General features: G+C 43.1%; 1 protein-coding gene across 2 annotated transcripts; it reads left to right on the forward strand.

The window, feature by feature from the left end:
* Window positions 1–39634: 39634 nt before the first annotated feature.
* On the forward strand, window positions 39635–178210 carry PTCH1 (patched 1). Of its 2 annotated transcripts, none has more exons than XM_073633161.1 (24): window positions 39635–39891; window positions 82375–82567; window positions 116825–117014; window positions 119862–119931; window positions 122444–122535; window positions 124395–124593; window positions 125921–126042; window positions 127873–128020; window positions 130328–130459; window positions 130638–130793; window positions 132834–132932; window positions 135399–135524; window positions 138116–138234; window positions 140891–141293; window positions 143225–143534; window positions 151407–151549; window positions 158758–158938; window positions 160006–160286; window positions 163307–163444; window positions 166395–166537; window positions 170718–170817; window positions 171551–171805; window positions 172024–172552; window positions 177260–178210. In XM_073633161.1, the coding sequence occupies exons 1-23, from the start codon at window positions 39889–39891 to the stop codon at window positions 172549–172551; spliced, it is 4131 nt and encodes a 1376-aa protein (XP_073489262.1). In that variant the 5' UTR covers window positions 39635–39888; the 3' UTR covers window position 172552; window positions 177260–178210. The 2 variants fall into 2 exon arrangements, with proteins under 2 accessions (XP_073489262.1, XP_073489253.1); XM_073633152.1 differs by lacking the exon at window positions 39635–39891 and adding an exon at window positions 75140–75793.
* Window positions 178211–243666: the final 65456 nt, after the last annotated feature.

Raw genomic sequence — 243666 nt, forward strand, 5'->3', positions numbered from 1 at the left:
TCCTGTACACACAGCCGGTTTTGCCGTCAGAATAAACTCTGAAGGTTTTTCCGACAGAGTTCCGACGGAATTCCGCTCAAGCTGTCTTGCATACACACGGTCACACCAAATTCCGACCGTCCAGAATGCGGTGACGTACAACATGTATGACGGGACTAGAAAATGGAAGTTCAATAGCCAGTAGCCAATAGCTTCCATCTTGTACTTGGGTGGGTATTTTCTCCCACTTCTGGCGATACATCGCCGCAAAATCCGCGGCGAACTACACCATGTTCGGTTCCTCCTCCATTCCCCACCGCTGTCTTATGGGAGACACACAGGTCCCAGAAGACAGCAGGGACCAGTCAGAACACGCAGCGCGACTTGTGCATGCACAGTAGGGTACCAGGCTTACTTAAGATGCCAGCGCCTGCACCCGGGAGCCGAGGGACAGATCGGCTTTGGGTGAGGACATCGCAGGCGCCCTAGACAGGTAAGTATTCTTATTTTAAAAGTCAGCAGCTGCAGTATTTGTAGCTGCTGACTTTTATTTTTTTTTTAATGTCTTTTCTTTTCTTTTTTTTCTTTCTTTTTTTAATGTTCATTAAAATGTATTTTTCATTTTTTATTTTTAGTGACATTGTATATAAGGTCTTACAAAAGCTCCAGAAGAAGCCATGATTATGGCGAAACATGTAGAGGCAACAAACTTTTGTACTGCGACCGCATGATTTTCATGTTTTGGTTTTAAACATTGTTTTATTTAACATTGTTTGTTTAACCACTTCAGTCCCAGAAGGATTTATCCCCTTCCTGACCAGAGCACTTTTTACAATTTGGCACTGCATCGCTTTAACTGCTAATTGCGTGGTCATGCAATGCTGTACCCAAACGAAATTTGCGTCCTTTTCTTCCCACAAATAGAGCTTTCTTTTGATGGTATTTGATCACCTCTGCCGTTTTTATTTTTTGCGCTATAAACGGAAAAAGACCGAAAATTTTGAAAAAAAATGATATTTTCTACTTTTTGTTATAAAAAAAATCTAATAAACTCAATTTTAGTCATACATTTAGGCCAAAATGTATTCGGCCATATGTCTTTGGTAAAAAAAATGTGAATAAGTGTATATTTATTGGTTTGCGCAAAAGTTATAGCGCCTACAAACTAGGGTACATTTTCTGGAATTTACACAGCCTTTAATTTATGACTGCCTATGTCATTTCTTGAGGTGCTAAAATGGCAGGGCAGTACAAAACCCCCACAAATGACCCCATTTTGCAAAGTAGACACCCCAAGGAAATTGCTGAGAGGCATGTTGAGCCCATTGAATATTAATTTTTTTTTGTCCCAAGTGATTGAATAATGACAAAAAAAAAAAAAAATTACAAAAAGTTGTTACTAAATGATATATTGCTCACACAGGCCATGGGCCTATGTGGAATTGCACCCCAAAATACATTTAGCTGCTTCTCCTGAGTATGGGGATACCACATGTGTGGGACTTTTTGGGAGCCTAGCCGCGTACGGGGCCCCGAAAACCAAGCACCGCCTTCAGGATTTCTAAGGGCGTAAATTTTTGATTTCACTCCTCACTACCTATCACAGTTTTGAAGGCCATAAAATGCCAAGATGGCACAAAACCCCCCCCAAATTACCCCATTTTGGAAAGTAGACACCCCAAGCTATTTGCTGAGAGGCATGTTGAGTCCATGGAATATTTTATATTTTGACACAAGTGGCGGGAAAGTGACCAATTTTTTTTTTTTTTTGCATAAAGTTATCACTAAATGATATATTGCTCACACAGGCCATGGGCATATGTGGAATTGCACCCCAAAATACATTCTGCTGATTCTCCTGAGTACGGGGATACCACATTTGTGCAAAAAAAAAAAAAAAAATTTGTCTTTTTCCCGCAACTTGTGTCACAATATAAAATACTCCATGGACTCTACATGCCTCTCAGCAAATAGCTTGGGGTGTCTACTTTCCAAAATGGGGTCATTTGGGGGGGTTGAACTGTCCTGGCATTTTATGCACAACATTTAGAAGCTTATGTCACACATCACCCACTCTTCTAACCACTTGAAGACAAAGCCCTTTCTGACACTTTTTGTTTACATGAAAAAATATTTTTTTTTGCAAGAAAATTACTTTGAACCCCCAAACATTATATATTTTTTTAAAGCAAATGCCCTACAGATTAAAATGGTGGGTGTTTAATTTTTTTTTTTCACACAGTATTTGCGCAGCGATTTTTCAAATGCATTTTTTGGGGAAAAAACACACTTTTTAAAATTTTAATGCACTAAAACACACTATATTGCCCAAATGTTTGATGAAATAAAAAAGATGATCTTAGGCCGAGTACATGGATACCAAACATGACATGCTTTAAAATTGTGTACAAACGTGCAGTGGCGACAAACTAAATACATTTTTTAAAGCCTTTAAAAGCCTTTACAGGTTACCACTTTAGATTTACAGAGGAGGTCTACTGCTAAAATTACTGCCCTCGATCTGACATTCGCGGTGACACCTCACATGCATGGTGCAATTGCTGTTTACATTTGACGCCAGACCGACGCTTGCGTTCGCCTTTGCGCAAGAGCAGGGGGGGCAGGGGTGCTTTTTTTTTTTTTCTTTATTATTTTTTTGCTTTTTTATCTTATTTTTAAACTGTTCCTTTCATTTTTATTTTTTTTATTCATTTTTATTGTTATCTCAGGGAATGTAAATATATGATAGCAATAGGTAGTGACAGGTACTCTTTTTTGAAAAAACTGGGGTCTGTTAGACCCTAGATCTCTCCTCTGCCGTCAAAGCATCTGACCACACCAAGATCAGTGTGATAAAATGCTTTCCCAATTTCCCAATGGCGCTGTTTACATCCGGCGAAATCTAAGTCATGAAATGCTCGTAGCTTCCGGTTTCTTAGGCCATAGAGATGTTTGGAGCCACTCTGGTCTCTGATCACCTCTATGGTCAGCTGGCTGAATCACCGGCTGCATTCTCAGGTTCCCTGTTGGGACAGGAGAGCCAGAGAAAAACATGGAAGACGGTGGGGGGGATTCCCTCCCACTGCTTGTAAAAGCAGTCTAGAGGCTAATTAGCCTCTAGGATTGCTTTTACATGAAAGCCGACCGCTGGCTGAAAAGAATGATACCAAGATGATACCTAAACCTGCAGGCATCATTCTGGTTTAACCACTCAAAGTCCAGCAACATACCGGTCCTTGTTGGGCATATATTGTAAACTTAATTTTCATGCGGCCTCTGGGCTGAACGAAAAAAAGATATTGATCGGTGGGTATGCCCACCATTAGAATACCTCCCTTCATCCACCCACTTCTAATGATGGGCATACATGCACCGTATATATATGCCGAAGCATGGGGGCATCCTCCCGCAAAAGTTAGGAGCAAATCGCTCCTCCGCCCTCTGCTGCCCCCACGCTTCAACATATATGCTGAAGTATGTAACTGTGGTGGTGAAATCACCTCCGACAGCGCTGGAGTCACGGCTTTATGTATCGTGGGAGCAAACGCTGTTGCTGTCAAGATAAATAAATCCGTGCTGCAACTGAATGGCGTACCTGCTAAGAAAATGATGGTTAACAATAAAACAAAGTAACATTACAGTATAACAGTAAGACTTACCATACCTGCAAAGCAAATACAAAAAAAAATAGTAAAAAATAAAACATTTAACGCAACCTGTGCCTAAAATATATATATACCGAAGCATGGGGGCATCCTCCCACAAAAGGCAGGAGCAAATCGCTCCTCCACCCACTGCTGCCCCCACGCTTCAGCATATATGCTGAAGTATGTAACTGTGGTGGTGAAATCACCTCCGACAGCGCTGGAGTCACGGCTTTATGTATCGTGGGAGCAAACGCTGTTGCTGTCAAGATAAATAAATCCGTGCTGCAACTGAATGGCGTACCTGCTAAGCAAATGATGGTTAACAATAAAACAAAGTAACATTACAGTATAACAGTAAGACTTACCATACCTGCAAAGCAAATACAAAAAAAACATAGTAAAAAAATAAAACATTTAACGCAACCTGTGCGTAAAATATATATATGCTGAAGCATGGGGGCATCCTCCCACAAAAGGCAGGAGCAAATCGCTCCTCCACCCACTGCTGCCCCCACGCTTCAGCATATATGTTGAAGTATGTAACTGTGGTGGTGAAATCACCTCCGACAGCGCTGGAGTCACGGCTTTATGTATCGTGGGAGCAAACGCTGTTGCTGTCAAGATAAATAAATCCGCTCTGCAGCTGAATGGTGTACCTGAAAACAAAAAAATGGTTACCAACAAAACACAGTAAACAGTAAAGTATAAAAAAATTGCATATCTGAAAAGCAAACATGGGAAAACATAATAACAATAAAACCTTGCAGAATAGAATACAGTAAAAAACGAGGCAGAACAATAGAGAGAGAATAGAGGGAGAGAGAACAATAAAACGACAACTATTTTTGTTTTTTTATTTTAGATTTTTTTTGTGTTTTTATTTTTTTAAATTTTTTTTATTTTTTTTTACACTTTTATTAGTAACTTTAACTTTTTTGTAACTGGTACCAGGTTTGGGTCTCTCAAAATGTGATGGCATCTTGGGAGACCCTGTGAAAGTGTGTCCTAGTTTGTGCAATGCTGTACCCTACGCTAAAACTCAACTAGTGTATGGTAGCGTTCAAAACATTCACCAATGCATAGACCAGGATTGTCAGGACAGGAGGGACAATAATACCGGGTGTCACGCCTAAATCCGCGCTGGCTACAGACACGACATCTTCTTTGGGGGGCTCGTTGAGTAGGGGTACTCGAGCAGACATAAGGAAAATGCCCTTCATGCAGCCGGCTTACTGCATTTGGTTGGGGAAGGTGAGGTGGAGCACCGTCTGGAAACAGAAGGGCTCTGACGATCTCTTCCTGGAATTTAAGGAAGGATCCAGTCTGTCCTGAAGCTCTGTATAGCACATGAGCGTTCAGCAAAGCCAATTGAAATAAATAAACAGACACTTTTTTGTAGCAGCGTCTGGCCTTATGGGCAACTAGGTACGGCGCCAACAACTGGTCGTTGAGGTCCACCCCTCCCATATTTTGGTTATATTCGTGGACACAGAGGGGTTTCTCCACGACACCAGTCGCCGTAGTAATTTGGACCGTCGTGTCTGCATGAAGGGAGGTAAGAACGAAAACATTCTTATTGTCCCTCCACTTCATAGCGAGCAAATTATTACACTGCAAGCAGGCTCTCTCCCTCAGCCTAAGACGGGAATCTACAAGCCGCTTGGGAAAGCCCTGGCGATTAGGTCGCACAGTGCCACATGCTCCAATCTGATGATCAAAAAGGTGACTAAAAAGTGGCACGCTCGTGTAATAATTGTCCACTCATAAATGGTACCTCTTTCCGAATAAGGGTGACACCAAGTCCCACACTATCTTGCCAGCGCTTCCTATGTAGTCAGGGCAGTTTGTCGGCTCTACGTGACTATCTTTGCCCTCGTAAACAATAAATCTACATGTATAGCCTGTGGCCCTGTCACAGAGCTTATACATCTTGACCCCGTATCTGGCACGCTTGCTGGGAAGGTACTGTTTGAATGACAAGCGGCCAGAAAATTTAATCAGGGACTCATCAACGCAGACAACTTGATGGGGAGTAAACAAGTCTGCAAAACGTTGGTTGAAGTGGTTTACGAGGGGCTGAATTTTGTAGAGCCGATCGTATTCAGGGTCTCCACGAGGACGACAGAGTTCATTGTCATTGAAGTGCATGAACCGCAAAATCTGCTCGTATCGTGCCCTGGCCATGGAAGCAGAGAACAAGGGCATATGGTAAATTGGGTCAGTGGACCAATATGACCGCAACTCACTCTTTTTATTTATGCCCATGTTGAGGGAAAGGCCCAGAAAGATCTTAAATTCGGAGACCGTAATTGGTCTCCAATCTCTGGCAAGGGAGGACTGGGGATTAGCGGCGATGTGTTGACCAGCGTATAAATTGCTTTGGTCCACAATAGATCTATAGAGATCTTCGGTGAAAAACAGCAAATAAAAATCCAGTGGTGTAAAATCAACTGTTTCCACCCGAATTCCGGGTTGGCCAGTGAATGGGAGAAGTACGGGTGCTGCAGAAGTGGTGGGCTCCCAATTCGGATTGGAGAATGCAGCAGGAAGGGCACTATGGGCATGACGGGCCTGTGATTGTCTTCTTGGTGGCAGCGGGACACTACTAGTGCTTGCCACCTCGCCAGCTTGAACTGCACTTATGGGACTCGCCACGTCACCACGTGATACTGCAGTGCTGGATATACGACCAGGGTGTACTAGGCCGCTGGTGTTTGCCAGTTCACCAGAAGGAATAGCGGCGCTAGTACTTCTCTGCTCCATACGAGGGACCTGCGGTTCTTGCACTTCAAGGACAGAAGAAGAAGATTGGGGTCTGGTACGCCTGACCTTAGCAGGGACCACAACTCCGTTGTCAGAGCTATCTGTCATGGAGCCGCTGTCCTCTACAGAATCGTATTCTGAGCCTGAATCTGACAGATGAGTGACTTCCTCTTCACTATCTGTCATGCTCAGAAACGTGTAGGCCTCTTCACTAGTGTACCTTCGATTTACCATTTTGGGCTCTAAATTTAGGGGTACACTAGTGAGACTCACAGGCAAAAAAGCTCCTGACTGTTAGCGACTGATTCAAAACGCTACCAAAAAACTGTTAGCGATCGCAGGGATCAGGCCTGACTCTGCGAACGCTGCAGTTATGTGTGCTTAGTGTTTTGTAAGTGTCAGTGATCGATCGATACTGCACTTGGGTGGGCTGGGCAGGGCTGGGCTGAGGGGCAAAACGCAGGTGCTAGCAGGTATCTGGGCTGATCCCGCTAACACTGCATTTATGGGAACCCTAAACTGCTGGGGAGTATAGATCTGATCGGATCAGATATCGATCCGTTCAGATACTATAGCACTAAGGGAGGTGTATGCTGCGTGCGTGGGTGTTAGCGGTACTGGCGCTAATCTGACTAACACTCTGAGTAACACTTATACGGTGATCGCTGGTGAAAGGGTTAACTAGGGGGCAATCAAGGGGTTAAAACCTTTAGTAGGTAGTATATGGGGGTCCCTGTCGCTATAAAACACTGACAGCGAACCTATATACTTACCTCCCTAACTAGCGACACTAATACAGCGATCAGAAAAACGATCGCTTAGTGACACTGGCGACGGGGGGTGATCAAGAGGTTAACCTTTATTAGGGGGGGTTAGGGGGGTACCCTGGACCTAAAGGGGGGTACCCCAGACCTAAAGGGGGCTAACCCTAACTGCCCTAACACTTATAACTGTCACAAACTGACACCAATGCAAAAAAAAAAAACTGCTATTGGTGTCAGTGTGACAGGGGGTACAGGGGGGTGATCGGGGGGTGATGGGGGGTGAAAAGTGTGCCTGGCGTGTTCTACTGGAAGTGTAGTGTTGGTGTAACTTACATTGATGTCTTCTCTCCTTGGCGCCGGAACGAAAAGACCTGCTCGAGGAGGGATGACATCACTTCCTCTCCCTCTGTTTACATTACAGAGGCAGAGGAAGGATTTTCATTCGCCGGGAGCGATCGGGAGGGGGCGGCCACGAATGGATGGCCTCCCCCTGACCTCTCATCGCCCGCGAAGAAATGCCGGCCGCCTCTGGCACCCGGGGGGGATGTCCGATCGGACCCCCCACCCGCGGGAGGCAGATCACGTACAGGTACGTGATTCTGTCTGCCCGTGCCATTCTGCCGACGTACATCGGCGTGAGGCCGTCGGCAAGTGGTTAATAAAACTATGAAATTGGTACTATCAATTTGATTGATTTTTTTGCACCTTAAAAATCCCGTTTCTGTCCTTTCCACGTCTTAATATACTATGGGGAGGTGGTGCTTGTAGTTAGACCTCCTGTCTCTGGTATCAAACCTATTTCCCACCACATTTAATAATTGGTAAGCTGCAATATTTTACATTTTTGGTATTGGCTTTAATACTACTTTAAGCTTTGGGTGGAATTCTGGTTTGGGCTAAATAAAAGTGAAATGTTTATACATATTTTTCTTTTCACAGAGGATCAACTTGTATGTCAGGATGAGAACAATTTTATCCACAACCTGATTGTTAGTTGTAGTCCCATTCATGACTCAGTTTAATGATTTAATATGCAGCGTGTAGTGTTGAAAACTGAATCTGAATTCTCCATTCTTTTACAGATACATTATGCTTTCTTTTTGTTGCAAACCAAACACAGTCTTTGTTCTGTTTTTCACTTCTTAAATTCTGTAATCCTGCTTTCAGAAATCATGTCTGCCTTTGCTCTTTCATTCTTTTACATGATCCATGTTGCTTTTTGTTTAAGGAATCAAAAGTACATGGGTTTCTAACTCAGTCCTGAGTAAAGGGAGTGTACATCAATGAGTAAAACTATGTTAGAAATGCTTAAAGTTTTTTTTTTTTTTTCCTTTAGATACTAAAGGTAGTTTTGACAAGTTGCCATTCAAAATACGCCTGAATTGAGGTCAAATTCAGTATAAAACTACTCCTGTATAAATACTTTCTGAAGGTAAATAATGGTATTAAAACATGTCTGTATGAAAAGCACCAGGTGTTTAGTTAACAATCTATAGTCCCAGGAACTATGTACCCGTGTAGATTTCATTGGACATCATTCATAAAGATTGGAGAAACGGAAGAGTAGAAGTGTAGATCTGCTGATGTTTACTTTAAAGAGGTATTAAACCCCCAAAAAATTGCAATACAGTGCCTTGAAAAAGTATTCATACCCCGTGGAATTTTCCACATTTGTCATGTTACAACCAAAAATGCAAATTTATTTTATTGGGATTTTATGTGATAGACCAACACATAGTGGCACATAATTGTGAAGTGGAAGGAAAATGATAAATGATTTTCACATTTTTTTTACAAATAAATATGCATGGGCAAAAATGTCACTCTCTAGATGTGCAAAGCTGGTAGAGACTTACCCAAAAAGACTTTGCAGCGAAAGGTGGTTCTACAAAGTATTCAGGGGGGCTGAATAGAAATGCATGGTACACTTTTCAGATATTTATTTCTAAAATAAATTTGAAAAACATTTATCATTTTCCTTCCACTTTTCACAATTATGTGCCGCTTTGTGTTGGTCTATCACATAAAATCCCAATAAAATACATTTATGTTTTTGGTTGTAACATGACAAAATATGGAAAATTGCAAGAGGTAAGAATACTTTTTCAAGGCACTGTATAATGCAGCTTACTAATTCTTAGATATAGTGACTGCATTACTTTTCTTTTTATTTTATTTTCAATTTAAATTTATTTTAAAAATTTCAAAAAAACAAGATAAAGCATGGAAACAAAATATTGAGCAGACAGATAACAAATCCAACCTATAACAACACTATTACAAGTAAAAGAAAATCATATCACTTGTATATAAAAATAACCACATGTAGAAGTCAGAGAATAGAGCCAATCAATGCGAGACAGTTAAGGTTAACAGAAGAAATGCTTAAAATGTGTTAGCTGGAGTTTGGCTTCAATTTGTTAATGTGTTTAAATCTGTTAGTACATCTAACACTCCCCTCCCCCCAGACTGGCATTGCTGCTGTCCAAAAGTGTCTCTGTTGCTCCTTCATGCACAGCAGGGGTCAGCAACCTTTTCCGCAAGCGCTGGTGTGTGAGTGATCAATAGCACACTGTAGTCATATAGTTCTCCATTACTGAAAGCAAAGTTGTACTGATAATGGCAAGCAAAACTCATTAGTTATTTTATTAACAACTGATGCACACACAAACATTTTTATATTTAAACCTCAGATCAGGTCCAATTCCCATACCCTCGCACCTCAGATCACCCCAATTCCTGCACCATCACACCTCAGGTCACCCAAATTCCTGCATCATCACACCTCAGATCACCCCAATTCCTGCACCATCACACCTCAGGTCACCCAAATTCCTGCATCATCACACCTCAGATCACCCCAATTCCTGCACTATCACACATCAGGTCACCCCAATTCCTGCATCATCAGACCTTAGATCACCCCAATTCCTGCACCATCACACCTCAGGTCACCCCAATTCCTGCATCATCAGACCTTAGATCACCCCAATTCCTGCACATCTGCTCCACTGCTCTACCTCCCTGTACACCCGCTGAGATGCTGTTCCCCTTCTGTGCACCTGCTGGGCTGCTGTACCCCCCTGCGCACTTGCTGGGCTGCTGTACCCCCTTTACACCTGCTGGGCTGCTGTACCCCCTGCGCACTTGCAGGGCTGCTGTACCCCCTGTACACCTACTGGGCTGCTGTGCCCCCCTCTACATCTCCTGGGCTGCTTTACCCCCCTGCTCACCTGCTGGACAGCAATGTCCCTCTACACACCTGCTCCACTGCTCTAACCCCCTGTACACCTGCTTGGCTGCTGTACCCCCCTGTGAACCTGCTGGGCTGCTGTACCCCCTTGCACACCTGTTGGGCTGCTGTATCTCCTATACATATTCTCCATTGCTTTACCTCCAAGTACACCTACTGGGCTGCTGTACCCCCCTGCAACCTGCTCCACTGCTCTACCCCCTGCACACCTGCTGGGCTACTGTACCTCCCGGTATGCCTGCTAGGCTATTGTATTCCATATACATCTGCTTCATTGCTTTACCTCCGTGTAAACCTGCTGGGCTGCTGTAGCTCCTAAACACCTGCAGGCAGCAGTATTTTCCTGCACACCTGCTCCACTGCTCTAACCCCCTGTACACCTGCTGGGCTGCTGTACCCCCCCTGCACACCTGCTGGGCTACTGTACCCCCAGTATGCCTGCTGGGTTGTTGTATACCCTTTACATCTTCTACATTGCTTTACCTCCCTGTACACCTACTGGGCTGCTGTATTCCCCTGCAACCTGCTCCGTTGCTCTACCCCCTGCACACCTTGGCTACTGTACCCCCCTCACCAGTATGCCTGCTGGGCTGTTGTATCCCCTATACATCTGCTCCATTGCTTTACCTCTGTGTAAACCTGCTGGGCTGCTATACCTTCCTGCAAACTTGCTAGGCTGCCGTACCCCCTGTACATCTACTCCACTGCTTTACCTCCCTGTACACCTGCTGGGCTGCTGTACCCCCTTGTACACCTGCTGGGTTGCTATACCTTTCTGCGCACCTGCTAGGCTGCTGTACCACCTGAACATCTACTCCCCAGCTTTACCTCCCTGTACACCTGCTGGGCTGCTGTACCCCCCCTGCAACCTGCTCCACTGCTCTTACCCCCTGCACACCTACTGGGTTGTTGTATCCCCTGTATACCTGCTGGACCCCCCCTAAACACATGCTGGACTGCTCTACTCCCCTTAACACCTACTGGGCTGCTGTACCACCCTGCACACCTGCTGGGCTGCTCTTCCTTCTGTACACCTACTGGGCAGCTGTACCCCCCAGTACACCTGCTGGATTGCTCTATCCACTTTCTCTGCCACTGTAGCTCCCTCCTCATGCCTGTTCAATCACTCTAGCTCCCCCATACTTGTGTTGCTCTCATGTAGTTCTCTGCACATCAGTTCCATGACTGCACTTTCTGCCTTGCATCCTTGTGGTTGTAAACCTCAGACATGAAATATGAACAAAGCATTTCCCTCTATAGTGTGTACTTTTCTCAATTAAGAGCACTACGTGTAATTTCTGTCTGCTGCTTTGTTTCTCTGCTATCAGCATGAATCACGTCTGACAAATTTTCCTGACACAAAGGTGACAGAGGAAGGACCTCCAGCAGATTGACAGCCTCATCTCTGTTCCTGTGTGCTGTGTGGAGGGGGGTGTGTCTCTTCCTTCCAACCAGCTCTCAGAGCTCCCCTCAGTGAGCTCTGCAGAGTGTAATTTCAGCTCTCTGGCCCCTTTTTTCTGAACTGTCAAACAAGCTTTAAAAATTCAGTACGGCAGGATGTAGAGAGGAGAAGATAGACAGGTACAGGTAGGTTGATTTCTTGCATCTTTGTATCAACTGAGGCCAGTCACTTCACTGGATATATGTAAGGATTTACAACCACTGGAAGATCAGCTGACAGGATTTCATTAGCCTGCATTCTGTTCTTGGGGGAGGGGTAAGTGGCTGCAGCGGCAAGTTAGGATTTACAAGAAGGCAAAAGCCCCACTAGTGAAATCACTGGGAGGATGTGTTCTTAAGGAAAGAGAGCCAGTGCCACCGGAAAAGGCTCCACGTGCCAGCTTTGGCATGCAGGCCAGGGGTGATTACAGCAGCAGAAAAAGGAATTTATGTCACACCGGGATTTTTTTTTTTTTTTCTTTTCAAATAACGTTTTTATTGTTATTTCGTATTTGCAGTACATTATGCAATAATAAATGGTACATGTAAAAGTAGTACATAAATGCAAGTTGTTGTATATAATGCTGGTATTATACAGCTATACTCCAATATTAAAACATTGTAAAATGCCAACAGTCTTCCATTTGTCTGTCTTTTAGTATATCTAGTGGCAAGTTTATAACTTTAGTGCTGTTGCAAAACTATAACTTAATTATCTGTAACTGTAGAGGTCACAGGTTTACATAGTATAGGAGAATAGAGGGGAGTATTAGAAAGAGAAGAAGGTAGCAGGGGATATAGTAGTTATATCAGTGGTGGTGTTACCTGATCATGGTGGATCCTCCCGGAGATGCCACAGCTCCCAGACCCTGTTATGTGCTTCCAATCTATCTTGTAGTCTGGCTGTCATCTTCTCCATCACCTCCACATCCTTTATTCTGGCATAAAGATCCTCAGCAGAGGGAGGTGTAGAGCGTTTCCAGTGCAGTGCTATGAGGCATCTTGCCGCCATTAGAATGTGACGTACTAGCTTCTTATATGGGGTGGGAAGTTTAAGTGGTGATAAGTCCAATAGGAAAAATTTTGGGGACGCCTGGACCTGTGTGTCCAGGAGGTGGGCCAATAATTGTTGGACTGTGGACCAGTAGGGAGTCAGCAGCGGGCAACTCCAGTATATATGAATAAAGGTGCCCCTTGCTCCCTGGCATCGCCAACACCTATCGGAACTATTGGGGAAAATGGCATGGAGAACATCTGGAGTCATGTACCACAGCAAGAGGATTTTATAAGAGTTTTCTTTGTATAATGAGCATAGTGTGCTCTTTGCTGTTTGGGCCCAAATGATCTGCCATTGTGTGATAGGAAGTTCCTCGCCGAGGATCTTTTCCCATTTAGTCATATATGAGTGTTTACCCCATCCATCCCTAGAAAAAGTGTTTAGGATCTTGTATATGCTCGATATGAGCCCTTTCTGGGTGTTACCTGCCAAAATTATGGTTTCAAATGGGGATGGTGGTGAAAATTGCAGGGTGGGTGCTATAGTGAGTGCATAATGCCGGATTTGTAAATACCCATAAAATGCCTGTCTGGGGAGGTCATGTTTGTTTTGTAGATCGGCGAATGGCAATAGTTTCTGTGTCCTAGGGTCCACCAAGTTCCCAAAGTGGAATAAATTCCGGGATGTCCAGGGGTGTGATATTTGATAAGTTAGACTATCTGGCACTTTGGGGTTACAAATGAAGGAAGTTAGGAGCGAATTTTCTGACGAGAGTCCATGAGTAGGAGCTAAAGTGCGCCATATCCATCTCAAATGGGACATGGGGCCCAGCATACGTTCGGGGGCTACGTCCGCATTCGCACTCCACAGCAGATTATTTGGATGTATGGGAGCTAGCCATAATTTTTCGATTTCAGTCCATTTGTTGTAAGATTTGTGGGTAAACCATGAAGCTATTGCTCGCAATTGAGCTGCGTAATAGTATTTAATGATATTAGGGAATGCTAATCCCCCCTCATTGCGGGATGCCACCAACACCGATCTCTGTACTCTGTGTCTTTTGTAATTCCATGTATAATGAAGTAGGTCAGATTGAAGTTTTTTCAGTTGGGCGATCGGAATAGGTATGGGAGGTGTTTGGAAGAGGTATAGGAGCTTTGGGAGGACAGTCATTTTGAGTGAAGCAATTCGACCTAATAGGGAGATGTGGTGTTTTTTCCATTGAAGCAATGAGGATCTAATAGATCGGAACAGTGGGGGGAAGTTTTCTTGGTATAGAGTATTGAATTTGGATGTGATAGAGGTACCCAGATACTTCAGGGAGATCGTTTTCCATGTGAATGGAAAATTGGATTTTAGTAGCAAGACCTCTGTAGCAGGAATATTAATTGGGAGAGCCTCCGACTTTGACGCATTTATTTTATATCCTGAGAGAACACGAAAACGGTCTAGTTCTGCATGTAATATCGGGAGAGTGATATGGGGTTGAGTCAGCGTGAGTATGATATCATCGGCGAAGAGGGAAATTTTAAATTCCCTTCCTCTAACCGATATCCCCCGGATGTCTGGATTGCCCCTGATGGATGCAGCCAGGGGTTCAACGCAGAGTGCAAATAGCAGGGGTGAAAGTGGGCACCCCTGTCTGGTCCCGTTCGCCACTGAGAATACTGGGGAGAGTGCAAAGGGGGTTCTGACTTGGGATGAAGGGTTGGAGTATAAGTGTTTGATAGCTTGTAAAAAGGGACCCCGAAATCCCATGAATTGTAAGTAGCAAAGAGAAAAGGTCAACCCAAGCGATCAAACGCTTTCTCTGCATCTAAACTTAGCAGCAGAGCCGCCAGATTTTCTCTGTTCGCCACCTCCACCAGATCTATAACCTTTCTGGTATTGTCGCCGGCTTGTCACAGCGGGACAAACCCCACCTGGTCTTTATGGACCAAGGAGGGAAGGATCTGATTGAGGCGGTTGGAGAGTAGTTTGGTAAAAATTTTAAGGTCAGAATTCAGTAATGCAATGGGTCTATAATTTGCGCAGAGGGAAGGATCCTTGTCTGCATGTCTGGAGGTATGGGGGCGTCATGAAGAAAGGCATGAAAGACCTTGCGCATATGTGGGAGCAATATAGGGAGAAACGTCTTATAGTATTCATATGGAAATCCGTCCGGTCCCGGGGCTTTATGAGTTGTCAGGGACTTAATGGTCATTTCTATTTCCTCATCTGTGATCTGTGTGTTCAATGACAACAGGTCAGAAGGTGTTAAGTGGGGGATTCTGCTGCGTTCCAGGTATTCTCGCATTCTATGGGACAAGTCCAGAGAAGGGGGGTTGCTAGGTATGTCTGGATTATTATACAGGTTTTTGTAGAAGTCTGCAAAGACATGGGCAATCTCTGTAGGATGGGATACCATGTGTCCCGATTTGTTTTTGATCTGGTGTGGTGTCTGCATGTGGAATTTGTCACGTAGTTTGTTAGCTAAAAGGGTGTGCACTTTGTTTCCCTTGTCTTAGAATTATTGCTTCAATCTTGTCAGTGCTTTTTCTACCTGGCCTAGGGCGAGATCTTTAAGATTTGAGTGAAGGTTAATAACATTCCGGAGGATGGGTATCGTGGGGGCGTTTTGGAGCTTACGCTCAGGCGTGCAGGACCGCCTTATGGGCTTCCCAGAGCATGGTTGACGATATATCTGGGGAGATATTTTCTATAAAGTAGTGTTTTAGGGTGGAATGTAGTTCTACTTGGGAGGGAAGATGTTGGAGAAGGAATGTGTTAAGCCTCCAGTTATAGGATCTACGGTTAGGGGTGTCTAGTTCCAACTTAAGTAGAATAGGGGCTGACCAGGAGATAGGGAGTATTTGGGCTGCTCGTGTAAGTTTGAGTGTGTGATTATTGACAAAAAAGTAGTCTATTCGGGAGTGTGTGCGGTGGGGGGCGGAATAGAATGTGTACTGCCGATCACCCGGGTGAAGGACCCTCCAGGCGTCAAAGAGCGCATATCGTCTGGAGATTTGTCGAAACAGTCTAGAGTCCCGAAGGACACCTGGTGGAGACACCCGAGGGCCCACCACCTGACGATCCGCAGTTGCTGATTGAATGAGGTTAAAATCCCCCCCACCACCAAAACCCCAGGATCCGACTTAAAGATGCGTGTGTATACTTTGGAGAGAAAATTGTATTGTTTGGTATTTGGTGCATATATGGCGCATAACGTGATAGGTTGTGTGTGCCATTGTCCCTGTAAAATAACAAAGTGGCCTTTGGGATCAGAGTAGTGGTTTACGCAAATGAAGAGGGTTCCCTTTTTGATTAGTATGGCCACTCCCACTTTTTTTTGGGTACTTGATGAGAGATATACCTGTGGAAAATACCTGGCGGCAAATGCGAACGAGCCCTCTTTATTGAAAGAAGCTTATCAGTTCTTGTTCTTGGCAGGCTTGCGAGGTGCTTCTGGGTTTCGGGGGCCGGTCAGAGGAGGGTACTTTCTGCCAGACCATAGGCGGTGTTGGAGGAATGGCCACTAAGTCCCATTCTGGCAGCTGTGGGGATTGGATGTCCAGAGTGTTGCAAAATGTTCGGAGGTCTTCTGGGTATCTCAGCACAGCAGAGGTGCCCTGATGCTTTGCAGTGAGGGTGAAAGGGAAGCCCCATCGGTAAGGGATTGCCTTGGTCTGTAGTATTTGCAGTAAAGGTTGGAGGAGTCTGCGTTTTTGCAGGGTAATCCAAGAAAGATCAGCGTATAGCTGTATCTGAACTCCATCGAAGATGATTTTACGTGCAATACGAGCTTGTCTCATGATAGTCTCTTTGAGGGGATAGGAGGTAAGTCTGCAGATAACATCTCTCGGTTTCGATGCAGCTCCTTTGGGACGCAAGGCTCGATGAGCTCTGTCCATTTCTATATGTTTCGTGGGGGGTTCACCTAGTAGGTTGTTGAAGATAGATTGTAGAGTGGTTTGCAGATCTTCGTTGCCCTCTGGTTATGGGATACCTCTCACTCGGATGTTGTTGCGACGCCCCCTATTGTCCAAGTCTTCTATATGCCTTTGCATATCCCTGAGGAGAGAACGGTGTTCTGCTCCCTGTAGTTGTGTTCTATGGACTGCCAGTTTGGTTTCCTGGATCTCTTCCTCCGCCATTTCTACTCTGTCTGCCAGGTGTTTAAGACCTGTCTGAAGGACTTGAATTTCTGTGCGGCATGTGGATTTTACATCCTCTATCAGTTGTCTAAAGTCCTCTTTAGTAAGCATAGCTTGTAGATATGTGTGCCACTGAGGGGGCATGTGTTGAGCTTGTATAGGGCCAAAATGGTGAGTTGGCGAGGATGGTGCTGGAGGCGGAGAGCGTGGACTAAGCGATCCTGCTTCAGACGATCGGTGCGATCCGGTTACTGGAGGTTCCCACGGCTCAGACCACATCAAGGCCTGTGGCAGCTGGGGGGGTCTCGCATGGTGGGTGTCTGTTGAGGAGCAGGGAGGGGTGCTGGCTTTTTGTGCATAGGTGGGGTTGGGGACAGGCAGCTGCTTAGAAACACTGGGGTCCCTGGATCTAGACAGTCTTTGTGTCTTAGGCGGGGAGAAGATGTTGCCATGGCCCATAGTGACCCCTTGTCCTCTCCTGGTTCAGATCGCACCTCCACAGGGGGATAAGCAGGGCCTGGTAATGGTGGAAAATCCTGGGAGAGGGCCGAAGGTGTGGGGGACAGAGGTGTCTGCTCCTGCAGGTAGGGATCCGAAGCCGCTCGTAGCAGCCTCAGAAATGCGGCTGAGCACTGAGTGTAGTGCTGTGAAGAGGCAGGCAGCAGGGATGGCTGCGGCGCACGTGTCTGCCAGGCCTGGGGGTCGGGGAGGATGGATGGACTCACCGCTCCCATGTGTGTGGCTGAGTTCCCAGGGCCTGTCGCCGCTGGAGGGGTGTCCAAAGGGCATCGCTGCTGGATGAGTAGGGGCAGCTGGGTCTGTGGAGATGTCTGTCCTCCATGTGCCTGGGTGATCGGCGCCATCTTGTCTCCTCCATTCTGGGACCCTTCCGACTGCAAAAAGAAGGTACGGAGGTCCGTGGAGGCTCCTGGAGGGTGTTGTGATGTGCCCCTGAATTTGGAGGATCGGGTGGTCCGCGATCTGCCCATGTGGATATTGTAGTTTGTCCCCGGTATTGCCTTTATTGCTGCGGGCTGCTGGAGCTAGGAGATCAAGCGTCCATTAAGGTCGGCTTCTGGTCACGCCCCCCCCCCGGGATTGTTTTGATTGGTCAAAGGACAAGTCAGACTATCTCAAAGTCGGATCAAAATCATATCCCGTTCATTAAAATCGGATGGAAGTCGGATCAACGCCGGATCGAAGTTGCAGGGCAAAGTTGGATCAACAGTCGTAGGACTGTCTTGTTGCACCAGTGTGAACTGGACCCAAGACTGGAAGTGTGTTAAAGACCTCATCACTAGGTGAAAATAAAGAAAAAATAAATAAAATTGGAAAAACGAATGCAGCTACCACATTAAGGGATGTGTAAAGGTTCGGGTTTTAAAAAAAAAACAAAAACAAACATGTCATAATTACCTCCTCTGTGCAGTTGATTTTGCACAGAGTGGTCCCCGATCCTCCTCTTCTGGGGTCCCTCAGCGGCGCTCCTGGCTCCTCCTCTTCTCGAGTGCCCCATTGGAGAGCCGCTCTCCCTTGGGGCACTCGTGCAGGCGCGTTCCCGTGTCCTGCTGCTTTGTCCATTGACACAGACAGCAGGACTCCTCCCCGTCCCCCGCGTCATTGGATTTGATTGACAGCAGTGGGAGCCAATTGCTGCGCTGCTATCAATCTATCTACACCGGCTGAAGCTGGTGTGCTCGTTGGAAAGACCGGGTTCAGGTAAGTAGAAGGGGGGCTCTGGGGGGGTGCTGCATCACAGGAAGTTTTTCTTAAGGTGAAAAACCTCGAGGGTTTACAACCCCTTTAAAGGTTTGGTTAGCAGTATATTAATATTTTTTTGGTTTAATACAAGTTTCATTTTTTGTTCTGCGTTAGAAAAAAGTGACTGCTGGTTGCTGACAGGCTTCGATACTTGCAGTTAATATTCTAAAGCAGTGAAAGTAATGAGAGAGATCTTTCTTTTAATAAATATGAAAACATTGACTAATATTGGTATATACAGTATATATATATATATATATATATATATATATATAATAGATATATATTTTTAAAAAATCTAATAATATATATTATCCATGCTTTCTTCAGAGTTTATTATGCTTTTATCCAGGATTCAGAACAGGTCATACAGAAAGGGCTCCATAGAGCAAACCTTTTAACAAACATACTTTCCTTACAGCTGTCAAACACAAAATGACCAAGATGTAGTTAGTTAGATGGTACAGAAGGTGAAACCAACTTGACACCAAAGACAAGATATATAGTTGTAGAGATCTGCTGCTCCCTACTGTTGGCTGCTAATATAATAGTGTTATGTATAATTATGTGTAGCACCCTCTAGTGTGCTAGATGTAAATAGGTTAGTTGTTCGAGTAGGCAAATTGGCTTGGCTGAGATCCAGGCCGGCATTGTAAATCTGGGTCAGGGTTCAGTGACTCAGGGGGCTGAATGACTCATCTGGCAGCTCTGTGGCATTTCCCCTTGGTCTGGAAGTTGGTAGAAACTTTAAGAACTGGAGGGTGGGAGTAAGGAGGGGCTGCCATGTATATTTATGAGTCCTCAGCCAATCCCCAGCTTTGGGAGACAGGGGGCAGAGACTACCTCATAAATAGTGCTGAGGAGGCTGTTGGAGGCTTTAGGGTGCCCCCTATTCTTGGTGGGGTGACCTTGAGCCTGGGGCTTGTGTGCTGGAATAATTCCCAACAACGCAGAAGCAAGGAGAGAGAACAGCGGGAGCAGGTCAGATCTCAGGAGATCTCCTGAAAGTCAGCCGGGTGGGCTGGCGAGTGTCAGCCTGGAGGACTGTGGGGAGAAGTTAGTCAGCAGGGGTAGTGAAAAGGGCAGCTGCAGCCAGGTGGGTTGGCAGTGCCTGAGGAGATTGTGCTGGGATCAGTGACCACAGAGAGGAAGTGCTGGGAAAGTGTGAGCTGTGTCAACCTATCTGCTCTGTAAGCATAGGGGCTGCAAGTCCCTGCCTGCAATGGCTCTGTCTCTGGATCTGTTATCTCAGCAGGGGGGCCCAGAGGTAGAGCGGGCGGGGACTCCCAAATCAAAACAAACGTCTCCAGGATCCCTGGGTTTAGTGGGAGCCGGGGGACAGTAAGTGGACTTCATTTTCAGGTAAAGGTGGTTTAATCTGCCTAAACCTGAAAATGAAGAAATAGTCTGCTTATGGTCCCCCGGCTCCCACTGAACACAGGGGGCCCGGAGACGTTTGTTTTCTAAATAGCTGCACCGCAAAGGATTAGCTTATTGGTGGACAGGATTTGGGAGTACCCGCCCGCTCTACCTCACCCCACTTCAGTTTCCTCCAGCCATAGTTGCCTACCTCGATGGTGCCCATAAAGGAAGAGAGAGGACCAGATGTACCAGCGGTGCTCAGCTGGTCCCGGGCTCCCAGCTCCAGGAGGAACCACCTGCAGGAGAAGCACTGCACCCAGGCCCCAGGTAGAAGAAGCTGCCCAGACCAGGTACTGGGGAGGGGGGACTAACAATGCTAAATTTGAACAGGTGAGGCTGCATTGCTGGGCACAGGTGAGGCTGCATTGCTGGGCACAGGTGAGGCTGCATTCTTGGGCACAGGTGACGCTGCATTCCTGGGTACTGGTGAGGCTTCATTGCTGGGCACAGGTGAGGCTGCATTCCTGGGCACAGATGAGGCTGCGCTGCTGGGCACTGGTGAGGCTGCATTGCTGGGCACAGGTGAGGCTGCATTGCTGGGCACAGGTGAGGCTGAATTCCTGGTCACTGGTGAGGCTGCATTGCTGGGCACTGGTGAGGCTGCATAGATTGGCACTGGTGAGGCTGCATTGCTGGGCACTGGTAAGGCTACATTACTGGGCACTGGTGAGGCTGCATAGATGGACACTGGTGAGGCTGCATAGATGGACACTGGTGAGGCTGCATTGCTGGGCACTAGTGAGGCTGCATTCCAGGGCACTGGTGAGGCTACATTACTGGGCACTGGTGAGGCTGCATAGATGGACACTGGTGAGGCTGCATTGCTGTGCACTGGTAAGGCTGCATTCCTGGGCACTGGTGAGGCTGCATTGCTGGGCACATGTGAGGCTGCCTTCCTGGGCACAGATGAGGCTGCATTGCTGGGCACTGGTGAGGCTGCATAGATGGACACTGGTGAGGTTGCATTGCTGGGCACTGGTGAGGCTGCATTGCTGGGCACTGGTGAGGCTGCCTTCCTGGGCACTGGTGAGGCTGCATTGCTGGGCACCGGTGAGGCTGCCCTCCTGGACACAGGTGATGCTGCATTGCTGGGCACCGGTGAGGCTGCACTGCTGGGCACCGGTGAGGCTGCCCTCCTGGACACAGGTGATGCTGCATTGCTGGGCACCGGTGAGGCTGCATTGCTGGGCACTGGTGAGGCTGCATTGCATGGCACTTTTGAGGCTGTTTTGCTGGGCACTGGTGAGGCTGCATTGCTGGGCACTGGTGAGGCTGCATTGCTGGGCACTGGTGAGGCTGCATTCCTGGGCACTGGCAAGGCTGCATTGCTGGGCACCGATGAGGCTGCATTACTGGGCACTGGTGAGGCTGCATTGCTGGGCACTTTTGAGGCTGCATTACTGGGCACTTTTGAGGCTGCCTTGCTGGGCACTGGTGAGGCTGCATTGCTGGCACTGGTCAGGCTGCATAGATTGGCACAGCTGAGCCCTGCATTCTTTATGTAGTGCACTCCTGAACTCTGCACTCTGTTTTTTCTCTATTCTATCTTCATAACATTTGGTAGTCAAATCTAAAAAAATTCTAAGAAGTATTTTTTTTAAATCTTTATACATGGAGGAAATGTGAGAAATAATGTATATATCATACAATCATTCCATAAACACCTACCACATACACACAAAAAAAATGTCCCCAGATTTAATTTTAAAAAACTTACCTTTGATACAAAATGACTACAGGGTGACATAGCTGGGTTCTGCAAGCAAGTGTGTGCTGGAGGAAGAAGAGGAGCTGTATATAGGACTGTACATAGGAAGAGATGTCCCTAAAGTTTGTTTGAAGTCAAGTAGGCATCCCAAAAACTCCCATCCCCATCCAGGTTAAATCTCTAAATAAAATAAAAAGTCACGAACTGTTCTCTGACTCCAGAGTGACTGTGGAGATTCGATGTGCCTGGCTGTGCAGGCTGGGGCATCACAGTTACTTGCAGCTACTGTGCAGTTACTGTGTTCCAGTGCCAAATCACAGTTTCTGTGTATGAGAAGCTGCATTCTGGACTGGTTGGACAACAGTTGGAGGGTCTTACCATCACCGTTGATCTTGTCTTCAAGTCTTCATCACAGACAGATGCCACATCATGATCATTCTTAGGGGCTCCTGCAACTGGACTTTGCTGCAACATTCATCTGGAGGTACACTATATTGTCAAAAGTATTGTGACGCCTGACTTTATACGTACAAGAACTTTAATGGCATCCCAGTCTATTGTCAATTGTATATTGTCAAATATTAAAATATCTACTTTGCAGGAGGCACATGTTAGCGACACAGTTGCTTTAAAAACTTAACCTAAGCCTTACACTTCACTTTTTTTATTCTAGATTGGTGGATCTAGATAAATGCATACAACAATAAAAACCTGCAGAAACTCTAACACCCCCACCAATCTAGAATTTAAAAAAAGTGAAGTGTAAGGCTTAGGTTGAGTTTTTAAAGCAACTATGTCGTTAACATGTGCCTCCTGCAAAGTAGATATTTTAATATTTGACAATATAGTGTATAACTATATATACCTGGGTATATGTGCACAAATCCACCAGGACTCCTATCGGGCCCTTTGCTGATAATACCTGTGCTGCCCCAACAGGGCAGAGAATTTATATAGATTGCTTTCCTCACCATTTTCTATGGACTTTTATATTTAGTTCACATGCTGCCATCTAGTGACCTTTTGTAGTAATGCACTTGTTTCTTTGTTCTTTTTCCCTTATGTTATGACACACTTCCTTTGTATGTAATGCTCCACCCTTCTTCCTGTGATTGTACTTCCTGTCATGGATGCAGCTACAAGCCACATGTAGCAGGGCACATGTATTCTGCATTGTAAGCTACAGACAGTATCATCTTTTGACCGCATAAATACTACAACCTATTCTTCTGTTTGTATCCTATCATCTGCTGTAACCTGATGTTCAGAATAAAAGCATCTTGTGGATGGAATCAGTATTTGGTGAGTTCAAACTATCTGATGAGGATTGTCCTCAGTGGTTATATCTTATACAGGCCAGTCATAGAGGTCTCACAAGGGATAGTCGCTTCACAACAATCGGAGTCAGAATAATACCTGTTTGTACATTGGATGTATGTACAATTATTACACTTTCCTTAAACAAAGCTTGTAATATTTCCATACTGGTGTGCATCTACTGTATATAATTAGGGTTAGAAAAATAAGTATTGTAGAAAATGGGCTTTTAAATGGTAATCCCTGTGGTTCAGGTAAAACATATATATACATCAATCATTATTAGAAAGATGAAAAATTGTATGTATTAATACATATATTATTCATAAAACAGAGGCAAAGAGGGCAACAAAAGCCCAAAAATGTGTAGAAAGCACATTACACAAAATATCAAATATGAAAACACATGTATTGTATGGGATCTGCCAACATGTTTCGTGGTCATTTGCGCTTCTTCAAGGCTTAATCATCCATGTGTACATCATAAAACATCTAGTATATATACAAACAAGACATAGTTAGTAATTTCATATTAGCATACAGTCAAACATATATTTAATTTTTTTAATTTAATATATTTAATAATGACTGATGTAAATGTAGCCATGCCCCCATAGGGGTTGCTGAAAGTTGTGGTTCTCCCATCACCCTGCCCAGCTCAAAGTCCATCTTACAGTCACTCAGTAACATAGACCAGTCCATAGCTTGTTTTGTTTTGTTTTATTGAGAGTAGGGCTGTTGCTGATTAAAATTTTCGCGTTCGGTTAATCAATTTTTTTTAATCGATTAATTGACTAATTTCAATTAATTATAACACACATACAGATCCAACTACTTTTAGCTGATTTAGCACCGTTGTTATGGCAACAGCCAAAGCCGGACATAGCGGGGCATGGCTAGGACATCACACGTCATAAACTCAGCCTCACCGTGCCCATAATCTTAGCGTTACCGTGCCCATTATCGCAGCCTCACCGTGCCCATAATCGCAGCCTTACCGTGCCCATAATGCAGTCTCACCGTGCCCATAATCTCAGACTTACGTGACGATAATCGCAGCCTCACTGTTCCCATAATGCAGTCTCACCGTGCCCATAATCACAGCCTCACCGTGCCCATAATTGCAGCCTAACCGTGCCCATAATGCTGTCTCACCGTGCCCATAATTGCAGCCTAACCGTGCCCATAATGCTGTCTCGCCGTGCCTATAATCGCAGCCTCACCATGCCCATAATGCTGTCTCACTGTGCCCATAATCGCAGCCTCGCCATGCCTATAATGGCAGCTTCACCGTGCCCATAATGCAGTCTCACCGTGCCCATAATCGCAGCCACACTGTAGGCAGTGCCTGTGCTTGGATTACACAGTCTGCGGGCATCTCCCGCTGTGTGTCTCGGGACACAGCGGGAGATGCCCGCAGACTGTGTATGACATATAGTGGAGGAGGAGGAGGGAGTGGAGCACTGCGCTGCAGCCACAGCTTGGCCCAAAGCAGCCCCAGGGCAGGCAGCCTACCGATCAAAAAAACGATTAATCGAGGAATTAATTGTTAATTTCCACAGCCCTAATTGAGGGGATTAAACTTGGATGGGTATTAGGGAATTATGGGATGCCCAGGATTTCAGAACAAATAATTGTGAATTGTAGATCATCAATTATAGGTTGTAGAACAAGCAATTGTGAATTGTAGATCATCAATCGGGACTACTATATACACTCCCTGTACATACACCTCAATCTTCTTTACAGCACTTCACTTGCTGCACACTGTTCCTCCTCCAGCACTTCACTTGCTGCACACTGTTCCTCCTCCAGCACTTCACTTGATGCACACTGTTCCTCCTCCAGCACTTCACTTGCTGCACACTGTTCGTCCTCCAGCACTTCACTTGCAGCACACTGTTCCTCCTCCAGCACTTCACTTGCTGCAGACTGTTCCTTCACCAGTACTTCCCTTGCTACAGACTATAACTCTCCTGGACTAGCTAGCACCATGTGGGTAGACCTGGCACTACTCCAGCCAGGCCTCAATAAACTTCTTTTTGCGGGCAGGGGTTGTGGGCCCCTGTGATGTGAAATAGTTTAGGTGCTAGCTGTCCTCTGCTCAGCTACCACTTCCAGATAGCTCTTACATAGTTACATAGTAGGTGAGGTTGAAAAAAGACACAAGTCCATCAAGTCCAACCTATGTGTGTGATTATATGTCAGTATTACATTGTATATCCCTGTATGTTGCGGTCATTCAGGTGCTTATCTAATAGTTTCTTGAAACTATCAATGCCCCCCACTGAGACCACCGCCTGTGGAATTCCACATCCTTGCTGCTCTTACAGTAAAGAACCCTCTATGTAGTTTAAGGTTAAACCTCTTTTCTTCTAATTTTAATGAGTGGCCACGAGTCTTGTTAAACTCCCTTCTGCAAAAAAGTTTTATCCCTATTGTGGGGTTACCAGTATGGTATTTGTATATTGAAATCATATCCCCTCTCAAGCGTCTCTTCTCCAGAGAGAATAAGTTCAGTGCTCGCAACCTTTCCTCATAACTAATCCTCCAGACCCTTTATTAGCTTTGTTGCCCTTCTTTGTACTCTCTCCATTTCTAGTACATCCTTCCTGAGGACTGGTGCCCAGAACTGGACAGCATACTCTAGGTGCGGCCAGACCAGAGTCTTGTAGAGCGGGAGAATTATCGTTTTATCTCTGGAGTTGATCCCCTTTTTAATGCATGCCAATATTCTGTTTGCTTTGTTAGCAGCAGCTTGACATTGCATGCCATTGCTGAGCCTATCATCTACTAGGACCCCCAAGTCCTTTTCCATCCTAAATTCTCCCAGAGGTTCTCCCCCCAGTGTATAGATTGCATTCATAGTTTTGCCACCCAAATGCATTATTTTACATTTTTCTACATTGAACCTCATTTGCCATGTAGTCGCCCACCCCATTAATTTGTTCAGATCTTTTTGCAAGGTTTCCACTTCCTGCAGAGAAGTTATTGCCCTGCTTAGCTTAGTATCGTTCGCAAATCCAGGGATTGAACTGTTTACCCCATCCTCCAGGTCGTCTATGAACAAATTAAATAAGATCGGTCCCAGCGCAGACCCCTGGGGGACCCCACTACTCCCCCCCACCTGACCATTCCGAGTACTCCCCATTTATCACCACCCTCTGAACTCGCCCTTGTAGCCAGTTTTCAATCCATGTACTCACCCTATGGTCCATGCCAACGGACCTTATTTTGTACAGTAAACGTTTATGGGGAACTGTGTCAAATGCTTTTGCAAAATCCAGATACACCACGTCTACGGGCCTTCCTTTATCTAGATGGCAACTCACCTCCTCATAGAAGGTTAATAGATTGGTTTGGCAAGAACGATTCTTCATGAATCCATGCTGATTTCTGCTAATGATACCGTTCTCATTACTAAAATCTTGTATATAGTCCCTTATCATCCCCTCCATAAGTTTACAAATTATTGATGTTAGGCTAACTGGTCTGTAATTCCCAGGGATGTATTCTGGGCCCTTTTTAAATATTAGTGCTACATTGGCTTTTCTCCAATCAGCTGGTACCAATCCAGTCAGTAGACTGTCAGTAAAAATTAGGAACAATGTGGCAATTACTTGACTGAGTTCCCTAAGTACCCTCGGGTGCAAGCCATCTGGTCCGAGTGATTTATTAATGTTAAGTTTCCCAAGTCTAATTTTAATTCTGTCCTCTGTTAACCATGGAGGTGCTTCCTGTGATGTGTCATGAGGATAAACACTACAGTTTTGGTTACTGAAGCCCCCCTATTCACTCGTGAAGACTGAGGAGAAGAATAAATTCAATACCTTCGCCATCTCCCCATTCTTTATAACCAGATGTCCTTCTCCTTATTCTTTATGGGGCCAATATGGTCTGTCCTCGCTTTTTTACTGTTTACATACTTAAAGAATTTCTTGGCATTTTTTTTGCTCTCCTCCTCTATGTGTCTTTCATGTTCTATCTTAGCCATCCTTATTGCACCCTTACATTTCTCGTTGCATTCTTTATAAAGTCTGAATATATATATGTATATAATATATATATTATATGCATTTTTACATTGGAGTTAAGCCATCCAGGACTTTTGTTCGCTCTTTTAAATTTATTACCCAATGGGATGCATTGGCTAATGCCCTTATTTAATATGCTCTTAAAGCAAACCAATCTCTCCTCTGTGTTCTTTGTTCCTAAGATTGTATCCCAATTTATGCCTTCAAGCAATGGTCGCAGTTTAGGGAAGTTGGCTCTTTTGAAATTCAGTGTCTTTGTATTCCCCTTATGTTTCCTATTTGTGTGATTTATACTGAAGCCAATTGACCTGTGATCGCTGTTTCCACATCCGTGATGAGCTTCCTTCAGGTCCTGCCAGCCAGCCTGGCTGCAAAGACCCCTTTCCACTGCCCTTCTCCACAGTCCTCTCTCCACTGGTTCTGCACCCATCTCTCAAACTGCAATCTCCCAGTTCTCTTAGGCTTGCCTCCCCAGTCCTCCTGACTGTGCTCACTCACCAGTCCTGTTGGCTGTGACCTGTAGTCCTCCTGGAGACTCTTAGAGTGTTCTCTCCCGCTGTCCTCTCTTTTGCTCTCTCACGTGCCTCTGATTCCGGGATCTCTTCACTCCTCCCAGATGCACCCCAGCCCAGACTGGGGAGCTCCCCGTGGGCCTGACAGCCTCCACATCCTCTCACTCCAGCTTCTTCCACCCAACAACTCCTCCCCAGCTGGGCTGACCACAGGCATTTAAGGAGGCCTACCCCTGCCAATCCTAGTTGGGGATTGGTCAAGGCTTCCCAGATACCTCAGGCAGCTCCACCACTCCTCCCTTCCTCTCCTTCCAGGACCTTCTAGATGGTGATGCCAGCTGTCAGTCACCCAACTCTCCCTGAGCCACTTCCAGCCCAGAATAAAAACAAACAGGCCTAGCCACCAGCTAGGCCTGCCTAACTTTTCCTATCCTGGCAAAAATCCTTACTTCTAGCACTCACTTAACTAGAGGGTGCTATATATATATATATATATATATATATATATATATATATATATATACTCCAGTATAAGCCAAGTTTTTCAGCACATTTTTTTGTGCTGAACGTGCCCCCCTCGGCTTATACTCGAGTCAAGCACTTTCCTGAAGCAAGAAATTTCATTTTCTGAACCAACTTTGGGGCCCCGTATCTCGGGGCCACTTGGTGCTAGGAACCTCAAATTTGATGTGCAAACCCAGTGGAACTGGTACCACAATATTTCTAAAGCTGGAGTTCCTAGCACCAAGTGACCTCGAGATATGGGGTCCCAAATTTGGTTCCGAAAATGTGATTCTCTGCTGCAAAAAAGTGCTTGATATTTTCTGAACTGATTTTTGGGGCCCTGTATCTTGGGGTCACTTGGTGCTAGGAACCCCAGCTTTGGATATATTATGGTGCTAGTTCCACTGGCTTTGTACACCAAATTTGGGGTTCCTAGCACTAAGTGGCCCTGGGATACGGGACCCTAAAGTTGGTCAACTGTGTCCATCTGCAGCAATGTCATTTCGGGACCCTTTGGGTTCAGAGACCCCAAATTTTGGCTGCAGCTAGGGGGCATCTAGGAACCCTTAACTACCGAGTTTGAAATTCGGGGGACCTATGGCTGCAAATGGGCACAGTGAGGCATGCAAATGGGCACAGTGAGGCTGCAAATGGGCATTGTTGACCCTGTTTTCCACTTACAGTAGCTGCGCATTTCTCACTCTAGGCTTATACTCGAGTCAATAAGTTTTCTCAGTTTTTTGTGGTAAAATTAGGTGCCTCGGCTTATAATCGGGTCGACTCATACTCGAGTATGTACGATATATATATATATATATATATATATATATATATATATATATATATGAACCACGGGGATTACCATTTAAAAGCCCATCTTCTATAATACTTCTTTTTCTAATGTATATCGGGCTGGTGTCCCCTAGGTGTGGAGTGTGTGGAACATGGTTTTCCCTCTCTATTAGGCTCTCACTTTAATACATTTTTACCATATAATTAGGGTTAATGCTATTTGTGGGTTGCATTAGTCCCTCTGCTCCCAATGACTTTGATTAGATTAATGGTTAATTTCCCAGGAAGGGAATCCCCTCTGTTCACTTCACAGAGCACCTGTCCTGGGTGAAGGCACTGCCAACTTTATTATCAAACCTACACTTTCACTTGGCAAAGATTTTGGTTCTCTTTTTGACCTACAGGTTTAGTGCTCTATTCTGTTTGGGGGAAGTCATTACTCATACCACCACCAAAAAAAATAACCGTCACTGTAGAATCGGCAGGCTCAAATGTGTCTGGGTCCTGCTGTAGTGCAGTAGCTGCAGAGGAGACCTGGCTATGATGTCTGGAAGGGTTGGATGGATCACAATACCTCCTTTATTAGATAAAACACAAACTATACTGTATATGTATCAGATCTGTGTGTTTAGCAGTTGCCAGGAATTCTACTTTATGTTTGCAATTAATATAACTTCATTATTTTTATATCTGTCTGGAATTCAAAGGATAGAGTGTTCCTTTCCCACCAGACTCTGTTACAACATATTGTTTATTGCAAAACTAAAGCTACACTTTGGTGCTATGCATGGATAGACCTTTTGTTAGATGTGATGAAAGATCTTACCTTTACCCATTCTCCATGCAAAAACCATGTATGCAGCAACATAGAGGCTTATTTATTTAGGGAGTCTTCACTCAAAACATTGTGAGAATATTCACTTTAATTATCCAATCAAATGAAATGCAAACTCCTGTTCATTTTGAATGCCCAATAATGTAAAGATGTTTTCACACTTTTTTGTGTGAAGAATCTTAACTCAGCTGTCAATCAGCTCAACATTTCTGTTAGTCATATTATCATCCACAGTCCTCCATATTATACATATCCTCTGTTTTGCTTCTGGTTAGCACCAAACATTCTATACTTAAGCAGAATATTGAACAATGGCTATTCATAACACCAACAACAAACACAGCGCCCTTTTGAAAGCATTTTTTTTCTCTCTGTAATTTTCTTACAAATAATTTCTTTTATTTTTTTATTCTACAGCATATTAATAGTAATGCAGCTCCCTTCATATACTATAATACCCACAGTTATGTTGCCTACAGTTATAGCCTATCAGTGCACCACACGTCCACCAAATGCACAGTTCTATTATTACAATTGTTCTGTCGTTCAATGAAATCTGGAAAAGAGATGTTATGTTCTCCGCACAAAAAGGAGGTTCTTCTTCCTGGAAGTATGAATGCCTCCAGGTTGTGGGGCATGATTCACAATGAGTCATCTCCTATCTCTCCCTATTTAATCAATTCACCCCCGCTGTCTCAACTGTTACCTCCAGACTAAAATGAGTCAGCCCATCTATATACGAATCCTGTTCTACTCATTGTGTATTCTGAAGGGCATGAAGACTAGCTGTAGACATTGGCATCATGTATCAAATTGGGGCACAGCAGCTGCACAGAGACAGCCTCTTCTCAAAATAAGACATCCGTATTGGTGCGGATGCATGTGCCCAAACTCACACTGTCTATGTTCAGGGCACCCACATGGATGTCATACTGGGAGCAGCAACACCAATGAGACTGCTTGCACAGGGATGCATGGAACACCTGTGAATCCCCCTGTGGGTGAACATGGTCCTCATACAAGGTATGTATTGATACACCCCGTGTGAACAAGGCCTAACACTCTGCTCCGTCTATCCACAAGTCCAGCCAGTGATACTTATTTTTTTTTCTTTTACATAGAATATTCTGAAGAGAACAGAAGAGGGTTCAGAGGCCAAACAGGATGCCAGCAAATCCCAGGACACCATCTCCAAGGTACAGACACATCTATAAGGTTGTGTTGTAAAATAGTTTGTACTGGGGACAGGGGAGGAAAAGTCCCAAACTTCCAGACCTGATATATATATATATATATATATATATATATATATATATATATATATATATGTATATATATAAAAGTCCAGAGGATCGCTGCACTTCAAATTTTAAGTGCAGTGATCCTCTGAACTTTTTCTTAGATTTTGGTCAGTGGGATGACCAGATCGCACTGCACTAATTGAAGACTGGGTGCAGCTTTCCTCTACTTTGAAACAAATAAAATATATCTATACAGTATCTCAGAAAAGTGAGTACACCCCTCACATTTTTGTAAATATTTTATTATATCTTTTCATGTGACAACACTGAAAAAATGACACTTTGCTACAATGTAAAGTAGTGAGTGTACAGCTTGTATAACAGTGTAAATCTGCTGTTCCCTCAAAATAACTCGACACACAGCCATTATTGTCTAATCCGCTGGCAACAAAAGTGAGTACACCCCTAAGTGAAAATGTCCAAATTGGGCCCAATTAGCCATTTTCCCTCCCCAGTGTCAAGTGATTACAAGGTCTCAGGTGTGAATGGGGAGCAGGTGTGTTAAATTTGGTGTTATCGCTCTCATTCTCTTATACTGGTCACTGGAAGTTCAACATGGCACCTCATGGCAAAGAACTCTCTGAGGATCTGAAAAAAAGAATTGTTGCTCTACATAAAGATGGCCTAGGCTATAAGAAGATTGCCAAGACCCTGAAACTGAGCTACAGCATGGAGGCCAAAACCATGCAGTGGTTTAACAGGACAGGTTCCACTCAGAGCAGGCCTCGCCACCAAAGGTCCACCAAAGAAGTTGAGTGCACGTGCTGAGCGTCATATCCAGAGGTTATCTTTGGGAAATAGACAAATGAGTGCTGCCAGCATTACTGCAGAGGTTGAAGGGGTTGGGGTCAGCCTGACAGTGCTCAGACCATACGCTGCACACTGCATGGCTGTCGTCCTAGAAGGAAGCCTCTTCTAAAGATGATGCACAAGAAAGCCCGCAAACAGTTTGCTGAAGACAAGCAGACTAAGGACATGGATTACTGGAACCATGTCCTGTGGTCTGATGAGACCAAGATAAACTTATTTGGTTCAGATGGTGTCAAGCGTGTGAGGAATACAAAGACAAGTCTTGCCTACAGTCAAGCATGGTGGTGGGAGTGTCATGGTTTGGGGCTGCATGAGTGCTGCTGGCACTGGGGAGCTACAATTCATTGAGGGAACCATGAATGCCAACATGTACTGTGACATACTGAAGCAGAGCATGATCCCCTCAATTTGGAGACTGGACCACAGGGCAGTTTTCCAACATAATACTGATCCCAAACACACCTCCAAGACGACCACTGCCTTGCCAAAGAAGCTGAGGGTAAAGGTAGTGGACTGGCCAAGCATGTCTCCAGACCTAAACCGTATTGAGCATCTGTGGAGCATCCTCAAATGGAAGGTGGAGGAGTGCAAGGTCTCTAACACCCATCAGCTCCGTGATATCGTCATGGAGGAGTAGAAGAGGACTCCAGTGGCAACCTGTGAAGCTCTGGTGACCTTCCTGCCCAAGAGGGTTAAGGCAGTGCTAGAAAATAATGGTGGCCACACAAAATATTGACACTTTGGGCCCAATTTGGACATTTTCACTTAGGGGTGTACTCACTTTTGTTGCCAGCGGTTTAGACATTAATGGCTGTGTGTTGAGTTATTTTGAGGGGACAGAAAATTTACACTGTTATACAAGCTGTACACTCACTACTTTACATTGTAGCAAAGTGTCATTTCTTCAGCGTTGTCACATGAAAAGATATAATAAAATATTTACAAAGATGTGAGGGGTGTGCTCACTTTCGTGAGATACTGTATGTATATATATATATATATATATATATATATCTATATATCTATAGATATAGATAGATAGATAGATAGATAGATAGATAGATAGATAGATAGATAGATAGATAGATAGATAGATAGATAGATAGATAGATAGATATTATATTTAAAGCTATTTTGCAGTGTTCTGCAGAGAATATTGAGCCAATCACATTAGTCTTTGCGTCAGAAGAGCTTACACTCTAGCCCTCTATATATTCATACAGTATTATTATTATACATTTATATAGCTCTAGCATATACCGCAGTGCTGTACAGAAAACACTGAGCCAGTCAAATAAGTGTCTGCATCAAAGGAGTTAAACTCTAATGATCTCATCGCTATACACAATACAGTTATATATTTCTGACATATTCTGCAATGCTGTACAGAGCTCTACATTGATTAATTTACATCAGCCTGTGCACTAGAGGAATCTATACTCTAATGTCCCCACCATAGTCAAACACTGTTATTCTTATACATTTATGTTGTCAAGTGTAGAATCGTTTCTTATCAGTGTCAAGTAAGGGTGCTCCGCTGTCAATCTACTGTAGCCTTCCGACTGGGACGGCTGGCTGTATAGCCAGTGGTGTATTTAGGTTTTGTGCTGCCCTAGGCCTGACTAAACGCATGCACCCCCCTAATTTAAATACGACCCACCCCATCTTGCCGAGGCCACACCCCTTCCTGTTTAAGACCCACCCTATCATCTGTAAACAACACCCCTTCCTCTTTAGGCTTATTTGGCACCTTTCAGGGGGGAACAGGTACCTGTTTCTGACAGGTACCCTTCCCTACTTCCGGGAGACTGCGCTGTCCCCTCTGAAGTTTGCCCCCCCCTCCTCCTTCCTCCACTGGGCCATTCAGAAAGTGCAACACGATTCGCACATGTGCAGTAGGGAACCGGTCGGTTTCCCTTACCATGAATGATAGTGGCAAAACCCGAAAGCCAATCCGAAAATCGGCTTAGGTGTCGACATCGCTGGATCCCTGGACAGGTAAGTGTCCTAATATTAAAAGTCAGCAGCTACAGTATTTTTAGCTGCTGAGTTTTAATGCTATCACGGGGGGGGGGGGTCTCACTGTGCCCATCAATTGCAGCCTCACTGTGCCCCATCAAACGCAGTCACTGTGCCCATCAAATGCAGCCACTGTACCCATCAAATGCTGCCACTGTGTCCCTCAAACGCAGCCACTGTACCCATCAAATGCTGCCACTGTGCCCTCAAATGCAGCCACTGTGCCCTCAAACGCAGCCACTGTGCCCATCAAATGCTGCCACTGTGCTAATCAAATGCAGCCACAGTGCCCTCAAACGCAGTCACTGTGCCCATCAAACGCAGCCACTGTGCCCTCAAACGCAGCCACTGTGCCCTCAAACGCAGCCACTGTGCCCCATCAAACGCAGCCACTGTGCCCCATCAAACGCAGCCACTGTGCCCCATCAAACGCAGCCACTGTGCCCCATCAAACGTAGCCATTGTGCCATCAAACGTAGCCTTTGTGCCCTCAAACGCAGCCACTGTGCCCTCAAACGCAGCCACTGTGCCCATCAATTGCAGCCACTGTGCCCATCTAATGCAGACACTCTGCCCATCTAATGCAGCCACTGTGCCATCAAATGCTCCCACTGTGCCCATCAAATGCTGCCACTGTGCCCATCAAATTCTGCCAGTGCCCATCAAATGCTGCCACTGTGCCCATCAAATTCTGCCAGTGCCCATCAAATGCTGCCAGTGCCCATAACACTGATATACTTTATTTAATCATTGTACCTGCTGTCCTGGGGGTTTCCCTCATGCTCCTCTCTCTCCTCCTGACGTCACAGCTAGATCCTGCCCCAGGGCCGAGGAGAAGATTCACTGCAGGAAAGCAGTGCAGGGGAGGGTAGGCGGAGCTTAAGGCTCCACCTGTCACCTGCTGCTTATGGGGGCGCGAGTGACACACGCCGCCCCCCCGCATGAGCTAAAGCCCCCCACCCGTCTTGCCGATTCCCGGCTCCCTCTGCCGCCTCCCGCACACTTGCAGCCCACGGCGGCCGGCTTTCTGTAGCGGCGCCGTGGTGTATGGGCGTGCTTGTCAGAGAGTAGGGGGGCGTGAGATACACGCCTCCACCCTCTGCCAAGCATGCCCATACACAGAAAGCCGGCCGCCGTGGGCAGCAAGTGTGCGGGAGGCGGCAGAGGGAGCCGGGAATCGGCAAGACGGGTGGGGGGGCTTTATCTCATGCGGGGGGGGCGGCCCTTTTTGCCGCCCCCCCCACAAAGTGCCGCCCTAGGCCTAGGCCTTGTCGGCCTAGGCCAAAACACAGCCCTGTGTATAGCATCCCTGCTGGTATGGTAAGGGTCCTGAGCGATCTTCCTCGTATAAAAGAAACCGAATGAAGCATCCACTGGGTAAGGTGGGGGTCAGGGGTATTTCCCCAGTTTGGAGGGTTCCAAGGGGCACAGTGCCTCCAGATTCAAGTTGTGCTACCTTAACCGGCTGAGGGCAGGACAGGCAGAGGGCCTGCCATTGTCATACACCTTCTGGGAGTAGCACTATGGGTTTGGGACCCCACTGTATTTGACACCTAACCTGTTTTTCTGCACCATGCCACAAGGGCTAGGTCTTTTGGCTGAGGCCTGGGCAATTCGTTACCAGGCTCCAAGGCCTAGCCAATGCACCTCCACTTGTACCTTTTTTTTCTTTTATTCATTTTCTTCATGTGTGTTTCACTCCTATATGTGTGTTTTTTTCACTTGGATTGTAGTGTGGATCTTTGGGCCTACCCTGAAGTCTGGGGGGAGGATGTGTGGTCCTTAGAAGCCATTGTCCCCTGCCTCGGGGTCTCTCCTCGGGAGAGCCCTTTACAGTGGCTGCCCGTCCATTAGGGGTGCCGGAGCACCGCCCCCTCTATCAACGGCCGCCACCCCCATGCTCTATCCACGGCCGCTATTCTGACAGGACACCGCCACCCCCTATTCATGCATCTGACCCCTTTCAGGATGCCGGGCGTGTGAATTACAGCGACGGGGTGTTTTTTTTTTTTTTAAGCACCTGATTAGAGCCATAAGCTCTAATAAGCTTCAAAATAGGATGGGCTCGTGGCGCAGAGCATTGCGCCAGGAGCCCACCCAGGTGTTACAACAGCGAGTGAATATTCGCTCTTGAAACACTGATCCTCAATCCGGCCAATCAGAAGCAGGTCTGAGACCCGTTTTAAGATTGGCCGAAAAGAGAAGACTCCTGAGGAGGAGGGTGGAAACGGAAGCCGCCGCAATGCCCGTGGAGAGCAGGGGAAGGGAAAGCCACCGCCGCCGAGCAGCTGGTGAAGCTCAGGAGAAGCACTGCCCACCATAAATGGGGTAAGTGCACCAGACCCACGCGACCGGGGGGGTTGTTACTTTTTGCCGCCCACCCCCCCAAAAAAAAAATTACCACTGGCTCCTCACATAGTACTTGTTGGTTGGCTTTGGCTACCATGAAGAGGAGTGTCAGCTGAGCTTTTTGTCTAGGTTGACCTGGTGTGCCTTGCCCTTGTCGGGAGTCTTGTGCCCCGAGGGGTCAGGGAAGGGACCTTCCTCTTCAGGAGGGCACCATATGACACACCCTAAGTGCATCATTTTTTTTGTGTGTGTTCACATACAGTTGCAGACAAAAAAAAAAAAAAAAAAAGAGAAGGTAGTAATAAGCTATGGGACCCCAGAGGGGACATTGCTGCCTGGGCTGTGATAATCTCCACTTCCTGGTCAGTTGGGTTTGGTGTGGTAGCGGTTTACACTAGCAGGAGGCATGAGTTCACCACCCACCCCAGTCTGCATTGTTTTCTTCATTTTGTAAAACTTTTTTCTTTCCACCCCACACTGCACCTCTCACCCCTGTATTCCTCCCCACCCTACCCTGATCCCCCTCATCCATTATACTCCTCTTCTCCCTACCCTGTTATCCCCTTACCTCTTATACTCCTATCTACCCTACCCTTATCACCCTCAATCCTTTACTCCTCTCCACCCTACCGTAGCCCCCCTCATTCCTTATAATTCTCTCCACCCTTCCCTTATGCCCCTTCACCCCTTATACTCCTCTCCTCCCTACCCTGATCCTTCTTCTTCTTATATACCTCTCCACTCTACCCTTATTCCCCCTCATCCCTTATACTCCTCTCCACCCTACCCTGATCTCCGCTCACCCCTTATAATCCTATCCACCCTACCTTGATCCCCCCTCACTCCTTATTTCCCTCTCCACCCTACCCTGATCCCCATCCCCACCCCCAACACCTAATAGTCATCTCCACCATAGCCTGACCCCTGCAAACATCCTCTTTTTAGTGTGGTCTTAGGTCTCGTTCACACGGAGCATTTCAGTATCATCAATGGGGGTGTACCCCATGTGAGGGCTGTCTTTACCCCCCATAAGGGATGCACGTGTGTTCCATGCATCCCCATGCAGGCGGCCAATTTGATGTCAATTGGTACACATTTGCTGCATGGATATGGCCACTGCTCCCAATATGATATCTGTGTAGGTGCAGGTGTATGTCCCTAAACTCGCACTGTCTGCATTCAATGCCGCATTAATATGCCTCAAGTGAATGAGGCATTGACTTTAGTGCAAACTGATAAGTCAAGTAACAATGCTGGTGCCCTTCTCTCGTTTGCAAACGTTTCAAACTCTGCATTGCATGAAAATATGAAGTAATCATTGGGAGCCTGGGCTTGCTTGTCTCTTAATGATATAATATCTGTTTGGGTTGCAAGTTGGTTCAGTGGTATGTACTGATATCTTGATCACTGAAGTGGTGGATGCCAGTACCACTAGGACCCTTTCTTCATGGAAATTCTACCATCTCCCTATGTTTCATTGGATTTCAAGTGCTTTTGTTTCCACTCTTGCTTCAATGATATATAAGTAGATTAAATAAAGCTGGACACTTCCATGTCCCTTCCAAAGGCCAAGAGGCTGACATTGAGTGTTCAATGTGTACAATACTCTGCGAGTCTGGTATGGCGTTTGAAGGACCTCACACCTTTGTTTTCTTGTTACTGTGTGAGGTTCCCCCTTTAAATCCATACAAAACTCTAATGCCCCGTACACACGGTCGGATTTTCCGACGGAAAATGTGTGATATTACCTTGTTGTCGGAAATTCCGACTGTGTGTAGGCTCCATCACACATTTTCCATCGGATTTTCTGACACACAAAGTTTGAGAGCAGGCTATAAAATTTTCCGACAACAAAATCTGTTGTCGGAATTTCCGATCGTGTGTACACAAATCCGACGCACAAAGTGCCACGCATGCTCAGAATAAATAAAGAGATGAAAGCTATTGGCTACTGCCCTGTTTATAGTCCCGACGTACGTGTTTTACGTCACCGCGTTCAGAATGATCGGATTTTCCGACAACTTTGTGTGACCGTGTGTATGCAAGACAAGTTTGAGCCAACATCCGTCGGAAATAATCCTAGGATTTTGTTGTCGGAATGTCCGATCAATGTCCGACCATGTGTACGGGGCATAAGGGTTTGATTTTGACTTTGGGGGGTTCCTATGTCATTTTTGCCATGGGGTTCCCCATAAAATCTATACCAGACTTAAAAGGCATGTTATGAATTTGGGGGGGGGTCCTTGTTTTATTTATGCTATCCCTGTTGTTTGTTTACATTCCCCTTTTGGGAATTTCAGGCTGACAGCTGAATGTGTCTGGTGGGGATAAGTCACTGGTTGCTTGGATGCCAGCGGGTGCTGACTCCCTAACAACCAGAAGGAAACTGTCACATTTAACAGTAGTAATAATACCACTGCTAAATGTTTTACTTCACAAAGCAGTTGGAGATTTCTTCGGCTCAACAACCTTTCATTTGGCTGTTTGCACAGAAATCTCCATTGACTGCACACAGTACAAAAGTCTCTCTCATATTGTTTCCCCTGCTGGTCAAATATTCTTAGCCTATTAACTCTTATGGTCGAATGTTAGCTATTTTTCTCTTATGCCACGTACACACAGCTGGACTTGCGAACGGTCTAAACTCCTTCGAGATTTCCGACGGAGAGATTTAGAACAAGTTCTATATCTGAGTCCATCGGAAATGCCGACAGAAAAAGTTTGATGGGGCATAGACACGGTCGGAATGTCCGACTGAAAGCTCCCATCGGACTTTTTCTGTCGGGAAGTCCGGCCGTGTGTACGAGGCATTAGGACCAAATATCGGGGGGCTGTTCCATTCACCTGGAGGAAACTATTACACACATGTTAAAAGCATTACAGGAATTATTTGTTACACATGCACGTATGTTGAGACATTCGCAAACTGATTTTTTTGAGGACTAGACCCCTACTATGCCTGTATATACTTAAAAGTTTTTTTTTTTTTTTTTTTTTATATTCGTAACTCGTTTCCCTGTTGTAATCCCTATTTTAATAGCCTGCTGTCATGAGCTGAAAGTTTCTGTTTGCTTACGATTCCCATCTACAGAAAACAAAATGACAAGAATAAAAGGAAGCTACGAACACACCGTTTATAAGCTATTGAATATGTTTACCCTGAGCTAAGGCAGATAACATGTTAAAATAGTTTACTTGGCTGTCCCTTGTAGAGTTTATTGTAGTGTTTCTTTTGCCTTTTTTCTCTTTACCAGTCACGTGACCCTGACAGGTCCTGCCTATTTAGAGCCAGACCACCCACATGGAAGACGATGGAGCTGCTTAATAGAAACAGTCATGTAATTGTGAGACCTTCCAGCACTCTGCAGAATGCCTGCAAACCAGAAGGATTATTACACTCTCAGTTCCTGATGGCAAGGAACTGATGTGATTTCAAAGAGCGGAGTAGCACCAGGGTCCCCCCCCCCTTTCCTAAGGATACAGGGAAAAAATAATATCATCTTGCCTTCAAATTTTACCGGGGCTTAGCACATGAGAGAAGGGGCCCGATGGTAAGTAAAATGATGCTGCATTGCATGCTCAGATACAGTCCAGATTAGACTGGGACTGGGAAAAAAAAGGTGGCTCTGTGATGTGAGATCTTGGCAAATGGCACAGCTTGTGTTATGATATTGCTACTGCTGCTGGGCTTAGATGTTGGAGCAAAGAGAGGGCAGGGGAGAGTTGGCAGAGAATGGACAAAGTTGTGTGGATACAGGATCAATGGGGAATAGTGGCGTAATGCTTGGCCAAAAATGTGATCGTGCCTATATACAGTATAGATTGATAGATAGATAGATAGATAGATAGATAGATAGATAGATAGATAGATAGATAGATAGATAGATAGATAGATAGATAGATAGATAGATGTATCCCTATTATATCATGTAATATCCCTTTCTATATATATATCTATATATATAGATAGATATATCTATCTATATAGATAGATATATCTATATATATCTATATATATATATATAGATATATATATATATATCATGATCTCTAGCTCTCGTTTAAAAGAGAATTTACTAATACTGAAGCAGCCATAATCTGGATCAGCTGTGCATGGCAACCAATCAGCTTCTGTCTTTCATTTTCGAAGCTTAACTGAACAAGCCAAAGCTAGAAGCTGATTGGTTACTGTTCACATCTGCTCCAGTTTTACTAAATTTCCCTTAAAAAAGCCTTGCGTCTGTCTATTCTGCAATAGGATAACTTCCTTTTATGTAGCCAGAGCACATAGATCTATTTTTTTTTTTATGTATATTAACAATAACATAAACGTTGCAGTTTTGTATTGTTACACGTGCTCTTTTATAGAAGTGTTTTTCATAAATATTCACCATAAGCCTTTCAGTTTTTGATTGTTACATGTGCTCTGTTAATGATTGCAATGTCTATATATGATAAATTGGTTATGTTGGAGGTGTATTCAGTGTTGGTTTGGGGCTCTTACAGTAACACCGCAGATGTCTAGAATGTAATAATGTATTTGGACAGGACAAGGTATTGAGGGACACAACCTTGAAATCAGATCCTCTTTCAAAGTCCCCAATGACAGCAAAGTGACAGGCAGATGATTGGCAGTTGAACATGTCCCATTCTCAGTGATTTCATCTTTATTTCACCCACACACAGACACACACATTATACCTTTTATACTCTCTTGCCTCTGCCCAAGTGTATAAAGTCCTATTGAACTATGTAGGCGTGATGTGTAAACCGGATTAGCCGTATGAAAGAAAGACATACAATGAAGTGGAATTGTTTTACTTCCTATTCACTTCTCACGCTTATATGTGTAATAAATGTGAGATCCAAGGGGATCGTGTCTCCTAGAACTGCATCAGGGAAGCCAGACCAAACCTGGTGCCAGAAAACAGGCTGGTGGAAGGTCTTCTGCCAGGAGCTTCAGCTGATGAACTTCAGCTTGCTTGTCACTGTATGCTGATCCTTCACCCCTGCAGCGTTGGCTGGCGAATTACATCTGTGTATTTACTTTGTCATTGTAGGAAAGCTCAGGAAGGGACTGCAGGTGTCTGGGATCACCCTTCAGAACAAAAACTGCTGAATAGGATCTTTAAGCTATGAAAATAAGCAGTTCCGAAAAAGTTTCCAGTAAAGAGTATATACATAAAGCTTCAGTGTTTGCCTAAAGGTAACATTAGCCGGTACAAAGTGTAGGCATTTTCAAGCCTTGGCTTACATGTTTGGCTAGCAGAGCATGTTAAGACCTGTGGGCAGACAACTTACTTACCTGGTAGGCTAGTTGTGAAGTTAGTATACTGTACAGCAGAGATCTGCTTCTTAAAAACATTGTCTATACCTTTTCACGATATGCAGCATAAACATAGTCCAAGTTCAGTTTATTAGATGGCAGACTGGGACTCTGATGTTTATAGAAAAATAGTAAGTTCTACAATATAATCATTTACGTAATAATAACATTATAAATAATGTAAATTCTTATGGGTTGAAACCATTTTTGTATACATTTGTAGGTGATGTTTGCATTTTAGGTGTTATCTTAGGAACTAACTGCACTTCCCCATACTTATCCATCAGAATCTAGTGTCTATTGTATTTTTAGAATAAAAGGTTGAGTATGCTGGAAAGGTTCAACCAGCTTTTTACTGATACAAAAGGACACAGCATTCAGTTAGATGAGTTATGTGATGGCCTAGTAAGGAACTGTAATAATATTATATATAGATAGGAATGACCACTAATCAAATGGCAATCTATAGGTAACCAACCTTTGGCTGTATTCCGAGCCTATACTCCCATTGCACCATCTTTATAACTACACCCTCCTATATATGGATTGCTTGAGATGTAATTATTGTGATATGTACAGACTCTATACAGCAAATACATGTTCGTATATTCTTGACATACAATGCAACTTGTTATAATGATTTATAATTCCTATAAAGATAACTTTCATGTAAGAAATATGTAGCTTTGTTCAGATCCTGAAAATGCTATTTGCCTGGCTCTCTGTGGCTTTAATAATTTGCATATTGAAGCCAAAGGCAGCCTAGTCAACTAGAACTTTCAACAGCCTGTGTACTTCTATCAGTATGTTTCCTAGGCAGATGATGATCATTAGCTAACTTTGCCTACTAAGTGCTTAATCATCCACACTTTGACAATACAAGAATAACATGTTCACTCACCTATTGGCATACTGATTAGCTTTTATCAAGTGAGATGTCCAAGGCTTTCATGTCCATGACCAGCTTGTAGCGGAAATGGGGCCCTATACCCACAATTGTATTTAAAACTAACCTAAGATGTGAAAAAGGATAGCAGCAGGGGCAGGTGAATAGGTACACAAAGAAGAAAAAATGGTTCATTAATATTAGTCTGAAACAAGTGGTAACAGTGGGGATTATTTACTAAAACTGCATGGTGTAAAATCTGGTGCAGATGTGCATAGAAACCAAGCACCTTTCAGGTTTTTTTGCCAACTGAACAAGCTGAAGTTAGTAGCTGATTGGCTGCCATGCAAAGCTGCACCAGATTCTGAGTGCTCCGGTTTTAGTAAATCTCCCCCTACAGCAACCAGCTGGGATTTGTTTTTTTTATATAAATTTGACCTTTTCTTTGTCTTGTCTGGCATGGAAAAAGAGACATACTAAGATAAAAATTGTTCCAAAGTGGTCAAAATGTGAGACATAAGAAACCCCATTATAGGCTATGGGGCATATTTATAAAACTCCAAATGTGGAATTCACTAAAACATTCGCTGCAGGTGAATCTTCTTGGTCTACGGGCTTTAAATTACAATAATTAATTCCCAATGTTTGATGAATGTAACATTCACCAACTTCAAAATATGCCCCTATGTGAAAAAGGAGCAAAACTCCAAGTCACACTTCTGTAAGCGACACATTTCAAAGGTGGCACAGGTGAACTCATTACCATTCAGCCTAAATGATTTTAGATCTAATTTACTGGACATGTTTAAAAAGTGTACACTTTATTGCTTATTGGCTGCCCAAGTGGATATCATTTGGGTAGGACTGAAAAATCAGTAACAGCATCTACCCTAGTCTTATTGTTATTATGTTATTGTGTTAACTGTTCATGGTTTGGCAGGTATGCGCGACAACAAGATCGCTCGTATTTGGCCATACCCAGGTATGAATAAAAGTGATCAAAAGGCCTTAGGGTTGATTTACTAAAACTGGAGAGTGCAAAATCTGGTACAGCTCTGCATAGAAACCAATCAGCTTCCATTTTTTTTTTTTGTCAAAGCTCATTTGAACAAGCTGAAGATAGAAGCTGATTGGCTACCATGCACAGCTGCACCAGATTTTGCACTCTCCAGTTTTAGTAAATCAACCCCGCACATATGTCCAACTTTAGTAAATGATGCCACAAACCTGTTTTATTATGTTGCTTATCTAGAAGCTTATTTTTTGCTGTTCTTCTGTGCAGTATTGTGTACTGTCCATGATACTTTTTTTATTTGCACTAACATACAAATTTTTCAGGACAAGCTTTCGGGGTATGTCCCCTTCTTCAAGGTCCAAGCAGTACTGCTTGGACCTTGAAGAAGGGGACATACCCCAAAAGCTTGTCCTGAAAAATTTGTATGTTAGTGCAAATAAAAAAAGTATCACGGACAGTACACAATTTTCTCTGTCACAATTGCACTAATACGGCTACAATCACATCAAGTGTAGTATTGTAAAACTATAAGAAAGGATCTCAGTTTTGATTAAAAAAAAAGTTTGATTATGAATTTATCTGGAAAAAAAAATGATACATGTAACCTGTGGGATTTGCTTTAGTACAGAGAACCAGGTGTTCAGCCCATGTCTAAACATGCATAATAAGGTTAACAATACACATGTAAATAGGGACAGATCGATTAGGAAGAGCATTATGGCAGGAGATGCTACACTCATTGAGGCAAATTGGGGGCAGGCATGCTTCTGACCACCCAAGTAGAAGAACAAGATTACAAAGACACCTCTTCCTCCTTTTTTTCTGAATATTACAGAAACACAGCCAATTATATCCCAACAGTAATTCATCTGTCCTGTATAAAAAAAAAAAAAAAAAGGACCACAGGGAGAGAAACTATAAAGATAGTACTTGTTTTGTCCTAGCTTCCAGTTGCAGCTCTGAAAGCAGCAGAAAGAATTCACTGGCACTAGTGTTTTTAGCTTGTTGGAGAATAAAAAGGAACCTTAACCACATAGAAGAGACCGTGCCCTCCACTAATCACGACTTGCATGACCCAAGTATCGTCAGTGGAACATGTTTCTTGCCAGACTCATTTGGATGTGCGCTCTCTCCATTCGTGTGATGACGAGTGACAGCGTTTTTTATTCATTCCCTGCCCAGACTATACTTCTACCGTGCTGTCCGACATCCAACATTCATTGGCCAAGCCCATTCCTGCAGAGAATTTACACTATTACACTCATCGCCTGGCTGTGAATTAACCTTACTGCATCATTCAGCTTTGCTAGATATTTCTCATTGCTTCATTCATAGAAACTGGTCTTGCTTGGGTACCATAGAAAGAGCTTTGGTGATACAAATCTGTAATACTTAAAGTATGATTTTAAACCTGCATTAAGAATAAAGTGGTGCAAAGAGCAATGTTAAAAAACAACTAATCTTAGATTGTAAGCTCTATTGCGCAGGGCCCTCTGATTCCTATTGTATTAAATTGTATTGTAACAGTACCATCTGCCCTTATGTTTTAACCACTTAAGGACCGAGCCTCTTTCTGAGATTTGTTGTTTACAGGTTTTTTTTGCTAGAAAATTACATAGAACCCCCAAACATTATACTTTTTTTTCTAACACCCGAGAAAATAAAATGGCGGTCGTTGCAATACTTTCTGTCACACCGTATTTGCGCAGCTGTCTTACAAGCGCACTTTTTTTGGAAAAAATTCACTTTTCTGAATTAAAAAATAAGATAACAGTAAAGTCAGCCCAATTTTTTAATATATTGTGAAAGATAATGTTACGCTGAGTAAATTGATACCCAACATGTCATGCTTCAAAATTGCGCCCGCTCATGGAATGGCAACAAACATTTACCCTTAAAAATCTCCATAGGCGACGTTTAAAAAATTCTATAGGTTGCATGTTTTGAGTTACAGAGGAGGTCTAGGGCTAGAATTATTGCTCTCGCTCTACCGATCGCGACAATACCTCACGTGTGTGGTTTATACACCATTTTCATATGTGGGCGCTACTGACGTATGCGTTCGCTTCTGCACGCGAGTGTGGCGGGATGGGGTGCGTTTAAAACCATTTTTTTTTCTTATTTATTTTACCTTTTATTTTTTATTTTTACACTGTTCTTTTTTTTTAAAAAATGTGTCACTTTTATTCCTATTACAAGGAATGTAAACATCCCTTGTAATAGAAAAAAAGCATGACAGGGCCTCTTAAATATGAGATCTGGGGTCAAAAACACCTTAAGATCTCATATTTACACTAAAATGCAATTTAAAAAAAAAAAGGCCCTTTAAGAGCTATGGGCGGAAGTGACGTTTTGACGTCGCTTCCGCCCTGCAGTGGTATGGAGATGGGTGGGGGCCATCTCCCCCTCACTCGTCTCCATAACCTGGAAGGAGAAGCATCTGATAACCTCCGCCGCTACCGACGGTTCCCGGTAAGTGGCGGAGGGCACCGGAGAGCAGCGCGGGGCCCTCTCTTGCCACCGATAAAAGTGATCTCGCTGTGAATCCGCCGCAGGGACCACTATTATTAGAAACCGGACCGCCCGCTGAAGAAGAGGATACCGGGGTTATGGCAGCTAGCTATTCCTCTTCAAAGTTTGGACGTATATCGGCGTGCGACGGTCCGGAAGTGGTTAAAGCGCTGCGCAAACTGTTGGCACTATATATATCCCGTATAAGAATAATAATAATTATCAGATTTATTTTTTATATGGCCAGATTGGTGTATGAGAGAGTAAAAGAACTAATTCTGATTCTCACCATCAGCACACTTGTTCATTGCTCCCAAACCTTAGTCCCCATTCACATCTGAGCGATCTGAAGCATGCTTCCAGAAGTGCTACAATGCTTGACACAAGATTTCCATGTTATTCTATTGTGTCTGTCCCCCCCCCCCCCGCCTTAGCAATGTGCTGTAGTTCAATGCTCAGAAAAAATTACAGTTGCTCTTTGGAGCACGACTGCACATTTTTGTCTATAATTGACATTAATGGGAGCTCCTGAAAAGTACACAGAAGGCGTGTTTTCCATGTGTTTTAACGCCTAAGGCCTCATGCACATGGACACTTTTGAGCACAAAATGTATATTTTGGGTTTATTTCCGAGCCTGGGATTCACATCTGCAGCTTACAGCTGCCCATAATACTGATGGGTTGTATGTGGGTTTATGCTGCTACAACCATGGACATAGACACCCTGCATCCAGGTAGCAGGTAGCAGTGTAAACCTGCGTATAGCCATTCACTACTATGGGAGGCTGTACGCAGCAGCTGTGTATCCCAGGTTCGGAAATAAGCTCACATTTTAAGTTGCATGCCCAAAAGTGCTCATATGCATGATGCCTAACAACTGTGTTCTCCTAGTAACTAGCTTTCCATAAGTTAACCATTTGAGCCCTGGAAGGTTTACGCCCTTCATGACCAGGCCATTTTTTGCAATATGGCACTGCGTTACCTTATCTGACAATTGTGCGGTTGTACGACGTTGTACCCAAAAAAAATTGCCGTCCTTTTTTTCTCACAAATAGAGCTTTCTTTTGGTGGTATTTGATCACCTCTGCAGTTTTTATTTTTTGCACTAGAAACAAACAATTTTGAAAAAAAAAACTATATTTTTTACTTTATGCTATAAAACATACCCAATAAAAAATTTAAAAATCAAATTTCTTCATCAATTTAGGCCAATATGTTATGTATTCTGCTACATATTTTTGGTAAAATAATCCCAATAAGCGTATATTGATTGGTTTGCGCAAAAGTTATAGCGTCTACAAACTGTGGGGGATATTTATTGAATTTTTATTTATTTATTTTTTAACTAGTAATGGTGGCGATCAGTGATTTTTAGCAGGACTGCGACATAGCAGCGGACAAATCTGACACTAAGTGACACTTTTTGGGGACCAGTGACACTAATACAGTGATCAGCGCAAAGAAAAAATGCACTGTCACTGTAGTAATGACACTGGCAGGGAAGGGGTTAACATCAGGGGCAATCAAAGGGTTAAATGTGCTCCTAGGGAGTGATTTCTAACTGTGTGGGGGATGGCTTAACTGAAGGAAGACAGAGATCTGTGTTCCTGCATAGGAAGAACACAAGATCTCCATTTTCCCCTCTCACAGAATGGCGGTCTGCCTTGTTTACTCCTGAGAACGATCGGCGTGTCCACCAGACCCGCTGATTGGCTCCCGCTGTGTCCAATCACAGTGGGTTGCCAGCAGCGTGCTGGTGCCCCAGATCGAGTGTACAAAATCACATACATGTACGTGATTTTGCGCAGGAGGGCCACCCTACCACAGTACATCGGCGTGGGGCTGTCCATAGCAGATTAATCAAGAAATGCTTAATACTGAAAAGACTAGAAAAATGCGTGAAAAACAATCAAAGACATGCAAAAAAGATCTCCAAAATCACTTGAAAATACTCACGCTCAAGTTTGAATATTGATGTAGAAGGCAAGGCAGTACAATAGTCCAAGACAACCAATCAGGATTCATATTTAGTAGTATAACTGAGCTACTTCCCTAATTTAAATGTTTTGATTGTGCAAATCCAATAAATCTTTCTTTTGCACAAAAGCCGGTCACAAAAAGAAGCCACTGCGTTTCAGTGGCTCAACACTCTACTTTATCAGGGCTAAAGAACAAGATAGAACAACATAGACAACATAGAATAAAATGACATAAAAATCTGTTTGAGTATTTTGGCTATTAGTGCAAGACATAAACGCAATATCATATAAGGGAAGATTGATATATATACTCATCAAGGTACACATGCTATATAATGGAATGAGATAAAAAACATAATATAAACACATCATTGTGTAGGTATTCTCTTCACAAAGTGTGATAAAAAAAAAAGATGTAAACTTATAGCATAGTATAAAGAAAAAAAGGAGAGCGCAAACGCCTAGTGCATTACCTTCAACACCAAATAATATTTATTGAAAAAGCCAAAGACATACTCACAGACATGAGATGATTAAAAGCATATCATTCACAACTCCAGTATTGGGGATGACAGATCTCTGCAATTGGAAAGATGAAGCGTTACAGGAGGCAAGCTCCCTTCATTAAAGCGTTTGTTTCCCCAACACTTCATATTCCTGATATGTGCCTGCTGCACCATGTACTTGTATAAGAAAGTATCCTGTTCTCTTTGCATTGCTTCCTTTATGTGAAATCCCTGGTGTTCTTGCCAGTCCCTCTGCTTTCCTATTCAAAACTGACCACACTAAGCAGGAGAGCACAGTGTAGTCAGTTCTCTAGCTATGCTGGGAACTCAGTGTGCTCTCCTCTAACGATCAGATTTGTCCTGACATGCCCCCACTGCACAGCGATTCACCGGGAAGCTCAGTGTGCTGCTGTTTCTCCTCCCCCCAGCTCTTATGTAGCTGAGAACAAAGCATCTGTGATCACTTTAAAAAAAAAAAAAAGAAGGTATTTATAATGTTCTTTTTTATATCTATACAAAAATGTTTTGCCTTTCATTTCTATTTAAACTGAATGGGTTGTTTTACAAGGTGATCATCTACAGTCACTTTAATAGCATAGTGTAATATGATGTAAGCTCTGATGAGCAAGGCTTGTCTAACCCGCTTGTCTTGAATTGTATTGTAACTATATTGTCTCCTTTTATATTGTTGATGTTATATAAATACTGCATGATAATAATAATAGGGCAATGATAATGAAATAGTTATTATTACTTATTAAAGCTGGAATCAGTAAAAAAATAAGAAGAAGAATGTTCCCTTACAGTGGTGCTGTCCCCGCACTGCAAAGGTTAAAAGCTCATTTATGTCTAGGGTGCTGCAAAAAGCAGCTTAATCATCTGATCTTTAGCACCCAATTATAAGACTGGTCCCGGCAGCCTGTTCTCTACTATGCTCAAGTAGTCGCAGGTCCTCTGATGTCATCAAGTTTAATGCAGAGCCCATACCCATGCACTGGAAGGGAGGACAACAGGGACAATCCAGAAAAGAGGTGGAGTGGAGGATCAGGTAAGTAAAACTGCTGTTCCTAGTCCCCTAGACCTAAACAGCATTTAACTCGTGCAGCCCAACTGCTAGGGAGGATTTTTATGTTTTCTAGCCACTTCCCTACTGGCCCATGTAGCTTTACTGCTACAGGGTGGCCACTCTGCGCAGAATCATATATATATATATACATGATTCTGCATTCCTGGGTAGGGGGCACGCACCCGCCCGCCTGCTAGGCTGTGCTGTGATTCGTCACAGCACATGCTGATCACCGGGTCCCGGCCAGTGATTGACCACCTGGCACCCAGCGAGTCCCACAGAACACAGCTCTGCAAGTCTATATAGTACAGAGCTGTGTTCAGTGACTGGGGATCTAGTTGGTTTTTCATTCCCTGCTAAGCAGGGAATAAAAAAACAACTACATACCCGGTAAAAGCAGCACACAGTACACGCATAAATAGTTGTTAGACACACATTTAACCCCTTGATTGCCCTAGATGTTAACCCCTTTTTGCCCAGTGTCATTAGTACAATGAATAATAATAAGTGCATATTATTAGCACTGATCACTGTAGTTATAGCACTGGTGATGTCATTGGCAGTTAGTTAGTTCCCACAAAGTGTCAGTTAGTGTTTGATTGTCCACCGCACTATCAAAGTCCTGCTATAAGTCACTGATCACTGGCATTACTAGTATAAAAAAATAAAAATGTTTTAGACACTATAACTTTCACACAAACCAATTAAAATAAAATTATTGGGATTTTTTTTTTTTTACCAAAGACATGTAACAGAATACATTTTAGCCAAAATTTATTAAAGGATAAGTCCAGCCTAATGTCCCGTACACACGGTCGGACTTTGTTCGGACATTCCGACAACAAAATCCTAGGAGTTTTTCCGACGGATGTTGGCTCAAACTTGTCTTGCATACACACGGTCACACAAAGTTGTCGGAAAATCCGATCATTCTAAACGCGGTGATGTAAAACACGTACGTCGGGACTATAAACGGGGCAGTGGCCAATAGCTTTCATCTCTTTATTTATTCTGAGCATGCGTGGCACTTTGTCCGTCGGATTTGTGTACACACGATCGGAATTTCCGACAACAGATTTTGTTGTCGGAAAATTTTATCTCCTGCTCTCCAACTTTGTGTGTCGGAAAATCCGATGGAAAATGTCCGATGGAGCCCACACATGGTCGGAATTTCCGACAACACGTTCCGATCGGACATTTTCCATCGGAAAATCCGACCGTGTGTACGGGGCATAACACTAAAATCACTACATCTATAGACACCCACGATCTATCACCAACCTATCTAGCCCTGTATAGAAGAAATCAGTATACATACCTTTTCTGAAGCTGATCCGACTCGATCCCACGATGAGCTGTCAGCAGCGGCTTCAATGTGTAGATGGGTGCAGAGGAGGCAGCTGACAACGGAAGCCCCAGAGTAACTCTATGGGTGATGTCACTTCCCATTCATTTCACAGCCGTTGTCAGACGTGTCCTCTGCGGAGCTTCCGCCGCTGGAGACCGGACCGGATCGACTTCAAAAAAAGTATGTATATTGATTTCTTCTTTACAGGGCTAGATAGGTTAGTGTTAGATCATGGATGTCTATAGATGTAGCAATTTTAGTGTTATGCCACGTACACACGATCGGAAATTCCGCCAGCAAAGCTCTGATGAGAGCTTTTTGTCGGAAAATGCGACCGTGTGTATGCTCCATCGGTTTTTTGGAGGCGGAATTCCGGCCAGCAAAAGATTGAGAGCATGTTCTCTATTTTTCGGTCAGAAAAAGTTCCTATCAGGAAAATGCGAACGTCTGTACAAATTCCGACGCGCAAAATTCCTATGCGTGCTCGGAAACAATTCGACGATTGCTCGGAAGCATTGAACTTCATTTTCTCGGCTCGTCGTAGTGTTGTAGGTCACCGCATTCTTGACGGTTGAAAGTTCAGAGAACTTTTGTGTGACCGTATGTATGCAAGGCAAGCTTGAGCGGAATTCCGTCGGAAAAACCATCCAAGTTTTTTCCGACGGAAAATCCGCTCGTGTTTACGGGGCATCAAAGTGGACCTTTATTTTAAGAGATTACATTTTTTTTTTGTTTAATTAATGGGATATGTTTCAAAGCAGAAAGTAAAAATATATATATTTTTCAAAATTGTCAGTCTTTTTTCTTTTTAATAATAAAAAATAAAAAACCCAGAGATGGTCAAATACCATCAAAGAAAGCTCCATTTGTGTGAAAAAAAAAGATAGAAACTTTGTTTGGGTACAGCGTTGCATGACCGTGCAATTGTCAGTTAAATGTAGCGCAGCGCCGCATAGCAAAAAATGGCCTGGTCATGAAGGGAGGTAAATCTTCCAAGGGGCAAGTGACTAGAGATGAGCTTTAATGTATTGAAAGAACACTGCTGATGTACTAAGTACAGTACCCCATAGCAACCTTCTTGAGAAATTCCATTGGAAGATGATTTCTAAACGAGTGGTTTGGTTTTTGTGCTTCTCATAAGGCTTGCATATCTTAGTGAAGATAATTCTATTAGAGCATCAAATCCCAGTATACACTATGTAGGTCATTTAATATTAATTCTTGTATCACTGCCTCTGGGGTTCAGTCTGAGAGCTCAGCAATATGTATTTACTCCATTACATTAATACATCTTGGGAGAAAAGGTAGCATAGATGTGACCTGTTCCTCTATAAGGTGTAAATAGATCCAGCTGTGGTATGTAGAAGAATAATGTGCACACCAGGGGGGTGCAGCAAATAGTAGCCATGTTCAGGAGGAGTAGGATGATTTTGGCTGCAATGTGTTCAATATTTGTGAATGGATCTGTTGGCTCCGGTAGACAGGGTGGGAGGATGTACATGATGAGTAATATAAGTGTCTTATTAGAGTGCTCCTTTCATCACATTATTGGTCGGTAGCTGTCACCTTGTTAAGGTGACCATACAGTACACTATACATATACAATGTACTGAATTATTTAAGTTTGTCCTCATATTACATAGTTATAGTAAAGCTAAAAGGGATTGTACAGATACCGATATATCAGATATTTTAGTGTAGGGCAAGCTTAAGGGTATTTGGTAACGATCGTAAACAAGAGATAGGAGTCCTCGCTAAGGAATGTACTATGGCTTTCTTGGTATGCTCCACGCAGCAGCGCAAGCATGTATCTAATGGGAGGTCAGATACATAAGAGTGAGGATGTGATGATCAGATCATCATTCATCACTGCTAGCTTTAGATTTGACCTGTGCTTCTGTTGTGGAACTACAAGTTCCCACATGCCTTATTTAGCATCATGCTAAATATATTATACACTGGATCTTTTTCACAGGAGATGGCAGAAAAATCCAGCATGAAAAATGCTCAGTTTTGCATGTAATTGTGTTTGTTTATGCATGTTAAGAAGCATGTGTGCATAAACTCATTCTATTGGCTAGAACAGGGCTCAGAATTTCAAGTCCTGAGCTACTAGCCAAGCCTTAAGGGTTACTCGCCACCAGTTGCCCCACCCAATCGCAACCATGCCCCGCCCCTAAACACACCCTCATAAATTATGTCAATATTTTATGCAGAATGAAGTTACAAAAATAAATATTAACAACAACTTTATCAGTGCCCATCAACACAGCCTCACCAGTGCCCGTCAATACAGCGTGACCGGTGCCCGTCAATACAGCCTCACCTGTACCCATCAATACAGCCTCACCTGTGCTCGTCAGTACAGTTTCACCTGTGCCTGTCAGTACAGTTTCACCTATGCCCATCAGTACAGCCTCACCTGTGCCTGTCAGTACAGTCTCACCTGTGCCTGTCAGTACAGACTCACCTGTGCCCATCAATACAGCCTCACCTGTGCCTGTCAGTACAGCCTCACCTGTGCTTGTCAGTACAGTCTCATCTGTGCCCATCAGTACAGTCTCACCTGTGCAGAGGAAGAGTCGAGCTGGGCAATCATCAGAGAGCAGGGATTGCCCGCTGTAACAGCTTTCATTTGAATTGCAGGGTTCCTAGCGCTGCTTATGTCACACAGTCCCGCCTCCTCGTCCTGCGCCGCTCACGTCACACAGTCCCGCCTCCTCACTTTGCACCGCTCACGTCACATAGCGCGATGGGCGAAGAGGCAGGACTGTGTGAAGTGAGCAGCGCAGGGCAAGGAGGCGGGAGTGTGTGACGAGAGTGGCGCAGCTGTTACAGAGTGCAATCCCCGCTCTCTGATGATCAGCAAGCTCGACTCTTCCTCTCCTCTCTTCCCCTGGCTGGGAGAGCAGCTCCCATTCAACCCTGCATGCCGGTGGTGCTTGCTCCCCCTCCTCGGAGGCGGCCCACGATCACCAGCCCTCATTTTCCACTCGCAAAATGGGAGTAAGCGAGTGGAAAATTTGAGGGCTGGGCTAGAATATTCATAAATTCTAGCTACTAGAATGAATTTACGCACTTACGCATTCATTTGTGCTCTTAGTGTGTAAATTCTGTCGGTAAGCTCTTCTAAAAATGCAGGTTTTGGGCATTTTTTTTATACCACTGCATTCAGAGGCATACAAAATTATAAATATATCTAAAATTGGCATTCTTTTCTGCCTGTGTGTACATTCCTATGTTTTAATGCACATGTTACAACAAGCGACCAACTTCCCTATACTAAACATACAGGTCTGTTCCATCCCAGTGCTGCAGTGCAGTGCGTTTTTAAATATAGATGTAGCACCCTGATGTTTAGGCAGGGTTGCTAGCAAATTTACCTGCCAAGTGATAGTTGCCTTGGCCGATTAATAGGAGGTCAATTGATTCCACCCTAATTCTGGAATTGCTGCACTTCTCTCTTCTGTCACTAGGTGGCCGGGTATCTGGTGCCATTAGATAAGACAAGGGCATTGCAAGGACAGATTAGGAATAGATGGGGTATCTCAGCCAATGGGCAGAGATTTTCTTGGGTCCCTTGGCCTGCTGGGAGAGCCTATTTATTTGGGTGTGGTCAGGTGATCGGGGTTCTGTGCCACCTGGACGGCTGTCTGGGTGGACACGTGTTGTGCTGCCCCGGGTTGCTAGGCCAGAGACTGAGGCCTATTCCGGGGACATCTGGCTGCTAGGCTGTCTGAGCCTATCCAGAAGCAAGAGAGCAGCGCAGGGTTTGGACTGCGCCTTGCAGTCCAACCAGAAGTGACGGTTCTGCCGGCCGGAGAACCTGTCAGGATTGGAGGTATGGGGAAGCTGTCGTCGCCACTAAGGGACCATCCACCTTTTTACCAGGGACCACCGTGAGTAGCTGAAGCAAGTACCAAAGCAGTATTCTCACCAACCGGGGACGGTGAAGAATTGGGAAACATCAGCAGGTATCAATCCAGGGACCCAGCCAGCGGAGGTGACGCTTGCACAGCAGTCTTGTGTGCCAAGCCAGGGACCGAGCAGGCCAGTGGGGTGACGCTTGAGGAGTATCTGTGAGTGCCAAGCTAGAGACCCAGCAGAGATGCGGGGTGACGCTTGAGGAAGATACTCAGTGAGAAGATTGTAAGAGCTCAGGAGATCCAGTGGCAGTGGATCAGCAGGTCTAGGTGATAGACTGAGAACTCAGTTGAGTGAAGATCTAAACAAGGAGATTGTGGAGGAAGTGAAAGATTTCATTACAACCTTTGTGAGAAACTGTTCAATATTGTTACCATAGGAGACAGCGTGTCTACACATGCAGATGTGGTGCCTTGCTGGATGCCTTTCCCTGCATGGCTGTCTACCTATAGAAGTCTCGGAGTCTGCTAATTAACATTGAAACTACTAAAGGGTGTCCTGACCCTAACCCTCTTTCCCACAGTTCTGTTTAAGAGAAAATAAATCTCTTTGCATTCAAGAAGTGTCTGGCGCCCATTAATCTACCTTGCATTGCACCCACCATGCCTCGTAACCCACTCTACATAGAAGGATGTCGGCTGTCCCTAACTCTGGAGGTCACCATTAGGCCTGGAGAGGCTTAGGACTTGGCTACATACAATGTCCTTTTTTTTTGCGCTTTAGTGCGTTGGGAGGCCCATAGAAGTTCATACTCACTTAGTCACTATGGGATCTTTTTTCTCTTTTCTGCAAAACCTGGTTGATCCTGCTGCTCTCTATCTCCAACTTCTGTTCATGTCCCCAATTCAGCTAGGGATTTTGCAGCTGTGATGGCAACTCTGCACATGTTCAGTTTTCAGTGAGTTTCTATGCTGTGCATTTCCTCCCTATCACATCTGAGCAGCCCAAGTGACTATAGAGTCACACATGTGGGCGTATACACAGTGGTAAATGACAGCCCACTCCCTCCCTTCTCATCCATGCCCACTAACCAGCTAAAGACAATAGGGGCAGGATATTACATCATGATTGATGGAGGCTTCATCTCCCTGTTATTCTAAGGCAAAGGCTAGAGGGGTGTGACACAGCCTGTGAAATCTGCCCATGCCATGTTATTGCCAAATAATATTAACAATGTTATTTCAAATATATTATATGACAATTTAAAACAGTTTACTGCTAAAAAAATATTTATTTTTACTCTGTATCCCAAAGGCTGTTTTTTTATTTTGAAAATGTGACCAGAAGCAGGGGACTAGGAGCTCGTCCTGCTCATGTTTTCCTGCAGACAGGCTGGGAAAGAGCTCAATAATGTGACAGCGGTATATCGATTAGGGAAAAGGTACTTCGATTTTTAGTAAAATAATTACAGTGCCATCATCCACATACAGAAATAGAAGGGACAATGTAAATTAAACAGTGTGTTTAGTATCACTTTAAGATATGATTGTAATTTACGATCATAAAGTATCAACTGCATTCCTGTTTCTACATGTAATCTCATAATCCGATCAAACGAAATTTGGTTGTATTCATAAAAAAAATCCCAGTGCTTCTGATTAATGCAAAATCTATAATTTTCCACCCTGGCTGATCAATTAAATTTGATCAAATACAATCTAAATTGACCAGAAGGGAAGTTATGACTATTTAATTGAAATAAAGTATTGTTGTCTTTGTGCTACTCAGTGCAAATTGACACAAAAACCTGATTGTAGCCAATCCTTGAAAAAGTGCAGAGCAATCACAATATAATCAAAAGAACTGCACTACTGACATGCGTTAATGTGCAAACCCAACTTAAAGGAGTTGTAAAGGCAGAAGGTTTTTTTTATCTTAATGCATTCTATGCATTAAGATAAAAAGCCTTCTGTGTGCAGCAGCCCCCACTCAAGCCCCCCTAACACTTACCTGAGGTCCCTCTCTGTCCAGCGATCTCCACGAGTGTCTCAGCTGTCCATATTCTCCTTCCTGATTGGCTGAGACACAGTGCCATTGGCTCCTGCTGCTGTCAATCAAAGTCAGCTAGCCAAACAGGGGAAAAAGGGGGTGGGGCCGGATCGGTGGCTCCTTGTCTGAATGAACACAGGGAGCTGTGACTCAGCTTGGGTGCCCCCATAGCAAGCTGTTTGCTGTGGGGGCACTGAACAGGAGGGAGGGGCCAGGAGCACAGAAGAGGGACTCAAGAAGAGGAGGATCTGGGCTGCTCTGTGCAAATCCACTGCAACAAAGCAGAAAGGTATAACATGTTTATTATTTTTATAGGAAAAAAACAAGCCTTTACAATCATTTTGGATGCAATATGACCTAACAGATTATATTCATGTGCAAACAAATCATACTAACTAAATCTTGTCCAGTCACAGAACACCATTTAGACCCCTTTCACACTGAGGCAGTTTTCAGGCGTTTTAACGCCAAAAATAGCGCCTGAAAAGCGCCTCTCATGCCTCCCAGTATGAAAGCGCGAATACTTTCACACTGGGGCGGTGCGCTTGCAGGACGGGTTAAAAAAGTCCTGCAAGCAGCATCTTTGGGGGGTGGGTTGGGAGCGGTGTATACAGAGCTCCTCCATCGCCCCTGTCCATTGGGATGAAAGGGCAGCGCTGCCAAAGCGCTTGCAAAGCCACAACACGGGCGCTTTTAACCCTGTCCATTGGGATAAAAGCGCCCCGCTAGGGGTCGAAAAGCGTCGCTAAAACAACACACCCCCGCCCCAGTGTGAAAGTAGCCTTAATGAAAAGAATATAAGGCTCACAGCAATGCTGAGCTCAGCCACTGCTGCTTCAGGGGGAGAGCAAAGCGTGGAAGAGTGCTCGCACCTTTAATGCTGGGAGTGAGCAATCAATGTATGGCGCATTTTAGCAACATCGCAAGATAGAAGAATGCTAACAATGAGAGTTTTTCCTCCAGGTTTCAAGAGTGGCGTAAATGGCCTACAAGTATGCCTATTACATTAAGCAGTATTTTCAAAGCTGCATGTTTTTTTTTTAAACTCCTGGGGTTCCTTGACTGTATAATGAATTGAATTCAAAAGGTGAACTTAGCCTTTAATTTCGGCTCCTGATGCTGAAAGGAGTGGTGGGGGAACAGAGGAAACATGAGTAAATGCTGCTAGGGTTGGGTAGATTACAAGGACTCTGTCACCGCAGGGTCATTTTTACAAGAGGTCACCTTTCTGGCAGCCCGTGTATTGAAAAGCTCTACAAAATTATTGCTTTTCCCTGAATGGGTAAAACAACGGGCTTATACTGTATGATTATTACCAGAAAACTGTTACCTACAAAAAAATGTCATGTATTAGCAGTGCTCATATTGCCGTAAGTGCTTGTTTTCACTTGTGAAAAGCGATCTGCGGTGGGAGGAAATATGTCACCTTCTGGACATCTGTTTTAACCCTTGAAAGCCCTCAGCACTGTCACACAACCAAGTGCACTATACATGTTTGCAGGGTAGAGTTGGGCGAACAATTCGAGCTGAGCAAAAGTTCGGACGAACATCGCTTGTTCGATGGACACCTGAGTTTGCGGGGCACAATGCATTGTAAGCCCTGATTGGGCAAAGCTTTGCCCTCCGAGTCCACCCTATATATATCTACAGTGGGGACGGAAAGTATTCAGACCCCCTTAAATTTTTCACTCTTTGTTATATTGCAGCCATTTGCTAAAATCATTGTGGAGTTCCACCCACTTTTACAACTCTTCAGCATCCCTCACTAAACTGTGCACTGTAAACGAATTGGATATTTTTAATTTTTTTTCTCAACACTTACTGTATATCTGCTGTATATCTGCTGTATTCATTTTCACTTCCTCCTCCCTGGCTGCCCATCATTTCCTGTTTGCAATGCCTTCTGGGAAGGGGCGGCAACTTCCTCTGACACTGCCGTTGCTATGGAAACCTGACCTGAAACCTATTACACTGCTTGTGCAAGGATGAGATCCAGGAAGAAATACAGTCTGGCTTCAGATGCCCACACTTAAGATGGCCACAGCCTGCTGTAAGTTTATAAAATAACAAACTACTGCTATAAACTAACAAAACAGACCTTAGTTTACAGACTAACTTTACTAGAATACATTAAGCTTGTGTATTATAGGGGTATTTTTATTTAAAAATTATAATTTTGGCCGGAACACCACTTTGAGTTCATTTTTTTCCTCATTAATGTACACACAGCACCCCATATTGACAGAATTGTTGACATTTTTGCAGATTTATTAAAAAAGAAAAACTGAAATATCACATGGTCCTAAGTATTCAGACACAAACACTCAGCTACATACAGTTTATAATGCACATCCAGTGGCCTCACATGTTAGTGAGGGACATGGTTCGCTTGAACCAGCTTGACCCAAACAAAGTATGTAAAGTGGATGAAAAGCTGGAGTTCAGCTTTAAGGATTACGTTTCAGGATTGTCTCGGCTGCCCGGGACTCCCCTCCTCATTGACTGAGACAGCAGCGCAATGCCATTGGCTCCCGCTGCAGTCAATCAAAGTCAGTAGGCCAATAAGAAGAGAAAGGGGGCAGGGCCACGGCTCCATGTCTGAATGGACACAGGGAACTGTGACTTGGCTCTGGTGCCTCCATAGCAAGCTGTTTGCTGTGGGGGCACTCAGCAGGAGGCAGGGGCCTGAGAAAAGCAGGGCTGCTCTGTGAAAAACCACTGCACAGAGCAGGTAAGTATACCATGTTTGTTATTTTTAACTAAAAAAAACAAGACTTTACAATCACTTTAACCACTTAAGGACCGCCCACAGCATATATACTGCAGCGGCCCTGCTGCATGAAATGACGTACCTGTATGTCATTTCATGCACGAGACACTATGGCCGCGCGTGGGGGAGCTGATGTGCAGGTCCGGCGACCGCGATCTCCGCCGGCCACCCGCGATCGCTCCTCAGAGAGGCAGAATGGGGATCTGCCAGTGTAAACAAAGCAGATCCCCATTCTTACAGGAGAGTACAGTGAGATTGTCTGTTCCCAGGAACAGCGATCTCTCTGTACTCCCAGTTAGTCCACTCCCCCCACAGTAAGAAACACCTCCCTAGGACACACTTAACCCTTTGATCGCCCCCTAGTGTTAACCCCTTCCCTGCCAGTGTCATTTATACAGTGATCAGTGGATATTTTAAGCTCTGATCACTCTAAAAATGTCACTGGTCCCAAAAAATTGTCAAAATCTGTATGCCGCAATGTCGCATTCCTGCTAAAAAATCGCTGGTCACCGCCATTACTAGTAAAAAAAAATTAATAATAATAAAAATGCCATAAATCTATCCCCTATTTTGTAAACGCTATAACTTTTGTGCAAACCAATCAATATCCAGTTATTGCAATTTTTTACCAAAAATATGTAGAAGAATACATATTGGCCTAAACTGATGAAGATTATTGGGTATGTATTATAGCAAAGAGTTAAAAATATTGTTTGTTTTTTTTTTCAAAATTGTTGCTCTTTTTTTGCTTATAGTGCATTTTTTTGGTGTACAGCATCGCACGACCGCGCCATTGTCAATTAAAGTATCACAGTGCTGTATCACTAAAAATGGCCTGGTTAATAAAGTGTTACTAAACCCACAACAGTAAAATCAGTCTGTATATGCAGCATAGCATGCTTGTTATACTCACTGTGGAACTTAAGGGGTTAATCCTCTGCATTGTGTAAAAAGGCTGTTTTATCCTGTATGCACAGATCCTCCCCCTCCTGCACTGTCTATCTGGGGAAGGCCAGCTAACACAGGCAGAGTAGCCGACCTGCACCTGCACATGCTCAGCTGTGTCTTTTATGCTGGAGAGAACATTTACTTGTTCTCAGAGCTAGCCAGGTCACATGATATTGACATCACACATGTGGGCGTGTATACAGGCTGTAGTGGAAATCTCCTCCTTCCTGAACTCTCAGCATTGGAGAAACTGTGCAGTTTATGATGTAACTGTGGTGTACAGATCAGCCAAAAAGGTATATAGTGGCAGTATTTTAATGTAAAAAGAAGATTTATAAGCTGTGGGCACTGTGGGGGGGGGATGAACTATTTTCATATTAATGGGTTTAGTAACACTTTAAGGGGGTAAATCCTTCCGGGGCTGAAGTGGTTAAGCTCAGTGAACAGTCATTTTGTTAACAGTCTCTAGTCTAGTAAATCAGCCCCATACAGTATTTGTTATTCACCATAGGGACTTGGTATAGATTATTAGAATGGGGGAATCTCTAAAGCTTCATCCACATGGCCGTAAAAAACTCATATATAAGCATAGCTCCCAACTGTCCCTGATTTGGAGGGACCGTCCCTGATTTGGAGCAATGTCCCTCTGTCCCTCATTCCTCCATCATTTTGGTCTGATCTATATAGTTGTATTTAAAATGCACTTTTTATCTTTCAAAAAGTGTTTCCCAGTGCTAAACCTTTCATACAAATTCAAAATTGTTGCATTTGTAAATTTGAAAATAGTAGTAGTAAAAAAAAAAAAGCCTGCGTGGCTTTACAGTAATTAACCTTTTTTTTGGTTAATTCTCCTTCAAGGGGGTGTGACAGGAGGCGTGTCCTATGCCTACACAAGTTTGCTAATAGGTATCCCTCATTTCCATCTTAAAATGTTGGGACGTATGTACAAGTGCTTTTTTTTTTTTTTTTTATTATGGATCTAGATGCAGCTGCATTGTTTTCAGTGGAGCCATTCACAGAGATGTGAAAACATGAGCTGCTTTCAGATCTGTAACACAGAATCCAAAAATCTGTGTGTAAACACATGCACTTTACGCGTTTACACTTATCCTGTAAATGCATATATACGCGTTTGTAAGTGCGTAAATTAAATCTAAACAAAGGGAAACAAAACTGTAATGAAACGAATTATATATGCATACACATCTTTACGCACTTAAAGGCATCTATACTCAAGCACAGCTCCCAACTGTCCCTGATTTGGAGCAATGTCCCTCTGTCCCTCATTCCTCCTCATTTGTCCCTCATTTTGGACTGATCTATATAGTTGTATATAAAATGCACTTTTATCTTTCAAAAAGTGTTTCCCAGTGCTAAACCTTTCATCCAAATTCTAAATTGCTGCATTTGTACATTTTAAAAGCCAATATAAAGTAATAGTAGTGGTAAAAAAAAAGTCCATGAGGATTTAATTAACCTTTTTTTTTTTGTTTTATTTAAGTCTCCTTTAAGGGGGCAGGGGGCGTGTCCTATGCCTGCATACATTTTCTAGTAGGTGTCCCTCATTCCCATCTCAAAATGTTGGGAGGTATGCACAAGTACTTTACTGATCATTACGCAGGAAACGTTTCTCCTAGAAAACACACATGTCATAACATCAGTAACATTTTTATAGCCGTGTGAATGAGGCCTAATAGAACCACCCACTGTACTTTTAATCTTCTACAGTAAACAGCAAGAGGCAGTCTAGGAAAGAATGCCTTCTTTAGAGTCCATTAGGATTTGAAGTCGAGCCCCGTCGGGCCCGCCCAGTCCTTCAGACCCCGCCCCCTCTGCCATGCCTCTACTCGCTCTCCTTCGCTTCATTTTTTTTTCTCAATGGACACACACGGTGCTCCTGTTAACCCCTTCGCTGATCAGGCGTCTCACAACTCAATGCTAGGCAGCTATCCACAAAGCCAAGGCTTGTTGAAAGTACAGCGAGAGCAGCGTCTCACTGTGGAAAGTTGGCTCTGCCTATTCCCAGGAACCTGGAAGTTTTTTAAGGTCAGCCTCGTGGCTTATGAAGCATCCTTTTCACATTTCTTTGACTCTTTTGAATGAGAGTGGTAGACAAATGGAAACTAATTTATCAATGTCTTCTACTGTGTGAAAGAAAGTATTCCCGATGAGGCCAATCATTTTCTCAATGCATTTTTGTGGAGTAAATGCACATAATCCACCAGCAATTTTATTTGTAGAGAGCAAGTCCCTGGCACACAAAACGTCATTGCTACTAGTAGAAATGCCAAAATGTCTAATCTTCTCTGTAGTAACATAACTGATCGGTCCCGTGCTGTTCCTACAAAGCCTGGCTGTTGTGTTGGCCACCAGCAGATTCTGTTAAAGCGGTTGTATGCCCCAAAAACAAAAAAACAAAAACCTGTAAGGCAAAGGCATAATGAGCTAGTATGAGCTGCATACTAGCTCATTATTACCTTAGAAAGAAGCGCATGCGCGAAGGAGCCCTCCGTTTGGCATTGCACTGTTAAATGGGGTGTGCCATGATAGGTGTGATTTAGTACCAAATTTAATAAACATCAATGCCCGATGTGCAGCCTGGGCCTAGGATTCATGATGTTCCCTAGGCACACAGGTATTTCTTCAAAGATAAATGCAAGCACCTCATGGCATTTGCACTAGAAGTGGTTAAAGAGGAAATAAACCCTGATGGGTGTTACTTCCTCTTTGTTTCCCTGCAAAGGTAAAGCATAATGGGCTACTATGCATTGCATAGTAGCCCATTATGTGACACTTATCTGCAGAAGCCTGCGATGTCCCAGTCTTCCTCCCTAGTAGCGAGTGTCCATTCTTCAGCCCTCTTCCTTCCGGGGGCAGCGAACTCCGGCTCTGTGGGAGTGGGAGCCGCCTTTAACGGCATGACCCGAGCTAGAAACGGCACAGCTCCGGTGCATGCGCAGAAGAAATCGCCCAACAGCGATCTGCAAATATCTCCTAGACCGTGCAGGTCTGGGAGATTTTTCAATCATCTACAGGTAAGCCTTAATCTAGGATTACCTGTAGGTTAAAGTGGTTGTAAAGGGTTTACAACCACTTTAAAAACCCTTACATATACCCAGTGAAGTGACTGGCCCTAAGCGAAACACAGGGGGATGAAATAACTTATCCTACATAAGTTGTACCTGTTTATCTGTAGCCATCTCTTCTCTACATCTGTTCAAAGTGCAGAATTTAGAAAGCTTGTCTGAGAGTTTAAAAAAAAAAGGGGGCGGAGAGCTCAAATTACACTCTGCAGAACTCAGTGAAGAGAGCTCTGAGAGCTGATTGGAAGGAAGAGACACACCACCTTCACACAGCACACAGGAACAGAGCTAATAGCCGGAATACACGGTTAGAAAATCGGCCGATCCGTCGACAGCCGACCAACGAAACGGCGTTCATTGGTCAAAATCATTGCCAACATTAACCCATCGAAAATAATTGTTAAAAGGGCAATCGATTTAATACGTAGTGTTGATGTGTCACGCACAAGTGGAAGTGATGTAGTGTGCGTGTGAGCTTGTAGCCACACCTTTCCGCCCAGCACAAAAGTTCCTACACAATCCGTTGAAACTGAAAGAATTTCACATTGAAAGAATACACTCTCTCTATCTGTATATATACGGTAATATATATAAATATATATATATATATATATATACACACACACACACACACACACACTACATGCAATTATAATAATTTAAAAAATAATACACGATACGAGAATTGTTAAAGGTTTTTTTTTCATCATTCTTGTACACTGCTTCCGGGTCGTCGACTATTTCCGTTCTGCGTGCTAATGTTTGAGGGATTTTTTACAGACGACCGTAACACCAACTAATAGAATATCATTCCTTGTCAAACGATACGACACAATTTTTCCATTTTTTCAATCAAACTTTATCGTTCACAGTATCGATATCGGGAATTACTTGTGCATCAACGAATAGAAAATCGGCCGACCGTTCGCAGAACGGAATTTTTCAGCCGAAATTCTTATTATGTATTCCTGCTATTAGGCTGTCAATCTGCTGGAGGTCCTCCCCCCGTCACCATTTTTCTCTTGGTGCCAGGAAAACTTAGAAGAGATTCATGCTGATAGCAGAGGAACAAAGCAGCAGGCGGAAATGACACGTAGTGCTCCTAATTGAGACAAGTACACACTATAGAGGGATATGCTTTGTACATACGGTATTTCATGTCTGAGGTTTACAACCACTTTAACTAATACTGCTGACACACTTTGCACAGATTCACTTTAGGGCCCACCTCACACTTGTGTGATGTGTTTGAGGTGTGTTTTAAATGCATGATCATTGAATTCTATATAAAGTGTGTGCATCATAGTTGCAGCAAGCATTTTTTTTGTAACACCTAAAACACACTGGTGTGAATGGGGCCTAAGATATCATACCTAAGGAAGCGTTCTGTTCACCTATGTGTTTAGAAGTGGTCTTGGCTCATAAAGGGGTTTATGTATAAAAGGAATTTTTTTTATGCTCATAGGGTACTATATTTGATGCTTTTGCATAATCGCACTTTTGATAGATCAACCCCCTTCTTCTGGTAAAAGCAGCACTGCTTAGAAAAGGTTCTTTTTCCAAAGGTTTATACAGAAAAAAGTGACTGTTGCTGTGAACAAACAGTAGTAGTCAGTTGTGTCTGTACCAATGAACTAATAAGATTACAGGCACTTTGTGCTTGAAGTTTGTTGAAACTAATTTTTTTTCCAACTGTCATTTCTACAGTCCAGGGTTTGAAAATGAAACAAAGATTTCAAGGAACAAGGATCAGGAATTGTTCTAGTTAGCCCCCCAACCTAGTGTGTGAGTGCAGAGTAATGACATCAGTGTGCCCATAGAGGGCGCTAGACTCTGTAAAGCACATCTCCATACACTGCTCCTGTACAGCTGTACACTTTCTGGAATGCTCAGCCACCTCCAGTTTTCTTTGCTACATTAGTTTCAGAAATCAGTTCTAATGGGTAATTTAGTGACGTGATTTCTGTTTTCAGCAGCAAATGCCATGTAGAGAAGGAAACTTTGTAATGGTCTTTTATCACTATCAGGTTTGTCCAGTAATGCAAAAAGTATAGTGCCTTAGCCAACTGTAACCTATTAGGGATCTGATGGCAGCAACCAATATGTTCATTTTGAGCGGAGCTGCATGTATTGGGCCCCTAGACTGCCTATACTCTTTTCTTTCCTACACTGGAAGGTGATTGGGGGGGTCCTTTAGTACTCAAGGTACTCAAGGAAAAAAGGACAAAGTGCAACCCTCTCCCTCTACATTAGCTTTGAATGACTTCATCAGCATAGGTTGCAGGTCCTTCCCTTTTTGTGCCCCCTCCTGCTGAAGCACCCAAGGCAGCTGGCTCTTCTGCCTACCCCTTGGCCTGGCCCTGCTTGGGACACAACTGGATCTAGCACTGACAACCCTTTTCATTACCTTGGATGTGCTTGGACTGGGCAGGACCAGAAGATGTGAATGTAGCCCCTGGGGTCATGGTCACAGCGCCAGCACTCTGGGGAGAGAGAAGACCTCATCCTGTGCACCCAAGTGGGAGTGAGGTATGCCCTATGGACAATCTTGTATTGAATGAGGCGGTCTATCAAGGAAACAAGTACCTTAAATGGGACGTCCCACACATCCTCCCAATCCTCGGAGTCCAGCTCCAGAACATCCCGGCCCCATTGCTGATGAAGCCTGGTTTAATCAGGAGACGAGACTCAGAAATGTGCATATAGCACGGAGGTGGGTTTCTCTGTACAGTCAAAGCGCAAACTCCGTTCCAGGTCAGATTGCACCAGCTGCCTCTCCCCTGATGTTGTCCCAAGCATGGGACAACTGCAGATATCTGAATAAGTGTGAGGGTGAGACATTATGTTGAGACATTAAGTGATCAAAAGAGAAGATTGAGAGGTCTGAGGTAATGTCTGAGAGTATTTTAATACGGCACTTGGCCCATATCACAGGGTTCGGAATTTCGAAAATGTGCTGTAAGTAGGGATTGTTCCAAAGGGGGGTGTTTGGGGATACCATAGCCAGAGGGTACTTTTCACAAGCCAGGCCATCCCTCCATGCCCTAAGGGTGGTACTCATGGAGGGGGTCAGGTCCAGTGGCGCACGGGCACAGCCCCCTCTCTCCTGCCACCCCCTCTATCACCAATAGATAGATTCATGTATTGCATGAATCTATCTATGGCTGCCGCTGCCACCCCCTATTCAGGCGACCGGCCCCTTTTTGGGTGCAGGGCGCCTGAACTACAGCGGCGGGGGGTGTTTTTGAATTACCTGGATTAGAGCCATAGGCTCTAATAGGCGTCAAAAAAGGTGACCTGCGAGTGCTATGCTGGGCGCTCGCAGGTCACTCAGCTGTGTGTTAGCAAAGCAAATATTTATTTGCTTTGCTAACACTAAACCGCCTCTCCGCCAATCAGGTGCTCGGGTCTGTTACCTGTCACCTAATTGGCTGAAATGACAGGAGCCGCTAATGGATGCCTATCAGGAGGAGAGGACGGGAGATGAGGATGGCAGGAGAAGCACGAAGGACCCCGCTCGTTGCCGTCACCCGCTGCCCCACCAAGACAGGCTAAGTGCCGGGCAGACAACGAGCAGGCGGGGGTCACACTGGGGGCATTCAAGGGCACACTGGCAGCATTTAATGGGCACACTGGTAGCATTTAAGGGCACAGTGGCAGCGTTTGAGGGCACAGTGGCAGTGTTTGATTGGCACAGTGGCAGCGTTTTATGGGCACAGTGGCTGCAATTGATGGCACAGTGGCAGTGTTTGATGGCACAGTGGCAGCATTTGAGGGCACAGTGGCTGCAATTGATGGCACAGTGGCAGTGTTTGATGGCACAGTGGCAGCAATGAAATATTTGTGGCAGTCCGGGAATGCCAAGCTCCCCTGCGAACAAGGTCGCATTAGAGTGGTTAACTTGAAACAGGAAGGTCGTGGGCCCCAACGAAAGGAGGAGAAAATTTTACAAATATGTAAACTTGGGAAGGATTTTCATTTTGATGAGGTTATTATGACCCAGCAGGGACAGAGGAAGATTCTCCCATGCTTTCAGCTTAGCTCTGACTGAGGTGACTACTGGGGACAAGTTCAGTGGAATAAAGTCAGCCACATCTCTCGAGATACGTACCCCTAAATAGTAAATTCGTCCATCCATTGTAGCTAAAGAGCAGCCGAAGCCTCTCTTTTAGCATCAGCATCAATTGCAAGCAATTGCGACTTTGACCAATTAGCCCTAAGCCCCATCACTTCCGAGAAGTCATCTAGGACCAACAACGCCCCTCGCAGAGAGGAGCCAGCATCGTTTAGGAAAAGGAGGAGGTCATCTGTGTACAAGGCCCCCCGTAATCCTTTAATGTGTGGCGAGACACGTAATGCCTCAGCCACTGGTTCCATGGCAATGGCAAAAAGGGCCGGAGAGAGAGGACAGTCCTGCTGTGTACCCCTGGAGAGCTCAAATGGGAAAAGCATTTTAGTTATCCGATCATCCGCTCCCGCAGGCTCTTCAATGCTGATAGACCAGTTCCTGCATCCTCTTCTCCTCCATACTCTGGCTTCCGCTGATGTCATCATCAAAAAAAAAAAAACTACATGAAAAATCCTAAAAAAAAAATACAAAAAAAATTTGGATATTTTTTTTTTTTACTTACCGCTAAATGCCTGTTGCTAGGGGGAAGAGGGGTCTGCCTCTTCCAGTGCCTGGGCTGGTGACATTACTTCCCCCTCGGCACAGGAAGGGCTCAGCTCTGCTCCCTTCCTCCTGTCAATCATCTGGGACCCATTACAGGTCCCAGGTGACTGAGTGGCCAATCACGGCGCTCAGGCGCCGCTCGCACATGCGCAGTGGGTGCCAGGCTGTGAAGCCACAGCCCGGCGCCCACAGTTGCAATGCCGGCACCGCTGAACGGAGGGGGAGACGAGCGGGGCTTCGATCCCCCGCATCGCTGGACCCTGGGACAGGTAAGTGTCCAATTAAAAGTCAGCAGCTGCAGTATTTGTACCTGCTGACTTTTAATTATTTTTTTTTTTTTTTTGACTGGGCCTCGGGTGGAACTCCTCTTTAAAGCAGATAAGATAAATTAAAAAAGCCCATTAACAGATAAAATAACAAAATCAGCTTTTGTCGGAGAATTCAGCATCCATCCAAATATTTCTTCTGCAGTCCAATTTTCTGCCTGTCTGGTGGTCAGCATTATTCAACCTACTTCTTCTGAGCCCATGTCATCCTTAACCCGCCCCAACCTATAACTGGACAGTGAAATGAGAAGCAGCGTGGTGATGAGCTAATCTTTCTGTCACTCTGGTCTCTCCATCCTTTCAGAATGCCTCATGTCAGTACAAATTCAACATCTGTCCAAATATTTCCTCTGCAGTACTTTTTTCTTCTTCAGTCTGGTGGTCAGCCTCATTCAGCCCACGTCCTCTGAGCCTGTGTCATCCTTGACCCGCCCCAGCCTATGACTGGACATTGAATGGAGAAGCAGCACAGTGATAAGCTCATCTTTCTGTCACTCTGCTGTGCCCTCCTATCAGCATATCTCGTCAGTACTGAACTGTTTAGCTAATTGTACCGCTGCTTCTTCTTCTCACACTCCTGTACAGGGACTGCAAGAGGCTGATACTAAGTCACAATCTTGTACTTACACTGCTATCACTTATAAAAAACATTTAATGATGTATTATTAATAACAGAACTGTATTACTTTTTGTCTTTTATACCTGCCTGGAGTTCAGCTTTGTGCTCCATTCATATCTTTGCATGCGCGTTCGTGTGCGCATGTCACAGGTAGAGCGGTCCATTCATTTCAATGGACTGCCCTATCCAGGAGGTACGTGGCAAAAGAAGCTCCTGATCATTTTTTGAAATTGTGCCACACTGAATTATTACATAGCGCTGCAGCACCATGTGGTTTAGCACGCGCAAATCTGCACCGTGGTTCATGATACATGGGCGTGCCATTAAGATTTAATAGTAACCCCCGTGTCTGCTAAAGTGCAGTGTGTTTCCTTGTGGTGTGGGTGACTTTGTGTGTGTTCCCCACCTGCAGAGAATCTTGCCCCAAAGTGACATTAAACTCTGCTGTAACCACTTCAATACAGGGCACTTATACACCTTCCTGCCCAGACCAATTTTCAGCTTTCAGCGCTGTCACACTTTGAATGACAATTGCGCGGTCATGCGACACTGTACCCAAACAAAATTTTTATAATTTTTTTTCCCACAAATTGAGCTTTCTTTTGGTGGCATTTGATCACCTCTGGGGTTTTTATTTTTTGTGCTACAAATAAAAAAATAATGAAAATTTTGAAAAAAAAAAAAAAGTTTTTCTTTGTTTCTGTTCCAAAACTTTGTAAATAAGTAAGTTTTCTCCTTCACTGATGGGGCTGCACTGATGAGGCATCACTGATAGGCGGCACTGATGAGGTGGCACTTATATGCAGCATTGATGGGTGACACTGATGGACACTCATAGACAGCACTGATGCGCACTCATTGGCAGCACTGATGGGCACTGATAAGTGGCACTGATGGGCACTCATAGGTATCATGAATGGGCACATATAGGCAGCACTGATGGGAGGCACTGATAGATGGCACTGCTAGGCAACACTGATCAGAGGCGCTGGCAGGCATCACTGATGGGCATAGAGTGCCATCGCTAATGGGCAATGATTGCCCTACCTGGTGGGCTCTAGTGAGCTTACCTGGTGGTCATGGGTGGGCATCCTTGGGGGGCTGCACTGATAATCAATCACACGATACACGGCTTTTCCAGTTTACACTGTGATCAGCTGGGCAGAGGCTCTTTACCTAGATCAGAGATGCGGCTGACACACCACACCACCGATCTCCACGCTGTGCTCCCCTGCGGGCACGCGATCGCGGCTTATCCTGCTGAACGTCATATGACACCCAGCCAGCATTGCCAAACCACTTCCCGGCCGTCATTCTGCTATAGCCCGGGCGGGAAGCGGTTAAGGACCGCTTCACACCTGAATCACGCAGGAACATGATCTGCGTTCCTGTGTGACAGTGTGGTGCAATTTTCATTCAATTCACTTGTTTTGCACTGGATCGCACCAAAACTTTCAAAAGATGCATTGCACCAAAGCGCAATGTACTGCGGTACCATGTGATCTGGTGCATTGCATTTGTGATCTGCATTTGGTGTGTCATTAGGATTATATTGTTACCCACAGTAGTTCCATCACCCAGTGCTTTTTGAATGGGACATATGCTCAGAACTTGGGTTTCCAGCACCACGTTCTGCTGTGAACAAGCCCCCCCAAAAAAATTCTATTTATGTATTCTTAACGCAGAAAAGTCCTTTCTAATGTTCTCAGCTTCCTCCAAATTCCTTTTTTTCTAGGCGGCTACATTTGTTTTCCATAGTCCCAATGTATGTAGGAAGGTAGCCACCCTCTCTTGTTTACTCCTGAGATGGTCTGAGGACCATGGGGTCAATTCACCAAGGTTTACCGCATTGGGTAAGGGTATGTTACTCATTTACATAAGTGAATGACTTTATACACTGAGGGTGTATGAGGCAAACACAGTGTATGCCAGATGTTTGGTGGGTTCAACCACACATTTGTCTTGGATGTCCATTCCTGCCTTTTCCTCCCCAGAGTCTTTTTAACGATCCATCTTTTGGAACGGTGTCATCCTGGATATAAAGTGTTTGAGATATGTAATCCCATCTTCTTGGCCTGTAAGTGTGGGGCTTCTGAGCACCTTTACAGGTTCCTACCCTGGGATGGAGGGTTATGCATAAGATTTTGTCTTTTTAATTGTTTAAGACACTTCACTTGGCTGCTACCTTTAGAGCGTGAATCCTGAAGAAGCACACGTAGCGAAACGCGTTGGTGGTGACACGCTTGCTATACCTCTGTACATGTGTCTGATTGTTTTGTACTGTTGATTTTAATCTAGATGGCATCTTTTAACAAGATACAATAAAATGGATGTTTTTATATCGAGGGTTTTTTGTATACACTATTTGATTTCTCACTTGCTTGGCACATTTAAAGTCCCTTCCCTGGTGGAGGAATAGCCTTGTATCTGGTTGGATCCCGGCCTTCCTTCATTAGGGGAATTGTATGGAGATATACTTACCTAATCCTCCGATTTCTGTGAGCGCAAGACCTCCCCCCCCCCGCACGATGGTGGTCTTGTGCAGTGGACTGTTCCTGAGGTAATCACGCCCATAGATCAGCTCTGGATGTGAGGACGATAGGAACAGTTCACCGCTGGATGTGGGGGAGCGCTGTTTTCTGGAGGATCGGGTAAGTATAGCCTTTCTGTGCACCCCTGGACAAAATGAGCAGTTAACATCACTGCATGGGAGTAAAAAAATACATTCTCCTGGAGTTCTTTCTTAATAAGAACTAGATTCCAGGGCCAGTAGGTAGTGGATGTGTATGGATGATCATTGGAGAAGAATGTGAGTTTCGATGTGGTTGGTGTGTGTATGACAAGGAAGAGGAGGAATGTAGTGTATAACCTCCATCATGTGTTCAGTGGAATCCTGGCAGAGGGAGAAGTGTGTGGTTCTCCCTGTGTAGTCTGGAGGTGAGAAGGGGCCCGCACTAGGACAGGGAGAAGGGGCCCGCACTAGGACAGGGAGAAGGGGCCCGCACTAGGACAGGGAGAAGGGGCCCGCACTAGGACAGGGAGAAGGGGCCCGCACTAGGACAGGGAGAAGGGGCCCGCACTAGTACAGGGAGAAGGGGCCCGCACTAGTACAGGGAGAAGGGGCCCGCACTAGTACAGGGAGAAGGGGCCCGCACTAGTACAGGGAGAAGGGGCCCGCACTAGTACTAGGAGAAGGGGCCCGCACTAGTACTAGGAGAAGGGGCCCGCACTAGTACAGGGAGAAGGGGCCCGCACTAGTACAGGGAGAAGGGGCCCGCACTAGTACAGGGAGAAGGGGCCCGCACTAGTACTAGGAGCCCGCACTAGTACTAGGAGAAGGGGCCCGCACTAGTACAGGGAGAAGGGGCCCGCACTAGTACAGGGAGAAGGGGCCCGCACTAGTACAGGGAGAAGGGGCCCGCACTAGTACAGGGAGAAGGGGCCCGCACTAGTACAGGGAGAAGGGGCCCGCACTAGTACTAGGAGAAGGGGCCCGCACTAGTACAGGGAGAAGGGGCCCGCGCTAGTACAGGAAGAAGGGGCCCGCGCTAGTACAGGGAGAAGGGGCCCGCACTAGTACAGGGAGAAGGGGCCCGCACTAGGACAGGGAGAAGGGCCCGCACTAGTACAGGGAGAAGGGGCCCGCGCTAGTACAGGAAGAAGGGGCCCGCGCTAGTACAGGAAGAAGGGGCCCGCACTAGTACAGGGAGAAGGGGCCCGCACTAGGACAGGGAGAAGGGCCCGCACTAGGACAGGGAGAAGGGGCCTGCACTAGTACTAGGAGCCCACACTAGTACTAGGAGAAGGCGCCCGCACTAGTACTGGGAGAAGGGGCCCGCACTAGTACTAGGAGAAGGGGCCCGCACTAGTACAGGGAGAAGGGGCCCGCACTAGTACAGGGAGAAGGGGCCCGCACTAGTACAGGGAGAAGGGGCCCGCACTAGTACAGGGAGAAGGGGCCCGCACTAGTACAGGGAGAAGGGGCCCGCACTAGTACAGGGAGAAGGGGCCCGCACTAGTACAGGGAGAAGGGGCCCGCACTAGTACAGGGAGAAGGGGCCCGCACTAGTACAGGGAGAAGGGGCCCGCACTAGTACTAGGAGAAGGGGCCCGCACTAGTACAGGGAGAAGGGGCCCGCACTAGTACAGGGAGAAGGGGCCCGCACTAGTACAGGGAGAAGGGGCCCGCACTAGTACAGGGAGAAGGGGCCCGCACTAGTACAGGGAGAAGGGGCCCGCGCTAGTACAGGAAGAAGGGGCCCGCGCTAGTACAGGAAGAAGGGGCCCGCACTAGTACAGGGAGAAGGGGCCCGCACTAGTACAGGGAGAAGGGGCCCGCACTAGGACAGGGAGAAGGGCCCGCACTAGGACAGGGAGAAGGGGCCTGCACTAGTACTAGGAGCCCACACTAGTACTAGGAGAAGGCGCCCGCACTAGTACTGGGAGAAGGGGCCCGCACTAGTACTAGGAGAAGGGGCCCGCACTAGTACAGGGAGAAGGGGCCCGCACTAGTACAGGGAGAAGGGGCCCGCACTAGTACAGGGAGAAGGGGCCCGCACTAGTACAGGGAGAAGGGGCCCGCACTAGTACAGGGAGAAGGGGCCCGCACTAGTACAGGGAGAAGGGGCCCGCACTAGTACAGGGAGAAGGGGCCCGCACTAGTACAGGGAGAAGGGGCCCGCACTAGTACAGGGAGAAGGGGCCCGCACTAGTACAGGGAGAAGGGGCCCGCACTAGTACAGGGAGAAGGGGCCCGCACTAGTACAGGGAGAAGGGGCCCGCGCTAGTACAGGAAGAAGGGGCCCGCGCTAGTACAGGAAGAAGGGGCCCGCACTAGTACAGGGAGAAGGGGCCCGCACTAGTACAGGGAGAAGGGGCCCGCACTAGGACAGGGAGAAGGGCCCGCACTAGGACAGGGAGAAGGGGCCTGCACTAGTACTAGGAGCCCACACTAGTACTAGGAGAAGGCGCCCGCACTAGTACTGGGAGAAGGGGCCCGCACTAGTACTAGGAGAAGGGGCCCGCACTAGTACAGGGAGAAGGGGCCCGCACTAGTACAGGGAGAAGGGGCCCGCACTAGTACAGGGAGAAGGGGCCCGCACTAGTACAGGGAGAAGGGGCCCGCACTAGTACAGGGAGAAGGGGCCCGCACTAGTACAGGGAGAAGGGGCCCGCACTAGTACAGGGAGAAGGGGCCCGCACTAGTACAGGGAGAAGGGGCCCGCACTAGTACAGGGAGAAGGGGCCCGCACTAGTACAGGGAGAAGGGGCCCGCACTAGTACTAGGAGAAGGGGCCCGCACTAGTACTGGGAGAAGGGGCCCGCACTAGTACAGGGAGAAGGGGCCCGCACTAGTACAGGGAGAAGGGGCCCGCACTAGTACAGGGAGAAGGCACTGGGAATGGATGCCTGGATGATCAGGCTGGATGGAACTCTTGCATTGTGTGGTGATGATGATAGAGAGGAGTGGTTGCCTCCCACAGGCCCGCTGTCATTGAGTGTGGAGTCTGGGAATTGAGGCTGGACCTCCCAGGCTCGGATTCAGCGTTGGGGCCGAGGCGCCTCTTTAAAGGGATGAGTTCCTCCAGCACACAGCTCGGCGGCCTGTTCAGGGCTGGGGCCCTTTAAGGCTCCCCTGAAGCCAGGCCATACACACACACCAGCCTGGCCTGCCTGGGTGGTCTCTCTACTTTGGTGAGCTGTTGCTAAGCAGCTAATAATAGTCATGTTTGTTGAGTATTTTTTTTTTGCTCGCCGTCAGCCAATAGGAGGGCAGGGATCGCAGCCATCTGACAGCCCCGGGGGCGGCTCCTCACGGCCCCGCCCCTCCTTTCCTCTTTCTCCGAATGGAGAGGGCTAGTTTTCCTCTCCCTCCCCCTCCTCTCCATCTCATCTATTGAAGCACGGCGGACAGGAGAGCGGAGGAGATCGGAGAGCCGTGTACTGGAGGAGCTTTGTATTGGAGAGCCGTGTATTGGGGGAGCCGCGCATTGGAGGAGCCGTGTCCCGGTGGTGATGATTGGAGAGAGCCCCGGGCAGAGAAGGGATCAGAGCGGCCGGTGGTCGTTGTAGGCAGCGCTCACCCCCCGTCCTCGTCTCCTGGCTCCGGCTCACACATAAACAAACACACGGTGAATGCGGGAAGCGGCTCAGACGTCCGGACCGCGAGATGTGGGGATGGAAGGCGCTAAGCTCCACTCGCCGCCCTCCCCCGGAGAGGCATGAAGAGAGCCGAGGACGGAGAAGAAGCCTGTCTTCCTGTACTACGCGCCCGCTAAGCCTGGAGCCTTCTCCCCGCACACTGCGGACACAGCATGGCCTCGGCTGCCTGGCCTGATGACGAGTCCCGGAGTACGGCGACACGGAGAAGGAGGGGACACGAGCCCGCCACCGGGGGAGACGGAGGAGGAGGGCCGCCCGACCGAGACTATCTCCAGCGCCCGAGCTACTGTGATGCCACCTTCGCCCTGCAAAACATCTCCGAGGTGATCCCCGGGCATTGTCTACTGTCATATATGCCAATGGATGGGGAGGGGGCATCGGATCACATACACGCTGGGGGGTCCCATGGAGGGGTATGGGGGGATCTCATAGAGGGGCATGGGGGGGGGGTGTCATAGAGGTGTACATGAGATCACTGGGGGGGTGATCAGACATAGGGGGCTGTCATACTCAAGGGGAGGACTATAACAGGGGGTACACTAAAGGGCTGGTCATAAATTTGGTGGTTGATCACAATCAAGGGGTGCATAGAGATTACAGGGGGCTGATCATAACCAGGAATTACATACAGATCACGGTGGGAGGTCTTGATTATACACAGGAGGCTGGTCATACACTGAGGTACTTGCGGGTTACAAGGAGCTGATAATATACAAGGAGGTGCATGGGGGATCATGGGGAGTTGATTGTGTACCCCCTTGTATAAAATGTACCCCCTGTGTACAATCAGCCCCCTGTGATCTGTATGTACCTCCTTGTTTACGTTGTACCCCCTGTGTAGATCAGCCCCCTGTGATCTGTATGTACCCCCTGTGTAGATCAGCCCCCTGTGATCTGTATGTACCCCCTGTGTAGATCAGCCCCCTGTGATCTGTATGTACCCCCTGTGTAGATCAGCCCCCTGTGATCTGTATGTACCCCCTGTGTAGATCAGCCCCCTGTGATCTGTATGTACCCCCTGTGTAGATCAGCCCCCTGTGATCTGTATGTACCCCCTGTGTAGATCAGCCCCCTGTGATCTGTATGTACCCCCTGTGTAGATCAGCCCCCTGTGATCTGTATGTACCCCCTGTGTAGATCAGCCCCCTGTGATCTGTATGTACCCCCTTGTATACGGTGTAGATCAGCCCCCTGTGATCTGTATGTACCCCCTTGTATACGGTGTACCCCCTGTGTAGATCAGCCCCCTGTGATCTGTATGTACCCCCTGTGTAGATCAGCCCCCTGTGATCTGTATGTACCCCCTGTGTAGATCAGCCCCCTGTGATCTGTATGTACCCCCTGTGTAGATCAGCCCCCTGTGATCTGTATGTACCCCCTGTGTAGATCAGCCCCCTGTGATCTGTATGTACCCCCTTGTATACGGTGTAGATCAGCCCCCTGTGATCTGTATGTACCCCCTTGTATACGGTGTACCCCCTGTGTAGATCAGCCCCCTGTGATCTGTATGTACCCCCTGTGTACGATCAGCCCCCTGTGATCTGTATGTACCCCCTGTGTACGATCAGCCCCCTGTGATCTGTATGTACCCCCTGTGTACGATCAGCCCCCTGTGATCTGTATGTACCCCCTGTGTACGATCAGCCCCCTGTGATCTGTATGTACCCCCTGTGTACGATCAGCCCCCTGTGATCTGTATGTACCCCCTGTGTACGATCAGCCCCCTGTGATCTGTATGTACCCCCTGTGTACGATCAGCCCCCTGTGATCTGTATGTACCCCCTGTGTACGATCAGCCCCCTGTGATCTGTATGTACCCCCTGTGTACGATCAGCCCCCTGTGATCTGTATGTACCCCCTGTGTACGATCAGCCCCCTGTGATCTGTATGTACCCCCTGTGTACGATCAGCCCCCTGTGATCTGTATGTACCCCCTGTGTACGATCAGCCCCCTGTGATCTGTATGTACCCCCTGTGTACGATCAGCCCCCTGTGATCTGTATGTACCCCCTGTGTACGATCAGCCCCCTGTGATCTGTATGTACCCCCTGTGTACGATCAGCCCCCTGTGATCTGTATGTACCCCCTGTGTAGATCAGCCCCCTGTGATCTGTATGTACCCCCTGTGTAGATCAGCCCCCTGTGATCTGTATGTACCCCCTGTGTAGATCAGCCCCCTGTGATCTGTATGTACCCCCTGTGTAGATCAGCCCCTTGTGATCTGTATGTACCCCCTGTGTAGATCAGCCCCCTGTGATCTGTATGTACCCCCTTGTATACGGTGTACCCCCTGTGTACGATCAGCCCCTTTGTATACGGTGTACCCCCTTGTATACGGTGTACCCCCTGTGATCTGTATGTACCCCCTTGTATACGGTGTACCCTCTGTGTACGATCAGCCCCCTGTGATCTGTATGTACCCCCTTGTATACGGTGTACCCTCTGTGTACGATCAGCCCCCTGTGATCTGTATGTACCCCCTTGTATACGGTGTACCCCCTGTGTAGACCAGCCCCCTGTGATCTGTATGTACCCCCTTGTATACGGTGTACCCCCTGTGTAGATCAGCCCCCTGTGATCTGTATGTACCCCCTTGTATACGGTGTAGATCAGCCCCCTGTGATCTGTATGTACCCCCTTGTATACAGTGTACCCCCTGTGTAGATCAGCCCCCTGTGATCTGTATGTACCCCCTTGTATACGGTGTACCCCCTGTGTAGATCAGCCCCCTGTGATCTGTATGTACCCCCTGTGATCTCAGGCTGCTGATCTTGCACAGAGCATACATAGGGATCACAGGGAGCAGATCACATACAAGAGGTATGTAGGGATCGTTGGGAACTGATTTGTATACAAGAGGGGATCACAGGGAGCTGAACATACACAAAGGGGTACATAGGGATCACAGAAAGCTGATCTCGTGCACAGGGGGTCCCACACTACATCCCCTTACATTTAGTGGCCCTTGGGGCAAGTGTTGAAAAGTGTAAACAGATGAGGCACAGTGGGATGTGTAGGGCAATGTGTACACAGTGGTTAGGAATCCCTAGCTCAGGGATCATTCTCTTCCACACTGGTTAGAGAGCACAAGAGCAGCCATGTGGCTGCCCTCTTCCGTTCAGATATTGTCCAGGGCTGCTCAGCATTTTCAACATGTGCACCGTCCTAGTAAACACAATCCTTCCAGCCTTTTTCCCTCGCTTACATTGCTGGCAAGGATCATTGTGAATTTATTCTACAGAGTCTGAGCTGCTCCGATCTCTGTAGACCTGGTGATCAGGGTGTCTAACACTTGTCCCAGAAGATCATTCTGCTCAGAGAAGCTGAGAATTATACTAATTAGGAGTTCTCTGGTACAGGCATGGGTGTCATTTATCGTATAGAAGTAGAGGAAAGGGTGAAACCGGGCACCACATTGAGGAGAAAGCCTAATTGCTTGTGTGATGCTCGGTTTCACCCTTCCCTCTCCTTATATACTGTATAATTATGTATTCAGTGGATGCCACGGATGCCATAAGTTCTTTATTTCAGCTATTTTATATAGCGATGACAGGGAGCTCATAGAGCTTGCAGTCTAAGATCCCTACCTCTCATCTATACCTACACTAGAACTAATTACGATCTACAGCACCCTTTATTAATCTTTTTACCCTAGAGGCACCCTAGAAAAAATTCTTTGAGGACCCTGTCTAAAATGAACTCATTGGTGGTCAGTGGGAAGAATGTCTCTTATGTTGGTGGTCAGTAGGAACAATGTCTCTTACGTTGGTGGTCAGTGGGAAGAATGTCTCTTACGTTGGTGGTCAGTGGGAAGAATGCCCCTTACGTTGGTGGTCAGTGGGAAGAATGCCCCTTACGTTGGTGGTCAGTGGGAAGAATGCCCCTTACGTTGGTGGTCAGTGGGAAGAATGCCCCTTACGTTGGTGGTCAGTGGGAAGAATGCCCCTTACGTTGGTGGTCAGTGGGAAGAATGCCCCTTACGTTGGTGGTCAGTGGGAAGAATGCCCCTTACGTTGGTGGTCAGTGGGAAGAATGCCCCTTACGTTGGTGGTCAGTGGGAAGAATGCCCCTTACGTTGGTGGTCAGTGGGAAGAATGCCCCTTACGTTGGTGGTCAGTGGGAAGAATGCCCCTTACGTTGGTGGTCAGTGGGAAGAATGCCCCTTACGTTGGTGGTCAGTGGGAAGAATGCCCCTTACGTTGGTGGTCAGTGGGAAGAATGCCCCTTACGTTGGTGGTCAGTGGGAAGAATGCCCCTTACGTTGGTGGTCAGTGGGAAGAATGCCCCTTACGTTGGTGGTCAGTGGGAAGAATGCCCCTTACGTTGGTGGTCAGTGGGAAGAATGCCCCTTACGTTGGTGGTCAGTGGGAAGAATGCCCCTTACGTTGGTGGTCAGTGGGAAGAATGCCCCTTACGTTGGTGGTCAGTGGGAAGAATGCCCCTTACGTTGGTGGTCAGTGGGAAGAATGCCCCTTACGTTGGTGGTCAGTGGGAAGAATGCCCCTTACGTTGGTGGTCAGTGGGAAGAATGCCCCTTACGTTGGTGGTCAGTGGGAAGAATGCCCCTTACGTTGGTGGTCAGTGGGAAGAATGCCCCTTACGTTGGTGGTCAGTGGGAAGAATGCCCCTTACGTTGGTGGTCAGTGGGAAGAATGCCCCTTACGTTGGTGGTCAGTGGGAAGAATGCCCCTTACGTTGGTGGTCAGTGGGAAGAATGCCCCTTACGTTGGTGGTCAGTGGGAAGAATGCCCCTTACGTTGGTGGTCAGTGGGAAGAATGCCCCTTACGTTGGTGGTCAGTGGGAAGAATGCCCCTTACGTTGGTGGTCAGTGGGAAGAATGCCCCTTACGTTGGTGGTCAGTGGGAAGAATGCCCCTTACGTTGGTGGTCAGTGGGAAGAATGCCCCTTACGTTGGTGGTCAGTGGGAAGAATGCCCCTTACGTTGGTGGTCAGTGGGAAGAATGCCCCTTACGTTGGTGGTCAGTGGGAAGAATGCCCCTTACGTTGGTGGTCAGTGGGAAGAATGCCCCTTACGTTGGTGGTCAGTGGGAAGAATGCCCCTTACGTTGGTGGTCAGTGGGAAGAATGCCCCTTACGTTGGTGGTCAGTGGGAAGAATGCCCCTTACGTTGGTGGTCAGTGGGAAGAATGCCCCTTACGTTGGTGGTCAGTGGGAAGAATGCCCCTTACGTTGGTGGTCAGTGGGAAGAATGCCCCTTACGTTGGTGGTCAGTGGGAAGAATGCCCCTTACGTTGGTGGTCAGTGGGAAGAATGCCCCTTACGTTGGTGGTCAGTGGGAAGAATGCCCCTTACGTTGGTGGTCAGTGGGAAGAATGCCCCTTACGTTGGTGGTCAGTGGGAAGAATGCCCCTTACGTTGGTGGTCAGTGGGAAGAATGCCCCTTACGTTGGTGGTCAGTGGGAAGAATGCCCCTTACGTTGGTGGTCAGTGGGAAGAATGCCCCTTACGTTGGTGGTCAGTGGGAAGAATGCCCTTTACGTTGGTGGTCAGTGGGAAGAATGCCCTTTACGTTGGTGGTCAGTGGGAAGAATGTCTCCATTGGTGGTTAGGGGGAAGAATGCCCCCTTACGTTGGTTGGGAAGTATGTCTGTTACGTTGGTGACCAGTGGGAAGAATGTCTGTTACGTTGGTGGCCAGTGGGAAGAATGCCCCCTTACCTTGATTGGGAAGAATGTCTGTTATGTTGGTGGCCAGTGGGAAGAATGTCTTTTACGTTGGGTCATTCTGGAAGAAGTGTTTGTTAGTTGGTGGTCAGTAAGAAGAATGCCCCTTGATGGTGTTTAGGAACCATCAGATGCAAGGTCAACCAGCCATAGCTCAAACTACTCCTAGAAACCTCCTGGAGGAATCCCAGGTTCCTACGGATTTCTGGTTGAGAATAGCTGAGCCCAGGTTCACACTGAGCTGTGGTAATGAAACTCGCACGATTTCACTCCCACATCTGTCCCGATCTTGGCCGCAATTTCATAGATATCTGTGCAGTTTTCTGCATGTGGCGTTGCACAGCTTAGGACGGTGCCATTGACTGCAGTTGCCGCCGATTTGACCTGTCCAAACGCTCCAGTGTGAACCAGGGCTGAAGGTCTATCTCACAGATGTATATGTACAATCCAAGGTCCCCATTTCCCATACTAGAGCCAGTTTAGATAGTAACCATTTAAGCTACGAGCACAGAGTGTTGCAGGAAACCCCTCAAGCACAGGGAGGACATGCAAACTCCATGCCAATAGCATTCTGGTTGGCATTTTAAACCAAGGACCCTCAGTGCTGCAAGGTAGAGAGGTGTAAGCCATTAAGCCACTGTGTGTTTGTTTAAAAGAAAAAAAAAAAGCAATTGACTAGCATTTATGTACCAAGCTGTGAATGGAAGCATCTCATGGGCTACTATGGGATTAGATGGAATAGACCTGGTACCTGGCCAAGTGAGCGTGCATTTAGCTTTGTAACTAAGACAAACCTGTCTTCACATCTCTGTACAATAGATTTGCCAGGGGAAGGGGATTGTACAATCAGATTGTTTAGTGTATGGTTACAATTACTGAGTGATACAAAAGAGTTGAGGTTGATGATCTAGTGCTTCCTCTAAAGAAATGAAGCCTTGAAGGACCTGTGTGTGAATCTAATGTAAACCCAACAGCCCCAGTCTGACTGCACTTCTGTGATCTGTATATACAAGTAATCTGGATACTATTCTATAGTGGTCTATTTTGCTTGTCGACACAGTAACTAAGTTTGTAGCCAATGCTCCCCCATGCATTAGTTTATAACACTGTGTTGAAGACATGTAATATGGGGGTATTTTGACAAAATGCAGGAAATGACTTTATTGGCGAGGTTTTGCCTCTTGTGTCATTTTAAATCCCTCTATTTTTCTTCTTCTAGGGGAAGGCTACGGGCAGGAAAGCTCCATTGTGGCTCCGAGGAGTGTTTCAAAGACTATTATTTAAACTTGGTTGCTACATACAAAAAAACTGCGGCAAGTTTTTGGTAGTGGGCCTCTTGATATTTGGTGCTTTTGCCGTGGGATTACGAGCAGCAAACCTAGAGACGAATATGGAGGAGCTTTGGGTCGAAGGTAAGAAGTGCTCGTGTTTTTTCACATCCGCCTTATGTTTGATTATATGCTTTGTGTGAAAATGAAAAACGCCTTTCAAATCTTGTAGAAAATGTGACTTGTCCCGCTGTGGGGTGTCCATTTGCGCACATGTTGTCCATATTGCCGGGCCTGTGTGTTCTTAATGTACGTGACAGTGGCGAAAGCTTTTGCTGCTGTTTATGTCTTTTTAGAGTTTGCCGGAGTTGCTTCCAGTTCGTATTTGCTTCAGCATGTGGTGCATTGTACAGCATATCTAATGTGCTGTATATTAGTCACTGAGCGAGTGGTTTTTGCGAGCGAGCGCACGCAGGCCCCTTACAGGAAGACTTGCACATTACAACCTGTAGAGTTCTGTGTGTGTGGTCCTGTTTTGGACAGCTTTCAAGTCTTGCTTCTAGGGGGAGGGGAGTGTGCAACATATGTCTCAAGGTTAAAAAAAAGACTGTGGGTATATAAGAAAAAAAGGGAAGAATGGTGCGCACCAGAATGGATGATTAGAGATTTAAGGTCTACAGCCGGGAAAGTTCAGCTGCAGTATTCACAGATGGAAATGTTAATGTAAAAAAAAAATAAATGTAAAGTTACAAAATGCTTCTCTCTGGTTAAGTCAAATGTATTTTTTTTTTATTCCTTCCCTTTTTTTTTTTTTTTTTTTTTTTATTATTATTAAAGGAAGAAATAAAAAAAATACATTTGACTTAACCAGAGAAAAGCACTTTATAACTTTTTTTTCTTTTTTTTTTTCTTTATTTTTTAATTATAAATTTTATGTTCCAGCAAAAAAAGGATGCTGGTGTTTTTTGCGTGTTTATAAATATAGATGTGCTGGTTAGCTTATGTGGTGTTTGCATGTTCCCTTTTTTTTTTTTTTACTGGGCATAGCCTTTTCTGGCAAACTTGTATTTTTGGCACAAATGTCATGTAAGAGATGTGTCCATGCCTGAGCTATGAACAGTTCTAGGTTATACCTTTTTGGATTTGCTACTGTAACAGATGCACAAAAACAAGTAGAGCTGTATTGCCATTGATGAGAAATTTGTGGCTTGATGCAGAAATATGTTTTGCTTTGCCTTAGGCCGGCCATAGACTGTTCAATTCTCGGCTGGTTCAGCAGGACCCGACTGAGATTCAAACCATGTATGAGGAGGCTGAAGGTATCCAAGTTGATCAGCTGGTCAACTTGGGTACAACTAGCCTGCCTGATTTTACATGCAATTATTGCTAGTAGCTGTTATAGGGGAAAGCTATCCCCGCCAGGAGAATAGAATGGCTCCACAGGAGGGATTTCCCTGTCAACACTGTCTGTGTTGATGGGGGGGGGGGGGGGGGATCAAGTAATGTTGCTTTCCTGCAACCCGTGGTTGCGAAAAATTGCTCGGTCTATGGCCAGCCTTACTTTAAGGGCCTATTTACACTGCTGGAGCACAAAAACACATCTCATGGGTCCCATCATCATTATATCTGTTTTGTTTTCTGCGTTTTAGTGCGTTGGGAGGTCCATAGAAGTCAGTGGCAGTGGCTCAAAGTGCCTATGATATGTATTGATGTTTTGCCAACATGTATTAACAAACCTTAGTTAACAGCTATTAACTCTGTGTGCTCTAAATTCAAAAAAGCATTGAAATTGCTCATCAAAATGCATGGCAGAGGACCTGCCTGATGTTCTAGAAAAATGCACATGCAAAGATCTCAATGGGCCTTAGGAATCTGTCACAATAAGAAGTATGGGAGCTGCCTCTGCAGACTAGTTTAGAACATATCTGATAAGCATATGCTTGTTCCAAGGCAATGATTCTTAAGTAGTGACGTAAGTCTAACGATCACAGTTGGCAGCCTGGAACGTGCAGTTTCCAAAAACAAGTCTGCAATAGCAGCTGCCATATTCTGATTTGACATATTACCTTTTACAATGCATATTGTTTTGTTCGTTTCCAGTGCCAGGTAAAATTGGTTCCAGGATTTGCATTCTCTTTTCCACACTTTTAATCCAACGAAGACCCCCCCCCCCCCCCCCCCCTTTTCCCTTTTTTTTTTTTTTTTTTTTTTTTTTTTTTTTAGGTAGTGTTAGAGCCTCTGTCACTTTTTAAAGTTGTCACCAAAACAAGTGACCTCATTGCTTTGAAAGAACTCTTTTCACATCTGATCTGAGGACAAGTTTAACCTTTTAGATTTCTTCCCACATTTCTGCAGGATAACTGGTCACCGTTTTAAAGTGGACTTAAACCCATCGTTTTAACGGTTTAAAAAAAAAGTTCCATTCCTGGAATGCTAACTGTTACATTTGCTTGTGCTCTCAACCAAACTGTCAAACCATCAAATGGCTGGAGTCATACCTGAACACGTGCAGCACCATGGCAGTTACTGATCAAACAGAGGCTGTTTCCTTGACTGAAAATCATAGAAGTGTTTAGTTACGCTTTCACAACTGTAATGCCCTGTACACACGGTCAGATTTTCCGATGGAAAATGTGTGATAGGACCTTGTTGTCGGAAAATCTGACCGTGTGTAGGCTCCATCACACATTTTCCATAGGAATTTCCGACACACAAAGTTTGGGAGCAGGCTATAAAATTTTCCGACAACAAAATCCGTTGTCGGAATTTCCGATCGTGTGTACACAAATCCGACGGACAAAGTGCCATGCATGCTCAGAATAAATAAAGAGATGAAAGCTATTGGCTACTGCCCCGTTTATAGTCCCGACGTACGTGTTTTACGTCACCGCATTCAGAACGATCGGATTTTCCGACAACTTTGTGCGACCGTGTGTATGCAAGACAAGTTTGAGCCAACATCCGTCGGAAAAAATCCATCAATGTCCGACCGTGTGTACGGGGCATAAGACTTTCCAAAGAGGACATTTACAGTAAAACTTGACAGACCCTTTCTAACTGTATCCAAAAAGAAAACCGTTTTGGCAAGAATTCTACTTTAACTACTAATTGTTTTAAAACACATGAGGGTATTTAAATTTACAGTGATAATAATGTATAGCGTGCATTCTGATAATCATAGTATCTTTACCACTTTATTACTTTCTAGCAGTTACTGCAGTTTAGCTATTCATTTGGTTTTATTATGATGAAGGTGTGAGAAAGCTGAAGCTATCCACACAATCTGGGGAATACAAAAAAAACTTGAAATTATACTATCCATGTTTTATTTAGATTTAGGGAATGACTGGACATCTCCATTGGACCACAACATACTGTATATCTATTGAACTGAACCTATTTTGCAATGCTGCTACACAATTGTATTGTATGGAGATCAGTAAACAAAGTTCCATCCAACAGATATGGCTCTAAAGATCTTTTTTATTTTGGATATATTGCCCACAAATCCTGTGGACATGGTGACGTTTCTTTCTTTGTGTTGAGTATCGCCCTTTGCTTGGCATGGCCATAGTTGGTCATGTGTGTTGTTGGGAGTCAGCAAGGAGTAGGTGTCTACTTGTGGTTGAGTTGTATGAACAGATTGAGGACCTAATCTTTTGATAATACAGGCACCCATGTGGTATTTCCAACCTTTTTGTATTTAAAGCAATAGATCGCATTAGCAGTTCATTTACAGTTTTTACCTGTTATCTGGGATATGACGCCAAAGCCCACTTGGGTCACTCTAACCGGAGTTTAATTAAATTCTGCATGATCCGCACTTGTATTGTTTGGATGGACTACAGCTTCTGGTCACATGACTTTGATGTGCAGCTCCACTTTCCCTGTGTATATGTGTATTTATATATTATATTATATTCACCTGCCTTTACACGCACATGAACTTTCATGGCCTCCCAGTCTTAGTCCGTAGGGTTCAATATTGAGTTGGTCCACCCTTTGCAGCTATAACAGCTTCAACTCTTCTGGGAAGGCTGTCCACAAGGTTTAGGAGTGCGTGTCTATGTTTGATCATTCTTTCAGAAGCTCATTTGTGGGGTCAGGCACTGATGTTGGACAAGAAGGCCTGGCTCGCAGTAAGTTTGTATGCACATAAATATGGGGCTGGGGGGGATTTTATGTGCTTGGGTGCAACTTAAATTTTTTACAATTTTTTAAGTCCCCTTTTGTGTTTTATCTCTCTATCTCTTGTGACAGGTTCTCTTTAATGAAACATCCAGGGTCTAAAAGACCCTGCAGGTCTCCCCTGTGCTCCACTGAATGTAATGCAATGTACATTGCACTGAATTACATTCTTTGATGGAAGGAGAAACTGTCAACAGGGACCAACTAGGAGGGGAGCGGATGTGTGTCCCTTTTCTTCTGTTTATGTATGATACCAGAGAACATGATCTGTCACATGGCCATGATGCATGAATACAGAAAATCTGTGTATACACGTTTTAAAAGATATATTGGCGGGACGCCTTTTTGGTTGCGCCTTAAGCGCTGGGGAACTGTAAACGAACACGTTTTCCTGATAGCAGGCACTACTAGAATACTTGCTGTCCCCATGCTTCCCTGCCACCACTAGAGCCTGTACAAACTCTACCTGCTGTGACCTTCCCTATTGGGCTGAGCAAGTTTTGACTTGCACTAGAATTTTCAGGGGCTGTAGCCATAGTTCAGGGTGACAGAACGGCAAGGGGAAGGTAATTATACAGGTCGAAACGCGTAGGGATATCATGTGAGATTATGCATATGTTTTATGGTTTTCCAAACATGTATTGAGTTCATATGTGTTTCTCTTATACTGACGAAATGTTTTTATATGTAAGGATTTGAATTGCTTTTTACAACTCCCATATAATTATGCCCTTCATCCCCCCTCTTTTAATACCATGATACAAATAAAGAACTATTCATTTTTTACCCTGATCATTGTCACCTTGATTTGAATACCTACTTTGCTGCTAAAAAACCCTTTGCGGGATCTTCAAATGAATCAAGGGGAAGGTAAAACTGGCCATACACTGTATGAATTTTGGCTGGTTGCTCAGGAAATTTGCTCAGCGAGTGTCCCTGTCAGCCATCTGACATCCCTCGAAGAAGCCAGGCAGGAAATTGTAGGCTGGAAAGCAGCTGCATTCAATCAGATGCAGCTGCTGCTTGGATGTTTTTACAGGTGACAAGTTCTCTGATAGCAAGATAATATTAATAATATTATATAAAAAAAATATCTATCTAACCACACACTACGCACACACACACACACTAGTTTTAATTTTTAAATGAAATATTTGGATGGAAAATCCAAAATGTAACGTTTGTCACCAGTACAGGAGGAGAAGGAAAGTGTCTCACTTGTTCTGGTGACAAGGGGTGTCTGAGAAGGGAATCCATTCTTTTGCAAAGCTCATTCTTTTAGCTGATTGAAGAGCTCTTTTACCAAAACCTTATTTTGTGGTCAAGCTTAAACACTTTCAATTTGTATGCAATCAGACATACCCTTGCACTAAATGCCATAGTTGAAGGTAAATGTAAAGGGCATTGAATAATAATATTGTATAATGTATGGCCAGCTTAACGCCTTCCCACCCGGCCGGGGGTTTCATTGTTATAATTGGGCATCCTTAACAACATGGCGATCGGTAGTGTGGTGTGTCGCTTGGGCACATTGGATCTCCGATCGCGGTAAAGAGCCTATGACGTAGGCTCCTTACCATGTGATCAGCTGTGTCCAATCACAGCTGATCAGTGTAAATGGTAGGTTATCTGCATTACTCTATTCACGCTGACAGGGCGTGAGTAATGGAGAGCCAATAAGCAGCTCTGTGCTGATAATAAGTATATTGATTGTCAGTGCAGTCCCATTAGCAATGCCCATCAGTGCCTCCTATCTGTACAGCCTTATCAGTGCAGTCTCATCAGTGAAGGAGATAAATTTACAAAATGTTGTAATCGAAACATCCCTTGTACAGTATTGCATGACTGCGCAATTGTCATTCAAGATGTGTGACAGAGCTGAAAGATAGCCTGGGCAGGAAGGGGGGGGAAGTGCCCAGTATTGAAGTGGTTAAAAGTCAATGTCGCTGTTCATAACCTATTATAGTCTGTTATAGTCCATCCAATATATACCTATTCAACCTGTATGGGTCTTGATTATGGCTATTCCTTGGATGTCCCCCTCAGATCTACAGCGACTGCACTTCCAAGTGGATTTGCCTTTTGTAAATAACCCCCAGTGTCATCCATTTGCAGGCACTGAAATATCAGTATTTCCTATTCAATAAAATGCTTTTTATATTCATTGTAGTACTCAAACTCATCCATCCAAGTCTCCATGCTTTATTTTGCTGAGAAATCGCTTTGAACCTTTCTGGCTGTGGACATTCTTGAGCAAGGGCAGATGATGCGTGTAGCATTTTGCTTCCTGGAATCCATCTGCTTTTAGCTCAGGCATGCTGACAGGAGAGTGTGCTTAGCTGAGAAATGTTTAAAGCAAGTAAATATGATTTACTTTTCTATCCATTTATTAAAGTGGAACTTCAGTCATTTTTTTTCATCTTTCCATCTATTAAATCTTCTGCCCTTGTTATTTTAACTTTGGATAGTAAAACATTTTTTTTTTCTGCCAGTAAATACCTTATACAGCCCACTTCCTGTTTCTTGTCTAGTAAAAAGCCTAGGCTCTTGACATCATGCACAGCACTCTCACTCGCTCACATTCTCATAAGAATTTGCCAGGAAGGGAGGGGGGGGGGTTGAGTCAAAGGAGGGCCAATGAGAGCTGCAGAGCTAGAGATGTATGTGTCTGTGTAAATCCAGGAAGTGAACAGGCAGCAGTTTCAGCTGCCCACAGTTAAAATGGCTGCCAGACTCAGCGGAGGGAGATTTCTGCAGCATATTTGGCAAGTACAGAATCTCAGTATATATAAAATAATATGCAAACTTTTTTTTTTTTTTTTTTTTTTTCAGTGGATCAAAAACGTCAAACGCTGGTGAGCCACGTTTTTGAGCGTTTATCAGCGTTTTTTTTACGTTGGAGCATTTTTACAGCTGAAAACTCCATAGAACCCACTAGATTTGGGGCTTTTTTTTTTTTAAGTCAAAAACTGCTGTTTAACAGCCTATGTGTGCATGGACACATAGGATAACATGATGGGGAGTTTATTGACTGTAGAAAAAAACGTCTGAAGGCAAAAACAGCAGCTGTAAAAACGTCCAGTGTGCATGAGGCCTTAATGTTAGCAGCATAAGGATTACAAATGGCCAATGTTGATTGAGAGTGTGACGTCCTGTTTTAAGTATCTGGAAGTCTGTAAATCTAGTTCTTATCTGCTGTTGGGGAATTTTCATAATGGAACATCCATTTTCAACGCTCCTGGTTCTATGGTGTTCCTCCAGAGTTCAACATTCGATGCCCTATACAATACTCCTAAGTGTCCGGCTATGTAGCTTTTCCCTCCTAGAAAAGTAACACCTCATCAGTGAACCAGCATTTTTCAAATGATTGTCCTGTTTCCTTATTGAATCATTATTCTGCATACCAAATGTTATGATGACCTACAATTTGTGTGCAGATAAATCTTTTGACCTTCTAGAGACAAGCACTTAAGAGGATCATTAAACTTAAACTAGAGGATGGTTTCTGTCCCAGATCTACAAATGGATGTGTGAACTTTTCATGAGCTTATCGGAATGGAAAATATTTGAGAACATTTTGTGGTCTAGAAAGATCTATTTTACTACATGCCAAACACTTCCTGTCGGCAGGCTGCGGACAACCTCTTTCCCCCATACGCCACAGAAAATTGGTGACTGTAAACAGTACATTGTCTTGGCTTAATAGCGCATGCGTGCCTGTAGGTATGTAGAAATGCCTTTGTGGGCACTCAGAGGGCTTCCACAAATGAAGAAGAATGGCGGCATAATCACTTTATTTCATCGACCTTTTGGCGAGTTCTGTCCAATTCAAGGCTTGAGAGTTCTAGGCAGTTACTCGCCTAAAGCTATGATACCATCCTTATTTTGTGGAAGCCCTTTAAGTGCCTATATTAACTGTAGAGATGTTCCAACTTTTGGGAAATAGGCACGACCCCTCCACTGTCCCACAATGCAGTCCAAATAAAATGAAGACTGTTTTTATAGAGCTGATGTGCTTTTAATACCATTTGATAGCTTGTATTCTATAACCGCTCATATAAACTGGAGTATAATACTGGAGATTTGTCAGAACTGTCTAATATCTTTGAAGGGGAGGAGAGTGGCAGAAATGTAACCTGCCATGCATTGCTATAAGGATGCCTTAAAGCGGAGGGCCACACAAATTTAATCTTAACCCCATCAGCGCTATGAACAGATGTTCAAATGAACTAAAAAAAAAATTTTGGTGCTGTATTTACCTTTTGTATTGGTCTTTATAGTGGCACTTCCTGTTTGTCACTCCCACGGAAGTAGGCGTGTATCATCTTTTTTTTCCTGGGAGCTAAGTGTCAGGCTTCCCAGGAGTCAGTGCGGAACGCTGCCGCAAAGTCTTGGGAGATCGTAGAACCATCACGTGACGCCGGTCACGTGATGAGGGCGTATCGAAAAGCGCCATTTTAAATGAGGGTGTATTGGTTTTGTTGCCGGGGCGGGAACTTCCAACGACGCCACCCGTTGTGATGCCAACCTGGAAGTTTATGGCGCTCCGCGCTGTTAACACTTATGCCCCGTGCACACGGTTGGATTTTCAGACGGAAAATGTGTGATAGGACCTTGTTGTCGGAAATTCCGACCGTGTGTAGGCTCCATCACACATTTTCCATCAGATTTTCCGACGCACAAAGTTTGAGAGCAGGCTATAAAATTTTCCGACAACAAAATCCGTTGTCAGAATTTCCGATCGTGTGTACACAAATCCGACGGACAAAGTGCCACGCATGCTCAGAATAAATTAAGAGATGAAAGCTATTGGCTACTGCCCCGTTTATAGTCCCGACGTACGTGTTTTACGTCACCGCGTTCAGAATGATCGGATTTTCCGACAACTTTGTGTGACCGTGTGTATGCAAGACAAGTTTGAGCCAACATCCGTCGGAAAAAATCCTAGGATTTTGTTGGCGGAATGATCGATCAATGTCCGACCATGTGTACGGGGCATAAGCATGCGCGGGAACGAGCGGTGAATGCTGGGAGCTCAGCATTCACCGCATCCAGGAAATTAATGCTTGTGGGCTTCACATGCCCACAAGCAAGATGGAACTGGCCCTCATCAATTTTTATAAATTAATTTTCAATTCAAGCCAGACATCGGGGGAGATATTCCACCTAAAAGGTGAATGTTATATTGTCATTATGCAAGTGTTTTAATGGCTGAAAAAAAAATAATGAATGGTGGGCTAACTGCTTTAAGGGGTCTGACACCATAATCCTGCGCCCTTTACCATCTAATGATTTGCCATAGTAATTATTGGAGGATGCAGTTCAGAGGCGCTATGAAGTGCAGCTCAAAGCAAATACTTTACTGAGATCTCCCTAAATGGGCCAAGAATGGGAGTGGATTAAACTGAACCTTTTTTTTAAATTTTTTTTTTTATAAACAAAAAAAAAATGAATGGAGTTCTGCTTAGACTGCTCTGCTCATATTGGGCTTGCTCATACCACCAACACTATGGTGTTTCTCAACATAGTTACATTGTAAAGTCAGGCAAAATATCATGGTTTTTAATAGCGACAGTACCCTGCTTTGCTATGGACTTTGTATTAAAAAAAAAAAAAAAAAAATATAAAGATAAAAATTTGTAGCCAAGATATGACAAAACACATTGCAGCACTGCTCATTTTACATGCACATGTTATCTCATGGCCTATGGTGTGAGCCACCCCTAAAGTAGAAATTGTGGCCAGTCTATAGACATTTTTAAATATTTTCTTACTAAGAAAAAAAAAAAACTTTTAGAAAATAAACCCTTACTTACCTCTGTAGCTGCAAACACTGTGGAACAATTCATCCTCAAATTTCACAAAGGGAATTGGATCTCAGAACTGTCTCCCCTTCTTGCTTTTGCTCCTGGTTGCATTAGGAATTAGAAGGTTAGCAGTCTACCATGTCACTGCTGGGAGAGGAACACAAAAGATACATTGTTGAAATAAGAGTGTACTTTCTGCTGTAAAATTTCCATTTTGAAAGTGTATGTAAACCCCAAACTTTTTTTATTTTCTATTTTTTTTTTTTTCCCCACCAGAGACATTCACCATCTGTTTGTCTTGGTAACCATGATCACAAAGGGCTGGTGCACACCAACAATTGCACTGGAACGCCCGCTATTCACATATGTTCTGGGTGCAGTGCGATTTCAAAGCATTCATTTGAGTGGTCTGAAATTGCACCAAAAGTAGTGAATGCACTACTTTACAAAGTGCACAACAGCTGGATCACATGCAGTTTAGTGTAGTCAAACGCACTGCATTTGCAACCCCTATTGAAGTGCTAAAGCAGTAGTATAGTCATTTTTTTTTTTAACTTTTACCTACAGGTAAGCCTATAAAAAGGCTTACCTGTAGGTAAAAAGAATATCTCCTAAACCTGTACAGTTTGGGAGATATTCCCTTTGCAATGAGCCTCTGACTTCAGCAGCGCATGCGCTCTGGGGATTCTCAGCTGAAAGTCTGGCAGACGCCGGACCTTGCCGGAAAGAAGTCTCCCGCGCACACACGGGAGTGACGACATCGTGGCTCCGGCCACTCACAGCGCTGGAGCTGCAATAACCAGAAGACACGCCGAGGGAAAATGTCAGCTCCTTTGGCGTGGATCGGGTGAGATACTGCGGCCTCATTCTAAGGTAAGTATTTCATAATGAGCTAGTATGTGGTGCATACTAGCTAGCGTTCTCCCGATACTGATGCTAGTATCGGTATCTGCACCGATACCGAGCATTTGCCCAAGTACTTGTACTCGAGCAAATGCTCCCGATGCTTCACCCGATACCTGGGCAGTCAGCGGTGATCGGTACGTGGGGGAGTTACAAGCTTCTCCCCTAGCGGTTTTCAGCTGCTTTAGTGAAATTTATACAGGGGTGATCGGTGCTTGTAACTCCCCCACACGCGATCACGGCTGACTGTCACCGCATCCTCCTCCATGCCGTTCTGCTGTCCCCCTCTGTTCTTTCTCCATGCCCCCTCCGTTCTGCTTCTGTCCCCCTCTGTTCTTTCTCCATGCCCCCTCCGTTCTGCTTCTGTCCCCCTCTGTTCTTTCTCCATGCCCCCTCCGTTCTGCTTCTGTCCCCCTCTGTTATTTCTCCATGCCCCCTCCGTTCTGCTTCTGTCCCCCTCTGTTCTTTCTCCATGCCCCCTCCGTTCTGCTTCTGTCCCCCTCTGTTCTGCTGTCCCTCTCCATGTACTCTTCCTTTTCTGTATGGACAGAGTCAGCTGACTCTGTCCATTCACATAACTGAAACATTGTAATCTCCTGTGATTACGATGTCTCAGTTTATGAATGGAGAGGAGCCGCTGTCTTCTCTCCATTCATTCTCAGTGCAGCTGAGGCTGGAGAGAAAGGAACTGGGGAATCTCTATCCTCCGGTCTCTTTCTCTCTTTCTGTCTCAAGGGGGAGATATCGGGGGTCTTTTAAGACCCCCGATATCTCACCAAAGCCCCCCAACAGGGCTGATTGAAAAAAAGTATTGCAATAAATAAAAAATAATAATAATGTAAATTAAAAAAAACAGACACCGTCCACCCCCCCCCCCCCCCAAAAAAAAAAAAAAGAGCATTGTTAAAAAGAAAAAAAAAAAACACTGTCACGTAACATTAAAAAAAAAAAAGTATCGGTAATCGGTATCGGCGAGTACTTGAAAAAAAGTATCGGTACTTGTACTCGGTCCTAAAAAAGTGGTATCGGGACAACCCTAATACTAGCTCATTATGCCACTTCCCTTACAGGTGTAGAAAAAAAAAAAAAGAAGAAAAAAAGTCAGCGGGTTTACTACTGCTTTAAGGTAACATTGACACCCGAGGCAGAACACAACTGCAGTGCATGTTTGAGTGCGGTGCGGGAAACTTGCACGGAAGATGGTTTTCCTGCACCGCGTTCTGGTGTGAACAGGCCCTCCACATCAAAAGTAATAAAAAAAAAAAAAAATCAGTTGTTGCTGAACAAGAGATGAGAGGAAATCTTCCACTAGAGATTGAACTTCTTTAGACCTTGTTAATAATTTGTACATAGTTGACTGTACATGGCCCATGCTACTTTTTAACCTCTTGCTGAACACTTGATGTATATGTGTGCCAGTAGGGCTGGTGGGCCTTCATGCCCACACACCACACATATACATCCATGGGGGACAAGGTTCTGATCTACGCATTTCTCAGTACTCTGTTTTATTGCAACTTAAACGACATTTCTCCAGTTTTTGTGCCATACATTACGCTTAGTTTTGAAGAATGAATAAAAACCCGCTAAACTTTGAGCACATAAACCACTGCAGACATTGGTCAGCTACCACTGACTGGACTGGAGGTCGTGCAGTCACGGAAAGCGTAACTGGTGTAAAAGTCCGTATATGATAAAGTTTAAGTAAGCTTTTGAGTCACAAAAAATGACGGTTTCCAGATGTATGACTTTACCAATCCATTTGTTTAGATTATGCTGTACAGTTTATGCCTATATTAGTGCTGGCTGGACAAAGTGGAGGTAGATTTGTACCGTTTCCACAATGTAATGTTTACATTTAATTTGGGCTTCGCCTTCAAAGCTGACCTTTCATTGACCTTCTTGATTTACACGCACAAAGGATGCTAAGTTTGGCTAATTTCCTTGGATAACCCCCCCTTTTTATAGAATAATCTTTTCCTTACAAGACAATTATTGTGGCAATTAGGAAGAATTCCCACTTTATTATTATTTTTTTTTTTTTTTTATGTTCAGTTTTTAGTGAGACTAATGGCCCGTACACATAATCCGAATATCGTACTAAAAATACAGCTTTCGACACGATCGTACGATAATCGGATTGTTAGTACAGAGCTTTCGAGAGACAATCGCGACAATTCATCCGATATTATTCGATGGGACAAGCACGAAAATTCTCCTCGTACAATACCAGATTGTATGATTTTCGTTTAGTCAGTATAGTTGTCGTCCGAAAATTCAATATAAATACATTACAACACATGACATCACTTCCGATATGTTTATTTAGTTTTAGTTTTTTTTTTTTTTTTTTTTTCTTTTCTCTCGTACGAGAATTTTCGTGACTTTAGTATCCTGTTCAATTTCTACTTGCGACTATTAAGCGAAAAAAGTCGTACAATATTCGGATCGTGTGTACGGGCCATAAGGCCTAGCATACACAATTATAATATCAGGCGAATCATCGTTTGGGAAAATAAGAATAGCATGCAAATATATTTTGAGGTCAAACCATAAACACATTTTTAATTTGTATACCATCAAGCAGGCTCTTGTACTACATAGTGTAAGGTAAATCTAAAGGAAATAAGGAGTAAGAAAATTGTACAGTGTATGGCCAGCTTAAGAGGTTTATAAGCCTCATATTCTGTTGATGCTTGGGTTTTTCCTGTTTGATTATACTTATTTCAGTTGGTGCACTCTTGGAAGAGGTTCAGCTGGTTCCTCAATTTTATCTCCTTCCCTTTTGAAATTGGATCTGACCAATGAGTTCCCAGGTGCCATAATAATGCTTGTGTGCCATTGGCACTCAAAAGCTTCTACTGGAGGAAAAAAGGTGGGACAAACTTCCAGTTAATGCACAAAGAGAAGAACCAAGTACTGATCCCTTTTTATCTGATTTTTTTTTTTTTTTTTTTTTTGTACTTGGGCTTCATAGGCTTCAAATGCTTTAGTTCTATTGATATTTTTAAAGCGGATCTTCAGTCATTTTTTTTCAACTTTCCCTCTAATAAATCTTCTGCCCTTGTGTTATATGATATATATATATATATATATTCAACAGAGAGAGAGAGTTAGCCAGGGAGGGGCTGAGTCATAAGAGCGTCAATGAGAGCTGCAGAGCTGGAGGCGTGTCTGTGTAAATCCATAAAGTGAACAGGCTTCAGCTGCCCACAGTTTAAATGGATGCAGCCAGACTCAGTGGTTGGAGATTTTTGCAGCATATTTGGCAAGAACAGAATCACAGTATATATAAAATAATATGCAAAGTGGTTGGAGGAAAGCTTCAGAATGGCAAAAATGTTTTTATTATGTGAGCAGACTGCAGCTCCTCTTTAAGGAGAAGGGCCAGAATCTAAAAAACAGTAAACGTACTTACTTGCCTACCTGCTGCAGCATTAGTCCGATGCTGTAAGCTATCCCCTGCCGGCTCTAAGCCTTAGAACCGAGCGATCATGTGACTGCTGAGTGCTCGGTTCTTGGGTCCACTATTAGCAGAGAGCGGTAACTCCAGTGTTGAATGGAGTGGAGAGCAGAAGAGGGGATGGGAGTGGCTAGCTCAGGCTCTCAGCGGTGTGCTGAGAGGCTGAGTCAGCTGCCCTGTAAGGCATCTGGGTGGATCCCAACATTATTGTTGGGAACCCTCCAGAATCTGAGTCTGTGTTAGCTGACAGTGGTCTTTAGCCTGCTGTTGGCTCATTCTGGGACACAGGAGAACAGAACACAAATAAGTTTACTCCTGTGACCCACATAAGAAGCATGACCAATTGATGACCATATTTCTCTTTTATGGCTGTTATAAAAAAAAAATCTGTAAACCTTGTACTGTTAGCGCAGGGGCCAGCAGAATGGATATATGCTGACAGTTTGAGTAGGCTGGATTAGTTTAAGAAGTGTGCAGGGCTTACTTTTTATGGGGAGGGTGGTAACGTGTGGGGACTAGGATAAAGGTTTGGGGTTGTTGGGGCAACTGTTAAGAGAAAAATAAACTGTTTTGGGTCAAGTTTAATTTATTTTAGATTTTATATGCATGTACTATACAATTTTAGGTTTTACAAACCTGTAGACCATGAATTCCAAGTGCACTATGGATTAACTAAAGAGACAGCAGAGCAGTTTGCTTTGCAGCTCCCTTTTGTTAGATAGAAACTTCAGACTCCGCCATCTTATGAAGGTTGAGTCACGGCTCCAATGGCTCAGTGTATGTATGTGTCTCTCTCTATCTCTTATCTCTTATCTCTTATCTCTATCGTAATTATTAGAAGGATGAGAAAAGGACATTTGAGCTTGACAGCTTCCCCCCCTTGCCTATGGGCCTCATAGTGGTATTATCGGTACCATCTAATATCAGTGGTAAAGTTATTGGTGTATACATTTCATACACAGGAAAATAGGAAAGGATTTGATAAACAATGTCACGTGGATAGGGTTGTAGCATGAATACATTGTAGCACCTTCTGGCTTCTTGAAGTTATTCTTCTGATGCATCATGCTTGTATATGTCACATCGAATTGGACAAATCCTAGGGACCAGTAGCTAGTGTGGCTAAAAGTTACAGCTGCTGCCTGCCTTTCTTGAGTGGTTTCTTTCTTGGCAAAGCAGGTTTCTTTGGTTCCTTAAAATGCCTGGATTGGCTTCTAAATGCTACCCTTGCTTAAAACTCATTTACTTATTTCCAAGCCCATCACAGTGCTATAGGACCATTGAAATCTACGCGAGTAAGATTAAAGTATCCATGATTTGTGGATAACACTTTTGTCAACATTAAAGCTGAAGCTATTTAGGGGTGGGGTACAGCACCAGGGACGCTATTTACTTCTAGGGAAGGGTGTCCTATGTCCTACTGGCACGATGTCCCTTTTTTTTTTTTTTTCAATCACAGATTGCTTTGCATTCTGGGAAAAATAATACAAGAACCTCTGTGATTGGACGAGGGGAGGGAAGGTGGTCTGGTCTGTTGCTGCTTGAGCTGAGGCAGGTGACCCATGTTGCACTGGAAGCTCCCCACTGCGAGGAGTAGCTGGTATGGCTGAAGGGAGGATTTTTACAATAAAGAACCCTACTGGATGCAGGATACTCTTTAGCGGCAAGTTGTGCCCTTGATGCTGTATCTCTCCAACCCCTCCCCGACAATTTTTCTTTAACTAAACCACAACTTGACTCTGCGCTCCAGGCGGAATTTGACTTGTAAAATACCTTAATACCCCGGTTTCCTTCCACTCTCCAAAGACATGCTGGTAGGTTAATTGGCTCCTGTCTAAATTGACTTAGTTTGATTGTAAGCTCCTTGAAGGCAGGGACTGATGTGAATGTACAATATGTAAAGTGCTGTGTAGATTGTCATTTATTTATAAATCGCTAAGTCCATCTTCCTCTACATGAGACAAGAACGGAGAGATGGACCTCATCAGTATCACAGCTTTTAGACTGGCACCAGGAAGGGGTGGGTCCTGGACTAGATTGTCTTGCTTAACTGCAGCCGAGAGAAACGAGGTCTTGGTCCTGGCTTTGTTGTCTGACTGGGGTGCCTGGATCAAAAGACTGGCTAAACAGAATTACAAATCCTTTGTTAGCAAAACGGTTAACCTATGTTTTACAGCCGTGTAGTTAGTGTTTTTTTTCTGTAGTTTGGTTTTAAAGAAGCTCAAACATTTCACATCTTCCTATCAACTATGAACAACTCGAGCCTTGCAAAAAATAGGCTGTCGTTATTACCCTTTAATACAGGGCTTGAAAAAATTGCTTTGATTGTAGGAGCCAGCAGAAAAAGTTGTGAGCCGGTGTTATATTGTTTTTAGTTTAAAAAAAAAAAAATGTACTTGGGGGTTGGGCAGCTGTCTCATTCCTTTGCGTTGCTGCTAGGTGGGGCAGCTTTCTCACTGAGTGGTTCAGGGGACAAGTGTCCATTTGGGGCTCTTGAGGTGTGAGGGTTTTTACACTTGAGGTTGTTGGATTGAGTTTTTGGTGTGTGTTGTGTTGTGGTGTGTGGCCTGGACTCTGCTCGCCTCCTCTGCTTGTCTCCTGGAGCTGCATGTGGGAACTGGTTGGCCATGGATTGGCTGGTGCCGAGGGAACTGGGAGTGTGGGGGGGTGGGGGAGCCTTTCTGCAGAGTGGCAGCGGGTCTGCTGGGGGAGTGCATGGGGTTGCCAGTGTCTGGGAAGGAAAGGGGTAACTTTGGGTCTGCTGCATTGCGGTGTCGGTGGTGGGTGGCCTGGATGCCGGGACACGGTTTCTGGTCGCCATAGTGACTTGATGCATGGGATTTGTTGAGCCCCGTCTTGAATACTTTTCCTGATTCAGCATTTGCTAATATTTTGACGGTGTAAATTTGCATTGTCGTGAGCCCCCTGCAGGATATGGGGGTTCTTTCTCAAGATCACGCTGCAACTTTCCTGTATTAGATTTGCAGCAGGACTGATTTATTTCTAGACGCATTAATGACCATACAAATTAGCTGGATGCAGCAATTTATTGTAGTGAAACTGGAGAACAAATGTAAGCAATGCGATATTTCCTGGAATAATTTCCTTCAATCTAGAATCTAAGCATTTCGACTTTTTTTGTGCTTTTCACCCTTCACCCCCCCCCAAAAACACATATTCATCAAGTATTACTTCTGTTGCAAACTCTGCTGAATGGGTCCCTTCATACAAGCCTTACCATATGCTCTAATTGCTGGATACAAGTCACATCCCTCTGCCATTGTTACAGAGTTTCAGGTTTTAATTGAACAAGTTCATAGAATCACACTATAAATAAGCCACACGTGAGCCTGTGTATTAATACAGATTTTTTTTTTTTTTTTTCTTTTTTTTTTTTTTTTCTTTTTTTTTTTTACTTTCTCCCTGTTCTTTTTTACTTTATGAAATCATTGCTTAAGGGCTTCTGGCCCCCAGCTCAGGAATCCTGACCAAAATGCCAGAAGTATTACACAGTCAAGGATTGCAATGTAAACAGTGCTCTCTGCCATAAGAGCAGGGTGGTCCATTTTTTTTTTTTTTTCCCTTCCAGGAGGGGGGAGAGGAGGAAAAATGCCTCGGCTCACAGCACAGTAGTTGTAGTGTTATTTGTGTTTTGGCTGCACAGATGGGTTTTTCTTATGAGCTGCAGCATGAGTACACATGAATTAATATCTTGGACGGGCAGGAACTAGCATCTGATACTCCGAAATGGTGTGTTGTAAAATTCTGCTGGGATATCGTTGCTTGGTTTGGCATGGATAATCCTTCAACAATTGGAAGGGTGTGTGGAAATGTACACGCATGTATATTGGCGTAATTGTTTTGTAGTAATGCAGATATCAAGTGTATGCGGACGGAGGAAGAAGGATATCTGTACCACACACAGTGCTGAAACAGCTATCCTGTCCAAAACTTGACAATTTTGTTGTGTAGGCTAAGAAAAAATGTGCTGTAATAAATAGAGCGTCCAACATTCCAATATGAAATATCGCTATGTGAGTTTGTGGTCATGCCTTTCTAAACGAAGGGGGGGGGGGGGGGGGGACAAAAAAACAAAAAAAAAAGAAAACTAAAATGTTTCTGCTGCCAACAGCATGAAGATGACAAATAACCTTTTCAATGTGTGCATGTACCACCTCATATTTATTGCAAGCAGATACAAGCACTGAAAGCACATAGAAGAACAGCTGGAAAGGAAGTTCCAGGATGTGGGGCCAAGACAAGAGTTGGGCTTTATAGAACTTTACAAAGTTATGTGTGAAAAGGGAGGTGAAGCGCATTATCTGAACAACCCGTTGGATGAAACAGCCAGAGCTGATTGTGTGCTCCTGTCAATGCTGCTTTTCATCACTGCTTCATTTTCAGCTTGAATTGCTTTAGGGACAAGGTTTCATGTTCACTATGTTGCTTTAATGGTTTCAGAGTCTGTATCCGTGGGGCTCTACTTTTCTTGATATAAGGGGCCTCAAGTGTCATCGTCAAAGGGCCACACATGTTTAGTGAATATAATGCTACATAAAGTAGACCTTTTAATAGGAGATGGTCAAAGCCAATGGGATTGTTGCAAGAGATGATCAGAGACTACAGACATGTTATAGGACTTGGGGACTGTGGACATGCATCAGGAGACATTGGGGGTTATTTACAAAAGGCAAATCCACTTTGCACTGAAAGTGAACTTGGAAGTGCAGTTGTTCTAAACCTAAAGGGTAGATCTGAAATGAGGGGAAGCTCTGCTGATTTTATCATCCAATCATGTGCAAGCTGTTTTTTATTTTCATTGCATGCCCCCCTCAGATCTACAGCGACTGCACTACACTTCCAAGTGCATTTGCAGTGCAAAGTGGATTTTCCTTTAGTAAATAACCCCCATAGTGACATTATATGAGACTGCTAGAGACCACTGCCATTGCATCCCATGCAGCCCCCTTTAAAGATGACATGTAGGGCTCATGCTCACTGTTGTAATACATTTATCGATATGCTGGCAGCAAGATTCTGCGTAAAATAAATTCATTAAAAAAAAAAGTATCTAATGGCCAGTTAGGTGCTTCTGTAAATCTTTCTTTCTTTCTTTCTTTCTTTCTTTCTTTCTTTCTTTCTTTCTTTCTTTCTTTCTTTCTTTCTTTCTTTCTTTCTTTCTTTCTTTCTTTCTTTCTTTCTTTCTTTCTTTCTTTCTTTCTTTCTTTCTTTCTTTCTTTCTTTCTTTCTTTCTTTCTTTCTTTCTTTCTTTCTTTCTTTCTTTCTTTCTTTCTTTCTTTCTTTCTTTCTTTCTTTCTCACAGAACAGCAGCCCCCACCTCTTGTTGGATCCCTGCTGGTGCTCCTGGCTCCTCCTCTCTGCTGAGTGCCCCCATAACAAGCCACTTGCAATGGGGGCACTTGTGTGGGCTTGCTTCTGCTCCCTACTCACTGGCTGTGATTGACAGTGTCAGAAGCCAATGGCTACCGCTGATGCTTCTGAGCCAGTGAGGAGAGCAAGCAACAATGGTTTGACATCAGGCTGGGTGGAGGAAGCTGCACACAGGGTTTTTTTATTTTTACCTTAGTGCATAGAATACACTAAGGTAAAATAAACTTCTGCCTTTTTAGAACCACTTTAATTTACTGACCACAGACTGGGCTTTCTAATTCGATTTTACGGAGCTTTACACAGTGCAGTTTTACTGATGTAAACGCAGTTGTGTGCATGGGACCATGCAATACAATATTGCAGTGTTCAGATTAATAAAAAAACAAAAAAAACCCATTTTTTTATGTCTGTATGCACGAGCCCTTTAATATTTCTCCTAACAAGATCATTAAAGGTATCGGAGGAAAAAAAATTAAAACGAGGAAAAGGTTGGACAACAGAAAAGTAGCGGGATGTGAAAGAAATAAACAAAGACAGTTCAAAGTGATATAATTTTTTTTTTTTTTTTCCTTCAATGATCGTGAGTAAGGAACTATGTCCACATGGCATGGCTACCATGGACATATGATAGTATGCTATGCCTCGTCCCTGGAACGTGTGGTTGGACATCAGGGATCTATATACATGCTTCACATTATCACACAGCCTTTCTCTATAGTTGTGTTCTTTTTATGGGAAGTTTGGCTGATATTGCATTCTCCAAGTAATGAATGTTTGCATTTATTTGGGGTGGTTTGCCAGAGTAATAGAATGTTCGCTTAGCCCAGTGCAGCTGTGTGTACTCTAGTTATCCAATCATGTGCAAGGGAAATTCTTTTTTTCCTTTTTTTTTTTTTTTGTGTTCCCCTGCACATGATTGTGTGTTTTTATACTGAGTGGTCTCTACTCCTTTTAGTATATCAACCCCAATATATCCACATTAAAGGGACGCTTACACTGGCAATACACCTAATGATTTCTTTCATTCACCCAAGCTGGCCATACATATACAGAATTTTTCATTCAGCCTAGTTGGCAGAATATCCTTGTATTTTATATATATATTTTTTTTTTAAGCTGGCTCTCGCAACTCTGAGTACCTGAACAGTGACTGCATTCTATTTACTGCAGTCACTGTTCAGGCGACATTTTTCTGCCCAACTTTTTTTTTTTTTTTTTTTTCATTCAAAGTTTGTTGAGCTGGGTAGTGTCTGCAGGACCACAAACAGCAATTTTGGCCAATTCACAGGAATTTGGGCCATGTATGGGCAGCTTTTCTTTAAAGCCCAACTGCAGCCAAAACTTTGTTTAGTTTTGGACAGAGTGAGGAAGAGTTAAAAGCTTATGTAAGGTTTTCATTGCTGTTGCGCATTGTCAGGATTTCCTCTCCTACTCTATTTAAATACAAATCCCAGCATTTAAGAAAAAGAAATGCAAGTGGGCCCCCAGGTGTGGTACAAAATGAATAAGTAGCCTAGATGCTGCAATACTCCACATCAATCCAAGTACATATGTCCCGCAGTACACCTTTTTTACCACAAGATGTCCTCAATCCTTCAGGTTTAAATGACACGGGATCGTTTATCTTGTCCCTAAAACATCCCCATCATATAAGATGGGATCAAAATCTATGCTCCCCCTCCTCCTCCTCAATGCAGTGGCATCAGAGAAGGGCAGACCCAGTGACACATCAGCAGTTACCAGCTGCTTCAATCCAGAAAAAAAAAACTGGCTCACAATGACATCAGAAAGGTAGATGCTAATGCTTGACCCAGTGTGCAGCATGGCATAACAGAATGTAGCAGACAAGATGCTTGTCAGGGCATGGTGGTCCGGTCACATGGTCGGCTCCAGGGTAGAGGAGGGACAGCCGACAACTGATACTCCATAGTAAGTCTATAGGTGATGTTCCTCTGTTGCCTTCCCGCTCTCCTCTCCCCTGAAGCCGGCCACTGGGAAGATTATGTGACCAGACTGGACGCCCTGAGAATAGGTAAGCATGGTGCCTTGTCTGTCCTATCATAATGCAATAAGCCTTGTTCCCTATTAGGCCAGTTCACGCCACCGTGCTGCAGTGATGTGTACTAAAAATCATTGCGGTATGCAGTACTCTCTGGTCCTCCCCTCTTGCCCATTAATCAAACTTAATGCCATTTGTCACATTTTAATAAAGTTCTAACAACAAGTCCATGCATTGGCACTATTCCTCCCAGCATACACCAGCTAACGTAATTTAGCCCTTAAGCCCCATACACACAATCAGAAAATCTATGAAAAATACTGATTTCGGAGCGATCGTACAATAATCTGATCGTTAGTACAGAGCAGGGTGGATTTGAGTTAAATCAAGTTGATTTTAAATCATAATTTTTAAAGAGCAACTGTCATCTGTCCCGCAGCGGATCCTCCTCTGACCTGCTGTTGACTCGCCAACATTCCTATTCACTTTAATGGGACGGATGGTGATGTGGAAGTGACACAACAAGGTGAGGGATGTGGCAGCAGCAGGTGAGTGGATACCCGCTAACAGGCGCTGCCATGATGGATCTGAACTTATTCAATCATACAGTTTGTAGTGTACATAGATTTGCAAAACAATGGGATAAAGGAATATTCCTGAACTTTGTTTTATCTCATGGTTACTGTGAAATTGTGTGAATGCATCATGCAGTACATGTTCTCAGCGCGCAGAGCTTGGATTCATTGAATGAGTTTGCCAAAAATGTAAACATTGCAGAATATACAGCCTCATACTACAAAACTAAGCTCCATTTCATGCTGAATAAACAAAATTATTAATGTATCTTAAATAGAAAGCTTTCTTTAGATTTTTACTCCAAAAGCATTTTATTAAAATAAATTGGATAAAAATCAAAATCGATTTAAATCAAAAAATCTGATATTTATTTTTAATCACTGGTTTATATCCACCCTGGTACAGAGCTTTTGAGAGCCAATCAGGACAGTTTATCCGATTTATTATTTGATCAGACATGCACAACATTTTTTTTATCATACGATACCAGATCGTCTGATTTTTCGTTTTTAATCATTACAGTTGTTGTTCAAAAATGCAATACAAATACACTACAACACATGACATCACTTCTGATATTTTTTTGTTTTTTTATTCTGTCATACGAGAGTTTTCGTGCCTTTAGTAAACTCTTCAGGTTTGATCTGAGAATAGCATGCAAAAAAAAAAAAGGACAATCATTCGTCCAATAATCACCTCATGTGTATCAGACAATAGTATATAGTGCTTTGCTATTATCTGGAAAATGTTGACAAAAACTACTACTATGATTTTAGCATTTTAAGAATTTTCGCAGCAGAACAGAGTGAGGTACCATGGTGGGTAAGGTGCTGAGGATATAAACACCACAAATAGGCCAACGCAGAGATATAGTACAGGTTGTATAAATGGTATACAGCACAATCACACATAAAATATGTGCAACAGTTTCACAGGCCTTGTGAAGAAATGCCTCTGGTGCTTTGTTTCCCACACCAATTGATTTATCATTTTGCTTGCAAGCAGACTTTGAGCGTTAGGGCAAGAACACACTCACTTTTCTATCGTAACTTTTGTTGCGGACCCAAACCAGTTGACTTGAATACATTTTTCTGCGGCCTGAATGAAGCCAGCAACGTGGAAAAATCTTGCCATTGAAGGCTGTCTGAATGTACATTTCAGCCACACAGTAAGCTGCATTGGTAGGCAGTGGACTGCTAAATACAACCATTTTTCGCAGCAGAGAGTTAGACAGGTGATTAGCATAATTAGCACAGAGTAGGCTATACATATGGTAATGTTAAATGTGTAAATGCCAGCTGCGGTGTAAAATTTATGTCAGGGGTCGACAGGGCTGTGCGAAAGTATTGTGTTACCGCTGCAGGTCAAAGCCTCCTTTGCCTACACCCTTTTTTTTTTTTTTTTTTCACTGGTGAATGCAATGGTAGAATAGAAAAGCAGAAACATAGCAGATAAGGCACTGACTGAACAGCGGAGCTGCTTGAAAAAAGGAGACTTTTTTTTTTTTTAATTATTTTTATTTTTACCCCCTTTCTTCTCATACTAAATTCTCATTTTTTCTTTTTATTTTATTTATTTTTGTTACTATATTTGAGTGACCGGAGCCAGTAATTAACACTTGTGTATATTGAGAGATTCCTCTGGAATAGCATTGGGCATTAGCTGTAGCAATCACCTGAATTTCATCCTTCATCACATTATGTATTTAGGTCAGTCACACATGTCTGATTGCTGCTTGCTTTAGGCCTCATGTACATGGGCCTCCTCCATTTAACGCACAAGAAATTGACCTGGATATTTAAACAAATCTTTTTTTATTTTTCCCAGATCCATTTCTCCTGCGATTAATGTCCTTCTGTTTTACTTAAGTTTAGCTGCATAAACCCAGACTAATTCTAGCCATACACGATACGAAAAAGTATTTGAAATCGTTTTCGAATAAAGAACACTTGGGCCTTTTTCACACATGCAGACTGTTCATTTTGAAGTGTTATGAAATGCGGTTTTTCCATCTGCTGCTCATCGGTTTTTACATGGGATTGTAGGTCGCACCCTTAAATCTTCCAATATCCTAATAATAAACACACCAAACAACAGATTTGGTATTAAAAGGCCACGGCACCTTTATTGGTATTAAAATTGAAATCTAAAAACTTTTATTCAAATATCAATCAAATAATAAACTTATATTAAAATTGTTAAAAAACAAACTCTAAACTTGCTTAGTCATAGAACTCGAGCAATAAATGAATCATTTCATTAAAACAAAGTCCCCCCCTTGATTCAAGGGTGACATAACCACATAATGGTGCCAGCGACAAGGGTGGGAGGGAAGGGTGAGCTCCAGCCAAGCCGATCTAGGACAACTGTGAGCGGGTCTTGTCACCAAGGGGTTTATATAGACCCCAATAACTGTGGAAAAACGTGTTTCCCGCCTAAAAGCCTCGTGACAAGCCCGCTCTTTTTCCCTGTTTTTTTTTTTTTTTATTAAAAAAATTAAATCTTTAATAGAAAATGCGGCGATCACAAACCCATGTTGTGGGCCCTTTATTTGTGCCATATTTTTTTTTTTTTTTTTTACGTCCACTGCCATCGCAAAAATGGACTATTTGTCAATTTTTTACATCAGTTTTTGTCCATTGGGGCTAGTTTACACTTGCTTCAAAACATGGCTTTGGACACGCTTTGTTAAAGCTCTCTGCACGTCAATCAAAGCTCCTGTCACTAAATTAAAATGGTTAGCTTACAGTCCTGTTTACACCTTGCTTTTGTTTGGCGCTTTGGGGAGGTTTCAGTGAGGCTTGAAGTGAGCTTTGTCATAGACTTCTATGGAGGCTTTGAAGACGCATTGAAGCACCGCTGAAGCTACATGGGGTATAATTTTTGAAGCAAAGCCAAAGCAAAATCAAAGTGTAAACAGGAATGTAAGCTAACCATTTTATTTAGTGACAGAAGCTTTGACTGGCGTTCAGAGAGCTTTAACAAAGCCGGTCCAAAGCCTTGTTTTGAAGCAAGTGTAAACTAGCCGTTAATGTGTGGTGAAGCCGAAGTAAGTGTAAATGAGCCCTTAGTTTTTTAACCAAACAAAAGTAGGACTTTGATCTGTTTTAGAAAAAAATTGTTCTCGGCGGATGTAGATGTTAAAAATGTAAATGGATGATCATCAGTTTACATCAGTCTTTCCGTAAAGGTGCATTGATGTCCGTTTTTAGATCCGTCTACAGATGGATGGACAAACGGTCCACAAGTGTGAAAGGGGCCTAAGGCCAGCCATCATACATGGGTCGAATTTTATGTAAGAGAATTTTTCTTTTGAAAATCTTTTCTAAGAATTTTTGTTTGAATTGTGTACCATTAGTGGGCCGCAGCAAAGGCTAATTTTTCATGTTTTGAGTGATCAAGCCTGTTAGGAATTTTTTGAAAAACGAACGATTTTCTAATCAATTATGGGAGAATTGTAAGAGAAATCTAATCAAAAAAGAAATACGCATGAGCACAAGAAAAGGAAATTAACGGCCGGGAAAATTCTTTTCTGTAGCAACATAAGGTGAAATTGAAGGCTTACTTAGTCACATTTCCAAATCAATGGTGGCACCATCGGATCACAACGCACAAAGTTTCAGATTTTTTTTTTTTTTTTAAGGGCTCATTTACACTTGCTTCGGCTTCAACACACATTATTGGCTAGTTTTCACTTGCTTCAAAACAAGGCTTCAGACCGGCTTTGTTAAAGCTCTCTGAATGCCAGCTCCTGTCACTAAATAAAATGGTTAGATTACAGTCCTGATTACACCTTGCTTTGCTTTGGTTCAAAAATGATACCACATGTAGCTTTAGTGTTGCTTCAAAGCATCTTCAAAGCCTCCATAGAAGTCTATGGCAAAGCTCGCTTGAAGCCTCACCGAAGCCTTGTTGCATGCACTAAGCAAAAGCAAAGTGACAGGAGCTCTGACTGGCATTCAGAGAGCTTTAAAAAGCCTGTCTGAAGCCTTGTTTTGAAGTAAGTGTAAACTAGCCAATTATGTGTGACGCCGAACCAAGTGTAAATGAGCTCTTAAAGCTCTCAAAAAATTTGATTTTTTTAACAAAGCATGTCCAAAGCCATGTTTTGAAGCAAGTATAAACTAGCCCTAAAAGAAAATTTGCCCAGAATTGGACCCATGTATGGCCTGCATTAGTCATGAGAGTAAATAGAGATAAATTGTTCAATGGACATCATATTTTTTTTGTCCGTTTTGTCACATATGGGCAGTGTGAACAGTTCAATTTTTAACGGGTGAGAAACACATTACCTTTTCAGTTTATCTTCAGTTCGGCAGAAATTTTCCAAACTTTTCCTTCAAATTTTGTTTTGGCTCTGAAAAGTCAAAAGTGATTTTCTATTTGTACCTATTAAGTGGACGAAAAAGGAGCAGTTCAAATGATTTTTGCATGCGATTCTAGTTTATGGGGCCCATTAGGGCTTGTTCTCACCTGTAAAGAGACCTGTGGTTGGGGCTCACATGAGGGGGCAGCAAAAGCAAGTGGTTAAGCCATTTACCACTCCCTTCCAATCCCCCGGACCTCTCACCTAAACACAGTAAACATTGGAGCCGCAGCAAAAAAGCAGATACCGCCACCAAATGTGACCCATTCAAAGAAACAGGAGGAGTTTCGCAACTGCACGCAGTGTGCTCAAATGCAGTACAATGGTTTGGCATTTTGAGGGCTAAAGTAGGTGGTGAGGAGGCGACATATCACCACCTCGCTGTCAGATGCGACAGTGGCTCACTTTTCAGAGGGACGGCCGTAAAGCTGCACATGTGTACTTTTTAAAAGATCAAGGCACTACTGTCCTTTTTGTAAAAAAAAAAAACCCACAATGTGATCCAACCCTAAACAGCTCTTGAACGCACTCTGTGTACTCATCTAGACTGAATGCACCTAGATGCTCCTGAACGTCCAATGTGCTTTTATCAATAGAAGAGTATTAAGTGTTATCAGAATTGTTTGGAAACCAGCTCTAAACGCATCTGGATGCACATATTTTTGATATCTGTGTGCATTAGGCCTTATTATAAAGGCCCATGTTTGTCAGTGAGCATGTTTCTTTATGTGGACTGGTTCCCGGAGTAGGATGCAGCCAGTCAGATGTGATGGAATTAATGCGATGGCTTGTCAGGGATGTGATTTTGTGGCTGTCTGACTGAATTTGGAAGCTGAGCCAAAAAAGTCACTTTGTGGTTTTCATGTGTAACTTGCTGGAGCGGCTCCCCAGGCTCCTGCAGACTCCTAAACCACAGCATTTGTGTACATGCATGTTTTCACATAAAGGCAGACCTTTCCGTAATGGAGGGCACATTGAAAGGTAGACAAGTCACTTTTTCTTTGTTAGTAGAAACTGTATATTCATGTCCAATCCGTCCCTTCTTTTTTTTTTTTTTTTTTTTTTTTTTTCTTCCCAGTAGTGGTGGTGTTGACAGAATATAGTTCACACCACACTGACCTTGTGATGAAACTTCCTCGCGGCCGCAGGGGGTCCTTATGAATCAAGCCCTAATCCAGCTAATCCTGATCGCAACAAAAATCATGAAAGTGGCCCCCAGTGCTGTGTGTTTCTCTGCGCAGATGCATAGAAGGAACGGGGCTGGGTATAAATCAGTGCAGTATGATGCTGGGGAGCCTGTGTGAAGCTGGGGGCTTCTTTTGTGTTTTTTTTTTTCTTTTTTTTTGCCCCATGCGGCCTCAAGTGGGAAGCCAATGAAAGGAGATCAAGCTGCATAATGAGAAGCGCTCAGAGCCATGAAGTGATGTCAGCTCTACAAAAGTGAAGACAACGGCAATGGGGTTAACGTTATGAAATATCCACAGTGAAAGGAGTTCGAAATTATTTCTTTCTTTTTTTTTTAATACTTTATTGGCAGTGTAATTGCATGCCTAGTCATGGCTATTTTCAGGCACCTGTTGCCAGCTATGGGCTTTCATTAACGTGTCCGTTGTAGATAAACTGCAGTCTTGATCTCCAGATGAATTTATTTTCTATAGTTAATCGAAGGTAAAAGCTTGGTAGGGAAAAATACGCCACGATGGCATAATTAATCCTCATATGTTGGGTTGCAGCGTAGTTGACATCAAGCTCCTTGTTTGTAAACTGCGTTGAGATTTGTGAATGAGCCTTTTAAGTATCTGGTGAAAAATAGGTGGCATGACAGGTCCAACGTTGTGTTTTGGAACTGGTGGGCATGTAAGAAATATGGAGATGGGGAGGGCTATGACAGGCAGCAGTTTCATGCTGGGGGAGTGCTGACCTGACCTGATTGTCTCTGACAGTGAGAGCAGTTCTGCTTCACTGCAAGGATTTTCAATAGGAATCCTTTTAGGTAACAACAGATGGCATAACAAGCATCTGGAGAGGAATCCTGAAGAAGAATGGGGAGACTTGTGTGTTTTTACTGTATATTTTCATCCCTCGTATTTTCATTTCCTCTGGTCTGGGTGGTCTGCATTCATGTTCTTTCAGCACTCTGGCCACCTACTCCAAATCAGAGTTTCATATAAGATTGCTTTTAAAGTGAAATAACTTCAAACTAGTCTTGCCCCCTCCTTGCCGGCTTTGTCTTTTGATGCACTTGCTTCAGACTAAAAGAAAATGAGGCCCGCCACACAGGAGCCTAGAAATGTAGAAGGGCGCTGCCCAGTAATACAGCACATTTTAGTTAATTCAAATTGGGGAGTGTAAAAAAATGAATTAAAAATGGTAGTCCTCAATGGGGATAAGAAGTAATTTGAAATTCCACTTTTTAAATTGTTATAACTTCACAGACCTACCTCCTTTTTAAAGTAGATTTCCAGCCTAAACATAACTAGTCTTTAACATGTTACCTCCCTTTCCTAACAGCTAGACTATCTGACTAACCTATGTAAAAAAAAAAAAAAAGGATGAGCTCCGGCATGTTCAGACTCCGCGTGCAGAGCCCACCAGGAAATCGGCGCTGCGCTAATCACAGACAGTGAGACATTTCACGGTCTCTGCAGCCGCGCATAGGGAGAATGTCTCACTGCCTGTGATTAGCGTAGTGCAGCGCCGACTTCTTGGTGGGCTCTGCACATGGGGTGTGCGAACATGACGGAGCTCATCCTTACCACTGAGGATCACGTGACCAGGCCTGACCATGCTGAAAATAGGTAAACCTATGCAGCTTTTTTTTTTTTTTTTTTTTCTTCGGGTCATTTTTTTAAAGCCAGCCATACATGGATTGAAATTTTGGCTGTATTTCAATCCATGTATAGGCAGGCTGGTTGTACAGTGGTTGATCTACCGGTCCACTTCAGTACAGTCAGCCTGTCATATTTTTCCTGCTCGGTCAGCGCTGCCGGCCATAGCATAGTGTATTCTGATAGCAGGGAAGTCTTCCCGCTGTCAGAATACAAGCTTAGCGGGGAGGATTACCCCATCCACATCAAATATGTGGGATTGGAGAATCAGTCATTTTTTTATTTGGAAGCCTGAACAGAGGTCCAGTTAATGGAAATCTGCAGGCACCAGGTTGGCCTCCACAGGGACATTACAGTCTAGAATTGAGTTGACTGATATGGACATACACACTTTTATGTCCTTATAGCTGGCTATACACACTATACAATTTTCTTGTACCACTTTCCTTTTAGATTTACCCAACCATATAAATGAGGTCAAACCTGAACACTTTCAAATTTTGTATGCAGTCAGGCAGGCCCTTGCACTACATAGTTAAATCTGAAACTGAACAGCAAAAATTGTATGTGTATCCAGCTTATGAGTGGAGAACTGTAATGTGCAGAATGACTGAAGGCTGAGGTCATTCAGTGCCACCACTGCTGCTTGCACGTTGCTTGTGTTTACATCTCCCTGACCCTGTATTCATTAGAAGTGGCATTGGCACATATGGCCATGTTTTACCCATGTAAAACTTTGTAAAAACTGCGTAAAATGTCTATATTGGACTGTGGACACAGATTTTTCTTGTTTTGCTTCTGGCCAAAATGACTGTGTGTGAATGGGCCCATAGCATGCAATACTGCCGTGTTCAGATCTATAAAAATGGTATGCAGTATGTATTTGAACACAACAAATTCATGCCATGTGCTTGCTCAATAAATCAAGCACATCTGGAGCTGTTGGCATTGAGGAGAGAATAATTTTCACAACAAACAGGGAAATCTCAGCCAAAAAAATTCTCTTTACTTGCCACTTAGCTGTCTGGCAAACTTTACTTTTTGGCTCTCCGACCGCTGTGTAGCCACTGACTAAAATCGTCAGAAATCTGCCTGGTAGACCTTGCCACTTCTGATTTTGGTGATTAGCTTGTATGTGCTCTTTTCCAGCAGTTTTATTGTTGTGTTTCTATTTTTTTTATTGCTGTGTGGAGTTTTTTTTGGTGGTGTGTGTGTGGTTTTGTTTTGTCTTTTTTGTTTTTTTCTTTATAAAGGACGGAATGGGAAAAAAAAAAAAAAATGAGAGAAGTGTGGAGGCTGACATTGCTGTCCTCACTTTTTTAAAATGCTAGTTTATTGGCTTTTTCAGTGGCTTTAATACTTTCTGAAGCATAGACCTGGAACATGTAAGCTGATCAGTAGTTCTGACATGACACCAAATTGTAATTTTGCATAGTCACTGACTCAAAGTATTGAAGGCAGGCAACCAGTATTCCTAGAATAGGGTCAGCAACAGGCAGCTTCTCAGTACATGTTTCCTTTTGAGGGTGGTCTGTGCAGTGAATACCAATGGCGTATGTGGTTAGCCCTGCACCTTGGACTTTATTAGTACATGTGTGCACTAGTGTTTGTTAGTGCATGTGACTTACTTACCGTAATATTTGCAGCAAAATTTAGGGGCATACACAGGGATTGGTAAAGCTACTAGAATTATCTTCCCTGCACTTTACCCTGTTTGGCAGTAAGTTTGCTTTATTATACCATAGAGCATTACAGTTTGTAAGTGTAGTAGCTTAAAAATGAGCTCCAGGCTCCTTCAAAGTGTTAATAAACCCACAACTGTAAAATCAGTCTGTATATGCAGTAAAGTATACTTGTTATACTCACTGTGGAACCTAAGGGGTTGAAGGAGTTGTTAAGGGCAGAAGGTTTTTTTTTTTTAATCTTAATGCATTCTCTGCATCAAGATAAAAAACCTGTGTGTAACAGCCAACCCAGGGCACCCCTAATAATTTACCTGAGCCCCATCTCTCTCCAGTGATGTCCATGAATGTCTAAGCCATCCGGGACACTCCTGATTGGCTGAGACACAGCAGTGGCACCATTGGCTTCCGTGGCTGTCAAAGTCAGTCCGCCAACAGGGGAGAGAGTGGGCGGGGCCAGTTGGGGCTCTGTGTCTGAATGGACACAGGAAGCTGTGACTCTGCTCCAGTGCCCACATGGGAAACTGCTGACTGTGGGGGTACTCAATAGGAGGGAGGGGCCAGAAGCAGCAAAGGGGGGGACCCAAGAAGAGGAGCATCTGGGCTGCTCTGTGCAAAACCACTGCACAGAGCAGGTAAGTAGAACATGTTTGTTTTTTTAAGAAAAAAAAAGGACTTTACAATCGCTTTAATCCTCAGCATTGTGTAAAAAGGCTGTTTGATCCTGTATGCACAGATTCTCCCCTAGTTGCACTGTCTCCAAAACATGTCTGGATAACAGAGTTACTGGAGTCAGGCTGCACATGCTCAGTTTGGTGTGTATTGCTAGACAGGTGTGTGGTTTCTTGGGAGAGTGCATGTAATTGGCAGAGGGCCAATCAGCGTTGTCCAGACATAGGGCCAGGGGTCCTGCATCTTGATAGGACACCCAGAGCAGTATGAAAATTCCTCCTACAAGCTTTAACCAAACACTATTAGAAGTCACAAGACTGCTATATACGGCTGATAAGAAAAGGTATTTAGCAGTTTATATTTACTAAAATAATTCTTGATATCACTTTGCTTATTGTGCTTTGTTCTTCAAAAAGTTCCAAGAAATGGCCCCCGAGGAAGAGCAAGTCTTGAAATGCGTCCGGCTTTGGACTCAATTGATTTTGGGTTGTTAAATGGCTTCAAAATTACACCCTGGGTTTGGGGCAAATACAACCAATGATGAGTGCTATTTACACCATTGTTATAATTGTTTTTAGAGATACAGTATGGATCTAATTAGATGGCCTATCCAATCAGTATCTTGGGGCTTTGTGCGCTCACTGCAGTGGAGGTCCAGGACTTAAAACTGACACTAAATCATATTCTGCAAACACTTATGAGCGCCAGCAATGCTGATCAGTGTTTTCTGACGGTGGGGAAGGCTCAGTGGGAGGATTCCCCATCCACATTGAAGGTGTGGATGGGGAATGTGTGTGTGTGTGTGTGTGTGTGTGTGTTTTTTGTTGTTTTGTTTTTTTATAATTGGCTGCCTTAGTGAACTGGTTTAATTTTTGAACAAAGGGAACCAAAATATCTAAAAGATATCAGCATTTCAGGTACACAAAAAAAGTTTTCTATGAAAGAGAGAGGCTCAGTTACTTCAGCTTTCTGTTGCCAAGCCCAGCTTTTGTAATGTTAGTGTAAGGGAAAATTGCTCTCTTTCTGCCAATTTTTTTTGAGTGCGGATGTATATACATAAAAGCCATTGATTGTGAAATGTGCTATAGGAGCTGACTGTTTATACAAGTGCAAGAAATTGTACAAAAATGTTCAGTCTGCTCTACAAGGAAAGCCTGCTTAAGGTGATTTAGTTTCTCCATATGGAAGTCTTAGACTGGGGAGAGGGTAGAATTAAGCTTCAAGCGTTATTAAAGCCATTTCTTTTACAGTTATTATGGTTGTATAGTATGGTGATTCTTACAAATATCTCCAGTACATTTCATTAGGAAACTTGCATCACTAAACCTTACATTTTACCTTTTTTAGAACATATTTGTTTAGCATTAATTTTCTCCGTTATATTTAATTAGCTTTCTATTTGCACTGTTTTTTTGTTTTTTTATGATCTGGCAAATGTTTACAATCTTACTGGTTGCCATGAGTGATCTCTACACATATGAAGTCCCCTTTTGGGCCTTGCGTATCGGTTCGTGATCTTACTACAGTACACTATTTCTCATTCAGCAGTAAGCATAATGCCCTGTACACACGGTCGGACATTGATCGGGCATTCCGACAACAAAATCCATGGATTTTTTCCGACGGATGTTGGCTCAAACTTGTCTTGCATAGACACGGTCACACAAAGTTGTCGGAATATCCGATCATTCTGAACGCGGTGACGTAAAACACGTACGTCGGGACTATAAACGGGGCAGTGGCCAATAGCTTTCGTCTCTTAATTTTTTTCTGAGCATGCGTGGCACTTTGTGCGTCGGATTTGTGTACATACGATCGGAATTTCCGACAACGGGTTTTGTTGTCGGAAAATTTCATAGCCTGCTCTCAAACTTTTGTGTGTCGGAAATTCCGATGGAAAATGTGTGATGGAGCCTACACACAGTCGGAATTTCCCACAATAAGGTCCTATCACACATTTTCCGTTGGAAAATCCGATTGTGTGTACAGGGCATAACACCTACCCCAAAAGTCTATGGAGGAGATTTACCAAAACTGGTGCACTTAGAATCTGGTGCAGCTGTGTGTGGTAGCCAATCAGCTTGTAACTTAAGCTTGTTCAATTAAGCTTTGGCAAAAAACCTGGAAGCTGATTGGTTTCTAGGCAGACGTGCACCAGATTTTGCATGTTCCAGTCTTAGTAAATAACCCCCTATATCTGATTGGTGGCCATGTGGGAATAATTCTAGTAAGAGTACTAGGGTAACTCTAACCTAATATAAACTACTAGTTCTTCATAGACCAAAAGGTCAGCAACTAGGCATGTTATCTATAGTTCATAAACCAGCATCTATTCCAATCTTTTACTGGGTTGCAAATTTAAAGCTGTCCGCTTTTAATAATTTGTTCCCTGCAGTGCATACTGGGAATTATGGTCTAATAGCAGCTGGAGGTATACTTACTAGTCCTGTCTTATAGATACTTATAACTTGTTCTGATTTCATTCATGGATACCAAAGATAACCTGAAAATCTATTTGTTTGCCAGTTGGTGGACGAGTGAGCCGTGAGCTAAATTATACGCGGCAGAAGATCGGAGAAGAAGCCATGTTCAATCCACAACTCATGATCCAGACTCCACTAGAGAATGGTGCTAACGTCTTAACAATGGAAGCTCTAAAACAACACCTTCACTCAGCACTTGAAGCCACCAAGGTGCAAGTCTTCATGTATAACAAGTAAATGTCAACTTTCAGATATTCTTTACACAGTATAATGTCCTATTATTCAAGTGTGCTTGTGTTAACAAAATGTTCAAAAATGAATCCATTGTTTTTGGTTACATATCATTTTCAGGCTTTAAATAAAAGCTGGACCTTTTTGGATTTGCTATTCTCATTAAAGATTAGTAAATCTAACACAGGTATTTAAAGTGATTGTAAAGTCAAATTTTTTTTTTTCTTCATATAAAAAAAGCAAACATGTTATACTTACCTCCTTTGTTGCAGTGGATTTGCACAGAGCAGCCCGGATCCTCCTCGGGTGCCTCTTCTGTGCTCCTGGCCCCTCCCTCCTACTCGGTGCCCCCACAGCAAGCAGTTTGCTATGGGGGCACCCGAGCCGAGTCACAGCTCCCTGTGTACATTCAGATACAGAGCCCAGCCCCCTCTCTCCCCTGATTGGCTAGCTGACTTTGATTGACAGTGGCAGTCAATGACGTGGCTGCTGTGTCTCAGCCAATCAGGAGGGAGAATCTGGGACGACGAAGTCACTGGTGGACAGAGAGGAACCTTAGGTTAGTGTTAGGGGGGCTACTGCACACACAAGTCTTTTCATCTTAATGCATAGATTACTGGAGTGTTCTGGCGGAGGTGGGGTTCCCTGTCAGAACACAATAGCACAGCAGGAGAGATTTCTGTACTAACACAGTGGATTGGTAGTACAGCAGCTCCAATCTTAGCTGTGAGGTGGGTATTTTTATTTATTTATATTTTTTTTGTTCAACCCAGTGATCTGGAAAAAATGAGCAGATTCCACCTCCACACAATGAAGGTGGATAGGGAATCCTCCCTGCTGTGTCATTTTATTGTGATAGTGGGGCTCCTTCACCACCAGAATACAATGATCAGTGCTGCAGCCGATTGAAGCAAAATTTTCCAACAAGCCCATTCAGGAGCAGCTGGTCATTAGATCACCTGCCCTCTCTCTCTCATAATTTAGCTGGTCCCTGCTGAACCATCTATTGCCAGCTTTATGTTCTCATTACTCCTCCTGCTGCAGTTGGAGCTCGGAACATTGTATTTCCGAATGCAATGTCTAAAGATAAATAGCTGATCGAAAGCATAAGTTCTTATCATGGCTGGAGCAGATTTAGAATGATCAACAGTGGTTGAACTGTGCAGTTGGCATTTACAATCAACTAAAATATGTGGGTGACCCCATTTCATTTCTAAGTAAATGCACAGATTTTTGCAAGCAAAATCAAAAAAATATTTTTTTTTTTTTTTTTTTTTTTATATACTGGAGCCTGCAGAGCATTGCACCGTGATCAGCAGATCACGGGTGCAATGTGAGGCTCCTACAGTTTTCCCCTAGCTTTTTGCCCATATCCCTGAACAGGCTTTCAGTTAATGCTAGAGGAAAACTGAATGATCGCAGCCCTTTCAAACTACAAGTACCTCTGGAGCAGTGGCAGATCTGTGAAATGAATGATGAGGCTGTGTGAACAGAGCCATTTTAAAAAGTGACAGCGGGTTCCCGGGAGAGGATCCCCTGCTCACTGCCACAAAGAAGGAAGCACTGGTGGTGGGAGGTGGGTGCATAGGAGCATGGTGCACCCTAAATATGGGTAGAACATGCTCTTAAAGGTGAACGTATCTTTTAACTTATTAGAAGACTGAGCAGTTAATTTTGAGCATGTGATGAAAATGTGATTTTCCTGCCCCTCCCACGGCATGGCCTTATTTGTTAGTGAGGCCTCTTATCACATGAGCAAAGCAGTAAGGAAGTTTGTGAGGTGAGAGGAGCAGGTTAGTGTCTTTTTACAGAAAAAGTTTGTAATCGCATCTAAAGATAGCTGTCTAGCTCCGAATCCACAGGTTATTCTGGCATGTGATTTTCACAAGGTAACCTGCTTATATATGTTTCATATATGCTTGCTCCGTCTAGAAACGCTGTGTTGTGTTAGGTTTGCTTTAAAGTGGTTGTAAAGGCAGAAGGTTTTTTTTTTAATCTTCACGTATTCTAAGCATGAAGATAAAAAGCCTTCTGTATGCAGTAGCCCCCCCAATACTTACCATCTCTGTCCAGCGATGTCCACATGTGCCTCGGCCATCGGGCACTCTCCCTCCTAATTGGCTAAGACACAGCAGCGGTGCCATTGGCTCCTGCTGCTTTCAATCAAAGTCAGTCAATGAGGAGAGAACGGGTTGTACGAAAGAAACTGTCAGCTCCGGTCGGAGCCACTGTACTAACCATGCAGGTTAGTTCAGTGATCTCCCTCGCTAAGCTGTTGTGTTCTGACAGGAGGACACCACCCCCGCCAGAACACTACAATCAGTGCTTTCTGCCATTAGCTGAGAGTGCTGATTGGGAGTTGGTCGGCTGCTGGTTTTTCAGCATGCACGTCCAACAGAAGCTGGCCGAACTGACCGACATACAAACAGGCTGAATGTCGGCCTTTTTTTTTTATCGGTCATTGTCTCTGGACATTCGGCCAATGTATGGGGCCGAGCTGAAGGAAAAGATGACATTATTTATGTAACTAGGGATGCAATTCTGTAAGGGAGACCACTGACTTATCCGATGGGAATATGTGAGTGCAAACTAAGGTATCTTACAGGGAATGATTACAGTTTTCATTTTGAAGTGCTCTGATTTGATTGCACAGACAGTGGAATTGGTGGCTGATTGTGTTCAATGTGATCCAGCCATCCTTGATCTTGCCCGATTTGGGCTCCTAGATTTAACTACCTTTTTATTTGTAAAAGCTTTGTTTTACATCTCTTAAGCATGTAAACATATATTTAAAAGTTTTTTTTAAAAATAAGAATTTAATTGTCTTCTCTGTTTCTTTTGCTTTACAGGCCTTGGAAACTAGAACATTTGTGCTTTAAATCAGGAGAACTTATCACAGAAACTGGCTATATGAGCCAGGTAAATATATATATATATATATAGCTATACTGAACCTATACTTGCATGCAGAATTTCGTATAGAACGGTTTTGTTTCATTAAAGTGGAAGAATAGCCTAACACTATCCATGAAAATGTCTGGACATTTGCGAAAGCACCATCAATAGTGAAAGATACAGGTTTTAGAATAGCATATGCTCCCATCTAGATGACATCTTTTTCAGGGAAGGCCTTGCCTATTTCAGCAGAACAATCCTAAACCGCATACTGCATCTTGCATGGCTTTGTAGTAGAAGAGTCTGGGTTCTGAACTGGCCTGCCTGCAGTCCAAACCTTTCACCAACTAAAATATTTGGCACATCTTGAAACGAAAGTTATGACAAAGAAGACCCGGGACTGTTGGAGCAGTTACAATCCTATGTCAGGCAATAATGGGACAACTTTCCTTTTCGAAAACTGCAGTTGGTCTCTTCAGTTCCCAGACTTTAACAGAGTGTTGTTCAAAGAAGAGGGGTTGCTGCATCCTGGTTAACATGGCCCTGTCCCAACTTTTTTGAGACCTGTTGCTGCCATCAATTTCAAAATGACCTTATTTTTTTCTTAAAATGGTACATTTGCTCAGTTGAAACATTTGATAAATCTTCTATCATGAATAAAATTTGGGCTTATGGGATTCGCAAATCATTGCATTCTGTTTTTGTGGAGATTTTATGTAGCGTCCCAACGTTTTTGAAATTGGGGTTATAAATATACACAGCCTAGCCGATGGATGACACAGTGCTGCACTGCAGAGTGATCTTTCAGTATACTGAATGAGCAATCCGCATTGCCGTACTATGTCATACGCTGCACTGGTCCCAACTTTGTGGATGTTTGTGATCTTTCACTATTATGAATAAACAGTCGACAGCGCTCGTTCATCCGTAATAATGATCAAAATAGTGGCAGCTCGGGGTAATGAATCTGTGGCTGCTTTTACTTCATAAAAGCAGATCATTTACACCATCGTAGCATTGAGTGATCTTTACGACGGGGGTGCTCAACCCGTGGCTCTATACAGAAACAGATTATTTCCATTTTCCTCCTGCAGTCGCTAAAATAGACATAGGCTCCTTGTAAAAAGTAAACAAAATCAGTGCTCACAGTAGTGTCATCCACTTTTTCTTTTTGTAATTGTGATTAACCCGCTTCGGTACTTTTGAAGAGGAATATCGTTGTTATGGCAGCAGCTAGCTGCCATAACCCCGGTATCCTCTTCTTTAGCGGGCGGTCCACTTTCAGATAAAAGTGGTCTCTGCGACAGATTCGCTGCAAGATCACTTTTATTGGCGGCGGGAGAGGAACCCTCCCGCCCGCCGTGCTCCGGTGCCCTCCGCTGCTTATTGGGACTGCCGGCGAAGGTGATCAGATCCTTTCTCCTCTGTGGTATGGAGCTGAGTGAGGGGAAGATGGTCCCCACCCGGCTCTATACCATTGCAGGGCGGAAGCCACGTCAAAACGTCATTTCCACCCATAGCTCTTAAAGCAACTTTTTTTTTTTTTTTTTTTTTTTTTTTTATTCCATTTTAGTGTATTTATGAGATCTGAGGTCTTTTTGACCCCAGATCTCATATTGAAGAGGTTCTGTCATGCTTTTTTTTCTATTACAAGGGATTTTTACTTTAATTGTAATAGGAATAAAAGTGACAGAAGTTTTATTGCATTTTTTTTTTAAAGAACAGTGTAAAATTTTAAAAAATAAGTAATAAAAAAATTATTATTTTTTTTTTAAACGCGCCCCGTCCTGCTAAGCTCGCGCGCAGAAGCGAACGCATGTGAGTAGCGCCCGCATATGAAAACGGTGTTCAAACCACACTTGTGAGGTATGACCGCGATCCTTGGAGCATAATTCTAGCCATAGACCTCCTCTGTAACTCAAAACATGCAACCTGTAGATTTTTTTTTAAACGTTGTCTATGAAGATTTTTATGGGTAAAGAGTTTGTTGCAATTTTGAAGCGTGACATGTTGGGTACCAATTTACTTGGTGTAACATTCATCTTTCACAATATAAAAAAAATTGGGTTAACTTTACTGTACATACATAGTTTATTGTGAGCAACCTACATGCTTTTTATGCAAACAGGATCCTGGCAAAATTTGAAACGAGAACACTTAATAGTGGTTAACTTGTATTGGGCCTTGGGCAAGCCCCATACACACTATTAGATTATCTGAAGAGTTTTTTCTTCAGATTTACCAAAACCATATAATATGAGGTCAAACCTTAAGAGTTTCAATTTGTACGCAATCAGGCAGCCCTTGCACTACATTTTTTTAAGGAGTACGACTTTACTACAGCTACAGTCTTGTCTGAAATTTCAAAACTCTGTTGCCAAGAACAAAAGTACCCTTTCAGACTGCTGTGTATTGATAAACCTTCATTTTTTATTTATTTTTTTTAAACCTAATGAGCGTGTCTTTGTGGGTATGAATATGTTTTGATCATTTAGGATATTCACTAGAACACATTGTTGATTGTTTCATTTTACAGATTATAGAATCACTATACCCCTGTTTAATCATCACACCTTTGGACTGCTTTTGGGAAGGAGCAAAACTTCAGTCTGGAATAGCATATCTACCGTAAGCATGCAATCCTTTCTTAAAAAAAAAAAAAACACTTAAAGTGGTTGTAAACCTCCAACATGAAATATGAAGAAAGCTCATCTCACTATAGTGTGTACTTGTCTCAATTAGGAGCTTTAAATGTCATTGCTGTCTGCCGCTTAATTCCTCGATCAGCATGAATCACTTCTGACAAGTTTTCCTGACACCAAGAAAAAGAAATGGTGATGGGCAGGGATCTCCGGCTGATTGACAGCCTCAGCTCTGTTCCTGTGTGAAGGGGATGTCTCCCTTCCCACCAATGAGTTGTCAGAGCTCTCCTCACTTAAGTGATTGTAAAGGTAAAAAAAAGTCTATAATAGTATAGTATAATAATAGTATATAATTACCTGCTCTGTGCAATGGAATTGCACAGAGAGGCTGCGAACCTACTCTGTTCGGGTCCCCCGCCGGCGCTCCTGTCCCCTCCCCTCTGCCCAGTCCCCAGAAGCTGCTTCCCATGGGGGCACACAAGCCCCACTGCTACGTCCATTGACACAGACAGTGGGACTTGGCGCTCCACCCCCCGCTCTCTCGTCACTGGCTTTGATTGACAGCACTGGGAGCCAATGGCTACTGGTGCCCCAGCAAAGCCAGCGAGACCTGGAAGTGAGGGAAGAAGAAACCTGCAGACATGCACGGTGCTGGATCAAATGAGGGCTCGGGTAAGTAAATGGGGGGGGGGGGGTGAGCAGGGATGCTGACACATAAACATTTTTACCTCAATGCAAGGAATGCATTAAGGTTAAAAAGAAAAAAAAGTTTATGCTTTTACAACCACTTTTTAGCTCTGCAGAGTGTAATTTAAGCTCTCCACCACCTTTTTTGTTTGAATACCCAGAAAAGCTTCAGAAATTCTGGACTTTTAATAGATGTAGAGAAGACTGCAGATAAACAGGTACAGCTTATGTAGGGGGATTTGTTTCATATCTATGTATAACCTGAGATCAGCCACTTCACTGGGTATATGTAAGGATTTACAACCACTTTAAGTTTTATTTTGGTAGAAAAATTATTAGATTGTACAGATTAGGCAAATTTGTGTAAGGTGTGGGAGTAGAGCTCTTTATGCTTTTTTTTTTTCTTCTGTGTCGCACTTCATAGTGTGGTATAGTCTGTGCTTGGGAACACAGAGCATTTGGGGCATGAACAATAGAGTTTCTTTTTATTTCGTTTGTTTAATGAAACCAACAAATGCTGTTTTTCATTCCTATCTTGGATTTTACAGTTGAGCAACTTTTTATATTTTGTAGTCTTGATGCAACAAAGAGTTAATTGTTTTGTGCATTTGGCATGAGCAGGCATTTCTTGGTAATTATGCAAGAGTTCGTGTCTGAGTAATTGTTCATGTCCCGGTTTGCTTGTCTCTGAAAATAAGCAATTTGCAATGGCCATCTCCTGGCCTACAATGTACAGTCCCGGAGGAGAACGTGGAGCGCTTTCACTTTTGTAGCTGGAAGATTTGAAATAATGACTTAAGCCTGGTTGGGCAAATACAGTTTGGCATAGATGACAAAACGAGGCAGCCAAAAAGCCTTTGTCACATGCCTGACTGAAGCTTAAAATGTGCCAGTTCTGTTGGAGCAGCAATAGCCACTGCTGTAGGGGGATTGCCAAGTCATCAGGCTCCGTAGATTGTTAAAAAAAAAAAAAAGTATTTTCTTGGCCTGACTGTACTGTTTTTATATTACTTTTCTCACAGATATAAACTTGTCATCATTAGTTGTGTTCTTTACCTCCCACTCTGCCTCCTTTTTTCTTTTCATTCTTTTTGAACAGCCAGACCAGAGAACAGATTTTATGTTGTCATTTTTGGCTCACTCTGACTTCTCTTTTAGAGGTAAACCCGCTTTGCAATGGACAAACTTTGACCCCACGGCCTTGCTGGAGGAGGTGAAGAGAGCTCATTTCCAAGTAGACATCTGGGAGGAAATGCTAAATAAGGCTGAAGTTGGTCACGGCTATATGGACCGCCCCTGTCTCAACCCATTCGATTCGGATTGTCCACCTACAGCACCCAACAAAAATTCATCCAAAGTGAGTTCAAACATCAGCTACTAGTATATGTTGGACACATTTTTAACTTAAACTATATTCTGGAGGAGTGGCGTTCCTAGGCAGACTGTATCTGCAAACTTCCCTATGAAACATCCACTTGTGTTGCTGAGCCATGAGTGAAAGATCTGAAATCCTGATGAATGAAAGAGATGAACCATGGAGAAGTAAGGCTTGGGGACCAGGAAATCGGACATGTTAATGAATGTTCAGTGAAATCAGACTAAGCAATTTCAGTACAGGAGAGGAGCTTGTGCAAGGCTTTAAATTTTTTTTGTCTCCTAATGGGTTAAAAAATATTTTAAGGGACCTTAAAGTGATACTAAAGTCTTGTTTTGTTTTTCTAAAATAACAAACATGTTATATTTACCTGCTGTGTGCAGGGGTTTTGCACAGAGCAGCCAGATCCTCCTCTTCTCGGATCCCACGACGGCGCTCCTGGCCCCTCCCTCCTGCCGGGGGCGCCCCAGCAGGCACCCTCCCGAGCTGAGGCCCTGTGTGTCCATTCATACACAGAGCCACGGCTCAGCCCCTGCCCCCTCTATCTCCTGATTGGCTTACTGTTTGTGATTGACAGCGAGAGCCAATGGCTCTCGCTGCTGCCAAAAACCAATCAGGAGTGCGTGTTCACAGAGAGCCAAGGTTCTCGTGGACATCGCTGGATTAAGAGAGGGCTCAGGTAAGTATTTGGGGGGGCTGCTGCACACAGAAGGTTTTTTGCCTTCGTGCATAGAATGTGTGAAGGTAACAAACCTTGTGCCTTTACAACCAGAGCTTGCTTTCAGCTGCAGTGGATTTACTAATAATAGTTAAAGTGGCGTTCCACTTCATTATTATAATTTTTTTTTTTTTTTTTTTTAAGTCAGCAGCTACAAATACTGCAGCTGCTGACTTTTAATAATTGGACACTTACCTGTCCCAGGGTCCAGCGATGCGGGGGAACGAAGCCCCGCTCGTCTCCCCCACCTCTCTGCAACGCCGGCATTGTCACTGTGCGGCGCGCTGTGACTGGCCGGGCAATCATCTGGGACCTGTGACGTGTCCCAGATGATTGCCGAGAGGGTGGGGGGGGAGAGGTTAACTTGCTTCCAGCGCCGCGGTGCACCGGGAGGGAGTGGGAGTTTCCACCCCCCCCAAAAAATAACATGCCAAATGTGGCATGTCAGGGGGGTCACCTTGCCTTAAAATGGAAAGTTCAGTTTATGGGTGGAACCCCGCTTTAATTTTGGGGCTTGAACACTTTTTTTTGGTTTTAAGTTTGCTTGATCTTTTTCAATAATTAACACTTCTCTGAAATATTTCTTTTCAGCCTCTTGATGTTGCCCTTGTCTTAAGCGGAGGATGTTATGGTCTTTCTAGAAAATACATGCACTGGCAAGAGGAACTGATAATTGGTGGCACTGTTAAGAATACCAGTAGAAAGCTTATCAGGTAAGAACCTATGTGTTCTGCGCTTTCACCACTGAGGATGCAAAGCAGGCTAATTTAATAAGGTAGTGCAAGAGGCAACAGTGATACAAAGAATAAGAAGATGCCCACAGACATAAGATGATAATTGCCTAATCAGTATTTACAAAGAGAAAAACTCTAATAGTGCAGATTACCCAAGGCTTTCTCTCTTTAGCTGCATATCCACTTCACCTCTGGAAGATTTACCCCCCTTCCTGAGCAGGCCATTTTTTTGCGATACAGCACTGTGTTACCTTAATTGACAATTGCCCGGTCATGCAACACTGTACCCAAATAAAATGTATGTCCTTTTTTTTTTCCTTCAAACAGAGCTTTCTTTTGGTGGTATTTGATCACCTCTGCGGTATTTTATTTTTTGCGCTATAAACAAAAATGACCGACCAATAAAAAAATAAAATAAAAAAAACACAATATTTTTACTTTCTGCTCTAAAACACATTCATTAATAAATTGTAAAAAAGTCTAATTTTTCCATCAGTTTGCAAATATATGTGCAAACCACAGTGCTCACGCCAAGGGACCTCTGTATGTACTGCGGTCCTGACTCTAAATTCCCAGAGCCTCCATAGTAGGGGCACATATACGAATGGATAGATTAAGGGCAGATATGCCTGGAGGGAGCATATATTTGCAAATGTGTGCAAACAAAACTTTGTTTTTAACACAAACTGTTTGGAACAATTTGGTTGTTTTGCAGGCTGGCTGGTAAGTGAGCTGGGAAATCTTTTGTTTGTGATGTGCATTGTTCTTCCATGTGCACCTTGATGCAAAGGCAAGTTTTAGGTTGGGGTGGTTTTTCCACTTTTTTGTGCACCAACCTTCTGGTCAAACCTTTGGTTCAAACGTGGTGGCCGTGGATCATTTTGATAGTCAGGAAAGTCTTGCTCATGCTGTGGAAAGTTTGTTGAAGTAAAGTGGCAAAGTTGCACTTGGATTTCTTGTGAAAAATCGCAGTGGATTCTCTTATGATATGTAAGAGTCTTATTGCCATTGTTATATAATTTAAAGACACTAGGAGTCTTGCTACCTTTTTGTTGTGACTTTTCTTTCTCTTTTTTTTTTTTTTTTTTTTCGCTTATTAATTTAATTTTTTTTTTTTTTTTTGTATACCAACTAATATGCCATGTGCACCAGGCTGGTATCTCTGGGTAGAGGTGTATTAAGCATTTGTTTTTAATTTTGCATAAAAAAAGTAGGCATCACACGAACAGGGTTGGTTGTATTTTTCTTGTTTATGGTATGATCTAACGGGCTAGAAACTTGCAACATTTGCTGTTCTAATCAGTTACAAACTTGTATCTAAATTGGCTTTCATGAATACACAATTACATGAATGTGGTATGATTGCATAGTTAACGAGAGGGAAGAGAGACTTGTACACTTCTGTTTAAACTATAATCACCATTTGTGTACTTCCCGGATTCCTGCAGAGTGTCAAGAGTTTAGTCTGGTACTGCTCTCCAGTGAAGCCAAATATTTAGTGATTGCAGGCAGGTTTCTAGGCATGGCAGAGCAAAATGAAGACTTGTTTTCTAAGATGTGTGATACTGACCTTTTTACTTTTCCTTTACAGGGGGTGGGGGGATTAAATGACTTACAGCCCCGCAGTGTATAATTTTTATATTTCTGTAAAATGTACTTAATTTAGAAAGAGGAATGTTTGAGCATCTACAAGATTTATTGGATTTGCTAATAAAACATGGCTGTGTTTAAAGGAAACCTGGACTCATTTTGTGAACTTTTTTTTTTTGTGTGCGTTTTTTTTTTTTTTTTTTTTTATATACTATATAGTGCCCAGGCATTGCAGACTATGTTTCAGTTAATGACTCCCAAGCAAATGTATGAGCATTTCAAGGGTCATGAGGACATTCACAACATTAATTGGAATGAGGATAAAGCGGCAGCCATTTTGGAAGCTTGGCAACGGACATATGTTCAGGTAAGAGTGAGATTTAATGTTGACAGAGGAACCCAACAACAAGAACCAAATCTTATTTTAGAAACTTCTACATTCTTTCATTTCTCAACTGTCCCTTGACAACAAGCTCTATGACTTCACATGCCAGGTGTACCTTTTTTTTAATGCACATATAAAGCAAAGCATTATTATTATACAGGATTTATATAGCGCCAACCGTTTTATGCAGTGCTTTATACTATAAGGGCAGACAGTACAATTTTAATACAGTAGGAATCCGAGGGCCCTGCTCATTAGAGCTTACAATTGGAGTCCTCACTGGCTGTCCTTGGAGAAAAACAGGGCTTCAAATGCTAGCTCCCTTCTGAAAATGCTAGTTACCTAGCTGTTTGTGCCCCGGTGCTTTGTGGTCTAAACAAGCATGCAACCAGTAAAGTAAGAGGAACGTCAGGACACCAGATCTACATATGTTGGTTCTTTGACACAAAGTATCGAAGCCTTTGGATTAGCAGAACAGCCAGGCAGCTTGTTTTTAACAAGAATAGAATAATCTAGCACTGACAGCATACAGTTTACAGGTTAAAGCCAGATTCCAAGTATGACTTTTTTTTTTTTCATAGTTGTGTGGCCCACATTGGACCAGTGTAAGTATGCATGTGCTATACAGGGCTGATCTCTGTGGAACTTGAAAATCACATTAATAGGCAACGATTCAATGAGGGGGAGAGGCAGGGTGGTGACATCACAATCTCTACCTCATCCAATCAGAGAACGCTTTGCAATCATTGAGAAAGTGCAAAGTATTCTTTGAAAGGCGCCTGTGCCAAGAGAGCCACCTCCCTCTTCTCCAGGGTGACTGCTCGGCATGGATTCTGAAAGCTAGCAGTGCCTACTACAGTGATTTCCAGCTTCTGCAGGGATTAGCCAGATACGACACATGCATACTTACATTGATCCAAGCTGAATGCAGCTATGCGAAAAAAAAAGCCATACCTTTTTAGCATTTCGTTTTAAATCCGGGTCGCTAAGCAGCATGACGGTCTATGAAAAATGTATGTTTCTCATACAAATTCTTGCATAGATGCTGAAAAAAGTTACACTTCCATGAAGAAGTTGTTACATATTTTCATTTACTTTGACAATGATATCTGTTAACTAATTGCCTTGTCATTGGAAAAAAGAGTCAAATGCAGTAGAGGCGCACGCACAGTCACATGCACAAGACAACACATTTAAAAAGTTGATTTGCTCTCAAGTTTAAATGACTTATTCCCTACCTACAATGTGTAATGGCACAAAGAGTATTTTTCTAGCATTTATAGTGTCTTGCCAGGGTGACATTTCCTAATATAGGACGCAGGCAAGGGATACGAGAGATGAAATAAGGAGAAAGTGTGACTTGTAAGGAAAAGTGTCTGGAACACATTAGTGAGCCAAAAAATCTGTTCACAGCTGCAGTCCCATTGGTGAGGTCACGTGACTCTTTTTTGGCCTTTGTTTCCCAGGCACTGATTTCTTCTGAATTGCATGTGACCTTTGTGAATCAACTAACCAATTAAAAACAAAGACACCTCTTCCAGGCAATGTCTAGAGGACCACTGCAGAGCTGTTTGTAGAGGATGAATGATGAATAGACATTGAATGGTTCTGCATCATTCTAGACTTTTCCAGCTCTGCAAATGAGAATGTTCATTGCATTTATTTTAATGCTTGTGTATTTTGTTCAAGAAACCTTTCTTTGGTGATCTAAAAAAAAAAAAAAAAAAAATAACGGAAATCTGTAGGTTTGGTCCTGAAAGTAGTAAGTAAACATTGCAACCAATTGTCTTTTGTAGAACAGTGTCTATATAGGGCACATGATTTGTTCTGGTTGGTTCTGATGCTCCATATCATTTTAGTAGCCCTGCTGTGAAATAAATTATAATATTTTTTTATTTTTATATATATATATATATATATATATATATATATATATATATATATATATATATATATATATATATATATATATATATAATGTGTGTGTGTGTGTGTTTTTTGTTTGTTTGTTTTTTCTGGCAAGATCAAAGAGAAGGAAAGGTACCACTCGCCAACCCAATGCATTCGTATGTAGATGAATGTGGCCTTGGCCACTGCTGCTCCAGCCACGACCCATTGACATGTTTCGCCCCACTCACCGGGGCTTGGTCACAGAGACCTCAAACACAAAGGGCAAGCAAAGGGCCGCATCTGGTCCCCGGGCTACAATTTGAAGACCACTACTATAGAGGGATATGCTTTGTTTATTTCACTTGAGGTTGACAACCACTTTGTCATCCTTCTTTTTAGGCTGTACATCAAAGTGTTCCACAAAACTCCACTCAGAAAGTTCTCCCTTTTACCACAACAACACTGGACGACATTCTCAAATCATTCTCCGATGTCAGCGTCATTAGAGTTGCCAGTGGGTACCTGCTAATGGTGAGTTGAGTCTGTTGTGGATGTTAACTGCAGGGAAATGAAGGCATGGGGATTTGACATGTAATATGTTAACATGCATGGTAAAGAAGTTGTTCTTCCCCAGTAAGCTGCCAGAAGATGAAGGTGACCTGTTGCATTTTAATGCGGTTTGCTTTTGTTTCCAAATGTTTCATTACAGCTTGCCTATGCCTGTTTAACCATGCTGAGGTGGGACTGTGCCAAGTCTCAGGGTGCCGTGGGGCTAGCTGGAGTTTTGCTCATTGCACTTTCAGTGGCTGCTGGATTGGGCCTGTGTTCATTGATTGGGATTTCCTTTAATGCTGCAACAACTCAGGTATTAATCAGATTATTGGCTTGATGCATGATTTGTACAGGTGCAGATTTTATAAATTGTGCAGTGGTTTCATTCTTGTAAGCTGCTCTTTATTTAACCGCCTCAATACCGGGCCTATTCTGGCACTTCTCTCCATGTAAAAATCATCATTTTTTTTGCTAGAAAATTACTCAGAACCTCAAAACATAGATTTTTTTTTTTTTTTTTTTTTTTTTTTTTTAGCAGACACCCTAGGGAATAAAATGGCGCTCATTGCAACTTTTTATCTCGCATGGTATTTGCACAATAATTTTTCAAACGCCTTTTTTTTGGAAAAAAAACAGTTTCATGAATTAAAAAATAACAAAACAGTTAAGTTAGCCCAATTTTTTTGTACAATATGAAAGATGATGTTACGCCGAGTAAATAGATACCTAACATGTCATGCTTTAAAATTGCGCACAATCATGGAATGGCGCCAAACTTCATAACTTAAAAATCTCCATAGGCGACGCTTTAAAATTTTTTACAGGTTACCAGTTTAGCGTTACAGAGGAGGTCTAGTGCTAGAATTGTTGCACGCTGCGATACCTCACATGTGTGGTTTGAGCAGCGTTTACATATGTGGGCGGGACCTGCATGTGCGTTCGCTTCTGAGCGTGAGCTACCGGGGACAGGGGCGTTTTTTTTTTTTTTTTACTTAATTTTCTTTTACACTTTTTTTTTTTTTTTATTACTTTTATTCCTATTACAAGGAATGTAAACATCCCTTGTAATAGGAATCTATGTGACAGGTCCTCTTTAAGGAGAGATGCGGGGTCAATAAGACCCCACATCTCTCCTCCAGGCTGAAAAGCATGAGATCGGAAAAAAAAATGTTCCCGATCTCATGCTGACAGCCGCGATCGCGGCTTCGGTTATTTCCGGGAACCCGGGCGTGACGTCATAACATCGTGCCCGGGCCTCCGACGGTCACCAGTCATCTCTATCGTCCTCATCCGGCTCCGGCCGATTCATTCTCCGGCTTCCGGTGGCACGAGAGAGCCCGGAGAAGCACCGGATGGTGGCGGGACAGGGGGGCGTCCCCTCCTCATCGCCTATAAGAACGATCAAGTGGCGGAACTGCCGCTATGATCCTTATTATCGTGCACAGAATCGCTGGCTAAAAATAATGATATCTGAATGATGTCTGCAGCTACAGGCATCATTCAGATATCTCTCCCCCCCCCCGAAGTCCAGGACGTTTATATACAGTGGCCGGTTTTGAAGTGGTTAAAGTGGTTGTAAACCTCAGTCATGAAATCTGAACTAAGCACATCTCTCTGTAGTGTTTACTTGTCTATCTCCAAAGCTTTAAGTGTTTCTCTCTGGTGCTTCCTTCCTCTGTTATCAGCATGAGTCACTTCTGAGAAGTTTTCCTGCCACATGTTTTAACAGAGGGAGCTCAGCACACAGCTTGTCTATTCACAACACAGTTCTGTATCCTTCCTTCAATCCTGTGCAGTGTGTGGAGAGGGGTGTTTCCCTTTCCTCCAATCATCTCTGGCACACTGTTAACTGAAGCTCTCCACCCCCTCCTCTCTGCTTGTCACAGATGTAGAAGGGTTTTATCACAAATCTGCACTTTTAAAGGGATGCAGAGAGGATAAGACTGCAGATAAACAAGTAAAACGTATGCAGGAGGATTTGTTTAATCTGTTTATCACCGGAGGCTATTCACTTCACTGGGTATATTTACAACCACGTTAAGTCGACTTTTAATAACAAACCAATCAGCAGGTCACTTTGATTTGCTGCTGTTAATATCGGATATTTCTTCTGTCATTTAAAGGTTTATTGCTGTCTTATAGTATATTTACATTTGTGGTCTTTCTCTGCAGCAATCCTTTAGTGTAAAAAAGGCTTTAAACTGGCCGAAAGACCAATGTTAAAATGGTCTTCTAGCTGAAAGGCTGAATATAAATCCGTTTTGTCTAACCATGATAAATTCCATTTTGGGTACATTTGTGACAGCCAAAGATGCGTGCATACGGTATTGACTGCCTGCTTTGTTCCCAACAGGTTTTGCCTTTTCTTGCTCTTGGGGTTGGTGTTGACGATGTATTTCTATTGGCACATGCATTTAGTGAAACTGGCCAAAATAAAAGGATTCCATTTGAGGTAATTACAATCTTTCGGATGAAGAATGCCTTTGTTCACACAGGTATTTTTCCAGGAGGCATGCATTGTTTTTTGTGAATATTTGATTCCTTAACATTTGGATGCTGCTAAAGAAAAAAAACTTTCCAGACATCATTTCCAGACTATAGGGGTGGTAGAGGTCATAGACAGACATGCCTCCACTCTATAAAAACCAAAATAAAAGAGATGAACTTGCTAAACTGTGGGGCAAATTTATAAAGCTGCAGAGGTATGTCATTTAAAATGCATGCGCCTGGAAGATTCACCTTCCATGAATTTCCAAATGAACTGCTTTTATAAATATTGCACTAAAAGTCAGAAGCTTCCAGCTGAATCTGTACTGGTTAAAACCACTAGAACAAATTACTTATTAGTTAGCTGGATACAGACATTCCATTTGGGGGGGGGGGGATATAACTGCAGTATGCATATGTTCATGGTTTGCTAGTTGTTTAGCACTCTTATGATAAACAGAGACGAACAGGTTTTGGGTGGCAAGTACCTGATGCTGGTATTTTAATGCACATAACTTTACCCAAGCACTCAGGCTGACCCACTGTTTAAAAGAAAAAAAAAAAGTGAACCACTAATAATTTTTAATTGAAAGTTATCTTTCTTTGAACAATTAATGCTTAAGCTAACCTTGAAATGCTTAATGTGCATCTACTCCTTAACTGTTTACCTTGTCTTATAAGCTCACCCTTAAACTGAACACTTGACCTTAAACTGATTCTACTGTACTTTAAGTGATCAAAAATGTGTCATACTTGCAATGGTTTGCAGCCCCCTTCTCGGGTCCCCTGCTGGTGTTCCTGGCTCCTCCCCTATTCCGAGTGCCCCCATAGCAAACCGCTTGCTCTGGGGGAACTCTCCTTTTGTGCTTACTCCTGAGCTCTGCTCTGTGTGTCCATTGACACACAGTGCTGCTCAGCCCCGCTCACTCCTCACTGGCTGTAATTGACAGCAGCAGGAGCCAATGGCTCCTGCTTCTGTCTTTAAACCAATGAGGAGGGGGAGAGCTGCTGTTCTCATGCAAATCGCTGAATCGAGCTCGGGTAAGTATAAGGGGAGGGGGAGAGTTGAATGCAGAAGGTTTTTCACCTCAATGCAGAGAATACACGAAGACAAAAAAAAAAAAAAAGTATTCTGCCTATTTAGACCCACTTTAAGTGTATATCAGATCCCAATAAAAGCATAAAAACATTTGCAGTTCATCCCTGAAATACATGCACATTTCCCCGTGTTTTGTCCCTTTTAAAGACCTTGCAGGTACAGAAGACCTGTTGATGTGCAAAAAATGCACTCGGCTTCCTGTTTTGGGCTGACAACACACAGCATTCTGTGACCTGAGTGTTGTCAGCCTTGCCCAACAACATAAAGACCAGTCATTCTGTAGTTCTGACATGAGGACTAGGAGAACACAGAAAGTGGGTGCAGGACTGCCCAGAATTTTTAGACATCCACAGGTATTTGTGTTTTTTTTTTTTTTTTGTTTTTTGCACTTCTCAATAATCAATGGTATATTTAACAGGCCAAAGGGAGCAAAAAAGAAAAGCTAATTGTTGGCGTTTACATAGATTTTAAAATCTTGACCCTAACCTTGGGGCCCAATTGAAGCCACAGACATTGTAATTACAACCTCAGTTTTCATAGTCCTTTTTCTACTTTATCATTCTTTCACCAATTGCTTAGTTGGTTAAAAAATAGTATCAGAATTTGACCACATTTCCCAGTGCATTCTAATCTAATAGACACCTCTAATACAGCGATTGAGGACTAAAAAGGCAAACTTGTAAGACCCCCTAAAAACCCAGATTTCACTTATTTCAGCACAGAAGTGAGACCACAACAAAAGATTTAGCTTTGCTTGCTTAAAGCGGAGTTCCTCCAAAAGTGGAACTTCTGCTCATTTGTTGCCCCCTCGGTGCCACATTTGGCATCTTTCGTCTTTGTCTTTGTCAGATATCCTGTTCCCACTTCCGGGAGCCACCGCCGTGGCTGTTGACATCACGGCTCGGCTCCCTCCTCCTTCCCCTGCTGCCGGGCTAGTAGGAGAGAGGAGCGCATGCGCAGTAGGGTTCCCGACGTGAAGCCGTAAGGCTACACTGCCGGGTTCCCTTATTCGAATGACGGCGGCAGCACTCGACAGCTGATGGAAATGTCAGCTGTGGTGCTGACGTCGCTGGACTCCAGGACAGGTAAGTGTCCTATTATTAAAAGCCAACAGCTACAGTGTGTGTAACTGCTGGCTTTTAATTTTTGCAGCGGTGGGCGTTCCTTACGCTTTAACTAGATTTAATTGCTAAAGTTTGATTCCTGATTCATTGGGATGCAGCAGATTGATAGTCCTTACATAAGAAAACCTAAAACTGGTGCTGGTTCCAAAACATAAGTTATTTGAAAGTCATATTTTTTATTTATTTCTTTTTTTTTATTCTATACCAGGACAGAACTGGGGAGTGCCTAAAAAGGACAGGAGCTAGTGTAGCTCTGACTTCAATCAGCAATGTGACCGCCTTCTTCATGGCAGCTCTGATACCTATTCCTGCACTCAGGGCATTCTCACTCCAGGTAACAAGTTTTTCATTGTTAAAAATATTTAAAAAATGGTCATGTTTTACAGACAGTTATATGTATTTTTAGTTACCATTTACTTCAGAAGGTAAAATATTATTTGTATTTTTTTTTTTTTTTATTGTTTGCTGTTTAATTTTTATTTCATGATCAAAAACAGATTTGTAAGTGCTGCCTTTAGTGGCTGTCCATATGACAGATAAGGCAAATGGCAGCTGCAAGAAAATCAATTACAGAGTAAAACTAGAGTGGAGCCTTTGATGCAGCCCTACCCATAGACATGCACTTAGGCTAGAGGTGCAGTTAAGTGTAATCACAGTACTGCATAATTAAACGGGATGTTCTTAGTATGCATATATAGTATATTAAGCAAAGATGACTGTCGTCATATGCATACACTATTACAAACCATAAACTGAAACAAGGTATTTAAAACTTGCTCACATCACCTGGCGATCTGGCCAGTAACACACCTCCTATAATAGGATACCTCCAATCTGGATGAAGGAGCAGAAGACACCTTTGTACAGCAGCATTGTCAGTCTTGGGGGAGGGGAGTGTTAGTTGTACTAGCAGATTAAGGTACACTAACAATTGGAAGCCATACTCCTGCTAACACTTTTTAAGCAGCTACAGCAACCGTTTTTTCCCTTTTGGGATAACTGTTTTACATAAAAGCTGGTCATTTGAAGCACCCCTGTCAATGGTAAATGGTTTGTCTCATCCTTCTAACTGCCACATCTGCAGGGCAGCTTGTTCTTTTGAAAAAACAGATTTGCCCGGATCACCAGGTAAAAATAAAGTAAAAGAAAACAAATACAGCCATCACATATAAGAATTAGCTGCAGTATAATAAATGTTTGAATTTAGGTTTATTACCACTTTAAATGGCATTTGGAGCCTTTATACAGTCAAGGGTGTGTCCTCAAGGTCATGACATGATGTGAGTGTGTGATGTATGTGTGGAGCTCTGCGTAAATTGACAGCGTTATATGGTACCTTAAAATAAATAATAATATAATAGATGAGCATCTTAATGAGACACAATGTACAGGGATAGGGACAATTGTACACATGCACCCACACTCAGGTTGAACTGGATGGACTGATGTCTTTATTCAACCTTACTAACTATGTAACTATGTAATTGATGTTGCATCAATTACTGGATGGACTGATGTCTTTATTCAACCTTACTAACTATGTAACTATGTAATTGATGTTGCAATTGATTCATTCTCTGCAGATCAAAAAATATTGTGTTTATTCTTCTATAGAATATATCATTAAAAGCATTTTAGCAAAAGCAAATCACAGCAGCTTTGGCCTCTGTCTTTGCATTGTCTGTCACCTTTTCTAACCTCTGTCTGTAGGTAATAATAGGCAATGCTGGAGTCATATATTGCGCAAAAAGCAGCTTTTCACAATAGCTGCATAAAAAAGGGAGTTACTAAGGGGCAGCTGTAATGTGGAGCTTGAGCTGACAGGCATCCACCCACTCTCCCTGTGTGGTCTGCCAGGAATGGCAAAGAAAACACACATACCTTGGGCAGGGCCCCATCTGAGAAGGCATGCTAGCTTTTCCCTGAGTAGTTCCAACACAGACCTCCCATTCTTCTCTGACATCAGTTACAGGCAGAGTGCTCCACATTTCCAAACACTGCAGCACAGAAACTCTACAACTGCTTTCAATGTTACCAAATAGGAAAGATTTGTATAGTCTGGCTGATCTGAGCTGATCAGTTGCTGTGACAGATACATGGCCTCGTTTAGCAAAGTCTGAAGGAACAAATATGTTTGTATTGCTTCAAAGTAACCACTGTATTTCAGGTTAGAATCAAATTGCTTGCTGTGGTGGATACAGACAGTTCTTTATTCACCCATGCTTTGATAAATAAGCCCTGATGTGTACTGTGTGTCCTATAGCTATTGCTAATGGTGCAGGTTTTTCATTGAACATCACTTAAATTTTACCTATCTTTTTCTCTAATATCCAAATGATAAATGTATATAAACCCATGCAATATTGTTGACATGCTAACACTATGGGGTGGATTTACTGAAGACAAATTGGCTTTACAAGGGAACTTTCCCTCAACTTGGTGAATGATGTAAAGAAGCTCTGCTGACTTCCATCATCCAATCATGTGCACGAAAAAAACTTTTTTCCCCTCTCTAATGTGATTGGGTGCTCTTTACTGGGTTAATTTTCACCACATTTTCAAAGTTAAGTGAAATTTTCTTTCAAAGCCAATCACCTGTGTGCTTTTAGTAAATCAACCCCAATATATCTAATTGGTGATGTGGTAAAATGAAAAGGAGAAGCCTTATGCTACCTATATATAATTCTTTTTTTCAGTTTCTATACTTTGAAAATCATACTTAAAGCAGAAAACATGCTCAGGTCTATTCCCATCTTTATCGGCTGTCTTGGTCTAGCTAGAATATCATTTTACTGGATTACTTTCAGTAAGAGATGTCTATGATGATCCTCATTTTTCTTTTTTTCAGTGTCATTGTAAAGCGGTGTGTAATGTTCTTATGAAGTTCAAGGAGTGTTTGTGAATGCTTTCTTTGATTTATTGCAGGCTGCCGTTGTAGTTGTCTTCAACTTTGCCATGGTTCTGCTGATATTTCCTGCTATTCTGAGCATGGACCTGTATCGAAGGCGAGATCGAAGGCTGGACATCTTCTGCTGCTTCAGCAGGTGAATCTTTGTAGAAAGAGCGCAAAATTATGTTGTTCCCATTACAGCCAATTGATGATTTTTCAGTCCTGACTTCACCCTTAAATTGTGATAGCCTAAAACAATGATATGCAATTAGCGGACCTCCAGCTGTTGTAGATCTACAAGTCCATGAGGCATAGCAATACTCTGACAGCCACAAGCATGACACCCAGAGGCAGAGGCATGATGGGACTTGTAGTTTTGCAATAGCTGGAGGTCTGCTATTTGCATATCCCTGCTCTAAAGTTTCATTAGTGAGAGTAATCCTTTTTTCCCAGTTATGTTTCTTGCCCGTAGACCAGTATCTCTGCACTAAACCCTTTATTCCAATAGATTGGTTGCTTACCCTCTTGCATAATGGGGGTTACAACTTACAGGGGTGTGTCCTTGAGGTCATGCATGACAAGCAGCAGTAAGCTTTAGCATAAACCCAATTATGTGTTGGCCTTTTGAGTGACAGTTCTCCTATTGTGATTTGGAGGATTAGCAAGCAGTTCTCAAGTGTAAGAACTGCATTTAAAGAATAAGTTGACCTGTTGTTGTTGTTGGTTTTTTTTTGTTCGTGTTTTGGAGTCTGGAAAGCCTTGCACCAGCGATCAGTAGATCGCTAGTTGGTGCCATGTAGGTCTCCTGCAGACTCCGTGTAAGCTGTCTGCCCATACATGGGGCAGGCAGGTTCATGCTGACAGGAAGACTTAATGAATTACCACATCGCTCAACAGGGCTGTGGTAGTTCATTGAAAATGCAAAGGACATCGATACTTGTAGTTCATTCATTCACAGAACTCTGTGAATGAATGACGCAGGTGTGTGCTACAGGAACTTCTCCCAGTACTGCTGTCACACAGAGGCAGTGGATTCACTTGTGGCTGCAGGAGCAGGAACATGTTCCACGGTCCACCCTAAAAACGGATGGAACATGTGACGTTCCGAAGGTTAACTTATCCTTTAAAGGTAAAAAGGGGGAGGGGGGCTGCGTTTTAAAGATAATGGGGGGGGGGGGTTGTTCTACATGAGAACACAGGGACAGCTCTGTGCAACTTTCTGTATACAAAAAAAAAGAAGTGTGTGAGCTTGTTAAAGGCCACATCTACACTCCAGGGGTAGGCAACCTTAAAGAGGTGGAGATCTACCTGAACAACACGGGAGAAGTCACAGATGAACGGACACAATATCGCTTCATCACACCTGATTTAAGCCTCTAATTGCCGTACTACCGTGTCGCAATTGCGTGCATTGCACGGCATTCTTGGGTTTAAATCAGGTGATGAAGAAGCAACAGATCGCCTCTTTACCACCTGTCAACACACAAACTCTGGTCACTTTTCAGAGGAGAAGCAGTGCCTGCTGCACCTGTGAATGAGCCCTTAGTTGCATTCGGTAGCGGCACCCTTAGGGCTCGTTCACACTAAAGTTAGGGGTTGGTAAAACAGCAGGGATAATAGAAGTCTGTGGCTAAGTGCAGCAAACCTGCAGGTACACTGCACTGCACCCGCTTTGTGGTTAAACCGCAATGCATCAGTGTGAGAGCAGCCCTATGCTATTATGCCCAGTGTATTGCTTCACTCTGACATGAAGATCTCTTCTTTGCTGCTGCTGGCACCATTCTGGAGACAGCCAGCCCGGATAAGAGGTGGGGTGCAGTTGGTATCACTCCGCACGAGACACTTGCCAGAACTACAGAGGAGCCATCAGCTTATGTGGCTCTTGCTCCCTACTACAGATCTAACTTTACAGTAATCCCTCTGCATGTCATTTTTTGATGTTCTGGAATGGTGGGTCAGCAAGCCCAGACCAAGATCTAGCAGTTACCTGTCCATGATTTACTGGTAGATCGCGATCTACAGGTTGTTGACCCCCGCTCCTAGATGTCATCCCACCCATCCATAAAAAAGAGGCCCACACATATGCTTTGTAGTTTGTAAGAGGTCACTGTGTCAGTATAGTGACTGCCCATTAAACCTGCATATATGCCTGAGCAGGGCATAGTGCTTGTGATTTTGAGGTGTTTTTTGGGAGTTTTAACAAGTTTTGTGTAAGTGTTTTTGCACGTGTATCAAGGTTCGGATATTTATTTCTTGGGCTGGCAAAGGGATAAGAGCAGTTCTATAGGAGAAGATGTTGATTTTTCTGGCTTAAACTCAAAGAGAAACGCATGTTTGCATATTGAGCGTAGGTTGGCATAGTGAAACTGAAGAATGGTCAAATGTGAAAGAAGATGGATTTATACTTCTCCAGTGGCATATTTTAACTCGTTTGATTCTGAAAGACCCAATAAAAGCAAATTTTCTTAAAAAAAATAAAATTAATACTTCGGGTTTAATTTTTAAAATTGCACACATTTCAGTCTTTCACTTGGTTTTGGTGTCTGTTATATTTGTGTATGCCCAGAATTTAGCTTTTAGTCCCTGTCTGCAGCACTTGTTCCCTTGTTTACACCCTTGTAAAACCTTCAAAAATTAAAAACTTGGAAAAACACGTTTATGTTGCATAGAGAACAAATGGTTTACAGAGGTAGACAATTATGTAGCTTTTCATTGTAATGGCCCTTTTATTGTGGTTTAATGATTTGATGCTACTTTTTGATTAAGCTCTGCTTGAATTGTACTAAGTCATGTTATCCTTTTTCTTCTAGTCCCTGTGTCAGTAGAGTGATTCAGATTGAACCCCAAGCATATCTGGACAGTAATGATAATACACGCTACAGCCCTCAACCACCCTACAGCAATCACAGCTTTGCTCACGAGACTCAAATCACCATGCAGTCAACTGTCCAGCTGCGGACAGAGTATGACCCAAGGACTCAGTCTTATTATACTACAGCGGAGCCTCTTTCAGAAATATCTGTCCAGCCGACTCTCTCAACACCCCATGATTCCAGTAGTCAGACACCAGAAGGCACAAGTTCTACCCGGGACCTGCTTACTCAGTTCTCAGAGTCTGGTCTTTTATGCCCTGAGCCTTCCTGTTCAAAATGGACTCTTTCCGCATTTGCTGAGAAGTACTATGCCCCATTCTTGTTAAAACCAAAAGTAAAGGTAAGTTCCTACGCAAAGACACTGTGCAGTTATACACATGCAAGAAGTTCTAAATAAAATGACTTGGTTGTCTTAAAGTGGTTGTAAACCGCTGGTTGGTTTTTTTGTTTTTTTATGACCTGCAAGGTAAAGGCATAATGTCCTAGTATGCATCGCATACTAGGACATTATACAAAACTTACCTGAAATTGAAGCCCTCCAGCGTCCATCTTCTCCTGGTCTTCCTTCTGGATCCGCAGCTTCCGGCCGGAGCCGCGATGACGCCACTCCCACGTGTGCGCAGGGGAGTCGTCATTCACGGCACACGCATCTGAAGGAAAGGCACGGGTGGCTGTTCCTTTAGAGCGTATATGCCGATTACGTAATCTGCTGCATTTATTGTAACTATTTCCTAAACTGCGTACCTTATTATACTCTTGCCTATAGGTACAAATTATGCACAGGAGTTTACTTCCTCTTTTTAAATTTTTTTTTTTTTAAAGCAGAATGCAAAAAATGTTGGTGATATTTACTTCTCCAAATTTTCTGCATCTGATATGTTTCTGGGAGTGTTGATAGCTTGTTTTCCCACTTTGGTTCCATTCACTACCTCTACATTTTCTTGGAGTACAGTAGTTACATAGGGGCTGGGGGAAATGAATACAATGTGAAGCAAGAAAACGGGCATGAAACACAGCTGGAAATATGACAGCTGCTGAAGATTCTTCAACAGCGTAGATTTTTAAAAGCGCAAAATTAGGACTCCCCTCCCCTCGGAGAGGCGAGTAGTAGTTTTTTTTTTATTGCAGGCTGCTTTTTTGATAAGATAAGGCAAGAGAATCCCTTCAAGTACATTTCTATTTGCAGCCAAGGTGTGTGACCTTTTGACAGAATGAATTTAGATAAATGCATACTCAGAAATGCCAAATAGTTACACAGTTGCTTCTGGTTGTTATTGTGTACTGCTGAAGGCAGAACAAGTATTAAACAGTTGAATACACTTTACATTATTTTATTATGTGATGTCCATTAATTAATTTAAATCCAATGCATTGATTATTTTGATAGTGAGACTGGGATGAAGATAAAATAAAATGCCATTGGCAGGTAATCAAACTCTAGAATCCAGTGATAATATAGAGATTTTATTCAGAATTGCATACAATGATATTGAGATGCAAATGTTGACATAATGATGCAAAATAGTCTAGCAAGACTGTTTTCTGTATTTATACTGGTATTAAAAAAAAAAGTGTCAATATTACCATAGAGTATGCAGTAAAAATTCCAACACATACATATTTAAAGAAATAAAATAAGGGATGGGACTTTACACTCAGTTTAAGTCAACAGAGTGCCATATTGGACCTGGAACTTCAAAATGGATATACATTGCACATGATATGGCAGTGGAGGTGATATGTATGAACTATGTGTATGTAAAGCAATATGTTTTTCCTTCTTTTGATACTCGGTATGCATATTATGCAATGGGACAATCCTTTGTCTAAGAATGGACTTATGAAAAGGAGCTATATCCTTTTTGCCTATAAGCGTTCACAGACGATGTGGGATAGATTTGAACACACACTTTAATGTTTATATAATATAGTGACTCTAAATATATTTAGATCCAACTGAGCAATTATGGGGATTTATTTTGGATTTTAGATTGTCTGTGTGTTTTGTACAATTAAAGTGGATTGGTATGATGCATTGGCCTAGACGTGTGTGTGTGTGTGTGTGTGTGTGTGTGTGTATGTATGTATATAGATAGATATACCCAGTTCAGATTTGGTTCAGTCCATAACTAGTTTTTCTATTTAAATAAATAAAATAAGGGGCAAGTTGAGGGTTTGGTAATATTTTTTTCATACTTTTTAGTCTGTAACAAACCTACATTTCTGTTGTTCAGCTGTTCCACCATCTGACTGTTGTGTTTCCATCTCTAGGTTGCAGTCATATTTTTTTTCTTGGCCTTGCTTAGCATCAGCCTATATGGCACCACCCGGGTACGAGATGGTCTGGATCTCACAGATATTGTTCCTCGAGAAACTCGGGAGTATGATTTCATAGCAGCACAGTTTAAGTATTTTTCATTCTACAACATGTATGTGGTGACGCAGAAAGCCGACTATCCTCGTTCCCAGCGCTTGCTTTATGATCTGCACAAGAGCTTTGCCAATGTCAAGTATGTTCTCTTGGAAGGCAACAATCAGCTTCCCAAAATGTGGCTGCATTATTTCAGAGATTGGCTACAAGGTAAGAATACACCAGATTCAAAAATAAATTGTGGTCTTCTGAGTTTGACTTTTAAAGTTTGTGTCTGTCTCATGCTGTTTAGAGGCAATCATGTTGTGACCAGAATCCACAGGGAGATAATGCAGGCTGTGACTTCATTGCAGCTTGATGAAATCTCTTTGTAATTCTAGTAGTTTAACTAATTACGTACTAATAACGTATTTATCGGCGCATATCATATCATGCCCATCAGTGCAGCGTCGCCAATGCCCATCAGTGCAGCGTCGCCAATGCCCATCAGTGCAGCGTCACCAATGCCCATCAGTGCAGCGTCACCAATGCCCATCAGTGCAGCATCACCAATGCCCATCGGTGCATCCTTATCAGTGCATGGAAATTAGAGGCGCCAGATTACACAAATCGAGCATCTTCGGTTTAATCGGCGGCCACTGTAATACGAAGTCCCGCCTCCTGGACCGCCTGACAGACAGAACACTGGTCCAATGCAGGCATGTGTGACAGCCACCAAGTAAACAGGAGATCCTTGCTCTGTGTAATTTGGCGGCGCTTGCCCCTCCCCTCCCCTCTCCCCCCCTCCCCTCCCCTCCGAGGCAGCCCAGGTAAAATATCAGAGTAGAGCACGCCCACATGATTCGCCCTCTATTTTCAGGGGGGAACAGTGCGTGTTATACGCCGATAAATACGGTATGTCGCCAGTTTCCAGTAAATCCATCAATTCCCTGGCATAGTGTTTAAAGTAGTGCTATCATGAAAAACTATCCATAGTGTTCGCAAAAGTATATAAATGTTCCCAGAACACTGGATTTTTTTCATTGTATGGATGTTTTCAGTGTGAATTGGGGCAGCTTGTATGCTATCAACCATTTTAGGCTGGGAAAACACTGACTGCAGTCCTTTAGTGTGATTAATATACTGGAAGTTAGCCATGTGTGTGTTGAAATAGGACTGCTGTTTTTATAGACGTCAGATTGTATTAATCCTAAAAATGATTGCTTCTTCTATGCATAGACAACAGCTGCACTTATTAATGTCTCTGTTGTAAACTACTTATTGTATTCCAGTGGTTTACCATGACTGCTTCCTAGGAACCTGAGTAGATCCTTTTTTTGGCAATATGTTCTATGGAAGACAGCTTCACTTGGTGGTTGGCAGAATGTTGCACTAGTAAGGCTTTAAAAGTGTCCATAGACGTTGCACACAAGATAGATGTTATCCATGGATTTTGCCTCAAATACAAGTCTTCTGGTGAATTAGATGACCTTTGAAGATCAGTACAAGAAAAGGATAGTTATTCCCAGCTAAGAGCCCATTCTGATCTATGCATTCTGGTACTACTCTGGTATGCTGCAGTGCCATTCAGTTTGAATGCATCCCAACCCATTATAACGATTGTGGCCAATGCTCCTGTACTGCAGCTTACAACAATGACATATTGAAAGTCAGAATATAAATTGCTAGTAAGTGTATAAGAGGGGTCTTCAAAAAGTATCTGCATAATATAGAGTAAAAAAAGTGCGGAAACTTTTTGAGGAACCCTCATAATATTGGTTTGTGGCATTTCCTTTTTTTTTTTTTTTTTTAATTTATTGTGAGCTGTATTGTTACCTGGGCACTGGAGGTTTCAGTTTGCCAGTCACTTCACAGCTGAGACCTTTGAGGCTCAAGGGTCCACAGTTTCAACAAACAAGTTATTTCATGCCCATTAGACAATGGAGCAGGATATTACCAGCCACAAGCTTAATTTTAGCCCATAAAATGTATTGATCACAAAAACAGTATGCATTCTTGGATTTTGCCTGTTTTAAAGATGCAAGGATCAACAAAGGATGAAGATGAAAGCTTGGCTTTTTAGTACTTGTTTAGTAATAAATTTCCTGTAATTTCTATAGTGCTGACATTTTACTCCTGTACTGGAAAGAACACCAAGGCATGTGTAATCTACATGTTCTTTCTAAAGCAGGGATCTCAAACTGGTGGCCCTCCAGCTGTTGTGGAACTACAAGTCCCATCATGCCTCTGCCTTTGGGAGTCATGCTTGAAACGGTCAGCCTTGCAATGCCTCATGGGACTTGTAGTTTTGCAACAGCTGGAGGGCCGCCAGTTTGAGACCCCTGTTCTAAAGGTTGTGGTACATGCACTGTACCATGTTGTCTGCACTGCTAGAACCTGTGATGGTTGACTTCTGGTACTTAAAATCTTTTGGTTTATTGTATGCTTTCTTACCCTTTGTTTTTTGTCCATTTCTTTTTTTGTTGGTTTTTTTTTTTTTAAAGTGTTTCTAGTTTTTTAGTCTGAAGTCTTTGAGGTTGTTTGTTTTTCAACGTTACATATCCTGACTTTACACTAATATGTTTACCCTTATTGCTCTAGATCAGGGGTTCCCAAACTTCCTAAGCAAAGGGCCAGTTTACTGCCTATTAGACTTTAGGAGGGCCGAATTATGGCCAGTGTGAATGGGAGTGGAAAAGTTCCCAGTATCAATGGGAGTACAAAGTCTCAGGCTTGGTGGTCAGTGGAATGAGGAATAGTGCCCCATCATCGGTACTAAAGGCAGGAACAGTGCCCTATCGTTGGTGTCAGTGGAAGGAATAATGCCCAACTGTCGGGTGTCTGTGAAAGGAATGGTGCCTCCAGGGCCAGACAAAGGCAAGCAAAGGGCCACAGTTTGGAGACCACTTGCCATAGATCAGCCTTTCTCAGTCTTTAACACATAGGAACCCTTGAAGTAAGTTTCTAGTCTCAGGGGACCCCTGCTAATAGTTACTTTACCTACAGTTCATGGCACATTGGTGTGATGATCAGTGAAAAGAATACTTCTTACATTTGTGGCCATTAGGAGACCCCCCCCCGCCCAATTCAGATAGCTAAAATCATTGAGGTCAGTAATTTTCTTACCTGAGAGGTAGAAATTGCTTAAGTGACCCCTAGCAACGTCCAAAGGAACCCTGGTTTACAAAGACCGTTGCAGAGCCAAGTTCATCAATCACGAAGGAATCCACTGGTAGAGTTTAAGGGGGAAACTACATGCAGGAAGTTCCTGGAGGGATACAAACCAGAAACCTAAAGCTCCAAAGCAGTAGCACGATCTACCTAGCCTAAATGTTCCCACACCAAACTAATACATTATGAATTAAACATTCAGTGTAGTCTACTGAGCAAAGACCGAGCACTTGATAAAGAACTGAATAGATGGTGTGTAAGCGAGAAGTTTTGATGTGTAATAGCTATGGTTTGATTCATATTTGATGAGTTTTCAAGCCTTTGTTGGGTATTTCTGGGGAGGACTGTGCCTGTCAGTTGTGGTTTTGTGGCTAGCTAGACCTGGGTGGTATTGCATTTCTGGTTACATTCTCCAGTGGGTAGGGTTAGCAGTGTGTAATCGCACCGAGACATGCCTCATTGTTTGTAGAGTTGCACAAGTTTTTACTGGTCTTATTGTTTTAGGCCTTTCACCACTGGGAAACTTTGCTATGCAAAGAGAAATCAGTGAAAGGTTAAATAAAACAAAAAGAAAGAAAGCAAATCAGGCTAAACTCAGTTAATGCAACTGTAGCTGTGTAATTGCATTCTTTAAAAATGATAACATCTCTCTTCCAACTGATTCTCTTTTTTTTGTACTCTGATTGTAATTTTATATTTGTTTTCAATGCTATATCATTTCATCTGCTGGGCTCCCCTGCTTTCCATCTGGGAAACAGTATTCTGATTCCTTCTGCAGCTGTTAGGTAATTACTGTAAGTGCTTAGAGAGCAGCCAGCCGTACTTTAGTAGAAATAAGGTATATTGTGATTTTGTTTTTTTCAATAAATTGGGGTTTTTATATATTGATCATAACAAAATGTACCAAGCTGTAAAATGTTTTATAAAACATTTAGGACAATGCTCATTAAACAAGTTTTGTAATTTCTGTTACTAAAACCGTGCTTGATGAAACCTCTTTAATAGTTAATATGGAAGTTGAATGAAAGCTGATTCTCACCTTCTGTCGGACCTACATTTACTTCCAACAGCACATTGGGTTTAAGGGAAATAGCTTCAAACTGTAGTTTTAATCTGATTGGTTGTTCAAAGCTAGCACGGGTTTGTTGGTCTTGCACATCTTTATTATAGTGTGTGTGAATGCAAACCAGATAGGGTGTGTAACAGCTGAATCTGACTGTTGACATGGCGTCCTGTAGCTCACAAGTAAAGAGAGAAAAAATGCAAACCCGTCACTCTAGAATTGGTTCTTGTTCCATGTGTAGTGTGGTAAGTTTCAAACGGCAACCAAACTAAAAAAAACTTTACAGACTACATTTAATAGGAGCTATATACATAACACAACACACCTGTGTGTTTTTTTTTTTTTTTTTTTTCTGGGTAACATACGCTTTAAACTATCCTCTGAATGTGTGTATGCATGCGTGGGTACACGCTAACTCAAATACGACCCACTTTAAATTGCAGAAGTAATTGAGTTTATTTTCCTTTTAAGACAGAAGTGTAATGATAGGTTTACAGGTTTGTGTATGACAGGCAAGGCATGGTATCCATAAGTGTAATGGAATCATTCCATACAGTAATTCCATTAATACTTCCCAGTTGTAGCATGATGATTGGAGGTCCTGCATATGATGCAGAGGGGAGGACAGGGCTCACAGACAGGGATGTTTGACCACCTTAGGGCCTCATGCACACAGGGCGTTTAAAAAAAAAAAAAAAACAAACAAAAAAAAAACGAGCTGCAAAGCCAGTACCGATGCCAGGAAAAAGCGTCTGTATAAAGTTTTTAGAAGCGTTTTGCATTGGCATCAATGCAAACGGCTTTCTTTAGGGGCACTTGCCGGAAAGGAGGAGCCAGGAGTGCCAGCGAGAGACCTGAGAAGTGGAAGGCCACTCTGTGCAATTCTATTGCACTGAGCAGGTAAGTATAAACCTGTTTTGTTGTGTGTAATGTATATATTACATACACATTGTAAATATTTACAATCGCTTTAAATCCACTCAAACAACTGACTTTTGTGCCCTCATTGCATTCTGCTTTGTTTCTTTTGAATATGACCTAACGGTTTCTGAAAAAAACCCTGTGTATGGAGTTCCACCTTTCTGCCTGAAATGTACGCCAGATTACGTGCCTGCCATGGACTGTGTGCTGCAAAGTATTCCCTTTCTTCCACACCCTCTAAGCCTTCCTTCACTCTCCTACTAACAGGATGGCAGAGAGGAAAGGAGCAGTTGAGAGTGAATAGATGTTGGCTGTGATCTTTACACATGCTGGCAGCAGATCCCACATCTTGTATTAGCTACACAAGTTGAACAGATGGAACAAATTGACAAAATCGTGTTCACTCACACTGTGCTCAAGAAGCAGCTGAGATACTATTTGAAGCACAAAAAAATTGAAGTATTTTATTAGTTCTTGCCTCCCTGTGTCACAGACTTCTATTTTAACCTGGCAAACAGTAGCTCAGTATGGTTAATGAATATTGCATGCATCGCTCTCTCCTGGTCCTTGCCCAACCACATTTGTTGTGGGCTGTATTCTCTTTCTAAACCTTAAAAATCACCTCAATGCAACATTAAAGAATAACTGCATCTTGGGGGCTATTGACCTATGCAGTCATGTACACATGTACTTAATGCAGTGTTTATAGCCTGCAGCATTACTGATTAGATACCTAGTGCTAGATGTATCCACAAGCTCAGGACAAGTAGTCCGGTTCTGCTTCAGGCTGCTCCTCATTCTCTATAGGCACAACTCTGCACTAATTATGGAATCATTGGTGCTGGAGAATGTTAAGACTGCATATAGGCCTCATCGTTCACCCAGAACCATTTTTTTTTTTTTTTCAGTGACCCTAATCAATATCTTTATTCTTCTTATATAATTCATATGCATCCACTGCCTAATGGTCTGTAATCCATTTTTTCAGGAAATGGTTTCTCACTTAGTTTCTCTACCACCTTGTAACGTCCTCTGTGAGCTCCAAACCTCTCCTTTTACCTCCCTCTGTTTTGTTTGTTATGAATAAGCAGTGCATTTTAGCTGTGGTCATGTGCACTACAAGTCCCATTATCCAGGAATCCCCAAACTACAGCCTGCATGCCACATCTGATCCCCAGATAGGGTTAGTGGCATATCCCCTCACTTCAGAGACTGAGGATTCAGGTCTGCAGAGGCTGCCTATGGTCTATATAGGGCCACTGATGTAAGGGGATTCTGCTATTAAAGAATATTTTACCCCAACATTTCATATTCCGATTATTTACCTGCTGTGTCATGTACTTGTATTTAAAAGTAACCTTTTCTCTTTGTAATACTACTTCTGTGAAATCCCCGGTGTTCCTGCCAGCACCTAGGCTTGCCTATCAAAAACTGACCACACTAGGCAAGAGAGCACAATGTGATCTAATGGTCAAACCTATCCTGACAAACCCCCCCCTCCATAGCCATTTACTGGGAAGATCATTTCTTCTCCCCCAGCTCTCTGAGCTATTTATGCAGCTGAGAACAAGAGTGCATGTGATCACTTAAAATAAAGGGGGGGGGGGGTACATACAATGTGTGTGTGCTTTAAGGGCACTGTGATGGTGACCCCCGTATTGTATGGAAACTCTAAAATAAGGGGGGCCTCAGATGGGTATTTTTGGGTGCCCTAATATTTGTAAAATATGCAATGTGGCCCTCATACTGAAAAGTTTGGAGACCCCCTGCCATAGTCCATCTCAGGGGTGAACAATGGTTACATTCCTGCATACTGTGAAATCGTGGAAAAAGAAAATGGCCACAATCTAACAGGAAGTCAGATCACAGCACCAAAGGGGGGGGGGGGGGGGATTGGCTTTTTTGAGTGAAGAATACATACTTAAAAAGTGTGTTGTTGTTTTTTTGTTTGTTTTTTCAAACCAGAGTTTAGTGTCACTTTTTTAAATAGAACACTTTGGGGCAGTAGTGCTACTTTCACACACAAGGCAGCCCATGAGCTCAATGCCTTTTAAGTGTTTTCGCATAGCCAGACACCAATGGCTTTCCTAATAAAGGCATTTCACTGCACGGAATGTAGAAGTAAAACATAGCATTTATTGCATTCCTGGTGTGCAGCTGTCATCCTCTCATCAGTCTTTAAGGCATCCCTACCAGAAGATTTAAGGATGCCCCCTCCACGAACAAAGGTGTCAGGATAATGTGGATAAATAGAGCCTTTTTATTTGTATATGTGCTTTAACTTCTAGGTTAGAGTTTTGTTGCCAGGTTTAGTTAATTGTGTGATAGAATTACCAAAATATATTTGGTTTTTTTTTGTATATTCTTTTGATATTTTGCTTGTTTTCCCCCTACGCTCCTGTATGCCCCCTGTATAGAGAAATGTGCATTTAATGTTCCATAGCATTCAATGATCTTTAAGAAAACAGAGAAAATCTACAAGCTCTCCAGAACTGAGGTTCATTGTAAACTCATTGTAGTAAGGCTATGTGGTTTTGGTAATAAAATACAGAAATGAAGACTGAATAAGGATTGCCAGCTAATGCACTGGTTTTTTTTTTTTTTTTTTCTTGTGTTTTTTTGTTTTTTGTTTTTTGTTTTTTTACTTTAATTGGTCTTTACGTCTTTGAAACGTTTGCAGCTTCATTCAGTCTTCAGTCCTTTTTTTCTATTTGCTTTTTCACTGGCCAATGAATTCAGCTAGAAAAGACATTTTTAAAACCAACAAAATAAAAAAGAAGCCCCCTGTTCTTTTCCATCTGCCTTACATTGACTCCAGCGTAAGGCAACATAATGTAAAACAGGACAGAAAATGCAGTGCTAATATTCATGTTGACAATTTGGCTATAAATGATGACTTGTACTGCTGTTTCACAAATATCTTTTTTTTTTTTTTTTCTTATATACAGGGTTGCAAGATACGTTTGACCGTGAATGGGAGGCTGGGAAAATAACCTATAACAATTATAAGAATGGTTCTGATGATGCGGTTCTTGCCTACAAGCTTTTAATACAAACCGGAAACTCGGATAAACCAATTGATCTAAGTCGGGTAAGATTAAGAAAAACCCCTGTAATTTGGATGCACTGTTTTGGTGATTCTGTTTTTTCAAACTGGTCACCAATGATATAAACTGTTTAGCAATATATGTTGGCTCCTAAACGATTAGTTCTACATGCATGTCGATCAGGGTTGCTCAACCAGTGGCATGCGCAGCTCTCTGATGTGGCCTTGGACCTCGGTTGCCAACCCACAATCTCAGAGCATCAGAGTGGATGGAGGCGGCTGTGGAGGAAGCAAGCGGCTGTGAAGGGTGCAGGAGCCACATAAGCCAATGCTTCCTCTATAGTGCGTTTGGTATCACTCTGCCTGGGATACTAAGGGTTATTGGGCTGCTTTCACACTGATCCACAGGTTCAGCACAGTGCACTTAAGGCTTTCCTGCTGGTTAGCTGCACTGAGCCATAGACTTCTATGCTATTCTACAGGTTTGTTGCACTTTTTAAAAGCGCACTAAAACTCCTGAATGCAGGCGTTTTGGTATGCTTTCAGAAAGTGCATCACACCGCAAGATATAATAGAAATCTTTGGCAAAGTGCAGGAAAGCCGCAGATGCACTGCGGTGCACGTAAACCGCAGCACATCAGTGTGAAAGCAGCCTTCTTTCTTTCTTTCTTTCTTGGTGATTAAACCCTGAGTAAACATCCAATGGGGATTGGTCCCACGGAAAATGGTGACCCTAATTTGTTTTAAATCTGCTTTTATGGTATTCAAAATTTAAAAAAAAAATGAAATTCTGAATGTCGTTTTCGTTGTGGCCCTCACTCTACGAAAGGTTGAGCGCCCCTGATGTTGGTAGTGGGAGCTGTGTAAGCAAAATGTCTTTTCTTTCAGGGGTGAAAATATCCTACTTAACTGGTACCTTAGATTCTTCCTGTAATCATACTCCACTTCACATATACACTTTGAATTCCCAGTTCAGCTCTGCAGACTTAATGAGAGAAATCAATTGATTCAGTCGTCCACGCTATACAGCATGGATGTAGGAATATTCCCTGCTGGATATTTTGGTCTCACAGCCACCAAAACAGAGTGGCTGTCAGAATTACTAACTAGTGACCCCATCTGATTGGACGTAGTTACTTTTTAGCCAGCAATTTTTCCACCCAGCTCCTTCAATTTTTATCAATCAAAATTTGTCGGTCTGGATAGTGCTGACAGGGCCACCCACAGCTTAAAATAAGCATAAGTGTGACCCAAATCCAGATTTGTACATTTATTAAAAATGCAGTGACTTCATATGCAGGCCTCAATTGGGTATGCAACGTAAAAAACTATTTACAAAAGTGCTTCTTAAAACCAAACTCCAGGCAGATAAAAAAAAAAACATTTATGGTATTTTGCACAAAAAACAAAACTAGCATATGTACCCTTCTAAGATCATTTAGACTAGGATAGGGAGGGGCAGCACTTTAAACCAGTCAAGGTGCTGTTGCTTTGCTTAATGCAGTCAGTGAATATGCTTACAAGGGGAGACAGAGTGATCCCCTTATCAGCGTGCTGTTGCTTTTTTGTTGTCTGTGCTGAGGTGTGTCTTTACAAATGCAGAGATATCCAGGCCATGACTGTGCTGTCTGGCAGGGGGACTGGATAATAAGTTTGTCTGACTCTGAATAGCATCACTTAGGCCCCTTTCACACTGGGGCGTCGGCGGTAAAGCCGTCGTTTTATGCGGGGGTTTTTGCCCACTAGCGGGGCGCTTTTAACCCCACTAGCGTCCGAAAAAGGGTTAAAACGACTGGCAAAGCACCGCTGCAGGGGTGCTTTGCCGGCGGTTCCGCAATGGTGCCCATTCAGTTTAATGGGCAGGAGCAGTGTATACACCGCTCCAAAACATGCTTTTTGCCGGAGTTTTTTTAACGTCCTGCTAGCGCATCGCTTCAACACTGAGACTGCAGGGGAGCCATTTTACTGGCACTATTTTTAGCCCTAAAGCGCCTGAAAAACGTCCCAGTGTGAAAGGGGTCTAATCTTATGGCAGATAGTTCACATGTCTGTAATTCAACTGTGTTTTTCCAGTTTTGGTAGGGTTCAGCTCTCATCCAACAAATGAAGGAGCTGTAAGGTTATTGAGTGTATCTGGTTGCTTTGTGGGGGTTTTTTTGTGTTACTTAAAGCTTTTCAATGAACAGAACTTTGGGTGTGCAATTATAACCTTACAGGTCCCCCTGTTTTTTTTGTTATTTGTGTTTTTTTTTTTTTTTTTTTTTTTTTTTAACTTTTGCAGACTGAAATTTTGCCACTGATTTAAACACTTTTTAAATTAAATTGAAATATCTATCCGATTCTTTTTATGGTTACTAGATCTGTTCAGAGGCTGATTTTTAAGAGAGATGAGAATTACAAAAAAATTGGCAGCTCTGCATTTTCTTAGTAAACATAGGTCTTCACTGTGTTAGGCCCCTTTCAGACCAAGCGGAATCCGTCAAGTGGACCTGTCTGCTCATCAGGGGATCTCTCCGCTGATCCCTGCTGAGCAGTCTGATGACAGATCCGTGTCCGCTTTGCAGAGAGGACACGCACAGCCTGCTGCCCTTTATTGGGCGATCAGAGGGAAACAGACTATCTAACTGTCATCTGATCTGCCAGATAGACAGAGAATGGATCCACATGTGTTTAGCAGATTGGATGCCGGTGGTGTCAACAAACACATGTCCGCTGACATCCACCGCTTTTATAGAGAACGATAGGTGGTCCGATCGGTCTGCTGGTGTGAAAGGGGCCTTAGACTTTCATATAGAATTCCACAAGTACCAAATATATAACTTATCCAATACCATTGATAAATACTTCCTACAGAAAAGTACATCAGAACTATGTAATGATATGTAGATAATGTATATAACTGTTGGAAACTTTTATTTGTTACATGTACTTGTATATCGCTGACAATTTACACACCGCTCTTCATGTGTATTGTGCATTTACATCAGTCCCTGGCCCACGAGAAGCCTACAATCATCTAAATTCCTTGACTTGCATTCACACACATACTAGGACTAATTTAGCCATGAGCCAATTAACCTACCAGTATATCTTTGGTGTATTGGAGGAAACCGGAGTATGTGGAGAAAACCCACACAGGCACAGGGAGAACATAGAAAGTATTATTGCTGTTCTAAACAAGAATGTGTACTAAACCCATACAATTGTGGTTTGGCTTAAACCTAACCTACAGCAGGCTTCCTCCTAGTGGCACGATTTGTAGCACTGTGGTCTTCTTGAACTTTGTGCCTTTTTGTGAGTGCCGTCCATTTTCCTCCATAGCTCATAAAGATGATTGTAGATAAAAAGGCTTTTATCTAAATCGGTCCAAGTGGGTGTTCACCTTTTTAATATGCACCTTAACTTTCTAAACTCCACCAGGGCAGGGCTGTTTGGGAACGATTTAGGTCTTTAAAGCAGTTGCAGCACGGAGCATAGAAGCAACAAACCCATAATTATTTCTCCTAGTAAAACATACCGCTACAGTGTGGGATTATATTTTGGAGGCTTGAATCGAATCTCTCCTCTTAGTGGTCGTTCAGTAGAGGTGTATGTTGCCAGACACATCTTGAAGACATGCTGTTATTCCATCTCCAGACGATTAATTAACTCCAGATACTTCAAATCATTGGGGGCAAGAATAAGAGAGTTGTGCTGCTGTCACTGTTTCTCATTTCATTCAAAAGACCTCAGCGTGGACTTTTGCCAGGAATCCTTTTTTTTTTTTTTTTTTTTTTTTTTTTATTATGCTTTAGCCTTTAGACATAATGGTTGGGTGAATGTGCCTGTCGTTCTGTGATTGCACTTGACTTAATAAGTTGCCCTGCTCAGGCCCACTGGTGCTGCTGTTTGCTGGCCAGAAACCTTTCCTTCCAGGGAAAGGGTTAAAGGAAACCAGATGGCAGATCCTATTAAAAAGCAGTGGTCACTTTTGTCAACAAACAGGTCATGGAGGGAAAGTACACGCAACATTTATACAGATGTTTTATTTTTTATTGCTCTCCTTCATTTACTGGGTGGCATTTCCTTTAGTGTTAACAGCGTAGGTTAACTGCACCCAGACGTGCAGGGGGATGTTTGCCAGGTCTTTTTTTTTTTTTTTTCCCCTCCTGCTTTGCTTTTGTTTCTGCAAAATGTTCCTCCAGCTTGGTCATTCCTCCCAGAACCCCCCTCACCCCGCCGTAAACATTTGTCGAGCGCGCTGGTCCATCAGGAGAGGCCTCGGATTCAAGCATGGGACGGAGTTACTAGTGTAATTAGAAGGGGGAAAAAAGGAAAGAAAAGAGAAATGTTTTTGTTAGATGGGGAGTCATATTTCTTTGGAATGCAGCAACTGTTTATCCATCGCCATTCCGTTCACTTCAAGTATAATTAAAAAAGCAGAGATGTTTATCATTTTTTGTTTAAAGAAAACAAATCAACATCATATGGTGCTCGCACTCTTTATTTCTAAATGTGATCACTTAAAGTGGAAATTGGAATTGGTGTATCTACAAATGTGTTTATATAAATACAGATGGGAGCCTATACAATTATGTAACCTAAAGGAAACGGCTCTGTCTGAACAAGGGGCCCCCTCTCAGAAATGTTGGTGCTTGTATAGTGTTGAGGAACATTAAACCTAAGTAATGCTCATAAGTTCCACAATGGGAGTCAGTCGTGTCTATTACAGTGCTTGCTGGTGATAGACATTAAAGTGGAGTTCCACCCAAAAAAAAAAAAAATTTCATTTTTTTTGTCAAAAAAATTGAAATTATTTTTTTTTTTTTTTTTTACTTTTTTATGCCTGTTGCTATGTGGTCCCTCGAAATCTGCCTCCTTAATCTCCTAGGCTCCATCCATACAATACAAAGATCCATACAATATGGTAAAATGTCCACAGGTACTCCAAAGGTACCTCGGATTACTAAAGCAGCACTACTGCCATTGCTTCTTATGACCAGCTTTCATATGGTAATGGAACATGAGAAAATTAAAGGAAGACACAGATGGTGGTCCTAACGTGGTATCTGTGTCTTCCTGGACTTTTATCACCATCTGTCATTCTTCAATTTTTTCATGTGCTATTACCGTATGAAAGCTGGTCATAATAAGCAATGATAGTAGCGCCGCTTTAGTAATCAGAGGTACCTTTTGGAGTACCTGTGGACATTTTACTATATTGTATGGATTATTATTTTGCATTTTGCACTTTAAGCGGCAGTTGACACTTTAAAATGCTGTGAAAGATCAAATCACTGTGATTACTGAATTGTCTATATTTATAAGATCTAATATTTCCATAGCGCCAAGATAGTGGAAGAAAGCCTAGGTTTAGAAGAGATGTACACATGTTTTAGGGCCAGTCTACACCAGAATGCTATGCAGGAAACCCACATACCGTGCACATTTCCCACACCGCGTTCAAAACGCAATGCAGTTGGCGATCTGCAGCGATGTGAACGTTAAAGAAGTACAACTAAAGCTCATTTGGCTGTATTTCTCCTGGCGGTATGTTCTGCACTCCTGTAACCAGAATTCAGCCGACAGCGAGCTGAAGCCCGCTGATGTCAAAGAGCCGGTCCAGGCCGTGGGAAAAATCTCAATCATATGGTGGGTAACCACCCAAGAGCCTGAATCGGGACCTGGCTCAGCCTCTCAGCAAGCCGATGAGAGCCTGAGCCAGCCACTCCTACACCGCCACAGCCCAGCGCTACAGTAAGCATTTGGGGGGGGGGGGGGGGCGCGCAGAGCACATCTGATCTTTCAGTTCTCTGCCTTAGAGCCGGCGTTCATACTTTTAAGTTGAACCCCAATTTCCGGTTGCAAATACAGTGAATTTTACTGCAACCGCTTTGCACTTCTGTACCATGCAGACAGTTTCCAAAAGTAGAGTAAAATGAATGGGCTGAAATCGCACCTCACAGGAATGCGCATCGTCTTCCTCTGCAATTCCTGATGTGAATGAGCCCTTAAACGGTATCAGAAACTAGACATTTTCATATATTTCACCTTACCAGTCCTTGGATGTTGTCGCTGCATTCGTTTTTCTTTTTCCAGGCTTTTTTCTTTTACCTGCAGCTCTTGCAGATAATACACTTCCTGCCCAGGGGTGATAACACAGGTGCCAACATCAGCAGACATTTTCTCTAAGACCCCTTTCACGCTGAGGCGTTTTTCAGGCACTTTTGGGATAAAAATAGCGCATGTAAAGCGCCTGAAAAACGGCTCCCCTGCAGTCTCAATGTGAAAGCCCGAGTGCTTTCACACTGAGGCGATGCACTGGCAGGACGTTAAAAAAAGCTCCTGCAAGCAGCATCTTTGGAGCTGTGTATACACTGCTTCTCCACCGCTCCTGCCCATTGAAATGAATGGGCAGCAGCGGCGCTTTGCAGGTTGTTTTAACCCTTTTCCGGTTGCTAGCGGGGGTTAAAAGCGCCCCGCTAGCGGCTGAAGACCACAGCAAAAACAACGTTAAAGCGCCGCTAAAAATAGCGGCACTTTACCGCTGACGCCCCAGTGTGAAAGCAGCCTAATTGCTGAAAATGCACTCAGCCTGACATAAGAAAATAAATGCAGCCACCACATCCAAGTACTGGTTAGCTGCAATATATTATATATTTTTGCACTCAAAATATGAGTATAATATAAAACGTGGTCCAAAAGGTAGAGTTAGGCAGGCCATAGATGATACGATTTTCTTTCCTGCAACCACGAGTTGATCGCTAGCTTCCTCCATCAACACAGTATTGATGAGGGAAATCCCACCCACTGAGCTATTGTGTCTACCAGCAAGAGAGGGTGGTATGGGGAGCTGTCCCTGCTGGGAGAACTCAATGGTCACATGTAAAAATCCAGCATGCTGGTTGTAACCAAGTTGATTGATCGACTTTGGTACAATCAGCCTCCCCATAGATGGTTTAAGTCTCAGCCGAGTCCCTGCTGAACTGGCTGAGATTTGAACCATCTATGGCCGGCTTTAGCCCCTTTAATTTTTAACTGCAAGTTGGAAAACGCAGCAAACACCTGGTTACCGTAGGCGATAGCTCCACATTTTCTTTTTAGTCCGTTTGATGTGATTTCTGCTGATGTAATCATGCGAAGAAAAGAAAATCTGCCGTTTTGTGCTTTCACACAACAAAAAAGTCCTTCCTAGAAAACCACAGCTTTCTATGTGACATGTGAGTTAATTCCAGTTCACTTATGTGGCGACTTTCCACTTCTCTCTTCTGCAGTTGACTAAACAGCGCCTGGTGGATGCAGATGGGATCATTCATCCAAATGCTTTCTACATCTATTTAACAGCCTGGGTGAGTAATGACCCTGTAGCCTATGCTGCTTCCCAGGCCAACATCCGCCCTCATCCACCAGAATGGATCCATGACAAAGCAGACTACATGCCTGAAACCAGGACAAGTAAGTAGGACTTTGCCTCTGGCCTTAAATTGTTTATGAACGGTTTCCTCCATCCTGCTCTGCTTTTACATGACATTGTGCAGATCGAGCACACTTTTCAAGACTGCTCTGTTTTTAATTTGACAGCCATTTTAGACACTTTTTTTTTTTTTTTTTTTTTTTTCTTAAGAGGGGAAAATTGTGTTTTCAGAATTTGAATAATATTCGTAGTAATTGTTAAACAAATAGTCTAACTATAATAGTATGCATATAGTTTATGAAGTAAGGGTAAGGAAACGGTTTAGGAATACCGACACCCAAATATATATTTTTTTACCATTAGCACCGTAGTGTGTACATTTGCATCACACTTAATTGTCTAGAAAGACAGATCTGTTTATTTAGGAATCTAAACCCTTTTAATTTTTTCAGCCCCCCCCCCCCCCCCCCCCTTTAAGATAGGTCAGCATTCATTATGAAATGTATAGAAGTGTAGGATTTATGTCTACCTATATTTTTTTTTCTTTTGTGTAAGATTAAGTGACTTTAGAAACATTCAAAAGTTGCAGTTTGCAGAAGTGCAACAGTATAAAAGTTCCACAAAAAAAAAAAAGAGTGCTTTACAGTATCCGAACCCTAGAGCTGTGTGGCAGCCAGCCAAGTCTTGTCTTAATGAAAATTTATAGTTGAGATTATAATAGGGCAAATCATGTTTAGCAAGTCAACTGAATGACCCTGCAGGGTCTGGAACACACAGCAACAGTAACCGAAAGCTAGCATTATGACTTTCTGGAATTTGTGTATATCATTTTTTTTGGTCCCTTTTTGTGGTAGATCTGAGGTTACTGTTACATGATAAAAGAAGCATGGAAAATCAAGGGTTCCCAGACTATTAAATGATCATATGTTCTAAATTTCCTAAAACAAAGACCTTTTTCATCATCTTAGATCTTTCTCTGGCTCGGTCATTGTCAACCGCTTTACCTAGTCCTTCTGTGTTTGCGCTTTTCCTAGCCCATGCAGGGGTTGATTTGAGCAATCCACTTAATGTTTAGCATTATTGATCACCGTGTTTATTTGTTTTGTAGTCCGCGCAGCTGAGCCAATCGAGTATGCCCAGTTTCCTTTCTACCTCAATGGCCTTCGAGAGACGTCAGACTTTGTGGAAGCGATCGAGAAAGTGAGAGCCATTTGCAACAATTATACCAGCCTGGGAGTGTCAAATTATCCGAATGGCTACCCATTCCTCTTCTGGGAACAATATATTGGTCTCCGCCATTGGCTCCTCTTGTCCATCAGCGTGGTCTTGGCCTGTACATTCCTGGTGTGTGCCCTTTTCCTGCTGAACCCCTGGACTGCTGGAATCATTGTAAGTTAATAAGGTTCTTTGTTGCAGTCAAATTCCTTTCGGCATAGCTCTTGCTACAGCCAGCAAGGTTTGTTTATGTCTGGATCTCTGGTGGAATAAAGTATGTTACATCATTCATGATATGTTTATTCGACTTTGAAGGAGAAGAGAAGGGAGGGTTTGCAGCCACAGAGTAAAAGCTAATCCTTTACACCATGGTTTTCCCGTGTATACATATGGCAACTGCCATCATTTATTAAAATGTAGTTTTTACATTGACATTTGTTTTAGTATATCTCTTGCTTAATGTGGGTATAGCACAGTTCTAGTTTGGATGCTTGAAGATTACAACTGCTCATACACAGTCAGATTTATCTGTTACGACAAAAGATAGGTGAACTGCCAACTCAAGCTATTTTTTTTCCCGCTAGAATTCATTGTAAGTTCACACTACATACAGTACAGGAATAGTAAAAGTTCTGGGCTTGATACTAATTTGTTTTTGTTCTTTATCACATGCGGCACTGAAATCTGTTTTTTTACTGGTGAACCTCACGCAATGTCCAGGAAACATCAAGGCTTCATAAATATGGGCATCTAAAATAACATTTATGGTGCTTGCATCTTACACTTACCAAGTTCTCAAACACTGTAGAGCAAAAGGCTAAACTGGATCAATGGCCCAGTGCACATGTCTCTGCCCAAAGAGTTTGTAATATCACTAGAACAGAAGAAAGTTGGATATGGTTTGCGAAAATCCTTGCCATGTGGCGTACCTAGTCCTTTTTTTTTTTTTTTTTTTTTTTCCCCCAATTTAGCTAAGCGTGAATTTCACTTTTAAATGTGCACTTTTTTGCAGATACAGTGCCTGCTTCAGGAGCTAGGAATGACTTGAAGCGCACACTTAAAGCGGAATTTCCCCAAAAGGGAAGTTGCACTCCTCCTCCTACAGTAAGCGCCCCCCCCCCGTTTTTGACAGGTACCCACTCCCCCACTTCTGGTCAGATTGCCGCAGCAATCGGAGTGGAAGTTTGCTACACCCCTCCTCCCCTCACAGCCTTCTGGGACATATCACAGGTCCCAGAAAGCTGCGGTACCAATCTCGGATAGCTTGGCCCGAGCATGAGCAGTGAACAGCCAGCTGTGAAGCCGGCGAGCCGAAGCCCGGTAAAGAAACCGGCTCGGTGAGGACACTGCTGGATTCTGAGACAGGCAAGTGTCTAATTATTAAAAGTCAGTAGCTACAGTTTTTCTGTAGGTGCTGACCTTTTTACATTTTTTTTTTTTTAAATAGATGACTGAAGAACTATAAATCCCAAAACCAAAATTGTATTATATTGCAGCTTACTAATTTTAAGATGTGGTGGCTGCGTCAGTTTTCTTTCCTTTTTGGCTTTTCCCCCTCTGTTTTCATCTGGTGATCTGGCCAGTAACACAACTCCTGTATTAAAGTGCCTACATTGTGGATGAAGAAACACAGGGGCACCTTTTGGACAGCAGCATTTTCAGCCTGATGGGAGAGGAATGTTAGATGGACTAGCAGATTTAGATGCACTAAGAAATAAAAGCCAATCTCAAGCTCACATTTAGGTTTTACATAAATAAAATCTGATCATTGTGAGCACCCCTGACAGTGTTAAATGGTTTGCCACATCCCTGTAAACTGGTACACATGGAAGAGAACTTGTTCTTTTGAAAAACAGACTAACTGGCTGGATCACCAGATTATAATAGAAGAAAACTTGAAAAAAAGAAAACCAATGCAGCCATCACATCTAAGAACTGGTAAGCTGCAATATAACAAAAGTTTTCTTTTGGGTTTAATACCGCTTTAAGTGTTACCACTCATTTTGTAAGTAGTATTTAAGGCCCTACTTTTAAAACTTGATATTTTGACATTCGTTTCATGGGAAATATTGTTTGGTAAAGCTTTGCCTACTTAGAATTCTGCTCTGATCATTTATAACGGGAGTTATAATTTGGAGAGATTTTAATAAATGGTCAGGATAAAACAGACACTTGTTCCATGTCCTGACGGCGGTTCGTTATTTAGTGATGCCTTTACGTACGCCATCTCCATACCAAACGTATTACATGACTTTCTATAGAGGGAAGCTCTCATAAAGTGGCCTTTGCTTTTTTTTTTTTTGTGTCAGTCAATTTTATTATTTTTTTTTTATTAAGATCATTCTGATATTAAACCTTTAACTCTGACTTTTTATAAACGGGATGAAAAAAAAATACAATAATAAATATGTTCAAGGTGAAATAAAATGAAAAGCAATTATATTGTCAATCCTTACTGATGGCCTCTTTTTGTTAGGGGAACATGGGAAGGGGAGCTTACAGACCACCTACTCTGTAATGATTCACAAAACAGAGGAACTGAAAAGAGCAGCAACCTTGGTTCTCTCTATACCAAAGACAATCCCTTTTTATAGGGGCTGCTGGTAACACAAGTTAGATGGAAAATGTATGTGTGAAACTGAAAGACAACTTTTCCCCTTTCTGTCTTCGCTCGCCCCACAGTTTCACCAGTGGAACTTTCTTCACTGCTTGCTTTGTCTATACCAGGCCCTCCAACTATTTTAAAACTCTTGAGACTGTAACTTAACACCTAAAAGTATTCTTCCCCTTTTTAGTATTTTACCCTTAAGGTAGGGATTTTACATAAAATGCCCTGAAAAACGATGAGTTTCTTACTGGCAGTTCTTCTTTTTTCTTTTTTTTTTTTTCTTTGCTGTACTCCTAAGTCTTGTCTATTAGAGGATGTGAGGGCGAACAAGGTCAAATGTTATATTTACAGACCCTCTTGTGGATGAATGCAGTACTGTCATCAGTGTCTTGAAGAAAGAGCTGCTAACCCCTGATGTGCTGAGGAAAATCAACAAGGCATGGTCTTTTATGTCAGCCATATAACCCCTGCACCTCTCAGACGTTGGGCTTATTAAAAACTGTCGGTCTTGTTCACAGTACTCTGTGTTGTTTTGCACTGTTGCATGTATGCTGCTATGAAAGCTGACGCGTTCTTTTCTTCGCAGGTTCTGGTACTTGCCCTTATGACGGTGGAGCTGTTTGGGATGATGGGTCTTATTGGCATTAAGTTAAGTGCTGTGCCCGTGGTGATCCTCGTAGCCTCAGTGGGCATTGGTGTAGAATTTACTGTACATGTGGCCTTGGTAAGTGCTGCTTCTGCTTTCTTAATATTGTGTTTTTTGTTTTTTTTATTTGTTTTTGTATCAATTTCCTCCTTTTGTTTAGTTTTCTGAAACTTCCTATGGGAATATTTTTATTATAGTTCTGTGCTCTGTATACATTGTTTATACTAGTTGCTATGATTTTATATGGCATTATCTTTGTTTGTAGAATGAACTTTTATCTTCGCTGTGTTTTGTCTGCTTAGTCAGAGATTAACTAGATTCCTAGGATGACATTGTGATTTTAGCATATCATATGGCGTACATCCTTTTTAATAAGAGTTTAGTTTTGGTGTATAAGGCCTCGTTCACTTGGGTGTAAACCAAAGGCATTTGATTCACATATATAAATACTTTATTTTTTTTACATCCATTCACACTTACGACTCCAAAGTTGAGCCGACTTTGGAGTGCAACTTTGATGCAACTTTAAATGGGTGCAACTTGGATGTGTTTTCCCTCTGCAAAGTAGAACCCATTGTTGCACCATTGTTGCATGTAAAACATTCAGGTACGACGTTCATGCAACTTTTAAAGTTTAATGCTCCATTCGCACTTGTACGACTCCAAAGTTGCACCGACTTTGGAGTGCAACTTTGGATGGGTGCAACTTGGATACAACTTTGGCTTTGACCAGTGATAATGGACAACTGTTGCATTGTATAACATTCAGGCACGACTTTCATGCAACTTTTGAGGGTTAACAATGAAGTCTATGGCCCTCGAACGATTTGTCGTGCAGCTATGATGTGCAAAGTTGCATGACAAGTCGCACAAGTGTGAATGGAGCCTAATATTGAAGTCTATGGCCCTCAAATTGCATGGAAGTTGGACCAAAAGTAGTGCATGAACTATTTTTGAAGTTGCTACAACTTGTAGTAGTAGATATATGAAGGGTTATCATTGGAAAAAATGGGGTACGACTTGTCGTATGACAAGTTGCACATGTGTGAATGGGGTGTAATGACATGTAATTTTACTCTCAACTACAGCATTTGTCAAGCGGTACAACTTACAAAGCTTGCCAAACGCCTCCATTAAAATCAATGGAAGCATGCCACAAATGCCTGCTAAGCACTCCTAAGGCATTTGGCGCATGTTTGCAGAGTGCTATGGCCAGGGGCGGACTGACCATTCGGGTACTCGGGCACTGCCCGAGGGCCCCATGCCACTAAGGGGCCCCATCAGGGTTGTCAGCCTCAATAAAACCAGGGACAGTATGTAAAAATTGTGTTTTTTTTTTTAAATCCCAAGATTATAGCTGCACCGCCTCTCCAGTACCTTTTCAGTGTGTGTATGTGTATTCTGTGTGTGTATACTGTGTGTGTATATTGTGTATACTCCGGGGCCCCATAATCTCCTATTGCCCGGGGGCCCCATAATCTCCTATTGCCCGGGGGCCCCATAATCTCCTATTGCCCGGGGGCCCCATGAGTTGTCGGTCCGCCCCTGGCTATGGCAAGTCTGTTTTCCTTGTTTCCTCCTGTCCCCAAAAAACAGGCTTCAGAAATAGGCGTTCTTTTCTGAAAATTAATAGACATTTTTTATTTACCTGCTCTGTGTAATGGTTTTGCACAGAGCAGCACCAAACCGCTTTTAAAGTCCCCTGGCAGCAAACTTGGCTCCCCCTTTTTTCTGGGTGCCCTATAGCAAGTCGCTTGCTATGGGGGCACTCATGCAGGCTCGATCCTGAGCCATGCTGTGTGCATCCAAAGAGACACGGCATGACTCGTCCCCGCCCCCACTCCCTTCTTGCAGGATTTGACTGGCAGCAGCAGGACCAATAGCTGCAGAGTATCCTGTGAAATGAGAGAGGGGAGAAGAGCTGTTGCAGACAGGTACAGCACTGGTTCAAGATCAGGCTCAGGTAATTGTGTAAGTGGGAGGGGAGGGCACCTTTTGAAAAGTTTTTTTACCTTTTAATATAGAGAATGTATCGGGGGGGAAAAACTTTTTGCCTTTTATAACACATTTAACACATTATCCACACAGTGTATTGCTGGCTATGATGTCACTATAGGGGTTCAGCTGCTCCAAGATGTCCCCTTTTATTTACCAGCTGTTCATTCATGTCAGCCAAGTTCAGAGCCACGTCTAATTTTATAGCTTGAAGTATTGTAAAATGGTAGTGAAGCTACCTACCTCTGTTGCCATCAAGATCCAGCCCCCCTCTTTGAAATTGTGTCCCCCTTTTTCAGGGTGATGTGGCGGGGGTGAGTTTCAACATAACACATCTGGAGGAGATCTAGAAACTGACATTCTTGCTAAAAAGGTAGATGCCGGTTTTTATATGCACCTCCAGTCTCATGTAAAGGGCAATAACTGCTTCCCCAGCCAGTTTAATCAATTCTTATCTCACCCATATTCAGTGGGAGCAATAGGGAGTATAAATGAATGTTGATGGCTTGTCCGAGTTCAGAGTAATCAAACAGCAGGATCTTTAGCTGTGACATTTTTAACGAAATCTTTAATGAGAGAAATCAAGAGGCTGCCAATTACCGACTTCCATTTGCCAGTTCTTTGGATGTTAAGATGTTTCCCTGACTTCATTGTCTTCCAAGTCACCGATATTGCGCTGATCAAGAGAAAGAGAAAAGTTAATTCTTATTTATTGACTTGTTCTGCATCATGACAGCCAGGCAACTAGTATTTGGAAAAGGGACAGCCCCCATTCTCTTGTGTAAGATTTCTTGACTCCTCCAGGGAACAGGCAAGGTGGTCCTCTCTTAAAGACTAACTCCACCTTTCACGCCATGGTAATGTTAGTCATATGTAGGGTATAACATGATATAAAACGGACCCCGCACCCCTTTTTGTTAAAGGTGAACTTAGCCTTTAATGTGCATGGGCATCTTTAGTATAAATTTCACAAATTTTTCTGTACAGGATTTGCTTTCTGTATCATCCAGGCTAATACCTTTTCTATCTGCAGGCTTTTCTCACAGCCATTGGTGATAAGAACCGGAGGGCAGTTTTGGCTTTGGAACACATGTTTGCACCAGTGCTGGATGGAGCCGTCTCAACTCTTCTGGGGGTCCTTATGCTAGCTGGCTCCGAGTTTGACTTTATTGTCAGGTAATGTGCATGATTATTCCTCATACAAAACACAAAGTAACTACAAGGATTGATAAAATATTGCTATTTGGTAAATATCATATATATTTAAATGTCGTTCTCCATATTTGTGCACATAAAACAATGCTCTGTGGGCTGAGCTGCGGAGCCATCAGTCACATTTAGTAGATGACATTAAGTGCTCAGGGGTTTCTGCAGGGAATTAAGGGGGAGGCTGTTTTCTTGTGGATTTCATTAAGAATGTAAGTTTGTCAGCTCTGAGGAGGTTTTCTTTGAAAGGAATTTGATAAGTGCAGTGAAATTGATCCCTCTCTATTACAAACAACCTGTGGAGCTCTGTAAAATGACTAATCTTAGATGTATCACTGCTTCATTGTGATTAGCTGCCGTGGCAAAAAGAGGCCCGAGAGTAAATCCGAGGGGAGGATGGGTTTGTGAGATTCTTACGGGTTACAGACATGTTTCCAAACCTGCATTAAATGTGTTACCCAAAAATAGCCACATAGCCACATGTCCTAATAACCTAAGAAAGTTATATAGTGAGATTTCTCTGTGCATTGACCTAAATGTCCACACAGAGTAAGAGTCCACCACTTAAGAAGGGGAACACATAAATCAGGCATTTTTTAAATACAAAACAGGAATTAAAGGACAGGTGTACGTGTAATTTAACTTTTACTATACTGCCCCACAGGCTAAAAGTGGAAGTCCATGCAAAATCTAAAATCCATGCATCTATAGACACCCACAATCTAAAACTAACTTCTCCATCCCTGTAAAGAAAAAAATGAGTCTACATACCTTTTTGGAAGCCAATCTGACCTGCTCCGACCGAATATTATGCTGAGCTGTCAGCCATGGCCTCTCTGTGTAAGCGGGTTCAGAGGAAACGGAGGACAACAGAAGCCCCATAGTAGCTCTATGGGTGACGTCACTTCCCATTCATTTCACAGCCGTTGTCCTCCGTGTCCTCTGCAGAGCTTCCGCCACTGGAGAATGGTTCAGATCGGATTTCAAAAAGGTATGTTATATATACTCGTTTTTTTCCTTTACAGGGATTGAGAGGTTAATGTTGGATCCCTGGTGTCTATATAGATGCAGGGATTTTAGATTTTGCATGGACTTCCACTTTAAAGTGGTTGTAAACCCTTACAATACCCGGTGAAGGGACTATCTTCAGATGATAAACAGAAATGAAACAAATCCTCCTACATAAGTTATGAGAAGTTGTACAGTTGTTGAAACGTTTTTCTCTAGGTGTCCTGGAAAACGTGTCAGAAGTAACTCATGCTGATAGAGGAACAAGGCAGCAGACACTTGGGCCTGGTTCACACCTATGCATTTTTAGTGCATTTTCAGGTTTGCAGAAACACACTAAAGTCCATTTAACATGGTCACGTTCATATCTGTGCATTTTATGGAAAGAGCCAGTGACTTTTTTCAGTTTTTTGGTTCCATAGACTTCAATGGATCAAAAACGCGTGTTGAAAAACACAAAATGCACCCGGAATATGCAAACTGCAATTTGCATAGATGTGAACCAGGCCTTAGTGCTTTTAATTGAGACAAATATACACTAAAGAGGGATATGCTTTGTTCAAATTTCTGAGGTTTTCAACCATGTTAAGGCTTAATAATTACCTCCCACTCGCCACACTTTAGCTGCTTGCGTACCTTCATGGTGCTTCCATGGCATTATCCAGTGTTTACAGCTAGTCTGACAAAAATAAGTTCTCGTTTATTTGCAAAGAGCTGCATATGGAGGATCTCCCAGTTTCGATCTATAATCCCATTTTAAGTTAGTGGTGCTTAGACACGGCCAGGGTTTAAGAGAGCATTGAGGGAGGCTGCAGCAGTACAACAGAGTTAAATTGGAACTAAACCCATCAATTTAATGGTTTTAAAAAAAGCTAACTGTCACATTTGCTTGTGCTCACAACCAAACGTCAAACCATTAAATGGCTGTTGTCATAACTGATCACATGTGCAGCACCATGGCAGTTGCAGATCATAGAGAGGCTAAGATAGCAGCTTCCTTGGTTGAAAAGGATTTAGGAGGATTTAGTTCCGCTTTAAGACCCCTTTCACACTGGGGCGTTTTGCAGGTGCTATAGCGTTAAAAATAGCGCCTGCAAAACGCCCTAAAACAGCTGCTCCATGCACTCCAGTGTGAAAGCCCGAGGGGATGGGGAACTCACTGCTCCTCCACCGCTGCTCCCCATTGAAATCAATGGGGTAGCGCTGCGATACCGGCGGTGTTATGCGGGCGAATTTAACCCTTTTTTTGGCCGCTAGTGGGGGTTAACACGGCGCCGTTAAAAATAGCGCCCCTTTACCACTGATGCCCGGGGCGGCTCGGTGTGAAAGGGATCTAAATAAGCTGCTGTGTGAGGGAAAGGTTAGCGAGTGTTTAGGTAAAAGTATACCTGTATTTTAACATTTACAGGTATATTTTTAAATGCTTATTGCTCTTTGGATATAGAGGAGGTAAAGTGTCATCCTAATAAGCCCTGTTTAATTCATTAACTCAGCACAGTCCTTGAATGTTAACATGTCCAACTAATTTTTGGGGACTGATGTGGAGAGATCACGGGAGATATATATATATATATATATATATATATATATATATATATATCTATATCTATAGATATAGATATATATATATAGATAATATGTTTTTGTTGTTTCGGGGGAATACCAGAGTTCCAAATCTTTTGGGAAGGCAGAAAGATTAGCTAAACAGTGTTCTTCAGTAAAATGAAGGAAACATGCAAACGCTGTATACATAGACTTCACGGAAATATAATTACATTGTTTATACTAGTGCTAGATGGATGACATTTAAATGTTTCTGGGGTCTATTGTTGATCCAAATCCCAGTTTTAAGTTTTACTTGGTTTGCGTTTGAATAGGACATTGGCTTACTGATTGTTACATAGTTACATTGTGCTAATGGAGTTAAGATTTCCCAAGCTGTTTACAGAACCAGGTTATTTGTATGTTAGGATTTCAGCCAAAAGAGATAGTGGAAAACAAGACTTGGTTAACCTCTTTTGTTAAATCTTGAAGGGACATCTGACCTATTGAAAAAAGGGACTCTATTGCAGGCCTCTCTATTCTTTTCATTCCCACAAACCAGACACAGTTTTTTACCTAGTTTCTCACTCCATGTTTTATTGCAAAAGAAAACGGGCAGTAAACATGCTCAAGTGCTACACTGAAAATGCCCAAATGACATTTAATTTTTAGAATATTTCTGATTAATCCCTGAATATTTCTGAATAATCCCTGACCATAAGCCTCAGCGGTGGGAAACAACATGCACTTGTGCACTTCCCTCCTCTTCCCCATTACTTTGGCCTTTATGTTTGAATTGGCTGACTCAAAACAAGAGTATTCAGAGATGCTAAATTGATCAACAAAAGATTAGCCTGCAATGCAGCTCGGCCATTGTGGAGCCTTTTACTACGTACAATGCTGAGGCATACCATAGAATGGAAAGCATTTTCTTGGACAAAAAGCTGGTTCCCTGTTCAAAACGGTTTGCCATTTAAGCTATGTGGTAAAACTGAAACTCGCTGAATTCTAAGAGTACAGTCATTAAATAACCGAGGGGGGAAAAAGGAGAAAAACTTTTACCTGACAAACTGGAGGTTTAATTGGAGATTGTTATAGTAAGTTTCACAAAAAGTTCACATTGAATTAGCAGCAGTAAAAGTGTCTCTCTCCTTTTTTAGTAAAGACTATTTTGTGGAAATGATCCTTTTTCCTTCATTTGTTATCATTTTCTGAGTTCTGGCTAATAGGCAGAGTATGTGTGCGCACGCCCGTTTTTCTATCCATATCCATAATTTTTAGTCACATGTTGCATTTTCTTATATACAAGTAATCTTTCAAGCCTTCTGTCTTCCTAACAATATAACTATTTTCTTTTCTCCAAACTAACACTGAATTATGGGATACAGTATCTGAGGTAAATTCAAATGTGTTACTAAATCCCACTGTTTTTTGTCTTGCTGTGTGTCATTGTTTGGACCTTGTAAATGCATGTTTTATACAGTTCTAATTTGGAGGTCATTTTAATTATATGGAATATACAAAGTAAAATCTACTAATTGTACTTAGTATATATAAACTAATTGAGAAGATACTGAATTTGCTCTTCTCCACCTTGCAGATACTTTTTTGCTGTCCTAGCAATATTAACCCTCCTTGGAGTTCTGAATGGATTGGTTCTGCTCCCAGTTCTCCTCTCATTTTTCGGACCTTACCCTGAGGTAAGAATTTCCCTATTCACATTCTAATCAAAGTGCAATTTTTGTGCTCAGTTTAGTTGACGCATCCTTGCCACACCTCAAGTGGAACAAGGTTTCGTAGTGCTGGCCTCTTTCTGAAAGTGACAGTAGCCTAATTTTATCTGGCTTCGGTACTGCCAAATCACTAAGGCCTCATTCACACCATGTGCAGAGCTGTCAGTTTTTCTGCATGCGTACTGCAAATGCTCAGAACAATTCTCTATGTGCCATGTTCACACCACAACACTGGTATCAGTTGTAGGTTTTTTTTTTTCTGCGCAGGAATCTGCAAAGTGTATGCAGTTTGCGGTTTTCTGCGCAAAAAAAAAAAAACGGTGTGACATCATTGTGGCGTGAATAGGGCACATAAGACGCACATGAAAACTGATGTCACTGTGCATAAAAGCTCCCTGAAACATGCATGAAAACTGATGTAAACCTGTGTCTCTGCAAGTGAAACCCGCACAGCTTTTCCATCCTTTTTTTTTTTTTGCACATATTGTGTGAATGAGGCCTTAGCCAAAACACGCATGAAACCAATGAAAGCCAGACAAAAGTGTTAATTCCTTGCCTCTATACTAGCTTTGGTTCAGCGACTTAAAAGTTCTGAATGTTGAAGTATTGTAGCCCACATAATCAAATGTATTAAAAAAAGTAATATATTTTAGATGAGGTATTTAAATAACCGTAATATACTTGTTAAAAAAAAAAACAGGTCTCCCCCATTGATGGAAGAGACCGGCTACCTACACCATGCTTAGTTCCTCCACCAAATATTGTGAAGTTTCCAGTGTTCACACGACAAGCACATACAGGATCCGATTCTTCAGACTCCGAGTCAGGTTCTCAGACAACGGTATCTGGCATCAGTGAGGAGCTTCGTCAGTATGAGGCTCAACAGTTATCTGGAGTACCACCTCATCAAGTTATGGTGGAGGCCACAAGAAACCCAGTCTTCCCTAGGTGTTCTGTGAGTATTAGTTTGGAATTTGCACAATATGTCTGGTCACCTTCATGCTTTTATCTTCAGTACTGCTGTTATTTATTTTAACACCAGGGCATTCATTTTAGCAGCATTATGCTAAGACCGTAAATCCTGCAGTGATGGAAAAGAGAGAATAAAGGAGTGTTATAGATGTGGTTGAAGCTGTTGTCTTTTAGTAAAATGTGTTTTCTTTATTTTCATAGGTTGTTCAACCTGATACCCGACAGAGCCAGTCAAGTCAGAGGACACAAGCTAATCGGGACCCCAGAATTCAGCAACAGTGGCGACCTAGTAGGAATCAGAGGTGGGAACCAAGGGATGGTTTGTGTCCACCTCCATACCGACCTCGCAAAGACGCTTTTGAATCTTCTGCTGAGAAGCATAGTGGGACCAGTACCAGAGAACGCTCAGGGCAAAGACCCCATTTACAGAACAACAGGAAACCTGCCTTTGCTCCAGCAGGTGCTTCAGTGCCTTCATACTGCCAGCCTATTACTACTGTGACTGCCTCTGCTTCAGTTACTGTAGCAGTTCATCCTTCATTGTGTAGCCACAGTGCTCGTGGTAGCTACCCGTTCTACAGTGGGTATCATGAAGATGAACATGGACCTTTCCAGGACCCTCATGTGCCTTCTAATGTGCGGTATGAAAAAAGGGACTCAAAAGTAGAAGTGATAGAACTGCAAGATTTTGAATGTGAAGAAAGAACACAAGGACATTTCTCAAAATAAGGTAAATTCACATCTTTTTTTAATGTCACTATGTCTGTGAGTTGTCTTTAAAACACTTGATTGACCATGATAAGTGTTTCAGTTGAAGTTGTCACTAGGACAAATAGTGGTTGAATTGGCTCAGTTGGAATACAGACAGCAATTAAAACTTGGCAAGGAACTCTTTGTTGCAGTGACAGCTGTCTGGGGGGAGTTCCTTCAATTTGGAGAGATTTCATCTCCCTTCCTGTTTCATCCCTGGGATAGAAAGTGAAGGGAAATATTCAAAAATAGAAATGGACAGCACAGCAAACAAATGAACTGGCATGTTTTAACTCTTCTTTAGTTTACGAAAAACTAAATTAGGAACAAAAAAGTTTTGGCTTGACATATAATTTAGATCCTGGACAAAATGTCATAGAATAAAGGACACAAGGAGAAAAACTTGGCACAGAAATATTTTAGCGAGATACTGTTAAGTCGAACTCAAGGTGCAAAGCCCTTTGCCTAGAGCAGTGGTTCTCAACCTGGGGGTCGAATGACAATTTGTCAGGGGTCACCGAATCCTGGGCTGTTCCTGAAGCCCGCATCGTTCTCGCAACCTTTTTTGCGCCCGCCCAGCTGGGCTGTTCATGAAGCCCGCGGCCAGTGCCGGGACAAGGCCATCTAGAGCCCAGGGCAAGCATGCCCTAATCTGCATGCTAACCCCCTAAACAGAAATTCACCCTCCTCCCAGGACAAATTCCACCCCTCTCTGCTGAACTCCCACTCCTCCCAACACAAATCTTTTCTCCCCCATAACAGCTCAAATACTCTTTCCCCAAATCCCCCCAGCACCCATCCCCTCTCCAAAAAAAACCCCAAAAAACTAATCTTAGCACAAATCTGCTACTCCTCAAATCCCCCCTCCACAGCACCCTCACGTGATACCACAGTGCCCAGGGCAGCCACCCCTTATCCCAGCCCTGCCCACAGCTGCCCACTCAGCCTCTTTGCAGCCACCCATTCAGTTCATGGCATGGCTGGGGGGCAGAGACTATAGGTCAGCTATAGTGGGAGGGGCTGGAGGAGACCCTATCTCCTGATTTTGGCATAGGTGTCACTGCTGCGAGACACCACAATGTCGGAGAGACAGTGAGTTACACTACCTGTGATTATAGTTGCCAATAAAAGTCCATTAAAAGTCCCCACTACAGTTCTCAGATCAGCAGATGACCTTGATCAAGAGCCCCCCCAGCACTGCCACTCATCCCAACTGCCCACCAGCACTGTCACTCATTCCACCCCCCACCAGTGCTGCCACTTATCCCATTCCCCCACCAAGGATTAAGGGAAGGAATAAAAATAGAGAATACATGGAAGGGAGAGGAAAAGAGGGGGAGGAACAAAGAAAAAAGGAAGAGAAAGAATAAAAGAACACGAAAGACGGCTAGAGAGAGGGATGGGGGGAAGAATTTAGGATAGAGAGAGATAAAAGGGAAAGAAAGGAGAACAAAGAGAGTGGAACATCCTAAAATGTACCATAAGGCGTTTGTATGAGTGGAAGGGACTCGGGGAACGCTAAATGTCCGTGGGTTAGGGGTGCAAATTATTTGTCTTGGCTTGGGTGCTACGAAAATTATTTTACTGTTAGGGGTTCCGACAACCTGGGGAATTTTTATCAAGGGGTCACGGTACTAAAGGGGTTGAGAACCACTGACCTAAAGCCCTTATTATCTTGATTGACTGTAGACTTGCCACCTTTTTCATAACAGCAATATTAAATAAAAACAATATTCCTATATGTGTCCTGAATAGCATTTGGCTAAATTTAACTAGGGCATTTCCACGATCTCAGTCTCTGAATGGTTATAGGCACTGTATGCGTTTTACCTGTTTACCAGTTCTATTTCTGCCAGTGACCTCATTTTATATTGTAGCAAGTAGAGAGTAAAGGACAAACACATTGGGGTTGAATTACTAAAACCGGAAAGTGCAAAATCCAGTGCAGCTCTGCATAGCAAGCTTCCAGGCTTTTTGTCAAAGCTTAATTGAACAAGCTGAAGTTAGAAGCTGATTGGCTACCATGCACAGCTGCACCAGATTTTGCACTCTCCGGCTTTAGTAAATCAAACCTGTAGCCTTCATTTCAACCACTATGGCAAGGCATAGATGCAATGTAGGAGCTTCACAATGGAGTCTGATCCAAAAAAAGGTAAATCCCCCGCACTTATACACTGCAACTGTGTTTATCGTAAAGCACACATCAAATGTCAGTCTGGCAGAACTTTATTGCATTTTGTGCATTAGCACTTCATCATAATGTATATGCCTTACAATTAAGTGCTAATGCACAAAACAGGACTGCGTGTTTGTCTTATGATTAAATACCAATGCACAAAGAGTGGGCGCTCTCTGCTGGTCTTTATGTGCGCTCCTCAGTAAACACAGTGACAGCAAAATATTGTGGGGCTTTATCTTTTGTTTTTAATCTGTCATTTCTAGTTTTGTGTAATGACCTTTTTGAGGACGCTCAAAGTCGTATGGCCGTCGGATTGCTGACAGGAAAACGTTGCTTTAAAAATGCATTTTTATCAGCGTTTTGCATTGGCATCAATGCGCGTTTAGCTGCGTTTCTCTGCCTCAATGGTTCCCTATGGGAGCCCATTGATTTGAATAGAAGTCGGATCATGATAATCCGACTTGCGGTGCGACTTGTGTGCTAAAGATGAAGGGGAACCCCCGCCAAAATGACCACAAATTTGGTGTGGGTTCCCCCCCTCGGACGATACCAGTCCCTTTGGTCTGGTATGGATTTTAAAGGGAACCCCCACGCCATAAAAATGGTGTTGGTCCCCCCCAAAATCCATACCAAACCCTTATGTGGATGGGGGGGGGGGGGACGAGCGAGCGCCCCCCTGGACCATACCAGGCCACATGCCCTTAACATGAAGGTGGGTGCTTTGGGGCAGGGGGGGCCCTGTCCCCCCCCCACCACAAAGCACCTTGTCCCCATGTTGATGTGAACAAGGGCCTCTTCTGGACAACCCTGACCGGTGGTTGTGAATCTGGAAGCCCCCTTTAACAAAGGGGGGGGCCCATATCCTGGCCCCCCACTCTATGTGAATGAGTATGGGGTACCCATACCCATTCACCGAAAAAAAAAAAAAAAAGTGTCCTTCTTCCCTCTGCACTGTCTTCTCCCTCTGTTCTTCTTCCGATGTTGACGCAACGCAATCTCCGGGTGTAATGCTGGGTCTGCCGTGTGCATTGACTTATATTGGCATGGGGCGAGGCCACCTGCTGATGTCATCTGGAGGCCCCGCCTCTATATGATGTCACCCCCCGGGGCATGATGGGGCGATGATGTCATAAGGGTGTGTGGCCTCCGAATGACTGCCACAAAGCACCCACCCCCCCCATGTTGAGGGCATGTGGCCTGGTCCCCTTTCCCCTTACCCTTACCTGCTACGTGCTTGGATAATGGTTTGGTATGGATTTTGGGGGGAACCCCACTCCAGTTTTTTTTTTTTTTTCATTTTGGCAGGGGTTCCCCTTTCCTCCTCGGCACACAAGTTGCACCGCAAGTCGGATCATCATGAGCCGACTTCTGGTGCGACTTCTATTCAAATCAGTAGGCACCCATAGGGAACCATTGATTTTGAATAGAGGCAGAGAAACGCCCATAAACGCCCCTGCTGATGAACGTCCATGTATGCATGGACACATAGGATAACATAGAGGGAGTTTATGGGCTGTTAAAAAAAATAAATAAAACGCTCAAAAAACAGCCGTTTATGAGCTTCAGTGTACATGGAGCCTAAAAATGCTGAAGGTTTGCCCATTGTTTAATAGCAGAATTAGAAGAATTGACATGTCTGCCCACAGCACACTGTTTAGTCATAAAATGTAGCATTACACTTTATTTTACGGCTCTGTTATTATTTGCTCAGCTTTTAATGAATGCAATATCTGCTTAGACCCCATGCACACATATAGATTTTCTTCAGATTTACCAAAACCATATAGTATGAGGTCAAACCTTAAGAGTTTCAATTTGTATGCAATCAGACAGGCCCTTGCACTACATGGTTTTGTTGAATCTGAAGACAAAAATCTGCAGAAAATCTAATAGTGTGTGTATGGGTACTTTGCGCCTTGTGTATATTGGAGCATATGCCCGTGTTTACAGGTGTCCAAGATGGGGAGCAGCATCTGTGCCTGTGTAGCTGCTGCATCATCAAAATTAACATCAGTGGGATTGCCTGCATGGGGATGCGCGGAACACCTGTTCATACTTGTATGGATAAACTTGGGCTTCTACGAGTGTATGCTTTATTGCACCCTGTGTGAACAAGGCCTTAGTGAAAAAGCATGCATTTTCCCTTCAGTCTTTATTCCTGTTTTTATATCTAACTGAAAAGGTTTGGTGTGCATAGCCTCAAGCTGACCATTTATATTGCAATCTTATTGTACGATCTACCAATAACTCTGTAGTATCAGGGTCTACTTGACAAGATATAAACGATATGGCTTGCTAAGGTAGATCTGCGTGCTACATGGTGGTTGCTCAATCAATAGTAGATTTTACTATTTTATTGTAACATGTATGGCCAACAAATAGAACATTTTCATTATCCACCTGTCATCTGCAAGTTCAGGTATGATTCTGTTTGCTTTGCTGAAATACAAAATTTTTTTTTTTTTTATACAGTTTATGAAGAGACTGTAAATTCTTTTTCTTTCCCAGAGTCCACACATACTGAATCATCGATGGCCAAAGACGGGACAAAATTTCCAGACTGGTTAATGAAAGCTGCTGGAGGTTTTATATAATGGACATGCTGCATCAGGACAACAGTTCATTGTTACTGTAATCTATTGTACAAATGTGTTAAATATTGTTTAAAAATATTTAAAAGGTGTATAAATATGTAATATACAGAAAATTGTGTAAAGTTAGTATAACGGTGGAGTTTCCTGACTCCTTTTTAACAGATGGGGCAAAGCAGATTTGCCCTCTCTACTTAATGTACAGGATCTTTGTCACATTTTAATTAATCTAGATATAAGATTCAGCATTATTTGTTTTCTGCTGCTTAAATATTGTATAATGGACTTGTATAATTTCTATGCAAATATTGCTTATATATTAGGTGTTTATATGTGTAAAAGGTTTGTGTTTTGATGTTTAATGTTCATATCACAACCCTGTGGTAGTATGTTACTGATCATTTCAAACACGCTATGCGTGAGTATTTCTATTCTTACAGACAGATATGAAGAATTTGTCTTCGCTGATGTTGTTCCTTGCCTGTCCTCGTGTGCACCTGTCTCATGTGATAACTTACTGTACAGTCTGTCCCACTGTGCATAGTCTTGGTGTGCTTATGTACAACCTGCAAAGTCTCCTCTCCATCATGAGCACTTACATCCTCATTGGCAAAAAAAGTGAGCTCACACCTCTACTTATGTCCATTTATGAGGTGGGGATTGGCATGATTTGGCATTCTCACTGCTGTTAAATGGCAAGCTCCTGTTGTGCTAAGCCAGTTGCATTGATCAGCCATCACCTCCATTTACACTCTTTGGTAAGTGGTATGCCAAACATTGCCTCTCCCGTCTTGTGCAGGTGATACTCGAAAAATTAGAATATCGTGCAAAATTTCATTAATGCAACTTAAAAGGTGAAGCTAATATATGAGATAGACTCATTACATGCAAAGCAAGATAGTTCAAGCCGTGATTTGTCATAATTGTGGTGATTATGGCTTACAGCTCATGAAAACCCCAAATCCACAATCTCAGAAAATTAGAATATTAAATGCAATCAATAAAACAAGGATTGTACATAGAATAATATCGGACCTCTGAAAAGTATAAGCATGCATATGTACTCAGTACTTGGTTTGGGCCCCCTTTTGTAGCAATTACTGCCTCAATGCGGCGTGGCATGGAAACTATAAGCCTGTGGCACTGCTGAGGTGTTATGGAAGACCAAAATGCTTCAATAGTGGTCTTCAGCTCTTCTGCATTGTTCGGTCTCATGTCTCTCATCTTTCTCTTGGCAATGCCCCATAGATTCTAATTTTCTGAGATTGTGGATTTGGGGTTTTCATGAGCTGTAAGCCATAATCATCACAATTATGACAAATCACGGCTTGAACTATCTTTCTTTGCATGTAATGAGTATATCTCATATATTAGTTTCACCTTTTAAGTTGCATTAGTGAAATAAATGAACTTTTGCACGTTATTCTAATTTTTCGAGTATCACCTGTAAGTGAAAGCACTTCAAGCAATGAATAGAGGAGAACTTTGTTTTACTTGTTTTATATGGCTTATGATACCCACTCTTTATGTTGGTGCTAATATTTTGTTTTGTCGTGTTTCTTGTCTCTAAACAAAATGTAAAAGGTTTCCCTATCTACCTCCCTTCCTCTTTTACATACATAGATATGTTGTTTGCTCAGAGTTTACCTTTATACTATTAATTTAATTCAAATATTAAGATTTTTTTTTTCTTTAAATACTTGGATATACTGTATGATTTCTTCCTGTCCCATTGTGGGGTTGCAGTGCATTACATTGCATGCTGCTTTGTCATAGAAGAAGTTTTATTTGAAATACTTAAATCAATAAGGCACTTTAAAAAAAAAAAAAATGAAATTTAAATAACCTAACCTGAAATACATAGCTGCCTTTTCTTATCATTATAAGCTATTGTTACATAAGCACACTGAGACCTCTATAAATATCTGTGTGTTCAGATCACTGCCATTGACAGTACAAACATTGCCCTGTGTGCTTGCAGTGTAATAACCACATAGCACTAATATGTATGTGTTTCAAGCTAAACCATATGACACAACCTGAAAAACTACCTTCACCCCACTAATCGGCATACATAGCACAGTGATGCTAAAACTTCCTGTGGTTTCTTTCATTCATCTAAGATCAAAGCTGGCATTCTTTAAGGTGATCAAATGCTCCATTCTCTCTTCATAAGATTATGATCAAGTTCCAGTCTAGGGGAGAACATTCCAATACTGAAAACTGGGATACTTTTAAACCCCCTACCACTCCCTATTTGAAAAAACCCAACATCAATTCTTTTAAGCTTCACCGTTGTTTTTTTGGGGGGTTTTTTATTTTTTTATTTTTTTATTTTTTTTTGCCATTACCAACATTCAGGTTTAATGCAAAAATAGATCCAGTCTGTTGGGTTGATTTACTAAAGGAATAGAGCATGTTCACTCTGTATAGGAATTTAATTTAGCTTAGTGGATGACACTTTACATAGACTACCCAATCTGCAAGGAAATTGTTTTTTTTTTTTTTTTTTTTTTTAAGTGGAGTTTTTTTTTTTTTTGGCCTGTAAATGATTTAAGTCAGCAGAGCTTCATCTTATTCACTTGGCTAAGCAAAATTCCAATGCAAAGTGGAAATTCATATTGCTAAGGGAACAGCCTATAGTTCTTTAGTAAACAAACCGCCTATGCTTTAAGTTTCCTTGCTGCAGGCACATCCCTTTTTAAAAGATGTGTTAATGTAAAAGCTTTAAGAATATTGGCATTAATGGGGCTCATAAATTAGGCTAGTGTTCTACCCTTTTGACTATCCTGTGAAGGAGGACATATATCCCATGTCTTCTGGTTTTCTAGGTGGGAAAGAAATGCTGCAAGAAGTAAGACGCCACCAAATTGCTCTGTACTTTCAGTTCAAAAGCTATTCATGAAGCTGGCATTTTCAATTTCAGTTTCCATTACGCTATATACTCATATTACAAAGTCTGGGGCTGATTTACTAAGGGAATTGAGAACCTTTGCACAATAAATTGTGTGAATATTCAATTATCCAATCATGTTCAGATGAAATTCAGGATGAATTTGGTGTTCACCTGATTTGGGTATTTGAAGTGAATGTTCTAGGAAGATTCTCATCTCCTTTAGTAAATCAATGTCTTTGTCTTCAAAAAGTCATTTTACACCTAGAGCTAGAGTTCACATCGAGGTAAAGAACTTAAAGTGGTTGTAAACCTCGGACATGAACAAAGTAGCATTTCTGTCTGCTGCTTCGTTCCTCTGCGATCAGCATGAGCCACTTCTGACCAGTTTTCTTGACACCAAGAGAAAAATGGTGACGGGGGAGGGATCTCCAGCTGATTGACAGCCTCAGCTCTGCTCCTGTGTGAAGGGGGGGGGGGTCCCTTCCCTTTCTTTCCCTTCCCTTCCCTCCACTCAGCTCTCAGCGCTCTGCAGAGTGTTACTTCCGCTCTCCGCACCTTTTTTCTGAATTCTCAGACAAGCTTATAAATTCTGGACTTTAAATAAGTGTAGAGAGGAGTGCAAATAAGCAGGTACAACTTATGTAGGAGGATTTGTTTAATTTCAATGTATCACCTGAGGATAGTCCCTTCACTTGGTATGTGTAGGGGTTTACAACCACTCTAAACTCCATAGAGCTAAAATGCTAAATAAACAGTTGAAATACACGTGTGGACTGTTTTACCATTCCCTAAATCTTGTGATTTCCATAGTCGTTGCTACACTGTATAGCCTGGATGATGACCCCGCTATTCACTACTGCATCTTTGCAGATTCCTGTGTCACCTGCCTGCTTATTGGACTATGAAGAGGATTATCATCCTGCTGAGGTCCACCCTGTGCTCTCCTCCTGCAGCTTAAACCACCTGAAAACCCATCGGATTAAAACAGCATTTTGATCAACTGGCTCACCATGTTTAACTTCCCATTTCCTGATTTCTGCTGCACAAGTGGCAGGGCAAAACATATAAAGCTAGGTACCAGGCAGCTACATAGGAGCAGTGTTTTAAAATGCATTCATTTTAAAACTGGTGTTCCACCTCAAAGGGAAGCAGGAGACAGAGTCTGCTTCTGAGAATGCTACTTCCCTGGCTGTAATACAGTGCATGCAGTAGGTCAATGAGTTGATAGGGAGCAAATCCACAAGATCAGCATATCAGCCAGGAAAGTAGCATTTTCAGAAAGTGAGGTCAGCAAGGACAAACTTGCCTTTTTCTCTCAGTAAGGCTCTTATTTACCTGTTAGGACACTAATTTGTTGATCATTTAAGCATTCCAAAATGTAAAGCTGAAAGCATCACTGTGCTATCATGCCATACCTGCAGTGGTACAATATACTAGTGCCTTTCATTGCTCATCCCTCCAAGTACCACACTACATTCTTACACTGCCAAATATCTTCCCTCTCCCTTGTTAGCGTGTCTGCTGCCTTCTGCACAGTATATTTATATATCTCCTATAGTCACATTGGCAAAGGGAGAACCGTAGCTGGCAAATATTTTTGTTCCTTTTTTTTATTTTTAATATTTATATTTTTGTATATTAAGAATGTGTTCTTACAGTATTTGTCATGCCAGTTTATAACAAAATGATGCAGGGATTTTTTTTTTTTTATTTCTATTGGAAAGACTATTACAGCTATGGGCTACTTTTTAATTGAATTTCTATTTGTATAGAGTGCTTACTAATGTTAAATAGGAGAGAGTATATAACATTTACAATAAAGACTCATAGCTTTCTAGATTAAGGAGTAAAAAGGAAAATTATTCAAACTGGGTCTCATTTCCTGCCTTTTTATGGCAGGCATGAGTTTTTGTGTCATTTCATTTACAAAGATAAACATATGCCATATAATTTATTTATATGAAAATTTATTTTTGTAGTGTACATAGTAGTCATCAAGTCTTTTTTGACAAAAGTATATTTTTAAAAGAGTTTATATGTATTGATACCATTTGTGAGACATGGAACTTGGGTACAGTGCACACTTTTTAAACTACGCCAGACAAAATACTGCTTAGCCCCTTCATGGCTATGGCTATGGGTTGGCCACCTACATGCATAGGGGGTTGCTACACCATTCCATTCAGAACGGGTTAACCACAGAGAGAGACCATTATAACTCTCTCGCTATACAGAATGTGTTTCATTGTTTGTGAACTAGTGTGGTTTACATTTCAAACATTGAAAATAAAAATTTGTACAAAATCTCTAAATATTAATGTTCGAACACTGATAGAATTTCTAACCTGAATAAAAATTATCATAACTTACATGTGATTTTCGATTCTGTGGTTTCTTTTTTTTTCGGTTTGTAGGGGGAAGTGGTTTTATTGTAGTACAGTATAATATGTATAGATTGTCATTGTAAATCCATAAAGTGAAACTAACAAGCGAAGATTGAAAAGAGCACTGGCTCCTCCAAACACTAAAGACACGTGGCTTGATCTTTTCAAGATTGGGTGATTTCACTAAACTTCAACAGATAGTAGTAGTTTCTACTATCTATGTATCTATACATCAGCTGCGTTTATCAACCAGTTACATTTTTTTTTTTTTTTATAAGACATTTAATATATAACTTTTTTACATTAAAGGCCCATGCACACTAGCACAATTTGTTGCATTGCCCTAACGCTTGTGCATTATGACATGCGCTAATGGGCAACCTGTCTTCCAAACGGTACACTGTAGTGCATTTTGCTCTACAGTTCATTGGGGTGTAATTTACTGACAATGCACTTTAGCACGTGTTATCACAACGCATAAGTGTGACTGGGCACTTAAGGGGGTTTAAATGTTGAAAATCCTTACTCCTTTTTTTGTGTGTGCTGAAGCCAAATGGTACATTGATCAGCCATAACAGGAACATCTACCACAACCCATCGAAGCATGGACTCCACTAGACCTCTGAAGGTATGCTGTGGTATCTGGCACCAAGCCATCAGTAGCAGATCCTGTAAGTTGTGAGGTGGGGCCTCCGTGGCTCAAACTTGTGTTTGCAGCACATCCCAGAGATGCTTGAGATCTCGTAGTTGTGTTCCTTAAACCAATCTTGAATTAATCAGACCAGGCCACCTTTTTCCATTGGTGCAGTTCTGATGCTCATGTGCCCATTGTAGGCTCTTTTGGCTGTGGACATGGGTCGGCATGGGCACCCTGACCGTCCTGTGGCTACGCAGACCCATACACAACAAATTGTGATGCACTGTGTGTGCTAAGTCTGACACCCTTCTATAGGAATCGGCATGAACTTTTTCAGCAATTTGAGATACAGTAGCTCTTCTATTGGATTGGACTGCACAGGGCAGACTTCGTTCCTCATGTGCATCAATTAGCCTTGGCCGCCCATGACCCGGTCTCCAGCCACGAGCACCTCCCACAAGAGCTGCAGTTTTGGAGATGCTCTTACGCAGTCATCAAGCCATTACTATTTGGCCCTTATCAGTTGCTCAAATCCTTACTCTTACTGATTTTTTTTTTTTTCTGGTTTCAACACATCAACTTCAGGGACAGCATTGGCTGCTGTGTGTCACATATCTTCCCTCTGCCAGCTTGCATACGTCAGAGGGGAATCTCAGTCCTTCCCACTGTACTCCTTAGATCGAGAAGGAGAGCAGAGATTATATTGTAAAGCGCTGCGTAAACTGTTGGCGCTATATAAATCCTGAATAATAATGAGATGTAAAGCTTAATTATTTAAAAAAAAAAAAAAACACGATTTAATATGTTCGTAAAACAGAGGATAAAATAATATAATAGATTTGACTTTACAATCACTTTAAGCATAAGTGACCTATCCCTCTTTCACAAAAAAAAAATCACAAGCTGCTCTGAAATCTATTTAAAGCGGGATTCCGGCCAGCTAAAAAAAAAAATTTAAAGTCAGCAGCTACAAACACTGTTTTTGATTTGAGGGGTGGGCCACATCATGATAGCCTCACCTTTCCCTGTCTCACGACTCAGGGCGCTTCCTCCTACCTGGTGTCCCAAGTACTCAAATTCTGTCAAGTTGGAAACTTACTTGGTTTAACTGTCAGATAAGCAGCTGACAGTATGTCTAGGACCACTGACAAGTGTTTAGGACGTTATAGTTAAATAAAAAGACACAGGTCCATTTAGTTCAACCAATAAAAAAAATCCTACAATCCTATACCCACAGTTTATTCAGAGGAAGGCGAAAAACCCCAGCAGAGCATGATCCAATTTGCTATAGCAGGGGAAAAAAATTCTTCCTGATCCTCCGAGAGGCAATCGAATTTTCCCTGGATCAACTTTACCTATAAATGTTAGTACCCAGTTGTATTATGTACATTTAGATAAGAATCCAGGCCTTTTTCTTTTTAAAGCAATCTACTGAGCTGGCCAGAACCACCTCTGTAGAGAGTCTATTCCACATTTTGACAGCTCTTACTGTGAAGAAACCTTCTGTGTTTGGAGATGATGTATCTTTTCTTCTAGACGTGAAGAGTGCCCCCTTGTACTCTGTGATGACTTTAACCACTTCAGCCCCGGAAGGTTTTACCTCCTTCCTGACCAGAGCACTTTTTACAATTTGGCACTGCGTCGCTTTAACTGCTAATTGCGCGGTCATGCAATGCTGTACCTAAACTAAATTTGCGTCCTTTTCCTCCCACAAATAGAGCTTTCTTTTGATGGTATTTGATCACCTCTGCGTTTTTTATTTTTTGCGCTATAAACGGAAAAAAAACGAAAATTTTGAAACTTTTTGTTATAAAAAAAAATCCAATAAACCCAATTTTATTCATACATTTAGGCCAAAATGTATTCGGCCACATGTCCTTGGTAAAAAAAATGTCAATACGCGTATATTTATTGGTTTGCGCAAAAGTTATAGCGTCTAAAAACGTACATTTTCTAGAATTTACACAGCTTTTAGTTTGACTGCCTATCTCATTTCTTGAGGTGCTAAAATGGCAGGGCAGTACAACCCCCCCCCCCCCCCCCCCAATTACCCCATTTTGGAAAGTAGACACCCCAAGGAAATTGCTGAGAGGCATGTTAAGCCCATTTGAATATTACATTTTTTTGTCCCAAGTGATTGAATAATGATAAAAAAAAATAAAAATAAAAAAATGTTTACAAAAAGTTGTCACTAAATGATATATTGCTCACACATGCCATGGTTATATGTGGAATTGCACCCCAAAATACATTTAGCTGCTTCTCCTGAGTATGGGGATAACACATGTGTGGGACTTTTTTGAAACCTAGCCGTGTACTCGTTTCTTTTTTCAATTTTCAAAACTTTGTGACAAAAAGTGAGGTCTGCAAAATACTCGCCATACCTCTCAGCAAATAGCTTGTAGTGTCTACTTTCCAAAATTGGGTCATTTGGGGGGTTTTGTGCCATCTGGGCATTCCATGGCCTCCGAAACTGTGATAGGCAGTGAAGAGTGAAATCAAAAATTTACACCCTTAGAAAGCCTGAAGGTGGTGCTTGGTTTTCGGGGTCCCGTACGCAGCTAGGCTCCCAAAAAATCTCACACATGGGGTATCCCCGAACTCAGGAGAAGCAACAGAATGTATTTTGGGGTGTAATTTCACATATTCCCATGGCATGTTTGAGCAATATATCATTTAGTGACAACTTTGTGCAAAAAAAAAAAAAAAATTTGTCTTTTTCCCGCAACTTTTGTCACCATATAAATATTCCATGGACTCGACACGCCTTTCAGCAAATAGCTTGGGGTGTCTACTTTCCAAAATAGGGTCATTTGGGGGGGGGGGGGGTTTGAACTGTCCTGGCATTTTATGCACAACATTCACCCACTCTTCTAACCACTTGAAGACAAAGCCCTTTCTGACACTTTTTGTTTACAGGAAAAAATTATTTTTTTTTTTGCAAGAAAATTACTTTGAACCCCCAAACATTATATATTTTTTTTAAAGCAAAGGCCCTACAGATTAAAATGGTGGGTGTTTCATTTTTTTTTTCACACAGTATTTGCGCAGCGATTTTTTTTAAACGCATTTTTTGGGGAAAAAATACTTTTTTTTTAATTTTAATGCACTAAAACACACTATATTTCCCAAATGTTTGATGGAATAAAAAAGATGATCTTAGGCTGAGTACATGGATACCAAACACGACATGCTTTAAAATTGCGCACAAACGTGCAGTGGCGACAAACTAAATACATTTTTAAAAGCCTTTACAGGTTACCACTTTAGATTTACAGAAGAGGTCTACTACTAAAATTACTGCCCTCGATCTGACCTTCACGGTGATACCTCACATGCATGGTGCAATTGCTGTTTACATTTGACGCCAGACCGATGCTTGCATTCGCCTTTGCGCCAGAGCGGGGGGGACAGGGGTGCTTTTTTTTTTTTTTTTTTTTTTTTTCTTTCTATTATTTTTGCTTTTTTGTCTTATTTTTAAACTGTTCCTTTTATTTTATTTTTTTTTAGCATTTTTATTGTTATCTCAGGGAATGTAAATATCCCCTATGGTAGCAATAGGTAGTGACAGGTACTATTTTTTGAAAAAATTGGGGTCTATTAGACCCTAGATCTCTCCTCTGCCCTCAAAGCATCTGACCACACCAAGATCGGTGTGATAAAATGCTTTCCCAATTTCCCAATGGCGCTGTTTACATCCGGCGAAATCTAAGTCATAAAATGCTCGTAGCTTCAGGTTTCTTAGGCCATAGAGATGATTGGAGCCATTCTGGTCTCTGAACAACTCTATGGTCAGCTGGCCGAATCAACGGCTGCATTCTCAGGTTCCCTGTTGGGACAGGAGAGCCAGAGAAAAACATGGAAGACGGTGGGGGGGGGCATTCCCTCCCACTGCTTGTAAAAGCAGTCTAGAGGCTAATTAGCTGCTAGGATTGCTTTTACATGAAAGCCGACCGCTGGCTGAAAAGAATGATACCAAGATAATAGCTAAACCTGCAGGCATCATTCTGGTATAACCACTTAAATTCCAGCAACATACCAGTACCTTGCTGGTCCTTGTTGGGCATATATTGTAAACTTTTTTTTCATGCAGCCTGTGGGCTGAACAAAAAAAAAAGATTGATCGGTGGGTATGCCCACCATTAGAATACCTCCCTTCATCCACCCACTTCTAATAATGGGCATATATGCACCGTTTATATATGCAGAAGCATGGGGGCATCCTCCCGCAAAAGTTAGGAGCAAATCGCTCCTCCGCCCACTGCTGCCCCCACGCTTTGGCATATATGCTGAAGTATGTAACTGTGGTGGTCAAATCACCTCCGACAGTGCTGGAGTCACAGCTTTATGTATCGTGGGAGCAAACGCTGTTGCTGTCAAGATAAATAAATGCGCGCTGCAGATGAATGGCGAACCTGAAAACAAAAAAATGGTTAACAATAAAACACAGCAAACTATAAAAAAAATTACATACCTGAAAAGCAAACATGATAAAACATAACAACAATAAAACATTTCAGAATAGAATACAGTAAAAAAGAGCAGAACAATAGAGAGAGAATAGAGAGAGAGAGAAAACAATAAAACGACAACTATTTTTGTTTTTTTTATTTTAGATTTTTTTGTTTTTTTTTACATTTTTTTTTATAACTGTAACTGTTATAACTGTAACCGGTTCCAGGTTTGGGTCTCTCAAAATGCGATGGAAACAGCGATGGAAACAGAAGGGCTCTGACGATCTCTTCCTGGAATTTAAGGAAGGATCCAGTCTGTCCTGAAGCTCTGTATAGCACATGAGCGTTCAGCAAAGCTAATTGAAATAAGTATACAGAACAGTATAGAGAACACGGGCATATGGTGAATTGGGTCAGTGGACCAATATGACCGCAACTCGCTCTTTTTAGTTATGCCCATGTTGAGGGAAAGGCCCAGAAAGAGCTTAAATTCTGAGACCGTAATTGGTCTCCAATCTCTGGCAAGAGAGGACTGGGGATTAGCGGCGATGTGTTGACCAGTGTATAAATTGCTTTGGTCCACAATGGATTTATAGAGATCTTCGGTGAAAAACAGTGAATAAAAATCAAGTGGCGTAAAATCAACTGTTTCCACCTGAATGCCGGGTTGGCCAGTGAATGGGGGAAGTACGGGTGCTGCAGAAGTGGTGGGCTGCCAATTAGGATTGGTGAATGCAGCAGGAAGGGCACTATGGGCAGGACGGGCCTGTGTTCGTCTTCTTGTTGGCAGCGGGACACTACTTGTGCTTGCCACCTCGCCAGCTTGAACTGCACTTATGGGACTCGCCACGTCACCACGTGATACTGCAGTGCTGGATGTACGACCAGGGTGTACTAGGCCGCTGGTGCTTGCCAGTTCACCAGAAGGAATAGCGGCGCTAGTACTTCTCTGCTCCATACGAGAGCCCTTGCACATCAAGGACAGAAGAAGAAGTTTGGGGTCTGGTATGCCTGACCTTGGCAGGAACCACAACTCCGTCGTCAGAGCTATCTGTCATGGAGCCGCTGTTGTCTACAGGATCGTATTCTGAGCCCGAATCTGACAGATGAGTGACTTCCCCTTCACAATCTGTCATGCTCAGAAACGTGTAGGCCTCTTCACTAGTGTACCTTCGATTTGCCATTTTGGGCTCTAAATTTAGGGGTACACTAGTGAGACTCACAGGCAAAAAAGCTCCTGACTGTCAGCGACTGTATCAAAACGCTACCAAAAAACTGTTCGCGATCGCAGGGATCAGGCCTGACTCTGTGAACGCTGCAGTTATGTGTGCTTAGTGTTTTGTAAGTGTCAGTGATCGATCGATACTGCACTTGGGTGGGCTGGGCTGGGCCGAGGGGCAAAACGCAGGTGCCAGCAGGTATCTGGGCTGATCCCGCTAACATTGCGTTTTTGGGGACCCTAAACTGCTGGGGACCTAGTATAGATCTGATCGGATCAGATATTGATCCGTTCAGATACTATACCACTAAGGGAGGTGTATGCTGTGTCTGCAACGCAGACCTTATCTGACCCTAAAAACTTAATTTATATCACCGCCAGGCGATTAGGGGGTTAAACCTTTATAAGGTAATAAACGGCGGGTGCCCTAAAACTATAATAAACAAACTAACCAGCGTCACCCGTAACAGTTATACGGTGATCAGTGGTGAAAGGGTTAACTAGGGGGCAATCAGGGGGTTAAAACCTTTATTAGGTAGTATATGGGGGTCCCTGGCGCTATAAAACACTGACGGCGAACCTATATACTTACCTCCCTAACTAGCGTCACCTGTGTCACTATTACAGCGATCAGAAAAACGATCGCTTAGTGACACTGGCGACGGGGGGTGATCATGGGGTTAAAACTTTATTAAGGGGGGTTAGGGGGGGTACCCTAGACCTAAAGGGGGCTAACCCTAACTGCCCTACCACTTATAACTGTCACAAATGACACCAATGCAATAATCAGAAAAAAAAAACCTGCTTTTGGTGTCACTGTGACAGGGGGGTGATGGGGGGGGGGGGGGTGAAAAGTGTGCCTGCGTGTTCTACTGCAAGTGTAGTGTTGTGCAAACTTACCTGGATGTCTTCTCTCCTCGGCGCCGGAACGAAAAGACCGGCTCGAGGAGAGATGACATCACTTCCTCCGCTTCTGTTTACATTACAGAAGCCGAGAAAGCATTTCATTCGCCAGGAGCGATCACGAGGGGGGAGCCACGAATGAGTGGCCTCCTCCTCACCTTTGATCACCCCTGACGAGAATCCGACCGCCGCAGGCACTGGGGGGGTCCGATCGGACCCCCCGCCCGCAGGCAGGCAAGGACGTACAGGTAAGTCCTTATGCCTGCCCAAGCCATTCTGCCGACGTACATCGTCGTGCGGCGGTCGGCAACCGGTTAAAGTGAATAACTCAACACCAAGTTCACTATATGGACCCCTTATGTATTTGTACATGTTGATCATATCCCCCCTTAAATCTCCTCTTCTCAAGAGAATAAATACAGTTCCTCTAATCTTTCTTCATAGCTGAGCTCCTCCATTCCTCTTTTCAGTTTGGTTGCCCTTCTCTGCACTTTCTTCGGTTCCCCGACACCTTTTTTTGAGAACTGGTGCCCAAAACTTAACTGCATATTCCAGATGAGCTCTTACTAATGATTTTTACAGGGGCAAAATGATATCTCTTTCTCTCTCTCTCTCTCTGGAGTCCATACCTCTCTTAATACAGGAAAGGACTTTGCTCGCTTTGGAAACCGCAGCTTGGCATTTCATGCTATCATTAAGCCTATGATCTACCAAAACCTCCAGATCTTTCTCCACTATGGATTCCCCCAGTTGTACTCCCCCTAGTATGTATGATGCATGCATATTCTTAGCCCCCAAGTGCATAACTTTACATTTATCAATATTAAACCTAATTTGCCACATAGTTGCCCAATTAAACACTGCATTGAGGTCGGCTTGTAAGTTGGAGACATCCTGTAAGAATGTTATTCCACTGCATAGTTTGGTGTCATCTGCAAATAATGAAATGGTACTTTTAATCCCAGAGCCTATATCATTTATAAAGATATTAAGTAAGGGTCCCAACACTAAACCTTGAGGTACACCACTGATAACCTTAGACCATTCAGAGTAAGAATTATTAACCACTACTCTCTGAATTCTATCTTTTACCAGTTTTCTATCCATTTACAAACTGATCTTTCCACGCCTGTAGACTTTACCTTACACATTAACCCTGTGTGCGGAACTGTGTCAAACGCTTTAGCAAAATCCAAGTATACTACGTCCACAGCCACCCCTCTGTCCAAGGTTTTACTTATCTCCTCATAAAAAAAATCCAGGTTTTTTTAAAACTACGGTCTTTCATGAATCAGTGCGGTCTGTTGCTTAAAATATTTTTTTCCAACAAGAACTCATCTATGTGGTCTTTTAATAAACTCTCCAGTATCTTTCCCACTATAGAAGTTAAGCTAACAGGTCTACAGTTACTTGGTAAACTTTGATCCCCTTTTAACCAGTTCAATACAGGGCATTTTCACCCCCTTCCTTCCCAGACCAATTTTTAGTTTTCAGCGCTGTCGCACTTTAAACGACAATTGTGCGGTCGTGCGACGCTGTACCCAAACAAAATTGACGTCCTTTTTCCCCACAAATAGAGCTTTCTTTTGGTGGTATTTTATCACCTCTGCGGTTTTTTAATTTTTTGCGCTATAAACGAAAGAAGAGCGACAATTTTGAAAAAAACACAATATTTTATACTTTTTGCTATAATAAATATCCCAATTTTAAAAAAAAAAAAACAAATTTTTTCCTAAGTTTAGGCCGATACGTATTCTTCTACATATGTTTGGTAAAAAAAATCGCAATAAGCGTATATTGATTGGTTTGCGCAAAAGTTATAGCATCTACAAAATAGGGGATAGATTTATGGCACTTAAAAAAAAAATGTATTTATTTATTTTTACTAGTAATGGCGGCTATCTGCGATTTTTTTCGTGACTGCGACATTATGGCGGACACATCGGACACTTTTGACACATTTTTGGGACCATTCACATTTATACAGGGATCAATGCTATAAAATTGCATTGATTACTGTATAAATGTGACAGGCTGGGAAGGGGTTAACCACTAGGGGGACACAAGGGGTTAAATGTGTTTCCTAGGGGAGTGATTCTAACTGTGGGGGGGTGGGGACTCACAAGGGGAGGAGACCAATCGGTGTTCCTCTGTACTGGGAACACAGATCGGTCTCCTCTCACCTGACAGGACGTGGATCTGTGTGTTTACACACACAGATCCACGGTCCTGCTCGGTTAACGGGCAATTGCGGGTGCCCGGAAGACATTGCGGCCGCCGGGCACACGCACCGGGTCCCGAGCAATGTGACGGGCGCGCGCACGCCCCATAGACGGACGGGAAGCCCAGGACGTCATATGACGGCCACCCAGGATGGGAGATCCCATCTTCGGCCGTCATTTGACTATACGCGGGTATTGAAGTGGTTAAAAATGGGCACCACATTGGCCCTACGCCAATACAGTGGTACCATTCCAGTCATTAACAAATCCCTAAAAATTAGAAGCAATGGCTTTGAAATGATAGAGCTCAATTATTTTAGGATCCGTGGGTGGATGTCATCTGGTCCACGTGCTTTATCCATCTTTATTCTGTCTAAATATTTCTGGACCGTATCAATTTTGAGCCACTGTCAATCATTTGGGGCTGTGTTAATACTACCCCTATTAGGGACTTGAGCTCCCCCATGCTCTTTTGTATACACAGAGCTGAAGAGAGAATTTAATAAATTTACCTCCTCTTTGTCCCCAGTCACCCACTCCAGATTATTTTGTAAAGAGCCTAAATGCTCAGACCTGACCTTTTTACTATTAATATATTTGAATGATTTTTTGGGATTTGTCCTACTATCTTTTGCAATCTGTCGTTCGTTTAGAATTTTTGCGTCCTTGATTTCCTTTTTACATATTCTGTTATATTCTTTGTAACATTTAAACGATGATAGTGTTCCTTCATTTTTATATTGTATTTTATTAATGATTTTCTTCTTATTCATAGCTTTTTGAACTTTGGCCGTGAGCCACATAGGTTTTATTTTTAGCCGTTTAAACGTATTGCCCATGGGAATATACTTTGCAATGAGTTTGCATAGTCTTTTTTAAGAATTCACATTTCTGTTCTGTGTTCATCAATGCTAATATTCCCTCCCAGTCTAAGTCTTGGAGAGCAGCTCTCATCCTTGGAAAATTTTCTGTCTTAAAGAGGTTGTAAACCTCCAAACCCCCACCCCCAATAAAAAAAACTGCAATACAAAGGCATAATGAGCTTGTATGCATCGCATACTAGCTCATTATGAAATACTTACCTTAGAACGATGCCCTAGATCGGCGCCGACATGTTTCCCGGAGATACTTCTGGGTTCGTGGGCCCGGCGCTGTGATTGGCTGCGATTACGTCACTCCCGCACATGCACGCGGGTGCCGCTGATCAGGGCACGGGCTGAAGAAACGGCACGAGCGGGCCGTTCCTTCAGTGCGAATGTGCCGATGATGTCAGCAGCAGCATATATAGTAAATATCTCCTACACAGTGCAAGTTTAGGAGATATTTATAGTACCTATAGGTAAACCTTATTATAGGCTTACCTATAGGTACAACTTCCCCAACCTCTTTAAAGTTGTGTTTTTTTTTATTTTTCCCGTACGTTGCTTACAGCTAACATGAAATCATGTTATGATCACTGCTACCCAGATGTTCTTTTATATGAATTTTTTGATGCGCTTTATTATATGCGCTTCACTGTTTTTGATTTCTTTTGATTATTAGATTGGACACCTTTTTTTGTGCAAACTGCTCTGGCCTCAGAGCGCTCACTGTTTTTTTGTATTTGAGATTTTATTGATTGATTGTCAGCAAAATGACTGCATACATGTCTTCACCCAAAAAACAACCTTCCTTGTTCTGTTTCACCACTCTTGGCTTCTCTGATCCTTGTGAGCAAGTCTCAAGCGGTGAAGAAGAAAGGTCGGTGGTTGGTTGGAGACATGTTGTATGCACCCATTTGTATTCTCTCTCCTTCCCCAAGTTCCCCAAATGTCACACCCACATCATTGCACACTTCCTTGGTATGTACAGAAGGTCCAGTTGGTGAATCCTGGGTGTCATCAGAAGGCGCATAGTATAAGATCAAAGTTCCCAGATTTGACAGTTTGATCTGAGACTCTAACCTTTCTCATTGTACTCTCTACCCCCCAACTGATGAAAACCAATGTATGAGGTACACATGAGCAGCTTCCCCAACAGAGAGCATAAGGAATTTCCCCAGGAAGAAATCATTTTCATCTACCTGCCCAGGGTGTTAGTGTTGCTTCTTGCTTTTCGACTCATTGACAGCACCATAAGGAAGGGGTGATGGCTGATTAGTTAGGTGAAATTGGCGCCTTCTGCTTAGGACAGGTATTCCTGAGCTATCTGGGCTTGCCACAAGTGTAGCATCTGTTGGCATAAGCTGATGCCAGCTTGGTACCAGACATTCTAGGTCAGTGATGGCGAACCTTGGCACCCCAGATGTTTTGGAACTACATTTCCCATGGTGGTCATGCACTCTGCAGTGTAGTTGAGCATCATGGGAAATGGAGTTGCAAAACATCTGGGGTGCCAATGTTCGCCATCACTGCTCTAGGTGCTAGTCAATAGAATGCTTGGGTCACAGATGTGAAGGTAATTGCCATTGACGGTTCCCATCCATGTGGTAGTCAGACACCTGAGTGTTCATGTAGATATCTGCTATTTCTGCTGCCACTGTGGCAAACTCAGACTTGTGCTCCATCACAAATTGCTGCATTTCTGCAAGACAGATGTGTTGTAATTGATCCTGGATCATCAAAGCCTTCGGGGGCATGTTGAAATTTTGTTTGAGTCCTTTAGTTCTTTAATCTCCTTCTGGAACGTGGTGCATAGACAGCTTACCATATCCATGTAACTATTTACAGGTCCTTTCTTGCGGTAGACCTGTGGGGTCAACTGATACTTCATAGATACAGCGTTCTTTATGTCCTTATAATCACCATCTTTTTTTGGTTGGCAATTTCACAAAGGCCTTCACTCATATTTTATAATTCCACTATGGAGTTATGGAATATAAGTGAAACTTAATTTTCTGCAGTTAAATTATAGGTCACTACCCCAGTTTCACAGATGTGTATTCTTTAATGTGCAGTCCAGATAATTTATAACTTAAAGTGATTGTAAAGAACATTTTTATTAAAAAACAAACATGTCATACTTACCTGTTCTGCACAGTGGTTTTGCAAAGAGCAGCCTCAATCCTACTCATCTTGGATCCCCTGCAGGCGCTCTGGGCCCCTCCCCTTTGCCAAGTGCTCCCACAGCAAGCCACTTGCTGTGGGGGCACTCGCGCATGCTTGCTCCCAAACCGGCTCTCTGTATCCATAAGACACAGAGAGCGTGGCTCAGCCCCGCTCCTGCCTCACTGGCTGTGATTGACAGCAGCGGGACCCAATCAGGAGGAAGAGACCCAGGAGACTCTTTGGCCTCGTGCACATCGCTGGATCAAAATCGGGCTTAGGTAAGTAACTAGGGGGTGCTGAGGGGGGAGCTGCACACTGAAGGTTTTTACCTTTAATGCATAGAATGCATGAAGGTAAAAAACCTTCAGCCTTTACAACCACTTTAACCATTTAAGACAGGGCCTAATCAGAAGTCTTTTGTAGATCTGGCTGGTGGAGGTTTTGATGCTACTGCATTCCTTCTAATTTGTCTATTTTCTGTCAAATGTGCCTTAACGTGAGATTATACAAATCCTCCTACATGAGTTGTACCTGTTTATCTGCAGCAATTTCTGCAGTACATTGTTCTGAAATTACACAGATTTTTTCCTCAGCTCTAGCAGCAGGGGGCAGGGATCTAAAGTTTCACAGAGCTGAACTCAGAGAGGACAGCTCTGAGCCCTGATTGGAGGGAAGGGACACACCACCCATTACACAGTACATGGAGAACAAGTAGAGCTGTGAATATCAGTCACCGGTTGTGTGCTGGAGCTCTCCTCCTTGTCACCTTTTTTCTCTTGGGGTCTGGGAAAAGCTGTCAGACTTCGATATAATCACAAAGCTGATGTTGCTGAAAGTTATGTAAAAGAGCCCTAAATTCTAATAAGGTAGTTGTTAAAAGTTATACTAGCCTATACCCACTATACTGACCTGTGCAAGACTTGTGACCAATGGCGTATCATCATGGGAGCAAGTGTGGGCAGGGCACATGGGCCCCTAGGGAAGGGGGGGCCTGCTGTGGCCTGTCACACACTGCGCATATGTAGTAATCTGTCCTATTTTGTTAGCATGGCTGCATCTGCTGCTGCTAAATTCCTTCTTTCATTGCCAGCCCCAGGTATTTCTGCCTGGGACCTGGGGATGATGCACTGTGCTATGCCGATGCTGTTGCTCACACAGGAATCCTGTGAGTGAGAGCAGGCCTGTTATTGAGCTGCAACATGCCACCTCTGGCTGGCCCTGTGCTTCAAGCCAGGAGCAGGGCCGTCTTTAGCGCAGGGCAAACAGGGCACTTGCCCTGGGCCCAATCTTTGTTGGGGGGCCCGCGCTAGCCGTGAATTGGGGCCCCGATCACAGCTTTGCAGAGCGCACAGAGGACACGGGAGGATGTATTCCTCGCTAGCCAGCTGAGAAGGGGCGGGGCCGGGAGCTCCACTGACGTTCTGACCCCGCCTACGTGCAGCCTGTGTACTCGGAAAAGAGCTTCTGTAGTGAGAGCCAGTGATCGGAGTGCGAGTGTCAGTGGAGCTTCCGGCCCCGCCCCCTCTATACTGGCTGGTGAATACAGAGGTCCGGGGGCGGGGCCGGGAGCTCCAATGACACTCCCACTTCGATCACTGGCTCTCACTACAGGCGCTCTATTCCCAGTACACAGGCTGCACGTGGGCGGGGTCAGAGCGTCAGTGGAGCACCCGGCCCCGCCCCTCTCAGCTGACTAGCGCGGAATATATCCTCCCGTGTCCTCTGTGCGCTCTGCAAAGCTGTCATCGGGGCGACAATTCACGGGTGAGGTGGGCCCAGGGCCCACCCAACAAAGCATCAGTGGAGCTCCCAGATGCTTTAGTGAGAGCAGAGAGTGGAAGCCCCGCCCACACACCTGAATGTATGTAGTGAGTTTGGCTGGCCAGGTATGTCCTTACACCCATAAAATGCCTGACTGTTTAAACCCTGAGCTGTGTTATTTAACTGTAAAGCTGTGCATTGCTGAAAGTTCTCTGACCATCCCCTGTATAATGTCTGCAGTCTCTGATTGTCTCCTGCAGTATGTCCGCAGTCTCTGATTGTCTCCTGCTGTATGTTCGCAGTCTCTGATTGTCTCCTGCAGTATGTCTGCAGTCTCTGATTGTCTCCTGCAGTATGTCCGCAGTCTCTGATTGTCTCCTGCAGTATGTCCGCAGTCTCTGATTGTCTCCTGCAGTATGTCCGCAGTCTCTGATTGTCTCCTGCCGTATGTCCGCAGTCTCTGATTGTCTCCTGCAGTATGTCCGCAGTCTCTGGTAATCTCCTGCAGTATGTCCGCAGTCTCTGGTAATCTCCTGCAGTATGTCCACAGTCTCTGATTGTCTCCTGCAGTATGTCCACAGTCTCTGATTGTCTCCTGCAGTATGTCCGCAGTCTCTGATTGTCTCCTGCAGTATGTCCGCAGTCTCTGATTGTCTCCTGCAGTATGTCCGCAGTCTCTGATTGTCTCCTGCAGTATGTCCGCAGCCTCTGATTGTCTCCTGCAGTATGTCCGCAGTCTCTGATTGTCTCCTGCAGTATGTCCGCAGTCTCTGATTGTCTCCTGCAGTATGTCCGCAGCCTCTGATTGTCTCCTGCAGTATGTCCGCAGTCTCTAGTAATCTCCTGCAGTATGTCCGCAGTCTCTGATTGTCTCCTGCAATATGTCCGCAGTCTCTGGTAATCTCCTGCAGTATGTCCGCAGTCTCTGGTAATCTCCTGCAGTATGTCCGCAGTCTCTGGTAATCTCCTGCAGTATGTCCGCAGTCTCTGGTAATCTCCTGCAGTATGTCCGCAGTCTCTGATTGTCTCTTGCAGTATGTCCGCAGTCTCTGATTGTCTCCTGCAGTATGTCCGCAGTCTCTGATTGTCTCCTGCAGTATGTCCGCAGTCTCTGATTGTCTCCTGCAGTATGTCTGCAGTCTCTGATTGTCTCCTGCAGTATGTCAGCAGTCTCTAAACCTCTCCTGTAGTATGTGTATTAATGTGCCCCTTTACTTGCTCAATTATTTGGGATTGCTCCACTGCTCAGTGAGAGGTAATGATGTGCATGAACCTCTAGCAACCAATCAGCAAACAGTAGTGATCTGCTTTAATCTCTAGCAACCAATCAGTAAGTGCTAATGATGTGCTGTAACCCCTAGCAACCAATTAGTGAGCGCTAATAATGTACATTAACCTCTAGCAACCAATCGGCAAGCAGAAATTATGTGTTGTAACCTCTAGAAACCAGCCATTGAGCAGTAATGATAGGCTGTAACCTCTGGCAAACAATTGCAATCGCTGCGTGATCTGCTGCAGTAAACTGATTTTGAGTCTACCTGTTATTTTTTGTATGTCTCAGAATGGAGGGGGGGGCCCCAAGAAAATGTTTGCCCTGGGCCCAATCAAAATTAAAGACGGCCCTGGCCAGGAGCACTGCGTCGTGTTTACAACAGTGCAGTGCTCCCAGCGGCTCGCACAGAACCCGCCCTGCCCTGTATATCTCTATGAGAGCAGAGAGGGCAGGGAATGTGTCCAGCCACGTTAGTCTGGTAGTAGCAGCCTGCACTCCTCTCCCCACAATGCAAATCATAGTTGATCCTCTCTGTGGGTGGAAGGAGAGCTCTGCTTGGGGCAATTTGTAGGGGGGAGCTCTGTGCAAGCCGCTTGCTATAGGGGCAGATGTGCAGGCTTGGTCCTGAGCAGGGCTGTGTATGTCTATTGACACACAAAGCATGGCTCAGTCCCACCCCCTGCTCATTACTCACAGGATTTGACTGACAGCAACAGGAACCAATGGCTCCAAATGCTGCCTCAGTCCCTGTGAGTAGAGGGAGAGGGGAGAGCAGGGATGCAGCTGTGCACAGCTTTGGATCGATTGAGGACTCAGGTAAGTATTTAAGAAGGTGGGGAAGCAAAGCAAGCTGTAAAACCTTTCTTACTTTAACGCAGGAATTCATTAAGGTAAAAAATGATTTCGCTTTAGAACCGCTTTAATGTTTTTCTCAAAAGTATCTTAGGTTACAGTTAAGTTAGTCTAGTAGTAGACACATTATCTACAATTAAATAAAAAATTATATTTATTGTATGTATGAAATATTTTTATTTTAAATTTCAAGTTTTCCCTGTGGCATTATAGCAACTCCTACTTGGCTAATGCTGTTTTTGGTTACGGACTTTATTTGAGATTCTTATAAACGCTGTGTTATATTGTTTATATTAATATGGTCTTTGATTATCACCCTGTCTCCACCAGGCTAGATGGTTTATTTGTGATTCCTTCCTTAAATCAAAGGGAATCACGCAGCTCCAGCTAAATGTTCAGTCTGTTCATGGAGTGCTATCCAGTTTCCTTATTAAGTTTAAAATGCCTTTTCAGTCTACATGCTCTGCTTGAGAGCTGCACATTTTAATCAATTATTTTTCTTCATATGGGATACATCAATTTTTCAAACCAACCGATATGAAACAGCTACTTTTCAATGTCTTGATATTTCTCAATAAAAGCATAAAGAAGAATTTTAGAGAAAAAAAAAACATTTCCTGCCCTATAAAAGCTTTACCACCTATGGCTTTTTCATTGTTTTTCGGTTCTGTGGATCCAGGTCACCAAGTAATGCAGGAGTTATAATGCTGCATATTCAGTAATATAGGCCTGCAAGGATTCAAGCAGTGCTGTATTTGTAGACGCTAATGATTACATTGTGTTTCATATGTGGTCATTTACTCAGGGTAGTCTCACTTGGTGCTAATATCTGGGTGATGTAATGAGCACTATAACCACTTAAAGACCAGGCCTTTTCTGGCACTTTTTCTTTATATGTAACAATCAGATTTTTTTCAAATTGCGCACACCTGTGCAATGGCGACAAACAAAATACATTTTACTATCCATAGGTGATGCTTTAAAAGCCTTTGCAGGTTACCACTTTAGATTTACAGAGGAGGTCTAGTGCTATAATCACTGCCCATGATCTGATGTTCCCGGTGATACCTCACACGTCTGGTACAAGTGCTCTTTGTGTGCGTATAGGAGGCACTTCCATTTTTTTTTTTTTTTTAACTTTTTTTTTTTTTTTTACTGTTGCTTTAAAAAAAATTATTGCTGTCACAAGGAATGTAAACATCCTCTTTATGGAGGGATATGGGGTCTATAATACCAACTAACATTGATGACCTATGTCTGAGTTAACTGGACACTAAACTCCAATTTATATTATGTATATTATGGCTTTTTTTTTTTTTTTTACAGGTCTCTTACCATTGTTTCCAGACTTCTTTTTTGTCCTGCGTAAGCTTCCTACCCTCCACTAATGCACCTCACTGCTACTAGTGTAGAGCGAGCAGTGCCGTTATTTCTGGTCACATAATCCGTTCTATGTGTACTACAATTCCCCCATAGAGCTGAATGTGTCTGCAGGTAAATGTGTAGTCCATTTTGGGCTCGAACAGGAACGGGTGGCACCATTCACATAAACGAGGGGGCATGGAGAACAAATGTAGCCACCCTAGAACAGGAAGTCTGAGAAGAGAAGAAAAAAGTTTGCATTTGAGAGTTGAAACAAAGAGAGATGGAAGGTACATTCTACTTATATTAAGACATATTACACTTTATTTTATAAAAAAAATGTGAGTTTAGTCTCCCTTTAATACTTTTAACAGGGACAAGTAAAGTTGGAAAATGTGCTGAGAGGAATATGTAGGCTGCCATTGCCAAGCTGCTTATGAAAATGCTAGCTGCCTGTCTACAACTATCACAGCCTAAACTTCATCTGCTGCTACCAGTAGAATTTCATTTGAAACTTTTTGTTTTTGGAATGTTCAATTCGCTAATGGTTAGCGGGGTCAAATCAACATTTGTTTTCGACCATAGTGACAGGAAATTTCAAAGGAGCACATAGGAAAATTTATCTTGAATTGACAAAATTTCATTCACATTTGGGATTCCATTCAATTAGCTGGTCTCTCTGAAGAAGGGCTTTTGAACTTAATTGGTTGACTCAGTGATGGCAAGAAAGAATGTTCTGAGGACTGATTTTTTAGAATTTCCATGTGAACGTTGAAAAGAAAATTTAATAATGTATGGCCAGAATTCCTATCTTGGTGGAGTAGCTTGAATTTTCTAACCCAGATATAGGCCTAGTTAGTAGTACATTCCAGTCAATGATGTGAATGTACAATGTATATGTAAAGCGCTGCGTAAATTGACGGCGCTATATAAGTACCTGAAATAAATAAATAAATAAAATAAAGATGAAAATGTAAGCTTACTCAGGAAACAAAGCTTGGATCCTAAATTACTACAATATTTAGTGTTTCTAATGCCGCATACACACAACCAGACTTTATGGCATACTTGGTTTGGCGGACCGGAGTCCGTCGGACAATTCGATCGTGTGTGGGCTCCAGTGGACTTTTTTTCCCCAAAAGTTCGACGGACCTAGAAGTGAAACATGTTTCAAATCTTTTTGACAGATTCGAGTCTGGTGGAAAGGGCCGCCCGTCTGTATGCTAGTCCGACGGACAAAAACCGAGGCTAGGGCAGCTATTGGCTACTGGCTATGAACTTCCTTGTTTTAGTCCGGTCATACGTTATCACGTAGGAATCCGTCGGACTTTGATTGATCATGTGTAGGCAAGTCAGTTCATTCGGAAAGTCCATCGTAAAGTCCGTCGAAAAGTCCGCAGGACAAAGTCTGACGTAAAGTCTGCTCGTGTGTATGCGGCATAAGACTACATTCATACAAGTGACTAATGTGAATGACAGCAGCAAGAATCTTCTGATTCCTACAGCTGTTCTTGCCACCTGTGAGTGGCTAGCTGCGGCCGCCAAGCCTGTACACTTCAGGCCGGGGTCACATATGCCCGGCTGCGGTTTGCAACCCAGGGTCCAGTGCGTTCCTGTTCACCGGTTCAGGTGAGAATCCTGTACGAATTTTTGCCTGAATTCACACCTGAACCGGACCCAAACACGCACAGAAGCCTTTTGGAACGTGGACGCCCTGGACATGTGAGAACTGGCTGCATTGAGAGCTGGTCACACACGCATGTCATGCAAATTGGATGCGGGGAAACCTTCATTCAATTCTCACATATGTGAACCTGGCCTCAATGACAGGTCACCGCCAACTGCAGCTATTCGTGGCTGTCCGCACAGCCAGCGATTTACTGCAGTGATCATTGCTGGATGCTCACAAAGCAGATTCCTGTAGCTGTCATTCCCACTGGGGCTATAGTCTCCCATGCAAATGTAGCCTTTTATACTTCTCTCTTACCACTAAGTAAATCTCTGTAATTGATGATATTCTTGTGTTTTGAATGGCCCTGAATGCAAGCCTGAAAAATGCAAGCATGTTTTCTAGTTCAAGTTCCAAAATCTTTCTGGAAGTCAATTATTGGGCTGCAGTTATAGAGAGACAATAGGAGATTGCAGTACATGTAATAGATGGCATTTTAGGATACCTGGGGTTTATAACATGCAAGGGCCAATTCACTAAAACTCATGAGGTATGTATCTCAAAAGTAGGTAATTCACTAAAAATCATAGTATTTAACAAATGTGTTGAATATTTATGCTTTGCAATATTTAGCTAAATCTTGTGTTATTTTTACGTTTTTTTTATTTGCAATTTTATTTCCACAGGCCAACTATTCCCCAGAGGAAGATTGTTCTATGACTGAAGGCACACAGAAATAAAGTGAAACTATAAAAACATCCTCAGGCCACATTTACTCCTGTGCAATGTGACACTTTTTTTTACCATTTTTTTTTTTGTGCATTTGTTGTGTTCTTTACAGGGCAGCCCATTCACTTTACATGGGCAGCCCTAGGCATGACAAATGCACCAAAGTAGTTCATGTGCCTTTTTTTGGGCACTGAGCCAAGTGCATTTTGCGGCATTTTCCTTGCATTTTGTCATGTGATTCTCGTGCGTCAATCATGGCAAAATCACAATGCTTTTGGGGTGGCATTCAACATTTTGTCATGATTTAGAATGGCAGGCAGAATTGCGCCAGAGCCTAGTGTGCCCTCATTCAGGTGAAAATGTTACAATTTATTTACATTCCTGAGCTCAGGGCAGAACATTTCCACACTGAAACATTGTATACTTTCAAATTACTGGCCAGTGCAGGTAACTCATTGTTATTATGTACATTCCTAAAATACCGACTGCCTATATACCATGACAGAAATAACTAATGTGTGTGTTTTTTATGAATTGAAATTTGATTTTTACTTTGATGAATTTACTTTTTTATTATTGCAAATATCACAATTGTTAGTGAATAGACCCCACAGACTTAATTAAAGATGTAAGAGCATACTTTATTTTTTTCTTGTCTGATGTTGTCTTCATCCTCAACTTTAACCACTTCAATACAGGGCACTTTTACCCTCTTCCTGCCCAGGCAAATTTTCAGCTTTCAGTGCTGTCACACTTTGAATGACAATTGTGCAGTCATTCAACACTGTACCCATATGAAACTTTTCATATTTTTTCCCCCACAAATAGAGCTTTCTTTTGGTGGTATTTGATCACCACTGTCTTGTTTATTTTTTGCGCTACAAATAAAAAAAAGACTGACATTTTTTGTAAATAAGTACATTTTCTCCTTCACTGACGAGGACTGATGAGGCGGCACAGATGAGGTGGCACTAACATGCAGCACTGATAGGCGGCACTGATTTGCAGCACTGATGGGAACCCATGGGAGGCACTGATAGATGGCACTGATAGGCAGCATTGACAGGCATTACTGATGGGAACTGATTGGCATAAAATGTCGGTACAATTGGGCACTGATTGGCATCACATGTGAGTGTGAGTACATGTGAGTACAGGTGGGCATCACTGGTGGAGCACTGATTGGCATCACTACCAGGCACTGGTAGGTATTACTGATGGGTCTGCACTGATAATCAATGTGCTGATTATCAGCACAGACCCCCCCCCCCCGTTAGGAGAGCTGCTGATCGGCTCTACTCTACCCACTCCTTGTCAGCGCGAATGGAGGAAAGCCAGTTAACAGCACTTCCTGGTTACCATATGATCAGTTGTGATTGGACACAGTTGATCACGTAGTAAAGAGCTTACATCAGAGACTCTTTACCTAGATCAGAGATGCGGTGTGTCCAATCGACACTCCGCACCACCAATAGCCGCTCTGTGCACCCCCAGTGTGTATCCCAACACACATATCAGATTGTAAGCTCTAAGGAGCAGGGCCCTCTGATTCCTACTGTATCAAATTGTATTGTATTTGTACTGTCTACCCTCAAGTTGTAAAGCGCTACGTAAACTGTTGGCGCTATATAAATACTGTATAATAATAATAATAATATCTGAATGAGTTATCTGACTCATTCAGATGTGTGTTGGGATACACACTGGGGTTGATTTACTAAATCTGGCGCAGCTGTGCATGGTAGCCAACCAGCTTTTAACTTCAGCTTGTTCAATTAAAGTGATTGTAAAGTCTTGTTTTTTTTTTTTTCTTTAAAAATAACAAACATGTTATACTTACCTGCCCTGTTGCAGTGGTTTTGCACAGAGCAGCCCCGATCCTCCTCTTCTTGGGTCTTTCTTCAGTGCTCCTGGACCCTCATTCCTGTCGAGTGCCCCCACAGCAAGCAGCTTGCTATGGGGGCACCCGAGCCAAGCCACAGCTCCCTGTGTCCATTCAGACATGGAGCCGTGGTTCGGGCTGCCCCCTCTCCCTCCTGATTGGCTCACTGACTTTGACAGTAGCGGGAGCCAATGGCGTTGCTGCTGTGTCTCAGTCATTTAGGAGGGAGAGGCACTAGAAGGCTGAGGCACTCGTGCACATCGCTGGAGGAAGATCGGGCTCAGGTAAGTATTAGGGGGGCTGCTACACACAGAAGGTTTATTATCTTTTTGTATATGTAGCACCCTGCTCCTGATGGGCAGGTGCTATCTATGTAAATTTAAGTTGTCTGAAGCTGTAGTTTAGCTCAAACTAATTATGGTAAATTCACTGGTTTCTGTACTAGTTCAGCTGGGCTGTGTCAGTTTCCACTTGGCCGTGGGTGTCGCTATAGCCACCGGTAAGTGTTGGAAATGCAACAGGCTGGATGCATTGGGTACCCCTTTTACTCAAAAATAACCCGATGGGAGTGGTTCACTCGCCATGCATTCTGTGTAAGGGTACTTAAAGGTACAGGCGCCTATTGGTCGGGGTTCGTTGTTCCCGACCTGAAGGCCCTCCTGGCCCAAGGTGTGCCGTGACAGCTCTGCTGTCTCGGGGCCGGCTGGCCCGAGGCCTTGTTACTACAGAAGTAGTCCCAGGAGTTCTGGGGCCTGCTGATCCAGAGGGTGGTCCTGTGCTGTCTTGCCTGCGGGGAGAAGCCGATCGATTGAAGGAAACCAGGGGAGGACTTTCCTGGAGGTGACCGAGCAAAGTATGCTGGTATCTCAGGAGAAGCCTGGAAACTCAATTGAAGGATGCAACCCGGGTCACCTACCTCACAGTATCCCCGGATCGGCTGAAAGACACTGGTACTGTGCAGTTATGCTTTAATCTTGCAAATGTTTGTTTACACCATTCCTGTGGCAGAGGATTGCGTAACGATCGTAACATTATTTATCAAGTCTGTGGCAGAGACTATGTCCGAGCATTGCACAGGCTGCTAGGTCAGTGAGAGAGGCCTATCCGGTGATTGCTATATCCAGTTGTAGAAACTGTTTATTTTCTGGATAGAAGAAATACCCTGATCCGCAAATACCAGGTACCTGAATCTCCCTTAACCCTCCACCCCTTTATCTGACTTTGTTCAATAAAAGAATTGGAACTACAGGAACTGAGTGTTTGGTGTAGACATCATTGAACATTCTTCTAATGGGACCCCTGTGATGGATACGGTGGAACGGTGAGGTAACGGTGAGCCCAATTTAAATCAGCAGCTCCTTCGGGGGTCATTGCTACATGTGGGGGCTCGAATCCGGGATTTGCCGTTACCTCTCGCAACCTAGGGAAACTGTTCACCAGGAACTTATGCTAAAGAAGGTTCTGGACTGTGCCATTTTTCTAAAAAAGGGGTTAATTGCGGGTCACTACCCGGCCACGTGAGCTGTGGGCAGAGCCAAGAAAGCCCGGGAGCTACGTAACTAAAGGAAACCAGTGGGAGGTGTTCTTCCGCCTGCTTGCTGTGTGAGACACCGCGTGTGTGTGTCCAAACATTCAGAGAGAAGGATCTGACCTTACAGCTATGTTCTGAATGCCAGGAATGCAGTCTGCCATGGGGCCCAGGATGTTCCCTGTGGGTACCACTACAAATGTCAGGTTGCGTGGAACTTTGCTGACGGACACCAGTATTCGCCTGAAACCGCATGGGCGTTTCATACTATACATGACAGGAGATTTCGAGGCCTTGGGTATGCTGTGCAAAAGGTGCGAGGGACTGGTTGTAAACCCCCGTCCATTTGTCCAGTGCCGAGGCTTGCCCGATCACAACGATTGCTAAACAAATGGGTGGCCACGGAATATGGACTGGAATTTCCTTATGTCCCCAAGGAGATCATGTAGGAAATTGTGGGGAATAGAGAGCATTGGTACAGTGAGGCTGTTTGGGACTATTTAAAGGTACCAAAGCCTTTCAGGAAAACAGGCTATTCTTCCACCATGGATAATCGGATGCCTTTTGCATTGGAGCTATGGAAGACACATTTATGCTGATAAAGTGATCATCTGTCGGCCTGGCAAAGATGATGTTGTGTACTTTATCACAACCGTGGATACACAAGGAAAAGCCCTGACTTTTCCCGATCCCCGTTTTTACTGGTGATCAGTTACAGTGACTGTTACTGTAATTCTTCTATGTGTACTAATGTTAAGTCTACATTTTGCTGTTACCTTACCCTTTTTCCCTTCCCCATCCAAATTTGGGATTCAGGTATGGACTCCCAGGATTGAGAGTCAAAGTTTTTTTTTCAGACGATGGGGACATCATCTATTGTGGTGGGGGGAGTATGTAGCGCCCTGCTCCTGATGGGCAGGTGCTATCTATGTAAATTTAGACAACATGAAAGATCCCCTAATGGTGGACTATTTAGGCACATACAAAATATATAGAAGATATATCTAATACAAAAATAATTTATTGAGTTGAAACAATAAAAACAAACATAGCAGTAGTATAACACCTATTATTTGGAATGCAAATTAGGCATTTTTACATTGGTGTATATACAATGTTGAACAGTTGACACTTGCACCCGACGCGTTTCGGAGTGTATGTACCTCCTTCCTCAAGGATGGGTGTAAATTATAGACATTTCTATTCTAGAAAGATATATTGAAAAAAAACAAATATAAGCGTTTAAGTACATATATATGTATGACAGTTCATAATGTAATCTCCATATTTCTTACACTTAGGTTAACACTGTATTGCTGACTTGGCATTCCATATAGCTTTAGTTAAAAGCAGCAACAATGACACGGTCTGTCTACCAGACAGGTTCTTGATTCCAGAGGGGAATATTGATTTGAATATTTTGGAAGATTTATTTTATATCCATACCCAGATGAAAGTAAAATTGCTTTCACAAAAGTATAATGTGTGTTTTTTTATATCCAGTGATAGTAAGGGAAGGAGAGAAAAGACTCTCCCTTGGCCTTTCAAAAAGGCAAAGAGGCCAGTAGGGGGCGTATAAACAGGGTGTATAATTTGATGCTCCACTGAGGCCGAGAGGCAAGTCCTACAACAAAGCATAATAATAGAAATATATAATAGGGTATCCTGTTACTTAGTAAATAATGTGTGTGCGAACATTGAATCATACCTTGATGTTGTTTAGTAGCTCAGCGAATGGCATTACTGGTATGTAGTTGGTAACTATAATAATAACAAATGAATGAATCATTTATTTAATTAGTTGGATGACTGGTTTTAAATATTCTTTTTTCAAAAGAAGACATTACATGTGTGTTAAAAAAAATTGCTATATTGCTATAGCATTTGAATAGGATGGTTTGCTTATTTAGAAATTATTATTGTATAATAGAAGATAGTAAAAAATGATAAAGGACATTTAACCATAGTAACATGAAGTTGTATTAAAAAATTGTCTGTTGACTTATCAGCAATATTATTAAAGCCAGAACAGAGCCTTGGTATTTGTGTTGGGGAGTATATGCAGCACACACAAAAAGCAATAGCAGTCATTGAGAAGTGATTTCTTATTTACATAGTGCAGGAGTAGGAAAAAATCTCTGGCTCCTCAGACCGATGTCATCCCGCAGAATGTGATGGATGTCTGGCATGTTTGTCCAGTGTTGCTATAAAGCCCCTCTCCAATCAGCTGTTGCTGTTGATTGCAACACCTGATGGTATGGGAGGGAAAGGGAGCAGGCATGAGCCGTGTATGGCCCCCCGGGCTGAGTGCGCGCCGCCCTGTGCACGGTGCGCATGCGCGAGCACGCACGTCAGAGAGTGGCCGTGCCCGCTCCACCCCCCGACACAGTAGGCTTCCCCAGCGGACTGCGCATGTCCGCTGGGGTTGCAAAATGGAGGTCAGTCGTGGATGGACTTGCCTGTGCCCTCACATGACGCCGCCACGGGTTACATAACCCGAGCGGCTTAGTGTGCCGGGCGAACCTCAAATTAGTTTATATAAGAGTAAAGGAGTGTTTGTTACATGAAAAAAATATCCCATGTATGGATTGTATGGTAATAGATAAATGTGTAATTACACAGTCTTCCGGAATCAAGAAGATTACGATAGCAGATATAATCTCACAGGTTTACATGGCATTACAGATTGTATGGAGTAGAGAACATAGAGCGAGACAAGCATAGATAGATGTCCTATAATACAAATAACATGACTAACTTACATGGCATATATAAAATGACAGGTATTTATGGCAGGATCAACATACATATACATATACCTCATTTAAACATGATGTAATGCAATAGACGAGATAGCATAAAGAAATAACAGGTACTTATGGCAGAATCAACATAAATATAGCTTATTTAAACATGATGTAATGCAATAGATGAGATGGGCATAAATATACTTCACATAATTTGATATCAAAAGCTGTTTAGTAGCAGAGCAGGGCTCCAAAGGATATTAGATCTTTGAACCAGATGCGTATATAGTTTACATATATAGATGTTAAATGGCATGATAGGATTGTATAAGGAATCAAATCGCATGGAGTAACATATGTTGAACAGAATCAACATAGAGTATCTCATTGTATATGTTATATATGTTTTTCATTAGAAGTAAGATTTTTCCTTTATTATTTTTATGTTATCAAATGGAACGTGGATATGATTGGTAATATATGCCATAAAGTTTATTGTTGACATATTGGTTCTAATGATCAAAAGGAGAGATATTCTAACATTATTGTTCCCTTCCCCCTAAGGAAAAACCCTCAAGAAAGGGCTTGAACCAGATTGTTTCATTTAGGCCAGGAGGCTGGGTGGCCTTTAATTTATGGATCCATCTATTCCATTTGCAACAGAATCTTATTCCAGTCTCCACCTCTGAGGCTTGGATGTATGCGGTCCAAAATAAGAAACCTTATTTTTGGAAATTTTCCATTATGCACTAGTGTGGTATGTCGGCCGAGAGGAAGATCGGGGTCACAGGTTTTCATACTTGTTATATGTCTATATGCCCTTCTCCAAAATTCCACTTTCGTTTTGCCAGTATAGAAACATGTACAATCGCACAAAAGCATGTGTAGCACTAACTCTCGGTGGAGCTGCTGGTTTAAGCGGGCCTGTTACCTTCACTCTCGATACCTCTGTTTCACCGGCACCGGGTCTAGGGTTCCGTTGAGTTTACCTCTGGACGATATAAGCACCAACACTTGAGTATGTTTTCAATGCATTATTGAACCAAGTAATGAAGGAAGTAGCAGGAAAGAAGCAGGAGGAAAACTGCAGGGAAGCTCAAATACCTTTCTTTAGGTTTCTTTAGAACATCCTTTAAAGTTGACTACTGTAATTGAATGCAATCCCCTTTTTGTGGGACCCGATCTTTGCTCGCCTGGATAGGCCTCTCTCACTTGCCTAGCAGCCCCTACGTAGCATGAACAAAAGTCTCTGCCACAGACTTGCTTGAATTAAACCCGTACGATCCTCTGCCACAGGATGTATTGGTTTGTGATGAATGACAGACACAGTACTTGAACCTTTAAGCCAACCCGGCAGTACCATGCGATAAGACTACTTCAGGATACGTCCTCCAACAGAGTCACCAGGCCCCTCTGCAGACCAGCATTCTGCATGATCCTTCCATGACGGGTCCTCCCCTGGGATCTTCTCGGTTGTCCAGCTTCTTCACTCTGGATAGACAGCTCAGGACCATTCCTCGGCTGCTGTGGTAGGCCCCAGACAGGCTTCTGGGCCCACCTACGCGCTGCAGCAACGCGGGCCTCTGGAATGGAGGCCCGCGAGGTGGTACTCTAACACATATCTGTCGGCCAGGAGGGCCAGCAGGTGGCTTAAAACGAACCCCTAAACATGGCGTCTGTCCCATAAATACCCTCTCCCAGAATGCAACTCGGAGGACCACCTCCACCGAGTTGTCTCCGGGACAGAGGAGCACTCATCCACTTTAACCCGTTGCTCTTCCAACACCTGCCAATGGTGACAACGACACCCACTGGCACAATGTGGAAACACACGTAACATCAGCCAAGCTGGAACAGAGGCAAATCTAACTTCCTATAATGAGTAATTCACTAAATTTACCTATCAGAGGGTAGATCATAAATCTACCAGCGCTACATACTCCCCCCACTACAATAGACGTTGTCCCCAACGTCTGTCCAAAAGTAATGATAATAACTCCCAAGCCTGGAAGTAGGTATTTGAGCTTAAAACTTGTATTAGATAAAGAAGAAGGAAAGACAGTGGAAAGGCATTATAAGATTAACATCTATAAAACAATATGTTCACGTCCGTAAACAAAACCATCCTATGACTGTACATAACCTCACTGTCTATCTAGCTGAAAATCCTAACAGCTTGATAGAGGATCAAATGGTTCCTGAAAAGGAAAGCATATTAACACACATATATCCTGTACAACTTCAGGAGCAAAGCCTCATTTCAAAATGAGACTCTCTTCCCATAATCTATATCAAAATAATCCTTATGAGTCCATCCCTGTATAGATTTTTTTTTTTTCTGTTCAAATGAAAGAAATCCGGCTAGCAAAAAGAAGTCCTTGGATTTGAAACACAGATGAATATCCAGATCTTGACCACGAAGATCTCTTTATACTGACACTAACTAACTAACTAACTAACTAACTCCAAAGTTCTTTTGTCCATAATCACCAATAAAACCGGGGATCTGGCAAGGTCAGTGTCTTTCCCAGTTTATCCACTGTCGTAATGAAATATACAACGTCCTCTCTTCCGGGCCTGCAGATAACTACTTTGCCAGCATAGATGTGCCGACCGAAGTTCCAGTGCATAAAACATCCACTAAAACGTTCATCCATTTTAACAGAACATCCAATCTTTCGGAAAGGCTTAGGCACAGACAAATAGTCCCAAACAGCTTCACTGTACCAAAGTTCCCGGTTAGCTTCAATCAGGCCTGTACTGGCCATAGGGACTACAGGGAGATTCCCGGTGGGCTGATGGCTCAGTGGGCCAGTCAGGTGCAGTCCTGGAGCCGCTCCTCTCTGACAGTGAGTGATCGCAATTTCACTCCTGTCAGGAGGAGAAGATTCCTTCCATTAGGCGTTATGCTCCCTCCAGCCTGCAGGGGGAGATAGACCAATGGCAGACTTTCCTTCCTCCCTCCCCTATCCCTTTTTATCACATAACTGGAGAGAGGAACGAGAAGCTGCCTTCAAAACGGTGAGTACATGTGGGAGGGGGAGGAGAGGGAGGACACTGATGTGAAGGGCTGCTGATGGGGCTCTCTGATGGGGACTGTGATGTGAAGTGGGCTGCTGGTGGGGACTGTGATGTGAAGTGGGCTGCTGGTGGGAACTCTGATGTGAAGTGAGCTGCTGGTGGGGACTCTGATGTGAAGTGATCTGCTGGTGGGGACTCTGATGTGAAGTGGGCTGCTGGTGGGGACTCTGATGTAAAGTGGGCTGCTGGTGGGGACTGTGATGTGAAGTGAGCTGCTGGTGGGGACTCTGATGTGAAGTGAGCTGCTGGTGGGGACTGCTATGTGAAGTGGGCTGCTGGTGGGGACTGTGATGTGAAGTGGACTGCTGGTGGGGACACTCTGATGTAAGGGGGATGCTGTTGGGGACACTCTGATGTAAGGGGGACGCTGTTGGGGACACTCTGATGTAAGGGGGATGCTGTTGGGGACACTCTGATGTAAGGGGGATGCTGTTGGGGACACTCTGATGTAAGGGGGATGCTGTTGAGGACACTCTGATGTAAGGGGGACGCTGTTGAGGACACTCTGATGTAAGGGGGACGCTGTTGAGGACACTCTGATGTAAGGGGGACGCTGTTGGGGACACTCTGATGTAAGGGGGATGCTGTTGGGGACACTCTGATGTAAGGGGGATGCTGTTGGGGACACTCTGATGTAAAGGGGACACTCTGACATTTTTAAAATATTTACCTTTCAGAATATAGTCACACATTTTCTCATATTCCTTTCAAACAATGTATTTGTTGGGGACACTCTGATGTAAAGGGGATGCTGTTGGGGACACTCTGATGTAAGGGGGACGCTGTTGAGGACACTCTGATGTAAGGGGGACGCTTTTGGGGACACTCTGATGTAAGGGGGACGCTGTTGGGGACACTCTGATGTAAGGGGGATGCTGTTGGGGACACTCTGATGTAAGGGGGACTCTGTTGGGGACACTCTGATGTAAGGGGGATGCTGATGGGGACACTCTGATGTAAGGGGGATGCTGATGGGGACACTCTGATGTAAGGGGGACGCTGTTGGGGACACTCTGATGTAAGGGGGGCGCTGTTGGGGACACTCTGATGTAAGGGGGGCGCTGTTGGGGACACTCTGTAAGGGGGGTGCTGTTGGGGACACTCAAAATTAAAGTGGGCCAGTCATGAGGAAGTCCAGGGCCAAATTTTTGTCCCAGTCCAGCCCTGGCTTCAATCACTTGTATTATGTCCTGAGGTACATAGGGGAACTCCAAGCCATATTCCGTAGCTACACGCTTGTTCAACATTCTCTGCAAACGTGCAAGTTTGGGCAAGGATCTGTTTTTCCCCAGGCCAGGAGGCACACATGAATCCAATGATTTGCTCACCATAGACCCAGCCGGTGTCTGAAGTGAACTAACAACTTTTGACAATGTCTCATTTACAGTGCTGTGTGGCTCCACACAGGGTGAAATCTTCCCAGAACTCAGGGCTGTCCATTCAGGGAAAGTCATAGCAGAGGCAACATCCTCGCCTTGTGCCCATAACATTTCTTGTGACATAGTCTCAAATAGGTCATCATCACCGGAAAGATCCGACAAGGATTCTATTTCCGAATCTCCCAGTTCTTCTGCTGGCAGATACTTATTTACAGTCCCAGATACATTCCCCATCAGCTGCTTACCCGTTCCTGATGTGGACTTTGTTGGATCCGGTTCGGGTAGTCTCGGGGGTAGGCCACGGCCACGGGAAGCCTTCACATGTACCTGTCCAGAGGAAGATGGGATAACAGAGACAGGCGTGGTGGACACAAAATTCAAAGCAATGTCCACTGATGAGACGGCAACAGCAGTGTTTCTCTCCGGAACATTCTCGGCAACAACAGGCAAAGTGGTGGCCTGCTGTTCTCTCTCTGTAGTAGTAGCAGCTTCTACTGTGGCGATAGCTGTTGCCCAATCCATTCGATAAGCACAGGGGGCGACATGGTAGTTTGCTCCACCACAAACAAATACTCTCCACATTGCGGACAGACGGAGATGTACGGCCAGTCATTCACATTGGTGGCAGATCATGCCCAGTCCCTCAATATCTCCTGAGGTATACAGAACAAACCTCCCCTGCAGCTTCAGATGAACATCAGTGTCCGTAAGCGGGGTTCCGGTCAGTACAATGCTCGACACAGTGCTTGCAGGGAACATTCTTGGTCCCATTGGCTGCATCGCTGAAAAAGACATGGCCAGACTCTGATCTTCTCAGCACGATCACGAGGCCTCTCTTCTTCTCTGGCACCAAACACATACACACGTCCCACGTGGTATCAAGTAGGGTAGGCTTCTCCCACTTGTTCTTCTGATCACGTAGCTCCCAGGCTTTTACTAGCGCCCGCCGCCTACGCACTCAGAAATAAAGTCCTGCAACTTTTAACCTCTTCTCTTCCTGAAAAAATTTTGACAAAGTCCAACTCTCACCGTAAACTCCCGGTGAAACACCTCTCTGGGTTGCGAGAATTGATGGTCAACAAATCCCGGACTATGCCCCCACGTGTAGCACTAACTCTCGGTGGAGCTGCTGGTTTAAGCGGGCCTGTTACCTTCACTCTCGATACCTCTGTTTCACCGGCACCGGGTCTAGGGTTCCGTTGAGTTTACCTCTGGACGATATAAGCACCAACACTTGAGTATGTTTTCAATGCTTTATTGAACCAAGTAACGAAGGAAGTAGCAGGAAAGAGGCAGGAGGAAAACTGCAGGGAAGCTCAAATACCTTTCTTTAGGTTTCTTTAGAACATCCTTTAAAGTTGACTACTGTAATTGAATGCAATCCCCTTTTTGTGGGACCCGATCTTTGTTCGCCTGGATAGGCCTCTCTCACTTGCCTAGCAGCCAGTACGTAGCACGAACAAAAGTCTCTGCCACAGACTTGCTTGAATTAAACCCATACGATCCTCTGCCACAAGATGTATTGGTTTGTGATGAATGTTAGACACAGTACTTGAACCTTTAAGCCAACCCGGCAGTACCATGCGATAAGACTACTTCAGGATACGTCCTCCAACCGAGTCACCAGGCCCCTCTCCAGACCAGCACTCTGCATGATCCTTCCATGGCGGGTCCTCCCCTGGGATCTTCTCGGTTGTCCAGCTTCTTCACTCTGGCTCTGGATAGACAGCTCAGAACCATTCCTCGGCTGCTGTGGTAGGCCCCAGACAGGCTTTTGGGCCCACCTACACACCGCAGCGACACGGGCCTCCAGAACGGAGGACCACGAGGTGGTACTCTAACACATACCTGTCGGCCAGGAGGGCCAGCAGGTGGCTGAAAACGGACCCCTAAACATGGGATCTGTCCCATAAATACCCTCTCCCAGAATGCAACTCAGAGGACCACCTCCACCGGGTTGTCTCCGGGACAGAGGAGCACTCATCCGCTTTAACCCATTGCTCTTCCAACACCTGCCGATGGTGACAACGACACCCACCGGCACAATGTGGAAACACACGCAACGTCAGCCTAGCTGGAACTGAGGCAAATCTAACTTCCTATAATGAGTAATTCACTAAATTTACCTATCAGAGGGTAGATCATAAATCTACCAGCGCTACACATGTATATTACCCCATGGGTTTTACAATTAGCAAAATGCTTTGAGTAAAAAGTCTGGCCGTTGGGAAGGGTAGGATTTTTTTGTGTGAGCATGAATTTACAGTAATTACATGCCCCACATTTAAAGGTTCCTTTATATTTACAGTGAGATTTATTAATTTCTCCTTTGTATTCGCTAGTGATGATCCTATCTCTCAGGGATGTGGCTCATTTAAAAGTAAACAAGGGTTTGGGTGGAACAAACCGTCCCAATGCTGGATCGCAATGCAGCACGTGCCAGTATTTCTCTATGATGGTTTTAATTAGTTTTTGCTGATTACTGTATTTCGTAATAATTCTGATGGCATTGCTGTCATTTTTAGGTTTCTGAGAGTAGAGTAGCTCATTCCTTGATTGTAAGGAAGCTTTTTTAAAGGATTGTTTTAGCGAGGCATGAGAATAGCCATGCTGCAGCAGTCTTTCATGTAGTTTGTTTGCTTCTATTTTATAGATGGTTTTGTTTGAGCACTTCCGTCTTACCCTGAGGCACTGGCTGTAGGGAATAGAGTCCATAAGGGGTTTGGGGTGGAAGCTCGTAGCATGCAGAATTGCATTGCTTGCTGTAGCTTTCCTATAGAGCCTGCTCAAGATGCCCCCCCCTCTCTCCTCTATAGGCTTCTACATCCAAGAATGTAACACAAAATTTGTCAAAGGACATGGTAAAATTCAAGTTAAAGTCGTTCATCCTTAAAAGACATTGTTGGAGTAGATCTGGTGAACCGTCCCAAAGGATGAATATGTCATTGATGTACCGGTACCACCCAAGAATGTGGTCCGTGTACATCGATAAGGTCTCATTGCCCAGAAACATGGCTTCCCACTCCCCCAGGTACAGGTTGGCGTACGATGGGGCACAACATGTCTGCCCTGGAGGTAGTGGGAGCCATTGAAAGTAAATACGTTGTGGTTAAGGATGAATTCTAACAAAGAAATAATAAATTCTCCATAAATAGGATCTATATTCTCAGCTCTTTGCATGATGTGTTTTATGGCCGCTATGCCTTTTTCATGGGGGATTGAGCTATACAGGGATTCGACGTCCACTGTTACTAGTAATGCACTCTCGGGGATCTTTAGTTTATCAATGATTTGTAAGAAATTAAGTGTGTCTTTTACAAAGGAGGGTAAAGACAAAATGAACGGTTTCAGAAATTCATCCACCAATTTGCTAGCATTTTCACTTATCACCCCTACACCGGAGATGATTGGTCTTCCGGGTGGGTTATTAATATCCTTGTGGATTTTTGGAAGTGCGTAAAACACAGGGGTTCGAGGGAAGTTGTTCCTAATGAATTCCCAGAGTTGTTTGGTGATTATAGAATTTAAGTAGGGAATGTCTAGCAGGTAGAAGTCATCATTGTATTTTTTTGCAATGCTAACCAGAATCCGGAGATACCATTCCAAATTATTTAGTATTTTATTGCACGTGTTGACGTATTTCTCATTGTCGAGCACAACGATATTTCCGCGTTTATCTGCGGCCTTTATGGTAATTTGGTTGTTACTGGATAGTGTTCTTAATGCTGAGATTTCTCTTTTTGTTAAATTATTGGAATGTCTTGTGTGAGTTTTTAACTTGACTAGTTCTTTATCAACTAATTTAAGATATGCCGCTGCATTTGGATAGGTACTCGGTGCTGGACAGAAGTCTGATTTTTTTCTTTAGTGCAGACCTATTTGTCTTAGAGATATCGCCTGATGTTTCAACCAATTTCAAAATTTGGGAAAGGTCGATATTATTGATAAGATTAGTTTGATCATTCTCCTCAAGGAGGGAGACCAGTTGATCTATTGCCTGATTTTCCTGTGGGGTAAAGTCCATTGACCCTCCTTGTTTGTAATAAAGATTTTTTAAGATTAATTTCCGGACAAAGAGTTGGAGATCTTTGTATATTTCAAATTTATCTGCATCTTGATTCGGGCAAAAATTTAAGCCCTTCTTTAGGACAGCTATTTCATCTTGGGATAGTTTGTAGGATGATAAATTGATAATATTGAGCTCAATTTTATTTTGTTCACCAGTAGATGTTGTGAGGACTATCTGTGTGTATGTTTTGAGGTTGGGTTGTGTAGGTTGGGCACCCATAAGGATCCTCTCTAAAAAAGACGGATCGTTGGAGATAGTGTCCAGTGAACCAATAGTTGAAGTGTTGGGTTGAGAGGTGGATTCCCTTGTTTTAATTAGCTGTGCAGGGGGATTTACACTAGTCAAGGTGTGGGTGTTAACGTGCGTGTTTAATGTTTTAGTGATTGGCTCGTGTGTTGGTGTAGAAAAATTTGATTTCTTAGGGATGTCCAGGGTCAGTTTTTTAGCCTGTTGTCCCTCAGTAGGGTCACGGTGATAAAAACGTTTAGTACTTTGCCCTGTTTTTGGTTTGTGGGGGGTTTGGGAGGGGGCTTGGGGCAAATTAGAAGTCTGTTGTGACGAAGTAGGTTGGTGTCCCTGGTGGTAATTGTTCTTATTTTGGTTAGATCTATTTTGGGTCCATTTGTAGGCTTTGCCATCTTTGAAGGCATTTCTATCCCAAGTGAGTTTTTGTCCTTTCTTCATAAGTATGTCTCTATTGAATGCTTCTAAATGTGTTTTCAGTCTGTCTTCTTTATTTGTAATAGGTCTGTGGGTTTTAAGTTGCTGAAGCTTGTTGCAAAGATTTACAATGTCTATGTCCAGGGTGTTAGATTTTTACTATACTCACCTATCAAGATTTCCATTAAGCTTTGTGAGCAGCTGCGTAGTACCTTTTCCCATTTTTCTTTAAATTCGGAGTCCAGACCATCAGAACCATTAAGAACAAAGAGGAGATTTCTGAATCTATGTGTTCTTTGTCTTCAAAATCTTTTAAGTACCCCTCCATGAGGGATTCCCAATCGTTACCCGTGAAACCTGTCATGCTGCTTCTATGTTAGAGTGACTTTATCCAAAGACTTTGTTTATAACTACATTGGTTATAACTGATGTATACAGAGAGTTGCCGATCATAGGCGGGGAGTGGTATCTACTACCAAGTAATCTATGAAATGTATTATAGATCGGCAGCTGACTGTGTTTTAGTGTCACGTCCAAAATTGAAACTAGACAACAAGAAATGTTGGTGGACTTTTTAGGCACATACAAAAATATATAGAAAATATATATAATACAAAAATAATTTATTGAGTTGAAACAATAAAAACATAGCAGTAGTATAACATCTATTATTTGGAATGCAAATTAGGCATTTTTACATTGGTGTATATACAATGTTAGAACAGTACTCTTGCATCCGACGCGTTTCGGAGTGTATGTACCTCCTTCCTCAAGGGTGGGTGTAAATTAGAGACATTTCTATTCTAGAAAGATATATTGAAAAAAAACAAATATAAGCGTTTAAGTACATATATGTGTATGACAGTTCATAATGTAATCTCCATATTTCTTACACTTACGTTAACACTGTATTGCTGACTTGGCATTCCATATAGCTTTAGTTAAAAACAGCAACAATGACACGGTCTGTCTATCAGACAGGTTCTTGATTCCAGAGGGGAATATTGATTTGAATATTTTGGAAGATTTATTTTATATCCATACCCAGATGAAAGTAAAATTGCTTTCACAAAAGTATAATGTGTGTTTTTTTATATCCAGTGATAGTAAGGGAAGGAGAGAAGAGACTCTCCCTTGGCCTTATAGATTACTTGGTAGTAGATACCGCTCCTCGCCTATGATCGGCAACTCTCTGTCTACATCAATTATACATGTTTAAATAACCAATGTAGTTATAAACAAAGTCTTTGGATAAAGTCACTCTAACATAGAAGCAGCATGACAGGTTTCACGGGTAACGATTGGGAATCCCTCATGGAGGGGTACTTAAAAGATTTTGGAGACAAGGAACACATAGATTCAGAAATCTCCTCTTTGTTCTCCAGAATTTCTAAAATTCTGGAGAAAAAATACATGCTATGCTGGCATATCAGATCCTTCCTAGATTATATTAAAGAGGACATCAACCCTGTGGGATTGCGAGTCCAGATCTTCCCCACCCTTGATGGTCTGGATTCGGAATTTAAAGAAAAATGGGAAAAGGTACTACGCAGCTGCTCACAAAGCTTAATGGAAATCTTGATAGATGAGTATAGTAAAAGATGCAACACCCTGGACATAGACATTGTAAATCTTTGCAACAAGCTTCAGCAACTTAAAACCCACAGACCTATTACAAATAAAGAAGACAGACTGAAAACACATTTAGAATCATTCAATAGAGACATACTTATGAAGAAAGGACAAAAACTCACTCAGGATAGAAATGCCTTCAAAGATGACAAAGCCTACAAATGGACCCAAAATAGATCTAACCAAAATAAGATCAATTACCACCAGTGACACCAACCTACTTTGTCACAACAGACTTCTAGTTTGCTCCCAAACCCCCCACAAACCAAAAACAGGGCAAAGTACTAAACGTTTTTATCACCGTGACCCCACTGAGGGACAACAGGCTAAAAAAACTGACCCTGGACATCCCTAAGAAATCAAATCTCTCTACACCAACACACGAGCCAATCACTAAAACATTAAACACGCACGTTAACACCCACACCTTGACTAGTGAAAATCCCCCTGCACAGCTAATCAAAACAAGGGAATCCACCTCTCAACCCAAAACTTCAACTATTGGTTCACTGGACACTATCTCCAACGATCCATCTTTTTTAGAGAGGATCCTTATGGGTGCCCAACTTACACAACCCAACCTCAATACATACACATAGATAGCACTTTAGTCCCCACAACATCTACTGGTGAACGAAATGAAATTGAGCTCAATATAATCAATTTATCATCCTACAAACTATCCCAAGATGAAATAGCTGTCCTAAAGCTGTCCTTCCTCAAGCCCACCCTTGAGGAAGGAGGTACATACACTCCGAAACGTGTCGGGTGCAAGAGTGCTGTTCTAACATTGTATATACACCAATGTAAAAATGCCTAATTTGCATTCCAAATAATAGATGTTATACTACTGCTATGTTTTTATTGTTTCAACTCAATAAATTATTTTTGTATTAGATATATTTTCTATATATTTTTGTATGTGCCTAAAAAGTCCACCATTAGGGGATCTTTCTTGTTGTCTAGTTTCAATTTTGGATGTGGCACTAAAACACAGTCAGCTGCCGATGTATAATAAATTCTATGTATATTTAAGTTGTCTGAAGCTGTAGTTTAGCTCAGACTAATTATGGTAAATTTGCTGGTTTCTGTACTAGTTTAGCTGGGTTGTGTCAGTTTCCACTTGGCCGTGGGTGTCGCTGTAGCCACCGGTAAGTGTTGGAAATGCAACAGGCTGGATGCATTGGGTACCCCTTTTACTCAGAAATAACCCGGTGGGAGTGGTTCACTCGCCGTGCATTCTGGGTAAGGGTACTTAAGGTACAGGCACCAATTGGTCGGGGTTCATTGTTCCCGACCTGAAGGCCCTCCTGGCCCAAGGTGTGCTGTGACAGCTCTGCTGTCTCGGGGCCGGCTGGCCCGAGGCCTTGTTACTACAGAAGTAGGCCCAGGAGTTCTGGGGCCTGCTGATCCAGAGGGTGGTCCTGTGCTGCCTTGCCTGCGGGGAGAAGCCGATCGATTGAACAAAACCAGGGGAGGACTTTCCTAGAGGTGACCGAGCAAAGTATGCTGGTATCTCAGGAGAAGCCTGGAAACTCAATTGAAGGATGCAACCCAGGTCACCTACCTCACAGTGTTGCCGGATCGGCTGAAACAAACTGGTACTGTGCAGTTATGCTTTAATCTTGCAAATGTTTGTTTACACCATTCCTGTGGCAGAGGATTGTGTAACGATCGTAACATGATTTATCAAGTCTGTGGCAGAGACTATGTCCGAGCATTGCACCGGCTGCTAGGTCAGTGAGAGAGGCCTATCCGGTGATTGCTATATCCAGTTGTAGAAACCATTTGTTTTCTGGATAGAAGAAATACCCTGATCCGCAAATACCAGGTACCTGAATCTCCCTTAACCCTCCACCCCTTTATCTGACTTTGTTAAATAAAAGAATTGGAACTTCAGGAACTGAGTGTTTGGTGTAGACATCATTGAACATTCTTCTAATGGGACCCCTGTGACGGATACGGTGGAACGGTGAGGTAACGGTAAGCCCAATTTAAACCAGCAGCTCCTTCGGGGGTCAGTGCTACATATAGAATGCATTAAGATAAAACCTTCTGCCGTTACAAACACTTTAGGCTTTTACAAAAAAACTGGAAGCTGATAGGTTTATCTGCAAAGCTGTACCAGATTTTGCACTTGGGCAATTGGGAATTACAAATTCATTTCAAATTGCGTCAAAATGCGCAACATGCATTTGGGTGCCATTAGTCCTGAATGGCACCCCAAGCACGGTGCGATTTTGCTGCGATTGTCACGCAGCAAAACACCTGTGTAAAATTGGAACGGGCCTAAATTTTGTCCCTGAGCTTCTTTGTCACGACAAATCCGCATTGGGCAGACCATTCAAGTGAATGGGCTGCCCTATGCACGACACGCGGAATCGCATGAGAATTGCCCTTAGAAAGCCACGAGTGAGGACGCAAGTTCGCAGTGCGAAAGAGGTTTAAAGCTTACCATTGATGGTTACATCTCAGGCACTTACAAGATATTCCAGTCTTGATCACAGTTCACTGGTACCTGTCATGTAAGCTGTACGTTAAAATGCTGAATGTTGATTTGCAAGCTCCCAGCAAAAGCTAATCCTTCTTCTGGAAAGTGTGAAAACACAAGAGCAGCATTATAATTTCCTAACTTCCAAGCTTTCTTGAGCATGTACAAATCCCTATTATTTGTCTAAAACATAAAAATGTCTGTGTTCTGATATGTTTGGATATGTAGGTAAGCCTATTTTATAGGACTCATACACTCATGCCTTAATTAATGGTGCTCAGTTCAAATATCTACAGCCCACAGAGTAGCAGTCATGGGTTGTAAACTTGAACTGTGGACAATAGCTTTATACACACAGATGCTGAATTATGCATCAACTAATGCTACATTAAACTAAAACCTATACAACTTTCTGCTGACAATCTTGTTTGCATTATAGGTGGCCTGGATGCCTTTATACTGTAGAATAGCTTTTACATTTGTCAGTGGCTACATTATGAAAGTTTGCCATTAAACCAAGCTTTCAGTAACTCTCTTTAAAGCTGCATTACAGGTAAACAGTTAAATACACGAAGTGCATATACAGTACATGAAATATTTTATCTGCAAAAGGTTCAGTAATTGTTTACAGACAGCCTTGTATTCCAGCCACAGCTAATAGGCAACATAAGTAATTTGATCAAAGTAGATCAATTTCTATGCCACATCCCTAAATATGGTGCATCAAAACTATATTTATAGTAAAAAGTGTGGGACTTTTGAGGCACAGCATCTTAGTAAAAAATAGAACATATTATTTAATTTCCTTAAAATTAAACATATGATAATGACAGACTTATAGTAAAATACAATTATAAAACAGTCAATTCAACTACTGCAGTAATTTATACAACACAGTCTTTCTGCTCAATGCGTTTCTTGGAGGTGGTCCTCTTCATCAGGAGCTAACAGACTTCCATCAGAAGCCGCCGTGGCCATCTTGGAAAGGGCCAGGAGTCCGGATGATCAATTCCGGCCACCTGGCCCCAGCTGGGGTCAATTGGGAGACCATCAGGCTCCTATATATATTGTGGATAGCCCCAGAATCTCTCTCTCCCTCCTCTATAGCCTGGAAACAGACTGGTGAACTTTCTGGCAGCAGCAAACCGTCACAGGTATGATACAATCAATTGAAAGGGTCTCTTTCGAACTAAATAAGCCATTTAATTTGATAGTTGATCTATACCTTTGTCCATTTTGCAGATGCTAAACTCTGCTTAAATGAAACAGTGGATGGTTGTCAATCTTGGAAAGTGCTATGTTTTATTATCTGTAACCCACATTAATTTTCCCTCACCTTTCTCTGTGGTAGGTTGATTCTAATATTGGTTAATCAATCGCTATATAAAGGTAGTGACGTTTGCTAAAGCAATGTTTATTCTTTTTTGTTATTAATTTTAGTGCCATTATCAATAATATTGTCATCAGTATTGTTATTACTATTATTATAGTACTATTAAATATTATTGTCACTGACCCTTGATGGCTTCTTATAGACCTAGTAAAAATAACCTAAATTGAGTGTAAGCTGTTATTACTTTATAGCAGTGATGGCGAACCTTGGCACTCCAGATGTTTTGGAACTACATTTCCCATGATGCTCAACTACACTGCAGAGTGCATGAGCATCATGGGAAATGTAGTTCCAAAACATCGGGGGTGCCAAGGTTCACCATCACTGCCTTATAGACTCAATATGAGGAACCTAAACTAAACCTGTGAAAGGAGTTGACTTACCAACGAATTGCTTGATGGATTGCCTCCCTGTTTCATCAGGATAGCAGGAAGGATTCTAATGTTTAAATCAATTGCCATGGCTGCAATAAAGAAGGTGAATACTATATGTAAATTATGGCCTATCTCTATGATTAAGGTATGTGCAATCTTGCTTTGATGTAGCCCTTGGGGAGGGAGGCGTATGTACCTCTAGTCACAAGACAATGAGTATAGACCATTGTATATATGGGTGGGTATAGAGTACACCACCCCCCTCTCTTTCCTCCTTTTTTCACCCTCCCCCCACCTTCTAAACATAGGATAGTAGCACCCTGCTATAAGAATATATAGGATAGTAGCACCCTGTGATAACTCTAATGTCTGAAACCTGCCAATTAATTAAAAGTCAATGCAAATATAAGTGAATAAACAATGTTAATGTTTTCAGATAGTACCTATAGTACATGTAAATTAAATTAATAAATCGATAAATGGACAAACTGTATTGGAGGTTGGAGGAGGAAGAGAAAGGGGTTGAGAGTCCCCATCTGGGATTTCCACGCTATATGTATGTAGCGCTGGTAGATTTACAATCTACCGCAGATTAGGTACATTTAGTAAACTGTGTGTTAGGAAGGTTAAAAGTTCGCCTCTGTTCCAGCTTGGCTGACGTTGTGTGTGCTTCCGTGCTGACCAGTGGGTGTCGCTGTTACCATTAGTCAGTGTTGGAAGGGCAACGTGTCGAAGTGTATAGATGCTCCTCTGTCTCGAAGGCAAGCTCGGTGGAGGTGGTCCTCCGAGTTGCATTCTGGGCGAGGGTATTTATGGAACAGACGCCATGTTCTAGGGTTTTTTTTACAGCCACCTGCTGGCCCTCCTGGCCGACAGGTATGCGTTAAGGAGCTAAATAAAAAATAAAAAAGCCGTGCATTAAAGACATAATAAATAAATACAAAAAATTGGTGGAAAAAAAAGGACTTATTAAAAATGAATATATTCCTTGTGAATGAATGTCCAACAGCCAAAAAATGTGAATACAAAAAATCCTCAATAGTCCAATAACTGATAGTAGAGGTTCAGGTGAAACAAAATTTCTGTTAGATGAAATGCTTACCAGATAGCAAGCCAAGTAGAGCAGGTGGCTTTAAACCCAGCCTGGGCCTTTGGGGAACCAATCCCGGTATGCACTGGACGAATTGCACTTGTAAACCAAATTGGATCCACGGAGATTTTACCCAAAAATTTTTTTAAAATAACATAGCGTAATACTGACACAGATTGAGTACCAGAAGAAAAGAAAAAAAGTGTGACACTCCACCAGTGACAAAATCATAAAAAATCATAAGACCACCCAGTGCCTATAGGCACACATAGGGTGGTTACATGAGTGACATGCAATAAAGTGAATAATCTCCTTTTGGAGAACTAGTGCATAAACCTTCTTAAGCCACTTACCAGATGTTAAAAAACAAATGAACATATAACTATCCACCGGATGATAATGGAACGGGATATCCAAAGTGCAGCAAACCACATATAAATCCTGCTTACCAGATAGCAAACTCTATATAAGCAGACGGACACAACCATAGAAACAGCTTCCTGGCATGGGGCGGCATGGATCCATCATAACATCCATGTCACAGGCTCCGCAGTACACATATTATAAAGAATAGTGGCAATAGTGTGATAACGTTTCAAACTAATTTATTTTAAAACGAAATAGCACTTACAATAAGACGAAGCATAAAAAACACTGCCGGCCGGCATTCAAACAAACTCCCGTCCTCAATGGGGCGACGTGGTGACGTCAGCACGTACCTACCAGACGCGTTTCGTCATAGGATGATGTTTTCAATGGGGAACATTAGTCAGTGTTGGAAGGGCAACGTGTCGAAGTGTATAGATGCTCCTCTGTCTCGGAGACAAGCTCCGTGGAGGTGGTCCTCCGAGTTGCATTCTGGGCGAGGGTATTTATGGGACAGACGCCATATTCTAGGGTTTTTTTACAGCCACCTGCTGGCCCTCCTGGCCAACAGGTATGCGTTAAGGAGCTACCTCGTGGTCCTCCGATCGGGAGGCCCACGATGCTATGGCGCAGGGGTGGGTCCAGAGGCTTGTCTGGGGCCTACCACCGCGGCCGAGGAATGGTCCTGAGCTGTCGGTCCTGTGTGACGAAGCTGGACAGCCGAGGAGATCCCAGGGGAGGACCCCTCTTGGAGAGATCACGCGGCGTGCTGGTCTATAGCGGGGCCTGGTGACTCGGCTGGAGGACGTATCCAAAAGAAGTGACCATACAGCATAGTGTCGCCGGTTCGGCTTAAAGGTTCAGGCACTGTGACTGACTGTTCACTACAGAATATCTGATACATCCTGTGGCAGAGGATTGTGCAGATTTACCCCCCCAAGTAAGTCTGTGGCAGAGACTTTAGATTCGTGCTGCGTACTGGCTGCTAGACCGGTGAGAGAGGCCTATCCAGATGAGCAAAGAGTGTGTCCCATGAGGGGAACGCATTCCACATAATTGTTTGAATTCTACCGGAACATATGTCGCTAAGATTTTGCAAGAAGATATTTGAGTTTCTCCTGAGAGTTTACTTTTTCGTCTCTTTCCTGCTACTTCTTAAAGTTTGACTGTTCAATAAAGCATTTTAAATGTACTCCAGTGTTGGTGCGTGTGTGATCCAGCAGTAAACTCAACGGATCCCCTAGATCCGGTGCTGGTGAAACAGAGGGAAGCAAAGTGAAGGTAACAGACCCGCTTAAACCAGCAGCTCCACTGTGAGTTAGTGCTACATGTAGTTGAGGGATACCTGGGTGTACCTCGCAGTCCCTGGGGGAGGGATCTTGGCATGATATGTGAAATTATGGAATATCAATATGATTATTTAAAATACATTTTGTCACTCAATTTAGACGGCAACAGCAAACGTCTGTTAGCTCCTGATAGTGAGGACCATGTCCAAGAAACGCGTTGAGCAGAAAGACTGTGTTGTATAAATTACTGCAGTAGTTGAATTGACTGTTTTATAATTGTATTTTACTATAAGTCTGTCATTATCATAGGTTTAATTTTATGGAAATTAAATTAAATGTTATATTTTTTATTAAGATAATAGGCAACATAGATATGTCGGGGACCTTTCTTTTCTCTACCTCAGTTAAAAAATCCAGCTTGGTCACCAGCCTGCCTCCAGCCTGTGATTGGACCATGAAAGAGGAGCAGTACGCTGATAAAGTCATCCCTCTGACCTGTAAAACATGTGTAAAGCAATAGAACTGTGACTGGCTCAGAACTTCTACCATTGTAGATGTTGCTGTGCAGAGAATAAGAGGACACTAGCATAAATACCTGAATCTCTGTTGATGTTAGTGTAGTGATGTGATAATTACCCCTATCAAATATGCAGCCTGTTTGTTTACGAAGTGTATCTACTTACCTGTGATGCAGTGCATTTGTTTTAGCATTTTCACTTATGGCTGTGGTGCCATCTACACTTGGTGATGAGGTCATCTAGGTGACCTGCCTACTGCAAGGACAATTTAATAATTCTTCTGGGAGAGCACATTGTAAAGAAAATAAAAGAATGGATCTCTATTGACATGGCACAGACACATTAGCATCTAATTTACCACAAAAAAGGAACTGAAGCCATCTGTAAGGTAATCCAGCATTCCCTCACTGCGACATGCTATGAGGACTGCATAATGTATTCAAGCTGAAGTTTAGCTAAAAAAAAAGTCCTTACACTTTTAGTCACATCGCCTACCTGTAATGAAGTATGTCCCACGTTGTGCAGGCAGCTGGATCCCAGAGAAGCCTTTACTGCAGGGATGCCTGTCCTCTTCCTGTTTTTGAACTTCTGGCCCTGCAATGGTTTACAGCTTTGGGTCTTCAGGCAAACCATAATTTCTCCTCCTCCATTCAGAAGTTTTGTCACTGATTACCCTGCATGTAACAAGATCTAGGAATGGGGGGGAGAATCTTGTGACTGATCAGACTCTCTCCCATTCTCAGATCATGTTACAAGCAGTAAATTAAAATGACAAAAAAAAAAAATTTTTTTTCAATTGAGAAGCGAAAAGGAGGGGGCATGCCCCAGCAGATCAGACCATTTGTACTGCTGTTCTGCCTGAAACCCTGAGGCCTGGTTCACACCTATGCAGGTTGCAGTTTGCATATTACCGGTGAATTTTGCATTTTTTAATACATGCTTTTCATCCACTGAAGTCTATGGAACCAAAAACCAGAAAAAAGTCCCTGGCACTTTCCATAAAATGCACAGATGTGAACTACATCCATAGGAAACCCTGTTAAATGGACTGTAGTGTGTTTCTGCAAAACTGAAAACGTGCTAAAAAATGCATAGATGTGAACCAGGTCTAATGCCGTTATCCATTGCAGCGCTAAAAGTTCATAGACGAAAAGAGGACAGGCATTCCTGCATTAAAGATTTCTCCAGGTTCCAGCTGAAGGCGTTCATCTCATTAAAAGGAGTAGTCCAACTTGAACTCGTTTGGCTGGGCTTCTCTTATGGATCACAGGAGTGCAATCCGTTTTGCACTCCTGTGACCCGTTTTCAGCAGAGAGCGGTCTGAAGTCCGTTCTCTGCTGACGTCACAGAAATCAGTCCAGGCACCGCATCATCCCGACAGTGGAAGTCTGGATCCGCCAATTGTCTGGACTGACACCCGTCTCAGGCTCTCAGCGAGCCACCGAGAGCCTGAGATGGAAGCTCCCCGCCCCTCCACAGCTTAGCGCTCCAGTGAGCGAGAAGGGAGCAGAGTGGAGAGCTTCTGATTGACAATCATCAGCTCTCTGCTCAGGAAGCTGTGAGAACCGAGCCATCAGTGATGTTCGATTGCTCGGTTCTCAGTGCAAAGGTGCTGGGGGACAGATGCAGCATGCTGCTTCCATCTAGGTAAGTATGATACTGAAAAAAACAAACAAACCCATACTTCTCTTTTAAATAAAGAGAATCTATGAATAATACAACCCTGACCATGGTAAAATGAACTACTCATCTCCTTTATCTCGCAATAGAAGGCATAAAACGGACCACATTCAAACTCTTTGCAGAATATTCAAGAATTCTCATACAGAAAAATGTCTCCAATTCCACAGGGCCTATATTTCACCCTTGAAGTCAACTCAGATGAAATTCTCTGATTCCCATAAAGTGTACAAATGTGGAAAAGAAAATGCAGAGATGTTTCACAGTTTCTGCGTCTACAGATAGATTACACAATTCTAGCAATAAGTGGTATCCCTTGCCACTGGTAAACACTATAAAGTAACATACTGTTATACTTTAAAGCATCGGTGTCCAACCTTTTGACCTACCTGGGCCACATTGGAAAAAGAGGAATTGTCTTTGGCCACACATAAAATACACTAACATCAAGGACAGCTGATGTGCAGTTCCTCCAGTGGCTCTCAGGCTGCTGCCACCGGGCCTGTTCACTATAATTACAGTCATCAGCAGCAACAACCATTTGCGGCTCTCTACACAGCCAGCAATTACCTGTGGTGGTTGCTGCTAATCATTATGCTGAACGGGGGTGACAGCCACACCAACCTGCTGAGAGCCGCAAGAGGAACTTCCGCTACAATTCACACTGTCCCTAATCACCGCTGTGAATTGAGCGTGTGTGTGTGTGCAACTGAAATCTGGGGGGGGGGGGCGCAACCACCCTTCTAGATCCACCCATGCAACATTTACTTACCTGGTACCCTTGCATTTCCTGCTGCCAGTGCCATCGAAAACATGGCAGCCCCGGCTTCCCTCCAGCCATGCATTTGGCTGGCTTGTCAATGTAGGCTGCCACAACTGGCATCAACTGTTTCAACTGCATCCCCTGTGTCCCTACAGACAGGCTTGTCTGTATTGGCCTTGGTGGCTGCTGTGCAGGCTTGCATGGCATCCCTCCAGATGTGCAACATGCTAAACTCTCTGGGGTTGCATGTGGCCTGCTGGCTGGATGCCCCTGCTTTAAAGGATAACATTTGGTATACTGCAAAAATGTACAAAATATTGTCGCGCTACTATAGAAAATTTAAATGAAAGTAGCAGCCAGCATCAACAGTGTAGTGACAATGTGAAAGAAACTGCAATATATATAAAGATGCAGCGCTAAACACAAAAAAATATATATATACACAATGCAGTGCGTATATATAGCTATCAAACTTTCAACGTGATGGTATGGAAACCATATATGAAATTAAAAAAGAAGGTTGAGCTTCAAAGGGAAACAGTATGGTTCATAAACGCATGACTGTCCATCAATTTAAATGACATGTGTTCTTTGATGTCAAAAGAGAAGGGCACATATGAAAGTTTGATAGCTATATATACGCACTGCATTGTGTATATATTTTATTTGGTATACTGGACACAAGAACCCCAAGAGTATCAAACATCAGGAAGTTAGGAATGTTTCTATTTACAATACAGTGTAAAAACATTTCACGCCAGTGGATTTATTGCTACCCCTGCTATAACCCCTAAAACCCTAAGTCTGTTTTTAGAAAAACTAATATATAGTTGTATTCAGAAACATTATTTAATAACCAGAAAAAAGATTAACATTTTTGCAGTACTGAAAAGCTCATAAACAGTAGGTCATAAAATAATTCAACTGTTCAACAGTGCTGTGCCTTAAAGTGATTGTAAAATGATCACCTTGTAAAACAATCCATTCAGTTTAAAATAGAAATAAAAGGCAAAAAAATTGTACAGATATAAAAAAAAAAAAAAAAAAATTATAAATACCCTTTTTCCCTTTTTTTTTTTTTTTTTGTTATAAGAGACAGTGGCGGCTGTTTTTTTTGTTGTTTTTTTTTGAGGGGTGGCAAACCCCCCCCCCCCCCCCCCGCTGTCTGCCGACCAGTCTAGCACCCCATTTAGGTGGCAGGCATCAGCATCGTCGATGGGCAGCCATCACGGAGGTCGTGCGTCTCCTCCCCTGCTCCTAGGTGTCCAATAGGATCGCCTGTCACTTCAGCCAATCGAGTGACAGGTCTCAAAACCTGCTTCCTTATTGGCCAGGAGGAGGATCACTGTAACACACTTGGGTGGGCTCTGTTTGCACTCTCTGTGCCCCGAGCCCACCCTATTTTGAACTCTATTAGAGCCTCTGGCTCTAATCAGGTGCTTCAATAAAAAGAAACAACTCCCACTCCCCATTGGAATCCATGCATCCGGCGTCCTGAAAGGGGCTGGAAACATGGATGGGGGGGTGGCGCCCGTGCGCCCTTAATGGACGGGCTGTCCCTGATAAGAGATCACATTCCCTCTGTTTTTAGCTGGATAAGAGCTGGGGGGTGGGGGGTGGAGAAGAAGCAGCACACTGAGCTTACCAGTAAAGGGCTGTGCAGCAGGGGCATCTCTGGACAAGTCTGATCATTGAAGGAGACGACGATGAATTCCCAGGATAGCTAGAGAACAGACCACAGTGTGTTCTCCTGCTTAGTGTGGTCAGTTTTAAATAGCAAAGCAGAGGGACTGTCAGGAACACCAGGGATTTCACATAAAGAAAGCAATACAAAGAGAACAGGATACTTTCTCATACAAGTACATGGTACAGCAAGCACATATCAGGAATATGAAGTGTTGGGATAACAAACGCTTTAATAAAACAAACTTTTTTGGATTGCCCTTTTGATATCACTTGGCTTATGAAGCAAACGGTGCAGTCTCTTCTTAAAGTGTGCATCTAGGCAATATCAAGTACCTTATGCAGTATATTTCTGCTATCAAAAAATATCAAAACAATTTAAGTAAAGAAAATTAGAGGTTAATTCTGCCAGAAATCCAGTAAGTTCCTGCATTTGGAACCAACAACGCTGCCTCTGCTGCACTAAAACATCAAACAATGATGCAAACCCTGCCTAAGTTCTCTCCTGCTGGACTACAGAACACCCCCTGATTTTTTTTTAGAGATGAGGGGAGTGTTCTGTAGTCCGGCAAGGCTAATAATGTTGCTTGGGATTTCAGTGCAGGAGAGGCTGAGTTGTCAGACCATTACAGGTAAAAAGATAAAAATAATCATGTATTGTAATACAGAGATGTAAGACATCTGATACACTTTTTTGCTTAGACATACATTTAAGAATATTTTAAATTAAATTCATATAGCTGTTTATTATATCGTTGTACTGTGATTCATAGATTTAATTAAGCCAGAGGTTAAGGGCCCTTTAAAGGGAATTTACAAACAATACATTTTTTTGGCAACTCCTGCCAATATTTTTCACAGCCATAATATTCACCTATTTATTTGCAAGTCAAAGTCACTGAAATGTGAAAGGGTATCCAGAGCTCAGACTCTCCAGTTGTCTTCAGATGTGGGAGGAATTGCATTACTGATTCACTACATTTGGTAACAGTATTGTGTGTCAGAGTTTCCTGCACTGGTTATGACTGTTATTTTCAGGGATAAAATATACGTTAGATATGGTAGAAAGGGAATATTATTTTTTTTTCAACATATTATTCATTTTATAGTGCAGTAAAAATGTCTTTCATTGCTCCCCTGCTCAAACTCCATTACACTGCTACTTTACGAGATAAATTAGAGACGCCAGCAAGGCTAGGAAATACAAACCTTTAATATAAATAGCTAAAAAGTAATGATTTGCTATAGTAACAGGAGAGTTGATTACCGACTTTTTGTCACGATAACCATATCTAGAGGCCAATTACCATACGATATGTATGAATTTCCCATCTTCACACAACAGGCAGATTTGTGATGGAAACATAAAGACAAAAAGTAGATATTTTTGCATAAAAAGTCATTCAGCAGAGCTGCTTTTATACTTTTTATTTTTCCTTGGGACAATTGTCTTTTTACCCCCCAACACTGCATTTTACTGGTAAGCCTAGCCTTAGCATTACACTTACAAAACAAGGCATGGTTAGACTGGTGATGTAGAGGTTAAAAGAAACGGTTTAAAGTGTTACTAAACCCACAACAGTAAAAGCAGTCTGTTTATGGAGTAAAGCATGCTTGTTATACTCACTATGGAACCTACAGGGTTAATCCTCTGCATTGTGTAAAAAAAAAAAACATTTTGTGGCATTTTCGAAGCGCTTTTAAAGGCGCTTCAGAAGTGCTGCCCGATCATTTCAATGGGCACGGGCGTTTTTGCAAGCACACCGCCCGAGTGTGAAAGCACTCATGCAAATGAATGGGAAGCAGTTTTCAGGCGCTATTTCTAGTGTTAAAATGCCTGAAAACTGCCTCAGTGTGAAAGGGGTCTAAATGTAAAAAAAAATACAACATTTGGAGGCAAGAGCCTGCCATATAACAGGCAGATCAGATACAAATAAGTGAGTTAGCACATCTGTTTAATACAAGCATTGTGGAGAAAACACATTGCGTTTCATTAATATTTTAAAATGTCCAGTCCAGTGAATCCAGTGTATTTGTGCATCTTCCCTTTATCAAGCCCACCTTTTTTTTGCCACCTATTTGGATGTCAAGAGATGGCCTTGATACTTTGTTTTCCTGGTGCCTCCATGGCAGCATACATGTGATAGAGCTCCCCCTCTACTCCTCCTTCAGGACTAGTGAATAGCATAAATTAAAGGGAATAGCCCCTCCCCCAACATTCTCCTTTTTTTCCTCATACCCCTGGAACTGGTGAAGAGTAGCAGAACGTCCATACCTCTGCAGTCGGCAGCATCCTCCGGGTTCAGCCTCTCCTGTGCGTAGTCCGTGTTCTTGGGCTGCTATTAGCGCTGATAAGAGTGGGAACCCCTTCTGTGGATCTTTTGGGGTTTTGCAGAGTTTCCTCATTGGAACGCAGTCTGCTGGTGTTTCGAGAACAAGAATGTTGGTGGATGCAGCAGGAGGATCAGCTTCTTTTTCTGATTTTTTTCCTCCATTCTTTTAAAAAAAAAAGAGTATAGGTCAATTTGGTAATAAGAGTTTGAGAGGAAAGAGCAAAGAGAGAAATAGGTGATGTATTTATATAAAAGTAATTTTTGTCCCCTTTAAAGGTGTTTTACTCTCGGTTCGCGCATGCGTGTTGTACCCGGGGTAATTGGGGTGTCTTCTGCCTCCCCACTCGCTGTACGAGCAGTGGGGAGAGAGTGGGGAGAGAGTGGGGAGAGAGTGGGGGTATGGTGGTGTCTCTTCTGGATGAACGTGGCGTGTCCCGGGTCTCTGTGCGCAGGTGCAACCAAGGAATACACAGTGTCCTGCAAATGTCAGTGGGAACATTCCTGTGCCCCTAGTGTGCATGCACGCGTGCAGGTGCATGGGACGGTGATGATGCCTCGGCCGCCATCTTCTTTGAGAGAGAGAAGCGTTCTAAATCAGTAATTGTTCCCAGGAGGGGGTTGGGTTATTAGTTAATAAATTGAGTGTTTCCACCCCCTCTCTGTTTAAAAAATGGGCTCCTTTTTGAGCTCAGAGCTGCTCCTCATAGCCAGTCTGCGCCCTGCAGCTCAAAAAACTTTTACAGCAAACAGGTATGTGTCACCTTTTTCCATTACACTGCTGATATGGATTTTGTTAGGTCTCTCTTTAGGGTTCTATTCTTTTTTCCATATCTCTTCAGCTGCTCCTCCTGCCCATTTTGCCATGAGCCATTCGTCTCACAGTCAAGATCCTCTTGTGTCTAAAAGGTATAGGACCATCCTTATGTGAGTATAAAAAAGTTTGCGCCACTTATAAACAAACCCTGTTTTGTTGCAGCCCTGCTCCCGCCAAGCTGTCCAGATAGTCTTCAAGACGCTACACTAACAATGACAGCCCTGAGTGAGAGTCACATTCTTCACGTCATAAATCTTCCAGGAGATGAGTCTAGAAGATGTCTTTGCTCTCCCTCACCCCCATCTAGAGGATTGAACAAAAAGTGTTGAGCATGTGGCGCTGTACCACCCCCTGATAAATTGGTCTGTAAGGACTGTCTCAGGGACTATGCAGCCAACCAAGAGCTAGAGAGCCGTCAGGTGGTTGATCTGCTCAAATAGACCATGAAGGACTCTCTCAGAGCTGTCGGCCATAAAACCCGCCCATGTGGCTTCTCAGGCTGTTCAGGCTCAAAGCCTAGACCCAGACACTTCGGGTCCTTTATCGTGCAGTAACCTGCTACCTACTTTAGGAAGCACAGCCAGACACTCTTCCCCTGAGGATCCTTCTGGAGAGAGTCGGAGGAAACTAAACCATCTGATTTCAGTTTTTCCTTGGTCCAGCCATTCGTTGAGGCAGTAAAGAACACTATTGGTTGGGAGGATCCAGAAGAGCCACCTCAGAAGTCAAAGACTTATTTTCCTTTCCTCAAGAGAAAACAAGTTTTTTTTCCCGTTAATGGGAGAGATTAAGGAGATCATAGAGGATGAATGGAATAAAAACAGACAAAAAGTTTTCCTTAGCCCATTATTCCAAGTTGTATCCTTTAGCTGATAAGGATACACAATCTTTAAGTTCAATGCCTGTAGTTGATGCGGCAGTTGTACGGCTAGCAAAGAACGTGACTTTGCTGATGGAGGATTCAACTTCTTTCAAGGATCCCCTGGACAGGCGAATTGACTTGGATCTCAAGAGGAGTTATCTAGCTGCGGGAGCAGCTTGCAGAAATGCTTTTGCACTAATGTCTGTTTCTAATGCCATTAGGTCATGGACAGAAAACATAGAAGCAGCCCTCCGCCAGGATGTCCCCAAGGACGATGTAATCAAAGCTCTGGAGGAGCTTAAGTTGGCGGTGGATTTTGTGGGTGAAACAGCCATTGACATGGTCTGCTGTTCGGCCAACTCAATGCTACAAAAGTATCTAAGGTTCACAGTGGGTCATGTCCACCTGCAATTTCAGGCTCTACCATTTGGGCTGTGCACCTCCCCTTGGGGAGGTGCACAGCCTTACGAAGGTGCTAATATCTGTCCTGGCCCCTATAAGGGAGAGATGGTTAAGAACTTACCACTACCTGGATGACATCCTTTTGTTATCAAACAATCCGGATCAACTTTTGCCCACAGAGAGATACTTCTACAGTCATTGTCAGATCTAGGTTGGTTAGTGAATCACCGGAAGAGCCAGCTGATCCCAACACAACAGATGATTTACCTAGGAGCAATGTTCATAACAGATCTGGCCACAGTTTTTTTACCTCAACAGAAGATGGTGGGCATCATTCAAAAGATGCTGAAGACCATACAGAAGTCCCACTTGTCAGCCTCACAATGTTTGAGCCTCATAGGCACGATGTCTTCCTGTATTCCTCTGGTCCCGTGGTCTCACTGGCATCTGAGACACTTCCAGACAGGTTTTCTAGCACAATGGAAAAAGCATCGTCTATCTCAGACAATTCTGTTGCCAACCCTGATGTCCAGGAGCCTGCACTGGTGAACCAGGCTGGAAAATCTCTCCCATCCTCATAGTTACATACTACCTAGTAGGTGAGGTCAAAAAAAGACACAAGTCCATCAAGTCCAACCTTTGTGTGTGATTATATGCCAGTATTACATTGTATATCCCTGTATGTTGCAGTCGTTCAAGAGCTTATCTAATAGTTTTTTGAAACTATCGATGCCCCCCACTGAGACTACTGCCTGTGGAAGGGAATTCCACATCCTTGCCGCTCTTACAGTAAAGAACCCTCTACATTTTAATGAGTGGCCACGAGTCTTGTTAAACTCCCTTCCGCGAAAACGTTTTATCCCTATTATGGGGTCACCAGTATGGTATTTGTATATTGAAATCATATCCCCTCTCAAGTGTCTCTTCTCCAGAGAGAATAAGCTCAGTGCTCGTAACCTTTCCTCATAACTAGTATCCTCCAGACCCTTTATTAGCTTTGTTGCCCTTCTTTGTACTCGCTCCATTTCCAGTACATCCTTCATGAGGACTGGTGCCCAGAACTGGACAGCATACTCTAGGTGCGGCGGGACCAGAGTCTCGTAGAGCGGGAGAATTATCGTTTTCTCTCTGGAAATCGCCTTTTTAATGCATGCCAATATTCTGTTTGCTTTGTTAGCAGCAGCTTGACATTGCATGCCATTGCTGAGCCTATCATCTACTAGGACCCCCAAGTCCTTTTCCATCCTAAATTCCCCCAGAGGTTCTCCCCCCAGTGTATAGATTGCATTCATATTTTTGCCACCTAAATGCATTATTTTACATTTTTCTACATTGAACCTCATTTGCCATGTAGTTGCCCACCCCATTAATTTGTTCAGATCTTTTTTTGCAAGGTTTCCACATCCTGCGGAGAAGTTATTGCCCTGCTTAACTTAGTATCGTCCGCAAATACAGAGATTGAACTGTTTACCCCATCCTCCAGGTTGTTTATGAACAAATTAAACAGGATTGGTCGCAGCACAGAACCCTGGGGAACCCTACTACCCACCCCTGACCATTCTGAGTACTCCCCATTTATCACTACCCTCTGAACTCGCCCTTGTAGCCAGTTTTCAATCCATGTACTCACCCTATGGTCCATGCCAGCGGACCTTATTTTGTACAGTAAACGTTTATGGGGAACTGTGTCAAATGCTTTTGCAAAATCCAGATACACCATGTCTATGGGCCTTCCTTTATCTAGTTGGTAACTCACCTCCTCATAGAAGGTTAATAGATTGGTTTGGCAAGAACGATTCTTCATGAATCCATGCTGATTACTGCTAATGATACCGTTCTCATTACTAAAATATTGTATACATACATTGTATATATTGTTTACATACTATTGATGTTAGGCTAACTGGTCTGTAAATCCCAGGGATGTATTTTTGGCCCTTTTTAAATGTTGGTGCTACATTGGCTTTTCTCCAATCACCTGGTACCATTCCAATCAGTAGACGGTCAGTAAAAATTAGGAACAATGGTCTGGCAATTACTTGACTGAGTTCCCTAAGTACCCTCAGGTGCAAGCAATCTGGTCCCGGTGATTTAATAATGTTAAGTTTCCCAAGTCTAATTTTAATTCTGTCCTCTGTTAACCATGGAGGTGCTTCCTGTGATGTGTCATGAGGATAAAAATCATCATCTGGGTTCCCACTCTTGGACCACAATTACATCAGATGTGATTGGTCAGGGGTGGGGTGCCCGTTGCAGAGGCAAAATGAACACAGAGGCAGACGTCTTATCGAGGAGATTTGGGGACAACGAGTGGTCACTCCACCCCCATGTGTTCAATCAGATTTCCCATCTATGGTAGACCCCACAAGTGGACCTCTTTGCCTCCCAGGAAAATTCCAAGCTCAGGAGATCCTTTTCTCGCCTTCCACACCCACAAGTGGAGGGGGTAGACGCGTTATCGTGTCCTTGGAACTTCAAGACAGCTTACGTCTTTCCTCCTTGTCCGCTCATCTCAAAGTTTCTCCCCAGACTCCCAAGGGAACCAGTTCAAATACTGGGGGTATTACCTTATTAGCCAAAGAGGCCTTGGTCCCCCCTAGCCTTGCACCTCAATGTGAATCCACCTATCAAGATTCCCCACTTCCCACAGTTGTTGACCCAGGGCCGGCTAATCCATCCAGATCCTCAAAAACTGGATCTTCGAGTATGAAGGTTGAAAGGAGGAGGTTTGAGCTGTTAGGATGTTCCCAGGAATAATATCCACCTTGCTGAAAGCCAGCAAACCAGCAACCAATGCAATATATGCTAAGATTTGGGACAAGTTCCGATCTTACGCCACAGGAAGGGGTTTTGATCCAGTCTCTCCTACTACTGTTGATATTTTGAGTTTCGATTTGGGTCTCAGCCAGAGTTCCCTTAAGGTACAAGTGTCATCAATCTCTGCAGCAACCAACACAAGGTGGGTAGAAGATCCTCTAGTGGTCACTTTTCTCAAGGGTGTACTAAAGATGCGTCTTCCAACCAGGCGTTCCTTTCCGAAGTGGGATCTTCCTCTAATACTGGAAGTCTTTTCTGTTCAACCATTTGCACCGGTAGATAAAATCTCAATTTGGAATCTAACCTTGAAAACAACCTTTCTCCTGGCTATCACATCCGGCAAGAGGATTTCGGAGCTGCACTCCCTGGGAGTGGGAGATGAACACATTTCCTTTTTCCCAGACAGGGTAGAACTTCACCCTCTCTGAGGGTTCACACCTAAAGTCACCACAAAGGCAAACCTATCGGAACCATGGGCATTACCAGTCTTTTCTGACCCAGGATCAAGCTCCTGTCATGAGCTAGATATCTCCAAAGTTCTCAGGGCCTACTTGGAGGCCACAGCGAATTTAAGGAACTCCGACAGACTTTTCATCATCCTATGGGGCAAGAATAGAGGAAGGGAGGCTCCCCCCAGAACCTTGGCCTCTTGGTTTGTCAAATTAATACAAAAAGCTTACAGGGTGAAGAACTTGGATCCTCCGGCTTAGGTGAATGCTCATTCAACGAGAGCAGTATCAGCATCTTGGGCAGCGAGGGCAAATGTTTCTCTTGAAACAGTATGCAGGGCCGCCACTTGGTCTTCTCAGCACACGTTCCTTAAACATTACCATATTGATCCCGAGGCTCTTACAACAGTAGAGTTCAGGAGAAAGGCGCTTCATGCCGCTATGTCTGTGTCTAATTAAAGTTTTTTTCATTAAAACATTAAAACCCACCCCTGTGAGCTAGTTATTATTCACATGTATGCTCCCATGGAGGCACCAGGAAAACTGAAAATTGTATCATACTTACCGTAATTTTCCTTTCCTGGTGCCTATCCATGGCAGCATAAACTCCCACCCTCGGTATTCTATATTACGAAGAATGTTGGGGGAGGGGCTATGCCCTTTAATTTATGCTATTCACTAGTCCTGAAGGAGGAGTAGAGGCAGAGCTCTATCACATGTATGCTGCCATGGATAGGCACCAGGAAAGGAAAATTACGGTAAGTATGATACAATTTTCCATTTTTTGTTAAGCTGAACTTCAGGAAAACAGCTAGATATGCAGATTAATTACAGGTATGGGAGCTGTTTACCTGCCAAAGGATTTGTATTTTTGAACATTCAGTCATCAGAGTTGCACAGTTCTGACACCCAGCACAGCCCTGTCTGGCAAGACCTGTTTTTCTCTGCTGCAGTTAAAGTGATACTAAGCACACACTATTTCATTTACATTGTCCCTTCTCTTCTGTATGTGGATGATAGTACTGTAATTATGTTAATTAAAAAAAAAAAAAAGTCAAAGCACCTTCTTTTCTAATCAATACACAGCTGTCAAATGACCCAGATCTTTCCCAGCCTGCCTGTAGGGAAACGGTGGCAGGAGGAGCTTCTAGTCCTCTGCTAATGGCCACATGTTAAAAAAAAAAAAAACAGCCTTTGGAATACAAAGCAAGATTCATTAATATCAATCAACAGCTTTAAATTTTCATATAAACATTTATATTTGAAATCAAATTTTTGTTATTTTTTGGTAAACGTGGTGTGGGCGGATTTGTGCCAGTCACAGGCTGTGTCACACCCCTCCAGCCTACAATCGAGATGTAATATCCCGCCCACATTATATTTAACTGATTAGTGGGCACAGAGGAAGGAAGGAGAGGGCTGTCATTTACCACTGTGTATACACCCACAAGGAATGCTCAGATGTAATAGGAAGGAAATGCTCATGGTAGAAATACACTGCAAATTGAGCATGTGCACTAGCTGCCAACATTGCAGGGGGTGGACAGGGAGAAGCAGGATCAACCAGGTTTTTTGCAGAGTGACTGAGTATGAACAGGATGCAATACAGCATTTATTGATAGTTTTTAATGCTGTGGGGTTAGTGACCCTTTAAGTAAAACTTAAAGGTTTTTTCCCTCCCCCCAACCTGTGATTGGACATTGAAAAGAGAAGCAGCAGAATTATGAGCTCATCTCAGGAAATGCAGGGAAGAAAAAAAAAAAAAACGACAACACAAGGTTGCTGCATATTCCAGTGACCTGCTTTTATTTCTCCAGCCACCCAGACATACATATATGATGTTGTAGTTCCAGTTTAATGGAGAACTAATGTCCACATTAATTACCAAAAGTCAAAGCACTTACAGTAGTCTGACCATATCCAATAGAGTTCTACACAAACTCAAGACCAATTTCACCTTTAAAGAGGAAATGAAGTTGTCTTTATGACAGACTGCGAGCAGGCATGCTAATATTGCAGAAGAGGCATGCAATGTCTCTTGTGCAAGAATATCTACCTACTGTACCTGCCTGTTTGCAGTGATCTTTGGCATGTAAAAATTCTACACAGACCCAAACAATCTGGGGGAATGGTGCTACCTGATGTCAGATTATACCACATCCCATTCTGCCATCAAGCAGTGGGTTCTTATTGAACAAGTCACATAACCTCTCTTCATTCTTCCCTGGTGCCCTGCACTTCCAACTCACAAACTGGCAAAACACCCTTCCTAAGACTGGACATGGCAAATTTGTTTATGCCCATTTCCAGCATACAAAAATCACAGACTCCATCTTCCCTGTTCCCAATACTAGGAAATCCCAACTTCTTCCCTGGTTTACAAGATGGAGCCTTTTCTGCACTTTGCTGAGGGAACAGACATTGCACCATACATTTCCAACAGGAATCCAATTGGATAACACCTACGCAAATGTTATGTGACCTAGACTTCTCTATGTTAGGACCTCTATGACTACTTTAAATCACCTACTATCTTAAAAAACTCTGCTTGACACGAGGCTCTTTTACTGCTTGGTCCTTGACACAATTTGAAAGAGAATGTTGAATCATTGAACAAATCAAATATGCGCTTTCATACATTTGTAAACTACTCTTTTTGGGGACCACACAGACACTACTTCACTTTCCTGATCACTGAGATGGGGATCTGCAAATGACATTATTTCCTAAAGGAAAAGTTGTCACCCTATCCTAATCATCTACAGGGCCGTCTTTAAGGCAGGGCAAAAGGGGAAGCTGCCCTGGGCCCTGTCACTGTTGTGGGGCCCAAAGCAGCTGCCTCATACTTGCCAACTATCCCAGTTTAAATTCCCTTGTCCCTTGAAGTTTTAGTCCAGTGCTGTGTCCCGATATCTCATTGTGAAGTGTTGGTACTAATGCTGCCCACCTCTGCCCTATTTGTTGTGTACAGATGACTCACCTGCAGACCCTGTGTTTACATGTTAATAACCGGCATTCATATGTAAATAGCGGCGGCATTACTAAGTAAATAGCTGTGGCTGGCGGCATTGATATGTAAATAAAGGCGGCATTCATATGTATATCATGCTCCCCTGCAGTGAGGAAAAGATGTGCTTTAACCTCTAGCAACTAATCAGTGAGCCGTAATGTGTGCTATAACCTCTAGCAACCGGTTAGTAAGCAGTAATGATATGCTGGCAACCAGTCGCAATTGCTGACTGATCGAATACAGTAAACTGATTTTAAGTCTAGCTGCTATTTATTGTATGTCTCAGAGCAGGTGGAGAGTGAAATTGCATGGGGGGGGCCCCAAGAAAAATTTTGCCCAGAGTCTAATCAATATTAAAGACAGCCCTGATCATCTATAAGTAATAAGTCAGGTTATAAAATTGTTGCTCGTTGGAACCACTCTTTAACTAAGTTACATACAATATACCCCTCAATATCTGAGACCTGCTGGAAATGTGGTGGGTCCCCAGAGCTAGTAAAAAACAAACAGCCAGAGCTTACAGACTTTAACGGTACCAGAAAAGGACTAAACCACATTAAGTTCACATAAAAAAGGTATTTTGTTACAAAAACAATTACATATAAAAATAGACTATAGCGCTCTTGCTCTTAAAAACATCATATGATTGTTGGATAGGCTAGTACATGTATACTCCACATATTGTTTCTTTGTAAAGCTGGCCAGGAGGTTGACGTGTTTCACAAACAGCTTCCCCAGAGCCTAAATTCCTTGACCACAAAGAAACTAGACCTATCTATGAAACAAAATTCACAGTAATTAATATACAAAATATACATTATGCAACACCGTATATATCAATTGTACCCCATCTCCCAAGGTGGAACAGAGTAGTCACTTACATGCATCTCCCAGATCAGAGCAGGAGCCAGCAGCACACCATGCAGCAAAATGCCTCAAAACCACATGTTCATAGGGGTACCTACAATACGATAGCAGTATTCCACAGCCAACTGGGTCATAAAAAATATATTATCACGGTACTTCTCTAAGCTGTATTACATGATGGAATCAAATAGGCTTCAGCCTATAAATATATAAGGCACACAAAACCTCATCAAAATTCATGCTATCCTTATAATGACGTACCAAACTAAACTGTTAATTTCCCATATGGGGGACTTTGATCCAGCATACTTAATGGCCAAACAATCACTTTTATGAACACTCACCTAAAATAATGTCAAGTAGCACCAGATATCTATTATTTTCCATGTGTTAAACCTCCTTAGTATACCAAACCATCTGTAACAATAGAAACAGTCCTATGCTACTCACTTGACGTATCCATAGATATTTTCAGCACAAGAGTACAAACAAAGGGGGAAGGAAATCTTTTCATTGCTAAAAAAGGAGAAAAAAAGGAGGAAAAAAGGAGAGAGTCGCCCTGGGACTTTAAATGAGGTGGTCACAGTTAGCCACTGAGTAACAAGAGTAATAGAGAGCCACCTGTCTCCACACGTCTGTTCTATTTGAGAGAGACATCCCAATTGGCTGTGGACCTACACACCACTCAACAGTGACGGTCTCCCCGGATGGGATTCCCTGCCAAGACTCTTCCAGTCAGATAACCTTGGGATCGTTGG

This window comes from Aquarana catesbeiana, linkage group LG01 (genome assembly GCF_042186555.1).
Source record: "Aquarana catesbeiana isolate 2022-GZ linkage group LG01, ASM4218655v1, whole genome shotgun sequence".
In the NCBI taxonomy this organism is placed as follows: Eukaryota; Metazoa; Chordata; class Amphibia; order Anura; family Ranidae; genus Aquarana; species Aquarana catesbeiana.

Coding starts and splice junctions, on each gene's coding strand:
- PTCH1 (XM_073633152.1), top strand. CDS start 75,623: ATGGCCTCGGCTGCCTGGCCTGATGACGAGTCCCGGAGTACGGCGACA. Junction 130,460..130,637: donor CCAGTGGGTACCTGCTAATG/GTGAGTTGAGTC, acceptor GTTTCATTACAG/CTTGCCTATGCCTGTTTAAC. Junction 132,933..135,398: donor ATAAAAGGATTCCATTTGAG/GTAATTACAATC, acceptor ATTCTATACCAG/GACAGAACTGGGGAGTGCCT.